The sequence below is a fragment of the Gopherus flavomarginatus genome, chromosome 21, assembly GCF_025201925.1.
Source record: "Gopherus flavomarginatus isolate rGopFla2 chromosome 21, rGopFla2.mat.asm, whole genome shotgun sequence".
Classification (NCBI taxonomy): domain Eukaryota; kingdom Metazoa; phylum Chordata; order Testudines; family Testudinidae; genus Gopherus; species Gopherus flavomarginatus.
Genome location: NC_066637.1, coordinates 3,078,845 through 3,367,202, shown reverse-complemented (window position 1 = coordinate 3,367,202; position 288,358 = coordinate 3,078,845). Strand labels below are relative to the sequence as shown.

Sequence of the window (288,358 nt, the reverse complement as noted above, 5' to 3'; positions counted from 1 at the left end):
AGTCCTGGAAGCATTATAACTCGTTGCCATTTGCCTGTTGCTTCTTCAGTTAGTGTAAGGTAAAGAAGTATTAACGTGTTCATTTAAAAGATGGCTAAACTGCGGAAGGGAAATGGGAGGGTCAACTCTCAAAGCAGTCTTCATCAAGCCTCCAGTTAGGGCTGAAAACACATGAATGAACAGGTTTTGGAGCCCTACCACCTAACAGAATTTGCATGGATGAAATGCAGTGAAACATCAGCCGGAGTCATTGAGTTTTGCCTTGTACCTGCCAACAGCCATGCACTGGGCCAATCTTGTTCATGACTTGGCCTGGGTTCTCCACAAAGTTGCATGAGCCTTCACAGGCCTTCAGTTAACCTCACCTGCATTTTAGATTTGTACCAAACCCTAAAGCTAGACTAGTTTTTTGGGGGCTTATTCTGTAACACCATTATCTTCCACACTTTACCAGGTACCCCAGACATGACATTTTTAAAAATGTGGCCATGACACTGCATAATCTCTGATGCTGATTCCATCTATCACTCATCATGAAGAAGGGGGGAAATATGACTGCTTTTTAAATGTGGAAGCAGTCACGGGAACAGTTCCTGTTGGAAGTTCAGCAGCACACACAGAATAAGGAAGCACTGAACGTAGTTGAAGGACATTCATTTTTCTGGTCAGCAGGGCAGTTGTGTTTGCTCTCCGATGGTACCATTGACAGGTGGAACAATGCAGATATATCAGTTGCCTTTTTGGAGGGGATATGTTCATAAACCAAAGCATATATAAAAGCAGCAAAGAATCCTGTGGCACCTTATAGACTAACAGACGTTTTGGAGCATGAGCTTTCGTGGGTGAATACCCACTTCCTCAGATGCATGACATGCATCTGAGGAAGTGGGTATTCACCCACGAAAGCTCATGCTCCAAAACGTCTGTTAGTCTATAAGGTGCCACAGGATTCTTTGCTGCTTTTACAGATCCAGACTAACACGGCTACCCTCTGATACAAAGCATATATGTGTTTGTTAGATCTATGGCCCTGATTGGCTACTTCTCTGAAGTTGTCACACAGGGTAAAAAAGGAAGGAGATGATTGTTGCTGAGCCTCAGTACTTTGGATGTTTGCTTTAAATAGAATTAGCCATGGAAATCAAAACATGTAAATGTAAATTAGGGTTTATTTTGCAGTTGTTCTTGGTGCAAATTTACCCTAACATTACCTACAAAGCATCTGCTGAAGTGCCATTCTTTTAAACCTTTAAACAGTAACTATTGGTCCAAAAAGGAAACAAAAAACAAAAAAAACCTAAAGATTTTGCTTATCATACGGAGGCCTGCAATTATCATTAAAAGACTATTGTGTTTTAGCAATGATTACACGAGATTTGTGAGCTTTTCCAAAGTGTGATATTCATATCTGTTAATCAAAGTCTAAGCATCTGTTGCTCATTTTCATTATCTGAGCAGTGTTCAAACTATTACAAAGTTGTAAAGTATTTGAAGGCAAACTGTGAAGGTCTCTTTAAAGAAATAAATTAACCTATTTCAAATCCCAAATCATGATTGGAATAATTGTGTTGACCTTACATGAACCACTACTTTCATCTTCTTTCACTCACACCATTGACTTCTGCAAAGCTACTCCAATTTACAATGGTGTAAGCGTGCAGAGGATCACGCCCTTGAAATTAGGACTGGGTAGAAAATAACAAGTCCATTTTGTGAAAATTTTGGTTTGGATGAAATGACATTTTTTAATGGAAAATCATTTAGTCTAAAAGTGGATGGCTAGCTTTGCTGGTAATTCAGTTCCTCATGTACTTAAACGCAATGTGCAAAACCACCTGCTTCTACTGTAAGAAATGAACAACATCACCAATACCTCTAGCACTGTATGGAATGTACTCCCTGCCTGTGCTAGCTGGCATGTGGCATCAGCTATTCATTGCAGGGGAAACATAGAACAGTGAATTCCATTCTTGGCAGGTAAAAATGCTTTTCACTTCCCCTGGCAATGGATATGTTCCCACTTATAAGGAGTCCTGAACCAGTCCAGGCATTGCATGGCACTTTGAAGGCAAACAAGATGACAGCATTTATAGAAATGGAAAGTATGGGAGTATTACCATGTGTTGGAAACTGACCCTCTCTCCTCAGTATGGGGCTTGTAATAAGAAACCAAGACTCCGAAGTGCAGCCTAGTGAGACAACATAAGCAGCAAGGAGATGACTCACCTGAGAGGGTCCATGTGGTATTAGCTGTTGTGTACAAACCAAGTCCCTGTGCATGTTTAATGTGGCACAGTTCTCATGCTGAACTAATGAGCAGGATCTTTTCTAGGGCATTATGTCCCATCTCCTGCCCTCCGTGAAACTCCAAAGCAATTCAGCAGACTCAAGCGGTTTCTTTAACAGATCTCAGTTGGGGGACAAGACACTGCCTTTAAGTGAGCTATCGATTTTGGTTGTTGGTACAGTGAACTGGAAACATGGCACCAGATGAACGTTGGGTCGTACCTAGTCAGAATTTTCACTCAGCACTATTTCATGGGAGGAGGAGTCACCATCTATTGTGAGACTGAAATGTCCATTATCTCCAGGTGACAGCTATTTTCCAGTGACTGAGAAAGAGGAGAGGGGGCACTCAGCTGGAGGAAACATAACTTCCTTTCTCCAAGCTTTCTGCAGCCTGACGTATTATTTACATGGTTATTTAAGCTTTTGTTGTCATACCCAGAGTTATTTCCCAAACAAGATGAAGGGCCTGGATTCTGGAACCACTGTGCACTATGTTCTTTATGGTAAATTTGGTTTTGCAAATCACATTGTGCATCAAATCTTGAATTTGTCCAAGGTTTGGTAGGATTAGGAGTAGAGCTGGTTGGGAATTTTCTGTCAAAACTCTTTGTGTTGAAAAATGCTGATTTGTTTAAACCCAAACTGTTCACTGGAAAGGGCCAGTTTCAATTAAACTCCTGATTTAAAAACAAACCTTGAACAATTTTTTTTAAATTGTTGTAACGTCCTGTTTTCAAAACCAAACGTTTTGTGTTTTGATTAGAAACGACTTTTCACATGAAATTTTAATTAAGTTACAGTAAAAAAAGATTTAAAAACATAAAAAGGTTGAAATCAAAATGAAACATTTCACAATTGATCCAATTCAAATATTTTTTCAGATTATTGATGCATGAACATTTTCTAGGTTTTGACTTTTTGTTGCAATTCAAGATAGAAAAATGTTTGAAATCCTGAAAATCCATGTGGGACAGGAAAACCATTTTGCACCCAGCTCTAAGAAGGAGTGTGGCAAAGGCGAATGGCTTTGATTTGTGGGTGCCTCAAGTCTCTTTAATGGCCTTTTGCAATCTGAAGGAAAATCAGAAGGAAACCAAGATGACAATTCCCAAAACATTATACCCTAGCAACCTATCTGCCCCTACATTGTTATATTGGTAGTATTCCACTAGCAACCAGCAGCTTCAACACTAAGGTGCCACTGTACTAGCTGTTGTATAGACACATACTAAGAGGCCATCTCTGCCCCAAAAAGTTTATAGTTAAATAGACTAGACAAACAAAGGGCAGGAAGAGAAACACCAACAAGGAGAGAGGAAGTGACTTGCTCAGAGTCACACAGAGGCAGTGCCAGGAAGACAACCCAGGTCGTCTCTGTCCTGTCACACCAAGACTAAGAAATGGGAGTGCCATGTGTGGGCTGTGTGTGTTACAGCCAAAGGCAATTACCACCTTGAAAAGTTTGTTCTAATTCCCATCATTTCCAGCAAATTTCAGACTCTGCCCACATTTCAATGTGAGAAAATTTGTTCCAGCCTCATTCATCTGAATAGCACTGGATAGAATTCTCTCCAAGCATTTCTTCAAATTTCAGACTATAGTGACATAGCATCACATGTGATCCTGTTAACAGATGGCTCAAAGATGGGCTTACAGTCTGAATTAGTCCTAGCTACTTACAATATAGCTGGGATCTTATGATACTAACAGAGTCATGTATTTAGTTTCTATATCAAAATAAGCTATCACAGGTTAATTTAAAAAATACTGTGGGGTGATTCACTGGTTCTCAAGAGATGAACTGGTACCCATTGGACTTAATGATTACTTCCTGCAACAGATGAAATTTTGTTGTAGATAATCCATAGAAACCGGCAGTTATCCAATGGAAATACACGGATTGTTAAACCAAGAGGCTGTTACTGGGTTTATATTGTGGATGATCAAATGTTATATGAATGTGGACAAATGGACTAGACTAGCAGCAGATAGTTAAAGCACATTTGTAGAGCACCAAGCCTGCACTAGACTAGCAGCAGATAGTTAAATCCCAGTGGGATTTAAAGATACCTCATTAATACATGTCTGGGCTGAATCACAAGGTGTGTTGGTGGAGGCCTATGCAATCAATATACAGGGTGTCTAACAGTGAATCAACCAGTTATTCAGAAATAATGTTTCAGAGAATCCTAGGTCTGCTTGGTAGTTTATATGAAATGAGCTGAGATGCTCAGAAGACAGCGGTGAACACACTATTCATGCAAGGCATAACAGTCTAATCAGCGCTCAGGTTGCCAATTAGCACTAACTACCACCCTAAGTGGCAAACCTCAGCAAACGGGCCAAATATTGGTTTGGCTCTGGAGACTGAACTGTGCTCTCTGTCTCCCAGAGAAGGCACCTCCTGGTTAGGGATGAGGCACCATGTTTGTATAGAGCAAAGTGCAGTGGATGCCGGTCCTGCTGCTGCTCACCTCATGTGATTTGCACCGGTCTAAGCATGATCAGAATCAGGCCCTAAGAACTCCTGGCCTTTCCTGAACAAGTCTCACCACCAAGGATAAATATCTGAGTGTTCTTACAGACATTACTGATGCTGTATCTTCACAACTGGATCAGAACACATGGTCAATGGTTTATAATTCCGTCTGGCACTTGGTTTGACTGTGAGGGTTTTAGGAAGGGCTTTGATAGATATCTTACCTTCTCCAGTTTGTCATGCTCTTGCTACAGGCTTTATCCATGGCTGGTTTCCAATGTTAGGCACTGAACAGGGGTTACCCTTTTGCTGCTGGCAAAATTGGGTGGCAAGTTCCCATTCCCATTATTTTGTAAAAATGTGAACGATAATGTGGGTTCTTCTCCTTTTGTCATTGCAAGATAGAAGACTGTTTCTAAAGGCAGCTAACAAACATTACAAGTGGCTTCTGCAAAGAGGGACCATGTAGAAAAGTCATGTGTGAAGAAATGGCAATCAAATGCTGGTTTTCACCATGCGCGAGCTAAACACTATGGGGCAGATCCTCAGGCGGTGCAAACTGGCATATCCCTGCTGGTTTGCACCAGCTGGGATCTGGCCACCCAAATTCATCCTTGTATAACTCTGCTGATTTCATGGGGCTATGCCAGTTAAAACCAGCTGGGGATCTTGATTAGTGTGTTTAGCCAGCCCAATGCATTGGGTTTCACCAAATGTTCCCCAGATACTCTTTTCTTTGAATAGGTTAACTATGGTTAGAGCTTCTTAGGATGACACGGTCAGTCAAATACATCCCTGCTATAATACTGAGTTACTCCCGGGTGAATTTGGCTCAGTTGGTCTTTGCCGGCTTGACCAAAGACAGGGAACTGCACCGACTTCAATGGTATTTTCTTTTTCTATCCCACAACAGTTTTCTCACACCAGCTTCTCCAATTGTCACAATCAAAAAAATGACTTTCAGGAACTTTCTTTTACAGTAATTTCTCTGGCCTACCAGACAAACGAATTTATAGTGGATAAAAAGTCATCCATACATCACTGCTTTGAAGTCTATATTCCAGGAGAGTTTAGCTGGATTAGCACAGCAGCTGCAAAGCTCAGGCAAAGCAGAGACGGCTGAAGCTCACAGAGCTTTATAATGTTGATAGGCTTTACCTTCTTGATTAAAATTATGGAGGGGGGCCCATAGAGACATATATTTTGGAAAGGTCATAACTATAAAAACATTATGAACATAATTTTAGCCTTTTTGCTATTTCTTTAAGGTTTTATGAAAAGGCAGCCTCTGCCAAATAGTAAAGCCTGCCCACCTCCAAGCTGTCCCCCATCAGAAATGGGATGTATATGTGGCCTTTCATCATTCTGTCTGAAGGGCATCAATTGTGTCTGTCCAAGTTCAATGGACTCAGCCGAGCTGGAAGAGTTGTTGGCTGGATTCATGTTGGGCCAGATTCCTACAAGGCTGAAGCTTCCTTGTCCATTCTTGGGGGAGTGAGTGCTAGGTAGATGATAATGCTACAAACACCAGCACCCTGGGTATTACCACCACTCCACTGTCTTGTCTACATTGCGGTTCCCAGCATTTTAAAAATGTATTTTTTGTTATTGGGGGTGGTATTCTCATATGGAAATTGGCTTATATTATATATAGAACTTGACATATAGCCTAGTACGGATGAAACTCTGTTTAGGGTGACCAGACAGCAAGTGTGAAAAATCGGGAGGGGCGCAGGGGGTAATAGGAGCCTATATAAGAAAAAGCCCCAAATATCAGGACTGTCTCTATAAAATCGGGATATCTGGTCACCCTACCCCTGTTGTAGGAGCAAAGTGTGCCTGAAAAATTGGGCTCTCAAATAGGAACAAGGAGGTTTGGATATAGAATCTTTTCTGCAATGTCTTTTGAGGGAAATGCAACCTAGATGGAACTATTATAAGGTGGGTGCATAACTGGTTGGAAAACCATTCCCAAAGAGTAGTTATCAGTGGTTCACAGTCATGCTGGAAGGGCATAATGAGTGGGGTCCTCGAAGGATCAGTTCTGTGACTGGTTTTGTTCAATATCTTCATCAATTTTTTAGATAATGGCATAGATAGTACACTTATAAAGTTTGCAGACAATACCAAGCAGGGAGGGGTTGCAAGTGCTTTGGATGATAGGATTAAAATTCAAAACGACCTGGACAAACTGGAGAAATGGTCTGAAGTAAATAGGATGAAATTCAATAAGGACAAAAGCAAAGTACTCCCCTTAGAAAGGAACAATTAGTTGCACACATATGAAATGGGAAATGAAGGTCTAGGAAAGAGTACTGCGGAAAGGGATCTGGTGGTCATAGTGGACCATAAGCTAAATATGAGTCAACAGTGCTACACTGTTGCAAAAAAAGCAAACATCATTCTGGGATGTATTAGCAGGAGTGTTGTAAGCAAGACACAAGAAGTAATTCTTCCACTCTGATTAGGCTTCAACTGGAGTATTGTTTTCAATTCTGGGTGCCACATTTCAGGAAGGATGTGGACAAATTGGAGAAAGTCCAGAGAAGAGCAACAAAAATGATTGAAGGTCTAGAAAACATGAGCTATGAGAGAAGATTTAAAAAAATGGGTTTGTTTAGTCTGGAAAAGAGAAGACTGAGAGGGGTCAAGGTAACAGTTTTCAGGTACCTAAAAGGTTGTTACAAGGAGGAGGGAGAAATTGTTTTCTTCTTAACTCTTGAGACAGGACAAGACTCAAGGGGTTAAATTACAGCAAGGGAGGTTTAGGTTGGACATTAGGAAAAACTTCCTAACTGTCAGGGTGGTTAAGCACTGGAATAAATTGCCCAGGGAGATTGTGGAATCTCCATCATTGGGGATTTTTAAGAGCAGGTTGGACAAACACCTGTCAGGGATGGTCCAGGGCCACCCAGAGGATTCAGGAGGCCTGGAGCAGAGCTGGGTCTTCGGCGGCAATTCAGCGGCAGTTCCCTCTTGGAGGGAAGGACCCGCCGCCAAATTGCAGCCAAAGAATGAAGTGGCGGTGGTAGAGCAGCCTAAGTGCCGCCGATCGTGGCTTCTTTTTTTCCCCCCTGCCACTTTCGACACTTGTACTCACTGGGTGGTGTTCCGCGGGTTCAGCAGCACTTCAGCGGCGGGTCCTTCACTTGCTCCGAGTCTTCGGCTGCACTGAAGAGCCTGCTGCCGAAGACCCAGAGCGAGTGAAGGGTCCATCGCCGAAGTGCTGCAGAAAACCCGGAGTGGCTCACGGGATCCCTGTGGGGCCTGGGGCAAATTGCCCCACTTGCCCCCCCTCCCTCTGGGCAGCCCTGGGATGGTCTAGATAATATTTAGTCCTTCCAAGAGTGCAGGGGACTGGATTAGATGACCTCTCGAGGTCACTTCCAGGCCTATGATTCTATGTAGAAAAATTTCCAGTAAAAAAGGTAAACATTCCAAGAAAAGTATCATTACAAAATGCTATCTAATGCAAACAGTCTCAGTACAGCCTATGGGATTTCATCAACAGCTACAATGTAGTGCTACTTATGGTCTTGATGCAGCTAGACCCTTAAATGTGTGCCTCGCTGTAACCACATGGCTGTTTGGTATAGTCATGTGCTTCCACTTAGGCATGTGCTTAAATGTCCTGTTGAACTGAGGCAAACAGGAGCTGAAGTGTAATCTCCATTGTGCTGTTTGTCTTCAGAGTTATAGTCCAAGCTTTGCCACTGATTCACCCATTAACCTGGAGCAAATCGCTTAGGAGCAGATTTTTCCACCCTTACTTGCGTTGTGTATACCTTACTGTATGTAAGAATGGCAGAATCAAGCCCATAACCTTTCATGCCTCAATTTACCAAACTGTAATATGGTAAAGTAGTACATTCCTACCTCACAGAGAGCAGGTGAGGGTCAGTGTTTGTAAGAATTCTCATTATACTTGGATGAGGTACAGAGAAATTAGCTGGTTTGCTCCACCTCCAGCAACTCTGTGGCAGCATTAGGAATAGAACCCAGGAATCCAGACTTCTAATCCTCGGCTGAGTGGAGTGTATTCCACAGTTTCACGATGTACCTAAAAAGGAATTTCTAGCCACCTGAAAACAAACATCAGTGCAGCTCCAGTCAGCTGGGAGACCTCGTGAGAGTTTTTCAGCAGTATCACAGCATGGGAGTGCAAACACACAACGCATTTCAAACGAAAAATGAAATGAACCAGTGTCTGGTGGTTCCATCAATACTAACTGCAGCCAAATATTTATAATGCTTTCTATCTAGCTTATAATCAAATGCAGAGTGTGCCACTTTCCCTCAGTCATGTGTTCAAAGGTTCTTATAAGAAGTACAAAACATTGTAGGAGACATAATTGAGCTTTTTTCTTGTAATTACAAAGAGGATTGGTCAAATGGATCAAAATAATCTCCCCAAAGTGATGAAAAACATGAAAACAAGAGGACAACAGAATCTAAACATTGAGATACTAAAAGCAAATGGGGAGTTTAAGCAAAACGGTTCCATGAACAAGTACAAGATATATTTAATAGGGCAGCACCAGGAACCGATAAAACCTGGAGCAACGTTTTCAAAAGAAAACTAAATGAGTTTGTGCACCAGGGAACACAAAAAGGAAGTAATGGGAAAATGCAGATAAAAAAACCCTACTTTTAAAAGCCATCTCTTTGCTCCAATGCTTAGATTCATTTAAATAAGTTTTTCTATGTGTAATAATTAGGGATCAAATTCTCTTCTGAGTTACATTGTTGTACAGCCACAGTTTGGATGTTCATTTTTAATTATTTTTTGTTAACGTGGTCTGAGATTACCAGGTGTTTTAGATGCATTCTGTGCTATTATAAGGTGCAGGATTTTTACCCTTCTGGAGAGGGAGGTCCGAAAGCACAGAGCGTGAGGGAGAGGTACAATAGCAGAGAAAAATTCCATAAGCTGCCCTACCAATGAACTTCCAGTCTGATCTGGAGTGGCAGCATCTAGGACTGAGAGCATGGTCTGTTTTCTATTTCCATTCAAGCCATTACCCCACAATGAACTCTTCAGACAAGTTATTAGGTGTCTATGTCACAAAAAAACCAACATCACAACTGTCTTCTAAAAACCAAGGCCACTAATTAGTTTTACAAAGACCAACAAATATCCTTCAGATGGCAACACTTTATACCAGGGTTGAATTTGCATCAGTGACCTACAGCTACAAGCAAATTGCTTCACATTCCATTAACCATCCTCTGAGCTATACAGTTCCCAACCACCCTCATCCCAACATCTCCCCAAAGCTTCTAATTTACAGTGGCTACTGGGGAGCTGCAGTAGAGCAGACTGTAATTCAATGTAATGCTGAATGCCATGACACCCAACGTCTCAAGTTTGTTGGAAGAGTAGTTCCCTTGGGCACTGCAGGTGAAATTGGATCCAGGGAAGAGGATCAATGCAAGGCCTATAAATATCACTGGAATCTCATTTATGTCTTATTTTGAGCACCAAAGATGCTTGCCATTCTGGATAGATGTTAGCAAAAATTGTAGTCACTGTCTTTACGGAAGAAGATAGTTCCCAAGATGGAAAAGGGAAGTGGGAGAAAGTTCTCTAGGAGTTATTATGGATTGTCCTTCAGTTGATGTCAGATTCATCATGGGATAAAACCTGCGCTGGGATGCCTGGGCTGGGGATGGAGAGAGCAGAGCAATGCCATACAAAAATCTTTTCCACAAAAAAACAAGCAAACTTTCCTAGTCTGTGCTGTGCATAAGGTGCAATTTCCAAACTTCAGCACGGTAGCCTAGAATTCTCCTGGCTGTATCTCTAATGGGAATATCCCAGCTGGTGAATGTCTGTAGATGCAAGACGAACACAATCTCAGGTTACAGTTTCTTGTGTGTTCGGGAGTGGATATTTGTAAGATCAGTTCCAATACAGCCATTGCCAGGGGAAAACATCTTTGCTAGACATTCTTCTGGCTTAATTACAACCCATGTCACCAGAATTCCATTGCTTTTTTAAAGCTGAATATGATGATTAAACTTCCTGGGCCAGATCCCCAGCTCGAAGTCAATGGATTCTTATACCACCAGAGGATCTAGCGCTATATTCCTATAACATTTTCCACACTTGGCAATTTGATTATGTTTATTTCATATCTCAACATTTTATAACTACAGCAACCAGTGGGAGGCAATGGAAAGACTGAGCAATAAAAATGCTGCCTATTAAGAAAGGTTATCTTAGGACACCTTATTACTCTCTTTATATATTGTAGTAGGCAGTAAAATGTTAATTTCTCATTCTCACGAGAAACATTGTACCCAAATGTAGAGAAAGTTTAACTCAGAAATAGCTCTTAGTTCTTGCAAAGTCATTTAATGGGTGCTTCTTCCCATAGACTCTTCTCCAACTGAGATGGCAAAATTGGTAACTCAGTGACTAAGAAAATGTCTGGTCTGTCTTCTGCGTTATTAGCTCATCTCCTGCTGACACTTGGCAGAGACTATTGATCTCTTCCTTCCTCAACTTCAACTAGTAATTTCCAAGGTCTGTCTTTCTTATGGCTCTAAATGCTGCCTCTGAACACAATTTAAGTTCATACTACATCTTCCATTGAAACTTGTTCAAGCCACACAAAAAGGGAAGATAAAGGGTGATGTTCTGGCATCTGTCTATGTTTCTTCAGTCAGGAGAAGAAAACTCACTCAGCTTGATTTAGACACATCCCCGTTTATTTATTTAGCTTAAATTTGTTTGAATGGAGGACTCAGGGGTCCATTTTCCTCTCAATGTGGCAGTAGAATTGCATGTGTAATTCCCATTAACCCCACTGGGAACTGCATACAGATAGGATTCCCCCACATGGTGATCACTATTAGGTTTGCAAAGCTCGGTGCATTTATGGTTTCTATAGTGATTATCCCTTTCTGTATCTACAGAACTGATATAAGGCACAGGGTAGCAATGCAAGCTTCTCAATACCCTGCTGCTATGCCCTCCTCCTGACTTGGAGGTGCTCGCAAAAGAGCTGGGGAGAGTGCATAGGGGAACAGGAGGACAATTCTGAGGCAATGTAGCCTCCACAGTGCGCACTCAATCCTAGTTTCTATGGGGAGACTGCTGATTGTAAAGAGAATGAATTTCACTTGAGAGAGAGAGTAACACATCTCATCTGTATTAGGAGAAAAAGCGACCTCTATCATCAGAATTTCAAACTTCTCTGCTGGTCACCTCAACATCGCCTCATATTCCAGGGGAACCAGCCCAGCTTCTTTTACCATTCTCCTAATTCAGATTCTTCGGAGCTGATGTCACCTCTGCTGCATTCTGCTGCTCCCTCAGTTTGTAAGCAATGTCCTCCTCGCAGGACAGCAAGGAGTACTGACGATGTCTCATGGAGAGCTCTAATCAAATCAAAGGTGAAATTCATCCCTATGCAGAGGGGCTCATGAGAGGGATAAATGTTGCTCAGATCTTGTGCTGGCCCATGGCTCGGAGGTGAATTTCCACATCTTTATTTCCACATCTTGCTTGAGAATCTTTCCCTCAGATGTGCTACTAAGTCCCCTGGTTAATGTAAAATTCAAGTCTGACTTTGTTCAGTTATAATCAGTATATATAGTACAGTATGTTTGCTGAGCTGTGACCATTATCCCTAATAAAACATGGCGATTAACAAACCAAATACCTGTGCAGCCTGGGAAAAGTCAGTATTTGGGTCAATTATAGTAGTACCAGTGGCAGATGATCCACATCTTTTAACAACATCGGGTGACCTCTGACAACCCCACATGCATGGAACCCCACCAAGCCACCACAATATTATGTCACCATAGGAAAAATCCCCTCCAGAAAGTGGTGACATCAGCCAGTTAGCAATGACTGATGCTATGACATCACTCTTGGGGACAGTGCTTGATCTGCATATTGCAATGTGGAATCCAGAGGCTGGGAAGGACAGGTTTGGTTGAAGTTTTTTTTCAAACTATCCGACTTATGAACTTCCTTCTGCTTGAAAGCATGTATACATCATGACTGGAGTTTGCTTCACTTGTAGTAGGTAGCTTTCTTTACTGTGAGTTGCATATTATGATTTTGCTTTCACCCTTAATCAAACAAACTTTAGCTTAAATGATTCCTTAACTTTACAATGTTTTACAATTATTCTGATTATTCATGGTGCCTTCTGTAATCCACTGCATAAGCATCCTGCTGCAATACCCCATCAATCCCTCCTATCATGCCAACTCCATATTTTTATTTATAAATTGCAAGCAGAATGAGCAGGGGATGGAAAATATATCGATAAAATAAAAACCTGGTTTTATTTTAAGATCAGAGTACTGATTTATGGAAGTCTCTATTGCCCTAAAATCATTCACTCTGACACTTGGGAAAAAGAAAAGAAGCTGTTTCCATGAACAAAAAAATGGCACAACAGGCTAAGTATACATAGAATCCGCTCTCATAGTCAATATAAAAATGCACTGATTTGAATTGTTAGAGTTTGGCACCAAATGAGGAAGGAGAGAAATACACCTCTTCTCCATCTGTAAGAGCTGTGTAGATAGATGATTGACTGTGGCCTGATGTCTTCATTTACATTTCTGTTACAATGCGTGTCCTGGAACCTATACAATTTCTTTACCTAGCTGTGACATTAGCATGTTCATTGTCTACAACAGGGTTAGGTGAACTAGTTTGGATAAAATAAGAAAACAACCTGAAGTTTATCCCCAGGTTTCAAACCAATCTTAGGAACTTGACCTGAGGGTTAAAAGAATTAATTGGACATTTTTCCTCCAAAAAGAGCTGTAACCATCTGCTGGCAGCTGCTGTTTCTGATTCTTGCCAGGACCAGAAGAAGATATTCTATGGGGCAGGCTATTAAAATGACCATAAACAATGGACATTGGAAATCTTGTGAGGTGGTCTGTTCAGCACACCTCTTCCATTCCAATTGCTAGGCCAAATTCCCATCTTCAGTGTCTAAAGCTTTGGAGAAATATCTGAATTTCTAGATGTTTAGCTAATGGAACTTCCAAACACATCCCTAGTTCTTCCATCCAACAAGCTGGTGGACTATTCTAAGCACTTAGAAAAGCGTTTGAAACTTGATGGAGAATGAAGGCACAACAGCTCATATCAACAATTTGTTTCCACATCCCAAAGACATGAGATTGCGTTAGTTCATTTTAAAATGATTGTGACCTCATCCTCATTTAATTGAAATAATGTTCCAAAATCTGAGGTCCTTCTTCATATGCAGGCAAAAATGTCACTGGTACAAGCTGGAGGTTTGCATAGATTAAGTGTTGAGTCAGTCCTGAATAAAGGCTTCAGGATTATGCCCAATAATAATATTTTACACATATATCATGCCTTTCACTTGATGTTCACAGTGCTCTTTACAATCATGAAACCCCGAAAGCCTTCATGTAGAAGGTAGATATAATTATTCCCTCTTCATAGATTGAGGATCTGGATCTTTATGCTCAAAGGTATTTAGGCACCTAATTCCCAATGAAATCAATGGGAATTAGGCACTTAAGTACCTTTGAGGATCTGGGTCAATGATGTCAAGTGACCTAGCAAATGTCATGTAGAAAGTCAACAGCAAAATCATTATCAGAAACCGAAATGTCCTGCCACTGAGTCCTCTGTTTTAGCCAGACATCATGGTGATGGGTGCAGTATGAGAACCCAAACAGAACAGAGTAGCCACAAGCCCATTCCTTCATTCCCAATGGGAACTTAGAGATATTTGTTTCAGGGCAGCGGAAACATTGCCACAGATCCCGATTAAACTTGACTAGTTGTCAAATAAGACTACTGATTTGCAGAGATCTAATGACATACAATTGTAAATGAAACTGCAGGTCTGTTGCTTTAACATGACAGCTAAACTGAGATCAATGATCATCTGTGTATATTTTTGGAGATGAGTACAAAATTTTTCCTCCTCACAAAAATTGAAAAAAATGAACAGAGAGCTACAGCAAACAGTGTCGCAGAGGTAACATCTCAGTCAGCCACCCCCGCTCACAAATCTTGGGCCACAAGATTAATAAGTTCCCGCTTGGTGGCAGACAACACATCAACGTTCAGCTGGAGGACCTTAAGTGCCAGACTTATGACTAGAAAATCAGCGTCTGGAACTTGTTTGACCGAGATTCGTAATCCTTGAATGCGAACTGCTAGTTGGATCGTCTGTTTCTCCAAACTGCAGAGAAACTGCAGCTGGGTGCTCATAGGGGATGCGTTGTGAATGAGACAATCCACTATGTCAATCTGGGCAGCCACAAACAATAACACACATTGTTGACAACTGCAAAATGACTCAGCTTCCTGGAGGTCGTCATGCCTTGAACATTGCTGATCAGAACGCTGTGGCTTGGCTTGACCAGATTACACATGCCAAAGAAATCTTGGGCCTCAAGCTCCTTGCTGTTCACAAAAGAGAACTGGTACATGTGATGCTCTTTCTGTCCCTAACAACTGGAACCATACCACCAAACTTCTGGCTACTTCCCCAGCACACCCCCATAAGTGACTGACATGCATCACTATATGCAAACCATTTCTGATCAAGCTAGACAGGTAGGGCAGGGGATGAATGATTATAGGACATGTCGGAAAGAAGTACGCCTTTCTCGGCCCCATGCTCACCATTGTTTGACTTTCCTTGTGATTTCATTTGGACATATTTGAACGCATCATCATTCCTTTGCTGGCTGTAATGAAAGTCCCACCCCTTCTCCTTCTTTTCTCTCTGTCAGCTCGTGAGCTTGCTCACTACAGACTTTGTTAAAAAAATATAAATCTGTGAGGGCGGCTGTTCTACATGTGACTGCAGAATGAGAATTGGACTTGGGAAGCCTTAAAAAAAACAACCATCAACCTTTTTTTATAATTTGCAAGACTAGGTTGTTATTGGCAACCATTGAGAATAGAACTAAATAGCTACATGGTGCTCAGATGCTGCTGAGGAATTTTAAACAGAAATCTTTGTCTCTCCACTTATGTAAAACAGTTGTTCCCTTCTTCGGCATTATGTCTGAATAGCACCCTCCCGCATGGATTCTTTTTTAAAAAACTACGAATGGCTATTTCCACAGTTACATTCATCTCCACTGACAGACAGAGTGACAAAAAGGTCTGCAGAATGCCCACATCCTAGGGCTATTTTGCAGCCCCATGAAAGCCAAACCCGTCTCTTACGTGCTGGTGAACAGCAATATTACCCAGTATTTGCATTTCTATTTCTCCTTAGCTTTATGCCTGTAATATGGGGATCACCTACTTTAATGAGCTTATGCAAATACTTTAATAAGAATCATAGCTACCTACTACACATAGGTGTTGTGAAGAACAGGTAATGTTAAATGAGTTAATGAGATCACAGAGTAAAATATGTACCACTGCCACACAGAAGTACAAAACTATATCCCTCTCAACCCTATGTTCTGTACGGTAGCTCCCTCCTACAATTAAGTCTGCAGTATATCATCATGAGCAGCTGCTGAGGCTATTGGATGTTATTGATTGTGCTGGGTAAGATCTTTTTTGTTCAAAGAAGTTCCAGAGACTTATTGAGGAGGGAAATGGCTGCTTGGGGAATGTTTCTCTTTCTCAGATAGATGGAAGATATTTCTGAGGCCATTTCAACTACCACTGAGCCGGCTAGTTTTAAAATCATATTCAGCTTCACATTAAATATTAAATAGAATAGCTACTAAGAATAAAGTTACTTACATGATTCTGATTAAATGTTTTCTGGTGAGCAAGGATTCATCAGATTAAATTGGGAGTTGCTTGCATTATAACTGTGAGGTTTTAAATGGAAATTGAAGAGAAATGACTGGCTGGACGTCAGTAATGGAAAGCTTATAGGCAGCTCAAAAAGGGGTGAAATATAATTCAGAAAATTAATATTTAATCTCACTGGGTTTCTTGACCACTCAAATCTTGGTGGACATAGGGAAGTAGTATGAACCACTTAAATATTTCACTGTATGGCTAAGTATGGGCAGGGATGGTGTCCCTGGCCTCTGTTTGCCAGAGGAAGGGAATGGGTGACAGGGGATGGATCACTTGATTCACTGTTCTGTTCATTACCCCTGAAGAACCTGGCATTGGCCTTTGTCAGAAGACAGGATACTGGGCTAGATGGACCATTGGTCTGACCTAGTATGGCCATTTCTTATGTTCTTCTTAAATATTATGTTCACAGCACACAAATGGACAAAGTAGATAAAAACAGAAAAGACCCTAGTGGGAAGGATGCAATGTAACCCTTCATTACTTCTTAGAATGACAAACCCTAGCACACAAAATCCAAAAAACAGCGGGGGACAAAGCAGGCTGCTCCCTAAGGCAGCAAGGCACAACTCACTGTAGGTTGGGTCTTTGCAGACTGACTGCTGCTAAGCCCACTTCCCTACAAAACCACCCGCCTGCAAGCAGGAACAGACCTCTTCTCCCCTAAAGAATTAAAGTAATAGATCACAATTTTAACACACTACACTAAAGATTCTGCCATCCTGGCCCATATCAAGTAATACTTTAATCTTTGCAACTAAGCAAGGAGTAAGATAACACTCAGTGTGAGGAAGGGGGTCAGAATCTAGCCCTGGAGAAGTAACTAGAGCATGGGTTATGAGAAGCAAGAGATCATGCAGCTGTTACAGGACAAAGAACAAATATTATCAATCTCAAACGCTGTGATAAGGTCAACAGGATGCATTTGACTCTGTATAGTAGTGATGTGTTTTGGGTACCTTACTGTCACCATGATGATAGTGAGAAATGGGAGGGAATTCAGTGAAGGGAATCTAAAAAGAAAAAGTATTTAGGGGGCTGGAAAGACTGATTTATGAAGACAGATAAGAACTGAAATGATATAGCTTGGCCACATGCAAAAAGTGTGAGGGCACTTGATAAATGTCTACCAATATTTCAGGGGATTCCACTCCAAGAGCAATTGCTGAGGGTGGGTCAAGGCCAGGTAAGTAAGAGTAATAGGATGAAATTTGGGGGGAAAATGTCATACCTGCAAAAAGCATTAGACAGTGGAATAGTCTGCCAAAGGAGACGGTGGAAGCCCCACCGATAGAGTCAATAAAACTGGACAAAACACTAGAACATCTACGAAAAGGAACAATCCTTCATCCCCCGTGCAAGGACTTTTCCATCTTTCATTTCTGTGATCTCTCTCTGCTAGACACCACCCCCCAAACCAGATATCTCCACTGTGTAACTCCTGCACTCACTGACTCACCATGGGGCTGGTTTCAGACAGCAGCACCCTGGTAGTTGGTTCCTGAATCTCACAAGGTGGAAATTATGAAGTAACTATCCATCTGCCGGGGGGTAACATACTGGAGAAGTCAGTAACTTATATCTCTAATAAACATTTATGCTACTTATATGGGTATTTTGCTAAGGCAGATGGAATGGTTGGATTCATTGAGAGTGCTGAGTGTCTTTGTTGGCATTCTAACCCCGATTGATGGGTTTTATTTTCTCATCATCTTCCTCTGTTTTTTCTCTCATTTTTAAAAGAATTACTTATTTCCAGCAAGACTTCACTCCCTTGCCACCGTCCCCTTCTAGCTATAACTAGTTACAATTATCTTGGTAGACTTCCTGTGCACATGATAAATATACCTCATTCCCTTTTTAACAATCCTGCAGCCAATAAAAGGCAATAAAATGTGAAATGACAAGCAAATTGTGTCCCCAAAGAGCGGTAAAGTGCTAAGCTACTGCTCCATGCAATAATCAGATGAGATTTTTGTCTTTAAACAAATAACTCTAGTTAACAAAGAAGAATATTCAAATTGTGTAGCCATGTATTTGAGGAGAGCAGGGAGCTTGTTTATAGCTAATGGGCTATATTCTGTGCTTAGTAACATCAGTGTCAATGAAGAGTAACTCCATCTACAGAGAGCAGGGCTTGAAAGTGTCTCCACACTAGAGCTGCGGGGAGGGAGAAAATAGCTTTAATTTCTGTTCAAACTTTGTATGAAGACAAGCAAGTTCCCTTTATTTTAGCTAATAGACACTGTAAATAACTTACAATTGGCTCATTTGCCTCACAGTGGATGCTAACAACCTGCACTTAAAGTTATATTGTTTGAGGCTTTATTATACCCTGTGAGAAAGGCGAGTGTTGGGGTTTCAGAATTGTCTGCTCAGTGGGCAGAGCACTAGCTTAGGTCACAAGGAAGATTTTAAATCCTCCCTTCTCTGAAGCATGAACATACACACAAACACCTTGGGCCAGGCCCCCAGCTGGTGCAAATCGGCGTATCGGAAGTCAAGGCTGAGAATCTGGCCCACAGAGAGTGAAACACTTGTGTCTATTGGGGCACTAACTTCAGATATTCATTTGGAGAGAAAAGTGCAGAAATGCTTTCCCTATTGTTAAGTGACACAATTCCCATTTCACCATTGGCCCAAATTTTCCTTCCTTGTTACTAGAATAGCTGTTCTCTAAGCCCTGATTTCAAATATTGGAGAGTTTACACTCCACCTCCTGCACTTGGCATCAAAACTGTGTCCCTAAATTCTTTAAAATTCAGCTGATGGGAGCAGGACTGAATTTGTGATAAATGGAAAGCACTTGAGAAATTTTTTTAAATTAAACTACAAGGTGCTGATGCTATATTATAAAGGAACTATAGAATCTGGTGCAAACTGGCACAGTTCCACCGACTTCCAGTCCAATTCAGATCAATGGAACTATGCCCATTAACACCAGACAAGGATCTAGCCATAATATAGACATAACTCACTGGAGAATATTCATTAGGGCCTGTTGAGAAAGAGCAAAAAAATCCTTCAAACATTATTTTTGGATCATTTCTAATATTTATGATCCTGGAATTGGAAAGATGTTTTCTGTGCCTGTTTTCAATATACTTTTGGGTGTTAGAGGAACCCTGCTTTGCAGCTTGCTAAGCATTCTACGATTCAAGGTAGGGGAAAGCAAAGGTGGTCACTGCTATCTGAAATTATGGCACCAAGTACACTACTTCAAGGCGAATAATTCCAGCATTGTATTATTGAGGAGGGCTCTGTAGGTTTAAGCACAGATATAAACTCACACGATCCCCTGGTTCCATGACATGACTTCAAACTCAATGGCTGCACAGCCTGTATAGAGGCTGTTATTTTCAGGAGTGATTTGGTCAGTCTCTTAAGTACAAACAGAGAGAAGAACTCAGTTACTCAGACACTGTGCATTCATGGGCTGGGCTGGATGTTAGCCATAACACCAGGCAAATGCTAAGCTGCCATCTTGAAAAATACATATCTTGCTGTATTAGGTGAGTCATCACATACTGCTGATAAGCAGGCAGCAGCCCAAAGGGACAATGCTGAGGCCCAGAGGATATAAACACACTGCACTAAAGGGAGAGCGGCTGTTCCAGATGCTAAAGCTCTTTCAAACCTTCATTCTCCAAGGGGAGTTGGAAATGGTACCTGGGCCTTTCACCATTAGGTCACTGCCTAAAGGTGCTAATCCTAGTTCCCAGCCCCGCTGCAAAACTGGTGAGGCTTTGCTGTGTATTTGCAGGGCTCTGTGCCCAGCACCAGTGACCTTTGATTGAAAAAAGTCAATCATTAAAAATATCGCTGGCCAAGGGCAGCAAAAGTCAGGTGCTCAGATGACCCCTTTGACAGGAACACATCTCTGGCCTCCAAGTTCTGCTTCAGAAGCCAACTTCCTCCATCTCAGGCTGTACCGATGAGTGGGGCCCAGAAAACCCTGCCCACCACCTCTCCAAAGGTCTGAGTGTTGCAAAGCATTTCCACCTCCGCCTTAACACTACTTATCACCAAGAACAGGCTTAATCCTGCAGTTCCTATGTAGGCCAAACTCCCATTAACTACAGCAGGAGTTCTCCTGCTTTAAGGATTGGGCCTACTAACTGTACATCAGTTTTATTTTGCTTGATTCTTCCAGCCTGGACTTGATTTCAGTGCAGCCCCATCCAAGCGCCCAGCGCTGGTCATTGAAGCAGCACTGATGATAGTCTTTAAGGAGAATTGAAAACATTTTTGTCCTCTCTGTTCCAAAGCAAAGCTGGCTCCCATGTAGCATGGTGACCTCCGCAAATCAGACACTGACAGTAATGACAAGCCTGCACCAGGCAACAAGTCATCAGGAGCTCAGGGAAGGGCTCCCTGCTGGCTTTGTGAATGCAAGGTGTGCATGGTGGGACTGCCAATAGGGGCTGGGCCTTGGGATCAGATGGGGTATTGATTGATCTGGTAGCTTTAATATAAATCAAAGGGAAGCATGGAAGCTGTCAAAGGTACTGAATGAAACTGAACATCAATAGCAGCAAAGGTTGGAGATCACAATCCCATGTGGAGGGTCGCTCCTGCCTGGATGCATGCCAGTAGCTGCCTTGCCAGTGCCTTCTGCTCTGCATTGGGGCAGCCAGCTTTCCTGGAGAGGCTGAGCAATAATTCAGACTCCATGTGGATCAGCAGTGCTGTCCCCTGTATCGAGCCGCATTGAGTCAACTGCTCCACTTGTGCTGTGAACTGCAACACTCTGTAGCAGAGCTGAGTTTGCTAGGGAGTCTCAGGGCAGATATTAACCATGGTCTGAGGCATAACAAAAAGGCCAATGTGGAGAAACCTCTTCTGTCTTTATCTGCTGGGATACACAGAATCTGCACAGGCACATGCAGACTGTGTAGCATGCATCCAACAGCTCCCCATTGTTGAATGATTTGAAGTATTTCTGCCACAATGGCCCTGGTCATTTACTAACTAAATATTGCAAAGCTCAAAGCCTCAGGAACTACTCATAAACCCCCATAATCTTCTTCCTTCTGTTCAGACATCCCCACTGAAGAAGAGTATTCTTGACACTCCAAGCAGGTGTGAGACATTATCAGTTTTACTGAGGAAGGCAAAAAAAAAATAGATGAAAAGTTATTAATAAAATTCTGTTCTCACGACTCAGGAATTGTGTTTTATTTGGGGGGGGGATAGGGGCATGGAGAGGAATCAACAATCTTGACAGTGTATTTTCCCCTCCCTCCACACTGCATGAGCATACCATACCCTCCAGAGCCCAGCACAGCAGTTCATGGTAAGGGAGAAAGGCTTCAATCTTAGCGTGACCCATCCAGCTACTCAAAGGAGAAGAGAGAGCACCCAAAGGTGCAGAGTCCTCCTAGTGCAAGGCACTGCTAATGCCAGACTGCTGGTGCAGTTAACTGGATGAGTAAGTGACTGCAATACATGATACTAAGACAAGCTGTGAGACTGTGAAGCTTTATTCAGGTTCAGCTGTGCCCTTTTGAATCAAGCATATGTAGCAGATAATGAGGCTAGTGTGATCACAAACAACCTCCAGAGCCAGCCGGGAGAACTACCCCACCCCTGTAAGCCCAGCAGGAGCACCTCCTTACTTCCCCTCTTGTCAGTCATTCGCCAGTGGAATCAAACACCCTCCTCATTCCCCTTTGGAACCCTGCTCCTTAGCTTAACCCTTTTTTGGCACCCCCTATTAGCAAATAATACAGACACTATCTCTGATGTTAAAATGGGTCAGTGCTGGCTCTGTTCTGGGTGTCAGCTTCTCCACCACTAGGAAGAAGAAAAGGGACTGTCCCGAATTCCCCTTTGCATCACAGTCTGTTCAGCATTAAGAAAAAACTGGGAGAAAAACTTCATTCTCTGAGAGCCCCGCTTTTACCTGACTCACTTATCTGCCTTGTTCAGCATTTCCCTGCGTGATTTCACTCTAAGGCATTTCAAACGGGTCCATTTCTCCATTCAGAACACCCTGCTGTTGGATGTTGAGGGGCTGCCTGTATTCCTTAGCTATTGCTGGAGGAGTTGTGTTTATGGAAAGAGAAGTTTCTGGGAGGAGTGAGGTAATATAATGAAGCCCTTCCCCAAAAATATTAGCTATGCATCAGGGAAAGTGTAAATAGGAAGGAGGTTTTGTTGCAATAACACATTGATTCCTACAGCTGTTTGGTTCAACTGCATTCTGCAAAGCACTCCCTGCTGTGCTGTCCTACCTCTCTAACATGCACTCATACACTTGCACACTTCCCAAAATATTAATCCAAGTTCTCTACATTATAGTGCAGACCAATAATAAGCACAGAAGTGTGGCATTGTAACAACAGAACAGGCTCTGAGACCATGATCAAGAGGCAGTACTCCCAGAAAGGCCTGGCAATAACAATAAACCTTTTCCTTATGTACTTAAACCAAGGATCTCAAACTGATTTATAAATATTAATCAGTAAGACACTCTTGTGAGACAGATAAATATTATCAACCCATTTTACAGGTGGGTAGAGTAGGGGCACAGAGTTTAAATGACTTGCTCATTCTGCTTCAGGAATTAGTAGCAGAGCTAGGACCAGACTGCCTTGTTTTCTCTAAGAGCCTTAACTTCCTAAAATTCTGCTATTACTAACCGAAGGACAAGATATTTCTCAACCAGGCCAATGATAGGAGCAAGAACAGATAGCATTAGTGTACTGTAGCTATAACAATATCCTTGCTAAAGGGTAGTCTACTCTGAAAAGTAACCCTGGGAAAATAGTATTATATTTATTGTCCCTCAATGATTCCTTGTCACAGATAAAGATGCTTTGGCTGCTTCCCTCACTGTAGAGTAGCCTAGGATCTGAGCCAGCCAAGGCCTTCCCTTCTGGTGCATGCTCACCTGCAATAAAGCTTTTGGAGGCTAGATTAGGCCCTCATTGACATCTGTGCAGGTCCTTGTTGTCAGTGGGTTTGCACAGGTGTAGCCAATAGGAAGGTTGTGAATAATTGTGCTGTTGATGCAAAGGAAGGGATAAAATGCAGCTGTGTCCTGCTTAGCTGTGTTCACTGCAGGGCTAACAGGAGTGACAAATAATGAACACTTATTGTCCTCACTAAATTATGCAGCTAGGGCACCAATAGGAGATTTCCTGAGTGAGAAGGTGATGGCTATATATGGGCAGAGCCAAACCACACTTTGAGCCACTGTTTATCAGTGCTGCAGTTACCACATTCCCCAGTCACCCCTCCCAAATGCTCTGTTAGGCAAGTGGGCTGCAGGTGAGATAAACTGCAAGTCTGGCTCTTTTTTTTTCTCTTCCTCCCTAAACAGCTATTTACAGCTTTTACAAATGTTGTCAGGCCCCGTTGAAGTGCATCGATGCTCCAGTCTAGCCACAGGATTTACCCCAGGGCTGCTGCCGAGAATGGAATCATCAACACCAATTACTGCTACCTGCTTCAGCCGGGACTCCTCTGACACCAGGCAGCCCTCTGGGGCAGACACCTGCCATGTCAGCAGCGATGGAGCTTAGGTTGGCAGGGCTGGCGCTGCTGCTGCTGCTGCTCAGAGCAACACAGTGGGCATTTACAGACAGACGGATTCTACAGTGCTGTCAAAACACCTCCCAGTCATCACATCTGAGCCAGTCAGAGGAAACCCCTCTGCTTCTGACAGTTGGACTGGGGGGAAATTAGAGGAGGAGAGATAAAGACACCTCTAAAATCTCAAAACAATGAAGGACAGGCAAGCAGTAAGCAAAGGAAGGTCCCACGCTGCAGAGAAGACAGCCTCTACCAGCAGAGCAGTATAATATAGTTGCTGTTGCTACTCACACAGCTGAGGGGCAGGGAAAGAGAAGAGCTGACTGGGGCTATGCAATGGAAATCTAAGGCCATAGCCCAGGATGCAAGATAAAAATATAATGTGGAGTCAGATAATTAAATTGTTTGTAATGATGAGAGTGATAACATGGCCTTTATTTGGGGTGGGGGAGATACGCCAAGGGGGATGTTGATGTACTCTGGTTACATAGAAAAAGCCAGATGACTCTCAGCTACATTTACACCAGCTAAGGGTGTGGCCCAGGACCTCTGCCTGAAGAGAGGAACAGAAATGTGAAAGGGTTCAGAGCTAGGCTGTGGCTGGTCTTTGTGAAGCTCTACGGGGCAAGGGAGAGATCATCTTAGGACAGGCTGATCCTTTGTATGGCCTACATAAGACCTGAGGAAAACTGCAGCCCCTGCCCTAGGGAAAGCATGGGGACAGCTACCAAGATGCTCTCTTGGGAATAACTCACTTGAAAGGGAGAGGGGAGTTCACCTGTGCCCCTCCTCATGTGTTAGATAGTGGAACTAGCAGGAGTATGCTGAACCTCTTAAAGGGCTGTCTCAGGCTGTACAACACCTAGGGTGACCAGTCAGCAAGTGTGAAAAATCAAGACGAGGGGGGGTAACAGGAGCCCAAAAAAACCCCAAAATCAGGACTGTCCCTATAAAATTGGGACATCTGATCACCCTATACAACACCCAGCACAACCAGGGAGCTCCCAGGCGCATGAGAATTAGATATCCTGACCTCCAATCCCCTTCTGCAATTACCTCACTGCTCATGTAGGGCCTGATCCAAAAGGATCCCCCCAGGACCATCCAAAAAAGGCCAGAAAATACGTGGAAGGCTCATAATGGGTTGCCATCGTGTCTATTGTTCATTGTGTTTATGGGATGAGAATTTGTTTTAAAAAATAACCTGCTCCAGGCATCTGCTAGATGCCGACATTGCTCCCTGGGGCCCGTGCTGCCATCTCTCCCAGAAATGAGATGTTTCAGTTTCGTCAGCTCTTCTTGTAACATAATATAAATAAAGAAAAGAAAATCAATGCACATTGATGTTGTCGTCCTAGAGTGACATACGGCACTGAGCTACCACTAACTATACACATCTTGAAGTTGCTCTACATAATACAAAACGCAGCAGGCAAGGCTGAATGTTCAGACAATATCTGTCAGCTATAATTTTGTTTTCCTACAGAATTTCATGTCTGATTTACCCAAAGCCCCTTCAAAACATCATCTGCTGATACTGAGAGTTTGCTCTAAGGACGTGATAGCGGAGCAGGTGGGATCACACTATCAGCGAGTAGGCATTGATGTTTCAGGAGACAAGCACTGTAATCTAGCCAATCATGGCTGAGCGCTGCAATGGTTTACACCTTGTGCAATCCCATTGGTTGTATGTCTTAAATTAAAAGTCTTTGAGGAAATCCAGTTAACAGGGAAGCACTCCTAGTGCACCAGAAAGGTCTGTGTGGCTTTGGCCCAGAGGTCCAGAAGTATCAAAGCCAGAGCAGGCAGGCTGGGTTGTGCCTGCCCTGTTTTTCAGTGGCCTCCGCACGGAGCTCAGAGTTCAACAGAGCAAAAGAAACAGGACCCAACCCAGAGCATACAGTTACTGTGCTTGGTTTACTTCCTACCAGCTTTGCCTATAGATGCCTGTTAATATGAAGATGATCAAACATGCTGGAGGTCTTGCACATACAGCCCATCAGCCATTCTGCATTATTCATGCATCTCACAGTCCTGCGTCTTCCTATTCATTAACAGAAACCTTGTCATTTATACCTTAAAGGGCCAGATCCTTAGCTGTTATTAATAGGGAAAGCACTACGGAAGCCAGTATAACTATGCCAATTTACACCAGCTGAGATCCAGCCATAAACCTTTTACTCTAGTTCCAGTACACTTTTGAACTTGCTTCCAATGACTTCTACAGGAGAAGGTGTGATGCTGTATGATCATTTATATCATCAATACTGCCACTGCTATATAATTGCAACCACGATTTGAGGACTTCAATAACGCAGACAAAGGTTAGGGGTTTGTTACAGGAGTGGGTAGGTGAGATTCTGTGGCCTGCATTGTGCAGGAGGTCAGACTAGATTATCATAATGGTCCCTTCTGACCTTAAGTCTATGAATCTATGAAATCTTGTACAAAGTATGTTACGTAAGGTGTAAATGGAAAAGTGACGGTTTGCTAAGGATGCTTATCCTGTTTATATGCATTGATCATTTTTGATATGAAGTTATGAATATTGGCCAGGGATTCGTATCTTAGACAGGTGATTGTGTTCCTGGGTAACACCCACCCGATAAAACTTACATTGAGGCCAGACAGCAATGTGTTGATGGCCCATCAGAGACACTTAGCTCTCACAATGGGTCATAGAAGAAACTCATTCTGCCCAGATATCACTTCCTGCAGGCACTTCAGGCTCCAAGGGCCTGTGGCTACCCCCTGTGAGTCATCAAGACATTTAAGGAAATGTGATATGCTCTTGTGACTCTGGACTCCATCTTGTGCCAGTAACTTTCCACAAACCAGGCTGTGAGCTTTGTTTGAGACTAAATTTCCAGGCATGTGGCAAAAGATATTAAAGACCCCAAGAGATCTCCATTTTGCCTCTTTCCTGCCCTGATTCTCTGTATTATCAATGTACAACAAAAAGGGGCATTTTGAACTATGGACTACAGACCTCCCAATCTGGAAGCTACCACAGAGACTTTACACGCTTATGTTTGATTAAACTGGCTTTCAGTAACAATTATCATGGAGTCCAGTGTCTGGGCAGTAAGATAAGGGCTGGAATGCATAAGGAGACTTCATCTCTGACTCCTTGTTAACCAGTGTGATGAGACACAAGTTTAATTTTGTTACTGGCCTGGTATAATCTAATGATAGAATAACCACCAGTTTGGGGCGAGTTTGCCCTATTTCTCAGAAGTTTGTCTTGAATCTGGCGTTCTCAGCTGTGACCCACTGAGGTCTGGTGACAGAAGTCATGTACCTGCACTAACTTGCACTAGTTTTACCATGCCATAACTACTTTGATTCCTGATGTACATTACTGTAAGCTCAAGGAGAATCGGACCCAACATGTACAGCCAGTTCCAGCACAATTAATTCTTGATGTTTGTAAATCTTCAAAAAAACAAATGTGAATTATTTGTTTCCTTTGGAACCATGACTGTAACATTTTCTATGTGGTTTGATATTTGCAGACAGGCTAATGTCTGTAGCCTTCTCTGGCAGTTGTTTAACATGATCCTCTTCTAAAAGAAAGTAGAACATGAATGCCAGTTTGATAACTAGAGGCAGAGCATAACTCCCATCTGCTTTGCTTGCCAGACCTACTTTTAACTCTTTTCAGACAGACAGCATTATCAAATTAATGTAACACTTGTGCCTTTGTGAGGTCTAGAAATGAATGCCTCAGCTTGTGAATTCCCTCAGATTCATTTCCTCTATTGTTCTCCCTCAAAGACTCCTTTTAACTGATGGGACTAAAACAAAGGGACTGTTAAGTAACAAAGCCAGTCTGATGTGCTTCCTATTGATTGTTTAATTGATTACCCAGCCTGTGTGAATGTGCTCAGCTTAGTGAATCAGGCAAACTTTTTGGACTTGAATATCAGAACAGTGAGATTACTTGAGTTTGTTGTTGTAGAGGAAGAACAGGTGCTTGGATCTGACTGTTCACAGGTTGTTAGCAATGTTTGGTTCATTTATGTCTTCTGTGTGGTTGGGTTCTGGAGGAAATGTGATGAGAATAGTTCCTGTTTATCCCAGACTGCATTTGCTTTTGCAAAATGTACTGACGTTATTATGCAAACAGTAACATATTTGCAGCAGATATAATAGATGCCAAATGTTTCAGCATATTGTGCAATTCTTCTACCCTGCCCACATGTACTGTGGACTGAAGAGGCTCAGCTTAGCACAATATCAGCAAACTCAACATCACCACAAACGGGATCCAACATCCTGAGCTTGATTGCTTCCCCTCGGATGACATGAAAATTGACTAGTCTCCTAGTTGAAAGACATGCATGTCAATGGATGGCAGTAGCTCTTAATGCCATCTGCAGCTGAGATCTTTGGATTGTATCCCTTGCATTCATGACCACTGAAGGGACAATATCAGCTGTCTGATGCTATGGAGATGAAGATAAAATAAGCACATGCACTTCTCAGTGGAATTTGAGTTTGTCACTAGAAATCTCAGGAAGAGCTCCTTTATACAGTGTTAGGGGGATGGAGAGAAAAAAGCAGGCAGGCATAAGTAATTTAGAACAAACATGGTTTAAATGGACTTGTCTTGCTGTGATACCCACAGTAAAACCAATGGCTGCAGTGGAGAATTTAGTTCCTTTTTCAGTGAGTCTCATACAGTAGCCTTCTTGGTAGCATGCTCTCCTGATATCATTCAAATAGGTATTTATCTTAACAGAATTTATTTGTCTCAACATTCCCAGGGAGATATACGAAATGACAAGTCCTACAATATAATGGCTACAGGATGACTAATATTGGCTCCTGCATTTTACCCTGTTAAGCTCATTTTCAGCTGAGGAAGTGTGCTTCAATTTGTGCTGTGGTTTCTTCCACAGAAGAAAGATAGAGATTCTGGTAGGAACAGAATGTTTGTGGTCTGCAGCCATCCTAATTCTGCAAACCTTCCCATTGTCTTTTTTTTTTAAACCTCAACACCTGCTTAGCAGGCTGGATTCAGGTATTTAACTGTTTATGCTAAGGATGAAATTCACTCCCATGCAGACCACTGAAGTTCCATTTATTCCCAAAGGTACATTTCATTCTCCAAGATTAGAATGGAGAATAATAAATAGAGATTACAACCGGGTAAATGATTCACAATTAGCAATTTATTCATTGAATGTCACCCATTTTTCTGTACATAAATTGTACTTAAACAGCCTAGGTTTTTTGTTGCATCATTATTCACAATTGCTGAATTAATTATTTTTGTAAACACACGAGGCTGTGAGCTGCTTGCAAGCTGTTTTCTGTGACTATTCAATATTAGTGATTTGATAATCAAGCGTGTTATTCCTCACTGAAGTCACATGATCTTGTTTCTCTTCCTTGATTGGATAATGTGGCATTTGTAAACCATCCTCTACTAACAAATACAATTGCATCACAATTTTTTTTCAATAAATCCTATCTCTGAGTTGCCAGTTTGCTTCTTGTGTTACATGCACATACACAAAAATATTTTCTCATGTTAATGTTTGCAAAAAGTGAGTAAGGCTGGGAAGGGTGAACAGCCACAAAGCTACATGTCAAAGTTATCAAGGGCTTTTCTCTTTTGACAGTTGGTAAAAATTCATAACAATATGTGCAACTTTGCCATTCATTTAAACAACTAGATGACTTCTCTGGGGTCCGTACATGATCAAGTCAAATTTGGATACAGTCTCCAAAAAGTAAATTTTCTTAATAGTTACTCAGCAATAAAGAGTCCTGATTTAACAAAGCACCTAAGTATATGCTTAAGTCCCATGGTATCCAGTAGGAATTTAAAGTTAAGTGTGTGATTGACTACTTTGCTGACCAGGGATGATTTGCTGAGACACCATAGGGAAATGGACCTATCCATGGTGCTGAAATTCAGAGTGTATTCCACGGGAGGCAAATAGAACATTGGTAACAATACCGTGCTCTGAAGTAGCAGCAAATACACTGCCTGCCGTCTGTTCACATAGTAATATTTTAATATTATTACATCTCATAAGCAATCAGAAGATTACCATTTTATATAATATAGTTCTAGCATCTCTTCTACATATCCATAGTCTTGTAAAGTTAAGAAATGTCTGCACTTTGAAGAGAAGCTGCTTCCATTTTTTGTCCTTTCCAATTCTCAGAAACATTTATATATTTGTCCCAATAAAAATGACTTCTTGTATAATAAATTACTCGAAGTTGCATTTTTTATCCACTTTTCCACATGAACAATAATGTTGAACTGAATGTCAGTCATCAGACAGACATAATTAGATTTGGAAAGTGTTATATTGTGAATTAAGTTGACTGATGGGGAAATGTCAGTTTTATTAACAATCTTCCTTCAGATGATAATTTTATACCTATAAGGATGAATTACAAAAGAGTACTTGAAAGCATCAATTCAAAATGATGGAGTCATTTTAATAAAGGCTGACTTTCTCTTTTATATTCTTGTTTTTAAATATTTTATCTCCTTGTGGGAAATTGCATCCAATTAGGAACCAACACCATTGTAAAAATGCAACATAACCAAACAGAGTTAGTTTGTATCACAAGCTTGGATGCCTAGGGCCAAACTAGAAATAGAAGAGACCAATACTGATCTCTATAGTATTTGCCCACAAACAATACATGGGTTGGAGTGAGGACAGGGTTAGAGATGCTTGTTGTAGCTTCTGTTATTAAGAAATGCAAAAATATTTTCCTCTTGCAGCACTGAAGTCAAACAAATTACAGAAACTGGATGCCTTTATTAATTTAATCTAATAGAGTATACAGTGCATGTCTTATTAAATGTCTCTATGTCCACAGATAATAAAGTGATTATTTAAAACAACCATAATGATAATAACTAATAATCAAATTATCAAATAATCAAATCAATCAGAGAACCCCTTAACCCTCAATAACTTCCCTATGCAGTCCACCCTGTGCAATAAAAGCCAAATGGGGATTGCCTCAAGCAGAACTATAGTGCCTAGGTCTTCTACTGCTTCCTTGCACAAGGGTGAATTTCACCCTGCTTGAATAGGGATGCCTGGAAGATCATTGTACCTGCTGAACTAAAGGGGAGAAGGAAATTGTAGAGTTGAGAGCCCTTCTCTGAGAGTGACCTGACTCTAATCCCCAAGAGAACAATAATCTTTATGCAGAAGCAAACTACGAGAAGCATGTTCCTCTGTGGAAGGCAGAGAGCGTATGGGAATGAACTCTTCACCTCCAGTCCAGCATGCATAATTCAAATGAAATTTTATTCCCACATCTGCATTCAGGTCCTGAATTTGCCCTGCACCTGAGCTCTGCCCTGCAGCACATGAAAATGTGTGCACGTACAATCCTCTTGCATGGTTTCTCCACAGCTTAGCTCTCCTGCACCAGTATTGTACTCTGTGTCCAAACACTGAGCCCTGCAGGATCTAGCACTTGGCAGATTTCCGTAAGTACTCATCTACTCTGAGTAACACAGTTGCTTTACAAAGGCTTCCATAAACTCAAAAGTGCACATACTACAAGCATAATTACTTTATATTCCAATAATGGTCAAACCACCAGTGCCCAACTGAGCCCCTAAAAGCAGTCCAGTGTAAGGGCAAAAGTTAATATTCAAAAGAATATTGGCAAAGGGCATGCAAACTTTTATACCTCTGACTTAGGTGTGCCAACACCCCGATCCCCACATGCATGCATAGGTCTGAAATTTTGGATAAGAAATTACTGCTGAGCATCAGGAGACATGCAATCTTTGCTAATGTCTGGTGCCTGTGACACCCTTTGTTACTTCACTACTGGGGCCTTCATATTCATCTGCCAAAACTCCTCACTATCTTAGTATCCCAGAGCTGAGCTTCCTCGAACTGCAAATAAGAGTTGCATTGAATTATACCAAACTAGTTTTGTGAGGCAGGGAATGCCCCACAGGGACTAGAATGAGAGCAACAAACTTATTTCTAGTCCAGATCTACTAAGTCAGCATCACAGCTCTTCTCCCCAGAGGGGAAATCTTGGTAGAGAACTCACACTACAACTCAGCTTTCAAAATAATATTTGAAATGTTTTTCTCCTAAAGTTTGACACCACTTTAATTACTTTGAACACACCCAGGCCCTTTAGAGCAGACACACACACCATTAAAATTCTACTTAAAATTTTACCCTTTGACAGGTTTTCTCATTGGTTTTTCATATTGTTCCACTTGTTCCTGGAACTGATGAATATATTCAAGTTCTAAGGGAAACGGTAGCTCGATAACATGTTCTTCAAAAAGAAACATTCCATTTTAAAAAACATTCACTTCTAATATAGCAGTAAAATAACTCCTAGTATTATAGTGGCATAAAAAAGGAGGTTTTCTCAATAAAGAATGGTTTTTTTTCTGAATATTGTGAATATATATAAATAGCAATACCACAGGAGATACCAGCAAACAGTGCTCCACTATACAGGATTTAGAATGCAGTTAATTTCTAAACTAACCAAAGTCACGTGAAATGCACAGACATTTCCATATATCCATCCCAAATATATTTAACTGAATCACTCTTTCATTTGTGTATTCATTTATAAATACTTTATGCTGCCTTACCCCTTTAAGCAGCCTGCTACAAGCAGAACTGAGAAGGATACAGATATTAATCACATCACCTGATTACATTTGCAGACGGGTGCCTGATTATGTTAACTTGCTTTCTTCATCATCTCATCCTTATTCACACATGCGGGTCCTGCTATTCAGCATCAGTGTATTGAAATAAATCATACCATAAACCAATTGGTTCAGGAGAAAAAGAAGTTCAAGACTAAAGAGCTAGGAATGTATAGCTTTCCCACTGCTCTAGCATCTGCGTCAACTACAAAACAAGAGTAGTTGACAGAGCGATAATTTTATACAGAACCCTGGTCTACAATACAAACTATGGTTAGTATAACTATGTTACTCGGGGTGTGGAACGCACCAATGCATTTATACCGACAGCACTTCCCATTTAGACAGAGTTATGTTGATGACAGGACTTCTCCTGTTGACATAGCTACTGCCTCTGGGGGAGGCGGAGTACCTAAATCAATGGGAGATGGTCTCCTGTCGGCAGAGGCAGCATCTTCACTAAGCACTACAGTAGTGCAGCTGCACTGCTGTAAGTGTAGACAAGCCCTTAAACTGATCACTAAGCAGTTGATCTGAGACCAGATTCTGTCTTCAGTACATATGTACATCTTCCACTCAGCACTGCATGAGTATTTCTGAAAGCAGGATTTGGTCGTTATATTAATTTTGATGCAACATCTTATACAAAATATTTAACCAATATATTCAACATTCAGTAATAAAATATTCCTCTGTTTGTTTCTTCAGGATGTGTTCACCTAAAACATTTAAAATATATTTCGAAGCAGAAAATGTACAAATATACTTTTTTCACATCTCTGTGAGGAAAGCAGATAGCACTTTGAGCCAGAGAGAGATACTCTTACTCAAGTTGAATAGTACCTTACACTACCAGTAGCCCACTAATATCACTGGGTCTCACTGGGAGTTGGGATAACATATGGTAGAGAGAAAGAGCATACACCTAACTGCTTGGACCTTGTGCTTTTAGAGTCTGCTTCGCAGTTCACTGTAATCAATGAGTATCTTTCCAATTCCTTCAGTGGGCCTTTAGATATTATGGTTCAATCATATGAGATGTTGAGCACCCTCCAGAAGCTGTTGGGCGGAAGACTCTCCAACTAGAATTGGTTGGAAATTTATCAACAAAAAATGCCATTTTTTAAAAACTGAAACCATTTGTTAAATGAGTTTGGATTTGACAAATCTCCCAACTTGAAAAGAAATTGAAATAAAAGTTTTGAAATTGTCAGAATGCTTTGACATTTTCTAAACAAAAAAAATATGTTTTTCTGTGGCAAAATTACTTTTCTTTTTGAAATATAAGCTAATTTGACAGACACTGAAATGAAACATTTCAAACATATCTAAACGGAACATTTTAGTTCACCCAAACTGAAAAAAATGTTGGGGTTTTGGTATGCAAATATTGTCAAGATTTTGACTTTTTGTGCTGATTTGGGATGGGAAAAAATTTTGAACTCTAGAAAAATATTTGAGGGATGGGAAAACCAGCTGTATCTCCAGTGCATCCTAGAATGTGCTCGGAAATGGCAAGATGGGCCCTGCAATTCATTGCCAGCGCATCTCTATTCTGAGACCGTTTGCAGATCTGCAAAGCCAGTGGAACATTTTCTCATCAAAACCTTTATTTTCAGTGAAAATGGCTTTTTGACCAACAATGAAGCATTTCACAGAAAATTTTTGTTTTTGTTGAAATGTTCTGGTTTTTCAATGAAGATCTGAACATTGAAAAAAAAATTGAGTTTTCTATCCCCTGTTCCTCTCCTCTGCATTTCTCTCCTTTTCCTTCTCACCTTTACCAGTGGAAAAAAAAGGGGAAAAAAGGGTGACAAATGTGTAGGGGTGGGTGGAGTGGAGCGTGGGGTGAGGTGGAGTGGGGGAGGTAAAATAACAAACTTTTAAGAAGTTTTGTTTCACTGAGGATTCGGAACATTTAATGAATTTTTTAACAAAATTTATTTGTTTGGGTCAAAAAAAAATCACAGGAAGTATATTAAATTTTCCTAATCCTGATCCAAGTTTAACCAATGGAGCTTCTAGCAGTAAGTTCAATAGGGGCCGGACTGAGTCTTTTTTGAAGACCTAGGTCAAAGGTCAGTCTGATTTTCTTCTCAAGTTTAGCCTAACAGATTTTTCCTTAGAAGATGGTTAGCTTACATTTCAGATGTGCAGTCTCTGTTTAACTTGACTGTAAAGGAAAGTCACGCATTTACTGAGAAAAAACTTTTCAGGAGCATGACTAAACTGAAGTGCATGGCCTCGATACACAGAATCCTGAACATTTATCAGAGATTTACACCTGTTTGCAGGCAAACACTTTCTTTTGGCTCACTCACTGAATCACTCACAACTGAGACTCTGAGTCAGAGGCAATTATCCTTGTCTTACAGACCCTGTGGTTGCTCCATTAAAATCTGAGGTTCCAGAGTCACATTAAGTTGCTCACTTATCGCTGGAGAATGTGAGGTTCATTAGATAACTACCGCCTTGTTAACAACCTTTGCTTTTATTTAAACAATCAGCAGAGGAAGGATGTGGGGGAAAGTATTGTGCGGAAAGGAACACTCACATTCAGCTTTCAATTCAGCTTTCCTGTGAGTTCAAAATGAAACCAAAAGAATAAACTAAACTTGGACCTCATGACCAATTGTGTCAAAAGGATAAAGGTAAAAAGATATAGAGATGGATTCTCTCCTGTCCTGCACCACGTGTGGTTATTTACACAATTGCACACTGGGTGTGAAAGGCTACATCAGCTCAGAATGGCAGAGTTTTACACCCAGCCACATTGGTGTAAAAATGAATGAACAAGGTGGAGGATGATGGAGAATCAGGTCTGCACTTTGCATACACCCACGGAAGAGGTGTCAAACTTTGCAGCATCACTTCAGTGGTTCAGCACGTTTTCAGTTAATCTGCTACAATTTGTAGACTGACTGAAGATCAGCACTTGACACATATTAACCATTGATAGGCCAGCCTCAAATGACCCAGAGTTTGAATCAGCTTCCAAAGGTTCTGATAGGTCCCCAGACTTGGCAGGACTATTTAAGCCTGGGACTCAAACTGGGAATCTCATGGGAACCCTCTGGCGAGAAGGATTTTAAAGCTTAAATCAAATGTCAGTTCCACTGAGACATGTGGAGCCCATGTCTGAGCCCAGAGTGACCCACCCTGCACCCATGGCATCTTAGGTACAGAAAAACAGCAGCTTGTTTCTAAAGCCATCTTCCTCCTCTACTGAAGGTTGGAAGAAGGGAATAAAATACAACCTTCTAAATGACTGTTTAAAAATGGTAATCGGAAAATAACAATGAGCAAAATCCTTCCTGACAGCAACGTTTACAGCCATTTGTTCCCATTCCCCTGTTGCTTGTGTGTTTGTCCACGGCAAGGCAGTGCGCTGGTCTCATCCAATATTTACATTACAAACAAACTGCAAAAGAAAAACAGCCTATTTCCAATACTGAATGGGGTGAGCTATTAGGCAGAGGGCGGCCCATCAACAGGGGTGGTAACTAATCCCTGGTACACACAAAACCAAGAGTATTCTACTATACCTTTAAAAAAGGGCAAAATACCAGAGCCCCCCATAGCTGAATCTCCTGAGCGATCACTGTATCACGGATGTGTCTCCAGTGAGACACATTACTTTCCCAGCGTGATGCTACAGCCCTTTGAGGCATGCAGGCCACATCTCCATCCTGCAGTGAGTTCTGCCTTCGTTTGCTCTCATGGTATTAGCTCAGTGTGGGGGCCTTCTGGCCAAGCTATTGCCTTCATGTGTCATTGTTCACAGCTGCCTTCCACAGTCACTCCTTGGGGTCTGACCTTGCTGTCCTGTAAGGAGCAGAATGAGGCCAGCATGATTATCTTACCTGCTAAAAATAGAAAATTTAAACAAAGGCTCTATTAACTCTGCACAGCTGAACTAAGAGTGGAAAAGGTGTCACTGTGAGGCCTGAATTAGAATTAGCATTCCTTTATAAAAGGGGCACCTGCTGCCCATAGTGGTAAAGTACAAAAACACTGGAGGAACATGTAGGAAAGTGGAGAAAGGCCAGGGGTAAAGCTTTACATAAGTTGTGCTGGTACCAATACAGGCACATTATGACTATTAGCACTATGGTATAGCATACAAGCCCCAACTATTTATACAGGCTGCAATACAAAGGCAGGTTCCCACCCAGAGAGATCACAGTCTAACTTCTGATCCTACAAACACTTATCCACACATTTAACTTTACACAGATGAGTAGTGTCATTGAGATCGATGGGCCTACTTACATGAGTCACATTAAGCATATGCAAAAAAATGTGCAGGATTGGGGCCCACATCAGCTGGTATTATGACCAACCCATTTGTTTGAGAGATGAATGGAAGCAGCTTGCTGTGTGAGTTTGCCAACAACTGAGATTAGCTAATGTCTGCCTAACACTTTGGAACAGAAAGAACTATATGGAAGTGCTAAGGATTACCATTATTATTAGTGCTATGACAATAAAAGCCTGTAGTTGATCAGACTTGTCCTGATCCTGCAGTCATGGAGCAAGAGAAGCCACAAGCCACATTTTAGGGCTCTGTCAAATATGCCTAATTTCTCCCCTCCCCAAAAGGGATCCCAATTTCAAAGCAAAAATTAAAATTCAAGGTTATCGTTGGTCGAGATCTGAATTTCTGTCTTCTACTGCAGAGGTTTTGTCTTGCAATGGTTTTGAAGTTGTACATTTTAGGAGCATTGAGAGAATGAGGCAGGATTTGCGAGTGAAATGAATCACACTTGATGTGATTATAAATGGCCATAGAGCTTGGATTTAAGATTTCTTTGTTACTTACTATTATAATTTTCAGTAATTTTCCACCCCCTGAGATGTGCATCATTCAGATGAGGTTGGAGAGAAAGTTTCTCAGCAATTAATTGCTTACAGTCTGATCCAAAGGGAATTCTTGATTTTTAAGTAAAAAGTAAGATTAAAAATAAAAGTTGCTTTTACCAGAGAAGGATTTTTGTAGAAGTGTAAATGCTTTGAAGCATCAGAGAAACATTTTAAAATTTAAAATGCAGAACATTAGCAAATTGATAAATTACTGAGCATTAGGCTAAAATCCAGGTCCCACTGAAGTCAATCTCTATTGACTTCAATGGAAATAGGATTTCACCCTGATCTCTGTTAAATTAGGATTCTGGAACATTTCTGCAATGGATGGTTCTCTTAACAGCTCTCTGCCACATCAGACAGGACAGCATTGACAATGATGAAACACCAGGCTCAGTTGTGGACTCAACTGTTGGTGCTTAGAACCAGTTTCCAAAACAAAGTAGGTTCTGTGCTGCCCATTTTCTGCTGTTCCCAGTGTAAGGGAGACACTGGGTATGGAGAGGGGCGCTCCAGAGGCAGGAAGAAGCAGAGGTGCCTGGTGTTCTGCTAGATCCCAGCTGGTGCAGCAACTGGCCACAAGTGGGGTAATTTGGAGATGCCTAAGGGTTGATATAAGTTACATGGGAGCCATTTGGGCCTCTGGCCAGCCCAGGATCAAGGGAATAGAAAAGTGGACAAGGAGAGCTAAGCCCCACCCTGGGCTTCAGAGCCAAGCCCAAATGTCTACACAGGTCCTTTTAGTGCCATAGTGCAAGCCCTGTGAGGCTGAGTCTGTAGGCCTGAGCTCTGACATTCGCTGCATGGGTTTTAAAATGCAGTGTAGAGGTGCCCTTAGATTCACTCACCCCCAGCCTCTTCTCAGCTGTGCCAGCTGTATATTCAGCACAGTGGGGGACTGAGCCCTGCTTGTCTGAGGCTTGGAGAGCATGCCTAGAGGCCAAGGTTCCCTGGTTCTGCTCCCCCCTGGCTCTGCCACTGACTAACTTTGTGACCTTGGGCATATCACTTAACCTTCCTGAGCAAAACTCACCCCTGCACAGCGAGCCAGCACAAAGCCTATACATCAATTAAATCTGAGGCAAACCCAACATGTAATTTGAATGACAGCCTGGTCTGAGGCTGGCCCTCTGCACCGGGATGAACGCTCCCCACAACACATTAGTATTTCCACAACATGGGACTAGTAAGTACATCATAGGGACATTGTGCAGGTTAAATCACTTTAAGATTCTTGGGGTAAAGGAACACTATAGATCTAAAGGATCATTAGCATTAATGATAATATAAAATAATTTGACCTGGAAAGCACAGCACCAAGCAACTGGGTAGGGATAATTTCTTCCTGTAGATGTATCATTCCTTGCACAGTTTTGACACTGATTGATAGGACTCTCGATCTCTTGCCAGTGTGCAGACCAGAACTGCCAACAGAAGGTTTCAAATTGTTTATTAACTGAGCTGGGCCGTCCTTAAAATCTTTAGCACTCAAATAACTAGAGCAGAGGGAAGATGTTTCCTATCAGCCTTTTCTTGATTGTTTCAATCTCAGCCCACCACCAGCAAGACTTATAGCAGGGAAACACTTTCCAGAGTGATGGATAGCTCCAGGATATATATCACTTGCATCTTTGCTCAGCCTCAGTGTACTATATAAAGCCAACTGTGGAGACATTCCTCCAAGCTAGTTTAGTTAGTTAGGCCTTGGCTACACTCACACTTTACAGCGCTGCAACTGGGGTGTGAAAAAACACCCCCCTGGGCGCTGCAAGATACAGTGCTGTAAAGCGTCAGTGTAATCAGGGCAGCAGCGCTGGGAGCGCGGCTCCCAGCGCTGCACGCTACACCCGTAAGGGATGTGGTTTACATGCAGCGCTGGGAGAGCTCTCTCCCAGCGCTGCCACTCTGACTACACTCACACTTCAAAGCGCTGCCGCGGCAGCGCTTTGAAATTCCAGATGTAGCCATACCCTTAGTTAGGAAGGAAGGAAGGAAAGCAAACAAACAAGAAGTTAGGGGACAGCCCAGCATCTCATGAGATGTCAAAGCCTACTGAGATATCAGCTGTAACTCGGGAAAATTAAAATGAGTGTGCTAGCAGCTTAATTTAATAGAAAGCTTAAAGAAAAATGAAACTGGGGAGAGGGACATTTAAATAACAATTTTAAAGATGACTGAGTAGATGGAAATATCTTCAGCTCAAACGGAATGTGACAATTCATCTGTTCAAAATCAATATTAGTGAACCAGAGCGCAGAGGAATATGTTGCAAGGGACAGGAAATCCAGGGGAAAGGTTAATAGCGAAAATCAATGCGGGTTTAACTCAGCAGAAGTTCCATTTCTATGGGTGGTGGCCAGAGAGTTTTCACGGAATTCCACAGCTCAGCACCTGCATACTGGATCTTAATCTTGATACAGGACACAAAACTCTCCTTTGGTCTCTCAGATTCAATGGAACAGGCCCCATGCTTCTGGCTTTGGCTGCATGCCTTAGATCGCCATGGAACACGCTGTCATGTATCAGAGGGGTAGCCGTGTTAGTCTGGATCTGTAAAAAGCAACAAAGAGTCCTGTGGCAACTTACAGACTAACAGACGTATTGGAGCATGAGCTTTCGTGGGTGAATACCCACTTAGTCAGACACATGTGTTGGAAATTTCCAGAGGCAGGTATAAGTATGCACGCAAGAATCAGTTTAGAGATAACAAGGTTAGTTCAACGAGGGAAGATGATGCCCTCTTCTAGCAGTTGAGGAATGAACACCAAGAGAGGAGAAACTGCTTTTGTAGTTGGCAAGCCATTCACAGTCTTTGTTTAATCCTGAGCCGATGGTGTCAAATTTGCAGATGAACTGAAGCTCAGCAGTTTCTCTTTGGAGTCCGGTCCTGAAGTTTTTTGCTGCAGGATGGCTACCTTAAAATCTGTCATTGTGTGTGCAGGGAGGTTGAAGTATTCTCCTACAGGTTTTTGTATCTTGCCATTCCTAATATGTTTGCTCCAACCCCTCAGACAGAGACCAACACCTACAAGATCTTCACCAAGCATTCTCAAAACTGTGATACTCGCATAAGGAAATAAGGAAACAAATCAACAGAGCCAGACATGTACCCAGAAGCCTCTCTGAGGGAAAGACTTGCCGCCAAAGTGTCACTGAAGAAGAAAGCTTGAGGAGGCAAAAACTCTGGAGCCGGCCCTGGTTGTGTATATCAGGTAGGAGCATCTGATTTCTCAAAGAAGATAGTTGTCTATCTGCAGATTGTCATAAAGATGGACTGGACATGGCATTCCTATCCCCTGAATATTTTTTTAGAGTTCAACAGTTTCCCCCATCTCAAATCAGGATGACATGTCAAACTCTCAGAACTATTCATGCACCAAAAACTGATTTGTTTTTATTTCAGCCAATCAAAAAGTTTCATCATTTGATTCAACTTCAATGTTTTTTCCATTTTAAACATTTTTTCAGTCTAATTAGCTTAAATTTGGAAACAAAATGTAATTTCAAACAGGAAACCTGGAATTTTTCATTTGGAAAGTGCTGCAACATTTAAAATCCTTTTCCTCGATAATGGTTTGAGTCAGGGAATTTGTCAGAAATGACCCTGTTTCGTGCCCAGTTTTGGTTTGGACAAATCAGCACTTTTCAACAACAAAGGTTAATCTGAAAATTTCTAACCAGCTCCAGTCATATTAGGAAGCCTATGGACAGACTCTGCAGGGGGGTTAACCCCCTAGTATGCTCTGCCATCTGGGAGGCCTCTCCTTTTTACCTCAACTGAGATTCAATCTGGGAACCTGGGAGTCCACTGGCAGCAAATTTTACAAGGTAAAGCAAAAGGCAACTTTCCACTGGGTGAGTCAGTAGGAATTTCATTGAGCTGATCCAGGCCTGAAGTTGTTCTTTGCATATTTCACACAGACCAAGCACTAGGCACTGACACACATTGCTGAGGTAACTGTGCTTCTTCCCGTGAATAGTTCCTGTGAACTAATGATGAGCAGCAAATGATTAGCATATAAAGCCTGCATAATTTCCCACTGCATATGTTATTCCTTCTGTGGCAAGACAGTTCTGAGACCCTGCTTCTCCAAAACTTCATCCAAAGTCTCCTTGGCAGAACTGCTTGCTTTTCCTTTTCCTCTACTGATCGGACATCTTCTTTCCTTTATCTTTCGTACCCTGTTTCAAGTGATGGGAGCTATGTGAGTAAAGAACTACAACAAGGGTGTCAAATAATAGACCAGCGGTATTCAACCTATGGTCTGTGGACCCTGGGGGTCTGTCTATGACTGAGATTTCCAAAGGGGCCTGCATCCCCATTTGAAATCTTTGAGGGGCCCGCAAAATAAAAAGGTGGAAAACCACTGCAGTAGAGTGATTCCAGGTTATTTACATATGGTCCTAGAAGTGATGTATTGACACTTGTATTTTTTTTTATCTCCTGTTCCATAGTGATACTGGCAAGATTCAACTGGTAACTGAGAAAGAAAATACATATTGGAAGCTGAAACAATACTTATATGGAAATATGTTTTTTCTAATGCATGTTAACTAATAGGTTGCTACAGAAAATACCGAGTATTCATCACAGTGAAGCTTTTTAATATAACAAGAGCTATAGAAAGTATTTTGCATGATTTTTTCCCTTATTGTCAAGGTTTTACCACAATGTACATTAAAAAATAATTGAAACAGATCATATGCAACTCTGAGCAGGCATTATTCTCCCGTGAATGGTAAGGGAATAGTAAAGTGGTAATGCATGGCTTTTGTAGTCTTGTCACTTTGATGAATTCTTTAGTAACATCAGACTTTAAAGCAAGGACACTCTTGCTTTATTCTTCATTTCTGTCAGTTAAATGCCAGATGGAACAATAACTCAGGTTGGAATCAGAAGGCCTAATTTCAGAAATGAGCATGTATGTTTTCTGCTAATCAGCAATATATTTTTTCTCTTGTAAAAAAAATATTGCAAATGGAAAATTTGTTAAAATTTAATTCATTCCTTGACAGTGAAGTGTTTCTTTCCTTGATCTGTGCTTTTTTGGTCTATTGCAAAGGAAACTAGCTGGCAAAGGTGACTCTGAGTTCGGTCTAGTCTCACTCAAGAGGGAAAGCAACACAAACTATTTTTGTTTAAAGAACCCAAAGGCTGTGAAGTGTATTGTGAGTGGGTGAGTGAATCAATACTGAACAGGATTTATTTTCTAATTAACCATGCATGTTATTCACAAAATCAATCTCTTATTACAGTCGAACATGCATCACTCCGAGAGGGCTTCTCAGTGGCTTACAAAACATCAGGAAAAAGGGATTAAAACAATATTCCCTGAATGTCAAAACCAGATTTTCTTTAGTCAATGGTTGCATTCAGAAAGGAGACTCTCTGCTCATGTGCCCTACATTCTGTTCTCTGAAGAAAAGATTATCTGAAAGCCTAGTAATATTCTTGTGATCCCTGGAATTTCTCTTATTATTGTCCCCCCAAATCATACAATTCCCGCCAGAAATGTGAGGTGCCTTTTGCACTGAAGGTTTTTAAGATATTTCAGCCTCAATTACTGCATTTTCCCTTGGAGATAGCTGATGAGAGCAATGCATATTGATTTTGTTATCACTTTCTATTCCTCTACCAGTAGCAAGGTTTTGTGGATACCTGGGTAGCTCATGGAATTGTCAAACCAGTGGGGAAACTGTGCGGTCTGCTGCTGTGATCTCATTCATGGTTTAGGAAGCAGATGGAGAAGGTGACATAAATAAGCAGCCTTTTTGTGGGTCTTTACATATTTTTGTGTGTGAAGACAGGTGAAATGTAGAGCTGAGTGAACAAATTTGCAGTGACCCATTTAAGAGCTGAAAGTAGCCCCTTATTCCTCTCCGGGAATATTCACAAACAGGTCATAATTTTGTCAGACTTCTTCTTTTAAATTATTAATTTATTTTTTGCTAAGCTTTTTTAACAGTCTTTTGTGTGTGAATAGGTCTGTGTGAGCAATCCAGGGCTGCAATGCACCAGTTAATTGTGTTTGTTCAGGATAGGCATGCAATACTCTTTCTAGCCTTTGATTTCTTATGTGCAAATATAAAATGTGGTTTCCTGGAGATCTTGTGGGTGCAACTTCAAAATTAGTTTTTTGCAAGCATTTTTTTTTTGCTAAAAGAAAAATACGATCACGTGCATGTGCAGAAAAACAAACATAAAGGGGACATGAACTCAGCACAGCAAATATTTGCAAACTTTTTTTTCTAAAGTATTTTCCAAACTCTATCAAATATTTCCCAGCCTTTTCCTAGAGTGATTGGAATACCCTCATATATTCAGCAAATTATGATAGTAAATTGCACTGTCTTGATCTTGTCAAAGTCAGTTAATCTGATTTGAGTAACTCTTCCCCTTCTCCGGTGTATACAGTGTCACTAATCCATGTGGAAGGGCTGAAATGATCAACATACAGAATATGCAAATGACAAAAATTACCCAGCAAGCCAACCACAAAGCAACATAAGTCAGAGATGCTCATAAAAGGGCTTGCATGCATACTGCACAGTACAGGGCTGTAATTTATTTTTCATTAACAATAGTACAGACTGCAAAACCTTCCATCTCCTAGGGTCGGGGTCTCACTTCTTATAAAGTCCAGATAATTTCCAGATGTAACAGAATGGGACATTTCTTGGATGTTTAGGAGACATAAAACTAAACAGTTGCGTGTGACACTGTACAGATTGGAACCAGTTTGCCTCTTCATCAAGGTACATGAATCACACACAATTTCAGCTCAAATCAAATGAAAAGCCCCGTGCAGGACAGCAGCATGACTTCTCCAATCCAGTTTTCAAGGATGGAAATATTTGCATAGCGTAATTGTAAGCACAAGCTTAGTTTAGTTGCCATAACAGCTCAGAGTGTAGGTCCCTCTAATCCTGAATCCCATCTCCAGCAGTGACCTGACCACAGGGGCATCAAAAGTTCAACCTTCCATTGTCCCTAGCGCCTTGGGGCTAGATTGTGACATTCATAACACCTGAGATAGGGGGCTGTGCAGATCTGCACCACCAAGAAGAGGGAGCGAAGGAGTGAGCAGACCCTGTGCTGCATTAAAAGCACGGTCTCCAGTACCATACGCCCCATTGCACAGGACTTGATATTTTGAGAGACCTTCACACTGGTTGTGCAAGGGGAGGGGAGATTGCCTGCATTCTCCTGCAGCCCTGCCCCATAAGAGCCATCACAATGAACCCAGCTGATCTGTGCAGCACTGATCAGTAGAGGCACAATCTCTTCTCAGTTACCTGGGGGGACAGACAGAAGTGCTGAAGCCTAAGATTTGGTTACCACTCTAGCGATGGGTCAAAATGCATCCTTGGGATAACTGCCACAAAGCCAGTGGAGATCTGGCAGGGATGATTATGGCCCCACGTTGTTTATGTCCACAGCCGTACATGAAAGTGATCTTCACAGAGTCATCGAGACCTTCCTAGCAGTCAGACACGGTGTCTGTCGTTTTGATTACTTAACCTAGGTTCCTTTTATAAAACCCTCAGCTCACCCTGCTACTTTGTATGAACACCCATCCCATCCCGCATGGGACGTGGTGCAGGGAAGAGAGGAGAGATGGTGAGTAAAATCTGAAGTTTTTAATGACCTCCTCCACTTGCACACAAACATTCGGGGGTTCATGTTCATCAAACTGCCAAGATAAAATTGGAGCCTGAGCTGAGAAGCCCCATAAAACATGGTCTCCTGCCCCTCCCATCCCACACCGTCTTCTTGGTGATTATTTTCATCTTGTTTTGCCTCCCCCTTTCCCATAAAAATAAAAACAAGCCATGATTTAGAATTATATTCGTGTGTGAACATTTTCATTTTGCATCTGCTGCTTTGAATTAGGACTTGAATATTCATTTACAAAATGTATAATTTATTGGTGTAGCAGACAATTAATAATGTAAAAGTTATTGCCCTAAATTAAGTATAATATTTAATCTGGCAGAGGATGGGAGCCCTGAAGCTCGGAATCACAGACAAAATTGGAGGAAATCCTTGTAGGTCATCACTGGAAGGAAAAGATTATAACTTACAGCACAAGGCATTTCGGTACAAGGGCCTGAGACTAAACATAATGAAGTCAAGGGAAAGACTCCCACTGACCTCTGGAACAGACTCTAAAACACACTGCAGTCAGCACAGGTCTGCACCATTCAGCTAGTTCTCCTCCTCCTCCTCTGATAGCATTTATTAGACAAAAAGAGACAGCAGAAATGAAAGTAGAAAATTAAACATGAAAATTTAATTAAACCATCCTTTGATCACTCTCGGCAGAATGGACTTTGGTTCGAAAGATTATTTGTAGGAGTGCAATAATAGCATCTAATTAGGATAGGAATCAACCTGAAATGAAAGTTAAAGTACCTGCACAAATCAACTCACCCCATAAACATTAAAGGGAGCCAAATCTTATTAAAGTTATATTTTATAGCTCAATTATTTGCTTCCTTTCTATTGTGTAGCCGCTTGCTCTTTTTGATTTAAAATAAGCACATACATGTAATCAAAGAAATATGGGGCCAACTTGGAGTTTTGCCTAAGTGAGGATTGCATGAGGGTGACAGGATTTGATCCTATAGAAATTAGGCATTGAACAGACCTTTATATACTCTAAAGTCACATGCATTTCATCTTCTCTACAGGCCAATGTGGGATTGTTGCCCTCAGTATAGTGGGGATTGCTTTTCCCCTGAGCGTTTTGGTCCAATGCTTCTGAAGTGGCTTTGGATTTGTGACATGGACTAATTACTTCCTGAAGGGCTTGCTCAGCCTTGCTCAGTCATCAGGGAAGAGTGCCAACTGGAAAGGTTGATCCAAAAAGGATCCCCATCTCAACCATTATCTACGTGGCTACAGAGATACAAGAGCAGAAAAGCTAATCACTTCAGACACTAAAGAGAAAATATGCATCCAATTATTACAGGGACTCACACTCTCCAGGAAACATTTTAATAGAGGCTGAGATGATAGAGAAGAACTTGTGCAATAATTAAAGCACCTTTTCTTGGTGCCCTTTTGTAATAGTTGGGGATATAAGGCTAGAATATGTTTCTTCTTTTGGGAATATATGCATGCAGGACATTCTTCAAATAGCATCCGCAGTGGAAGCAGATCTGTGTCTCTAGGACCTCAGGGCAGATGTACTGATAACTAATGTGACATGTTTGTCACCCTCTGGTATCACTGTCTTTTATTATTTATGTTACAGTAGCAGTCAGAGATCCCCTGAAATCAGGGTCCCATTGTAGGAGAGAGGTAGTTTCTGCCCTAAAGAGCTTACAGTCTAAATAGACAAAACAGACAAAGGAAGGGAGAAAGGAAAGATTGTTATGCCCATTTTATAGATGGGGAACTGAGGCTCAGAGATATAATGAGTCACTCAAGGTCACACAGTGTGACTATGGCAGAGCTGACAGGAGAAGAGCAGCATATTAACCTGAAGACCATCTTCCCTTTCTAGCTTTATGGACATTTCTGGAAAACATACACTATCAGTCTCTGCTGGGAATATGGTTTTTGTTCCATGCCGGTAATAGGTCTTGCACTGTATGTGAGCCTAATGGTATAATGATTCAAAGAGTGGTGGATAGCAGAAACTTTGGATGGCAGTAATCATCTTTTAGGCTTTTCCTCACACAGAGTAAATTCCACAAAAATAAATATGCATGTACCTGGCTTGGCTTTGTGAATGAGGCCCTTAAAGATTTGCATATATCATAATAAATGCGAGTCACAGCCAGTCTGTATTTAAAACGCTCACTGAAAGAAGGAACCAAATATCCCCATTAGTGCTTTTATCCTCTGCTATTTCATATCACAATAAAATGTCACACAGAAAAGAGAAGCAGAGTTCTGATATTATTACTTTGAACTTTTCTTGGCTATAGTCCCCCGAAGCATGACATTTAGTGAGAGATAAAAAAAATGGACAATCTCCTTAATCATTTTTACCTCACTGCTGTGGTGCCAGGGTGGTGAGATTCCTCTTCTTGTGTGTACTTCAGCTGTGAGTTGGCAGTGGTGCTGAAGTCCTGGGACCTGACGCTTTCCTTACTGCACTGCCAATCTTTTCAATGCACAGGCACAAAATACGTGTCATTTAAAGAACGATGCTCTAGGTGAAGCCCATGGAAGGCATTTGGCAAACTCGGTAATATAGTAACAGATAGCAGTTTTGGGGCCTGATCCACAGATATATACTAAATGTAGCCAGTTATTAAGGAATTCTTAAACTACATAACATATACAGGCCTGTTAATAAAAAGTAGAGGCAAGTGGGAATGGAGGCCTGGACAGCTCAGATGGCTGAACAGGGCACAGGTTACCAGTGTAAATTCAGTCCAGGTTAACACTATGGGAAACTGTTTCTACCTGCTGGTCTTCTGGTGTGCCATGGTGCGTGAAATGAGTTGGAGGGTCTCAGTCCAATTCCTAATGGATGAATGTTCACATTGCAAAAATCACCATGATAACTGGCATGGACTATCTGGTAGCGTGGATGAGGGTGAAGGAAAGGGATGGCCAAAATCTTGGCTCACACCCTAAAGACTGAACCAGCCACCTCCAGATCTAAATGAAAGTTGTAATAGATGCACATCGCCTGGGGATTGGGCACAGAGGGGGACACATAACACATACGGATCAATGTTTACAGGTGTGTTCACAAACACAAATGGGTAAAATGGGAATGGCATGTGAAGATTAAAGTCCAACGCTGGAAAGTTTGAATTTATGACCTATCTGGATCTTCCTCCAGCTTTTGACTGTCCAGTTAGAGGTTGATGCCCTGCTAAAGCATCTTTGTCCCTTTGAAGAGCCTTGTTTTGGTTACATTTATCAGTGAATAATTGGGAGATATCAATTATCAGCAGACTCTGTGGACTAGGGGGATTACAGCATGTTGTGCTTGCAGCTCCCCTTCATCTTCTGGCATGCAGAAAGGAATCTCTTGTTTAGCAACAGTCTCTGGAAGACATTTTATTAACCTAGTGCATCAGAGCACTCTTGCGTACATCTTTGTTGACCATCTTTCTTAATGGTGCCATCAATAGTTAGCTTTGAAAAGGGAGTTTCCTTGGAATGTGAATTTGTCTTGTGGAGGATTAAAAATGAATTAGTAAAAAAAAATTACAAGTCATTAAAGAATCATGGTGAAAGGAAAAATGTGAATAGACATAAAAAAGTTATAAGAATAAAGTGTTTTTCCATCAAAGACTTTTATTAGTTCACTTAAAAACCCTCCATTTTAACTGTATTTTAATTTTATTTATGGACTTATCATCAGGCTTAGGGAAGACCAAATTCTTTCTTTCTTTCTTTCTTTCTTTCTTAAAGAAACTTCTGTCAGAAGTTGTGTCTCTTATAGGTATGGAAAGCTGCTAACATTGTAAATGATTTTGGTTTTTGAACAAATACTTTCTTCCATGAGGCGATGGTGACTTGAATTCTGATGGGTTATACAATGGCAAAGGGACTATCAAGGGTACCTTAATAATTTAGGAGCACAGGTCCCTTTGACTTTTAAGAGGATTTATGCTGCTAAATCACTTGGAAGATTTTGAAAATCCTTCTGAGCCTATTTTTCAAGTTTGGCCCCTAGACCCTGGTCCAACTCTTCTTTGAGTCAACATTCCAATTGGCTTCAGTGAGAGCTGGATGAAGCCTAGGTAAAAATTCCCAATTTGGGTGCTCAAATCAGCATGAAAGACCTCAATCTTGTAAGATTTTCTGCATGGAATCACTTGAAAGGCTGGGGCTTAGGTGCCTAAAATGGGCATTTGGGTATCCAAATGAAGAATGGGCTACCCTAATTTAGAAACCTTGAAAATGGGGCCCCAACAGAGAGTGAGCAATTTATACACAGAATTCCACACCTTTTTCTGTTTGAGGATTGTCTGTGGACATGTCGCTAAATTCCTGAATTCATCATTATTCAAAATTATTCATGAGTTTTTTCAGAGAATAGTTCTTGGTGTCCAGATCCTTTGCAAGCAGCTCGCTGAGAATATTCAAAATCTATGTGGTGCTGCCTAGCTGCACAAGTCACATAACATTGTCTCCATTCCCCGAGTGGATGATTTATGAATACATCAACAAAAGTTTCAATTTCAAATTGTATTTTCAAGCATAAAATTTTCTCTTTGACATTCAAAATTTGCACAGTTGTTGGTTAATTCTGCAATTCCAAATTTACTTCTAGTAAATATTCAAGCTTTTGAGCTATTTACATATTTTCACCCCAGCAAAGATGGATTTCTAGGATATTTTCAGAAAGCAAACACAAAAGGAGTGTGAGCACAGCTGAAGCAAATGTATTTAATAATTTGAATGAATATGCATGGAAGCTGTTTGGCAGTATTTTCCCACTTCTGCATATTATTTGCAGGCTCTTTGGCTGCTGAAAGTGAAAAGCTGATAATTGATTGCAGCAAATCAATATAATCTGATACTATAAAAGGAGATGTTGAAAATACCTAATTCTATTCTCTTATTTCTTATGGTTTTTTGTATCATGCTTTAGGAATTCTTTCTTTCTTTCTTTCTCTCTACTCAGTTTGCCTGCCTTCTGTATTTTTAGAAATTTTTTTTCTTTTACATGAGAGTTTCTTAATCATCTGATATTCTGTATCAGTTTCCCTGCCCACGTAAATATTTCTTCCTGTCAATCCCTTTTATGTCTTTTGGATAAGTCACACACTGATGCAATACTCTTTGATTTCATTTGGGTAAATGGCACAAAGGGTGGCTCTGACCAGGACATCCTACATTTTTTGGCTATGAGAGTTGTATACTGCTCTTTATCCACATGTGTAGCTGTTACAGACTAGCATTGAGATTGTCAAAACTGATGAGGGGATCTAGACACATGAACTCTATAATGGGACCTGTGTGTCTAGATCCCTAGATAGCTTGGACAGTCTCAAACTAAACCCTTCCTTAGGTTTTGATTCTGTGCGTCTCACACCCCTTTGTCCAATTCTCCCATAATTACATATGTGCAAATCTCAATGTCTGGTAAGCTTCCCATTGGCTGGGAATGTGGATAAGGCTCCAGCATTTTTACCGCAGTGTTTTCTAACCCTGGTCCTAAAGTCTACATCCTGTCTACACTATAGCTTCTAACACAGTGACCACTAGTTAGGAATTATGGATCCCTTTCCTGGCCAGTGTAGCAAGGTCCTAGAAGTTCTGTACAGTCTGTCATGTACTGACAGGTTGATATAGCAACAAATCATTGAAAACATTCAGAGTTTGATTTAAATCCACCAAAGCTAAGGTAATTCAGAGATAGAATAACTAGGGCATTGACCTTTTTTCCGGCCTTCTGAACAAGGAAAAACATCACTCTAAATGATAAGCTATCCACAGGCTGCAGGATTTTGTGACATTTTATACCAAATACATTGTCCTATAATGCAATATAATACTATATTACAGTTTGCATGGCTGTTAATGCATGGGCCATCATTAAATACAATTAATTTAATAGAGTGGAGGTGAAAAGTGACAGCATGGGTGAAGGAAGCCTCTTCTTTCTCTTCATAGACAGTATGGTCAATAACAGCACAAGTTCACCATTCATTCATTCATTCAGTCATTCAGTCAGTCAGTCATTCACTTAGACTCTTGTAGTGCCAAGAAGCCTCACTTTCATTGGGGCTCTACCATGTTCGGTATGGTAGAGCCACATAATAAGCAATAGCCCATATGCCAAAGAGCTTGCCGTTGGAAAGATGTGGGTGTGACAGGTGGATGACCCAAGCGCACAGGCAGAAGATGATGGAGAGTGGAGAGCAGGCTAACAAGATACTTTTGCACAGACTAGCTGTACACGATCTGTGCACACACAGCCTTGTTCCTGAGCTGGACTGACTTGGCAAAGGGTGGTTTACCTTCCATGCCAACTGGTCCTCAGCCTCAGGCTATCAAGAGTCAGCTAGAACGATTTGTGATCTGCCAGGACACCAGTCCTCCAAGAGCTGCACGGAGACTACCAGCTGAAAAACTGTCAGACAGCTAACAATTGTCAGTCACTATTTTCCTAGGCTGGATTTGAACTGGGAAGATAGAGCTGAAAGGGTCCATTGGCCATTTCCAACCCTGTGACCTACCATACAGTCTCTCGTGAAATCAGCCATCTCATGAACATTCTTCAGTGACTCTTAATATTTAAAATGATATCTACACCATATTTTTTTTCAGATTCTGATTTCTAGAGACTGAACTAAATTCCGTCACTGTGCTGTTTTGGCCTTGGTCCCGTTGGCCATGTGATGATGGTTTTGATCTCTGTAAGTGAATCTAGTTTAGTTGATTCACCCTGTGCATTTAATTTTTATGTTTACATAACAAGGTTATATAACTGCACAGCAAGAGTCCAGAGGCAGGAGCTAGAATCATAACAGACAGCAGTATGAAAAATTCTTACATGAAGTGCATTAAAAACAAAGTTCTTAAGCTATATTTTATCTCAGAGGTCTGGGGAGCTTTCAACTTGATTTGAAAAAAAAATCAAAGCTACTGGCATTTAAGAACCACTGTTTCATCAGGATTAATTTATAAATAAGAAACTGGGACCTCACTAGATACATATGTTGACTACGTAATTTGAAAGGAGGAAGGAGTGGAGACAAGATGATTGCTTGACACAGATTAAAATAGAGGCGACCAAGGAAGTCAGTTTCTCAGCAGAATTATATGCTCCCAAGTAAGTTACTGAAATGACCAAACAACTGTTAAATTCCTTTATTACAACTAACCTTGGGTTTGTAAAAGCCCTGGCAGAATGCTGGCCCTATCCAAACACTACTACTACTAACGACTGAAAGAGGAGAACCATACATAATTATCTGGGGGCTACTTGAACCAGACCCATCCCTTGTTCAGGTAGTGTAAAAATATCGTGCAGACCTCCTCTCTACCTCAGACTCAATGCTGAACTCCTCTGAAGTTCGAAAAAATCTGATAAATCGCTTCTCTTTTTAGAACATCTCGTGTTCTTCTGCACTTCCTGCTTTCAGACGGGATCAGGAATGTCATAGGAAGTTGTTCTCAGGCATTTCTGACCAAACAGAATCCAGGAAATAGTCGAAATCTTCTAAAAAAATGGTTTTCCATCCTGATTCCCATCCCGAAGAGGTTCCGGAGAGCACAGATGTGAGCTTTCCAATCTGTGAGGCCCTCACAGTAATGTGGATGAGCTAAATGGAAAGTGCAGACTAATTAATACCCTTGTCACTAAAGCTGGTCAAATAGCAAAAGAAAGCGTTCAGCATGTAAACCAGACAATGGAGACTGGTGGTGATAGTGGCCAAGTAACACATTGGCAGAACACCATTCGACGGCTCTGTTCCCTGAAGCGCAAATTATTGAGGTGGCTGGGCAGCTAAGGAGAGCTAAGAGCCAGTTTGTGAAACTGAGAAAACATGGGAAATAATTGCATGTACAGATGGATCCAGCCTGAGATTTTGTCACTTTGAATTAAGACTGGCAGGCACCTGAACCAGCAGCCTTTGGAAAGGAATTATTTGCCTATCACCACAGCTACTTCTGCAAGTGAGAAGGTGGCAGTTAGTCTCCAGGGGGGAAAATACAGTCAAAGGGAAGCTGGTATTTAAACTTGGCTGAGTGGGAGAGAAAAGGTGTTGTTATGGTAACAAATTGCTTGTATTCTCCCAAGGAAGCTCTAGTTTTGTTTAATAGGGAGGAAATGCAGAGAAGGCAAAAGGATAATATTTCAAAAAAAATGTAATGAGACATGAATTGCACATTCTCATTCTGCTGGCGTGTGTAATGGTTCAGGAGGAAGGGAGCATGGCATTTCTAACCAGGTCTAAAATACAGTGCCTGCATGTTCCTCCTGACAGCTCTGCACCGCGGACTGCATGGAACCAAACTCTAGTGACTTTATTCCTTTTCATGTTGCATTTTCCAAATCAGGCTCATGTTTGTAAAGTGCACGGAACAGAAGGCACCTCAGGGGGAGCCAGTGGTAGCACCTTATTTTTTTCTGAAGAGAGAGAGGGGCTGGCTCCTGCCAAAGAGCACAGGAAAAGCCTTGGAGAATTTGACAAAACAGCATGGTGTAGATTCTCATTACTGTCTTCGTGATGCTTCCAAATATTTCCTCCCTGAAATGAGCACTTAGAGGGGAATACAAAATGACATGCTATGTGATAATGGGTGAGACACTAGAGGCCAAATGAGAGATTGCTGGAGGTGGCCATGAGGAAAGGTGATCAGATGTCCCGATTTTATAGGGACAGTCCCAGTTTTGGGGTCTCTTTCTTAGATAGGCTCCTATTACCCCCCACCCCATCCCAATTTTTCACCTTTGCAGTCTGGTCACCCTAGGCTCAGCTCAGCACTGCTGATGTAAAAATTCTTTTCTAGTTCTGTGGAGACAAAAATTCCTGTGCTAACGCTGTCATCCCCGACACATTGTGGCACAGTAATACAATGCTGTGCGTACTGCTAAACAATCACGCAGGCCTTCAAGCAGCCTAGCTGCATGTTTACTTAACAGATTTCAGTTTAACAGTTTCGCCTGTCCTCTTCTCCTCTGCACAGGCACTTACTTGTCAGAGGAAGGTGGCGGTTTGATAAGGAACATGATAATTAGGAACGTGCCAGAAATCAGATATTAATAGAAGCACTATTAGAGAGTTTATGGATAATTTAAGATGCAGCACATTCTTTTAGTGAGTGCCTTGTCTGTTTAAGAGCAGTAATTGCCTATTACTTTGCAGCTTCTGATGTGCTTGGCTGCATGACACATGAAGATACAGCATATATTTAAAGAACTAACACTAGTTCAAGGTACCTGCTTGCAATTTTAAACACAAGAATCCAATAAACTTCTAATGGCAGGAAGGAGAGTGGAAAAAAAGAAAAGAAAAAAAAAGCACATACAAAACAGCAAATCAACAAGAGCCAGGTAAGTGCCCCATAGCAAAACACTCGATGTAGCTCTTATTAATGGCTTAAACTGCAGAAGACAGTTTTGCTTATCTTTAACTGGGATAAATACTGCCTCGCGTTTACTATATGCCACTTGCTATGTGCCCCATAGCAAAGATGCTTTCTTGCGAATTGATCAAACGGAATGTGGTTAGTGGTTAAGGGGAAATAAAAGAGCTATTGCATACTGAGTAAGCCCTACAGCACATTGCTTGTTTACCTTCTGATATGTCTCTAGAAATGCTCTAATTTGATTCTTCACAATGTGATGGAACTTTGATCCTGGCTGTGTATTAACATAAAGGAAGATCTTTTATTTCTGAACCAAAAAGTGCATGTTGTCTCTTCTCCCCCTAGCCCAGGGGTTCTGAAACTGGGGGTTGGGACCCCTCAGGGAGTCGCAAGCTTATTACATGGGGGGTTGCGAGCTGTCAACCTCCACCCCAAACCCCGCTTTGCCTCCAGCATTTATAATGGTGTTAAATGTATAAAAAGTGTTTTTAATTTATAAGGGGATCACACTCAGAGACTTGCTATGTGAAAGGGGTCACCAGTACAAAAGCGCCCTAGCCACTGCGGAATGAGCAGCTCATGGCTGAGTGGTGGCACTGTGATATTACCTGTCAATCCCCGCAGCCAATCCCATGTAAATAGGCAAGCCACCCAGATGTGATATTGGAAGAGGCCTCAGTTCTTTGTGTTTCATTAATTTGTTGTGTAGTAATCCTATTGGGTCAAATGCACTGAGTCAGTGGGGCATGTGAGTGGGAACTGGACACACATTTTGAAGGTCACTAGAACCCCGATTTGCACAGGCAACCCACCAAGCCCTGTTGGCACAGGTGGAGGTCTGTAGCTTTTGGGTGACACCCTTCCTATCAAAACTGGTGGAGACACAGTAGACACTGGGAATTCACTCAGGGCGGTTTTGGAAATAATAACACAGGGTGCCTCATGCACGTAGGCTAAGATTTTCCAAAGTGTCTAGTGATTTTGCAGTGCCCAGATTGAAACACCATGAAGGAGTCTGATGAAGGGGTCTGATTTTCAGAAAGTTCTGAGCACTTGCCCTCTGGCAATCAGCTCCCTGTCCAACATCTGAAATTGGGCCTCTAAATATTGTGGCATCTGAAATCAATAGTCCCATGTGCAAATCTTCAGCTTAGTGACAACGGCTCATTTCCACGGTACCAAAGCTCAGTGTCTCTGGTGCACTGTTCCTGGCTTTTGCCAGCACAGAGAGTCCCTTGCACGTCTACAAGCACCAACAAATTTAAATAAAAATAAAAATCAGGTTTGACCATTGTTTGGCTGTGGAGTAGTGGGGAGGTATCCCTGGATCCCAGAATTGCAACCCCATGTGACAATGCCCACTGGCATGAACCCTCCTCACATGTTGCTGTTAAATGCAGTGGGGTAGAGAAAGGGTTTTGTTAGGTATCACAGAAGCTAAGGCAAAAAGAATTCACTTAATGGACGCCTGGACACCACTAATTTCCACTTTCTTCCCTTTTATTTTTTAAAAATAAAAATACTGTAAAAACATTTGAAAAAAAAAATCCAAAAAGCAAGTGAGTGCAGGTGAGTCCCTGGGGATAATGACTAGAAACCTGAATGCAGCTACCAAACGAAGTGCAAACCTGACAGACATGAAGAGCGTCAGCTCAGCCTGAGTATATGAAGTTTCTTGCCCATTCGACTTTTGTGTTCGCACTCATCATTCATCGTCTTCTGAGTCACTTTTCCTTTCATGGAATTGCAATGTTATGCCATCTCGATGGAGCAACTAATCATTTTCCACCCCTGGATATGCATATAGCTATAGTCCCCTTCACACAACAGGCTGCTTCTTCATTAGGAAAGATGAGAGGCAGCCCGAAATATTGCACTTCTCAACAAGCTTCCTGGTAAGGGGGTAGGAGTAGGCTGGAGTAGGGTTCTATTTGCCAGCTGCCAAAATGATGGGACGGCAGTCTCAGCAGAATGATTGTAGACTCATATCTTATGTGATGAAAGGAATTTTAGGCTGTGAAAAGCTTTTCTACAGGTAAAATGAAAGTTCACATTTTCTCAGAGTTCTGCAATCAATCAATCAATCAATCACTTTTTTCATCTCCAGTCACACTCCTCAGGAACCTTGTTCAATTGTTACCTCTCAAGCTTTTGATTTACTGCAAGTGCCCTTTGGTATGTTGATCTTTGTGATTACATGATGAATTGAATTTGATTTAGATGTAATTGTTCTAATTTGTGCACCCAGTTACTTATCATTTCTACATCATGGATTTTGGATCACATCCAACCATTACAATTGAAGTTTGTACAGTGAGTAAATGATACAGAAGTGCTTGAACACAGGATTAGCAAAAAATGCACCTGAGATTGCAAAACCCAAATTATTTTTGTGATCATTTTATTCTTGAGAATTTCAGTTAATTATTGTGTCTCTTTCTCTTTCTTTTAATGAGTTCATTTGTTTTCAGTGGTTTGCCTTCCCACTACTGTGAGTCCAGAAAGCTGAAATAGCAGTCAAATTCCAGTCAGAATGGAAAATCACTTTGTATTATCGAAGTCCTCAGATAAGCAACATTCTTTGCTTTCATCTTCAGTCTGAACTATTTTTCATACTGTCTCAGCGGTGATGAAAAATCCTCCTTAAATTCAGGCAGAGCAGAGGTGAGAATTCAGGCTTTAGGAATTGCAGAAAACCCCAAACATATACACCAAGCTGAATTGAATCAGTCCTTGGACAAGAGACCTTCAGGAAAGTAAAAACAATGAGGAGTCCTTGTGGCACCTCAGAGACTAACAAATGTATTTGGGCATGAGCTTTCATGGGCTAGAACCCACTTCATCAGATGCACTTCAGGAAAGTGGTACTGATAGCACTGGACCCTTGCTATTGATACTGGCCCAGTGTCTCTCTTGAGGTGCAGAGTGGTGCTGCACATGGTGCTGTCTTTCTGGATGAGATGAAGATGCCAATGCACAAAACTTGATGGTTTATAGCCATTGAATAATCTCCAGCATTTTTCATGAGCTGTGGTGCTAGCTCCATTGCCCTGGAAAAATCCCAGTGCTGGTTATTTTATTCTGCCTCTCTAAAATCACCCTGCAGTCTCAGCTGGAATTGTGAGTGCTCAGCCCTTTACACAATCAGCCTGTAAACAACTAACTTAAGTTTTGCCATCTGTAAAATGGGGATAATGATCCTGACCTCCTTTGTAAAGTGCTTGGAGAGCTGCTCTGTGTTAGATAAGAGCTAAGGCTGCTGCTGATTAATAGTGACTGCAGGTACATAGCAACTCTGAAAGTTGGACCCTTAGGGTATGTCTACACAGTTATTTTTAGACTGGTAGCACAAGCCTTGCTATCCAAGTCTGTCGATATGGCTGGGTGGTTTGCTGCTGTGGGCTGTGCAGACGTACCCTTATTGGCTACAGTTCATTTCTTCGCTCCTTGCCCTAAGCTGACGTATGAAATAGGTTTATGATGTAAACACTCAGCTGTGCCCCAGTGGGAGCTGCTTTTCAGTGCTGTGTGAATTGACCCCTCTATATCCAGGACCTTCTTCCTCGCAGGCGCACTTTCCATCCTTAGCAGACTTTCAGCAGTAGCAGCCGGGCCCAAAGGGGTGGATCATCCTGCCTTTGCATTGTCCGTCTCCCTGGGGGACCTGCCATGGTGGGGCAGCTTGGAGTTACATCCGGAGCCCTTGCTGGCAGAGACTACCCAGTGGCTGCACTTTTCTGCCCACTTTTGGGACAAGGGCAGTACCAAGTTTAAGGGTTTACAAAGTTACACTTGTATTGAGCCCAATAACTTGTGTGTGACTAAATACTATCTTCTAGACAGGTAACCAGTCTGGATCTGAACACATGATGAGGTAGAGACTCCACCACTTCCTTTGGGAATTGGTCCCAATGGTCAATCACCCTCATGGTTAACATTTTGGGTCTCATTTCTAATTTGAACATGGCTACAACTTCCAGACACTGGTTCTTGTTATGCCTTGTTCTACTAGATTAAGGAGCCCTTTTCTATGCAGTATTTTCACCCTCTAATGGTACTTGTATATCATAACATAGCCACCTCTCTTATCTTCTTTATGATAAGGTAAACAGATTGAGCTCTCTGAGTCTTTCACTGTGAGGCACTTTCTGCAGCCCTCAAATCATTTTATGGCTCTTTTCTGCACCCTTTCCAATCAGAAGCCTTTTGTCTTTATGGAGCCTCCACTTTGTTTTAGTTTCCTTTAGTTTTTATAGCAATGCCCTGCTGGTGGGCGGTGCTATAAAAAGCCATACATAATAAATAACAATACTGATAAAGTCTTTCACTGTCTCTCCACTGAGCACAGAGACGTGTACTCTGAGGGAGCACTGTATTACTCTGCTGCTTTTCCAAATTCAAGAGCTTTAAATACCTGGCTTCTTAAAAAAAATAGTCCGGTGCTGAGTATTCTTTTCTCCCAGGAAACTATGGCACACCTGGCCCTTTCTGTTGAAAACCTCCACGATGACTCCCCATTGCTTGACATTTATTTCTGATCATTCAATCTCTGTCACCCTGGTTTCCTAGTGGGCCCAGAAGTGACAGTGACAGGGCAATCACTGGCCGTGATCTCCCAAGCAGCCTAGCTGATGAACTTGCACTCAAAGCTGCTGCTGGCATGTCTGAGCGGCTGTTATCAGATAAATTGGTTTTGAAGTATACAACTAGATATATAGATATGCTTTTACATTTAGTCCTTCAATTCAAGTTAATTGCTAACCTCTGCTGTTCTGGGGCAGGTAGTGTCATTTATTCACTTCATAATTTTTGCCTTGGCATGTTTCTTGCCGCTTTCTCTAAACCGCAGTGAGCGAAACAGCTCTGAGAAGCTGCTAGTTGAAAATAGATACATCTGAAACCCTCTGGGGGACTAAGCAGTGAAAGAGCTGTTCAGCGCATGTGCAAACATTAAACAAAAAATCAGGAAGGAAGAATTTAAAGCAGTGAGAGCAGGAACCCAGCTGCTGACTGCTCATGGAGGCCTATTATTAATTAACAAATGGCTGAAACTTGCAAGATTATCTGTATCTCCGGTGCTGATGAATTTATACCCCTGCTATTTGTGATAAGGGATTAAGGCATACAAACCCCTTGATGAGATCAGGATATATCTTCTGTTTATAAGTTTCATGTATCCTCACTGCTTTCTTGATTAAGATTTCTACAAAATAACCTGGCAACAGATACACTGCCTATTTCAAGGCTAATTGAATTAGCAGTTGAAGGTCATGTGGAATGCACTTGCTTTTAGTAAAAGATCTAATAGAAAATAGACTTTTGTATTTTCCATAACATCGAAATCCAAAGCATTAGTACTGGAAATATGCAGCTTTCCTCCATTGGCAAATCTTACTTGCCAGATATCCAGATGGATAACCTCTGAATCAGTTTGATTTGAAACCCAGGTATGTTGGGGTTGTTACAGATGCCTGTCTGATGAGTCAGGTAACTTACACTGCTTTCCCCTAAAGTGATAATTAGGGCTGTGTATCATATTTACAGAGAAATCTTGTTGGCCGCACTTGGCTAGGCTTTTTTAAATGTTTTGTTTGCTAAATACTTATGAAAAATGAGTATAGCGTGCCAAATCATACTTGGCTGTGAATATGAATCCACAGCACGTAACAGCTGAATCTGAAGGAAAGGTGGATTTTGCTCAGAAAACTACATTTTAGTCAAGCCAAGGAGCCGCACAAGGCCCAGGCCTTAAAGACTCTCTAGGCCTTACAGGCCTGAGCTTGAAATAATAATAAAAAAAATGTATGTGGGGTGGGTGGGGCTTACAGCTTCTACACTGGCTCTGAAGGCACCCCCAGTTCTCTGTGGCTTAGGTCGTCCACTCAGCTGGGAATGTACAGGAAAGAACTAACTAAAATTCACATACTTCACTGGGGTGGACTTCACCCTCAGACTTCTGTCTTTAACATAGTTCCTGCAGTGAAATCAAGTGAAGTACAGGAGGCAGGCTGGTGCTGAAGCTGTGGAAGGGAATGGATAGAGGGGAGGAGAAATATAAAGATGCAGAAGTCCTATTTACGTGGGATATGTTTGTCATTCGCTGCTTGTTACATCTCTTAATTGTGTGTCTCCATCACTTGAGCCTCCCCCTCCTGATCTTGTAAGTACATAGTTTCTATTTATTCTCATAATATTACCTTTTCTGGAATCTTTGCAATCTGTTTCCTCTTTTAACTCTTCTGGGTATGCATGCACAAACAAAGCACTGCTAAGCAACAGAGCCCAACCCACGCACCTAGAGTCCTTACTGATTGGCATCAAACAAGCCCTTTAAAAGAGCTCTTGAGCCAGCATCTTTCCATATTTTTAAACTACGGGTGTTGTACGTCCTCAGCGGGGGTGGATGACATCGGAAAGTGAGGAGACAAAACTGACTCACAGAGGTGTTTGCTGAGCCAGTTCAAAGTAGCAGGTGAGGATCAAACTGTATGTGACTCAGACCCTGTCTATCCTCAGGACAGTCCACTGTTCCTCCTTTCCTCTAACATGGATAACATTTGGAGGGATGTTTCGTACTGTGAATGTTCACAGGTGGTCACCACAGAGGGTGGAAGTGTCGGTGCCCTATGGGCCTCAGAGCAGGACTAGGAATATTTACTATGAAACATTTCATCAGAAGGAAAGGACCAGGAGGTTAGAAAGTGTCACATTTGGGGGAAAGGGACCACAGGACAGCCTAGGGCATCTACATGTCCCCACTACCACAGCATCTGAGCATCTCACCATCTTAACCCTCACAACACCCTGGGAGGCAGGGAAGCACTAGCCCCATTGTACAGATGGGGAACTGAGGCCCAGAGAAAATAAGAGACTTGCCCAAGGAAAGCTTGTAGCAAAGCAGGGACTTGAACCTGGGGCCAGCCTTCTATTTAGGGATAACAAGCTCCAAGTAGAGTGGGGGTATGTAATAAGCATGCAAGGGGTCATTGTGTGTATTAGGTTCCAGTACCCAAGGGATGAGCAGAGTCTGAGCCTGGATGAAGTCTGGCATGTGCTGTGTGCGGGAAATGGGATGCCTGCCAAACGAAGCGTTCCTGCTGGAAAGTGTAGTGTCAGCTTGTGATACTGCCTGGGGAACAATGCTGGGAGTCTGTACTGGAGCCTGAGAGTGCACCTGACTAGGAAGTGTGAAAATAGGTCAGGGGGAAAAGCACCCCAAAGGGCACATGGAGAGAGCCCCAAAGAGTACAGCACAAAAGCTAGTAACAAATGAGCCATCTCTAAACCTCCAATTGCCAGAAGCTGAGGCTGGACGATAGGGGATGGATCACGGGAGATGCCCTATTCTGTTCATTCCCCCTGAAGCATCTGGCAGCAGCCTCTGTCAGAAACAGGACACTGGGCTAGATGGAGCATCTGACTCCTTCTGGCCATTCATATGTTCTTACGTTCAGCTTGGTTACATCCCCACGCTGTCCACACAGAGGCTGGGACCTTCTCTGTGCAAAAACGGAGTTAGGCATTTCCACACCCCTGAGGTTCCCCAGGGAAGGGGGTAAAGCAGGCCCACCGCACCCCTTGCTAGAGGTGCCATATCTGCCCTGCAGTTTGCAGCCAGAATGTCTCATTAAGCTAGAGCCCCTGGCCATGGGTAGGAGGTTGTTATATTACATTGATGGGGCTTTAAGACAATGAAGAAGGAGATGTTTCTCTAGGGCACTGTCATTGGGCCAAGTTTCTGCCACCGCTCCAAAGCACGTGCTGCCTCACTAGCTCAATCCTTAGCCTCCGGTGTCAGGGCCACCCCTCCCTGGGTCCTTTGCACGTCTGCTCCCGGCAGCTTCCTAGTTTCAGTCAGCTCTGCTCCCCCTGGGGCTGAGTCGCTCCTTGCTCTGGGACCCAGCACAGGAGCTAGCTCTGCTCTGGGGTGGCTTTCCCTCCCTAGTGCACAGGCTGTCTCCCTCCTCCACCTGCCCACAAGCAGTCCTTATAGGCCAAGTGTAGCCCAAACCTCTTTAATCAGCTGGGTGGTGCTCCCCCTCTCCGGTCCAGGGGTGCTGGGCTTCGTCTGTCCACAGGGACCGGCTGCCCTCGGACAGGCACATACAACAGCATGTGGCTGTTGTGCCCTGTCATTCGCATTCCTAGGGGATTTCCTCTCCCTTTGGTACACTCCTTCTGGCAGGAAGAGCAGAAGGGGCCGGTTGCCCTTGGCAGCAGCTGATAGGAAAGGCACTTGGAAATGAGCTATGCTGCTCTTGTTCCCAGACCCTTCATCCTTCTCTCTTTGCCCTCCCTGTCCTTTCCTCCTTTATTGCTCTAGCAGCAGCAAACAAAGTTACAAGGAAAGTGTGGTTTGCCCAGCACACACACACAACACACTCACCCTACATAACACATGGCACATCCAGAGGCCACATCACACAATCCACTGCACCCACACTATGTGGTACATGGCTTCCCCCGCATCCCATCCCATCCACCACACTGCAACCACCCTGCATAATACACACATATGTTCTGCACCCACTATGTACCCCCCACAACTCCCTGCTCCACACACACAACACCCCCCAAGACACAGATCCACTAACACAAAGCAAAGCACTTAGAGCTAAATTTTCATTCACTTCTGCCTACCCAAACAGACACTGGCACAGCACATGTGCCTTTGCTCCAAACAACCAACACAAACTACTTCATAACACATACCTCTTCCTCTTACTAGTACCCCAAATAATCCTCCCACATACACACACCGGACCCCTACTCCCCTCCACGTACACCAGATGCTTGGATAATATTAAAAGACTTACAGAGAATGACCAATAAAATAAATGGGTGCAGATGCTCCCAGGAGCTGAGGGGTCACTTAAAACATTAGCTTCACCTTCCCTCTCTCTCCCTCCCAAAAATCTGTATTCTGTTTTGTTTGGTTGTGTTCTTTGAATTTTCTATTCGTAGCTGATTACTGGAACCAGGTTGAGCTTATTTACATCCAATTTACATAAAGAGTTATGAAGTGAAACTGTCAGGGTTTCTATTATCCAGCTCATAAACTTTCTTCTTTACTTGAGAAAGTAACACACAGATCTAGAATGAGCACTAAAACGTCACCTGGGCCTTTAATTTCAGTCCATCACAGGGTCCAGATTCACTCTCAGGAGCTCTCAGCCCCCGATTATAGGATCATTATTATGCTAGTATCATAATACCCATAATAATTCATTAATAATCTCTGGTGGTAATAATAATAGCCTTATAAACTACCTTCCATTTAAGATTCTCAAGGTGCTTTAGAAACGTAGATAAGGACTTATCTACACTAGCATGTAGAACTGCCTTAACTAATCTAGAGTAGTTCTAGTATCTTAGTATGGATATAATTATAATGGCATAAAGTTACTTTACACAGCTACAGCTATTCCCATCTGGGAAGGGGAATAATTACATCACAGTAGGGCAGCTTTACACTGGTAATAACTGCATTTACACTGGGGCTTTTACAGGTATAACTACAAAGTAAAAAATGACACCCCCTAAGTGAAATGTGATATTTGCACAACTGATAAGTGCAGAGCAACCTAAGTATCACAGTCCCCATTTAATAAATGGAGACACAGAAATATTAAGTGGCTTGTCCAAGGGGGGGAAAAAAGTCAGTGACAGAGGTAAATAAAAAACAGATTTCCTGACTTCCAGCTTCCCACTCTTAACCACAAGAGCCCACGCTATTGCCTTAAGTAGTGACATTATAGCCACATGTGAAAAGGTAGGTGATTGTATATAATTGTATAGTGTAGAGAAAGAAATAAAAATGTCATTTGAGATCTGAAACGGTTAATAGAAAAGGAAGGGCACAGGCACCCAGGCAAGGTAAGTGTAAATATTTAAATGCTTTAATCAATAACGTATTAGTCATTCAGTCTGAGAAAAACACAGTAATTCACTAGATAGAGAAAACAAGTGTGCCAAAAATGAATTAATGAATCGACATTGCTGCCTGCAGCTTATCCCCTCTGCCAAGGGCAAGCGGAGTTCTCTGAAGCAGCCCTATTGCATATACAAGTCAATATATTTACATTAATCCCCAAGTGCAAAACAAAAGTGCCATCATAAATTCAGCCAAGTGCATAGCACTCATTTAGGAAGAGCATAGAGCACACTTCCTATTTCCCTCAATTAAAAAGTCACAGACTCTCCATACTTAGGGAGCACAGGGGCTGTGTAAGCTGAGGTGCACAAACTTCTCCCAGCTTAAGGATGCAAAAATGATTTCCCAAGAGCCCAAAAGGCCATTCTTCATTTGTATTATGTGGAGCATATTGCTGCTACTTTCAGCTTTAATCCAGAGGTTTCAGTTACTAGAACTCAAAGAAGTTAACTAAAAAACAGGGGAATAGGTTTTTTGCAGTTTGATTTCTTTGTCCATTTGACACCAATTCATATAGAGTTGGTTTCACTATTTCCCCTACATAATTAGGCTCCATCTATACAACAATTTACTGTGCTACTAACTAGTCAGCTCAAAACACTTGGGGCCTGATTTTTATTTACACTTAGTCTCTGGCAATACAAAAGAGCTGTCCAGTTACATCCACTTTAAGGTCCCTTTAAACTGCCAGAGTGGTGTAAAAGGTCCTTTAGCACAAATGAGAATCAGGCCTTTTGCCCTGACATGGCACCTGGGAATGCCCTTGCTATTATTAATATATTTGTATTGTGGAGTGCCTAGGGTTCTCACTCATAGACCAGGAGCCTGTTGTGCTAGGCACGGCACAATCACAGAACAAAACTGTTGTCAGATGCTACCAGTGTGGTGCTCTGCTCTCTCCAATGTTGGTGTCACTCGGCTGTGTGCGTGTGTTCCCTCTGTGTGCTGTCCCAGCTTTGCGCAAATAGCTGACACAGCAGACCCGAAGAAGACCCCCAATGACCACAGAGTCTAGTAAGGTGCAAAGTCACGTCGGCCAGGTTTATTGCCGTATGGACACAATGGCAGTTCCCAGTAGATTACTTAGTCTACCGGGCATACTACGAGAAAGTGCCTCTTGGCAATGGACTCAGCACAGTCAGTGGCGGGACTTTCCACTGCTCCCTCGGCTGGACAAAGACACCGCCCCAAGGATGCATTCTTATACACAGGTACAAACAAGTTACACATCACTCCTGACTTATTGAGGTGCAACCCCCCTACATAGCAAGGTACAATCTCTCTATGTAGTAAGGTGCCGCCTCTCACCTTGTAAATGTTGGTTTGAACAAAACAACTCTATCCATCATATTACCCTTTTGCCCCTGTCATTGGGATGGGTCAGTCTGTTCCTTGTTATCTGTGTGGAATGTGCCAGTATGTGAATGTTCTGATCTCTAGTGTTCAGTACCTTTTAGGTACGTATCTTCTTGCAGCATCAGCCCTTTCCTTGCCAGCTTCTGTGAGCAGGGCCTGCCTCTGGCTCAGAGCTTAACTCTGCTTTATGTTAGCAAAGCCTTGACCATTACTTTAGTTCAGGTCTTAGGCCTCATATCAGGCCTCTGATACCAAGGTTTATATCTCAGGGCCTCCTCTTACTACAAAAACCACAGAGGTGTTTACCTTGTGAGTAGAAGATGTAAGAAAACCAATGTGTACAGCAAACAGCCATGTGTAGCACTAAGAAAAATAGAAATAACAACGGTCATCTTGAAAAGCAGTGGGCACAGCATTTCATCCTGCTTTGCACTACCAAAGCAACGTGGAGCTATTGTTACACACTACGGAATCTGATCCAGCGCATTTACAATCAGTCCAATTTGACTCGTGTTAAAATATTGGCCTTCCAAGAGCAGGAACAGCTCTTGAGAATGTATTCAACAGGTCCTTAGTTAGCTCCCGTCTCACATGTACACAGACCAGCATGTCTGGGAAAGGACAAGCTCAAGCAAGACATCAAGATCCCTTATTCAAGTGACTTCTACCCTCGTATGGAGGGATTATTGCTTTCCTTCCATAGGGTCAACTCTTTAAATCTGAGGTTTAACTTGAGTTTACAAAGCATCAAAAGCCAAGTTAGGAAAAATTGAATTCCCCATGGTATTTTGTTTTGCTGAAAACATCTATTAGTTTTTTGATCTCCGAAATGGGCTATTGAGAAAGAAGGTGGTCCTTTGTTTTCAGGATTTTAGCACAGAGGTGTGTAATAATGTTCTTGGTACGAATAGCTGTGTTTCTGTAGCTAGCAGTCCTTTCTGTGTCTTCTTGCACTTCTTCAGCTGCCATTTAGAGCAATTATTTCCTATTGTGAGCTATCAACATAGATTCAAATGCTTTGACCCGTTGGGCCAACATTACTCTCAGAAGCAGATTTCTCTCACATTAGAATTTTGGCCCTGAAGCTTCTCAGACCATGACAAGTGGAACCAGTGTAAATCAAGAGGAATTCTACTAAAATCAATGGAGTCACAGGGCATAAAAGAAATGAGAACCAGGCCCGTAGGTGGATAACACTATCACTGCTTATGAGAGATCCCGCGTGTGTGTGTCCAGTAGCTACTCCTTCATTTTGAAGCTATGCTTTTCTCCTGAGTATGTAAATACACAGCAGGGTAACACTGTTAGTGGTTAATGTCTTTGAGGACCATTTTTACTGTTGCTTGAATTGCTGACCATGCTCTAATGTTCCTCTTCCCTTCACTGAAACACTTTAGATTCTGTTTCTCTGGGAGTCTGAGTAAGAGCACAAGGACACATAGATACATTAGGTACATTCCACAGAGATGGCAGCTCAGCTTTCACCAGGTATGAAATAGACAGAGTACAATCATTCACCACAATACCACATCTTGTCCAATTAAAATGTTGCACTCTTCTTTAAAACACAGCGACTCACTTGCATAAATAATGAATGCCATGGTCTCCTATGACTTCTTCCTCTTAGACATGCTGCCAGATCTGAGTATTCTGCTGCAAACCCGTTTCCTACTTATTGCCTCTGATGTACACCAGTTTTTGGCCTTAGGTATCATTTATTGGTGTTCTTATTAATGTTCAGATGTTCCATTCAGGGTGACCTTGTTCCTAAACCTCAACCTAGTTCTATAGCCTATTAAATCACCACATTGTAACACAGTTGGAGTAGAAACAATTTACTGCTTAAATAATTTATCTAGATTCAGTACAGAAAGTCTTTTGAAGAGATTCATCAGCTAATAAAGAAAATTGATTCTGGAAGCCAAAGTCAATAAGAGGTTAGAGAAACACCACAGCATTTACATAGAGAACCTCCTGACGCAAAGCCTGTCATCATGTTTGCTCTGATACTATGATACCATTCCATGCCTCCCAAGCAGAGCAGACTCCCCTATAATTATTAGCTCCCTGCTGCATAAGGTTCAAGGTGTTCCCCCTAGTTAGTTAGACCCCCCCCCCCACTGTGTTCAAACTTATTTCAATTTCCTGGGAAAGCAGAGGAAAATTAGAGAGTTTAGAGGGCCAATGTTTGCCACTTCAGACCTGGCATAGTACAAAATAGAGCATGTGGCCACTATTTGGGTAATGGAATTCAGAAAGAGCCTTTTTCTCTGGTGGGATCAGTAGCCAGACAAGGTATGATTCCTTGGAAGGTGCCACCAACTTGTGGCACTATTATTTCAGACTGTACAAACCTAACCAAAGCCATGGTGTAATCAGGGCTATGGGGAACTCACTCCTGAGTACTCAGCACACAATGAGCTTGGTTCATTCGACCCCAGGCACTCATGATGTTCTTGGGTTCAGTTCCTAGCAAAATGAAGGCTACGGTGAGGACCAAGAGAAATGAGCTGGTGGAGGACATACAGTTACTACTGATAAGAAACAAAGCACAGGTGAAAGGTTTAAAGTAACTTTGGTAGAGAAGTTTTTATCTAGGCCTATGTGTGTAGGTTATATTATGCATGTGTGTTGATATGTCATGCACATATACATTGGTCTCTACACAGCTTGTATATAGAACATGTTGGACAGGAATTGTCTCAGAGGTTGAGATTTTTTAAACAATCTAGGGGATTTAGAGACAGGTCTTCCATTAATTCCAGTAATTCTAATGGGTCATGTGTCCGAATCACAAAGACTGCTTTGAAAACCTCAACCAAAGTCTTCACTCTTTCCTTTCAGACATGGCTTTTACATGTTCTGAAGTTCCTAAGTAGTTCTGAAGCATTATGGCTTGTCAGGGTGCATTAAAAATTCATCTCCTTATTGTTTGCATTACAGAGGGACAGCAGGAGATAAAATAAGGAGCCAGCTTAGACACAGCAGTGGCATATTTGCATAGGAGGGAAGCATTGTCCCCACTTCCCCTGATCCTGCTAGTGTCCGATGTCTATCCATAGAGAAGTCTTTTTTAAAGCTACCACCAAAAAGATCATTATCTATCTTATAAAATATGGCAAGTAAAATACTCCATATTTTGACCTATCCATGTAGTAGTCCAAATGGAAAAAAATATGACTCTAGACTGTATCTAATGCAACGTAAGGTGTCTTCATGGCATACCTTTCTTCTAACAAACAAACATTTCTGTTCTTCAGGCTAAGAGTGCTTAGAAAGCCCATTGTAAATTGTGAGGTGATGGTGAAACCAGTACAAGTGTCTGCGTCTCTGCTTAGAATCAGTGGGCTATCACGCTCTCCATCGGTCATCCTCAGCATGGATCACTCCAAGTAAACACAGGAGCACAGCAAGTGCAATAAAAGATAGGTGGAAAGGTCATAGATTTACATCCCAGGAAGGAGACTGAACCCAGTTGTTTTGATATTATAAACTTCACTTTAAAACTGGGCAGCTAACATATATCTAGGAGAACGGGTCTGGGATAACCGCAGGCCATGAGTCAGTACCCCACATGGAGTTCCCCTGTTATACATGGTACATCTTTGCCGTTGCTTTTAGTAACCTGCTATTTCTCAGCTTGACTGGCTAACTTGAGGCCTCTCTCAAGCTAAATGCTGTAGACTCAAACATGTCTTAAGGAAGTTTCTCCAAAGGGCTGACAAAAATTGGTTGCCTAGAAGTGTATCTCTAACTAAAGGTCGAAGAAAATTGTACGGAAAACCTTGGGGATGCTGTAAAGCGATTGCTTATGACAGGTGATTTCTTTCGAGACTGTGTCTCTGCCTCTCTGACCTGCCAGGCCAAGTGCATTTGTCTGCAGTGCTCAAGATAACTATTCCCCAAAATGAAGCTTGAGAGAGCAGAGCACTCTGGGCAGGAGGTCTCCACCTCCAGAATTCACTTCAGCAAGAAATGCATTTGAGCATGAGCCTGGGCAGGTTCAGGAAACGTTGTCAGAGCACTTTGTCCAGGCTTCTTGGTAATGGCCAGGTCTAGAATGCTCAGCACTCTGCCGACAGGCCTGGTCTCTCTAGCTAGGCAATTCTATGGGTCCCTCACCTCAGTAGCTGAACACCTCACACACATACGTGAACATTATGAGTCAGATAGGGTAGGGCTTTTACCTGCAGTTTAGAGACTGGGAAACAGAGTCCCAGAGAGATTAAAGGCTTTGCCCAGGGTCAGATGGGGAGTCTGTGGCAGAGCTGGGAATTGAAGCCTGATCTCTCAAGTGCCAGCCCCATGCATTGACCATAAGTATGTCAGTCTTTTAGCGTTGCAGTGCTGTAATGGAACATGATATATTTACTCCTCATACTTAATAATGGATACAAGTCCAGTAGAGTGACCTCAGATGCTACGGTAATGGGCACTTTCTCCACATTTGTAACAATACTGGGCTTCCGTGCACTTTTCACTGTAATGAAATGCACACCGAAGTGTGTGCGTTGGGTAGGAGAAGTTACTGTTTCGTTTGTGATTGGCCTAATTGCTCAGTTAATTCAACACTTACTAGGAGGGCAATCAGGGCTGTCCTTAGGATTTTGGCTGCAAAATCAGTAATGTCATCGTATGACAAAGACAAAGTGATATCTTGTTCTATTGCAAGAGTAGCAAGACCAGTCAAGTGTTCCTGACTCATTGTAGAGCGGAGATAATTTTTAATGAGCTTTAGTTTTGAGAAAAGCTCCGTTCTCCTGATGCTCCTGTTACAGGAATTGTCAGTAGAATATGAGTGGCAATGTACACATTAGGATATATGTCAACAAGTTTGCTGCTATGAGTAAACTGTACAACGACCATCATTGATTTTGCATGTGGCAACATTGATGACAGTGTACTCAATTCTTCGTACAGTTCAAGTCCATTTAAATCAAAATGATCGCTGTGCTTCAGGAGGCTCTCTAGGTCAGGGGTCCCCAATGTGGTGCTCGTGGGTGCCATGGCGCCCGCAGGGGCCTCTCAGTGCACCCACATACTGGCTGGCGGACGAGCATCTGCCAAAATGCCACTGAAATTCGGCAGCTACGCCTTTGGATGACGCCACTTGCCGCCGATTAGCAGCGTCATCCAGAGGCGTCACCGCTGAAATGCCGCCAAATTTCAGCGGCATTTCGGCGGATGCTCATCCACCGCCATGGTGGGGACCACTGCTCTAGGTTCTTGCACTTTGTCATTAGTTGCTCTTGTTTTCCTATTTCATTGAATTTAGTCCTGTTCAGCCCACTACCAACTGAGTGAATGGAACCCCAGGCCAACACGGGTTGAGTGGCTCAGCCGGGGTCTCAGCCACCGGCCTGCTCAGCCCGCTGTCAACCTGGGGTTCCTTGGAGGTCCCCAGGCCAGCAGTGGGTGCTGAGTGGGGCCGGTGGCCAGGACCCCGGGGCAATGGGGCAGCAGCCAGAACCCGAGAGCAGTGGCGGACTGAGCTGCTCAGCCCACCGCCGCATGCCATCAAAAATCAGCTCACGTGCCACCTTTGGCATGTATGCCATAGGTTGCTGACCCCTGCTCTATACATTAGTAAGGAGATGAGCATGTTACAGTTGTTGGAGGGCTCTATTTAGCAGTAACAGGGCTATAAGAAAGTCAGTCAACGTTTTTTGTTTCTCTGATGAAAACTGGCCCACTCCCTTCCCCATACCAAACTTGTACAAATTGTCAACAACTTAATTTTATGTTTTTGGCTAATATATTGATTTTAAAAAAATAATATTGAAATTGAATTCAGGATTGTTAGCAAGCATTTTTGGAAAACAAATTTGTTAAATGACAATCTAAATGGCAACACAGTACTGCTTTCATGTTTGGCTCACCCACCAGCCTGCTGGTCCAACAGCTGCAATAGAGGAGATAGGTGGAAAACTGCAGGACCCCAAAATCCACCTCTTGGGGTGCAGAGTGACAACAGCAGCAGCAAACCCTCAGGTCCAATCACACGCCAATGGGCACTGCTGCCAGCCCAATGGACCACGGTGAAGTTAGCACAGCATCTGATCTCAGGGACGGGGCACCCATGAAGCCACAGAAGCTCATCCTGCCTTGTGCAGCTCCCCCTGGATGAGATGGATCGCTGCCAGCCCAGGGGAAAGACGTGCTCCCCAGGTAGGGAGACCAGATCCAGATGTCCTGATTTTATAGGGCCAGTCCCGATATTTGGGGCTTTGTCTTATATAGGTACCAATTACCCCCACCTAGGGTGACCAGACAGCAAATGTGAACAATCGGGATGGGGGTGGGGGTGGGGGTGAATAGAAGCCTATATAAGAAAAAGACCCCAAAATCAGGACTGTCCCTATAAAATCAGGACATCTCGTGACCCTACAGGTGAGTTCCTTCCCGGAGACCCCAGCAGCCAATCCTCTCCCTCAGACTGTGCAGCATTCGGTCTCTCTAGGACTCAGCAGCCCTGCTCTTACATGCTTCACTGTTTCTCATCTGTCCGGGCTCCCAGCAGAGCGGTGCCTCCAGACCTAGTGGTGCCCTAGGCGACTGCCTGGTCTGCCTATGGCTAAGGACGGCCCTGAGGGCGATGCTTGGCACTTCAACTGAAATAGAGAGAGATTCTGTGCAGTGATCAGACCCATCGATTTGTCTTGATTTCATGGGGGAATTGTATGGGCTTTGTACAACATCGCACCCTTTCTCCTTCCCCTGCCCCCAAATCTGAAACTGTTTGTCCTTTGGAATCTTTAACAGCTGCCTAAGAATGGAATATAATTCAGTAAACATTGGCTCAGACCCACGAAGGCCTGCAGCAAAGCTCGCTTACGCATCTCAGTTCACTGAGACAAGTACTGGAGAATTTCAGACCTTTCCTTTCTGAACTCAACATTTGGAGGCCATGAACATTTGAATAGACAAAAATAAATATTAAAGATGCATTGCATCGTTCTCCCACTGCTCTGCCTTCTGTGTAGGTTCTATACCGTATGTCTATATAAAACCTACATTGCAAGCAGGTACCCTTAGAGTGAAAAAAAATCTATTTTAGGGACATAGTCTTCTCTCAGATCTACAAATGAAATCAGATATGAGTGGAATTTGTCCCTGAGAGGTTAGTGCACAAGAGAAAATCAGAAAATAATGTAACTAATTCATAATCATTAGGCACTATGACTTAAATGGACTTAAATGGAATTTGTCTAAGCATAATTTAATTTAGGCTTTAATGCATCCACTCTGCTTCTGAACTCCTGTATCCAGAACAGAAAAACAAAAGCCAGTTATTGTGCTGGATGTACTGAATCCTGGAATTCTGAAGCAAAGAGAAATGGCTTGATGTGCTAATCTACATATCAGTCTTCACAATGATAGCAGAGCTAGTGTCAGAGCTGAGCTCAACAGCTTTGGATGTGCCAGGATGTGCTTTTGCAAGATATGAAATAAGAAAATCTCCAATCAATATTCACCCTTTTCCTGGCTTCCTCTACTCTGAAAGGGGAAACCAACCATTGAAAATGCAAGTGGCTGGGCAAAGTTAATTTCAAATGCCACCTCCTCCTGTTTTTTGCTATGAATCTTATTGGGAAGCTAAAGAGAGCCAAGAGAACAAACTTGGAAGTGAAAATTAATGTAGAAATGAGAACTTGGAGAAAAATGTGAAGTAGCTATAACCTTGAAAACTGCAATAATATTTCCATGTGCTGAGTCTACTGTATGAGTTTTGATTTCAGAGCCGTCTCCTGGTGCAAATCATATGTAGGGGATGAAACAATCAATGGAAGGTATAAACTGTGATTCTTTTTCCCAGCCAGAACATCTCATCTGTGAGCACAAACTCATTAGTGGAGTCACTAAAAGGGTTTGAGAGGTGGAAGTCAGATGGTGTTAAAACTAGCTTTAAATTCTTGTCTCCACTGAACACATACAATATGTATGGTACAAACCTTAGCCTTGTTTCAGCTTCAGATGCCGCCACAGCCCGGACATTCAAGAGTGCTATCAAACGTGCATGGTGAAGGTGCTTTTCAGTCCTAACGTGATGCCCATTTGAAGTGGGAATATTAGAAGCTTTTTTGAAATTTGCTGTTTTGCATAAAGAGAAACTAAAGGAGTAAAGAATAAATTTCACTTTTGTCTAATTTCTATTTCTCTCATTTCTACAAAACAGATATTCTTACCCACTCCAGCACTCCCTAAAAGGAGCTCCTTGGGTGTTGCAGAATCCTTTGCCCTACTACTTAACTCTCCTGCCCACTGAGTTGCATCTGAATCAAGTAACCTGGAGGTGAAAGACTGTATCTCTCCCTGGAGAAATTTAGTGCCCCAATTTCCCCCAGTCTTTTGGGGATCTGATTCTGCACCCATTTAAGTCAATAGGTGTTAATAGGTCCTTTTACTGGAGGGAGAAGTTTACAATTTTTTTAGTGACACTAATAGTAACTAAAAATAATTGCTCTAAACTAGAGTGCAAAGAGTAGTTCAGAATTCACAGGATCATGTGAATTAGGTCACCGACTGCATGCCATGAATTACATATGGTGAATAGCCTTATAGAATGGATAACAAACCACACACAGCCTGAAAACTGTGTGGGCTAATTTTACATCAAATGCTTTCAAAGATGAATATACAGAAATCTGGATCGATTCAAGACAAGATACAAAAAAGGGTATTTGAAGTCAATAATTAAATAATGAGAATATCACTGGTTATGAAAGAAAGAAAGAAAGAAAGAAAGAAAGAAAGAAAAAGAAGACGACTATCTGAAGGCATAGGATCACTTATCACTTCTTTTATGAGACGGTTATTCTATAAATGTTCATTCTGGCGTTTCTTGTACCTACCTCAGGAATAAGTGTCACTGGCCTGTCAGAGATAGGATATAGGACTACACGCATCTCTAGTCTCACCAGTTGTGGTAGTTTCTATGTTTCTATAGAATAATTGACCAGTTCTACTTCATATGACCAGTTCTAGTTCAAATCTGGCCCCAAGTTCCACAGCAGCATGAGGTGAGGAAACAGGGTAGGGTTTGGAGACCCACACAAGGGGTAACTGACTTAGATCCTCAACTGTATCGAGGGAGGAGAATTCTTTCCCTTCCACAGCCCTTGCAACGATCCGTGATGCAGAGGGGATGAACTGGGACCTAGAATTCTGTCTGTGACATGAGGGCTGCATGGTGTGAGGCTGGGCTCCTGCACTGGAATAAATTTGACCATCAGAGAGCAACACCTACCCGATGAAATCGTGACAATTATTATTATATTTTAAACAAGGAATGCCAACCAGAAATAAGTTGATAGCATATTTGTATTCATGAAGGATCTCATGCATTTTCTCCTCTAAATTGCATCCTTGATTAGCTAGATCAAAAGTGTACCTTCAAAAACCAAGTTCCTTTTATTGATACGACCTATCATTAGTGTAAAAATGCCTGACAGGACCTTTCAATTTCCTTGTTAAACACTGATAATTGTATAGCCACCTGCCTGTGAATCTATCCAGTTCATTTGTAAGAAACCTCATTTGCCATTGGAGGCTGGGCTGCATCCATCACTCACCGCCTGTGTGTCATTTGCAAACAATGGAAGAATGATGTGCCCATGATGAGAATGCATGTCGCGCTACTTAGCCACATTACCATATATTTTCACTGCTGTTATCTAATAGAGGCTTCCACAGCTGGCAATATCTGGACACCTTTTTCCATTCCTGTCAGCAAGCTGCTTCTTTTCCATTTTCATCTGTCACCTGAAATTAAAGGGTGAAAATCCTTCTGCGAAAATGGGAAGTGCTATCACTCTATTAAAGCACGGGGAGCTATTGCTAATTCATCATGTACCCTTTTCTTTCTAGTTAGGAGTCAAGGGAATGGGATTCAAAAGTAAGGGAAGCGCTTAATAACCTGAGACAGACATTTGGATGCCTCTAAACTCAGGTGCAGCTGTCAAGCCACAGGCAGGGCTTAAGACTTCACTTCCTAGTTTCTCTGCCATTCAGGTAGAACTGCCTTTCTCTGAACTGACAAGAAAATAATGACTAGGCTGGAGCTCTGAATAATGTCACAATGCCCCAAAATAAGGTGGAGGAGTTTAAAGTTTCAAACAAATACCCTACCTGGCTCCTCCTTTCTGTGCATACTTAACATTAACTTCTTGCCTCATGGCTACATACAACCACATACTTAACTAAGCCCCTGTGCTTCTAAGCATGTAGTACTGACCAGATGCATTTCAATGCTGAGTGCTCGGTAGTATGGGCAGGTGGTCAGCTGCCAGTTTTTCTGGTCCAAGAGAGGCCTGCTGGCAAGAGCCGCACTTTGCGTGTCTAACTTCAGCAGAGACTTGGGAGCATGGTCCAGGGCTGTGGTGGTTAGTTCCTATAGAATGTTTTTGAGCTCCACATTCCATAAGGAAATGAACACTTCCGGCCTGGCACCGCACCCAGGGGGATTTCAAGTGGGCTGAATGCCATTGCCTGGGCTGGAATCTTGCCAGGACGTTTGTGAAAAGAGCAATAAGTTCGGACCAGAACTTTATGTCTCATCCCAGAAAGGCCCCGCCAGCAGCCCAGAGCTACTAGCATAGTGCAGGAACTTTGGGTTAGGACTGACTCTGTGGAAATGACCGATACCATTACCCGGATCATCCATCTTATCGCAGGTCAGCTCCAAACCTGCTTAGCTTCCGAGAATATCACAGCATTTGATTGCAGGGCTCCTGGTTGCCACTGGCAATCAGAACAAACATGCCAAGGACTGAATGAGCTAGTGGAGTGGACTTCTCCATAATTGGCCCCTCCCAGGCAGGTTTGAGGCATCCTGCCACAGCAGTGTGTGTGCTGTCCATGACTTCTGTGTTATGTCAGTTAACAGAGAGAGTAAAATAAATCTACACACAGCTAATGAGCAGTCCTCACATCTGCAGCCAGCTCTGCTTTTATTCTACATCTGACCCTGGAAAGGGCACAGATTGCTATGAAAATGATGAATTGCCAAGGTTTTTTCATCAGGGGAATGGTCATTTCAAGATCCTATTTACTTCCTTCAGGCACATGAGGATGAGAAAGGACAGAGGGGAAAGTTTGCAGAAATGTACCTTAAGGCTGAACTTCACCACACAGAAGAAATGAATTCTGTAGATGCAGTGGAAATGGTAGCCTATAAAGTTAATGAGATAGTACTGAAGGAAGGATAAACAATTGGGAGTATTAGCTGCAAAGATAAACCGAGACTTGTTGCCATCAAAAATACTGAAACTAATTAAATTGGAAAATACAGTGTGAGAGTGCAAAACCAAAAGCAAATAAAGTGAGAGTGAGAATTAACTGGCTTAATATTGCAATGACATTATTATTATTAACAATGGGAGGTGGGGATGGTTTTGATTAAACCCGTTTGTTCTCCCATACCTTTGCTAAAAAATAGAAATAATGGGTGCTTGGGAACACGCAGGGGACATGGAGTTCTGTACTAGAGGATTAATGAGGCTCTTGCTTTGGATTCAGGGCGTGGGAGGGAGGGGGAAGCAGAATTTCCTTCTTTTTTGGATATTTGGCATCTGCATCAAACTCCTTTTTACATTTGATATCTGGAACACTAAACTGGGGGGTTAATGACACAGATGATTATCTCATCAACTCGGGTCAGATCTTGCTAGTCCAGGGGTGCAGAGAGCCTTACACACAGCGCAGCTGCAGTGCAGAGGAGGGGGTTAGAGGCTGTGAGAATTCCTCTGCCCCACTGCTTGCTGCAGAACAGGGCCACCAGCAGCTCTCTCCCTGGCAGTGCAGAGGAGCGTTATGGGGACAGGTGAAGGACAGGTTCATGTTCATTACAGCTGCAACTATGCAGCTCCACAGGCCAGACCTTGCATCAGGGGGATGAGAGAGGCCTCTGTCACAGTGAAGTGTGAAGGTTATAGAAGTAGCTGTGCTAGTGCTCATCTCTTTGGGGAGGGTGGGTTGAAAATATCCCCTTCTCCTGGCCAGGTTTCCCCCCTCACTTTGGCAGGGATAGCCTGCACATGGTGCTTTTACCCAGACTTTGTCAGGGCTCCAGAATTTGGTCCTCAGAGCCCAAGGCAGATGTTATCCCATTATTATTACTGAGCATGTGTGCATCTCTGAGAGTACGTCTACCCTATGGGATTATTCCGATTTTACATAAAACAGTTTTGTAAAACAGATTGTATAAAGTCAAGTGCATGCGGCCACACTAACAACATTAATTCGATGGTGTGCATCCATGGTCCGAGGTTAGCATCAATTTCTGGAGCTTTGCACTGTGGGTAGCTATCCCATAGCTATCCCATAGCTCCCGCAGTCTCCCCCACCGCTTGGAATTCTGGATTGAGAGCCCAGTGCCTGATGGGGCAAAAATCATTGTCGCAGGTGGTTCTGGGTACAGCCTCACCCCTCCCTTCGTGAAAGCAGCAGACAACCATTTCACGCTTTTTTTCCTGGGTGAACTGTGCAAATGCCATAGCACAGCAAGCACAGACCCTGCTCAGATCAATACCGCAATCGTGGACGTTGTAAACACTTTGCGCATTCTCGTGCAGTCTGCGCTGAACTGGGACCTGCAAAGCCAGGCGAGGATGAGGCGGCTACGGCAGCACGGCGACGAGAGTGATGAGGACATGGACACAGAATTCTCTCAAACCACGGGCCCCTGCTCTTTGGAGATCCTGCTGGTAATGGGGCAGGTTCTATCCATTGAACACCGATTTTGGGCCTGGGAAACAAGCACAGACTGGTGGGACCGCATAGTTTTGCAGGTGGGGGAAGATTCGCAGTGGCTGCAAAACTTTCGCATGCGTAAGGGCACTTTCATGAAACTTTGTGACTTGCTTTCCCCTGCCCTGAAATGCCATAATACCAAGATGAGAGCAGCCCTCACAGTGGAGAAGCGAGTGGCAATAGCCCTCTGGAAGCTTGCAATGCCAGACAGCTACCCGTCAGTCAGGAATCAATTTGGAGTGGGAAAATCTACTACGGGGGCTGCTGTGATGCAAGTAGCCAAAGCAATCATTAAGCTGCTGCTACGAAAGGTTGTGACTCTGGGAAACGTGCAGGTCATAGTGGATGGCTTTGCTGCAATGGGATTCCCTAACTGTGGGGGGGCGATAGATGGAACCCATATCCCTATCTTGGCACCGGAGCACCAGGGCACCCCGTACGTAAACCGCAAGGGGTACTTTTCAATGGTGCTGGAAGCACTGGTGGATCACAAGGGACATTTCACCAACATACACGTGGGATGGGCAGGAAGGGTTCATGATGCTTGCATCTTCAGAAGCACTGCTCTGTTTAAACTGCTGCAGCAAGGGAATTATTTCCCAGACCAGAAAATAACAGTTGGGGATGTTGAAATGCCTGTAGTTATCCTGGGTGACCCAGCCTACCCCTTGATGCGATGGCTAATGAAGCCATACACAGGCAGCCTGGACAGTGGTCAGGAGCTGTTCAACTACAGGCTGAGCAAGTGCAGGATGGTGGTAGAATGTGCATTTGGCCATTTAAAGGTGCGCTGGCGCACATTACTCACTTGCTCAGACCTCAGCCAAACCAATGTCCCCTTTGTTATTGCTGCTTGCTGTGTGTTCCACAATCTGTGTGAGAGTAAGGGGGAGACCTTTATGGTGGGGTGGGAGGCTGAGGCAAATCACCCAGCCGCTGATTACGCGCAGCCAGACACTAGGGTGATTAGAAGAGCACATCACGAAGCGGTGCGCATCAGAGAAGATTTGAAAATGAGTTTCATCACAGGCCAGGGTACGGTGTGACTGCTGTGTTTGTTTCCCCTTCATGAACCCCCCCTCCTTTATTGACTTCTTCCCAGTAAGCAACCCACCCTCCCCATTCGATTACAGCTTGCTTAAGGAAATAAAGTCACTATTGTTTAAAAATCATGTATTCTTTATTAAAAGTCATTCCCTGTAAGCAACCCACCCTCCCCATTCGATTATAGCTTGCTTAAGGAAATAAAGTCACTATCGTTTAAAAATCATGTATTCATTATTAAAAAGTCATTATAAAAAGAGGGAGAGAACTGACAAGGTATCCCGGGTGTGGTTTGGGAGGAGGATAGGAGGGAAGGAAAAGGCCATTAAAAACTTTTCAATGTAATGACAGCCTTTTGGTTGGACTGTCCACGGGGGTGGAGTGGGCGGGTGCACGAAGCCTTCCCCCACTCGTTCTTACACGTCTGGGTGAGGAAGATATGGAACATGGTAAGGGGTGAAGGTGGTTACACAGGGGCTGCAGCGGCACTCTGTGACCCCGCTGCTCTTCCTGAAGCTCTGCCAGACGTCGGAGGATGTCAGTTTGATCACGCAGCAGCTCCAGCACTGCATCTCGCCACTGCTGATCTTCCTGCCTACACCTCTGATCTTCCTGCCACCACCTCTCATCTCGAGTGTCTCTCCTATCCTCACGTTGGTCCCTCTTGTCCTCATGTTCACTGGCATCTTTCCTGTACTTTGCTACCACGTCCTTCCACTCATTCAGATGAGCTCTTTCATTGCAGGTTACTTCCATGATTTCCAAGAACATTTTGTCTCACGTCTTCTTTTTCCTCCGCCTTATCTGAGCTAGCCTTCGGGATGGAGTAGGCAGGCTTGAAAAATTTGCAGCTGCTTGAGGGAGAGAAAAAAGGGAGAGAAGGATTTAAAAAGATACATTTTACAGAACAATGGTTATACTCTTTCACAGTGAACAACACTATTCACCTTACATAGCACATGTGATTTCACTACAAGGTCACATTTTGCATCTTAATATTGAGTGCCTGCAGCTCTGGTGTTACAGATCTCACAGACACAGGTCCGGGCATCAGAATTCAGCTTGCATGCAGCCATGGTAAGCCATTGTCTTTTGGCTTCTCCAGCCTTCATATACGCAGTGCCCTCTGATGCTTCTTTCCTGTTAACATGCACCAGCAGAAGCCAACCCTCCCCCATCCAATTCTCTAGGACGATTGCTTTACCCCTCCCCCCACCGCATGGCTGGTATCTTGGAAGATCACTGCTAATCACCCCCCTTTCCCCCCGTCACCACGTGGCTGGTAGCTGGGAAGATTCCTGCTAACCAAATGCAAAAAACTCAGCGCTATCCTTCCTCCCCTCCCCCCGCTTGGCTACGTGCAAGGAAGGATTTCTTTTAAGCAACAGCCCAGTAGGAAAATGGCCATCTCTGTCCCCTTAATTAAATTCCTGAATTTCAACCAGGTTACCATGAACGATATCACTCTGCTGAGGATAACAGAGCAAGATAAAGAACGGATGTTTCTTGAATGCCAACAATCACTGGGACCATATGCAGCTAGGCTTTGTCATGCAATGATACCCGATTACTTGCTACATGCATGGCGTGGTAAAGTGTCCTACCATGGTGGGTGGAACAAGGCTGCCTTGCCCAGAAACCTTCTGCAAAGGCTTTTGGAGTACCTCCAGGAGCGCTTCATGGAGCTGTCCCTGGAGGATTTCCGCTCCATCCCCAGACTTGTTAACAAACTTTTCCAGTAACTTTACTGGCCACGAATGCATCCCAAGCCCTCATGGCAAATCAATTATTAAAAATGCTTCCTTTTAAACCATGTTTTATATTTACAAATGTACACTCACCAGAGGTCGCTTCCATGGCTTCACTGTCTGGGCTAGTGGCTTGGGAGGGCTGGGAGGGTAATTCCATCTGGGTGAGAAAAAGCTCCTTGCTGTTGGGGCTAATGGAGTGCTGAGTGCTCTCTGCAAGGTTGTCCTCCTCTTCCTCCTCCTCCTCCTCATCTTCCCCCTCCCCAGAATCCTCAGCGATGGTTGAGATTACAACCCCCACCTCGGAATCCACGGACAGGGGCGGGGTAGAGGTGGCGCAGCCCCCTAAAATTGCATGCAGCTCAGCGTAGAAGCGGCATATTTTCGGCCCTGACCTGGACCTTCCGTTTGCTTCTCTGGTTTTCTGGTAGGCTTGTCTGAGCTCCTTCACTTTCACTCTGCACTGCACTGAGTCCCTGCTGTGGCCTTTTTCCATCATAGCCTTGGAAATGTTTTCAAATATTTTTTCATTTCGTCTTTTGGAACGCAGTTCTGTTAGCACTGAATCCTCTCCCCATATAGCGATCAGATCCAGTACCTCCCTTGCGGTCCATGCTGGAGCTCTTTTTCGATTCTCAGGAGACTGCATTGTTACCTGTGCTGATGAGCTCTGTGTGGTCACCTGTGCTGATCACAGCTCCATGCTGGCCAAACAGAAAATGAAATTCAAAAGTTCGAGGGGCTTTTCCTGTCTACCTGGCCAGTGCATCCGAGCTCAGACTGCTGTCCAGAGCGGTCACAGTGGTGCACTGTGGGATACCGCCCGGAGGCCAATACCGTTGATTTGCGGCCACACTAACCCTAATCCGATATGGTAATACTGATTTTAGTGCTACTCCTCTCATCGGGGAGGAGTACAGAAACCGATTTAAAGAGCCCTTTATATTGATATAAAGGGCCTCGTAGTGTGGACGGGTGTGGTGTTAAATTGGTTTAACCCTGCTAAAATCAGTTTAAACGCATAGTGTAGACCAGGCCTGAGTTTCTGGCCAGAAACTGAACCACAGACAAAGCCAGATTCAACCTGGCTGGCACAGAGCCGTGCAGACTCTACCCAGGAGGCCAGCCTGTGGTTGGGGATGTTTTCACCTGAGGGAGAGCAGGTTTAATCCCAAACAGGCTCCATAGGAGACTTGCTGCCAGAGTCTGCTAAGATCACTAAATCAAATACATCCACTGGCTGTGCTGGTTCCTCCCCTCCTTTGCCAGCACCTCTCACTTCTCGGGGCTGTGCTAGCCCCAGGGCTCACTGGTATAATGGAAGTTGGGGGCACACTCTGCCACTGGCACAACCCTGGGGCACACTTGCTTTTGTTAAGGGCCCTATGCCTGGGTTTATACCTCGAGCGGCTGATGCGGAGCCAGGCTGAGTTTGCTCCATGCTCTCAGGAAGCACGTTTTCATGCACTTTGCAGCCTGAACTTGCAGGAATCAAGACAGCTGGCTGGTGGTTTTGGATAAAGAACTAGATTCCTGGGCACTTTTCTGACCCGAACCTCTGACCCATGTGCCAGTCATTCATCGTCAGCAAGGAAAGTAGCTTGTTCCATAATGGCAGGATCAGGCAGTCTATCACAAAACAGCAATGGCACAAGGACATGTGTTAAGGAAGCCGATGGGTTCCTGTCAAAGAAAAGAACTTATTGATTTGAAACAACACAATTGACCCATGATTAGAAAGCTAGGGCTAGCAATGGCCATCCCTGCCTGATCAGGAACCACCCATGGCAGCACAACCACATGCACTTGGGTCGTATACGGAGAGCCCTCCCTGTCTGTGCTAGTGCTGAGCACGGTGCTATCGCCACATAATAGCCAGAGCCTTAATCTCTGTGGCACTGGCTGACAGTAGAATTGGTTTAGTTCTCCTATGTCATGTCACATGACTAGTCTCTGAGGCTAGACAGGTCCTTGTGCTGGGTAAATGCACAGAGGGTAAGTGCAGAGAGACATCCTTGTGGATATTGGCAGACAGGTTTTTTTTGGTGTGCTGTTGATTAATTGAAAATACCTGAGTGCCTTGCAAAGCAGCTAAAAATTGGCATCACCACCAGGCTGCCTGTAGCTGTATCAGAGGGTTCAAAGTAGTCTGGCTACTGTTTTTGATGCAATGAATGCCTTTGATTAATTATGGCATGAAGGACTCTGCTATGAGCTTTCAGGAAACAAGAAACCAATGAAAGTTACAATGTTCCTGCCAGCTTAGTTCAGGAAAATTTGGAGTAGGTTCCTCCTCTCAAAAGCACTGCATCTGCAGGCCAGAGCATCCAAAGGCGACTGCTTTGCTTCACCCTCTCCTCTTTCTGGGATTCATTGTCTGGTTCCTGCTGCTGATTCCATTCCATTGTCTGACTGGTCACGTTTCTGGGTCACTCGGAACTCCCCTGGGCCAGGGGAGTCACACAGAATTTGTAAAAACTACTCAGTGAAACAGGGACAGCATTTGCAGAAATGACCCTCAGTTACAGGTCTGGGAGTCTGCAAAGTTCTTTTTCCTGCTTATTAGCAAAATCAGTGCCAAGCCTCAGCAAAATGAAGGAACAACACTGTCAGAGCAAGCAAAGGGAGGACAAATCTTCTGTGACACATAGGAACTTTCTCAATGGCTTCTCTGTGAACTTATGAAACCTACTGAGACTTCGTAAGAATTTTGCTACTAGTCTTGGTATTGGGGAGAGATGGGCAAAATAAACAACAATAATAAAATCGTTTTCACTCTTGCACAGAACCTTTCATCCATGGATCTCAAATCACTTTACAAAGGAGACCAGGTATCCTTATTCCTGTTCTATGGATGGGGAAACCTGGCCAGGAGAAGGGGATATTTTCAAAGGCGCAAAGGGGAATTAGACACCCAGCTCCCATTGGCTTTGAGGAGTGAGGTTTAAGAACAGACTTCCCACAGGAGTGGTTGGAGGCAACAAACCTGAATGGTTTTAGTATAGAGCTTGATAAGTTTCAGAACAGGATTACATGACAGCATTGCCTGCAATAGCAGGGCCCTGCACTCGATGACCCAGGAGGCCCCTTCCGGCCCTATGTTTGTAAGCAGGCATTGCAATGCCCTATGTATTTTCAAAAGTCTCCCCTGAAGTAACTTGCTCAAGGTCACGCAGTAAGTCAGTGACAGACCTGTGAAAAGAACCCAGGTCTCCTGACTCCCAGCCAGTGCGCTTCCCACATGCTTTCAATGAAGTCAATAAGCCCACTATCTCTGGACTTCGTTGATTTATTTCAGTTTAAAGAGTGTTTACTGTTTTGTAAAAGAGAGAGAAAAAGAGAAAGAAAAAACATAAATGTTTTAACATGGCTAGGAACATGAAACAGAACTAGCCTTAGCAAAACGAAACAGAACAAACACCTGAGCAAGGACACGTGAAGCTCTTTTAAAATGTAATTTATGGGAACATCATAATTTTTCCATTAATTAAATAATATATGACCCTGCTAGCAAAAAACGTTAACCTGAAGGAAAATCTTTAGCTGCAAACATTCCATAGCGTCATTTGTAAAGCTTAACCACGAGTGTACTTTATTAATTTAGCATTTACAGTAGCTTTAGAGGTTTTGCAGCATTCCAATGACTTTACCAGAAGACACTACTTTTATTTACTTTTCAAAACTTAGATTTGTAACTTTTGTGGCCCTGGCCAGTCCTAAAGGCCAAGATTTTCCAAAGTGACTAGTGATTCTGGGTGCCCTAAGGTAAGCACAGCGGGCCTGGTTTTAAAAGGCAGGTGCTCAGCACTGTCTGAAAATCAGGACACCCCAAAAGTGGAGACCTTCAAAACTACTAGTTGCTTTTGAAAATCTTGAGCTGTTTTAAGCGGTCAAGTCTCCATTTCCTGGCATTGAGGGACTGATATTTTTGCTCTACGATATTTCTGAGAAGGCAAAGGTAGCTCTTTGTTCTACTTCTTCCAGAGGTGCTGGAACTAGGGGCACTGCGCACTCCCCTTCTCGAAGTGGTTTCCATTATTTACAGAGTTTGCGGTTCAGTTAAATGACTGTCAGCACCCCCACTATACAAATTGTTTCAGCACCCCAGGCTTCCTCACCTGTGCATTGAAACCTAACATTGTATAATAACAATTTAAAAAATAAACAAAATGCATTTGGGAGTGTGACTGAATTGTGAGGACCGGGTGCTTGCACAAACATTTGATTCCTTTACTGCTTTATTGTGTTATGAATTTTGTTTTCAGAAATTAACGAGGAGAGTTGTGGTGACAATAATTGACTGCAAATAGAAATGCCCCTTGACTAATGGGAAGTCTAAGGAATATCATGAGAAAGAGCAAAAGCAAAAGGCAACTGAACATGGGCAGTGCATCTACTTAAACATCCCGATGGTTCTGTCTGAGTTCGTGCTATTCGGTGGGCTATTACTGCTGATTTAAAGCCTGCTTGCAGCTCCGAATGTACGGTTCTGCTGGCTCCTCAAGTGCAAGAGCATTGTGCATTTGGTTGTGCTCTGCTTTGAAAATATCAGTTTCCATTTCAGAGCATTTATGTGAGCATTGCCGGCCAACGAGTGCCTATCCGAATGTGAGAAACCCAGGGGACGAGTTCCTAATAGGCAATGTTTTCTAACTCCTGGAATACTAGAGGCCTAATAGAGCCCCTGCTCAACAATAGCACTTCAGTCTTCTACCATGGCCACTGCACAACAGGCTTTTTCTGGCTTCAGACCCTTAACTGCTCTGTCTGGCAGAGACCTCCAGAAGAGACATTAGCACTTAAATAGTTGGTTCCGTTTAAAGGGTTTAGCACCAAATTAACTTTATGATTTGCCACCCAGAAATAATTCCACTTTAACTGATTAGACTCGTCTGTGGCACCCAGGGAGACAATGAGTGGGCTATGTGCTGCTCACGTGAGTCACCAACAGTATACAAGGCTGGTAGTCTTTCCTCTGGGGAGCTCCCAACATGGCTAATCAGGTCTGATGAGGTGAGCTAAACGGAGGGCCGATACCTTAGCCACGTTGCAGTGGGTGTGATGCGCCCTGGAACAAACCTGAGACTGACAACATTCAGAATGAAAAATCAGATGCCAGGATAAGGAGGCTTCAGGCAAGAATCTATTTTATTCCAAAGGGGAAGGAGGCAAACTTCCTGGCTATATGCGGAGACCTCATTCCCAAAGCCATCTGGCTCCTGTCCTTCTCGTCGAGAATATAAAGGCATTAGTGATTTCTCTGAGCAGGGATACAGATGTGCCCTGTCTTGCTCCCTAATTATTGTGGTGGGATTAACTCACTCAAATGAAGATCGCATAATAGATTTACATTTGTCTGAGATGCTCTTTGAGAACAAAAGAAAATTTATATAAAACTACTGAATGGCATAGTTTGTTTTTCCATTACGTCCTGATTGGGCAGGAGATTGCATCACCTTGGTGAGGGGGTGAAATCTCAGGCACAGCAAAGGCAATGCAAAACTCCCACAGATTTCAATGGGGCAGGGATTCTATCCCTTCTAGAAAAGCCTATGTTGCAGCCTCATCTCAATCTCTGGCTTCAGAGACACAGAACTTTGGTAAAAAATAACATTCCTTTTGCTTCCATGTCCAGGAGAGTTAATCATTGCTACGTTTCCAGTCAACTGCATAGGATTTAGAATCAGCAGAGGCTAGGGGGCTAGACTCCAAGGGTGGAAGGCCATCCAGTGCTGTACACACTACAGTCATTCTTCAAGATCCCTTTTAGTGAAGAATAATTTACATATTTTGCAAAATGTGTGAGTTTTTAGGTTTCATGCTGATTTGGGATCCATGGGGTCTATTCTCTTTCTGACATATGCGCACAGCTCCTGATTATATTTCCATTTCTAGGACTGTCCATCAAGAGGTTTGCTGTGCAGGCACTGTGCAGTATTGAGGGAAGTGGCATGCATTCATTGCTATTGCCATGTCGGCTCCTGTCTCTGTGCCACAGATGATGCTAGTCTTGATTGCTCTTTTGTAAAATTTCCTAACAAGCTCATTTGTTCTTTTTCCCTTGCTGCTCTTAAGGCAAAGGAGGAGCTCCACAGAAACATCTACAAGGCCACCTCATTGTCTCCCTTCAAATCCCTCCTTAAAACTAACCTTGCCTTGGTCCCTATACAACACTTGACAACAGTGCCCTGACTGCTGCTTATCATGCTTTGTCATTGTCCTCGTGTGTTGTGCTCTTCCTGCCTGTTTGCCGTGTACACTTGTTGTGTCTCATTTGATATTTAGATTGTAAGCTCTTCCGTGCAGGGACTGCCACTGAGTTATGTGTGTGTACCTTTCCTTAGCACTGTGGTGCTGAAGTCTGCAGATGCTTCTCTAATTCTAATAACAACAATAATAAGAACAATAATTTGCTAACTAAAGGTAATGTTAAAAGTCTATTTCAAATCAGTTATATGGTGCTTCCTACTGGCTCCCCTAAGAAAAACATAAAAAAGGGTTTAGCCTCACTCTTGCCCAGTGAGGTGAACAAATTCAGGTAATCCGTGAGAGCAAAACTGTAACATTATCACAGTAGATCAGCTGTAAGGGAAGGCAGCATGGCCTAGTGGATTGGCCAGTGAACTGGGAGTCAGAAGACCTAGGTGTCACTCCTGGCTCTGCCATTGACCTGCTGTGTGATCTTGAGAAAGTCACTTCACCACCCCATGCCTCAGTTTCCCCATCTGTAAGTGGGGATAATGACATTGATCACCTTGGCAAAGTGCTTTGATCTACAGATGAAGAACCAGGTAAGTAGGTGTTATTATTCACTATGATATTATCTTAGCAAGGATGTTTGAATTCTAGAGATGGAAGAGCTAATTATTAATGATTATATTTATTATTAGTCTGAAAACACTTTGGGATAGAGAGCTGTCTTTGACAGACACTTATACTGCTATAAGAATATAAATAATAATATTAAATCTATGGACAGATGCTTTACCTATCTGTAGTGTGATAGATAAGAGACTGATGATAATCCCATATACCTGCCAAATATTCACCCAAAAGACAAGGTACATAAAATGTCTCAAAGGAAGCGTTACAACTTCTGATCAGAAATCTAGTGGCATCTGGGAAACTAGCAAGAGCCAGAAGAAAATTTATAAGAAGGTATGAATTAAAGAGACAAAATTAATATGATGAACAGATTCAAAGGATTTACTTTATCCATTCTGTTAGTGAATCTCTGATTATTAATGAGATAATCTGACAAATGTAATCTACTGAATTATGCCTTACTTCTTACCTTTCACTCATCTGAGATGAGGAAACCAAATTGGTCTGTTTCATTTCTTGGTTCTTGTGGGCTACCCAATACCTATTGCCTTCTTCATTCAAACTGGAACTATACTAAACAAAAATGTGTTGTGACAGAAGCCCAGATTCCCAAAGGAATTTTGATGTCTAAGAGATGCAGATAGGCACCTGGTGAGATTGACAAAAACACCTAAACAAATTAGGCCCTTGCCACTCCTTAAAAGGCACTGCACAGCAATGGTTAAATTACTGGTACATCAAGCCATTTTCACAGACGTTAAAAGCAGTTGTGAAAATATTATGTTTCAAAGTAACTTTCATTAAACACTTGGCTTTATTTTTTACAAAACCTCAATCTAAGAACATAAGAATGGCCAGACTGGGTCAAACCAAAGGTCCATCCAGCCCAGTGTCCTGTCTACCAGCAGTGGCCAATACTAGGTGTCCCAGAGGGGGTGAAGCTAACAGGCAATGATCAAGTGATCTCTCTCCTGCCATCCATCTCCACCCTCTGACAAACAGAGGCTAGGGACACCATCCCTTACCCATCCTGGCTAATAGCCATTAGTGGACTTAACAGCCATGAATTTATCTCGTTCTCTTTTAAACCCTGTTATAGTCCTAGCCTTCACAACCGCCCCAAGCAAGGAGTTCCACAGGTTGTCTGAGCGCCGTGTGAAGAACTTCCTTTTATTTGTTTTAAATCTGCTGGCAATTAATTTCATTTGGTGGCCCCTAGTTCTTATATTATGGGAAAAAGTAAATAACTTTTCCTTATTCACTTTCTCCACACCACTCATGATTTTATAGACCTCTGTCATATCCTCCCTTAGTCCCCTCTTTTCCAAACTAAAAAGTCCTAGCCTCTTTAATCTCTTCTCATATGGGACCAGTTCCAAACCCCTAATCATTTTAATTGCCCTTCTCTGAACCTTTTCTAATGCCAGTATATCTTTTTAGAGATGAGGAGACCACATCTGTACACAGTATTCAATCTATGGCCTTCGCAGTGTCGCTTTAACCTCATATTCCAGGGCAAGTCTTGTACTGCACTCAGACACAGAGCAACAACGCATCCTGCTCAGGAACATCCATGCATGTGCTAAATTGCTACAATAGTTGTATGGGCCCCAATCCAGGAAAGCACTTAAGTATGTGCTTAAATTCATTCCTATTCAGGACAGCACTTAATTACTGTCCTAAAAAGGGATGCTTTGTCAAGTGGTGGCCATGGTGTGTGACATCTTAGCATAGTGGGAGGGAAATCCAGAGAACGCTGTACACTCCAAGGGATAAATCCATCAGGGTTCAGCTTGGTTTTGATTTTCAAATCTTGAAGAGTGCTGCAAAGAAATTAACTGAAGAGATTTAAGGAGATGACTCAATGATCAGCTTGTCAGCTCGAGATATTATATTGTTAAAGTGACCTTCCCCATTTAATCAGTCAGCAGCAGAATACCAGGCTGCATCATCTGCAGGCCAGACTTTCAGTACAATTCAGGAATTTCGGCATGTTTATGTTTTTCCAGCAAAGTAATAAAGCTCTTAGAAGCAGCTGGGCAGGTTGAAGGGCTGGTGCTTCAAAGCCGCTTGTTAGAGTGTAATGACATTTCTGAGACTAAATGCCCATATGAGCAGCTGGCAAAATCCTTGAGTATATCTGGCACCCATCAAGGAGAAGCTAGGGCTAAGGTGCATGCCAAGACTCAACTTTACATCCAACTATCTGCTCTTAATGGATATAAATTGTTGCCTTTAGCACTGAAAAAGCTGAATAGATACAAATATTACCAATATCTTAAAGGTGTATTGAGCCTTGTTATCCTTGGGTAATTGAGGTTATGTGCAATTGTTCTCTCTTATCTGTCAGTGTCTCTCTTGGCCACATGCTGAAGCAGAAAACTCAAGGATGAATTGCTATAAACTTGGTAAATGTACAGAACCCAGAAATACCGATATGCCGACTGAGGCACTTTAACTGAAAGGTCTGGCCCTCCAAAGCAAATGATCAGCTATGCAGAGTAAGAAGTCTGTGCACTGCCTTCCGGCTACCTGCATACTTCCTACTGATATCAGTGGGAGATTTGTACTGCGTGTACGAGAGAACAGATTCTGGCTCTCCTGCTGTTCACACCAAACTACCTTTGGGTCTTGTACTTCCTACACCCCGGAACTGGAAAGTTCAGCAAGGAAAAACATATTCCTCAAGCTATGAGATGCTGGTATAGAGCTTAGGATGTTATAGTGCCTAGTACACAGTACTTGGGTGGTTTTGGTTAGACCTGAGCAAATAATTATAGGGAAACATTTATACAGTTCATTTTGTCTTTGTTTGTGAAAGGCCTGTGAACAGACAGTGAAATTCTCAAATGGATTCATAACTGTCTCCTAATTTCTTCAGGGAACATTACAAGTTGTACTCTTTGGTAATTCTGTTCCCTTACTGGATGATCTTCTACTTACCTACCAATATCATTGTCTATAAAGGCTGTGGCTGGTTAGTTACATGTGTCATCCAACCAATTAACAGAAACAGTCCATGTGACTAATCAACAGCAAGTGAATTTCAAAGATGTAATGCTTTGTAATATTCATACATCGCACTGTGTTGGTTGGTTCCATAAGTCACACACTGTCCTTTCTGTTTCCTGATAGGATGGCTTATGTAACAGCACAAATCATGTATTTTACAGCTGAATGTACAAAGCAACATTCACTGTCAAGAAATATTCAGGCATTCAAGCTTAAAATTTGTTTTTTGCAAGCATTCTGGCTAATAAAGCTCCGGCACTTAAATATTCTTGGAAAGTGCTCACAAAAGGGTTGCAAATATGTCCAATCTCTAATTCACTTTTTCAGTTTTAAAGAACAGTCCGACTTTTTTCCATTATTTGCTCAGCTCTAGTTGCAATGTCAATTCTTACCACAATGGGGGACACAGAAGCATTCCATACCAGTCATAATGAGTCAGTGTGTTCACATACAGTGCTACTAAAAACTCTCAGCAGATATTAGTCAAAATTGCCATGCTGAAATATTAAACATCATTTAAAAAAGATTCAGAAAATTCCAACTCTGTTAAATGCATTTGAAAATGACACAGGAGTTCACAGTAGGGTGACCAGACAGCAAGTGCAAAAAATCGGGACAGCGGGTGGGGGGGTCATAGGAGCCTATATAAGAAAAATCCCCCAAAATCGGGACTATCCCTATAAAATCGGGACATCTGGTCACCCTAGTTCACAGACTTCCCTCCCTCCCCCTTTGGCTATCTGAGCAAAGATGCTGAAGACTAGATGGGTCACAGAGACTGAGCTGCAATATTCATTCCTACAGGTGGCTTCTCCCAGCCAAGATGGGAACAGACTGGTGGAGGGAATCCTGCACCATTTCTGCTCCTGCTAGGTGCATGACTAGAGGACTTTTGTTGCCGGGGATGAAGATGCTTCTTAACCAATTGTTTTAAGTTTGCTGTGAGGGTTAATCAAAACCTTTTACTTTCCAGAAGATTAATGTAACTTCAAAGGTCAGTCAGAGCCATGCTCCTCTCCTCACTCTTTTCCTACATACACAAAAAGTTATGTTGATGCTATGAAAATGACCTTTAGATTTCCACCAGAAGATTTTTTTAATATGGCACCATTCCTTTCAACCTGCAGCTACTATAAAGAAGACAGATCACCTTTCTTGTGTTTAAAGGCTTTTAAATAGAGAGTAGAATTGATTTTGTCATCTGAAGTAACATTCATTTAGCTTGTCAGCAAGAGGTTGCTTTTGATGACAAAGCATCTCACCATGTTGATTCTCTTCAGTAATACTATACATCTATTTGTTTGGATACAGATGTGAGGGCATAATAGATACATTGTTTTGCTATCATTCCAAAACTTTTAAGTTGAAATTTTCTTTTCCTACTCATTTCATAAAGATCTGCTTTCTCTCATAGTGAAAAATAATTTTGAAGTCACTTCAGTTAGATTCATCAGCAGTTTAAAAACTCATTTGCTTCAGATAGTTTTCTTTTATAATGTTTATTTTTCCTTCTTACAAATTCTACAGAGATACTTGATGGGACTGAATGTAATTAGTGTTTTAGTTCAATGCAACATATCTCATAGATGTATGCTAACACTAAGACATAACACATAATCCTTCTCTTCTACTGCATGCTTTGCAATCCTAGGAACGTTGACACATAAGACTTGCTATATTGAATCAGACCAGGGATCCGCCTACTGTAGTATCCTGTCTCCAACTACACTCAGAACCATAGCTGTTGTGGCTCTGATACAGGGCTCTCTGAAGGGATGGGTGATGGGGGGAGAGGTGATCCAAGGATCCAAGGAGTTCTCTCTAAAAGAAAGAGTATCATTTTGCAATGTCATTAGCATTGCTCGCCCTCAGCCCCAGTGAGACCCACATGGGATGGGATGGCAGCGAGCTGGTTGGTTTTCATGCAGGTGATTCCACCAACAATGTGATTGATGTGACAAAATAATCCATCAGCAAAGGCAGTCCCTGGCAGCCCTGATCCTTTCCGTCTGTGCAGGGAGGTCTGCAAATTGCATCCACATGGCCCTGGTGACAGCAAATGTGCTGGGTGACGTGTGTGCTATATCACTTTCCCCACAGCTTCCTGCGTGCTCATTTCACAGGTGTAGCAGGAAGGTTAATGGCTTTCATCGGCTGAGGAGCCAACGCAGACGAATACAAACGGAGGGCAGTTACCTCCCAGCTCAAGTTTACACTCCAGATAAAACAAATTCCTCATTCTAATTCCATTTCCCAAATTCCCAAGAAGAGATTGTAAAGCATAATCCATGAAGGGAAAAGTAATTACCTTTCTGTGGCACATTTGCACATCATTTTTATTACTATTCATTCTTTGCATGCATGTCTCCCCTTTCTGATTTATTCTTATGCTTTTCAGGTGGAACAATGTTAATGTTTGCAGATCCTGTTTCTCAAGAGGAAGTTTTAACTCTTTCTGCACACAGCCACATTTCAGCCACCTTGGTAAATGAGAGAGCAAGGGGAAAATCTAATACATAGGGGGCTGCAGGGGCTGCCACTGGCTCAGTGGCTTGACCGTAGATCTCCCCACTATGCCTAGAGGCAAAGAGCACTGGGCTTTCTTCTCAGGAATCACTCTGCCAACCTCCACTGGGAGGGCAAAGGGGCTGTTCTGGCTTGTGTTTACGCCATGGGGTGGGAAGAAACAGAGAGAAAATTTTATATTCCTTTATTTATGCTGAGGGGATAGGGAAGGGGGGTTGATGGAACATATGAGTCAGGGAGGGGCAGGAAGGGAGTTTGGGGGAAGAACCTAAAAATGCAAGGACATTTTAGTACTCCACAGAGAGTGCTTGCTGCAATCTTAACATCTGGCCACCGGGCTCATGGTACAAAGTTAGATTCCCCTACCCTTTTCCTGACAGCCAAGTCCAATGTGGACCTGAATCTTATCCATCCAATACAAGTCTAATTAGCATTTTCTTTGTCCTTTGTCATTTTCCACAGCTGTCCCTATACCTTCTTGTCATGGCTGGAACTGGAAGCAGGCAGTACTGTGACATACTCAGGATAATTTCCTCCCACCTGATGGGAAGCTGGGTGTTCCAGATGTCTCACAAGAAAGCACATGGACATCAGGCTTCCAATCTGAATTTGCAAGCCCAGGAAGTTGGGAAAAGGCTTGGAGAAACATCCAAACTCTCACAATCTTGTGCAGACTAAATATCTAACCATCTGAGATCTCCCCTGTGGCGTATTTAATCGTGCAACTGTGATGCCTTTTGTTTCTGCATTCTGCACCTTTAAACCTGCAAGGACTCAGCCATCTGCAGAGACGGGCAGCCATTTTGTGTTCAAATGACTGTAAATGGTCAGAGGAGCCATAAACACTGTCTGCTGTCTCATGCAGTCTTTGCTTTTATTCTTTCTGGTTCTTGGGACCTGCTTTTCAAAGATATTTAGGCACTCAGAAATGAGGGTAGGCACTTTGTGAGGTTTTCAAAAGTACCTAAGCAAGTTAAGCATCTGCCATTGAAACCAAGGTAACATCAAGCAGGACAGGGGCCTATCCACATCTTTAGGCACCTAGGTACCTTGAAAATCCTGGCCCCTAATTTGAAATCAGGCAGGGAGTGTGTCTTTGCTCTAAGTGTCTGGAGAGGCACAACACTCCACAGTATGAACAGTCATTCTGTTTGCTTGGAGGAGGATCTTTAGGTGAGAAATACCCACTGGAGCAATTCTGTTCAGAAGGCGAGGTCCTGAAACCTCCAATGGTCGTGATTTTCCTCTCATGCCGGCTGGACGCGGGTGTGAAATGAAGCACAGTCAGGCTCAATACATGTAGGACTATAACAGGCCATCACTCTGGCTAACTCCAGAGCTCTCAGTGTGACATTCTCTTGCCTTGCCATATGGTTATCAAAGAATTTTCCTGCCCTCCCACAAATAGCGCCCGCTGCGCCTCCGCCCCCACCCGTTGGACCAAAGCAGGGCTCTACGTTTGCACTTCCTATCACTGCATTATCAGGCTTTGCAGGCCTGTCAGCAGTGGGGGTCAGGTTTAAGCAACAGTGGCTTACACTAGGAAACATCCTGAGTTAATTTTGAATTCCTGCCATCCAGAGCTTTGAGGAAGTAAAGCTTTTAATGGAAAGAGGAGGTGTAAAATGAAAAGATGGGAGGATTAGAGATACAGTAGGCCAACCACTGTAAGATAAAAGTGAGCAGAACAGAGGAGGCTGGAGCCAGTTCATTACGGCTGGGTCCACTGCATCTAATTTAGATCAGATAATGGTTATCAGAATGGAAAGCACATATCTTAATCTGCTGAGTATTTTCTATTTTCTTATCAGCGCTACGCAACGGGCATTGGGAACCATGAGAGAAGAGCTGCCTTGATGCTCTTTTACACTTAGAAACAATGAGCTTCTTTGTATCATATCCAGAGACCCTGCCACATGCAGGCACACTTTACAGAGGACGTCTGGTGAAAACTAGGGATTGGTGAACTGGTTCATATAACAAGAGAACTGACCTGAACCTTCACTCAAACTCAGATCAGATCCCGAATGAAATCTTTTGGGGATTTCAAAAAAAGTTTCAATGACTTTCCCTCCTATTATTTATCATGATTGTTCATTTCTTAACTTCTGGCTTCCAACTGTTATTGGATGCCAAAATGCTGTTGTATTTCTTGAAATGAAATTCATGAGGGGCCACTGGTTTCCGTGAGCTTTCCAGACTAATTTTGCAGACTCAATGTTTGGATAAATATCTGGGCCTAGATTTTCAGAAATGCAGTTTCAGACCTGAATGAACTAATTTGCATGTATAGTTATCACGGGTACTTGTGCAGAGGGTTGGTTAAATCTTTTATTAGTCAGTTATGTGCACACTTATCATGACTGTGCACATTGTCTCAGTAACGTACATACAAACAAAATCAGATGTATAGATGTGCACCTATAACTATATGCTACCTTATGTGTACATTCTGACTAGTCTGAGACCTGAACTTTTATCTCAACTCAAACCTTTGGAGGTTTGCCCTGCACTAACTAAACCACCCATCTTTCCCCAATGTATCCGTTACCACCATTGGCTATTACCAAGACATTTTTCTTCAAGGAAAAATTCTCGTGTCGTCAGCCAATTCCTGTTGTCTGACTCATTAATCACAATCCACAGTAGTGAATAGTGGGGGTCTGTAGCGATGTGGCAACTCACCAGCATGGCACCTTCTGCTGGTTGTCCTGGGAATTAGTTCTGTCCACTCAGGAGCACCCTCAGGAGATGCTGTCTCGCTTGCCAATGGCCTCGGTGTCCCTCCCAGACCCTGGTGCCCCTTCTCTCAGGGTTCTGTCCCCTGCAGTACCTCACAGTATCTGGGTCTCCCCTCCCTGGGGAAGCCCCAAACCCCTATCCCCACCTTGCCTCAGTCTTTGGCTACTGCTAGATTCCCCTCCACATCACACCTCACTCAGACTCCTTGACCTTGCTGTCACAGCCCACCACCCTTGCCCCATGCCATTTTGCTCTGCCACAACCCCCTAGCAATCCCCGTGCCGCCCTCTGCTTGGGGCACCTTCCACACACCTGTTCACCAGGCCACCTGCCCTGTCTCATGCGCAGCCCTACTGGAACCCACTCTCATCGGAAATCTCCAAGAAGTGGGGAAGGGAAACTCTACCCTGTCCTCCAAACCCAGGGATAAGGCTGGAAATGCTGTTCCATTGGGCATGCTAGCCAGCAGGCTTAATCTGCAGCTTAAATAGCATGCTGCCAGCCTAGGACCCTTCCCTGTGGTGCAGGGGATACCTGCACCCAGCTCCCAGAATTCAGTGTGGCATGAGACAGAGCAGTGACTGTGATTCTTTCTTAAAGCCTCTGGAATTTGGGAGCACCCTGAGTTCTGAAAGCCTTGCGGGCCCCCCCCCAATGCCTACATTTCCCCCTCGGTGATGTTCTACATGGCCCTGGGGCTCAGAGGAAAGAACCAGGTGCAGATCGGTGAGGACAGCACTGCGCTTGGATTGGCAGACACTTGGGCTTTGCGTAAGGGAAGGGGAGGGAGACAGACCGCTCTTGTTTCTCTGCGGCGCTCTGGTTTGCCGGTGACCCACAGGGGCTGGACAAGGCTCAGCGATTGTTTTATGAGATGTGTAAAGGCCTCGTAGCAGTGTTTAAGATTGCTCCTGCTGGGATAGAAAGGAGAGCGATGACGATTCGCCCACTTCCCCAGAAATCTTAGGGTAGCTCTGGCTTATTCTTTTTAATTGAATAGGCGGCAGCTGCGAAGCACTAGACTGACAGCCCTGGATCCAGCCTCTCGCTCCAGCTCCACCCTAAGTGGGGCACAGGCCAGGGCAGCCTCTCCTTTGGGCTGTGCAGTCCGCTACAGGGCTCACTTCTAGAGATGCCGTTGCAACGCAGCCCCCGACACAGCCCCTGAGGGTGCCAATCAGCCCCGTGCTGGGGGTGTCTGCAGTGATGGGCCTGCACCGGGACATTCCACACTCAGGCCTCTGATCCATCCTCAGCCATGACCCTTGGTTACTGTTAGGGTGACCAGATGTCCTGATTTTATAGGGACAGTCCCGATATTTGGGGATTTTTTAAATATGGGCTCCTATTACCCCCCATCCCCGTCCCGATTTTTCACACTTGCTATCTGGTCATCCTTGGTTATTGCTTGCTTGAGCCGAGTTCACATGGACAAAAGGCTGCAGATCTCATTACCAGTCCCAGCAGCATCCCAGGCCGTAAGATCAGCAGCGATGGCAGGACTTGGGTCAGATCCTCAGCTGGTATAAATCAGCAGAGCTCTACCGAAATCAATGGAGCCACAAGGAACTGGCCCCTGCACTGTAACTGGTGAGTAGATAAAGCATCGTACAGCAAAGCCACCAGCAGGGGCTGAGAGACAGAGCTGCAGCCTAGAACCCAGCCAAGGAAGGTTTTCCCAACCCGGCTCCTCCTGAATCTGAGATTGTTAAAGCAGCACTTTGAAAAAAAGAGGCTGAAATGTACTGGAAATAATTCCAGCGTTAAATGTATTCATCTCTGTTTGTTTGTTTGTTTGTTTTTAAATTAACATCGGCTGTAGAATTATTCACTGAACGACAAAGAGATCCCTCTGCTTGACAAGAATTACAGGTGGAATTCCCTCCGCTTTCGGTTATCACAGGAAACGGCATTTCAACATCTTGTCCGCTCAGCGCAGGGGAAAGAGTTTTGTACTGTGTGCTTAGACAACAAGAGCCTGATCAAAATATCTCGGGCATCAGCAGGGATTGCAGGGCAGGGGGAATGGGGAGAGGCATTCGCATTCAATTCCTGCCTTGCTGTGAGCTAAACTGCATGCTGTCCCCAAGAGAATGCTGTGGGTCAGACACAGGAGAGGGGGGCAGAGACCTGGTCTCTGTTCCCAGCTTTACCACAGCCCATGACAGTCACTTCCTCTCTCTGCACTTCTGTTTCTCATCCCACCCTGTGTCATGTCCACTGGGGCAGGGGCAGTCTGTTACTATGCATGTGGGCAGGCCCAACCCATTGGAGCCACTCCCATACCACAGATAGTGACAATGGGACTGGAAAGTGCATTGAATCAGGGAAATGTCAGGCTGGAGGGGATCTCGAGAGGTCACCAAGCCCTGCTCCCATGATGGAAAGGGCTGAGGGTCCCAGTGTGCGGCCCCGGGCGGTGGTGGTGCATAAAGAAATCCCCAGGTGGTGTGGAGCTGTCGTCATGTCTCCCAGCCTCAGGCACAGAGAGGGGATGTGGCTGGGTGTCCTGAGTCGCCAGCCATCCCTGGCTGCTGGAACAGACCTGTGGGCTCGCAGGAGCATACCAGCAGCTGGATGCCACACCTGCACCCTGTCCCCTGAGCTGGCTCGTCATGCACCCCCCGTGGTGGTGGCAGAGAGACAGTGTGTGGGCACAGGCGGATTCCCTGGGTCATGTAGCCAGTCACAGGCACTTGCCAGTTAAAAGCTGGAGTGTGGCTGGAGCAGCAGGAGTTACTTCAGAGTTAATTTCCTTCCAGCTGTCTGTGTCTCAGTGACAACTAGTCCACACTTCAGATAATGACCCTCGGGCGGGGTGCAAGTGACCCAGATGGAGGGCACTGAAAGGCCCCAGGGCAGAGGAGAGTTCAGGAGACTCCTGCCCTCTGTACCTTCTCCCTGGACACTTGCCAGTTCACCTAAGTCCCGTCGGTGCTCCTTTCCTTTCACACTCTGGTGACTCGCACCTTTCATTCCATGCCCGCTGTTGTCCTTCAGCTAAGTGATCCAACGATGTGGTTAGAGTTCACACGTCCCAGGATAACTGATGCTGGCTGGCTATATGCTCAGGAAAGATAAACATGCACAGAAATGTGCAATGAGCAAAGGGAAATCCAGCTGAAATGCAGCAAGGTGCACTTGAGAGCTGGAAAAGTCAGATACCTGATGGCTTTGACTAAAGGGAAACAAGCCAACATTAGCCCTCACGTTGCTCTCATTCACACCCAATGACCCATCACACATGACACAACATCTCTGTCCAAAGGGCCAGGCTCACTCTTGCCTGCCCATAGTATGGGCAAAGTGAGTGTGAAACAGCCAGATCAGAGCAGTGAGGTTTTACAGCCACTTTGCAAGCCCATTGCTCTGGTGTGAGTGAGTGATGCAGGGCCATGGTGAAGCGGGTCTGTAATCTGACGTCTGCCTATGCTTCCTTTTCAGCCACTCCCTTTGCCTCCTATGCCCCCATCCTAGACTTTCTGCTTTCTGTCCTGTTGCCCTGTATGCCTGCCACAGCCTGTTGTCTGCTGCAACCCACCCCTTCCCGCCTCTTTGACCCCACCAGCTTCGTGAGAGTTTCAGGCTGTAATGTTGTGTGCTTGTTTTGTACAGCTCTGTATTCTAACTTGCAGGTCTGTGGTTTAAGGGGCTTACCATGTAAGGTAATGAGTACCTACAGCTCAAAGGGACGTCAATGGCAGTTACATTTCTCAGTGCCTCTTTGAATCAGACTCTTGCCTGTAAGATTCACAGGACGAGGACTTGCCTATCCTGGCAAGATATTTAACACTGGAACAACAAGGAAACTTTACCCATTTGTGCTTCCCTCTTAGGATCACAAAACAGCTTTCATGAATTATTTCCATCTCAGCTGTGTCTTAATTTGGTGAAGCTTTGTGACATGACAGTCCCTCCCAGGGCATGAAATCATGATGTCACTGCACCATTGCTGAAAGAATCGGGAAGGGAGAGCGGGGGTTGGTTCTGAAGAGGAATGTTACCCACAAAGACCTTGAGAATCTGCAACCTGAGATGGGAATGGAGAGAATTGCCTGAGAGTAAATGGAGCTTTTATTAAACAGGCATCTGGGGGCAGCAGGACTCCTTAAGCAAACGCCATGACCTTGATGGTTAAACCCATTCTCAGCACCTAATAATCTGCAATATTCTGACCTGTCCATTTCCCTGGTAGCACAGAACTTTGTGTGCATGAACTTGGGCCCTCTAGTGGAGCATTTAATAACTGAGACCTTCACAGAACCAGGAGAAGAAATGAAGCACAGTTTTCTGTCTCCTATACGGTAAGCTGCAATTGCTGTTCCTTGCATCACTCAGCTTTTGGACAATCAGAGGCTCGGGAGCCAAAAGGAACCATACAATCATTCAGAGGAACTGGAGTTTGAGACCCTGGTTTTCCTGACAAGACAAACTAATGACATGAGAGCAGTTTTCCCAGAGGAAGTAGACTGGTAGTAATTTAAATAGACCCTTGCCTCAGGTTGGAATGGGCATGGATGGAATCTTACTTTCCCAAGAGTTTGTAAATTCTCAACTCTTTCTGACTTGCCCAATTCTGATGTTTTCTCTGAGATTCCTCCAGACAACACAGTTCCTGGTTCTGAACATCACTGAACCTGAGTCCCTGAAAGGCATGACTGGGAGAGAGAAAGAGATCCTTGCATAAAACATACAGATCCCCTGTAGGAATCCTGGTAGTCATCTCCAAAAGCCGTTGTTTTCCAGGAAACACTGGATTTGTATCTACACATCACAAAGACCTCTGTACCCAACCTCACTGGACATGTCTAGGAGAGAGGAAAGCCAGTGAGAGGGCAGGAGGTCTCCCATACTCTCAGGAAACATGTATTGTGTTCCACTTTAGGACAGGGCTTTTATGTGCTAGCAATATTGACTAAAGAGGCCAAGAGGAAGCACAGAGAAGAACAAGTGTGTGCTCAAAAGGAGAAGGAACAGAACTCCGGCAATTTGCACCCAGTGTCAGAAAATAAAAGTTGCTCACTGATTCTCTTGAAGGAGAAGCAAGATTTAAAGTGTGAACTCAAAAGACACGGGGGGAGAGAGGGAAGGAGAGAGGAAAATTCACATTGCAAGCTCCATCTCAGGGCTGGCTGCTCCTTGCATCCCTTGTGCTGCAGAGTATGGCTCTCTAGGATAACCAGGCTGCTCCAGCTTTACCTCTGCCCCGTGCCCTGCTCAGACCCATCCTGCAGCTGTACAAGAGCTGCCCTATTTTCCCATCTTTCCCTGCAGGACTATCCTAGCCCCGCCCACACTGCAGCCAGCGGATCATGTCCTTGGGTATCAGCAATGGGTGCACAAGCAAAACCAGTGGTCAGCATCACATCAGAAATGTGCTCTTCTCACACTGGGGTCTCCACACCCTGAACTTTCTGTCTCACGCAGGCTTACGCTCCCCACCACACAAACACACAGACACAGAGTCCAGCCTCCTATTACGAACCACCCCTCCCCTTTCCCCTTGGTTAAATTCCTGCCAGCGACCCACAGCCCTGGCTATTGCAAGGGACTCTAATTGTCCATTAGCCATAGATATTTTGTGCACATCGAGGTGATGACAGTAACGATGATAGAGATTAGAAGCTGAGGCAAGGAAAGCAGGGACAGATAAGCTGGGCTATCCAAATAATACGGAAAGCCCAGGGCAATAATTAGACATTTGGGAGCGAATGACCTTGTGAAGTATTAAGGAACAGGACTTATAATTAGGAGGCAAGGGGGTCAGATCCCGTAGAAGACATCTAGAAGACACAAAATTGGTCTGGATGACTTTATTGCCAAGAAGATTAGGGAGAGAAGCTGACAAGTGCTAGCAGAAGCGACCAAGCAAGAAATGACTTCACATTCTTTTAATGGACAGTATAGGACTCAAGGGCAAGATGGTAACATGGAAATGCCAGTGCTGATGGGGTGGGGCAGGTGGGGGAGGGCACTTGCTAAGCAATGGAGCTGAGAGTTTTAACACAGATCAACAAAGGGAGGTGAAGGCCTGTTGGTAACACGGGTAGGAATGTGGCAGGCCCAGTCAGTTCTTCCTGCTGGTATCTGCAGAGCAGGTTAAGATTTCTGAGCAGTACGGGTTTTAGGTGGATTAGGGCTGGGGGAAAACATTAGCCTCATTGATGAAACTGATGAGGTTTTGGTTTGTGGCAAAACCGATGAAGGGGTGTATTGGGGGGAAGGGGAGAGAACATGAGGTTACAATTTCTCATATTTCCCATGATCTTAGTGGGGGGACTCTCTTTCTCTCACTGTAATGCCTCAGGATGTAAGCACAGAACAAATGTATATGGAATCAAAAGAATCCAGAATAATTGGCATTTTCTTACCTTTCCCCTGCCATTTGGAGAAGCAGAATACAAATGCCCACTTTTAAACTCTGAGGAACATCCAGTTCTTGTGAAATGTGCCCTGAGATCTTCAGTGACCACAGGTTGCTTTGAAAAGTACTTCTTGTAGAACATTGACATTTCTACGGTTAGCTCTCTGTGGAACCCAGAAGTTCAGAGGCTCATGAATATGGAAAAAAAAGTGAAGGGACCTTAAGCAAAGTTTGTGGGTTGGCTGGTTTCTATTTTTATTTGAACGAGGTTGCCAATTCATGCTTTAAAGCTTCCGACATTTCCAGATTCAACACTGTGCTAATAAGCTTGATGATCAAGCTCTCTTTTTCTCTATTAGGTCTCTTTCCCGCTAGTTAATGAAAACAAATAGCATCTGAAGATCAGGATCATCCTTCTTATTTGTCTTCTCCGGTCCTTTGGAATTAGCTCACTTTAGACTTCTTTTTTTATATCATTTTAACAAATAGACCAAATTACATCCTAGCTGCTCCCTGATATACCTAATTCTCCCAATTTAATGGAGCTGTTTCTATTCTCTGGCCATTAATCCTATTAGTGTCAGATTTTGTGTTTGGTCTTAGGCATGTGAGATATAATAAGTTGCATTAATATGGCACAAAATAAAATAACAGCTCTTTGGAGCACATCCTTGCATTAGGCCCACAGAGAACAAGAGCAGTGTTTATTAGCAGATTAACAACAGGCTAATTTCCTTTCACCTGCCCTCTCCCTCTTTCCAAATACGTCTCTGAATTAAATCTCTGAATCTATAGAGAAGGCTGCTGAAGAGTCCAAGAAAAGCTGCGGGATTTGCATTCCTGTGTCACTTCCCTACAGGCGATTATCTTAATCCTCTGTGTGTACAGTCTGGCAACACGCAGTAATCTCCCAGCTGATTGATCTAAAGCAATGCGGATTGAGATGGCTGCTCTGCCATGTTTGTTCATTACATCTCCAGCCTTGCTGACCCCCTCTTCACCTTCTGCCCCAGGTTTCAGTAAATGGGACAACTTTGAGGAGGGTGAATGCTGAGCTGTTTTAACCCTACTTGAAAAAGACATTGAGATCTCACTGGGTGGTCAATTTGTTCCAAACATGACTCTAGTTTAGACTGGATGTTTGTCACAAGAATTCAGGAATAGATAGTGGGTCTATCTATGCTGCACCAAGTACCTTTGTCCTTATCTGTCCGTAACATACCACATCGAAAAAGTGAATACTTGCTTGCCTATTTAACGTGTATGTTTACTGGCGTACTTACCTGTAAATGGAAAACACTTCTTAATTGAACAAAGTTTAACCCAAAAAGACATTTGTAAATAAGAATGTTGACCAGAGCTCTAATTATTTCATACGCCACATGTCCTATGGCCTGAATTCTCAGGTCTGGAGGAGTTTCTGTGCCAGCTGAGGAACAGCTGTAGTGCTCTGGCACATCCTATCCCGCCAGCTAACCCCTGACATGCCCCCTATGCTGGAGGTACTGAAAGGCAGTGTTGTAGAAAGACAAATGTCAGAAGGTGTAAGGCCTTGTCCCATCACACAAACACAGAAATGGGCTAGATTCTGTCTAGCTGGGAGGGTGATCCCAGTGTGGAAAAGGGGATCTTGGTGGGGAAAAGACTGAGAACCACTCGTGTGGGGGACACCCGCATCTGGCAGGTTATGCTGGATTTCCGACCCCTTCATGCCAGCAGAGTAGTGCCAGAGGGAGGAGGAGTGGGCTCTCTAATCTCACATTGCACCATATCATGGCACCAGTTTTCCTTTTTCTTTGCCTCCCACTCCTTCTTTATTTATTCCTTCCAGAAGAGCTGTGTGAAAGGGAGCAAGTCCTTTCACGAGGCCTCACCCTCTTTCCAAGTTAGCTTCTGGGGGTGTACAGCCCTGGGGTTTCAGTACACTGGGACTGTGGAAACCACAAGGTTTGGAAACTGGCCCACAGTTTGCAGGAAAATATATGTTCATTTCTCAGAGAACCTGCACTGAGATGTGATACACTAATGAAGTCCCGCATCAGGGGAGCGGTGTGTGCTTTCCGTCTTCAGACAGTTCTACTGTGAGTCAGCTTAGCTCTGGTAAAAGGTCCTTTATGTATCCACAGAACAGGAGCATCAGGGCAAGTTTCCTCCATCTCCTGCCCCTGGCTAGTCCAGAAAGAAGTGGAAATGTTATTGCAAAGCCAATTTGTGTGCAATTTTCCTTCTGATATCCAGCCCAAAGCAGCACGTATGTATCTAGGACACAGCCAGCTTGCAATTGCCTACTTGCCCATCTCCACAGCTAAAACATGCACAGAATCCATCATGGGACGCTCCTCATTTGTTCAGTCCCCATCTGGGTCTCATCTCATTGTCTCCTGGCTTTATTTTGTTTTTGCACTTGTCGGCTTGGTAGCATTCCAAGTTGTTGTTGTTTTTTAAAGAAATCCTTTTGAGAGAAAAGGGACTGGACCGAGGAGTATAATAAAATCTGGTATTTCAGCTGGTAAAAATCCAATCCCCTTTTTAAAGCCAGAGAATTAAATCTTTCTAGGATGGCTTATGACAGAACCTTAACAGACAAAAATATATAGAAATTAGACAGCAGGAGGGGATACTTGTGCAATAAACTAGTCTTAAGAACATGCAGGCAGGAGAATAAGAATTGATGAGAATGAACTTGCCTGCAGCAGATTCTGAATTGTTGCAGCTCATATTCTAACAGCAACCAAACCTCATTCTCTCTTAAAGGCCCCACAGCTTTAAGATCACTTTCCCTTCAATAGTCCTACAATATGAAAATAATGTGTTGATCCCGTAGCAGTATTTTTCAGATTATTTTTGTTCTGAAAAAGAGACAGAGTTTAACAGGCTAGAGAGGAGAAGAGCCTTCAATCAAAATTCCCAGCTCCAATTGAAACTGATGGATAGAGACTTTTACAGGACACATTTGCAGAGTAATGTCTTAGTTGCATTCAAGAAATGTGTGTGTTCACCTGTTGCACACACAAACCACACAATTGTGTATTTCCACTCTTGTAGCGTGCATGGTTTTCATGCACATTGTGAGGACAATTTATATACCTGGATGAGAAAACTTGACTTCCATGGTGAAAAGTGACACTAGAGTTCAACTAATAAGGCACAGCAAGAGTGCTGTTGTAATGAATTTCTTAAAGCTACTCACTGTGTCTGTGTAATGAAATATGTCTGCTACCAATTATCTATTAGATTTTCCTTCCTCCTATTGAGTTGTTTTTGTCACACAGTCCACATGTTGTCTTTGTGCAGTTTCAGTTGTAAATGTAGTCTGGTGATGTTTTAAAGGCCTGTATATGCATTCTGATTTGTATTACTGCGCTGCCTAGGAGTCCTAGTCATGGGCCAGGACCTTGCTGTGCCAGGCGCTGTACAAACAAAACAGAAAAGACAGTCCCTGCCCAAAGAGCTGACAGTCCATATATGAACTATACAATATATGTATTTGGATGCCAGATCTCAGTGTACTGCACTGTTCTCACGCAAGCCCCAATACCTGGACCAGCCTCCCCAACCAGCATCTAATACTTACTCATTTCCATCTCCTACCCGTCTCCATAAAACACACTCCCTCTTTCACCCAGCACCCATTATGGATTGACTAGGACTGTCTACTGCCCCCCGCATGCCTCATCCTTTTAACTGTCTTTATCGTAGTCATTTAAATTAAATTCTCAGTTCCTTCAGAGTGGCCCCAGTGCAAGCAGGTGGTGGAGTCTGTAAAGGAGTGTATACAGCGAGGGTGCTATCTGAGGGGTAAGTCTAGTAAACACTAGCACCATGAAAACCAGATGGGATACTTTTTATTGACTATTACGTGAAGTCTATATTCTGTGCTCTGCTGCTGCCCTTGCTTTCCCCAATCTCACAACTAATCAGCTGACTCTACACGTGGCTGTTTGTAGAAGCTACATTGAGTCTTTGAGTATCACATTGAACATTCCATCTCAGTAACATCTGAGCTCAGGCTAGGAAAGGAACATGACACTGGTCCAGAGACAGCATATTTCAAAGCCTTGGAATGGCTTTGGGCCAGTAATCTCTGGCAAATATTTACAATGCAAGCACCCTATCTGCTGGAAGAACGAATACCTTCATGGAACAAAAAGGAAAAGATTGGTGCCCTGCCTTGGGTAGATCCAACCAATCAATCCAATATACCCAGCCAGTGACAGATAATGAATTTAACTGTACTTCACTGGCAGAAAAAACCCTGATGAAGTGGATTATGGACAAGCCTTCCCTCCAGGGGACCATGCAGGCACAGGTCAAGCTCAGTGAATAGGAAATGCCAAATGGAAGTCATTCTGCTTCTGAGGGGTTTGAAGTCTGCAGAGTCTATGCAAAGATCTGAAAGTCTGATTGTTTTCATGTTCACGCTGTGCCAAAAACTATGTCCCACCCAGTAGTGTGAAAAGAAGAGTATAACTAGAAATAGGAGATGACAACAGAAATATTTTCTTCCCATCACTCTCTCTCTCCTCTAGCCCATTGTATTCTTATTTGGCTGTTGTATTTTTATTTTTTGAGAATAAAGCTTTACTGTTATTAGCCTTGAGTGAAACTGAAAATGTTCAGTGCTTCAGTTAGGACAAGCATCCAAATGTTTACATATTACTCTGCACCGCTCTGCTCAGGAATTGCCATGAAGGACTCCAGGAGATTTTAAATATTTCCACTTCCTATCCTGGCTGAAATCAAGACATCACAAGCAGTACAGAATAAATAACCAATCAAAATATTAGAAGACCCCAAACAGAAAAGTTCTACGTACTTTTTCCCACCTCAGAAATATTTGGGGTTCATTTTGGACATTGGTGCCAAGATCTGGTTCTGTTCTTATCCTGTCAGAAAGAATTCCACCCAGCTCATTCAAAATAGGACCAGAGCAAAGGGGTTGGTGCCGATATTTGCATATAGTGAGTGTCTATTAAAATACAGAAGTGTATCATGTCACACTGTTTCATACACATAGAATGAGATAGTCCTCATATGGCATGGGAACTTTCACTTCAGAGGGTGGTTAAAGTGAAGTATTTAAAGGTCCCTGCTGTTGAGGTTTCTTTTTCCTGGACAGAGTTTCACAAAACCAGTTGAAAACTGTTTTAAGTTTCAGGCACAGAAATCTCATATGCACATGCATCTCTGGCTGGGTATTCAGTAGAGTCCTGCCACTTACAGAAGCCCTTTAAAGTTCCTGCAGCAGTAGAGTGCCCTCTTTAGAGGAACTTAGTGTTATTAATGGAATTTATCCAAAAGGACAGGTATTTGTTTATTTGTATTGTGGTAGCACATAGGAGCCCCAGTCCTGGACCAGGAGCCCAGTATGTTAGGAGCTACTCCAACACAGAACAAAAGGATGGTCCCTGCCTCAAGGAGCTGACAAGCTACAGAATTACTAGTCTTGTCTCTGACCCCTATCACAATAGTACCTTTGAGCATGCACATTAATGAATTGATCCTCATAAGAGCCCCAGGGGAGGGGAAATACCGTTACCCCTGTTTTACAGGCACAGAATCAGAGCACAAGGAGCTTAAGTGTCTTGCCCAAGGTCAAACAAGAAGCAGCAGAGGCTGGAATCAAACTCCGATTGCCAGTTCAGTGCCTGGGTTGTCAAAAGACCAGAACAGTATTTGTGTAGCCAGTCTGTACCTGTGTGCCTGTGTACATGCAGCTCTGTGTGATCCAGGCAGTTGGAAGAATAATACCTATTATCACTAAGACATCCTCAGTCTGATGTATCACAGTTCTTGAAATAAAACAGCCAATCTCTGGTGTTCGATGAGAAAATAATGACTGCGTCCTTCACTGAAGGACAGCGGCTGAGAGCTTTGTGACTGATGGATGCAGTCTAGCACCATTTGTACAGGAGATTTGAGCTGTACGGTAAACCCACTCCAGGTATGTGCTGTTTCAAGATTGTGAGATGAGAACTTGCAGAAACCAAGAAGCAGCTGACAGAGTTCCCCTTTGCAGGCACATACCATGGGCTTTTCTGAGACACAGTGCTATGGCCCCTGCCCGCCAACCTTAAAGAAACAGGGAGTTCTCTTCCTGCCTGTGTGGGAAGACGAGTCAGACGCACAGAAGCCATGATGCTCGGTGTTTATTGGTTGGGTAAGATGGGAGCGAAAAGGAGAAGAACATGGAGATGGGACAGGCAGGAAAGGAAATGCTGGCTATTTAATCAAGCTGACCTGACTGTTACTGAGGCCCAGCACTCATTGCTCTTCCAGGCTTTGGTCTCCCTAGGTCTGCTGCAGTCTGGACCTACAGCGCCCCGGCTGGCCCTGGCTCAGGGTCTTTCTTAGGCTGCCTGCAGACATGCAGCACCCCCAGCTCTTCCAATCTCTTCCCCCTGGACACAGTGGTGGGGTGGGTTTCAAATACGGACAAACAGAGGTCAGGCTGAGACCTCCTCAAACTCATTCCACTTGAGCTCTGAGCCTCGGTCTCCAGGGATGAAAGACTCCTGTGCAAACACAGAATCTGCATGACCCTATGGATCATGCCAGTGTCCTGTCTGTAGCTAGCAGGGACAGCCCACCCTGACTCTAGCCACTGCTGCCAACTAACTCTCATGATTTTAGCAGGAGTCGTATGATATTGGATGATATTCTTGAAGCCCTGGCTCCTAGAGCCCTGGGATTGCTTGGGAATGGCAGCTTTCAGTCTGAAAACCAGGTCTGTTTCCAGCACTCATGGTTGCAGAGTAAAGCCAGAACAGGCTCAGGAAGCAAATAAAAAGAACTCACAGTTTATTAATTTTAAAATCTCCTGATTTGGGGGACCTGACTCATAATGTTTGAATGCCTGGGTGGGCAGCATGGCACCACAGCAGCTGTGCTAAGGGCTAAGCCCATTTCCCCTAATTTATTTTATAAGCTTTGCAATGATTCCAACTGGAGGCTCTTTCATGTCTGACCTTGGGCTTAAATCGTGCTCCTGTCTTCCATGGATACAGCAGGCTCCTGGCCCAACAGGACTGCTGTGGTCCGTCTGTACAGAGGGTAAGCAAGTCAGCAGGAGCTTGTGTAGGGGATGTGCACCCTTTGTGTGCTACTAAATGCACCTCTGTGGGCAGGGCAGGATCTCTCCAGTTTTCCTTTTGCGATGGCAGGTGCAAGGGCCACAAAGCATGCTCCTGCCCTGGCTGGCATGGAGTCCGTGGAGTGATTCTGCTCCACAGTTCTGGGGAAGAACTTCTCCTATATTCCACAAAGGGTACTGGTGGAATTGCCCAGCTGGGAATATAATCCGTGCCTTGGGGACTCATCTCTTCTTAGCAGGCTGGTTTAGTGGGTGCTGATGAAAGGAGGATTTATCTTTGAGCATTTGTTCTGCCTTTGTTCCCTTGAACAAGACATCTGCCTTTCAAACAAACAAAGCAATGAATTGTCATGCCAGTGGGTTTCAAGGAAAAGAAAAAGTGGAGCTCTGATGACAGCACAAAAGAAGTTTTGTAAGGACATGAATTACTTGAAATATGGCTAGGAACTTCCATTCCATAAATATATTTCTGATCACTGCTAATAAATCATCATAATTATCCTATAAATAAAAGAAAGGAGCATTGGTTGATGATCAAATTTCTCTGTGGGTCCCTAGAGCAAATTTGTTAGTGTTAAAAATAAACTATTTGCTCTAGATAGTTTGTTTGCATTCTGCAGCTTGTATTTGTCATTGTCTTCGGTTTGGTCTTTGGAAATCCATGCTGGGCCTTTTCTCCTGCTTGATTCTTACCGAGAGATTCTTTTCTCACAAGATTTCCTTCTTTTCTTTCTGTTTTTTGCAATAAGAGGACTTGAGGGCAAAGATCAAAGTTCCCTTCCACATCCCCCAGGTTGGCTGATGTCATGCTGCTCTGTTTTAGGAGGCAGCACATCTTCCTCCTGCTGAATGTATTTCTGCTTAATGTCCTCAGGGAGGAGAAAAGAGCAGAGCAGAGCAGTGCCATCCATCCAGGTATGGTCCAGCCTCACTTACAGCTCAGCTCACGTCATCTGGAGTTCACAGAGGTGCCAAGTCATTACTGAACTGACCCATTACACTATATTTGACTCCCTGGGGTAAGCAGCAGGAGAGTGGATCCCTGGAGATGTAGTGGCAGTAGGATGTGAGCAATCTGAAGCTGGATTTCCATCGGGCCATCGGGATAGGGAGGCACCATACTTGGTCAATGGCAGGGAGCGAGGGACTCATCTTTAGGAGCTTCATTAGTTCAAACGCTTGAGGTGTGTGTTCGTGGAGCTGACGGGCTGCCAGGACTCCCAGCCCAGATGTGTGCGGGATTTACCTTGTAACTGTGCCTGTGGTCCGCAGAACAGTGGTTCGTTACAGTACACTGAAGGGTCATGATGCCACAGATCAATTGCCTTACACCTCCTGAGCTGCACAGCGTTCTGGTGTGTTAAATACGTTCACATGCAGAGTATTATTGATTTACTATAATAATGTTGCAAATTAATTATCTATAAAATAAACCCTTCAATGCTTTTAACACACTTTGTCCCCTTGGATGGGCAGGATGGTTTGATTGGTTAACAAGCATTGATGCTGCGGTGTTATGCTGAGCTGGAACTTGGCCAGCCAGTCAGACTGTCCCTTTCCTGATGCCCGTTGCACAGAGTTGTTCTAGCACATTATGTAGTGCTCAGTTCAGCGAGGGGAATTTCAGGCACTGCTGCTTTATACCAAAGTTGTTTGTGTCCAGACTCAGGTAGGGAGAGGAAGTGAGGTTTCTGGAGAGTGGGAGGTTCTTGAATAACACTAAAAGGGGCAGGCATTCTTCCTGCTTCATGGTGGGAGATTGCTAACAGGCTGAGGCCTTCATATCAGAAGAGGTGATCGCTAAGTAGGCTGGAGAAGGAAAAGCTTTCACAAGCAGTTTAACCTATTGTGACATGCTTTATAGATCTGTACTCTTATCTGATACAGCTCTTCAGCTGGACTCCATCAAGGCAGGAGTGGATTTGAAACCCAGGCTTGCTGTTCTTATTTCAATAGCAAAGATTTAAAGTGCAAATATGGCAGAGAAGATGAAAAATAAAGTCTGGTTTTGATTATGCTTCAGCACTCACAGGAAATTGTCTCACACTCTCAGGGAAAAGGGAAATTACATGAAAATTAAACCATCCAGCTAGACCTGCACCAAGCCTTTCTCCTGTGACGTGTAAATTGTAGCTTTTGTGTCCAGTTTGCTACAATATCTTTTGTTTATCAACCAATTGGTTTTGCCATACGGCATTTCATAATGAACTACAGTGTAAAAACACTCCATAAAACCAATGTCAAGTAATGACACATTGTGCACCATATGTCAAATGACTGCGCAAATGAAGATACACGGCACCGTGCAGCGGAGACAACATTTTCATTCCTGATTTGCCAAATGTACTTCTGAGAATGCAGAATCTGTTGCCGGCAACACTTGCATCAAACGGTGCTGGAGCATCATGGAAAACAGCAAGAAAAGAATTGTTTTCAAAATGTCAAATGTTGTTTGTTTTATTTCCTTTTACATCAGTAGGAGCATCACAGTCCTACACAGTTTTATACGTAAAGCTACATTTTCAATACGCAGGGCAGGAGGGAACCCAGCGTCAGGAGTGAAGCTTAAGCACATTCACAAAATCTGTGCATTCAAAGCCTTCTGTTATGGTGCAAAATGGTCATTGTAGGCATAAGCATCTGTTTGTTTATTTAATTCATTTACTTAGATTCATTTTTTTAACCCCCTCCCGAAACCTACCCCCAGCCTGACACTGATTTAAAATAACAGTCCATACTAGCATAACCTGCATCAACGTAACAGACTCACCCCATCTCAACAAATCCAGCCAGTAATTCAAAGGCAATAAAATATACCTTATTCAAAACCCCATTGCACCCATGCCTTCAAGGCCCCATGCCCAAGCCCTAACATATAGCAGGTCACAAAGTCCAGGATGCCAGCAAGCATTGCACACATGGAATTGTGCCTGTTGTTTTGTGCAAAGCATGGGACAATGTGGGACCCCGACGTTTGAAAATTTGTCCCCAAATTTTCATCCTTGGCTGCCCACAGAGAGACTCTTGGCCTGATTACCACGGTGCTAAGCCCTCTCAGCTCGCGTTGATTTGATTAGCTCTTCGCCCTCCCAGAGGCCAAGCAATACAAGTCCTGGCTCTTTACGGATGCAGTGCTGGTCGACCTGCCTATGCTACGAATGACCCCAAAACAATCCGTGTTACCAATATGATAAATTAGCCCTACTTTATGGTTTTGCTGGGAGATAAATGCACCAAAAGCATCCCTATTATTCTTTTATGATTGTAGGTAACTGCTGAAATTGGGTAAGTCAGTGCATTTGGCCATCTACCCCAGCTACTACTACTGTGACTATAGAACAGAATAGGTCCAAGCCTATATAAGCAGCTTTCATACTGAACAAGTCCCTCCTCAAGTGCTTCTCAAAGGTACAAGGCAGATACCAGTGATAGAAGGGCAGATCCTTGAAGGGCAGAGCATCCTCGACGCCTACTAAAGCCCCCCTGATATTGGAGCACTGGGCAAGCCAAGCTGCTTGCAGGTGGAAATGGACACAGCTCTACGGACCTCAGTGTAGTTTCGCTCATTGAGCCAGCAGAGGAGCTGACCCAGCATCACACAGAATCAGACCCATGGTGACTCAGTAGGTAAAAGTAGCAGTCACTCAGCCATAGCTCACACCTGCCTTGGTTTCCCTGTGAGACACGAGGGGTATTGCAGCCAGGACCCTGGAGTGGGTACCGTGGCATCTTGGTGTCTGTGGCATGTCATCGCTGCAGTCAGAGGCATGGTTGCAGCTCAGCTCAGACATACCAGTGCTAACTTGAATCTTGCTAGCACAGCTTGGCAATAATGATGTGGTGACAGAGGCATCAGCACAGGCTGTATAAGCCTACCTGGAATTCTGGATTCTTATCTGCATCGTTAGCTCACCCTGGGGTTCTCCCCCCAGAGCTCTCTGTGCTAAAGGGGCCTAGGGTTAACGTCTCAGCCACAGTACTAGAAACTTGCACCATTCTCTTTTTCTTTCTGAAGCACTGTTACTGTTTATTGGAAGTTTACCATTTGGAAACCGTCCTATGTAAATTAAGAGGAAAGTAACATGAGACTCAGTTTTGGGGAAGGAGAAAGCTAACCACAAGCACACTGAGGCAAAGGGAAGGAATTCAACCACTGCTCCTCTACTTTGCTGTGGCTCTTTTCAGACATCTCAGAGCACTTCACCGAGCACTTAATTACAAGCTGGTGGAAGAAATACTATGTTAAGACAACTTCAATGGCTGTTATGAGCAAGTAACATCCTGCAGCCCGTAGCGTATGGGCACAAATATATGCATTAATGTCAATTAAACTGCACACTAAATCACCATATTCTGTCTGGAAAATGAGCAATGTATTGAGAAGATGGGATAAGGAGCTTCTGCACTCATATAACACATAAATAGAAAGTGGATTTTTTTTTTGAGACATGGGCCATTATTAGAGAACATTCATTCATTGCATGCACTGCAGTGACAAAAATGAAGTTATCCGAGTGAACAGTAAAATCGCTCAGCGCTCTGTGTGCTGGAGATGGCTTTACTGGTAGAATCATGCTTTGAGATTTGGCCCAGCCTCCTCTCTCACAAATTCAGCATGCAGCCTATTCATTATCAGGTACCACTGGCTGGAAGTTAAAACCAGACAAATTCAAAGGAGAAATAAGGCACATGTTTTTAACAGCGAGGGCGATTAGCCATTGGACCAGATTACCAGAAGTGGTGGATGCTCCTCCTCTGGATGGACTGGATGCTTTTCTGGAATATGTGCTTGACCCAGACACAAGTTCCAGGGCTCAATTCTGGGGTAACTGAGTGAAATTTTATGGCCTGTGTTACACAGGAGTGCAGACTGGATCATCTAATGGTCCCGTCTGCCCTTAAAACCTATGAATCTATTAATTATACTTCCCCCTTCCACTTGCCCTTTTTGGGGCTGGTGGTGGAAGAGTTTAGGCACGCCTTCCCTGGCTCGCTTACTGAACAGTGTTGTATTCTCGTCGCACTCTTTTCTAATGCCCATTGATCTAAATTCTCACATCTGCACAGAGAAAAGAGATCTCTGAATTTTCAGTTGATAGGCTCAGGTATTAGGATTCCTAGGACTTTAGCTTCCTTTAGAGGTATGTTTAATAATGATTAGTATTTTAATTACATGCATTTCTATAGCACTTATCCCTTTAATATCATTCTAAAGTATCATTTATGTCGCTTATGACTGAGCCTCTGTGTAGCTCAGAGCCAGGGGATGAGGGTGTGGCCATAGCACTGTGAGGATGTCAGCACATAAAATTCAGACCATTGATCTGAAGTCATTGGGACCGAGATAAAAAAATGGTTTGTGGGCTCTTTATAATCTCAAATCTGCAGAAGGGATAATTATCAGGGCTTCATTCACATTTAGCAGTTACTGTTTTAAAGTGATGGGGGTTGAATGTAAATTCTTGTTAGTTTCCATTCACTTCCTTTCATTTTACAAAGCTGTTCTCATGTCTGGGGAAAGCCTGTGTTGAGTTAAATCACTTATCCTGCAGTGATATAAAAAGACTCCAGCTCAAGAATATTGACATGCATGAAAGTCAAACTCACGTCTCTTCCTGAACACATGAATTCTGACAATGATTAGTTATCAATGCAATACACCTGCTATGCATTGATAAATACTACTGCCAGATAATAAGGACTCTAGGCAAAGAGAAAATAAAAGGCTTTTCAAGAAGTGATCAAAAATGGTTTAAAATATGGCGCAAATGCCTCATGTATTACTCTGATTTGCAAGATTAAACCGATGCACAAGTGACAAGAGCACTGAGAATAATGAGACACAAATATGGCTAAAGGAAAATGAATCTACAAAAGGTTTTGTAAAGATTCCCCAGGGATTTATGGAGGCCCTGTCCTTTATGAAAGCAAATGTGCTAATTCTATTATTCCGGAGAATCAGAGATAATATAGCAGGCTATTTCACAGCAAGAGAGCATCTAAAAAGCCCATCAACTAGGTAAGAAAAGAGCAGAAGAAAAATCCATTAACATACCAGACAGGAAAGGTGCTACTGCTAAAAATACATCATTTCCATGAATGCTACCATATACATGGAATTGTAGAGCAGAGCCTGTGTATAAGATATCAGAGGGGTAGCCATGTTAGTCTGGATCTGTAAAAGCAACAAAGAATCCTGTGGCACCTTATAGACTAACAGACGTTTTGGAGCAGGAGCTTTCGTGGGTGAATACCCACTTCGTCAGATGCATTCTGGTATTCACCCACGAAAGCTCATGCTCCAAAACGTCTGTTAGTCTATAAGGTGCCACAGGATTCTTTGCTGCTTTTGTGTATAAGATATGCCATCATCACAGAAAACCATCTCAGTTTGTTCCGGATAAAATATTTCTAATGGAGTATGTGAGAAATAAGCCTGCTGCTACAGATATGCAAGAAAGGGATTAAAAAAAAACCCACAAAGGAAAATCACAGATGTCCATACATCAATGCATTCAAGCTCTGCTGAACTTAACATTGTCTTCTTTAATGATCTCATTCTCTATTAGGGACAATGGGTTTATACCAGGGGCCTATGGTACCTGTGTAAATCTCACTGAAATTAGTGGGAACTGCCCATGAGTGAATGAAAGTAGAATTTGGCCTCTTGTATGAACTTCCTCTGGGCCTAAGTCTGTGATTGCTTCAAACCCCACTCCAACTTCAAAGCACCATGAATTAAAAGAAGTCTAGAGAGAAGCTAACAAGACAAAGTCTAGGAGGGTGGTGAAGCACTGGAATGGGTTACCTAGGGAGGTGGTGAAATCTCCTTCCTTAGATGTTTTTAAGGCCCTGCTTGACAAAGCCCTGGCTGGGATGATTTAGTTGGGGACTGGTCCTGCTTTGAGCAGGGGGTTGGACTAGATACCTTCTGAGGTCTCTTCCAACCCTAATATTCTATGATTCTATGATTTTAGAAGTTCCCTTTTTGGTTGACCTTTAATTAAATCAGAAAGAACAGAGGCTTCCTATATTCAGGAAAACAAGAGGCTCATTAACCCTCCCCTTCATTTGGGTTCTATTGCAAAGCATTACACATTGCACTTGGGTACCCAATACCTTTAACTACCCCAGGACCCTTGCCAAGCAAAGGGGAATCTTTCACATGCCATCAGATGTTCAACCTTTCCCAGTCAATAATTCAACACCATGACTGAAATCTTGGCCCTGCTATGGCTAATGGGAATTTTATTATTGACTTCAAGGGGGCAAGCATTTCACCCTGTGTGTATGTAGTCCATGCAGACTGAGAGAGGACAGGGAGCTATCAGTGCACTATGCAAGAGAAGAGGAGCTGCAGAGAAGCCTCATTTTCCCAAGCCAGTGAGCTTCCTCTTTTATATGCAGTACAGGAAGGGGAGCTATGCACCCCCTACTCACTCTAATTTTAAGCTCTGCGGTGCAATCTTGGCTCCAGTGAAGTCACTGTGAATTTTGGTATTGATCGCAAGGAGGACAAGATTTTCCCTCTGGGTTAGTGTAGGTGGGTTAAGTCCTTGAGATACAACTGAGCTCTTTCAAAGGTTTTTCTATTTTTTAGTTATAGAGAAGTTTTGTTCTGTGACCTTTATCCAACCGTAATTGTAACATCCAGTTCATCAGGTGGTAATTAGCATCCAGACTGCTTGCACTAGAAAAGCTTAGACACTTGGGGTTATTTTCAAATTCATATTTTAAAACCAAGCCCCTGCCCCAGTGCCAGGGGACAAGCTGCCAACTCGGGGAGGGCCAGTGGCTTGAGGACAGGATGGGATTCTGAGCCAGTTCATATCAGCCGTGTTGGAGTTTGCAGAACCTACAAAGAACATTGTGAGCATGACTCAGCAGGTCTGGTGTCGCCCCACCGTTGAGAAGTTTGCATCTGTGGGAGCCTGCCTACACAGCATGGTGAGCTGACCCCTTCCCTCCCCACTTGGGGCACTCTGCACACCAGGAGAAACTTGTGATATGCAGAGCCTGTCCCCCAATCTGTGCCCAGTGAGCTTGCTGGTCTAGGATCTAAGCTGAACTTCCCAGGGTTCAGTCAAGCCAATTACCCAGTGCTGAGGGAAGAGCTCCCTAACTGTATAGAATAGTCAACACTGAACATCCAGCTCAGTTCAAGCAACAAACTGTCCCAGTGGTTCATTTCATCCACTGTCTGTTCTTCAACCCATTAACTGGTGACTATAGCTTCTAGATGGCTGTTAGAATTGTAGACAACAACAATGAACACCCTAGTCTGTGCAAAATTCAGCAGCTGTCAGGGGTGTGACACCATTGGAGATCTGTGATGTTCCACAGCTTAGTTAGTTGCACAAGGGACAAATCTGTTCTTTGCAAATCTGCCTTCAACTCAGCAAAATAACTAGGGTCTAAAGCAAAGATTTAGTACTTCCCATCCTTTTTCTGGTGTATGTTCAGTACAGGAGGGTGTTTGCTTCAGAGAGAGATGTTTGAAGGAATTGATTAGCAACGTTTGGATTTAAAAAGCAAAGAGAATAATGTACAAGTGGCCTAGCTAAGCTAACGCAATGCAGGGTGCTGGCTCGCCTGTACAGTAACAAATTACTCTCTTTATGTGCTGAGACAGTCCCAATAAAGGGCGAATGCAGCTGTGGGGAACTCTGGGGTGCCCAGACAGGTTTGAGACAGGATGTTTACAGAGTAATACTAATCAGGGGAGGCAGGAAGCTGAAGTTTCTCTCCATGGGAAAGAAGCATTGGGGCATATGTGCCTGGCTAAGCATGAATTTCCTTGTGAAAACAGGCAGAAGAAAAAGACAGGCTGAGCGCACTTGGGAGGCAGCTGTGCCCAAGGTGAGTGGCCATGTAGGTGCCCTCTGCAGGGGATGTGGCCCTGGCTACAGGAAGTGAGGCTCAGCAAGCAGCAAGGCAGGAAGAGTGTCATGCTCCTTTTCTTTTAGACTTTGAGAATGTGCAGAAGATAGAGGATGCTCCAAATGCTACTTTGTTCTTGGCTCTGCCAAAGCTTCTCAGTCCTGAGGTCTAGTGTCCCTGCTCCTCCATCCCTGCTACTGTCCCTATGTATTTCTTTTACAGTGCTCAAGAGTGTGTGTGCATTCTGAGTGTTTGGCCTCTCTCTCTCACACACACACACACACACACACACATGCTCGCACACACGTTAGTGATCCGGGGTCTAATTTTCAAAAGCACACAGATGATTTAGGAATACATGTCTCCTTGATTTTCACCAGGACTTGTACTCCTATGTCACTTAGGCAGTTTGGTAAATCACACCCACTGTCAACAGAATTCTGTGAGACGGCCAGAAAAATCAAATTTCAGAATAACAAAAAGGTAAAAATCACATCACACTCCTGCATCCCTCCCAGACTTTAAGTCAAATTTAATTACATCCATAGGACAAGGAAAGGGTTAAACTTTACCTATTTTTATTGCAAAGACCATGCTGTAATCCTCCTTGGTAACTGTATCCAAGACAGCATCTTTCCTTCCACCTACAGGCAAGTTAACAGATGCCTTCTTAAGATCATGATCCAACAAATCACAAAGCATGTGGAGGTTTTCCTAGTGACTTATTAGTAAGTTTCTTAGGATCCCCACACTTACATGCAGAAAGAAAGGTTACAATGGGGAGAAGATGCTAGTGAAATTATCAGTAATAAAGTCAATGCAGATCAGAGACACTTGAAGGAAAGCAGGCATTTTATCCATAAACACTGCTGTCCCTGCAGGTCTATATAAAGAAGCAGTTGGTCATTTATAATCACATTTTTATACTCCTTTGCCAGCCATTAGGGGTTTTAAATGAGTTGGTGAGATGAGGAACAAGTTGCACAAACCAATTCACTAAAGGCTTCCTCCTCTCCTACTTAAACTGTCGACTAATTCACATTTCCTGCCACCAAAGTGGGCTGTTCTCTCTCTCATTCTCTTTAGCTCATTACTCCAGCAGTAAATGAGCTAGACACTGCTAGGGCCAAGACTTTCAATAGGTATCAACATGCCCTGCCCTTCAGAACCACACCCAACATTTTGTGCCCACAATTCTGAGAGGGCAAACAATAGAATTCTGACATGTCCCCATCACCCGGCAGTCCTATTGTCTGGAAGAAGAGAAGAATGTGGAAGAGACGTCGAAAGTGGCTCAGAGAAGAGGATTTTGTCCTCTTAAGATTTATTTTTCAGACACAATAGGAATGACCCCAGAGTTTGTCCCCAATTCAGAATTTAACCTGGAATCATTCCCAAAGTATAAAAACTTTCTCTGTGTGTTTGCTTTCGCACTGTCACAATCTTCTTCTCTCTTTTGATATTTCTGGGTCAACAATCCTTGGAGAATTGCCTTCCTGGTGGCATTTTCAACCAAAGGCATTAAGGTCTGTAGGCCTGCTTCCTAGATGCTGAAGAGCAGGAAAGGAGTTTTTTAGGGGAGTGGCTGGCTGAACTCTGGTTGAATTAATCATTTTAAGGCTGCTGGGATGTCAATTGTATTGTTAATGAGCCCAGGGGCACACAGCGCCTTATAGAGGAGTCTTTTCAGTGATTTTAAAATCAGAATGAATAAACAAATAGAAGGATGATTTCCAGCCCAATTTCTAGGCAAAAGAATTCTCAATAAGTATCAAATCCCATGAAGGCTCCCAGGTCTGACGTTACTCCCTTTGCCTGCCGGAATACCAGCTCTCCATCTGGCATGGCAGGACTCATGCACATGAAACCAACCTGAAGGCTGATTACATTTCGGCACAAACTCATAAAACATTTTTGAAAGGTGGGGAAGAGGAAAGATGATTTCCAATCAGAAATGGCTGCAGTTAACAGGCTTCTTGTGTTTAAGCCGTAAGTCATTTTCTTCTGCTTAGCAACCAATGTGTTCAGTATGTCACCAGCCCCTCGCACTGGCTTTTGTAATACTGGAAATTGCACTGTCTCTCTCCTGAGTGGCCTGTGTTCTCCACAGACCGTTTATGTGTGGAGTTATTATTTTCAATACTGTGCACAAGGTGCTTGGTGCCGTCAAAACATATAGGGAGACAGTGGCTAGATTTGCAATACACATTTGCAATACTGAGGTTGGACTCTTATGTCAATGTACCCCAGGTATCCAGAAAGGAAACGTTCAGGAAAAGAAGTGCATGATTTACCTGTGTCATTTTGCTAAAATTGTGTTAATTTACAAAGATTAGCTCCATCATTGCTAAAATTTAACTTTTTTACAATGAATATGATTATTCATTATTAATTATTTGCATTACCGATAGGCCTGTGTGTTGGCAATATCAATATTTAGCACAACTCACTGTGTCCATACGGAGAAGGGATTAGTATTTTAAATGAATAGCGCTGTGATCATATCCATAAAGGAAGTTTTCTTTACAATTTAGATGAACATAGGTGATTTATATTGCACCTTCTAAAATTAATTGACTATAGAATATTACAGAAAGAACAAATTGTCTAGCCTATGAGTTAATATTTCATCAGATGTTTTACATTAATGGTGCCCAAACTGTCCTAATCTGCCAGAAACAAATAATAATAATAAAAAATCAGTCTAGCCAGTTTTTAAGTTATATATTAAAAAATTCCAGTTACAAATTGTAGGTATTGTTCTGCTGCCAAAACTCCCATGGATTTCATCGGAAGGAAGCTCAGGTCCTGGAAAAGAGGTTTCCAGAGGTTCTATCAGAAAAACAGTTGTGTTCAGGTGGAATAAAGATGGTAGAATCTTCAATACAATTTAATTTTACAATGAGTCATTCATACAGCTATCTTCCCAAAAGATGGCACAATGGAAACACTACAAGAAGATGCGAACGTAAATAGGGATCATAGACAAAGTGAGGCAAGAAGGTTGGGAATTGTAAAAACTGGTAAGAAGGAATGATCCCAGATTTGGGAGGTGTAACACTGAGGGTGAGTGTGGCTATGTAGTTAGAACAGTAACCCATCCACAGAGGCGGCTAGAGTTGAGATGAGGCAAGGACATAACGTGATTTTAATTTGACTTAGGTTTAAGTGGGGGCTGGAAGTTAAAAACTATGGCAGGGCTGGTGGTTAGCTTTTGATTAGAGGGTGCCGAGATCTCACTAGCTGTCCCTCACAAGGTTTCTGCTCCAAATGTGTGAAATCTCATGAAAACAACTATTCTTGAGCAGTCTCCTAATCACCTGAATACAGGCTCCTTCCAGTTCCAGACCCAACCCAGAAAATAACTTTCAGGGCAGCTTCGGAAGCTGGAATTCAGATTTCAAACCATGTGACAGTCAAAGGGGTTCAGCTCGGAATGCCTGGTTTGGACACATCTCGTATGATAAGCCAGGGCATGCACAGTCACGGCTGACTGTTCTATGCCTAAGTCCTCTGCAGGGCTGAAATTCCTACTGGGCAGCTGGTGACGTCACACAGTGAGCTAAGACTCCTGAGACGTCGGTGAGGACAATGCCATCCCCAATTCTGGATTCCCTTGCTTTAGTGACAACAACAGCAGTTGCTTAAATAAAGCTTTTATGTTTGTGAGATTAATTTAGACAGAAGCTGGAGGAGACGCGTGGTAGCAATGACCTCTTAGAGCAGGGGCGGGCAAACTTTTTGGCCTGAAGGCTGCATTGGGTTTTGAAAATTGTATGGAGGGCCGGTTAGGGGAGCGGGTCATGGCCCGACTTCCATCCCTTATCTGCCCCAGCCCGGGACTCCTTCCCCATCCAACCCCCCTGTTCCCTGACGGCTCCCCCTGGGATCCCTGCCCCATCCACCCCCCCACACTCTCTGTCCCCTGACTGCCCCTGGAACCCCCGTCCTTGACTTCTCCCTGCTGCCCTATCCAACCCCTCCTCTCATTCCTGACAGGCCCCCCGGGACCCGGGACCCATCCAACCAGCCCTACTCCCTGTCCCCTGACTGCCCCCTGCCACCCCATTCAACCCCCTCTCCTTCCTGACTGCCCCCCTGGGACTCCTGCCCCCATTCAACCCCCCTGTTCCCCGCCCTCTGACCGCCCCAATCCCTATCCACACCCCTGCCCCCTGACCACCACCCCAAACTCCTCTGCCCTCTATCCACCCCCTGCTCCCTGCCCCCTTACTGTGCTGCCTGGAGCACTGGTGGCTGGCGGCGCGGTACCAGGACAGGCAGCTGCGCCGCCTGGCTGGAGCCAGACATGCTGTCGCCACTGTGCAGCACAGAGACCGTGTCAGGCCAGGCTCTGCAGCTGCTCTGCCCCAGGAGCTCGCAGCCTCACCGCCCAGAGCATTGCGCCAGGGTAGAGCGAGCGAGGAGGAGAGGGAACAGCAGGGTAGGGGCCAGGAGCTAACCTCCCAGGCCAGGAGCTCAGGGGCTGGGCAGGAGGGTCCCGCGGGCCCGTGGTTTGCCCATCTCTGTCTTAGAGAGAAAGCTGTGTTGATTAATGAATTAATAGCTGGTGCTGCAGAGTCCCTTTAAGAAAAACTAGTTTTGTTCTTGTAATTAGTCTTTTGCTTGCTGGTCCTTTCATATAGATTTTGCCATTTGGCTCTGCATATTTTATTGGAGGTAAACTGTGAGTTATTTAGAGAAATGGTCTGTTTGCTCTTTTAAGGAAAGAGCCCAAAAAGAGTTCAGAGTCTGCAAATTTCAAAACAATTTCTCATCTATAACCAGGGGGAACTTAGAAAAATCTGCCCTCAAATTCAAACAAAAGGTTCCCTTTTATTATAGCAATTGAACAGAACCCACAAAGGGGAAGTTCTCATTTTTAAAGAAGGCTGTCTTCCTTTAAAATGCGAGTTACAGCAATAATTCTGCATCCTACCTGCAGTACCGCTGGAAATAAAGGGGCCATTTCAAGCTAGGATCAAACATGTCTTAAAATGATTGAAGCATTTGCCAATAACTTTGTTTTTGGTTTAAACAATCCACTGGTTTTTAAATAAACATGAAGAAAAAATACACAGGTAGCTGAGATTTTCTGAAGGAAACTTGGCTGATTCTTCCTGTCCCTTGGAGCTGGGACTCTTGGGAGAAATCGGCTTATTTGGGAGACTTCCACCACTACCTGAAAACTGTTTCAGTGACTGGTGGGAACAGTGGCTTTTGGCCTTTCCTCTCCCAGTCTCTGGCAGAACCAGGAAGTGCAAATGCAGGTGTGATCCCTGTGAGAGCGGCTGGCAAGGCTCTGAAATCTTGACTCTTTTTCTTTCTCCCAGGCTGAGCAGAGTTTAAACATAGCAGTGCTGCACTTTGCAGCGAGCAGCTGCTCAGTAAACGCTGGGCCACCCACACCCATGTTCTCCATTGCTCCACAATCGGTTTTTCCACTCAGCTGCAGTCTCTATTGACAGTAGTGAGCTTTTGATGTTGTCTGAGACTTTTCCAGAAGACAATAAATGACAGTTAATAGCAGAGAAAATGATGCCACAAGAACAATTTTTATTAGTTGGGCAAGACTTTGGGGGAAGGGTAGGCAGAGTAGGGGCAGGGGTTGGAACCAGGTTTTAAATACACAGCCTGAAACTGTGGCCTGGGCTGGGAGTCCAGTCCAAAAAGTTTGGCACTACTTAATCCTATCTTGGAGCTGCAGGGCAGGACAGTCGGGGAGCAGCTGTACATGCAGGCTATAGAAAGGTTCTCCTGTGTAGGGAGTGGGCAGACCAGGGAGAGCCCTCAAGCTCTATATTTATACCTCAAATTTATTTGGAGTAAGTGGTCTCCAAGCACAAGTGGTGTGGAGGGGTTGTGATCTCTCTACCAGGCCATGGATCGGCTTAGAGGCCCAGGAGTGTCTCTGGAGGGTGAGGAGGACAGTGCTGCAGATCTCAGCCTTACCTGCGGTGGTCACTGATGGATTTCACCTTCCCAGCCCATTTGTACTCCACTTACATTCATCCTAATGGTTCCAACATTTCCCTTCAGCATTACATGACAGAGTTGCCAGCTCTCGCAATTTTACAGCAAGTCTCGTCATATTTCGTGTTTTTCTGCCTGACCAAGGGGGCAGGGCAAGGGAGCGATTTCCAGAGCCGTGAGCCCTCCCCTGAGAGTGTATGTGCAGATTCTGGTCACGGATGGAACTAGCAAATGCAGAGACACATGGGTTTTGGCAGGAATGTGGTCAGACCCAGATGTCAGGAGCCAGGACTCTTAGTTTCCAGCGCTGCCACTGATTCACTTTATAACTGTAAGCAGGTCATAGCCCCTCTCTGTGCCTAAGTTTACCCCACTGAAAAATGGAGATGTTTATAAAGCATTTTGAGATCTTTGGGGGGTATTGTAACAGGAGAGCATATGGGTTAGCCCATCTCAGTGCAAGACATTTATTAATTGTAGTAAAGATAATAAAACTTCACTGGACTTTTTCAAATACAAGATAATACTTAAATTCAGTTCATTTTGGGTTCTGGATGAAGATTAATGTTACTCCTTTTATCTGAACTGGTTTTCTCCCTCCTGAAGTAACCTCTTGTCCGTCTGAAAAAATGTTTGCTACATATGATGCTTCTTTGTATGACACCTTCTCAGTTACATTGCAGATTTCATCTTGTCCTTTGGTCCTTTTCTATTTCTTTTTGTTCTGTGTTTGTGTAGCACCTAACACAATGGGGTCAAGGTCCAGGACTGGGGTTCCTAGGCACTACGATCATACAAATAAATAAATACACCTCTATCTCGATATAACGCTGTCCTCAGGAGCCAAACAATCTTACTGCGTTATAGATGAAACCGCATTATATCGAACTTGATGTGATCCGCCAGAGCATGCAGCCTGGCCCCTCTGGAGCACTGCTTTATTGCATTATATCCGAATTCATGTTATATCGGGTGGCGTTATAACGGGGTAGAGGTGTAATATTAGATCCCAGAATAGACACTCTCATTCAGAATTAAAGTGGTCAAACTGAATTGAGGCCACTTAATGAGCGACCCCACACATGGTTGTAATGTGGTTTAATGCATTTTTACATTCACAGTTTTGGTGAATTTAGATTAATTTTCCTGAGTGTCCCCATGTAGATAAGGCCAAAGCCTGTTTCACTGGAAATATCCTTCTGCTCATACCAACGCCACCTCTTGGACCAGAACTGCTTCCCAGAGCAGCAGCAGAGTTGCCAGGCTCTGTTCTGTCAGACTGAAAGAACAGAAGGACTCTTTGGAGCTGCTCTGAGAGGCAAATAGGTGGCATTTGCTTGGCACCTCTACCACATCATCAATCATACAGGTTCAGATTTTGAAAATCAAGATTTGGCAAAAAAGGATGTTCATTGTATCTCTTTCACCTGAGTCTGTGTTTGCTTGTGCAGCCAGCTGTGGTATATATTGTAGCCTACATACTCCACTGGTATTTGCATGTACGACAGACTCAAGCTGTGAAGCGTTGTGTAGAACATCTCCCCTCCCACAACGCAACCATGCTCTAAGTGTATTGAATTAAATGAGGAAGTGCCATAAGTAAAGCAGTCTGCTGCTCCTCCCCTACAAGCTGCTGGCATATCTTGGTCTTCAGTACTTTCAAAGCACAGATAAAAAATGTATCCACTTCCCGTGCCCTAGAACAGAAAGTTACTTCAACAGCACTACATTTCATTGTGGGGAGACACCCTCTGACTAGGGGATTAAAAGAAATCAACATTATGACAGCTTATATACAACTAAATAAATACATAAACTCGATTGCAGGGCATGGATGCACCTTCTTTCATTGAAGTACTAAATAAAGTATCGTTTCACAAGTTTTTCAGCCACAATGGCAGTACTCAGAAAGCATGGTCTTTATGTTACACTGATGGACTCAGTGACAGACAAACAGAAGTGATGGGGAAACCATCTCACCTGGCACAATGAACCCACGTTTCCCAAGTCCATGGGCAGGGGAGTTGTTTAGTAAAATACACAGAATTCTAATCTAGCCTTTCTTCTGAAACATTCCCCAGGTCTGCTGAAAGCAGTAAATTCTGTCCCCCCCACCCCCTCCCTGAACTCTACCATAGACAAGAATACAGCATTTTAACCACCATTGTCTCAACCTGCTTTGAACAGTTATGCAAAACATGGTTGTTAAAACACTTGCTGTTGGTCAGTGGTAGTGCTCTGACTATTGTTCCATCACCCTCACCAGAAGCAGGGCATATTTCAGTGCCCTAGAGACACTAGGTACTGAATATAATATATCCCTTCTCCAGTGAAGTCATAGATCAGAAGTGCCATTGCTTATTGATCTCTCTGGATTATTGGAGAAGCAATTTTCAGAATTGGAACATACCACATTAGACTATTGTGGTCAGTCCAGTAATCCTGTCCTGCCTTTTATCATGCTTCCAATGGGGGCAAATGAAACCATAACAGTGCCTACCCACCTATGGAATTCACTGCCACAAAAGGAGATTGCGGAAATTATTGTGGTTCCAGATTACAAAAGGATGAGGGATTTTATGACCCGAAATGTCATTCCCTGGTATGCAGCTAGGACCAGGGCCATCACATGTCCTGTGATTGCCAAAGTGGCCAAGACACAAGTCCGGCACTATGTACAATAACGCACAACGGGCTCAGCGCACGGCTCATCCTCCTCTGAAGCATCAGGCACTGGCAGCTGCTGGACAAAGAAGTTCATGTGCAAATTAAGTATCATCCATCCCTCTGCCCTTTCCCAGTCGGGCAGCCCCAACACAGTGCCCAGGCAGTCCTTCTGCCCCCCTTCAGTTCCCTCCACCTCGCTCCTAACCAGCCCCTTCGTCCACTGGGGACCAGGTGGGAAACTTCCACTCCTCCACAAGCCTCCCAGTTGCCATGGAAACACTATCACGCGCTCCAATCCCAGCCCTCCCTAGCTCCTGAACAGCTAAAGGGAGGCTGATTGAAAGGAGCCGGTGTCGGCACAGACCTCGGGATAAACTGTCAGGCAGTGCAATCGCCCTCCCCGTGTCCTGCCTTGTAATCCCGCACAGCATAACCCCCTAGGCCCTGCAACCCGCCCCGTCACATATACACTGCAATCCCCCATGCATCCCTATGTAGTGCAACCCCGCCGCATTCCCCTATGCACCCCTAGTACTGCAACCCCCCCAGATGCGCTGCAATCCCCCATGCACCCCAGTAGTGCAACCCCCATATGCCCTGCAATCTCCTATGCACCCCCAGTACTGCAACCCCCCAGATGCACTCCAATCCCCTAAGTACCCTTAGTACTGCAACCCCCAGACACCCTGCAATCCCCTAAGTACCTTTAGTACTGCAACCCCCAGACACCCTGCAATCCCCTAAGTACCCCTAGTACTGCAACCCCCAGACACCCTGCAATCCCCTAAGTACCCCTAGTACTGCAACCCCCAGACACCCTGCAATCCCCTAAGTACCCCTAGTACTGCAACCTCCAGACACCCTGCAATCCCCTAAGTACCCTTAGTACTGCAACCCCCAGACACCCTGCAATCCCCTAAGTACCCTTAGTACTGCAACCCAGAGACACCCTGCAATCCCCTAAGTACCCCTAGTACTGCAACCCCCAGACACCCTGCAATCCCCTAAGTACCCTTAGTACTGCAACCCCCAGACATCCTGCAATCCCCTAAGTACCCCTAGTACTGCAACCCCCAGACACCCTGCAATCCCCTAAGTACCCCTAGTACTGCAACCCCCAGACACCCTGCAATCCCCTAAGTACCCCTAGTACTGCAACCCCCAGACACCCTGCAATCCCCTAAGTACCCTTAGTACTGCAACCCCCAGACATCCTGCAATCCCCTAAGTACCCCTAGTACTGCAACCCCCAGACACCCTGCAATCCCCTAAGTACCCCTAGTACTGCAACCCCCAGACACCCTGCAATCCCCTAAGTACCCCTAGTACTGCAACCCCCAGACATCCTGAAATCCCCTAAGTACCCCTAGTACTGCAACCCACAGACACCCTGCAATCCCCTAAGTACCCTTAGTACTGCAACCCCCAGACACCCTGCAATCCCCTAAGTACCCTTAGTACTGCAACCCCCAGACACTCTGCAATCCCCTAAGTACCCCTAGTACTGCAACCCCCAGACACCCTGCAATCCCCTAAGTACCCCTAGTACTGCAACCCCCAGACACCCTGCAATCCCCTAAGTACCCCTAGTACTGCAACCCCCAGACACCCTGCAATCCCCTAAGTACCCCTAGTACTGCAACCCCCTAAGTACCCCTAGTACTGCAACCCCCAGACATCCTGAAATCCCCTAAGTACCCCTAGTACTGCAACCCACAGACACCCTGCAATCCCCTAAGTACCCTTAGTACTGCAACCCCCAGACACCCTGCAATCCCCTAAGTACCCCTAGTACTGCAACCCCCTAAGTACCCCTAGTACTGCAACCCCCAGACATCCTGAAATCCCCTAAGTACCCCTAGTACTGCAACCCACAGACACCCTGCAATCCCCTAAGTACCCTTAGTACTGCAACCCCCAGACACCCTGCAATCCCCTAAGTACCCTTAGTACTGCAACCCCCAGACACCCTGCAATCCCCTACGCAACCCCCTCTCCCACACCCCCCACACCACTGCACACCCACGCCCTACACTGCACTGCATATCCGTGCCAGTCCTCGCCCCCCGCGCACTCGGTGTCCCCCCAGTGCAAGGCCCCGGGCACACCCCGAGGCGGAGCGGCGCAGACCCTAACGCAGCTCGCCCCCGAGGCCGGGTGGGTGTCGCTGGGGGCGGCGGGGTCCTGCTGCTAACGGGGTTCAGCATCCTCCGGCGGGGGGAGGGGGCGAGTGACGTCAGCCGGGGCTGGCCCAGGCGGACTTGGGACCCGCTGCCCGGGAGGCGGGCGGTGCAGAGCGGCCGGGGGAGCGCGCGGGCTGCACCGAGACCCTCCCGCCTGCCCCGGCAGCTCCGCGGCCCTGCGAGCCCCGCCCCCCATGGGCTAGGCGCCTGGCGAGCCCGTCCGCCGGCCGGCAGCGCCGGGCGCCCGCGAGCCCAGAGGCGGCTCGCTGCACATGGGGCTGGCTGGTGCCAGCGCTTCGGAGAGCGAGCTGACAGCCCGGGCAGGAGAGCTCTGCCCCGGTCTCTCCGGCTAGACGCCTCCCCGCTCTCCGCTGCTCGCCGGCAGGAGCCGGGGGCGCATCACCCGAGCGGGGCTCGCCCGCCGTCCCGCCTGCCCCGGGGGTGAGGCTCCGCAGGGATGTCTTGGTGCCCAGCCGCCGCCACGCGTCCAGCCCGCTGAGCGGGCTGCGAGCTGCCATGGAGCACTCCCCCCTGTAGCCTGCCTTGCCAGCCGCCGCCGACAGCCCTGGCTGGGAACCTGTTGTGGAACCTCGGGGCGGCACAAATGGCTGGGGAGATGAAGATCTGATCCTAAAATATTTGAAACGTGACAATGTGGATAAAACAGCTTTTAGCAATCAGGTAAGCGGCTCGAGGGCACCTTCCCCCCCCGCCCCCCGGTTGATTTTTGATTCTCCTGAGTTTGTGTAGCTGGGTGCCTGGGATCGCATTTTTAGACATTTGTTCCGGTAGCTGGCGTGGATTGTACAAGATGAAATGACCTTTTGCTTCCTCCGTTTAGTTTCGCCAGGCTAAGGTCTGTAGGGCACTTTCTCTTGCGGAGTGCTGGTGAATCGATACATGGTAGAGAAATCGGTTTAGCTAAGGATTAGACCTGACACTGCCAACCATGGTCAGTAGTTACTTTTCAGCCGAAGTGTTGATCTGGTTTGCCCTATCATTGGAACTTTAGTAGGACCAGATTCCTGTACTGGGGGATTGAGTATGAACATGCAATGGTATGTGGAACCAGTGTATTTCAATCTATGCATCCCTGTCATTATATAGTTCTACATAGGCGCGCTCCACGCACCAAGAAAATACCTTCTCCAAGCACGTTGAGGATGTCCTTACAAAAGTATGCGTATACACAGAGATATAAAAACATAGAGGTTTTATCAACATGCTGATGGCTGCAGCGATACTGGCTGAAAAACTGCACTCGGTTAATGCGTGTGTCTGTATAACTATCTGTTTGTAAATAACCATGTCTGTATATACACATGAATATACTGCATAGGTTGTACAGATGTGTAGGCAACAGTCTGTAAGTACACATGGAAGCATATATACAGACATCTTTGTTTGATATATTTTTGTATTTGTATGTTTAATTAGAAGGAAACAGTGGATGAATAGAGCTGTATAATAAAATAACTCTAGCATGTAAGTATCTCCCTGTGCATCATCTTTTAAGAAGGGAAGAAGAAAACAATTCTCTCTCTTGCCTCTAAAGTGATCCGGTGAAATAAATCATTGGGATTCAGATATTAAGCTGATAAAAGGATTTCTGCATATAGGTATGCAGTATTTACACACATCTATAAATCACAAGTGCTGATGAACATCAGACATGCTAAGGATAAGTGGTACCAGCTGTATTGAAGGCTTAACTTCTGTGTGCAAGTATTTGTGTTCCTTGGAGAGTGAACGTTTTGATACTCTCTGTAGAGTGGTGGGGGGAAACTGTGAAAGCAAAAGTGTTTTTCTTATGTCTCTCCACTGGGATGCACTCTAGACTCTTGCTTTGGACAGAGAAAGAAAGGAAAAGGAACCAGATTTTATGAGCAAGCTCCCACCTCCGCTAAAATCTTTCCAAATCCAGTGAATGATGATGGAGATTCATTGCAAAGCTATGTGACTCAAGTGTCTGTTTTGGTGTGTGTGTGTGTGTGTGTGTGTGCATTAACCGTTATTCTCAGACTGATATATGTATAAGTCTGAGAGCAGTGGTTAATAGCACACTCTTTATAATGCAGAAGTAAAATCCTAATCTTGTAAAATACTCCAGGAAGTTTCTATGGAAGAGTAGACGTCAGTTGGTTTATTGTATCAAGATAGTATTAACCTGATGTAGAATTATGTGGGAGTTTTCCTGTCACTTTGGAAGGACGTAAGGTGCAGTGTTGCAGTGAACATTCCAATGAGCATATCTGGCAACATTTAGCAAATCTGTTTCACTGAACTGTACTAAATAAAGGCCTTTTCACACAGATTGTACTTTCACAAAGGAGAAAAAAAAGCAGCTGTGATGGGCCTTTTAAAGAGTTAAATAATGAACTTGCTGAGGTTGGATTTGAGTTGAGTGTGAATCCAGACGAGGGTGAATCTAGACGGCTTGTCTACTTTCAGAGAAGTACTCATACAGACCCTGCCTAGTCTTTGTTCCAGACAAAATGGAAATGCTCATTCAATCTCACTGATCCTCTGTCAAATTTAGTGTCTAATTTGCTCAGTGCTTGCCTTCTGCCCCTTGTTTTCTATGAACTCTTGAAGCAGTAATCAGAAAACTTGCAATGCTTCCAGGTGAAAGGTATGATATGATTACTGCTGGTAGGAAAGGAGGTAAGTCGACAGACAAACAGATGGGCGCAAGTTTTAGATTAATCAAGAACTACAATTCAAGGGGAACAGAATCTAAGTGTTACGTAACACATTTCTATTACTGCTGCAAAGTCATCTGGCTGAAGTTTTGTTCTTACTATGATGCTGCATAGAGGAAGCAAAAGCATAATTCTTTCTGCTGCTGTTTGAATAATTAAAAGAATCATTATTTTTCTTTACATTCATTGTGCTTTAGTGGGGTTAAATTTAAAGTGGCAATATAGAAAAAATGACCAGTGAAGAATATTACGTTGCTCTATGATTCCCAGCAAGACAGCGTAAGTGAAATTAAAGAGGGTTGTACTATGATTTTGGTCAAATAGGTAAGGTAGAGTTTAAGTCACAGAAATAAGCTGCTTGGAAGAATGTTGTTAAGGTGTATGTTTTTATTTTCCTGGTGAGACAGTCACATAGCCTCTTCTAGTCTCTTGCTGTAGGGAGCTGTGGGTCCAGGTGTCTGCTGGACAGAGTTCTCTGCTCATTCCAGCTTGCTGCCCTTTGCATGATGGTTTGCTTTGCTGTATAGCACCAGTACAAAATACTTATAAAATTGTGCTACGCAGCTGTCACCCTGCAATTGAAAACTGGGGGAGCGGGGCTGTGAGGCTGCTGAAATGGACAGGTTGAGATGAAGGTAATGAACAATCCTAACCTAGCAGGGGTATTGATAAAATGAGACAAGAGGTCTTTTCCATCACTTAGTCACTGTGTGTCTGTAGCACAGTCCTGGTCTCATTAGGAACGGGTTTTTTTTTTGTTGATGATGAGCTTTGAGCCTGGAGAGGCCAACAAAGTAGGCAATGTGGACTGAATTTTGAGGGAGCTGTGTTTAGGATATCAGAGACCTTAAACATCTGATCCAAAGCCCTTTGATGCTAATGGGGGCTTTCCCACTGACTTGACTGGGTTTGGAACCAGGCCCTAAGAGAGAGAACTGCCCACTGACTTTTAATCAAGCTCTCACTTAAGCTCTGGAGTATGGAGAGGTTTTATTGTTTGTTTATTTTTATATATTTTATATTATTTTCCCCGAGCTCTGTTTCTTACCATGAGGTTACTATATACACAGCCACCCACTATATCTGGGGTGGTGACAGCCACGTGATTAATTCAAGAGCCAGGTGCCCAATAAATGTGTCATGCACCTTTGACTGCATCCCCTGCCCTCTGCCCACAAGTCTGTCTTCCTGCACCTATTGTAATATCCCAGCCCTTCAAGCATCTTCAGGCTGTCACAATCAATCAGTGAGGGAGATGCAGTTTAGTAGCAAGGATGAGGTCTTTAATTTGTCTGTGATATTCAAATTGTGTCCACAATGACCCTATGGAATTACTGCTCGGTCAAGTGTGAAAGATATTTTTCATCGCTTCTCCCAACTTGAATTGACTAGAAGGTGAAGGAAAAAGTGAAGTAGGCAGGGTTGTGGTGTCATGCTGGAATTTGCAGAAGACAATACTCATGGAAACATCGCAGACCTCTGTTCTTCAGTGCTTAAGCCTTAAACTGTAAACAGGAAAGCCCTGGCTATTACTTCCCTCTCCTGATCACTTTAGAGATTCCTTTGTTATTCCTCTGGAGTCCCACACACATTTCCATCTCCTCGGAACTGTAGTCCCCGCTTGGCCTTATCAGCTCTCTCTCTCTCTCCCTCTGTTTTATTTTTAATAAGAGATAACAAGTAACTTTACTCCTAACCTTTTCTGCTGCTGTAGCCTTTCTCCCCAGCTTCCACTTCAACTCTAATTATGTTCAGGCTTTATTTCTGACCTTTCCTCTGTAATTTTTCTCATTTTCCTTGAAGAGCCACTAGGGAAGCAACATCAAAAAAAGGGAAAGATTCTTCCAGCTCCCAGCTCGCCCCAGTACTTTCTCCCCCTCTAGGCCCTGATGACTCAGAGGGATGTTTCTCTGGTCCCCCAGTAAACTGGTATCTCCTGCTCCAAGGGCAAAGCTGCAGTGTCTGTAGCTGCAGTTGTCAGCCTGGAGACCAGTTGTGCTCCTAAAGCAAGTAGGAGCAAAACTGACTCCTAGACTTTTAACTCTAGTTTATCTTCAGTTCTAGCTTCTCCATTTTTTAAAATGGGAACTTTCCACTTCCAAAATTCTTCTGGGCAGAGAGAGTGAGTGATCCTCAAGAAACTCAACCTCTTTTAACAATTTTCTCATTTCCTCCCAGCCACTGAGAGCTTCCATTAATAGTTGTTATCCTGACCAGCTCTGCAACTACCCTGATCCATCCCATCCCACTCAGAGACATGATCTATAGTGCCATGTCCAGAAATGTGATTGTACTATGGTAAATTGGACTGCAGTTATGTATATATAAATCCAACAAAATTGGAATTTCACATATTAGCTCTTTTTTCTTTTAGCTGTAGCTGTGAACGTTCCTTCTTTGGGTGGAAATGGGATATTTTAAATAATATTGCATAGTCTTTACAGCATTTTCAGATCAAAACCTGTTGGTTGTATAAATAAACATGTTGCTTGCAGTTTCCCTTTGGTTATGTAAAACAAGTCACTAAAAGCATATAACCTGGCATATTTGTGTTGCGATAACTTTATGGGCACTATAGTTGGTGCTGAAACAAAAAGTTAATGTGCATTTCTCACATCAAGTTCACATAGATTCAGCCAGCCATCAAAGATGGGAACCTTGCATTCTCAGTGCTCGTGTGAATACCGAATAGTGGGAGTTAATGGTTTCCACTAAAGAGGTTTTCACTTCTAGTAAATCCATGCCGTGTCTGAGTCCCAGTAAGCTGTTGCTGGATGGATTGATTGCCACAGAAATTCATCTAGTGTAAGTAAGTATGATAGTTATCAGCTACAATAATACTTGAATAAACTGCACTTTTATGCAGCAGTTCATACCTTGTAACAGGCAGCAATTTCACAGATGAGAAAAAGGGAGATGTGCTGATATTAACACCCCTCTTCCCGATGGTATGAATAATTGTTGTAATAATATTGGGATCATCACAGTATTGCCTTTTATTATGTGTATTCAACAGAGCGATAGCTGGGAAGCTGGCTGAGTCATTGAACAGGAACCTCATCCTGCAGAGGCTTTGAAGGCTTTTATTCTGGAGCGCCTGCTCCCTGGGCTGAGAGCGCCTAGGAGCTTCGTAGAGATTGTACCTTATGTTCTCCAGGGAGGGGTCCAGCTTGCATTTCTCTCCTATGCCCGAACCATGGAGCAGCAATGATTTCTGCATTAGACATGCTGAGTGCTATCCTAAAATGCTGGCCCTAGAAAGGCTACTTGCCAGTCCAACGTTCGCTTACACAATAACCCACTGATTCCTAGATTTCCCCAAGCCGTCTTTTGGAAGAGTGCACTGTAGCTCATCTGTATCCATAAAAATGATATCTTGGATTGTTGTATGGATAAATGTGATGTTAGAATGATCAACTGGCTGCCCATCAGCTCTGGGCTTTTGCACAGTACTGTTTCAGTTTGCCTTATATAACAGTCATATGTTTAAACTAAGTCATTGCTAAATTTTCTTCAAAGGGTAACGTGCAAGCAGAGTCTAAACGGCTGTAAAGATTAGCTCGGAAAGCTGATGGTATGCCTGATCTCAATTTTTCTGTTTGAAGTCTGGCCCAAGAGGCCTCACTGTGACCCAGTGCGTTTATGTATGTATACAAGCAGTGGAGAGACACGAGCCGAGCTGCCTCACTCAGCAGCTTTATAGGGTATATGTGGCCTCTCTGGGCATGTCTGAGATGCATTATGAAAATATGCTTACACCTTTAAATAGAGCTGATAGGAGACTGACTAGGAGGAAATATTAAGGGAATTAAATATGCACAGCCTGGAAGAATGGAAGACACGGTTCTAGTGTGCAGGTATCATACAGAGCGGAGGAAAGCATTACTGTAATTAGTTAGGAGTGATGATAAACAGTTTATAGTAAAGCAAAGGGAAGGGATAGCTCAGTGGTTTGAGCAATGGCCTATTAAACCCAGGGTTGTGAGTTCAATCCTTGTGGGGGCCATTTAGGAAATGAGGGTAAAAATCTGTCTGGGGATTGGTCCTGCTTTGAGCAGGGGGTTGGACTAGATACCTCCTGATGTCCCTACCAACCCTAATATTAAAAAGAAAAAAAAAAGCCCAGTCCAGTTTGGATACTATAGAAAGAACTCCTTCTGCCCTGCCCCCTCCACAAAACAAACTGTCTTGCCCAGAACCAACCCAGGGAATGGATCCACAATCTAAGATAGGTGGTGGAATTCAGACACCTCAATATCTCCAAGTCCCAGCTTGGCAAGCACCTCTTGGGTCCTTAAACTGGGTGCTGACACTCAAAGAAACCTGGTGGGAATGGAGGAGGAAGGCTTTTTCTTGTTTTTCCTTTGGACTTGCCAAAGATGGGACCTGGCCCTAAACATCCAGTACTGCACACTAAATAGTCCCAGAGATGAACATCTCCCATTTTATGCATGGTGACACAGAGAGATCATGGCTAAGATTTTCAAAAGTGACCAGTGGTTTTGGGTGCCCAGTGAAGCCTGATTTGTCTGAAAGTGCTGAGTTCCTGGTTACTGCACTAAAGACGTTACCAGTTATAAATAGCTATAAGACAAACATCTGAACCCAACTGTCCCTTTAAAGAAAAAGAACAGCAATGCATATTTCTTTTGACTTTCATTTTATTTTGACCTCTGCTATAGAGCTTGATGGTTACAACTGACATTTCTTTTGATAGGAATACACTTAATTTAATTTTGCTCTGAAAGATGTTGATGGAATTTGGACTACTGAGAGGTTTAAACTCAATCTCTGTTGCCTGAACTTAACTGTGGGAGATTTACCCACCTTTATCCTTCAAGATTAATTTTAGTTTTAGGGGGATTCTTTCTGAATTGATATTTTGCCTGGCATTGAATCTCTACTACTTTCCAGCTTTTATCAATTTCTTCTCGCGTCTCAGCATCTGCACTAGTCAATTCTGCATTAAAACCTGCCTCCGAGCATTTTCTTGGAATGGCTTTAAGCTGGTTAGTACATCTCTATTAAGAGATATGTGCTCAGACACTATGGCGATGGGTGGCACTGTAAAATCCTAAGATAGATAGATAGATAGATAGATCATGAACTAGAAAATAATAGACATTCTTCTTCCTGCAGAATGTATTCAATAATTCTGGGAAATATTTTAATTAAACAATACAGAGAAAGGGCTGTGTGGTTTTAGTATTACAGGCCCTCTAGGAATGAACTGTTTTCAAGCAGACTCTGCAGTTCATCTCTGACCCAACAACATAAACATCTCAGTTTCTCTAAGGTGCACAAGAGTATTAGAAAGCAGATCCTTTGTGATGAGGTTTACTAAGTAAAAGAGTGAAAATGAGTGATATGGAAGAAAACACAATTTATATTAGCAGCATTGGTTGCCATTACTGTCAAGTATAATTCCCAATTCTGGACCTTAGCGTCCAAAATATGGGTACTAGCATGAATTCCCCTAAGCTTAATTACCAGCTTAGATCTGATAGGCTGCCACCAATCAGGAATTTTTAGGGCCTGATACCCTCTGGTTCCCCCAAAACCTTCCCAGGGGACCCCAGGACCCAGATTCCTTGAGTCTCACAACAAAGGGAAATAAACCATTCCCTTCCCCCTCCCCTTCTTCCTCCCAGCTCCTTCCTGCCTTGGGAACACTAGGAGATCGCCTGATTCAACTTCTTGAATCACCACACCGAAAGGAGTGTTACCTTCACCCTCACCCAGAGGCAATGCAAGCTGCGTGAATATAACACAAAAAGAAAATTTATCCTTCCCTTCTCCCCACCAATTCCCTTGAACCTTAACTAGGAGACAAAAAATTAAACAGGTCTTAAAAGCAAAACTTTAATAAGAAAGAAAGAAAAAGTAAAAGGTTTATCTCTGCACTTTAGATGGTAAAAAGTTACAGGGTCTTTCAACTATAAACAATAGAAAGAAACTTTCTCCAGCAGAAACACAATTTAAGCTACTTCCAGCAAATACACATATGCAAATGAAACAAAACAAATTAAAAGACTATGACCACCTTTTCTTACTTACAATTCTGAATAGATAAGAGACTGTAGTAGGGAGATTAGCAGAAACCTGGTTGCACCTCTAGTCCCGTCCATGACCCAGAGAGAACAAAACCAAACCCCAAACCCACAAACAAAGGCTTCCCTCCATGAGATTTGAAAGTATTTTGTCTCCTGATTGGTCCTCTGGTCAGGTGTTTGCAGGTCACTGTTTTTTAACCCTTTATAGGTGAAAGAGACATTAACCCTTAGATATCTGTTTATGACAATTACACAAGGGAGCATACAAACATTTCTGAAATAAACACAATGTACAACCAAGGTGCATGGTACCCTTTAAAGAAAAGGTCTCTTTTGGCTTTCTTTCTCCTGAAGGTGATTACCCTTTGGAATTCCTGGCTCAGAGCTTCTCTGGCCTAACAGATTCCACATTACTGGAAATGAAGAAAACCCGGAAGACAGGTATCAGTGGGTGTATCGGTATAAAATGGGATTGAATATTGAGCAGTGAAGAATGATGCTATTTAATTTAATCTCATCTGTCTCTCAAGGTGTATCTAACGTACCCAGTCACCATAGTATTTGGCCACAGGGTTGAACGTGATAACTACAAAGTAGGAAAGAAATTTGCCCTCATCTCATATTAGTGAGGTGCTTGAGGTCTTTGTCTCAGCTTCCCCTGGAACACTGAGCAAAGAGTAAATATGGAGGGGGTTTAGGAGCATAAAGTCTCGGGCCCTGCCAGCAAAACTTTGGGACCTTCCTTACAGACTTCTTCTTTCATTACTCCTTCCATGGACTCGTCACCTCATACTTCAGGGTTTACCCCAGCCTCTGGCTATTAGGCGTTAGTATGAGACCTCCAAGGGGGAGATTATCCCACATCTGCCTACTGCGGTATTTCTTGCCCCTTATTCTGAAGCATACAGTACTGGCCACTGTCAGAGACAGGACTCAATGGACCTATATCTTCCCCTCAACTCCTTAGTTTTATTCCTAAATTAAACCTCCCAGTTCCCTGCCCCCAGCAGCAACCAACTGGGTCCAGCACTGACATCTGCAATTCTGCCTCAATGTTCTGGCTGTTCCCCCTTCTAACTCCAGGGAACCAGGTCTCCAGAAAACACTCTGGGAGCATCCCTTTATACTCCAAATAATAGACATCCTGCAATTTCAGGAGAGCCTCAGTCCTTCTATTCTTCTCTTTCAAAAATTATTTAAAGAGAAACCTTGGTACATAAGGAGAACATGATCTGTTGTTGCAGTGTGTGATACTGGAGGTCTGGAGAGTCACCTGAACCAAGCAGTAAGAAAAATCTTTTCTTCAAGGGTTTGAAGACTAAAATTTCATTTGGAAGGCCCCTTTCCAAGGAAAACATTTCAGAGCTAACAGGAAGGATTAGTAGATAGTGGTTGGTTTGCCTGTGATTTCCCTGTGGATTTTAATGATCTCAGGTGCTGGCTCAGGCTAGTTACTTGGTGAATTTGTAATGCTAGTTACAAGTTTCAGGATGTGTGAGTAACTATAAGGAGTAGAGAACATATGGCAAAAGAGAGTTTAAGTTCCTTCCCCAGCCAGCCCTTTCAGCCTCCTGATGTCCAAAGGTGGGATGAAGACATCAGAGGAGAACCTCAAATGCAGGGGAATTTGGAGGAGTTGGAGATTAATTTCCTTAACATTTCCTTCTATCCGTGCTCAATGATGCAGCATTTCTGAGGCCAAGCAACAACAATAAGAGGGAGAGAAACCAGGCTTGCTAGAGATGGATGCACAATTGTGCCTGAAATAATCATGATCCCAGGCAGTGGGAACATCTAAAAGAAATAGAGCCAGCTAGTATAGAGATAATGGCCTCTGCCAGAGTGATACCTCAAATCTTATCATTGCCTGCAACAGCTCAAGTGGTGAGAGGGGGAAGAGATAGTCTGTGAGATCAGGGTTCAGCTGCCTTAAGACAACACTGTTTCTCAGCACAGGGTTACCCTCCCAGCCCAGCATATAGCCTGAGAGAAATGCTTCTGAGCTTGCTTCTCTTATAACCTCTGCAGAAAGCCTATTCCAGTCCAGCTGAGCCCAGCCCCGCCCTCCCCACCTAGGCTAGGCTCTCTGACAATCAGTGAATAGAGGGCAAATACCTGAGTTAGATCTGCTGTTCAGGCCAGCAGCTGGAGGGGTCTATACACCAGGTACTAAATTCTACAGGGGTTTAAATTGGAGCTACTCCATTGATTTTTCTGGATTTACTCTGGTGTATCAGAGCAGAATCTGGCCCCTGTTACTCCCTCTCCTTCCATTGCCCATGGCAGTTATATTATTTTTTTATTTTAAGTTGTTTTGTGAATTCTAGGGCTGGTGGAAGGTGTGGAGTCACCAGGGCACAGGCAAGACTACACACTCTGCCCTGCTGTGCCTCTGACTGTGTCTGGAGAGAACCCCCCTGTAGGAGTCAGAATGGAGCTCAGTTTGCACGGCCCTTTCTGTGCTTGGCTCTCGACTCAGACTGCCAACTGGGTTCCCAGCTTTGATTCTGTTTTTGGTGCTGTTGGGATCTGTGAGGAGGCAATATCTTTTATTGGACCAACTTCTGCTGGGGAGAGAGACAAGCTTTTGAGCTGCACAGAAAGCTTGTCCATCTCACCCCACAGAAGTTAGTTCAATAAAAGATACTGCCTGTCCCACCATGTCTCTCTAATAGCCTGGGACCGACGTGGTTGCAACTACACTGCATGGGACCCAGCAGACATTTTGTGTGGACACCTGAACATCTATTGATCTCATGTATTTAGCTGGCTCCCATCACTGCAGTGTCTGAGTGCCTTGCAGTCTAATGTGTTTATTCTCACAACACGACTGTGAAGCAGAGCAGTGCTATTGTCCCCATTTTACAGATGGAGACCCTAGGCACGGAGAGACCAAGGCTCTAATCCTCAAAGGTATTTAGGCTCCTAACTTCCATTCAAATCAGTGGAGGTTAGACACCTAAATATCTTTGGGATCGGAGTCTAAATGACTTGCTCAGTGGCCCATAGGAAATTAGAACAGCAGGAAATTGTACCCAGGTGTCTGAAGTCCCAGATTAAGCCCCTAATGACTGGACTATCTTTCCTCTCTGATAATGGACAATAGATGCTGGCTTGTACTGAACTGAAGTTAGAGGATAAAAGCTACCATGTGGCTTTGCTGATCTCCCTGAGCAATGCAGCACCTACCCCCTCTTTGCTACTTATCATGAAGACATTAAACTTAGGTTAAAAAAAAAACCATCCCAACTCTGGGCATAAAGCATTTGACACTGTTCCTAGAAATGTTCATTTTCAACTTTAATCTGAAAAGTGCCCTCTCTGAAGAATTGTGGCTTATAAATAACAAAGGGAGGAATTATTTTTCAAGTCAACTAACGTGAATTTTTTTTAAAAAAAACCATGCTCTGAAGCTCTTTCTTACAAGCTGTAATTTTATGGAAATGTTATTACATCGGCAATTACATTGTATTCTTTCTTATAATAGCAGCTGGTACCTAATACATTCTGATGAGTAATACCACCAACAATTATAAATACAGTTCTCTTTTCACATAATACAGCATGTGAATTTGTGCTTGCTGCTGTAGGATTTAAATGCCATTTCTTAGTGTTTCCTCCTGTTTGGAGCCCTTGCCTACAAGATGTTTCTATAATGAAGAAGGAGGTTCTGTACACATCCAACAAGAGAAGTGTGGTGCTCAGGCAGAAAAGGGGTATGGATTGAATTTACCTCTGAGCATGTTTTTAACTGCCCACAGTACAAAATGCTGTCAGTGCAATGTATGTGTCGAAGCTGGGCAGCAAAGCCAAACACTGAAATGTTTCTCAGCCTTTAAGCTAGTGAAATCCCTATCAAACTCCAAGAGAGTTTTGCCTGAGTAATGGCTCTGTAAAAACTGATTTTAAAAGCTCAGAATCTGGCCCTGTCTGTCAGTAGTAAAGAGCCTCTTGCAAAAGGAATAAGGTTTGTGGTGGCATGGTGTGTGTGTGAGCCTGTGTTTGTGAGCTGAAGGAGCGAGTGAATGTATGTGAGCGTGCCCCAGTCAGGCAGAAATGAGCACACAAGGGAGCTTGTGCAGATGTAGCTGTGTGTGTGACAGAAGGTGTGCGTGGAGTGCGCAAGAAAGGAAGGAAGAGGGATTGTGTGTGTGTGTGAGAGAGAGAGTGGAGGGCTGAGTATGTTTGAGACACTGTAAGTAAGAGGGGAACTGAGGGTTTGATCCTACACATTGAAGTCAGTGGTGCAGCTCCCAGGCTGGGCAGTTTTAGGCCCTGAGTGAGGACTGGAATGTATAAAGCTTTAATGGTATAAAATCCAAGATGCGTGTCCCAGAACTTAATGCAGCCACTTTCTAGTCTTTTTATTGTACTCAAGTAAAAACACGGTTTTATGGAATTTAACCACAATCTCTCGGCAATCATTCACTCCCATCTATAGGGCGCTTTAGCAAAACATACATTTCTACAGCAGCAGCAGCGGCTTTATGAAGCTCATTGCTATGATAAACTCTCAAGCATTGGTTTATAGCTCTATAAATAAGAGATGTGAATGGCAGGTTAGCTGAGTAACTATATTAGAAACTGTGACACTCAGGAGTTACAAGGACTGGTTGATCACCCTTCAGGAAGCAAGACGTGACTGGGTATCTTAAGAGCAAATAGTCAGACCTGTATGTTTTGCCATTTTAATATCTATTATTTAGGATAAGTGACAGAGCTTGGACTAGAACTCATGACTCCCAGCTTTGTACTTAGGCCCCTAGAAAGGATCATGCATGCTGTGGAAGGCTTAGTGCACCAGTATTGGCAAAGTCACCTATTCCAGGTGTAATGTTTGCCTCCCTATAATTAGTTCCCTAAAATGACACAAGACCTTGTGTTATGATGTCACCTCCTCCTTTCCCTCAAACAAGGCTTTAAATAATGGAGTGTTAATTAATGCTAAATTGACATGGATTAGAACATCCACTTCAGTACCCAATGAAACTGCAGTGATTAATGCCATGAAGCAAACAGGAAATGAATGCATAATCATTTCCTGCTTCTTCAGCAGTGTGATCTGACATTTACATCTGCCCCTGCCCCTTTGGAATCACTTTCACTTGACCAGTTGAGGTGCCACATTGTGAATCTCTGAAGAGCACGTGTGTGTCACTTACCCTCTGCTAAACCTCCTGTGTTTTTAATAAACGTTTTCTCTGCTTGGAACTTCACATGTTGGCATTTTTGATTTTCAAAAAGCTGCATCTCCAAAAGGAATAAGCTCATTTTGCTACAAGCAGTTGACATTTAATAGGTTTTCTCATGAATGAATAGGGGAGTGCTTTACATGCCTTATTCCTTGACTTTATAAGAGGCTCTGTACTTCTCTTTAGCACTGAAGTTCTACGAAGTGAAAAATTCATAACTTATTCTGGGTTCCAGTCAAAGTGATGCATTCTCTGCCAAAATTAATTTTGATAGTTTTGATGCAATGGAATGGCAACATTTGTTATGGGCTTTACCTTGAGGCTAGACAGCACAAATAGCTTTTAAGAGGAAAGGATTAAATTCATTATATTTTCCTTTCATCCTTCTCTGAACTGAAAAGGTCCAGGCCCTTAAGCATTGCAAACCAGCTGGACTTTCATTGTGATGGTGAAGTACAGAAGACTGGACCAAGGATTCTTCAGCAGGACTTGTATTTTAGAGGGAGCTGGAATTGACGCAATACTAGTTTCACATTGGCCTGCGAGGCTTCAGTGAGTCCCTTATTCCCTTTTTCCCCAGGGAATGTAGGAGGTGACGGCCATAATGCAAGATGAGGCTATAGTTTTTCAGGTAGCAGAAACTGCAGTACGATACAGATTAGCGCTTTAGAGATGGAAGGGACCTGTTAGATTATTTAGTCCATTCTCCCATAATGGTAGCGTAGGATGTGTCCATGTAAGCAAAATCGGGTTGAGAAGATTCAACTACCCATTTTCACTGAAACTATTTGTTCAGGAGGAGTCCCTATTGGTTACTCAACTCATGGGGATAGCCCCTTCTGGCCAAGTATTGCCAAGGGCACGTTGTCCTGTAAAACTTGCTCCAAACATATATAGTCAAAATAAAAGTGCATGTATGGGGAGGATACTTTAGGCTCCTGCTCATAGTTCACAGTGAAGTCTGTCACCAGAGCCCAGTCAAGGGGCCTAATTCTCCTCTCACATCAGTGTAAATTAGAAGTAACTGTTGAAGTCAATGGAGTTAAAGTGGTGTAAGATTGGTGCATTTGGAGTATTCTTGAGGGAAGAACTCTATGACAGGACACAGCTTGTGTTGCACACAAGCCAATGGTGCGAGGGATGAGCCCTTAAGAACAGCACCTTTACTGCTGCCTTCACTTTTTGAAATCAAGAGCCAGATGGCTATTAAAGTTACTGTGACACCATCGTGAATGCCTGGAACTAATGTGTGCAAGTGTGCAATGTGTCCCTGTGGTGCAATGTGTGCAATCTGTCCCCCTGGTGCAATGTGTTCCCATGGTGCAGTGTGTCCCTGTGGTACAGTGTGTGTGATGTGTCTCCATGGTGCAATGTGTCCCCATGATGCAGTGTGTCCCTGGGGTATAATGTGTGCAATGTGTCCCTGTGGTGCGATGTGTCCCCATGGCGCGATGTGTCGCTGTGGTACAATGTGTGCGATGTGTCCCCGGGGTGCAGTGTGTGTGATGTGTCCCCGGGGTGCAGTGTGTCCCTTTAGTGTGATGTGTGCATTGTGTCCCCGTGGTGCAATGTGTGTGATGTGTCCCTGTGGTGTAATGTGTCCCTGTCGTGCAATGTGTGCCCGTGGTGCAGTGTGTCCCTTTGGTGCGATGTGTGCAGTGTGTCCCCATGGTGCGATGTGTCCCCATGGTGCAGTGTGTCCCTGTGGTACAATGTGTGCAATGTGTCCCCATGGTGCGATGTGTCCCCGGGGTGCAGTGTGTGTGATGTGTCCCCGGGGTGCAGTGTGTCCCTTTAGTGTGATGTGTGCAGTGTGTCCCCATGGTGCAATGTGTGTGATGTGTCCCTGTGGTGTAATGTGTCCCTGTCATGCAATGTGTGCCCGTGGTGCAGTGTGTCCTCATGGTGCGATGTGTCCCCATGGTGCAGTGTGTCCCTGTGGTACAATGTGTGCAATGTGTCCCCGTGGTGCAGTGTGTGTGATGTTCCCCTATGGTGCAGTGTGTCCCTTTGGTGTGATGTGTGCAGTGTGTCTCCGTGGTGCAGTGTGTGCAATGTATCCCCACGGGTGGGGGGAGAAGATGTAAAGTGGTGTCAGGCACAGCAATGTGAAACAATGGAAGGCAAGGAATGGTGGCCTGCAAGCCTACCCTTTCCTACAGAAATGCCTACAAGAAGCGGAGGTCAGGCTGCATCTGTGACTTGAGGAGATTAAGCAATAACAAGATTGAATAAACTGTAAAGCTTGAAATAAAGCAATGAGGAAGGAGAAACCCCTCGTCATCATCACCAGTGTGCTGGATTGAGACCCTGGACTTTTCCTTTGCAGAGAATTATTTGAAATGTTTTATATTTCTTGCAAAAGTCTTTTTTTTTAACAAATTGCAGCTCAATCTAATATCTGACTAGCATTTAGACTTTACAGCATCTGTGCCCACAAACATGCTCCTTACAAAAAATAATGCCTCTGATGATTCACGTTCACCTTTATCTTGCAGAAGTTCACCCCTGCTGTTACTGTAACCATTATAGCCTTAGTCAAAAGTCTGCATGCTGTCAAGATGTAGCTGTGATCTTCTTCTCTGTGGGTAATAAGATGGCTGTGGCAAAGAGTATTTCTATTCTCCACAAAAAGGGAAAAAAGAAGAAGAAAAAGAACTTGCTTTACACTAAAGGAATGTTGTGGACCTCTGTGTGAAGAGGTCAGAGCCAATCCCCTGGGGATTGCTCTTGATATCTTAGGCATTTTGTTTTTCTCCATCTTTTTAGCTTGTTTTCATTTTCTATTACATAGAACCGAGCTATAAAACTTCTCCAGAAACGAGCCACAATCAGCAGTCAGCAGTTTCAGCTGTCTTGAAAGATTTTTTTTTTCATTGAAACTTGTGCTTTTAGGGATGAGAGTAACAGTAGAGCAGAAATTGGGACAGACAAGGACCTCCCTGGCACAGCAGAATGGGCTGACATGGGAGTTTCTAGGGTTCTCAACATCGGTCATTATAGCTGTGTAATTTTATTTTGAAAGCCCCATGCTTACCCAGAGCACTGCATAAATAATAAACAATTAGCAAACAGTTCAGCCATTGCATTGTGTAGGGTGTCCCTGTTCCTGCTGCCTTTCGTTCTATGTGGAGTAAATGAACCACGTTTCTTCTGCTAGATACAAACTCAGTACAGAAGAGACTGTCTTTGCCACATGTTTGTATAGCACCCAGCACAATGCGGCCTTGATCTATGCTTAGGTACTACCGTGATACGGATAATAATAGTAATTATTATATTCTATCCTTGGTTTTGTAGCCATATCTTTGTATCCATAGCCTTGTTGCACCAGGGCAGACATGCTTGAAGCCAGTGGAGTGGCTATGTCTGAATCTCTCTCACTCTTCTTCAGCACCTAAACTGAACCTTGCTTGTTCCAGCTCAGAAAGCCTGCCTAATTTCTCTAGTGCATAATTGATTTGTCCTTTTAATGAGAGAAGTGCCCAGGAAATGAGGCAGGACTCTTTAATAAGAAAAAAAATGACTTGGATAAAGATGCAGCAACTGGAGTTGAGAGGCCATGGATTTTTGAAGGCAAGAGACATCATTTTCATGCATAGTTTCTGTTTGGTTTCATCTTAAAGGGAAACTTCTTTGACTTCCTGTAGACAAAATTTCAGGGGCCGAGTCCTCTCTCACTTGAACTGGTTTTAAACCCATGTAATTCCATTGAATTCAGTGGAATTATTCCTGATTTACACTGGTGAAGGTAAGAGGAAAACCGAGGCCCTATATATTTGAAGGTCCAACCCTGCAAACACAACTGAGTGTAGTGCTTACTTCTGAGAGTAACTGACCACACTGGGAGTAAGCACCATGGTAGGCACTACTCTCAGTGCTAAGTATTTGCTGGATTGAATAGGGTCTCACTCAGACCTGGACATCACCAGCTGTGGCAGCTACAATGACATACAATGTAGTAACAATTCAACTCGACTCTTTCCTTGCTGATGTAGGTTTTCACGAGTGGCTAAATTACCAGGTATCACAGCAGATGTGCAGTGAGGTGGAAGATTCATTAAGAAGAACAAGGCAAATTTCCCCCCACCCCTTCACCTTCTCCTTGACTTTTGCCTTCTGAGTAGAGAGGATACCAGGGCAGTACGGAGACTTGTGTTCTCACTGATCACATCAGCATTGAACAGAATCATCTGACATGTAATGAGCAGCTGCAAGGAAGCAATGATCAAAGAAGCTGCCGTTTGCAACAGAGCTTGTGGAACTGACATTACCAAATAACAACAGCACTGCAGGTTGCTGGGCTGGCTGGCTAGCTCTCTGTGGCGCCTCTCCTTTCTTTCTGCACCAGATATCATGCCTTCCTTTCTTCTAGTCTCTTACGCTGATATTTTAAATGTTCTTGCTTTTCTTGTTCCTTTTGTGTTCTATAAATGTTTGTAGAGGTTCCATTCTCTTTTGCTTCTTCAACTGTCGTTGGGTCTTTTTTTGCACCACCCTTTTGTCCATCATTCATTTCCTTGTGGTGACATTCAGAATTCTTGATGCACTGTGCACTAGCTTGCAAAAGTACCTGCTACTTTAAAATCAGAGGGTCAGAGTCTGAGCTCAGTTACAGCTGTGTAAATCTGGAGTAACTCCATTGATTTCAATGGACTTGCACTCTGTACCAGATCAGAATCAGGACCCGTTATTGTCAGTGTCCATCTAAGCCTCAGTAACGCATGTGTGTACTTGATTGTGTAAGGCTATTGTGAAAAAGTGACTACACAATGGACTTAGGGTATGTCTACACAGCAAGAACTGCGTATGTGTTAGCCTGCTGGAGCTAGCTTGAATCCAGATAGTGCGGGTAATGATAGCAGCAAAGACATATGTGCCCAGTGTCTGTGCCAGGCTTGTACCACCTGTGCTGTGGTGTCTTCACCAGTATTGTTACCTGCATTAGCTGGATTCAAGCTAGCTCAGGCAGGCTAGCCTGTCCAGAGCATTTACTGTGTAGAAATACCTTTTGGCTTCAATTCAGCAACTAACTTAAGCACATGCCTAATTTAAAGCATGTGAGAAGTCCCATTGGAGTCAGTGGTTCTGATCACATGCCTAAAATTAGGAACATGATCAAGAAAGTTACTGAATCAGAGCCATGGGCCATTGTCCATCACTAGGGCTAGATGAATGAAAGAGTCACTGGACTCATGGCGGTCTGGGAGTCCCTGAAACAATTGTATTTAATACAGTAATGTGCATATTTGAGTGGTTTGAGTTCATGGCTTGGAATGAGGAATTCTTGAGTTCTAATCCAGGCTCTGACATTGATTCCTTAGGGGCTTGGGACAGAGCTTCTGTACCCCATTTTCCCCATCTGTAAAAGAGGAATAATACTTCTGTCACCTCTTTGCATGGGGTTGTGAGGATTAATTATTTAATGCTTGTAAAGTTCCTCGCAGGTTGAAAGTGCTACACAATTGTTGCTAGTACAATAATCATATTTTTATTTATTAAGGTTCCATACAATAATGCTTCTTACTTTGAAATGGTCAGTAGCTCTGAAGATTCCAGTGGTCCCAGGGATCCAGTGTTCAAGATAGAACAGCCCTTTGAGAACATTCAGTCCCATACAGGAGCCAGTGCAGGATTGTGTCCTAGAGCATAGATAAGTGTTTTGTCCACAGAAGTTACAAAAGTCTTCCTTTCACTAGCCTGTTCTTTTATGAAAAGCAACCCTCTGTCACCTTTCCAAGGGCTAACTGGATTTCTATCCAGCTTTTAAAATGTTGTTTTGTTTATTTTGTCACATAAAAAAAGCTTGATCATTCTGCAGAAAATCTAGTGGGTTCGTAAATTGATTAGACAGGCGATAAACATGTGAAAAAGTCTGAAAATTCAAGAGCAAGGCAGAGAATCCTGTCAGAAAAAAAGTCATATTTCATTTGTGGCTACAGGGAAAACACAGGTTCCTCCTACAGCCACATCGATCAGTGTCTGCATCAAGGATGCCAATAAACTAAATCTGGCAACTTTACTTTTCAACTTCTTGATGAAAACATGAATATTGCATTGCTCAGCTTTGGAGCAATGACAGCAAATTTGATACCCTTTGTAACAAATGGTATGTAATAAAATAACCCCCTGAAACAATAGTATGACTTGTATCACACTGTTACTATTATTAATATTGTTTATACTGCCCACAGTGGGCTTGGGGCTGAACAAACACAGAGGAAGACAAGGTCTCTGCTCCAAAGAGCTGATAATCTGAGGGTGCATCTACACCGGAGCTGGGGATGTAATGTGGAGTAGACGCATGTGTTCTAGCTTTGATGGGGCTAGCATGCTAAAAATTGCAGTGTGGCCACAGCGGGCGAGACAGGCTAGCTGCCAGAGTATGCACTTCGAGGTCTTTGATGGGACTGTACTTGGCAGCAGGCAGCCTATCCTGCTGCCTGTGCTACCATGGCTTCACTGATATTTTTAGCGCACTAGCTCACTGAAAGGTAGCACGCATGTGTCTATTTGAGCTGGAAATGTTGGGAATCATTAAGATAATGAGACAGAAAATATTATATCACCTCTGTATAAATCCATGATACGCCCACATCTTGAATACTGCTTGCAGATGTGGTCTCTCCTTCTCAAAAAAGATATAGTGGAATTGGAAAAGGTTCAGAAAAGGGCAACAAAAATGATTAGGGGTATGGGACAGCTTCCATATGAGGAGAGATTAATGAAATTGGGACATTTCAGCTTGGAAAAGAGATGGTGGACCATGCTCCTTCCTAGCTCAGCCCTGCTTTTCTGTCATTCATCATCCGGTGCCCTAGATCCCCCGAGAAAGAGCAACATCATCATATTTTGTGAGCCATGATGAACAGTGGGACTCTGAGGTAAAAGCTCCTCAAGATGCTGTTTGATCATCTGGGGAATTAACAGACCTGTAATTTTGAAGGGAATATGTATTTAGTCTGGTCAGTCAAATCAGTATCATTCTGAACTTGCCTGGTCCTGAAGCTAAAGTAACCTGTTTTTATTTATTCCTCATAGCGGTAGAGATAATCTCTAAACACTTTGGTGTATTGGTTTAATACATAGGTCACGGTTGTTTTCCTTCAAAAACACAACTTTTGTGTGTTTTAATGCTTAGGTGAGGTTCTCTAAGCCCTCTGGGTATGAACAGGAGGTAAGCACAGAGTGTGGAAGCTTCCCCTAAATGCACTGCCAGCAGCTCTGGGTTGGACAGTCCCACTCTTCGGATAAGAGAAGTTTTCCAGGCTAATGCAGCAGTGGTTGTGGCTTGTGTGGTGTGGGCCTACCCATTGAGAAATGAGCGGAGGTCACTAAACACACTTCAAACAGTCCATTAAACCCACACAGACAATGGTTCTGAGTCACCAGGATGTTAGTTGGGCTTTGTGCCAGTGTAACTTCCCTGGTTTCAATAGGGTTACACTGCTATTGAACTGGGGTAACACTGAAGTGAATCATGTCCTGCGTGTCATTTCTAATCCCACAGACATGACGCTTTCAGCTCTTTACAAATCTATTTCCTGGGCTTGCTTACTTAAAAAAAAAAAAAGAAAAGAAAAGCTCAACAACCCCCAGTCCTTCCTATTTATTTTAATTTCGCTGCCTTTTCTTAGTTGCACAATTTATTGGGATAGTTCTTAAGTAACTTTTATTTTCCTTGTACTCTTTAAAAGCCAACAATTGTATAAAATGGTGAAAACCCCCAGTGCCTGGCTATCAAAGTTGCTCTTGTGGTTTTGTTCTCTGGGTGCAGGCTAGGCCTTCTGACAAAGGCATTTGCCATTCAGTGCTGCAGCAAGGAGTAAAATCTAGACCCCATACTATTGGAGCTTCTGTAAGGACATCCGTATATGCTGCATGTCTTGGGATTCCAAACAGATTCAATTAGATGCTTGCTAATTAGAGAGTATAAAGTGAATAGACAGTATATCCTTAGCCTACCCAATAACATAATGTGAGAGCTCGTTATAAACATGCCGGTCATGTTCATTTGTGAAGTTTAGTTATTGTTTTTGCAGTTACTCTGCTGTATACTAAATTGTATCTGTTTTCTCAGTGTTGTGGATCCCTACTTTGTCTTTCCAACATATTGATATTTTGAATACATGCGTGTCTGTCATGCAAAGAGCCAGATATACTGCTACTAATTATATATTTATATTTGCACCCAGTTAAGGCCTGGTGCTTGCTCATAAATACAGTGGCTTCCAGTGGAGGGAGAACCAGAAAACTGCGTTTCCCTTTGGTTTGTTTTTGGAGCTTTGTAACCTGAAAATCTGAGTTAAGGACTACAACTTTTCTGAAGCTTTCTAGTGGATTTGGAACGATTACTAAGACAGATTTCCAAGAATGTTCTGTTTGAATTGCAGCTCCCTCCTTGATTCTCCCTAGTAGCCGTTACTGGTTCAGAATCATAGGGGGAAGAGTTAAATCAAAGAGACAGGTGCAGTTTTTAGTTTAAACAGCCAACTCATACAAAACCCCTTTGTCAAGACTGGACAAACACCGAGTGTTATTTCAGACAGTTGGATGAAATGCCCTACTGTCCCTCCCGAGCACATTAAATACATGCAGTGTTTGGAAAACTCCTTTGGAAGCCTGCATTTTCAGAAACACTGACAGCGTGCAAAATTGTTGCAGACTGCAACAGAGAACAGAGTCAGAGGAGAGGAGCTATCAATGATTTCTTTAAATGGCCCCTGTCTTTAAGAGAATGGACGTTCACCAGGGAAGGCGAGATATGCTAGGCACAATCTGCACGAGAGGATGCTGCTCTGATGAGCTGAAAAGAAGAGCTGTAGCCCTGAAAACTCACAATTTGTTTCTCTCTCGAATCTCTTCAGTCTCTTTCTATGGCCTGTGGCTGTGAAATTCTGGCCCTCCCATTTTCCCCTTTTATGCATTTTATTTCCTTTTGTATTTGCCAGCTAATCATTCAAAAACGAGGTATTTTCCTGATCACTTTACATGGGGGGCCTGATTCTCCACCACCCTGCTCCAGGAACAGTTGTTTGCACCAGTGCAATGTGGGTACCTAATGCTGCCAGACCAGAATGGGCAGCATTTTACATCCATTCATCCCTCATTTTGGACTAGAGTAAATGGTGATACTGACTGCTGGGCCATGGACAGTCTGGTGTGTGCCACTGTATTCCCTGCGGCCTTGTTGGAGGATTGAAGGGATTGAGCTCCTACCACAAGATCCTAGGGACTTTAAGAACAGAAAGAGGTGTTCCACGTGAACTTACTGGCACCTTTTAAAATCTATTTTATCCCCACCTTGCTATTTCACCAGCCACTGCTCTTGTCCTCCAATCCGTTTCCCTTCTCCAGACACCAGCCTTTTCCTTCATATATACTCTTCGTATTCTCTTTGCCTCTATCATCATCCTAGTGACACCATCCTTTACCCTCCACATGGAGCACTTTTGCACAACTTCCCTTCAAATTTCCTTAATTTTTGGTGGCGTACTTTAACTCTGGACAGTCTCACCTGTGTGACAAAGCATCTTTAATCCGACACAGGTCCTTGCTGTGCTGATCAGCTCTGGATCCGGGTTTGCAAGTGGATCCACACTTCCCCCAATATTGGGTGCCTTTGAATGGTTTGGGTCCATTATAGAGACAGGACCTGAGGCACAAGGCCTCGACACTGCACTGCATACACTTCCCCCCGTGGAGAACAAGGACACATGACAGATGTTAGTCATACTGCGTAACACACTGCTGGAAGGCGCTCAGATACTGCAGGGCTGGGCATAGTGAAAGAACCTTTGCAGAACAGAATCTGAACTTTCTGGGTGTCAGATCCGGGGTTCCACTCGAGGCCCCTTTTTTCTTTTTAATTTCTGACAGCATTTCCAAGAAGAAAACCTAGCTTCTGTAGCCTTTCCTCAGAACATCTATTTTTTAGGCCCAGCTGGTAGCATCTTTAATTGCCTTTTCTGCCCCTTTCAATAGAAGTGAAGCCTGTCAATCAGAAAAGAGAGAAGCTGATGCTATAAGTCCTACAGCTTTCCCAACACTGCCTTGTGATTTACGAAGGATGAAATTATAACCCAAAGAATCTTCCTGGGGAGACCTGGAGTATATATGGTGGGGCATAGAATGCTTAGAGCAGCAGCAGGCCAGAGCAACCTGTGAATAACCGAGCTTGGATTTTATAAGGAGGTTCTGTGGTGAGATGTCGTCCCTTAGAATTCAGATGTAGATTTCTTGTGGTTCTTCCTTTGTTTCACCACCCTTCCCTTTCACCCCACAGCCTGAAATAATCCCATGAGAGCTGTGAAAGCGCCTAGAGATCTGTGTCTGACATTTTCTTCACATTAGTTACAGAAAATCTCAGGTAATATTTTCCTAAATGATCTTAATTTTAATTATCTGGTGCTACATGAGCCCAGCTCCCATGCACAGCTATTACTTGGTGCCCTATGAATCATTCTCCACTCACTCCCCGGCATGTCAATGCAGGTCAGTAGCCATGAAGACTGCACAATGTGCTGCAATGACGTTGGTACAGACCTCAGCAGAGAATTGAGACCTGTGTGTGCCAGTCTGTACTTATTTCCCCATGTCCTGTAGATGAATTTGTGAATAACAAAGCCATGGCCAACATTTTCAAATCTGGGTGCCAGAGGTTAGCACCTAAAGATCAATTTAAGTACCCGGATGTAGGTCTGATATGTGTCTGATTTTCCAGAAGTGCTGAGCACCCACAAATCCCATTGACATCAATGCAAGTGCCTCAGTAACTCTGAAAATATGAATTTAGGAACCTAATTTTAAGCCTCCAGCTTTGATAAATTTGGCCCATGGCATTAATAGAGTTTAAATAGCTGGCCCTTGTGAGCTAAACTCATAATTCTCTAGTGTTCCCCACACACTGTCTGCTTAGACTTGTAGCACACTAAAGGGCAAAGCAGGAAAAAATGTTTCTCATACCACTGAGAGGTCAAAAATATTCCTCTGGTAAAGAGATTAACTTCACTTTCCCCATGGCTTTGTCTGGGCTCCAAGGACTGGCAATGCAGTGCTTCGGATGTCTGCTAAACAAGGTCCATACCCTTAGCCAACCTTAGCTGGACCATTGCTTGGTTTTGGAAATCTCTTTTCTGTTCAGTATAAGGCACAAACACAGGATATAAATCTCGTCCCATGGTGATTTTGCATTGGGGTGACTCATCTGACTTCAGTGGTGTTACCTCTGATTTCCATCAGTGTGTGCCAGAGGCCTTAGGGCTTGTTGGATTGCTGTCACCGATAGAGACCTCACTCCCGTTCCTATCATCTCATTAGTTGTTCCCCACAATTATTTGGTATCACGGACCTGTGGATCTTCCCCTTTGGCTAGGGGGAGGTCTTTTAGCAGTGCGCGGGCTCTGCTCTGCCCGCCCACTTCCTGGATACCAACAGGACTAATAGAGTTAATAATGGTTTAGATGTAAGTGCTGAATTGGAAAATAACTTGACTGGCCAAATTCATCCCTGGTGCAACTCCACGGATGTTAAAGGAGTTACACCAAGGGATAGGCTTGGTGTACTGTGTTGTGAGTTATCATCACATCTTATATGATTGGGTCTGTGCTCAGTACATTAGCAGATGCAAGAGACCAGTGGGTATTAATTATGACTAGGCTTGGAAAGATTAGATTTTTACCAGTAAATGTTGATTTCACTGTACACACACAAACCAATGAAAATATATTGCCACCAATAACAATCAAAATGTATAGATAAGAAAAATGCTACTTGAGAACTTATTGGAGTTTGATCTGAACATATTTATTATGTATATTTTGACATGGGATGTTGGATCATTTGTGTTTTAATTGTTATAAAGCTTTAACTTTCACTCCCAACATCTACTGTCAATAAATAATTATTGTCTTCCCCTGCCATAATTACCTGCAACTGTGAAAATTTAATTAGATAAAAATTGAGAAAAAAATGCTTAAAAGTAAACATCAAGGAATTACCCATGTAAATGATAAAAGAATAAAATCGACCAACCCTAATTATGACCTTTCACTCTGAGTTCTATTCACATTTGAAGATTATTTATCTGTAGTCAGGGGAGCTCCAGATTGTTGCAGAAATGCTGTGTCACTGCTTTCCACTTCTCACATCTGCTCCATCCTCTCTCCGTATGCATATCCTCAAGATGTTTGAGACAGCATAATATGCCTGAAGCAGAGGAATTACATGTAGCTTTTTAGGCTGGGGTTTTCAGCAACGCCTGTGGGAATTGAATGGCTACATCCCACTGACATTCAGTGGCAGGTGGGTGCCTACCTCTCTTTGGTTTCTTTGAAAAGGCCAAGCCTGAAAGAACTTAAAAGGGGGAAACTGGCAACATACAAGATTAAGCATGGGACTGGTTGTTGGATGTACAGGAGACCCAGACCCTGATTTGCTGCACAGGTTCTGACCTGACCTTGCAAACACTCCTACGCTCTCACAGAAGCATATTGGGACATATTGTAGCTCCCCTCGCTTGGTGATAGGACTGGGGGAACACGCTGCGAAGAGCCTCTTCCCTCCCATCCAGAGTGAGTCCATGTAAGGAGACAGTGAATGCTGTTCTCTGAGCTCAAAGGAGGGCTGGTGGTGGAACACCACACCCCAGAGGGAACCTGTGTGGGTGGGGATGTTGCTGGGCTCCAGCTGTGACAGTGTAAGGTGGTTCACTGAGCTAGTGCATCCATTTACATTAAAATATTTGACTAAATGAACCTAATGGGAATGGTTATTTTTGCTGTTTACCCTGTTTGATAGAGCTAGGATTGTTCTTGTTTATTCAGTGAACTCTGGGCTGAATACCCAAGTGCCTCTGGGAACATAAGGGTTTTCTTTATGCCTGGTTTATGCTGCTGATATTCTGCTAGCTTCTGCATTAGGCACCTAGAAGAGTGGACTAGTTTAGGACATGGGACTGTGTTCCCTGCTCTCATCCCAACCCCTTCCACCCCCATATGCTCCAAGACTCATCGTCTTCAACACCCAAAACCTTTTTTAGAAACAAAACTCTGGCCAAACCTTTGGTTACGTTGTTCAGTGTGTGGCTGTGGCTCTCTCACATCTTGTTTCTGCCAAAACTGGGACTCAGACTACTCTGAGAAAAAACTGTTCTCCTGGTGGTTCCATCTACAACCAGCCCTCCTTGTCATCTTGCCTCTTACCCTGAGATTTTCAGCCTGCTTTGCAGGCCACAGGGTCCTGTCTGTGATAGGAAATCAGCACCCGTTTTTCAGCAGCAGTTCAGTCTTACCAAGAGCTGTCTAAAGTGTAACCCTGTATAAATTGATGGTAAAAATCCCTTAGCCCTCTCTAGACTTGTTCTTACACTGTTGGTAGCAATGAGGTGCTGCAATGTACATGGCAAACATTTACTAGCTTTCCTAGTCTAGATGCACCAAGGCAGTTTGGCTAGTTTGAACCTGGCCTGAACTTTCTGGGGTTCACCCAAAACCAGGTATTGGACATGAGCGCCATGTGAAGAGCACACCACAAACCCCAAAGCCTTGTGAAATTCACTTGGTTTCTATTTAAAAACAAAAAATAAAACAAAACAAAAAAACCCTGAAGCCCTTTTAGAGGTTTGCTCTGGCATATGAGACTGCCAAGCAGACCTACCTGGAGCTGAGTGCAGGTGATTGATGAATATCACGGGGCAGTTTGGATGGTTTTAGATGCCAAACCAGGTTCAACTGGATAGTTTTGGCTCTTCTGAATGTTGAGACTTTGCACCCCTGCTTGAGACTCCTGAGGTGTGAAAATTCTCCTGGTCCCGAACCACAGGACTTGTTTGTACACACTTTGCAGTCTCAGACCAATGTGCTTTGCTCAGCAATCCTCGATCTTGAAAGGTGCTGGACCATCTTGTGTGGTGTTGAGGGCTCGCAGCTTCCCACCTCCTTCAGTGAGAGGAGAGGGTGCTCAGCACCTTGCTGGTTTGAGCTCCACATGAGCTGTCTGATACACAATATTCCCACACCCTCCGTTTTACCAGTTCTCTTCTTGAGAGAGCTTGGTGTTAAATGACTCCTCCTCTTCCTACCATAGGGTGACCTGGTTCTGCATCATCTGTAAAGACTTCACGAGATGGATACAATGGTTTTGGTCTTTGAATATTCAAGCAAAGCGTCCAGAGTGCAGCTGTTTCACTATCCGCTAATTTCCCCCCATATTAAATCCCAGCCTATCCAAATGTTGCCAGTTTAATAGCTCCTGAGGAGAGAGGGAGGAATTAAGCAGCTTTACACATCTTTAAAGTTATTTTGTTAACTAATGCTTTTATCAGGAGATAATCCTGAAACTGAGTTCTGTAATGTAAACGTATTGATGTGGCCCATTTAATTTACCTGGATACTTCAATATGTCAGCTGTGGGGACTTCATAGCCGATCTCAGCTTTAAATGTTTATAGAGTCACGTTTTCTAATACCTATAAACATATTATGAAACAATATCTGACTCCAGATAACATAAGGGACTATAAACTCTACCAAGCCCTTTTCTGCCTGGCTTTGTCATATTGATTTGAGTGGTACTCTTTTGGGAGTACGGCATTACTCACATGAGTAAGGGTTGTGGAATTAGCGTCTCAGAGGAGGATGATTGACAGAGATTAGGGTGACCGGGTGTCCAGTTTTCGACCGGAACACCCAGTGGAAAAGGGACCCTGGTGGCTCTGGTCAGCACCACTGACTGGGCCATTCAAAGTCCAGTCGGCAGTGCTGCGGGGCTAAGGCAGGCTAGTCCCTACCTGTCCTGGCTCTGTGCTGGGCCCAGAAGTGGCCAGCAGCAGCTTCTGGGTGGGCACAGGGCTCCACGTGTTGCTCCCACCCCAAGCACCCGCTCCACACTCCCATTAGCCAGGAATCTGCAGGCGAGAGTAGCGCGCACAGCCACCTGCCGTTCCTCTGCCTAGGAGCCGGACCAGCTGGTTGCTTTTGGGTGCAGCATAGAGACAGGGCAAACAGGAAGCCTGCCTTAGCCCCTGCACTGCTCCGCTGACTGGGAGCTGCCAGAGGTAAGCCTACACCCCAACCCGCTGTCCCAGCTCTGAGCCCCCCCCCCCCCAACCCGGAGCCCCCTCAATGTGGACTGAAGCTTCTATTAACCCTGAGAGGAATCAAATGAATCTATAATGTGACAAGAGCAGAGAAGAATAAAATATTCAGATTCCTCCCTCTTATTAGCCCCCACACGAATGTGTCTGAGGTCTGTGTGGTCCGGCCACATGAATGCATGTGTTTCTCTTAAGCTACTCTTGGATAGCATTAACTATTGAAGGGTGACCTTCCTTTGAGGAACAATTTTCCTAAACTGTATATCAAAGTAAATTCATTCTTCATCACTGGAAATATGGAAAACTAGACTGGGCCCATCATTGGGAAATATACTACAGGGAGACACCCTTTACTGGCTGAGGGATGTGACCTGTCACCTCTGTTCTGTTGCTAATTTCTGGGACTTCTTAGTGTACCTTTATTGTGTTTTCCACAGTCTTATTTCCTGGGTTTGCACTTTGTATTTGAACAGGATCTTCCTGTCTTCTTCCCTCCCAGCCCAGCTACCTATGCCATTCACTCTTTCAGTGAAATCACAGTGCTGAATTGCCCCATATTGTAGGTTCATAAACACAGGACAGCGAATACACTTCAGGGTTTGGCACAAAGAGAAGTTGAGCTGAGGAAAGAGAAAAGCTGCAGCACAAACATAGATAATTGCCGTACCAACAAAGGGAGCACAGACAAATACAGCCCATGTAAACTGTTGTCTGCAGCGACATTCGCCTCTCCATTCTTCCAGTGTGAAAGTCATCCTTTGAGACATGGCTGGGTTGTTTTTTTTCACACTAAGATAGTGAATTCTTGTAAATTTCTCTCATAAGAAGTCATTTCCTGCACTTCATTTCAAGAAATAAAACTGGCCTGGCAAAGATGCTTCTTCTTTCTCTTTAGTATACAGACCGTATCTGCCTTAGTAAAGTCAGGCTACTGTGAGGAAGCCATATTTTGCTGGAACAGAAGCTAACATTGTTTTACAGCTCTCGTTACAGCAAGTGGTTGTACTTCTGGCTTTTGTGGGAATATTTTTTATCTCAGTTTTGCTTGGTCTTCGGAGCTGTAAGCTGCTCTGAGTTAATAAATCATCAAAAACAAGGACATAACCTTGATTCTATGTGCAATATCAATACATTACTTAACGCAATCGTGAAATGGAAGAACAGTTCCAATTGTATAATTCTGCATTAAAAATCAGCAGATCTCTGCATTTCAAATGCTGCCTGCAAAGTGTCTCCACCGCCATGGGAAGGAGGGGCCCCCTTTTATCATGGGAAATAAGTAGCCTACGAAAAGGATGCAAATGAGCATTTCTGTGCCATTGCCTACCCTACAGAGCTATACTCCGGTGACACTTTTGAGGCTTCAAAATGGATTTGCAAATGGCCTGCAAGCTGGTGACAATTTGTGTGTTGCAATTTGTCTAAGCCATTCTGTGGCCATGATCCTAGTTAATTGCTTTGACAGATTACCAAAATCAGAGATTTTGAGTCTGGTGGGCATACAGTGAGTATCTTATTTTGTCAGCTGCTGGGATTAACCCCTTCCCTACCACATAGGATGTTAGTAGCTCTCCTGGGGTTCCACCTTCATCTTGCTGGGAGCCCATAGCCCTTTATGAAGGAAGGATATTAGTGTAAGAGGCATCTCCCTCAAGGAAAAGAGCCTTCTTCTCTAGTCTTAGGCCTGCTGTTGGTCACATGATTAATATAAACGTGGTAGGAAGTGTTTCCTTCATTAATTTCTGTTTGTTGAGTCCCTCTAGGTATAGTCAGGGACTTCAGGAGGCACATGGAGGGTGTGTATGTGTTTGACCTTCTAGGTCCTAAGAACATTTCACCCCAAACCCAATATGAAATACTCTCTCCCCACCCCATTTCCCTCTTGCTGTTCATCATAAATGTTACACGTATATTTGGTTTATTCCCTCTTCTGAGCGCAACTCTCTTGTGAGTTTCTTTGCTGTTGGTGAATCTCAGAGCACTCTCTCACGCTCACTCCTGTGTCATTTGCTCTCATTAATCCTATGCTGTAAAAAATCAAAACCAAAACCAACCACACTCCATGAGAGATGTGTGTAGGAGCAGGAAGTTAAGCCCGCGTTCTGTGGGTGGAGATATAAATGACACATTGTGGTCTGACCACATCTCTATTTATTTACTCTTCTGTGGTTCTCAACACCATGGTATTTGAGCATTTCCGCTCACTTTGAGAAGTTGTGCTCTCTTGCACCAGGGCAGCGTTTGGTCTGTAGAATGCTAAACAACGCAGCTGGTTGAGATCTGACGTCGATTTTGCCCGATGGTCCTGCTCACGGGCTTTCAGTAGTTTCCAGCAGCAGGTTATTCAAAGATGTCTCAATGAACTGGCTCGTGTTTGATAACTCTCTGGCAGGGCCATTTGCAGCCGCTCTGTTGCACAGCCCCTGCTAAGCCTTCGATTCCGTGTGAGAAATAGCTGAGACAGACCAACAGAGACTAGCCGTTCTCTGGGCATGCAGCAGTTGGAAGCTGCCCCGAGTGACGCAGAAATGGATTATTTCCAAAACAATATCACTTCCCAAAACAGAGCTGGATTTTATAGACCTGAAAACATGGAACCCAGTGAATTAGAAAACAGGCATTTTCCCAAAATATCAGCTTTTCTGAAAGGATCTCTTTCTTGCCCAGTAAGGGCATCTTCAGAGAGTTTTGACCTCCTGCTCCCTGAGTCACAGAAGCACAAACAGCTGGGATAAAGAAATTAGCTAGTGCAAAGTCAGGGACTCAATAGGTGCTGTCCCCATTTCCTCAAGGCCTCACGTCTCAGCATTTTCCCTTCAGCCAAGGAGAGTTATCTGTGATGTGCTACATTTGCCATCCACACCACATTGCTGGGCCACTGAAGAGCCATGCTGGGCACCTGCTCCGCTGGAGGCTGAGCACCTTGTCCTCTTAGAGGGAAGATTTGATTGTTTATTACTATGAATTACTTGGTTGGCATTATTGTAATACGAGACCAGGGACCCACTGACCCACTGTGATACGAACACACAGCAAGAGACACTCCTGCCCTGAAGACCACACAGTGGTAATGGAGAAGACAGGCAAAGGAAACCACTGTTATCCCCTTTTACTGAGGGGAAACTGAGGCCCAGAGAGGCTGAATGGCTGGCCCAAGATCACATGGGGAATATGTTGTAGAGCAGAGAACTGAATCCAGATCTCCGAGTCCCAGTCCAGGGCCTCAATCACGAGATCATCCTTCTTCTGGGCACTGGAATAAAACGCTTGTGGTTGGCAGTTCACACTAGAGATAGAAGATGACTTCTGGATAAGAAATGGACAGAGCTGTCAGCTGTAGAACTCATCTCATTCTTCACTTTGCAAAGGTTGGGTTCTTGTGCTATGCTGTAGCTCATTATACTCTCTATATGTCCGACAAATCTGATACCACCTTGGGGACCAATACCACATGCGGGATTGAACTCACAGAGGGTTTGGCCAGCTCTGCTGGGTCCTGTCTACAACTGCTGCTTTCAGGTCAATGTTATTTACAGTTTGGAGAATCCTTGTCTATTTAACCAGTTAATCTCCATTTATTTCTAGTTGTCATCCAATGGCAGTTGTGCCAAGGGACTTTCATAGCACTTCTGAAGCAGCAACAAGTAGCCGGTCGATTGGAAGGAGAGAGCAGCAGAGATTGACTTCTGCTGTGGCAGATGGTTGGCCAGAGTTGAGCAGCTCCAGAGGACATGTCAGAGTAGAATGTAGTGACAACACAGAACACAGGCAGCCAAGGCGGCAGAGTCTCAGAGTATCCCCGCCTCCTCCCCGCTAGCTCCACAGCTGGCCTCCTCAAAGGGTGGACTATCCTCAGAGATCTGTTACAGTCGCAAGAGGCCTGTAAGTGTCCACTAGAATATTGCAGGGATCATATCAAAAGGAGAGAAAGAACATTTGTAATGGGATCCGCCTTTGAAGAAGAAGAAGAAATCCTCTCTCCACTGAGGCAGGAACAATGCTCCTTTTCAAAGGGAAAATTCAAAGGCAGCCCGGGCTAACTAACCAACTAACTAAATACACCAAGCCCCATATGAATCCCGCTGATTAAGTAGTTAGATTGTTGTTCTTTTGCCGAAGAGTTGCCTGATTGCATGTTCACTTGCTAATTCATTACATGGAAAGCACCTATTTTCTAAATTAGCAGCCAAAGGTGCAATTGTTATGAGCATGTGAATGCAAATGCAAAATAGGAAGCTAATGTTACGAGTCAGGACAGGAGGTAATTTACTCCAACTGTCTTCATGGTTTTGAATGAAATTTTTTTTTAAGGTTTCTGTTTGCAGGATATCACTCAATGCCAAGTTCAGAAACCCTGGTGATATTATTATACTAGGAAATACAAATTGCATCATTATCTTCTTTGGAAAAACAAACACAAACTTTCCTTTACTTCTCATTATCTTTTCTGACCCATAAGATAACCACTCCCGTATCTGAAGGATGTGTGTGTGGGGGGGTCAGATTGTAAAACTCGTACAAAAACTCTGGACACCGATCTGTCATGAGGGGGTAGATTTCAGAATGACAGGACACAAGCCACCTCACTCGGGATTCTGTCAGACAGGCTGAGAGAGGCCTGGGGCTGTATTTGGTGTCCACTATGCCACCCATTTACCCATGGCACACATTCAAGGGCATAGGTGGGCATTTAGAATATAGAGAATAACAACAACAGCAATAATAGCCTTGCACTTACACAGCATCTCTCATCCAAAGATCTCAAAGTGTTCAGGGATCTGAAGGACATTAGGTGAGCATCACAGCATCCCTCTGAGGCAAGGACTCATTACAATCTCTGTTTGTACTGATGGGGAAAATGTGACACAAGGAGGTGACATGACTAGGGATGCACAGAGCGAAGACTAGAATCCAGAACTTCTAATTCCCTGGCCTCCTGGTTGTCGATCGCTAAATGATGCTCCCACTACAGATACAGCAAGCTCAGGGGAAAGAGCTTCTCTGGGTATCTAGGCTTCCTCAACCTGGCCCAGGAGAGCTACTGCATAGACTTTTAAAGGGTCATTTGTTTTCTGAAGCAGCATTATAAATGGTTGGCTCCTGACCCAAACCTTCTAAACCTCCAGAGCCTGGAATGGATGGGGAATAAAAAACTTTGCCAGCAGAGAAGGCATGGAGCTGCTGTAGCAAACGCACAGTTTTCTAAATTATATTGCCCTGGCATGAGCATGGAGTGAAGCGATTTGAAATTATTTGTTTCGAACTCCCCCAAATTTCCGAGTTTGGCTGCATCAGCAGCAGCAGACTTGAGCCTTGGACATGAAAGCACAGCATTGTACTTTTCAAGATAAGCAAAGAGTGCAGCTTGCTGAGAGCCTGAAATTATTGTTTCCTAAGTGCCAACTTTCTACTTCATCAAAGCAAATTGCTCTGTTTGGAAGAATTTAAAGAGGGACTTTCATACTGGGGAAAACTTTCAAACATATCACTTAAATCAGAAAGCCAGGCACTTGGTTCTTCAGAAATGCCTTGCTATGTGTTCAGAATATGGAACACAATCATGTTTAAACAGAGGGACCCTCCCTGTCAGCCTGCCTTGGATCCTGCAGCAAAGTTATAAATTTGAAGTTGGGATGACAAAAATAGCAATGCACAAATGCCACAAATGCAAGATTAAGGCTCTACTGCTCGATCTGGCAGAAAAAGGAGCCATCTATGAAGGAGTAAACTTTCCTCCTTGCACGGGTAATGGATACCAGCAAAGCTGATACAGGGAGAAACCAGCCAGGCAAATAGGCTGTAACTCTCAAGCTTGTCAGCCTAAAATGTAAGCACTGAAACTCATATCCAGCCATCTAAGCAGATGGTTTGATTTTCACTAGTGCTGAGTACCCACAGCTCCTGTTGAAGGCAGTAAAAGCTGTAGTTGCCCAGCTGGAAAACAGGCCACTCTTATTCAGTTGCCTAAATACAGATTTAAGTGATGAGCTTTAAGCACCTACATTTGGGGGTGTGCTGACCTTGGCTGGGAGGACAGTCCCACTCTAGGTCCTTGGAACAGACAGCATTGGCAGCCCCTGAAATCTGCCAATGTAACCCCTTTTTTCCCCCATAGAGACCTGAGTGCAGGAATCTCTGCTCAGCACTTGCAGGAACCAGGAACTGAGCTGCAGGAATTTTCTTCTCTGATGAATTTATTCATGATCCTTAATTCCAGAAGTAAGTCCTGTGGCTGTGCCATGGATTTACGTGCAGCACAGCGGGAACCCTGGACCCTATGAGGGAACTGTGGCCCAGCTCCGAAACAGTTACCTGCCACACTCCTGGAAATGGTGTGTCCAGTCCACACTGGGAACAAACACTGTATGGGAAAGAGGACCCCGCTACCAACAGCTGTGCCCTGCCGTTGTTGGGCTTGTGGTGCCAGTGAGCCCGTTGCTTGATCATCCCTATCTGTCGGCTGCTGGAGGCCATTCCAGGGCACGCTGAAGACGCTGTTGGTGCACGTAGAAGAAGTGCTTGGAGTTAGTTCTATTGAGGGACCATAGAGGCTCATTTCACAGCGGTCAGACCCCCAATTCAAAGGCACCGTGCCCACCTCTCTGTCTCTCTCGGTGAAGCTGACTCAGAACACTACAGGCAGATTCTCACCGACACGGTTGCCAAATGTATGTCAGAAATGATTAGTGTGAAGGAGAGGAGAACCTCCTTGGCTGACATTAGGGGGCAGGTAAAGGAGAATGCATCAAAAGCTGGACCGTCAGCTTTCATGCCCTGGAGGAGGGGCTAGAGGTGGAGAGGCCTTCCCAGCAAAGCTTCCCCCACTATTGCTTTTTCACCACTTCTCACACATGCCACATTTTCCCATCGGCTCAGTCCCGTGGGCCCTGGCTCTGTGTTGCTCTGGTGAAGTGGTTGGAATGGATGTCTGTCAGAAGGCAGGGGCTTTCCTGCAGTGGGAATGCTGCTTCTAATAAATAATGCACCTCTGGTCAGCCCGGGGCTCAAACCAGTGTAGCAAGGTAGGCACTTTCCTGGGGGCATCTCGCTCTCAGGCAAGAATATCCCTGTCAAATGTACTAACCCAGAGCCAAATCCATCCTGGGGGAGCTCCACTTACTTTGGCAGGACCAGGACGAGTTTGGCCTCCAGTAGCTTTATCCTGGAGACAAAGAGAACATCCCCTGGAATCAGTATGCTGGGGTAAAGTAACTCCCCCTAGGGAGGATATCCCAGGCTACCCCTATTCCCCCAGTGTCTCTATCCTGAGCTAAAGCATTCCCTCACTGCTGAGAATTAATGACTTCTCAGTGAGAACAGTCAACGGCCAAACGCCATCCCTTAGTATCTTCAGTTAATGTAGTCTAGACACAAACCCTGCCCTTTATAGTCATAGTCATGGGGTGGCTGCAGTCACTTGAATGCTACCAGCCTTTCTCCCTCTCAGATCCACAGGTTGCTGCCTTGTGCCCCCATTGTGGGCCCTGCTCGGAGGTGCAAGGGGAACACAGCCCTCTGCAGTGAATTGCAGGTGCTAGCCTCCCCAGAAAGGGGTCAGACAAGAATGGGGTCTTGCTCCCCCCCATTCCTGGGGCAGTGACAGTGGCTGGTTATAGGGTAGGGAGAACATGCTTCACCCTTTCCCAGATAGTGGAATGGCTGCTGCCTGGTGTGCCCTTGGAGTAACCCGGAAGGAACTCTGGCCGTGATTTCCTCTGCAGCAGCCATGTGTGACGCAGTGACGGTGGCCAGAGGATGGGCCCTGTGCACCTTGCCTTGCCCTGGAAAAGTCACTTTTACTGCAGGTGCTGCTGTTGCTGGCCCTTGTCTTCCTCTTGGATGGGCATTGCATTGCTGTTCTCTGCAGTGGTTCAGTGAGGACGGCAATTTGCTTCATTGTCCTCATCCTTTAGTTCCTTTTCTGCATCATGTGCTGAACAACAATGCCTGAGCCCTCTCCCTTGGTCTCCCACCTCCACCCTTCTATCTCCCACCTATCCCCAGATTCTGCCCTAGCCATGCAGCCAACCTGTCAGAGCCGCCACCATCCCCTGGCCTTGGGCATGAACCTCACATTCTCCACACATCCACTTTCTCCCAGAGTCCTTCACTCCCCCGCCAACCATCAGTCTACCTTCTTTCTTACAATCAAGTTAAAAGAAAAAGAACCTAATTAAAATCTAAATAACAAACTTGTAATTATCATAGTGTTTAATCCTAGACGTGCCTTTCATGCACTATAATTTAATTTTGCGACTAATTATAAACTAGCAAGAAAGCCAATCTATTTTTTGATAAGAAAGATATATTGCAATAGATAATGTACTCTGGAAGCCTGTCAGCCAGCCTGACATACTCTTTTCCTGGAATTAAACTTTTCCAGCAACAGTTTTAATCGATGTCAGAGCCATTGGGACATTTCCTGTTAACGTTTCATGTTAGCCCCTGATCTGGAAAATACTTACCACTCTTGTGCTTAAAGCTAAGCCCGTAGGTGAATGTTTGAAGGAGTCGGGGTTCCTGTGGAAAGCTAAGGCATTCTTTGCCTTGCATTAGATAGCATGAGTGAATATAGGGCTCATAATGCAAGGGACTGATTGCGAGAAAGATGGTGGTGGCGGGGGTGGGCGGATGATACAAAATGTCATTGACATTGTTTCCCATTTTTTAAAAATTGAAATTCAAAATTTTGATAATTTTTCTTAGAAACTCCAAAAATTCAGGCTAGCTGTATAGCTGGTCGAGGAATGGGGAATAAATATTGCACAAATGTTGAATATTTTCCTTATTTTCATTGAAATTCAGAATTCTCTGAAAAAGTCATTGCAATATTGAACTTCTGCAAACTCTAAGCAGTGCACTGATAACACAGCTGCAAGCCCTGCCATTGCATTTCATGCCTGGGCTGCAGCAGCCCCTGCTATTTCATTTCCCTGGATGCACGCACACATGCAGCTCTGCCACTGTGCCTTGTTCTTGGCATGTAGCACATCCCCTTATATTACAGTCTACATGTCTCAGCACATCAGACTGTTTAACCTAACTTAGACCTTGAACCCCATCTTCAAGTGCACCAGCCTCTCAGCGATGCATATCTTCAGCCTATTGACCCTTTTCTAATGGGATAAAATGCCTCCCTTTGGGGTATTTGGCAATAAATTATTCCAGCTGCTGAGAATGTTTTCCTTAAAACTGCTCTTGCTTCGATCTGCTGTCAGTGAAGAAGGTGTAGGCAACATAACTGAAGCGGGCGGGGGGTGTGTGTAGCCATTTTTGTGTGATTGACAATGATGCATGTCCCAGCAGTCCCGCATCTCAGAATGGATGGGCTAGTCTGGGACTAATCCAAAGAATATTGTTTATCTGACGGATGCCACCTAGAGAATGCTCAAAACCTTATCAAGATCTGCCACTGTGGACTAGTATCCCTAGTAGCTAACGAATTGCTAAGCAATGGCCTAACTCTAAAGGCTGGAGCTGGTCCAGTGGTTCTATTCTTCACCATCCTGAGCACCATCACCTGACAAAGGGGTTTCCAGGCCAATCTGTGAACTCACAACATGGATCTCGACCTGTGATTTTGAGGATGAGGAGCAAGAGGGAGGCAGTTATTGGTGGATGTATTAAACCTATCTTTGGCTTCCTTTATGAGGGAGGGATGCCTACAAATGGGATGCAAAGTTACCCAGATCCAGGTTCCCCCTTTTCCTATGGTTCCCCCTGAAAGTTTAATGCAAATTTGAGTTAGAAATACCTGAAGTAGACAGAGAAATGCTGTCCAATCCCAGAGCCCTTCCCACAGAACAGAACCAATTCGTGTTAATTGATGGTAATTAATAATGAATAATAACCTTATAGCCAAGAATGACTCTATCTAAGCCACCTACTACTGTGCTAGCCAACCAGTGAGGACCTCAAAGCAATTTACAACCATCAGTTAACCTGTAAACCTCATGAGCAGCCAGTGAATGTGATCCTCTCCATTGTAGAGATGGGAAAGCAGAGGCACAGAATGGGAATATGACTTCCCCACTGCTATATAGTGGGTCAGGGGCAGAACCTGGCATAGAACCCATGAGTTCTGACTCCTGCTCTCCCACTCTAATCTCTTAACACATGGTGCACCAAGGGCTGACGGGAGGGAGCACTCTTCTTGCAGAGCACCAAGGGGCACAGACACTGAAGTGCGCCTCGCTTGTTCTTTTGGAGTGACTGCCGCAGACTTTTCTGTTGGGCAGCAGAGCCCACATTGTTAGTTCTGAACAGTGGAGTGGCGTGTTGCCTAGACAACCAGAACTCCTACACATTGCTATTTATTCTTAAAGACATTTTACCTTCTACGCTGTTGTGAAACCCTAGGAAGAGTGGGGGTCACATAAGATTCCCTCCTGCAAGGTGATGGGGCTTTAGACTCCTGTCCCAAATGCCCACTCTTGAGTGAAGCCATTAGGCAATTGGACAGTTTGCTTGGCTGGCAAAATGTCATTTAGAGTAAAGTTCCCTGACCTGAGCCCACACAAATGTACTGAAAAAAGTGAGGCTAATTGGGATGTCCCCATAAAACTGGGACAGGGTCAGATGCCAGCCAGCCAGCCATTATTAGCATTCCTGGTCTTTGCATTCCAGCAATGCATGGAGTGTGCTAGGCACTGATCACCCCAGGAAGACCTGTCTCTGCCCTGGTGAGCTTATGCTCTAAGGGCAGGGCTGAGTCTGGGAATGATGCAAGGAGCCTGTGCACGTGGTCTGAGTGTTTATTTTTGCTGTGTTGGGGTTGGTTTCCGCTGCGCTCTTACGTTAATATCTGCTAAACTTCCTTGAAACAGCAAACGCACATTTGCAATCCTTCTCCAGGCTGCCTGCGTGTTCCAGTGTCCATACTGGCACTGCTTTTTACTGGTTTACTGATAGCACCAACGTGCTGTGCTGGTTGTGCTGGTGACTGGCGTGCTGCATACTTGTATTGGGATTTTGGCTGTGCTTGGGGCTTGCTCATTGCACTCTGTTACATATATTTTGGCAATGCAGCAGGGTCAGCTAACAGTATGTAGACTAGTAACTATGAGCCTGGAGTTCGCATTTTTGTTTTAATGTGCTGGTGTTCCTAGAAACAGAGCAACAAGGAGCTATTAGGCCAGATTCTCAGCTAATGTAGATCAACATGGCTCTGTTGATGTCCATGGAGCGGTGCTGATTTACAAGAGCTGAGGACCTGGCCCTATTATTTCAGCCTGGTCGTGTGACAAATGAACAAGGGAAATATGAGGAGCGTAGAATATACCATATTCTTGTAGGCTGTGAACCCAAAGCCAGGGAGAGTTTGGATGGGTCATTGGGAAGATCAAACACAGCAGCTGAAGTGTGGCCACAATGAGATTATGGCTGGATCAGGCTTGGCTGTCAGCATGTAGAGGCTACCAACAAAAGCACATTGTTCCCATCCTGTTTTCTTCTTGAGACACAGACAAACAGCGAGTGACTGTGTATGTGTGTTTGTCTGCACATGCCATAAGAATGTACTTCTTAAGAGGGATATGTTGTCAAGGAAGGCAGACTGCATCTCCCATTCCTTGCAAGGAGAAATTCCAAATCATATTAAAAAGTTAGACAAAGACCGAAATGGAGTCTGACATGCCATTAGAATGACAGCAGGGCTGCGAATATTATTAAGGTGAATCTGTGTTTAATGTTCTCACTGGAAAACTGAACTCCTGGCTTCTAACCAGCACAGAGTGGGTGTTACCTACTGAGCCACTGACATGCAGCATATGGGAAATGGCCCTTATGCTGGAATATAATTACTTTCACATAGCAGGTATGGTAAACCTAGGCTTTGAACCTCCAGCAGGGGACCATGCTGCATGTTTGACTCCAGAGTACAAACCCTGGCAAAAATCCTATAAAAATGTATGCTGAATAAAATAACAGATTTGAACTTTTCTAATAACAAAACAACAACTCTGGCCAGTAGCTCCATTATGTGTCGTGAGATATACTCCTATCAGAACGTGAGTTCAGCCATCTCAAAGAGTTTGCAGCTTAGTGCAGAGAACGTGAGGAGAGCAGGTGAGTGTGCAGTCATGTCCTGAAATCTCTCAGAGCATCAGGAATCAGATTACTGTATGGAAAAGAAACAGAACAACAATAAAACTGACCTGAGTTTTGGGAAAAAGATGCCACCCCTAGAGACCTATAGAACAGGCTTCCCCTCAGAAGCAGGGGCCATGTATAGGTGTGAGACAGGAAGGCTGTCTCCCCTGCCCATTCCGTCCTTGGCTTCTCTCCAGCAAGGGGGCATCTGGTGCCAGTTATACTGTGGTTTTTAATCTGATTTGGGCACATGTCTCCAAGGAGCTGGACAGAGCTGACTAGCTCCTTTGGCACACTCTGCCAAACAATCCGCAGATAATAACCGCTTGGATTGCTGCTGGCTAGAGCTGGGCTGACACCAGTGACTTGGCAGGGAAAGGCTGCGTCTACCATTCCGAGTCTGCAGAATGGTCCAGCCACCAAGAGGCGAGCTGGAATAATGCAGCAGCCACTGTGAAGGCCCCTGGATGGTTTGGCGGCTCCCTTTGTCTTTCCTCCTGTTGCATTGAGTGATATTTCAGAGTGCTGCTATAACCACACCGCTCCGCCTGCTTTGAATCTCTAGTCTGACTTCCCATTCTCCACTACATCAGAGCCAAGCTTCTTGTCCCTCTTTAAGGCATTTTCATTATTCTGCCCATCCCTGCTGGTCAGCTGTTGTAATGCCCTCCCCTCTGCTTCCCAGTGGTCTTAGAATCATAGAAATGTAAGGCTGAAGGGACTTTGAGAGGCCATCTAGTCCTGCCCCCTGCACTGAGGCAAGACCAAGTAAACCTGGACCATCCCTGACAAGTGTTTGTTCAACCTGTTCTTAAAAATCTCCAGTGACCCTCAGAAATTCCACAGCCTCCCTTCCATGCCTGTTCCAGAGCTTAACTGTCCTTTTAGTTAGGATGGTGCCAGCTTTGAATGCTTATGGACAGCTCCATGCTTTCTTCCATGCTGCCTTTATGTGTGGAATGCCCTCCTTATGCCAATCTGCAAAGCCACTACCCTCTCCTCTTTCACATCTCTCCTCAAGACCCATTTCTGCTATGACTCCTACAAGAAATCCGCTGGCCAGTGCTGGCCAGATGGGGGGAGAGGATTTATTTATTTAAAAACAAATCAATATTAAGAGATTTTGCAATGGTTAATGGTAATTTCATGATCTCATTTTTGTTACCTATGACAGGTCCCCTCTTTATGTTTGCTACACTCATTGTACCTCATCTTAAATTCAGTTGTAAGATCGCTGGTGTAGGGACAGTGTCTTTCTACATGATAACTCCATTGCCAAGGGAATCTCACATCTTCATACATAGTGGCACGAGTGAGGTTCTTATCGGGTTCTCACAAAAACATTCCCATTAGTTGAGGTCCTAATGATTTGGCCCATCAGATGATGCTGTGCTGTGTCGGACATAGTTTTGTTTTCTAATTCAAGGGGAGAGTCTTTCTCAATTTTGCAGTTGCTTGAAAGGATGACAGTGTCTAGCCTCCCGTTTGGGGGACCTAAAAGAGTATAGGGAGCATGATCAGGTACTCGGAGATGCAAGTACTCAGATTTGTGCTTCTGTTTCAGTTGTGGGGGCAAAGCATGAGGGCAGCGCAAAATTCACGACAATTTTTAGATGTGATTTTTCAAGGAAAAAACCTCAAGCCAAACATTTTACAAAACCAAACCTCATTTTCTTTGGCTGAAATAAGGAGAAAATGGAACAAAGCTGTGAAAGGAACAAGGAAGTGAAATGAGGGAATACCAAAGAGAGTTCATTTGGGGGCATTCAGTTTTTCTGCTGAATAGCTGGAAAGTTTCAAGAAGACAGAAGTTTTGGCCAGCTCTGTTTGCAAGTACAATGACTTCTAAGAAAGAAGAGGAGGATGTGATTTGGAAATTATGGCCCTACATAGAGAGGTAGCTTTTTAAAGTGGCGGTGGACTGTGTTTCTGAGTGTCTGAGTCTTATTCTTATCTACCTTCATTTACTCAGGCACCACATGGATGTAAAAGTGTTAGCAGAAAAGAATGGTAGGGATTCGCCTCTGCTTTTCACTGGCATGAATAACTGCACAGGGTGTTGGGCAGGAAAGGGTTAGTCCCACTGACTGCAGTCCCAGCTTTCCTTGGGTAAATGCTGTATAAAGCCAACTAAAGATTTCAAGAGTTTTAATGTAAGAGTAATTAAGCACTGGAAGTGCTTACCATGTGTGATGCTGAATTTTGCATCACTGGTCATTTTAAAATCAAGATGGGATGTTTCTCTTACAGATCTGCTCTAGGAATTATCCTGGAGAAGTTCTCTGGCACATGTTCTACGGGAGGTTAGAGTAGAAGATCACAATGGTTCTTTCTGGCCTTGGAATCTATGAATCTATGATTTGGCCCAACGATTCTTAAGAGAAAAGGATATGGGCATGTATCTCAGATATTGTGTTGATTATAATTTTAGCAAACTGTACTTCAGATTAGTTAAGTAAAACTTTAGGGGGGCAGGGGAGGTTAAAACTGAAAACTTTGTAGCCTGGAATAAAAGTGGAGAAGAAGCAGTGCTTCAATATGAAAGAAAGTCTGAATATTTTAAATCAGAGCAAAATAAAAAAGTGACTTATGGTGACAATTCAATGCAAGGTACAGCTATTCATTTTATGTGCAAAGACTAATTAAAATTAAAGTGCACCCCACTGCACTTTCTTTATTGCCTGTTACATACCAGACCCCTTAATAAAACCAGAGCACAGGGTGTGCTGCAGGGATGTAAACTGGTAGTTAATGATGTATATACAATGTTTTGCATTGCTTAGCCAAGCAGGTCAGCCTGGTAAATGAACTCCGGAGATAGCTGCTCTGTTTGAAGCACCTATTAATAACAATTGGGTTACACATGCAGAGCAAGAGTACAGCCACTCTTAGCCTGTAGCTGATTAACAAATTTGCATTCCATGCACTTTAAGAAGAATAGAAAATCACTTAGAATATTGTCAGTTCCCCAGCCCGTTTTGTGTTAACTCTGTCTACCTCTCTGATCATGCCAGATCTGATAATTCGTTATGTACATTCAGCAGGCTGTAGTTCATCTATTTTTCTGTTCTATCTGGTTCTGTTTCATTTCATAAAATGTTTTACAGCCCCGTGGAGGTGCAGTGTAAAAAGGAAACACAGACTCTTATTCCAAGATCACAGAAAGGAGAGAAGTGATCCATTAGGTCAGTTTCCTAGATGCTGTTGACAACAGAGGTAGAAGGATATAAACAGTGATCCCATAAGGAAACTACATTCATCATTGATATAATGTTATGTTGTTTTAAAGCTGTGTATTGGAACTGTACTTGTGTAAGTGGCATGCCGTAGCCTCAGCATTTAGATTGGTACTCTTGCTAGACTGTCCGTGGCATAGCTATTGGTATCTGTATTTTGAATGAAGTGATGTACGTACCCAGATCTAGAATGTTGCCCTGCCAATTTCACCATTGCTGACAGCACAGTTCCTGAAGATCAGCACCACTGATGTTCTGTGGAAGAATGAGGTTTCATTTGCTGTGGGCTACTTTCTTTATGGCTTTCGTGGCCTGGATTTGGGATTGGATTTAATTAGCGTGAAATGTCAGGTCTACTTTGGGAGCTTGTGAGAACGCTGTAGGTAGGGAAAATGGATCAGTCAATTTGCGTGCGTTTGTTTGTGTGTGTGTGTGAGAGAGAGAGAATTTCATCTTACTGGATTCAACCCTGAAGTTTCAGAAAAAGTTAATTTATTGTACGTTGATTTATTTTCTGTCTTTGAGTTCAGAAAACTCTTGCTGCTGATCTTCTAATTTAAAGATCTCATTTCCTTACATCTAATGGGCATGGACTCCAGGTAGATAAATAGGAAGGAGATGTAGGGAAAGGTTTTTTTATTTTAATTAGAAAAAATAATAATTTGATATGGAAAACCTGCATTTGAGATACAAAAATTAAAATATGTGAATTTGTAGGTAAAAAACATATTTAAAGGCAAAGAAGAGAATGAAAATGACTCCTGTGAAGGCACTGTTATTTACGGCTTCTGGTGTGAATCTGTACATTGATAATTAATTAATTACACATAAAGCTGGGGGAGACATCTTACCAGCAAGTGAAATGTTTATTCTTCATAACTACAAAGGTAGCCCCAAATTTGCAGGGTGTTTCATGCAAGCAGTGTGGAGTATCCTTGAAGTCAGTGAAGCCCAGCGGTTTGTGCACACCATCGGTTGCAGGATTTGGACCTTAGAGGTAGATTTGGGTTAATGAAGTCAAGCCTTTTATGCCAGGATTAGTAACATGAGTCTCCTTCTCAACCTGGCCATGACTGGAAATACGTCTACTCCACTCGAGTTAGATTTAAGTTTGTGAATAAAGAGACTGAAAGTTGGGAGCATGAATATCTGTTACATACTATATCTAGCTAATATACAGGTCAGCTAAGAATGCTGAGTTCGGAAATGCAGACCCTAGACATATTGCTAAGGGCTTTTCATAGTAGAATCCATTCTGGAGTCATTCAAAGCATAGTAGTGTATGGGTCCTGTTTCATAGCCCTACTTAAAAAAATATTTAGGTCACAATTTCAAAACTGGACATTGATTTAGGATACCACAAGTTTGGGGCGTTCAACTTAAGACACCTTGAGGTCACTTCTGAAAATGTTGCCCTTAATATGTAGAAAAGCAGATGGCTTATTCTTTTGAAGCTATGGAAGTCATTTTCATTATATTTCTTCTGGTCTGGTTATCAGATTTTTCTTCTCAACATGGGTAAACCTGGCATGCTACTCTAATAGATACACAAACATTGCATTCTGATCTGTTACATAAATCATTTTCTTTCTCTTTTTCTAATACAGTTCGATGTCTGTCCGCAGGTCAGGTTGCCCGGTAGGAAGCCATGCTTGGATATTAATAGCCATGTTTCAACTAGCCATGGATTTCACCATCTGTGAATCTGTAGCCCAAGGCCAAGGGTTTAGGCTCCTGCAAAGGCCTTCTCACTGGCATAGATTGTCCAATAGTCCTTTGTGGAGTTTTAAAAATGGACAGCAACTGAGGATTCCTGGCCCTTTTTGGAACCATGTTTCTTCTCATCCTGAACGATCTCATGGGCAAATACAAACATATCATTCAAAAAGGCCACACAAAGCCACAGACCAGTTAGCAGGCCTTCTTTATAAAAGCGTGCAATCCAAGCATTCCGCTACTGCAAAATCAGACCCTTTGGTTGTAGATGGGAGCAGCAGGAGTACAGACCAGCAGACTCATTTGAAAAGGGGGAAAAGGCACCTCCGAGGAAGCAGTTTTGATCACAGAGACAGCAGGCCTACCACGGTGCCTGAAGTAATTGTATGGGGCCCAACAGGGGAAGAGGACTCCATAGAAACCAGTACATTCCCTGGGAATTATGGCACCACAACAACTTCTGCTTTACAAACCAGAACGACTACTGTGGCAACCACCACCACCACCACCACCACTTCCACCACTGTACAGTCTAAGGGGTTCACAACATCACCTGTGCCAGGGCTTAACACACACAAGAACAACCCTGGCAGGATTAGCACAACGGAACCCTACACCAGCCACAAGAGCAATGGAAAAGAAGCCCGTCCACCTAAGATAATGGGAGACACTACAGGTATTTTCTGTCTGTTTATAGGGTTTTGTTTTAACTGTTGATTGGGCCGAGTAAGAGCAAAGAACCTATTGCCGAGGGCAGAGTTGTATCCTATATGATGGGCACCAATGAGGAGACTGTAATGTGGGCCAATGCCACAATATAAACAAGGTGCAGTGTGTGACGAAGGCTTCATATTGTGTTTGCTTTGCCAGGCTGCAATCATCATTAAGGAGTCATTAAAGAGAACATTATAGTATAACATCCAGGTTTCAAAACAGTTAAGCAATTTTCAGTTAGGGAAAGGTGCGTGAACAGCTTTGGATAAAATAAAAACTGATCTGAATTTTTACCTGAAATTCAGATCAAACTTTTTTTGTGATTTGCATAACATTTGTTTGATCTTTCTATTGTATTTCAATCTTCCTCTGCCTTCTTGGGTTCCCCAGGAATAAGCAATATTTTTGGCCTAATCAGCAACAGGAAATCTCACAGGAAAGACTATCCCAACAAGATTTGCAGCCTGGTTTTGCGAACTCAAGAAGCGTCCAGATTTTGGGTATTTGTCAAACAAAATATTTTGCTGTTCCCATATTTCTTTCTAGTCCCTTTCATACAATATGTCACTAATCATCTACACACTATGGTTGCAAGCTCTGAACTGCAGACAGATTCTATATGCAACATGCAAGTCTTAACAATCCCTGAAAAGTGTAATAATAGTCAATGTATTAATGTGGCACTCTGGTACAGTACAATATGCAAACAACATAGATTGTTAGCATTTCAGCTTTGGTGACTGCAGGGAAAACAATGAGTGTGGTTTTCACTATTCTTTCCGTAATTTAGATGCAGTTTTTCATTACACAGAAGCATTCAGCAATGCCTGCTGAAGTCATTCCCATCATTGTTTTCTGCCTTACAATAGTACTTATTTCTCATGCAGACTGGACACAAAGGTTACTTCAGTGCAATTTGAGCTGGGAGAATGCTGCTAAAGAAATCACAAACCTTTGTTGCAATGAGAGGCACCGATTCCTTTAATTTCTATTCAGGACTCTTCTCATTTGTTCTTCACGAACATTTATTGAGTGAGTTTGTGTTTGCAAGAATGTTCTCAGTTAGAGAACGTGCTGTAAGTATCCATGTTGTGATACATAGGTATGGGTGTTGATGATAAATGTGTGCAAGTCGTCTCAGAAGCTCTTTTTGGCCTCAGGAGTAGAAACAACTTCACTTGACTTAGGTGATCAGACACACCAAGTTCTGAATACACAAATGAAACAGTCGCACTGAGCAATCCATGTGCTGAAACGTGTTCACCTACAACATTCCCCAAGTTATTGTGATTAATTAACCTATTGGTAAAAAATCTGCAAAACAAAACAAAAAATCTGCAGAAAACCCATGTTCTTATGTTCTAATTTCTTACTAGAGTCAGGGGATAAATCCTTCATTCAACTGTTCCCTGTGACTAGTTTGTTCAGTGTAATTCCGGCTCACCATCAGAGTCTCCCATCTAGCCTCTTCCGGGGGCTGTGGGCTTGCAACATCTCACGGAGAGAGTTGGGTTCTGATCAGACTGCACTGTAAGTATTGACCTGGGATCTCAAACGCTCCCGATTCTCCTCAGCATCATGTTCAGTGTATGGTATTAAAAATAAAAACAACCATCAGCCCAGCACTTTGGATTACCTAGTGTCCCTGAGGAAGCTAGTAATGGGGTCAGGCTACAGACATGGAACATTGATTAGTGCTTAGTACTGGGACACAGCACCTAGCAATAGGGACCCCTGGTCCATGACTCTTGGTGCTACCTCAGTACAAGTAAATCATTTTAATAACAACAACCCTGGGGTTGTGTTAGAGGCAAGGTCTTCTGTCGGGTAAGAATGTTGCCGAAAACGTAGAGGAATTGGGCATTAAAAAATGAACACTAGATAAGCAAATGAGAACTCTGATCCATCATCTTTATGTAAGAAATTTGCTAGGAGTGTACAGACAGTTTGCATATTGCCTCTATAAATCCACAAGCTTAATCAAATTCAGTGCAGCACTCATTTACTGTAGTATTTAGTAATATTTAGGAAAATATACTATTTTCCACTGACACCATTTGCTGTGTGAGTATGAGTGGGAAAGCAGTTTTCCATTTATTCCAAATTATATTTATTTATTACTAAAGTAGTACTGTGGGACAATATTATGTAGCTTAGCAAATTAATTCACATTACATTGATGGTGAGTAGTCCAACAAGTCAGATGCTTATCTGAGAAAGAATTATGGGGTTTCATAATGCAATCTCCATCCTGATAATTTCTCTAATAAACCCTCTTCAGAAAAAAATGTCACTCCTAACTTCAAAAAGTTATTCATATCTGTGAAAAGGAGCCCAACCTATACAGCAGTGGAAATGTCAGCCTCAGGTGGCTCACTTAGAGACAGAATATCAATCACACTCTCCAGCACAAGAAATCTAATCAGTTCATATTAAGACATTTGATGGAATGTTAAGATTTACTTCCAAACCGTGTGTTGTTTTCAAAGCAGATAGTATCAAGTCCTATTGTTATTAGCAATACTTACATCTGTAGCTAACTGCATTTGTACATACGCATCTGAAATCAAATCGGTGCCTTCCACACATATTTGCACTGAGCAAATTCCTGTTTATTGCTGTGACTTAATCACAAATGGTATAACGCTCTCAAAGTATTACAGGGTATTGTTCAGCTGCTGGGATATCAGAGGAATGCGTCAGAGGAGAGTGTTCCTCGCTCTGGACAAATGACATAGACTTTTTGTCTAAAATGTGACTCATCATTCATTATCCCTGTAATGTCAAGGTTCATTAACTGTGTTGCCAGTCAGTGGTCCTGTATCTGGGACACCGCTCTGTGATCTAGGCACATTACCTAGGTCAGTAGCTTGCGTCTGAGTCATTGCCTTCTCCTCTGGTCTTTATATCAGGTAGCCAATGTTGCAATATTTCCGAAGTGCCCAAGGTTTACTGGGTAGTTTGAAGATAATACTGGCAGTTTGGTAAGGGCGTCTGACAGATATATATCACTATTCAGGGGAACATTGCAATGTGTTTCTACTTGAGCTATCAAATGACCACTGATAATTGTCACTGAACAAACTGGCCTTCAGCAGATTTCTCTCCTGCCCACTAGGATGACAGAGAAGTGATCTCAATAGATCCAGTAGAATTTAGGATTGGGACATTGAGGTGGTGTTTTTATTTGCTTTTCTCACCATTGTACTTTTGGTTGAGTTGCTCTGTTCAGTACACTGACTCCACAATGAATTTGCTCTCCTGGTTTGGCTCAGAAGTGCCCACAGTGATCGACCTCCGGAGGTTCAGTCTGGAAGTGTTGTCCAGACAGTAGCTGGAGCAGGCCTCTAGAAGGATTCCTGAATTCAGTTCCTGGCTCGGACGCTGACTGGGTCTGTTAAGTTGATGAACTGACATAACCACTCACTACTGCAATTTACCCATCCGTAAAGGGTGGTGTCATGGGGTGCTCTATTCACCAACGGGGGGCCTCCTTCTGGCAGTTCTGGGGATTATCTCCATCTAGTTCAGCATCCCTGTTCTTATCTTCCATCATTGCCATTCTCCTCCTGCCAGTGGAGATGTCGTACAGCCATTTAATGACTCAGCCCTTCAGCCACGTCACTCTGTGTTTTTTCGTTCTAGGAGTCTTTCCAAGACCCTCTGCACCAGGGCTCCTGCCCCCTTTCTTTCTCCTTTACCTCAGGGAGAGAGACTGCAGGCTTCTTCCCTCCTGCCTCCTACACTATCACCAGCCTCCTGGCTTGATAGGAGCCCTGCCTGTTCCCTCACAGATAAACTTCCTACTAATTAGCACCCTCTACATAGCCTAAATCTTCCCCATTTGCAGCTTAATTGGTTGATTGGGCCCACCTGGCCTAATTCAGCTCTCTCAGGGCAGGTGTGGGGAGCACACTCTGTCACAGGTGCACACTGAGACTTTCTGAATATCAGACCCCTTTCAGATATCTCAAGTCGGGCTCCCAAAACTTGAGGCACCTAAAATCAATAGTCACATCTATAAACGTAGACCTAGAATTCTAATGGCTCTGTAGCTGTGCGTGATGCAGGTTTAACTGCTGTACAGTGAGGCCCTACAATATGCAACACACAAGGAGACAAACGTAAGCATATTCTAATGAAAGAAAACCCTTTGATCTTCATAGCTATTCATGGTTTGTTCTCCAGCTCAGATCAATCAAAACTCAAGGATGAGCTAGCACAGACCGAGATGGAACAATGCTTTGCCATTTTTATTTTTGTACTGAAATTCGCTTACACCTTTTCAAGGATGTTTCTCCAACTGCTTTGTCCTTGTCAGCGTGATGCCTCTAACATCCTTTACAGTGTTGACGTGCTGACAGTCACAAAGTTTTGCTGCCGTCTGACTGATGTGGCTCTTGTTGGGATTTTACCATTTGTGGGTGTTTGAACACCTTCCTAACCTCAGCTTTGCAGTCCAGCTCAGCTGTGAAAGCTGGACGCTGTTCTAATGAGAATCACAAATGAAAGGGCAAGGTGCATCTCCTGAACCCTACATTTGGGGTTTAAATCCATGGTTTGTTAGTCACCCAGGACTGAGTCCTGTGCCCCTCGCCAAACTGAGTATCCCTTCTTCAGGCCGCAAAGCTGCTTGAGGCTACAGTCGCCTGGTTGTTCCTGCAGGCTCTGCAGGGGACAATGATTCACAGAATGCTAGTGGATCTGCACAGATCAACAGGCCTTCGTCCTGCCCGGCCTCCACGAAGCCTGTGCTGAGAGATTCAAGATCCAAGCCAGCCTCTCCCAATTCTCCCATCCTGTCCCAATCCCCTGAAGGCTCATGCTCAGCCTGTGCTTCTAAGACATCTGGGAACTGAAACTCGCCAGTTGACTTTTATCTTTTAGCTTCTAACTCTCATTAGGGAGTTTTCAGAATGATTTGAGTTTTCATTAATTGGCCTCGTTTACTGAATAAGTGAATACAGTAAAATGCTGTTGCTGGCTAAAGGACCTTTCTGACCTTAGCCCGTCCACCCTAACTTGAATAAAACCTAAACTCTGAATATCCCTTTGTTTTCTTTATCCACATTAAATATGCCAGCTGCCTCAGAGACTTTTTTTGGGGGGAGGGGGGAGGGAGAGGGGCTCTCTCTCACTTCCTAGGTTAAATCCTAATAAGGACTTGCAGTTTTTTAGCGGTTTTTTAGAGTTTGTTTGTTTGTTTGTGTTTTTACCAACACAAGCAAAATAAAAACCTCCCCCAAGATGGTTCATGATTCATACACTGGAGCACAAAAGGTTAAAAGTCTATTGAGGGTGAAAGGGGTGTAGAGAGTAAATGTTTGATGGAAACTAGTACAGTGTGGGAAACTAATGAAATAAATAAGATGATATAGGTATATACACACAGTCTGGACCAGATCTTCCTCCAAACTCCAGTGATGGTTAAGGGGTGTGAGCTGGAATGGAGCATCCTCAGGGAAGGAAACCTAGGTAAAATGAAAATTGCTCTAACAGCTAATATAACCTCCCCTTTTAAAACAAATACCCTATATAGGTACTTACTGATTTCACCTGCTCATCTTCCCATTGGGACCCCAAATTATGTCCCGGGCCCTGGTGGTTTGTTCCTACAGTGTGTGAGAAATACCAAATATTGTTGTGGTGCAGCTGCGTTAAGTCAGAAGAAACGTTACAGTAGGAGTGGGGTCTCCCTGCATCCCCCGTCACTTCTGCATGGAAAGGCAGCAACCAAGTGTCTTTAAGCACTGAGTAAAGTACCCTGTCTTTATAATGACGTACATATGTAAGGTCAAGCATTTTTCAAATTCTGGTGCTCTCTGTTATACGAGGTTGAGGCAATGGAAGTAGTTATACTTTGCTTGGAAGTGCCATATGGTTAGAAATTAAGACTATGTGATCTGTCTATACTTTTTTGTCTAGTTTAGTGAACATTACAAATCATTGTCTGGCAGTCTTGTTACATTAGTGCTACAATAAGCAGAATGGATAAGTAAAGAGACTTTTGCTCTCAAGGCTGGAACACTTTTTTGTTTTCCACAACAGATCCAAAAAGTAAAAATTTCTATAGTGTTTACTCCCTAAAAGATTCAACTGAAGAGAAATAAACTTTGGTAATAGAGGAGGTGGATGTGAAAGGCTGTGGATTGTACCACAGAGCTGCAAGCAAATAATCAAACTCAGCTGGACTACAACAAAACCTCTGTTCTAATCCCACACCATTTCACATGGATTGAATGCTGTTTACCTCATGAAAATGGCTCTCTCCCTCCATTTCTGTCATGCGCACATGCATACACATGAACACACAGGCATGAACATGCACACGTAAACACATAGATGCTCATACTCAGACATTGGAGTCAGTCCAGATTTAACCACAGTAAGAGAGAAATGTGGTTCCTGTACTTTAAGGTTGATTATGGGATGAATGGTACAGAAAGATATAACTAAACAAAGTTATTGAATATTAATATTCTCTAGAATTGCTCTGAATGTAGCAGTTGACACTACATCATCCACAGAAGCACCTGTACACCTATGCTATGTCATAGAATCATAGAAGATTAGGGTTGGAAGAGACCTCAGGAGATCATCTAGTCCAACCCCCTGCTCAAAGCAGACCAACACCAACTATCTTTGGTCTTTCCTGCCCAGTGTATATTAACAACAAAGGCCTTGGGAACAATCTTGGTATTTCCTCAGAGATTAAGAGTTGCTACATCCCAGGACATCAGATCCATCCATCTGGTCATTAATCCCCAGAGGTGCTTTGCCCCTCAGTTATATCTTTGTTCATGGGTCTGTGTCCACTGTGATCGGCCATCATGCATTTTACTATTTTTATTATTTTAAAGCGATGCAGGTGTTTGTTGAACATTAGCAATAGCCCTGCCAGTGAACAAGATCTGCATATAGAAGACCCTGGGGGCCAGATTTTGGCTCCTATTTCAGCCCCTCTGGAACATTTGGTGTCAAAAGGGCCATCAATTGCCTTAACAAAGTGACCAAGCTTGTCCTGGCAGGGGGGGAATTCTGCGTGCCTTAGCATTGACAAAAACAGTGCTGTCGCCTCTCCTTCCCTCCAGGTGTGTCTGGGGCCAAAGCGCTTCTGCATCCCAAGAACACTTGGATGGCAAAAAGGCCCCACTGGGACTGTTACCAACCAACGTAGGGTAGAATAGCCCAGATGCAGTTCTAAATGACTGTCAGGGACAAATTGGCCCCCAATAGTTCTGGGAATCAAGGAAACAAAAAGGTGATGTATAGTTATGTTAGTCCACCCGACCGCCACAGCCAGATTCAAATATTGGGGACAATATATTGAATACATCCAGTAATCCAAAGGTAACTGGTTTCCACTTTGTTCATAAAAGGTCTTTCTAGTCAATGACTGTAGTGCAGTAACAGAAAATGCCTGGAGCCCTGAAATGTACTAATGCACCCTGATATTAAATTAGTTTTGAAATTGTTAATTCTGATTAAATACCTCACATATTAATACCTCTCTCTATGAGGACTGGGTGGGAATTTACTTGCTTGGGAATATAGCAAGTGAAGAAAGAATGAAATGGCCTGGGTGAAGTGGCTGTACCCAGACCTGTTCATTTGCAGCCATTCATACTTTCAAGGAAGAATTATTCTCTGGAAATTATACTTCATTTTCTTTGCATTAGGTAGACTCCACTGATACATGTGTAGACACTAGTTGTGCAAACATTGACTCGTGCATTCAGATATGCCTGTTGAAGCCGTCCAGTGTTGTTATAGTATTAATGTTTATTTGTTATATCATTAATGTTTGTTTATATGTAAAAGGGGCTCTGTCTCAGAGAGTTGTGAGATTGCTCATATACCCAGGTGTTTGCAGGGTCCTGGCCAGAGATTTTAATTTACTAATTTTTATTCTGGTCCGAATCTGTGAGGGTCTCTCTGTGAATATAGAATCTGCACTGGTTGCTGAGTGCTGTGCTCATTCCCGTCATACAGCGCCTCTCAGCATTTTCCAAACCAGGCCCCCACTCCCATCCTCTGCTTCAGTACCTTCATCCTTTATCACTAGTAATGAGGTGCGCCTCTGTCCTCTGACTGTCATTGGTGCCATATACCTTTACCTTAGAGACCCTGCAGATTTGTGTTGGAAGGCTAGACTCACGGAGACACAACAGGTAAAATGCTGCATTCAATATATGGTTTGTTTTTCTTTTGAAACCAACCCTCTTAGGCAAAAATTCTCTCTCTCCCCCGCCTTACTGAATAAAGGGAAACCAGAAAACAAGATTTATCTGTGAGCCACTAGCTGCAAAGCAAGCTCTTAAGGTAAACTCATGTGGAATAGAAAATATTCTGCTGGTAAGTAGGAAAAAGATAGAAAAGTGAGCATATTTAATATGCTTAAAATATATACATGAATAGAAAGGCTAGTCGGGGATGGTGGATTTAATTGTGCAAGGCTTTTTGTTTTCCCATTGAGGCAAATAAAATCAGGTATGTTTATCTGTGTGCAACCCCAATTTGTTCTGTGTATGGCACTCCAGGCATGTGTTCACCCAGGCATGGTTTACGATTGTGCTTTTCAGAAGGTACACCTCCCTTTTGGGGGTTGGGGGGACTGTCATAATCATTTTACAATACAGCGTGTAAAGAAAGAAATAATTAAAATTCCGTAGCGCTGCCAGACACAAAGGTTGTAATGGGGCTTTTAACACAGGGCAGAAATGATGGTCTATGCAAAACCTCGTGTCTTTTGCAAAATGCTGAATATCCTCTTTTCCTACTGGCTAGGCTAAAAGAAAAGGAGCCCTTCTTTTTTTTTTTTTTTTTTTTTTTTTTATTTTTATTTTTTTTTGAGTCTGGGCATGTCTGGCACTCACTGAGTTCTCTGAAGCTTTCTTTTTATTGTGATTAGAATAAAGTGATTAAACCTGTAAGTGCTTTCTAAGGCATAAGGCAGCATAGCTCTCTATGCAGTCTGCTGCTCTGAATAGCTGTTTGAAAAGTGGTCAGTGTCTTAGTCCCATTCTGAATGGACAGGTGTCCACATCACAAATGAACACTGCAGCTGGTACTAATTAGCACCCTTGTTGAGAGTGGGGAAAGAGGTCAAGGATTGACTGGGTCCGAGCATCATCCTCCACTTCGGTCCAGTCTGCCTGTGCTCATCACTGAGGTAAATGGGACATCACCCCTCATAGGAGCTTTCTCCATCAGTGGAGGCACATAGGGTGGTGGGGGCGAATGTTGTTTGGTACTGCCCGGAGGGCTTCAGTCTCCAGGGCTGTCAGCTAGAATCCACAACGCCCTCCTCCATCCCGAAACCCAACTCAGTTCACTAAGAATTTAAAACGACTACATAAGAACAAAAATATTCTGCTGCCCCACTGAGAAATGACCCCCGTCTTCAAAAAGCGGGTGTAGGATAGGGGGTGCTGGATGAGCAATCAGATGGCGCATGCCAAAGGCTTCAAAGGAATTCATTAAAGCTAAAATATGTTTAAAAGAAAATACAGAGCAGTTGGAAGAGAACTGCCTCTTTGATCTGCTTTGCCAAGACATCATGATCTGCTGCAGGCCTGGGAGCTCCAGTAGCCGCAGAGAGGAGTGAGAGAAATGAGGTTAGGACAAATTTACTGGGAGACAGTAAATTTACCTCAAGAGATGGCTTGTTTAAATTGTATTAACTGTGCAGGTGGATTTGACAATGATAGTGAGTTACTGGTGCTTGCAAGTCTCTGCTCCTTGGATGCTGTGTGAGGCACCCTGCCTAATCACAGCTACGCTAATGCAGAGCAAAGGGGCACCACTCCATTGTGCAAGAGGAAAGCAAGACTCGTAGCCCCACATCTGTCGAAATGCCCTGCCTGTCTCTGCAGTGTGTTTCCCTGAGGACAATCTCCAATGGTAATAACAACGAGGAATCCTCGTGGTCTCTAAGGTGCCACAATCTTCGTTGTTTTTGCTCATACAGAGTAACACGGCTACCACTCTGAAATCTGTATCCTCTGGTAATGGTGCTATCTCCTCTACTACATTCACTTAGAGTGTCGCTACACTATAGGCTATGCACAGTATGTTTGAAACCCAGCCCTTCTGGGTTGCAGTGACTCACACACATAGGCCAGAGTTGGGTCACCACCTCGGAGATGTCAGTGAGGTCTGAGGCGAGCTGCACTGGGCTGTGAATGTGAACAGGCCCCATCAGACAAAGGCTTTGGGCATTTTAGATGTAGAACCCATATCCCACCACTCTCCCATAAACAGTGTGGAGTGACTGGTTATTCATCATTGTGAGCTTCACCTTCCAAGGGGTGAGTTGTCATTTCTAAGCCCTTTCACGTCTTGCACTGGATAATGTCAGGCATCCTCTTTCAGACTCAGTGGGAGGAGATGTTACCAGTGGTGAGGAGGGAGGGGAACAAAGCGTATTAAGGGAAGCCAAGAGTCCTGCTGTAGAATTACAAGAACCCCTGAGCTTTAGCCAGTCCTTTTGGAAGTGAATTCAGCACAGCTGAAGAGGCACAGGCCGGAGCTGTGGAACATAGCTGCAGAGCCGGCGGAGCTGGGAAGCTGCAGTGCCGGTTTGCTACGATGGCCTTGCCAAAGCAGTTCAGCCCTGACCTGGAGAGGACACTGGCCGTTGTGTTGAGGATGCCTGATAGGGGGAGAAAACAGGGGTGGTCCTCCAAATGTGGAACATACTCAAACCTGCCCTGGCCAGGGGGAAAATCCATCGGGCCTTATGGATCTTTTTCAGCCCTATTTTCTGGATCTTGCATCTTCCCTTAGCTGGAGCAGGTTTACTGGGACCATCTAATGGAACTAGGAGATGTGGCCAGCCCAAACTCTCGCCTGTATCAGCCGGGATCCAAGGAAAGAAGATAGGGAGGCTTGAGCGAGGGGCTGAACACACAGGACTGCCAGGCAGGGGCCAGGTCTTTTGGTCTGGGCTGCCCTGGAAGAAGGCTGATCCACCCACCGCTCTGCAGGGGTAGAGAGTACAGAGGGCACAATGCAGATATTTATACTTGGGCCGTTAACTTGCTGCCAGAAGAGCTGATTGGTGTCCATGTTTCTGCTGAGTTGCGTAGCGACACGTTTTATTCACTGTGTTTGTGATCACAACTTGACAGGTTGGGGTGGAGGCAGTGGGCTGGTAACTTGCCAGCAAGATGATGTTGTGGGGGGAGGGGCTGACAGATAGGGGGAGAGGTCATAGGATGTCACCTAGGAGGAGAAGAGTGAAGAGGTAACATTTCTTGGGGTGTGGAGTTTGAACCCTGAAGGCAGGTTGGTGGGGGGGCTGTGCTCAGGGGTGTGGAGCTGAGCTTTCAGCAGAGTGGGACCAATGCAGTGATACACAGTAAAGGGGTAGCGGTCACGGCACAGGTGGGGTAGATCTGCGTGGCTGTCGTTTATAAGGTTGCAGCCATTGAACCTTGAACACAAGTGTTTTATCTCCATGTGGGGTTTTGTGACCTACCTGCAGGAACAAACAGGTCCTGCATCTCACACATCACTCACAGGATTAGGTGTTTTCCTTCTGAAAGAGACAAACTGATCTCTGTGGCCTCCCCCCTGCAAACAATACCTACTATTGCAACTGAATGAGCAGCTTCACTAATGCCTTGGGTCTGAATAGCCTGGAAAATCTCTGCCACTTCTGTCCCACACTGCGTCTCCAGGTGATACCAGTGGAAAGATACAGATGCTTGTCTGATGTCAATCAGCACAGCTTCATTCACTGCAGTGGGGATATGCCAATTGGCCACCGCTGAAATCTGGCCCTTCAAGTCCACAATGCAGGGCCACCCAGAGGATTCAGGGGGCCTGGGGCATCTTAGGCAGCACTGAAGGGCCCCCCGCTGCCAAAATGCCACCAAAGACCTGGATCGCCGCTGGGCCAGGGGTCGTGGTGCCCTTGTGGGACCCAGGGCCTGGGGCAAATTGCCCCTATCACTGGGCGGCCCTGCCACAATGTAGCTCAATGAGTAGCAGTCGCTGTCACTTTTAATCTTCTTACAAGTGTGTTACCTCAGCTTCTTGCATTTTCCTGTGAACAGCCCATTAATACTGCAGTGGTGAGTCCAGCAGACAGAAGAAAAGGAAAGAAAGACAAACTCTCTTAAGTGCTCACCGGGAAGTTTATTGATTTTCAGGTTTATAATGGCTGTATTCTCTGCTGATTGAAACCTCTGTCCAAGGCCTAAAATAGCTCCTCACATGCTCAAGTTAACCAGAAATGAGCTGTGCTTTTATTAACTGGTCAGCCAGCTCATTTTCCTCCGTTCACCTCCAGGCAGGGAAGGGCACTTCTGTTCTAGTGCTAAGTGTTTGCTTGCTCCCCGGTTTGGCAGGTGGGACCTGACCCTCCAAACCTGTACTCACAGGACTATGGCTAGGTTGGCTTGGCCGGGTCCTAATCTAGACCTTGAACAGGCCAGAGCAGAAGTGCTGCCCCTTCCTTTTGGCTACAGACCTTCATCCATTCTCCTCCTCACTGCAGATTCCGGCCAGCCACACTCCTCCCCACGGGGGCCCTCCTTCCTTTTCATCTCACTGCTAAACATTGTCAGCACACCAGGCATCCTCAGCTGTTCCCCCTCCCAGCACCCCACTGCACTTTTGAACTATGACTATGCAAATAGCCATGGATTCCATGGAATTTAACTAGATGAAAGTCAATAAAGACAAGGGAAAAAGCACGACACTTTAGAAAGGAAAAATCAACTTTATAACTGGCTAGGCAGTGGTACTGCTGAAAAGGATCTGGGGGTTATGGTGTATCACAAACAAAATGTGAATCCACAATGTAATGCAGGCACAAAAAGGGCTAATTTTCTGGGCTATATTAACAAGAGTGTCATATAGAAGACCTGGGAGGTAGTTGTCCCATTTCACTGAGGACAGTTGAGGCCTCAGCTGGAATAATGTGTCCAGTTCGGAGCACCACATTTTATGAAAGATGAGGAAAATTGGAGAGAGTCCAGAGCAGTGCTACCAGAATGATAAAAGGTTTAGAAAACCTGACCTGAGAAGAAAGGTTACCAAAACTGGGAATGTTTAGTCTTGAGAAAAGAAGACTGATGGGGAACTTGAGAACACTCTTCAGTGGACATGGAGAACAATTGATCACCATACCCCATAACATATTTGAAGACAGGACAAGAAGTGATCACTTTAATTTGCAGCAAGGGAGATTTAGGTTAGATATTAGGAAAAACTTGCTAACTCTAAGGGTGGTTAAGCTCTGAAATAGGCTTCCAACTGTGGTTGTGGAATCTCATCATTGGAGGTTTTTAAGAACAGGTTAGACAAACACCTGCCAGGCATGGTCCAGGTTTACTTGGTCCTGACTCAGCACAGGGGACTAGACTAGATGCCCTCTTGAGGTCTGCTGTTCTCTGATTCTTTGGTGTGAAGTACCACAGACCACATCAGCAAGGGGACACAGTTACACTTGCCAAGAGAACCAGAGCTTGACATTTTTGTGCATGTATGATCTCTTAGCTGCAGCTTTGCATTCATGTAGCCGGTGAGCAGAGGGGAGGTATTGCTTGGTTGGTGTTTTTTGTACTGCGCTACCTACAAGGAAAAAGGAGAGATGTGGTGTGTACAGGAGAGCAGTATGGGCCTGGTCAAAAGTCAGTTGCAATTCATTCACTTGAATGTGCCCTAGATAAGAGTTACTCCTGAGGGCATTCTGCTCCAAGAAAATAAAAATTCTGCACACAATATTTTAAAACTGAAAAATTCTGCAAATTTTTTTGTCAAATAAATGTGGAGGCTCCAGAATGGCAGTGGGAGCACAGGCCACTGGCTGCGCAGAGGTAAGAGATCTCCCCCTGGAACATGGACTCAGCAGTGAGGCTGCACCAACCCTGACACAGTGCAAGGACCTGCCCTGTCCCAGAAACATCCCAGGGCTCTGCCCCTCCATGCCAGGTGCACCAGGTGTGGGCAGGCAGGCTCATCAAGGCAGGATCCAAGTGTGCAAGGACTTAGTGAGGGAAGGGGAGAGGATGCAGGTGTGGATTGAGAGGGTTTTATGTGGGGCAGTCTGGGTGCAGGCTGCTCAGTGGAAGGCCTGGGTGCTGGGGGAATCTGGATGCACAGGGACTTGTTGAGGGGTTCTGGGTGCAACAGTAATGGGACTCTGCAATGGGGTCCAGGTGAAAGTGGTGGGGGCTCAGCAGGAGAGGTGACTGGGTGTGAGGGGGATAAAGCTTGGTGGGGGGTCTGGGGGTGGGGGGCTCAGTAGGTGGGTGCAGATGCTGGGGGAGTGGGCCTCAGTGGGGTGGAGATCCAGGTGCAGCTGGTTGGGGGTCAGTGGGGTGGGGATCTGGATGTGGGTTGCTCGCAGGGGTGGTCCAAGTGCAGAGGGAGTGGGGCTCATCAGGGGGGTTCTGGGTGTGAGGGCCCTGATGCTCGGTGGGAGGGTTGAAGTATGAGGGGGCTCTGGATGAACAGGGGTTGGGCAGATGGGAGAGCAGCTCCCTGTACAGAGATCCCTCCCCCTGCAGCTGAGGAGCGATGGGTGCAGGAAGCATGAGGAGGAAGGAGTTTTCAGAGCTTCCTACAGCCAGGGGAGAAATCTGAGGGTGGGTCTGACCTGGTGTCATAAACAGATTGTTAAGGGTTAATGTCTCTTATACCTGTAAAGGGTTACAAGCAGGAAACTGGACACCTGACCAGAAGACCAATCAGAAGACAAGATACTTTTAAATTCGGGTGGAGGGAAGTTTGGATGTGAGTTCTTTGTTCTTCTCTGGGAGGGTCTGAGAGAGACCAGACATTACTACAGGCTCTCTAAGGCCATGGCTACACTAGAGAGTTGCAGCGCTGGTGAGGGGGTTACAGCGCTGCAACTTAGGATGTGGCCACACTTGCAAAGCACGGCCAGCGCTGCAAATCCCTGGTTGCAGCGCTGGCTGTACACCCGGTCGAGCCTCGGGTGTAGCGATTCCAGCGCTGGTGATCCAGCGCTGGTCAGCAAGTGTGGACCCCACCAGTGCTTTTATTGACCTCCGGGGTATAAGGAGGTATCCCAGAATTCCTGTCCACAACAAACCGGAAGAAAGGGGGAGCTCGGAGTTCAGCCAAACTGCTTATTTAAAAAACAAACACAGCTCCTGTTTGCTGAGCGAGCGGAGGCAGGCAGGGGAATTACTTTGGAATGTTCACAGCTGTTTGCTTGAAGAGAGAAACAGCACGCTCACACGGCAGAGGGGGAGGGGGAAGTCCATGTTGAGCAGATGCTTATCTGGTCTGACGGCTATTTAAGAGTGCATAATTTGCATTTAGTGAATGAGAGGGGTGGGGGAAGGGGTCAGAACTTTTAAAATGATTGAAGGTAGGCACTGTGTGTCTTCCAGTCCTTAGAACTTGCAAGGCAGGGAGCTGAGAACAGTGTCAGCTCCAAAACTCCACTCTCTCTGTCTCTCCCACGCTCCCTGTCACATTCCATCCCACCCCCCTCTTTTGAAAAGCACGTTGCAGCCACTTGAATGCTGGGATAGCTGCTCACAATGCACCACTCCCAACAGCGCTGCAAATGCTGCAAATGTGGCCACACTGCAGCGCTGGTAGCTGTCAGTGTGGCCACACTGCAGCGCTGGCCCTACACAGCTGTACGAACACAGCTGTAACAACCAGCGCTGCAGAACTGTAAGTGTAGCCATGGCCTCAGTCTCTTTTCAAGTAGTGAGTAAAAAACAGGCGGTTTAGGTTTTTTTTTAAATTGTTTTACTCTATTTGCAATTGTGGATCTGGCTGGTTAACTTTTATATGTGTAGTTGCTGGGAATATTTCGATTTGTATTGGTACTGGGGGGAAAGTCTCTTTCTGGTATCTGTAAGCTATAGGACCCTGTATATTGACATCTTGAAGTTACAGAGATAATTCTTTTTCCTTTCTTTTATTAAAAGATTTCTTTTTAGAGAACCTGATTGATTGTTTTTTCTCTGTTTCCCTTGTTTTATCCCAGGGGATTGGGATAACTCACCAGGACGGGTGGGGAGACGGGAGGGGGAGAGATAAAATCTCTCTCTGTTTTCCTTGAATCTGTTTGCCTCTTTGTGGAAGGGAAGGGAGATGCTTCTCTGTATGGTGATTTAAGAGGTTAGATCAGTATCTCAGGATAGCCCAGAGAGGGAAGTTCTGAGAGGGGAAAGGTGGGGGAATGGTTTATTTCTCCTTGTTTTAAGAACCCAAGGGGTCTGGGTTCTTGGGGTCCCCAGGGAAGGTTGGGGAGGTCAGAGTGCCCCAAAACACTATACTTTTGGGTGGTGGCAGCCTATCAGATCTAAGCTGGTAATTAAGCTTAGGGAAATTCATGCTAGTATCTCATTTTCTGAACTCTAAGGTTCAGATCTGAGAAAGAATGCTATGAGACCTGGTCCTGGATGCCATGCAGGGGAAGAGGAAGTCCCATCCTCCGCAGCCCAGACCAGACTAGCAGCTGAGTCCGGTGCAGGGTAGGAGCCACCAGCCGGGTCTTCCCCAGTCCTGCCTCCTGCCCCACAATGATTTACGTCTCTGCTGGCTGCACCCAAAATATACTGCTGGGGACGGTCACATTGCATGACTGCTCTTGTGGCTTCTTTTTCTTCCCCATCAGAAAGTCATTTTTCTGTGGTGAAACAAAGAAATCTGTGGGGGACATAATTTCTGTTCATGTGCAGTGGTGCAGAATTCCCCCAGGAGTAAAGAGTAAGAGTGTGTGTGTGTGTTAGAGAGAAGACTGATATTAATTAATACACTCAGGTTTTTTGCCTGTTTGAGCTGGCAGCTGTACATGCACTTTATGCCCATTGCCCAGTTGGAGGGGAGCTGGAGATGCTGTTGACAGACTATCACTAATTTTTCTGAAGAAATAAAAAAAAATAATCTATTTCTTTAGTTGCTGCTACTTCGCAGCTGAGTGAAACAAATCCCATCCTGGTCTTATTTACCACGTGATCTGAAAGCTGCAAGGTCCCATATATACGAGAGCTACCCAGTTTATTACATTCTCAGGCTCTTCCTAAATGAGGTGCATTTTATGGAACTGAACTGAACTGTTAGGACGACCTCTGTGATCTTTTCGCACAAGTGTCTGCCAGATTTGGGTTTACATGCTGATTAATTATCACAGCAAGACAGCTAGCGGACCCTCCTTATAACGCCAGGGAGAAAAGAGCTTTTGTGTGTGTGTGAGGCACCAGAAATGCAACTGGCTTTTTTCCTCCCACTTGGAGGTTTCTCAAAACTTCTTTTTAAGACAGTCTCTCATCTCCTCAGTTGATCCAGCTTTTCCTGGAGATCAAGGAACTTGGAAAGAGATGGATCTGGAGTCAAGACAGTGTGAAATGAATGCGATTGTAGGCTGAGCAGTTTTTGGCATGTGAAAAGCGGTCGTGTGTGTTGTGTCCCCATGTGTATGGGCCCACCCACCTGTGTGCATGTGATAAGGAAAATGGTAGCTTGTCCATTTCATTTGAAGATGCACCTGGTGATACTTGCTGTCGCACAGGAATGTATCTGCGACAATAAGCCCCAGCATTGTTGCTTTAAGGATCCAGGATCCCCTTTCTTGGCAAAAGTCTCTAAACAACCAGAGGAACCTTTCTCCTTTCACCTTCCAATCAAGGAAACAACCAAAGGAAGCTTCAAGGAGCTTTGTTTTTCATTTGCTGAATTCTCTTTCCTCTCCTTTTCCGTCAGTCCAGGCAAATCAAGCTCCAGCGTAGTGCTAGCCCATGCTCTCAGGGCCTGGCTGGGACACGCTGATTTACTGGGAAGGTTGCTTGTCTGGCTTGCACTGGGTCACCCTAGGCTTTAACGCCACCACCCAGCTAGCGCATGCAGACATCACACCTTTAATCTCTAGTCTAGTCAAGGCTTACTGCGTATCATACATTCCCAACCCTCCCACTGCAGCACCTTTGCAGCTGTCCCTGCCAGCCTGGACTGGGCAGTTCTGGCACAGAAACCTGTTATTCCCCTCATCCTATTCTAGGGTTCCCCAGGCACTACTTCCTCCCCCAGCCGCAGAGGGCTTGCCTTCACTGCAACAGTTTGCTCTTGCTTGCCCTATGCAAGCGAGAGCAAACAACACTCCAGCTACACGGGGTGATTTGAGTAGCAGCAGAAGAGTTGTTGAAAATCAGCTGCTGCATCCACACTGCACTCACTAGCGCCAGTGGCAGTGGTGCTCGAACTTCAACCCCTACCCTGACAGCTAGCTCCAATTTAAGCCATCATTTGACTTAAGCTAGAGATTTGGGCCGGGGCAACGAGCTAACAATATTGTGAAGATGTGGAACAAAAACTGCCAGCTAACTGGAGTCCCTTCTGCTCCTGACTCTGGCCTGTTCTGTTGTTCTTGAGCTCTTTATTAATTCAGCACTGATTGAGTCTGGATGCCAATTGCTGGGAACAAACTGCAAGGGACACACAGTTCTGGGAAATCAGCACAAGAAGCGATATGATAACGTGAGCCATACTTCTCACTTCCAGCAAGCCTGTGACAAGGGGGTTGGGTAGGCCCAGTATGCCCTTACCTCCCCAAATCTGCATTATGGTGGGAGACAGAGATGAGTATTGACATGATGTGAGGGGAGAGGAGGTGGGGCATGGGAAGTCTTTGAGTGTGTAAATCCACAGAGGGAAAAATGTGGAGACCCCTGTGCTGTCACTTTTTTTCAGCTGCCACAACACTGATGATTTTGGCATTTTCTAGCAGAATCCTGTCCTGTCAGCAAGTGCTCAGAGCACTTTATGTAATAATTCATCTGCAAACAGAATTATGAATTATGAATTTCAGGAAAGTAAACCAGGCAACTGCCTCTTGAGTAGTGAATTTTCTCTTGCACAGTAAAAATGAGATTTACAAAATGTGCTCTCTGCAAAGATACTGCATGTGAATACTGTGTGTGTGTATACACACACAGTGGAGTAATAGATAATGTGTAATGCATAGGAAGTGTGTAGAACGCAAAGAATTTGAATTGGGGATGCCGTGGGAGGATGTATATTCTAGCTCATTTACTATCCTGGAAAACAAGTACATATTGTTAGTAAGTAATTGACAAAGAAATAAAATGATGTTTACAGCAGAAATGCCTTTGACAATTTTTCAGGCATGGAGTAATTCTTTGATGTCAGTGGAGTTACTTCTGATTTGCGTCAGCATAACTTAGAGAAAATCAGGCCTAGAAGTGTTTTTAAAAATGAATGAAGCTGATAGTGCTGGTGTCGTGGCCAAACCCCAGCCTGGGTAATTAAATTCTGCCAACATAACTTTATGCCTGTGGTTTCATTTGGCTGTGGGATTCTTCTTTAGTTTCCACCCTAAATTACTGGTATGGACTGTTAAACACTGCTGCACTTCACCCTAGAAGTGGCTGCATTTCAGTGTTGGGGGAAGTGATTCTTGTATGTAAAGTCTGTAAACTCTTAGGGATCCTTCAGGAAGAAAGGCACTATGTACATGTTCACACATTACTTGTTATCTCAGCCGGAGATACTGCTATTCACTTGAATCTGACGTGGCAGCAATAATGGGAACCGCATGAGTTTTGGCTGTTATCTGCCTTCTGCTTAGTTTTCCTCACAGTATTTATCTGAAAGACAGAGCCTGTTTACAGAGTGAAAACTTGCATCCTGTTACTGCTAGTGCAAAGTGAAAGGTGCATATTTATCTCCCACGAATGCCGTGGAGACATGCAGCCATGCAGAGAAAGGAAAGACTATATGCCATGGTACAGTATGTTGTGTTGAATGCTGCCTACTCCAAGAAAGCTCATGGAACACAATCTCATTTAAGCAGTTTCCAATTTCTGGGCTGCCTCATTATCTAGGTAGCAAAACTAACTTGATATTTGTACATTTCTAATCTCCTGTTTTTCCTCCTCAATCAAAGCCTTAGTGAGAGCCTATTGCTTGCAAGTACTAATTAGAAATGTAAGCATGTGTTATTGATTGAGCATGGAAACAGACCATTTTTGTCCATGATAGCTACAAAGGGGTCATAACACATTCATTGATGGAACGTGTCTATGATAACAACACATGAATATGGTTTTATTTATAAGGTAAGGCCACTGAAGATCAGGAAGGGAGTCACATTTATCTTCAGAAAACTAATGTCATTGCTGTGTCTTTTGTATCGGAGACTACAGAGACATAAAACACTGAGCATATAATTGTAATGCCTTTTTCTTATAAGCACTTTTAATCAGTAGATCTCAAAGCACTTCACAGCCTTTCACACATTTATCCTCACAACATCCTGTGAGGTCGGGTAGTGCTGTTATCCCCATTGTACAGATGGGGAACTGAGGCACAAAGAAGCTAAATGACTTGTCTAAGGTCACACAGGAAGCCCCTGGCAGAGCAGGGAATTGAACCTAAGTCTCCCACATCCAAGGCGCTAACTATTGGACCATCCTTCCTCTCTCAAGGAAGTGGAGAGGATGCGGAAGCCAAAGAGTGACAGAGAGCTGAGACAAGCTTAGTACAGCTCCTACAGCCTCAACCAGGGAGAGATTCCTTTGGTCCCATTTGGTACTAGAGCTAGTCAGAATATTTTCTCTCTCCACAGTTGAAAGTTGGTGGGAAATGGAATTGTCGTCTGCTGACCACCAGGAGGGACATGATTCAAATTCCATCATGTAATGTGCAGGACCCGTAAAATGGGAAGTCTGGTCACTCCATCCTAGTTGAGCTAGATCTGCACCAAGGTCTGGCCATTATTTTACACCCATGTATTACCAAGCAGGCTAAAAAATGCAAACTACATCCTCTGAATTAACATATATTCTGGTAACTCTCTTGCATTGTCCATTTCCTTCCCAGCTGGAGACCTGGAGTCAGATCTTCAGCCAGGGTAAGTTAGCATAGCTCCTTTGACTCCTTCATTGACACCGGCTGAGCATCTGGTCTCTGGTTTGCAACTGTGTTTTTTGCAAGGCTGGTGCCTCTGGCTGCATATTCGTTTGCTAGGTCCTCAGCGCAGACACAAACTGGTTAAATGCCAATGGCAGTACCTAGGCCAGCAGAGATGACTCGTGCAGTTATTTAACGACCAGGTATCGCACTCTCTCTCAGGCTTGACAATGCAGCATGAATAGGGCCCTACCAAATTCCTGGTCCATTTTGGTCAATTTCATAGTCATAGAATTTTAAAAATCAAGAGAGGAAAGAGGTGATTAAGAGAGGTAAAATTGCAAACACAAAGGGCCTGATTCTCCCTACCTTGCTCTGTGTCCCTTGTGCAAAGTGGATAGAAAATGCTACCAGGTCAGAATTCTGCATTCCCTCGCAGAGGTGGTAGCTTTTCACAGTCTCTTGGCACTCGTTTTGCACAGACATAAATGACAACACAAGGTGGGAGACACTGGAGTTGCAGGCCTGTGTGTTGCTTTTTTCCTGCTCAGGATTCAGTAGCCTGTGCACCAGCTGATATTCCAGTGTTGATCCATCTGCGATACTGAGGTTTCATGATTCACCAGCCCACTTACAAATCCTGTGCCAGCTGTGCTCCAGGACTGCCTGCCCGCCTGGTTGTCCGTGTTGTTACGAAAGTGACAGCATCTTTGTCAAGGGGAAGAACGCCATACTCTCGTAGTTTTCCACAGACAAAGCAAATGCATCTGTACTGGGTGCATCTCCCTCACCTTATGCTTTTAGCTTCCATGTCTGCTTCATCAGCAGACAAACACATGGATTCTTTCCCCAATTTTTATTTTCCACAATACATTGAATGAAGCGGATATGAGAGACACGTGACACATGATGGATTTCCTATCTGCAGCTCAGGCGGGGTCAGCCACCAGGCAGAGTCCACTCAGGAGGACCCCCTGACATACCTATTAAAATTGATCTAGAAATAATTGGCCTCCCAGCTTCAATAAAACTGCCTGCTGATTCTGATTTGATGACGTAATTATAATAAGATTAGGCAAGACAGCCATTTTCGCACGGGGTATTACAAAGAGAACTCTATAGAGACATCCATTTTAATGTGGTGCGATAAGTGCAGTGCATTACGTTTTTTTACAAATTGCTCCAGGAGGAGAGAGAAACAGGAGAAAATAGAAGGGGGTGTATGTGTGTTTGTGAGTGGGACGGAGCTAGGAGATGAGGAAGTATCTCTAAAGGTATGCAGGGGGTGTATGGAGGGAGGGTTTGAGGGATGGATAGTAGGGGTAGAAATGGAGAGATGTGTGTGATGGGTTTGTCTTGTAGCTTTGGAAGAAGAACATTGTATGATGGTCAGAAGGGTTGCAATGTAGGTGGAAGGAGGTACTGGTGTGTGAGAGTATTTGGGGGTGTGCGGGAGGTGGGAAGAAGGGGGGCTCTGGTATGTACAGAAGGATGGATGAAGTGCACAGGCTTGACAGTGTGTGGTAGGACAGGGTAGGTGATGTGTTTTGGAAGTTGTCAGGCATGGTACATGGGTGGTGTAGCGCTCTTGGGGTGTGCAAAGGGCAGATTGGGGTTGGGACAATATAGGGAAAGCAACGTGTGTAGGGTGTGGGTTGTGCGTGGGAGGATAACCTGAGGGATTGGGACGTGAAGCTCAAGGTGGGTTTATTAAGTAGTTATGATCTCATGATGTAACCCTAGATATGTTACTTAGACCCTGTAACAAACCAGCAACGGTCAAGTCTGACAGCACCTGCCCCTAGTAAATCAGCAGCCCCACTCCCTGGTGCATATGGGGTGCTAACAAACTTCACTTATGCAATCTAAACTTTTTTCAATATTTTTTTAACCATCAAAATGTCTTCAGCTACTCAGGGTGTTCTTGAGAAGAACATTCTCAAACCAGTTTTGGGGAAAAACAACAACTCCAGGTACCGCTCATTCTGAGAAGCAGGGGTCATTGAAACATATGTGCTGAAAATACTTAAGTCCTAACTGTGAAGAAAGCTCTCATTGCTGACAAAGAGCAGGTATTCAAAGCATCTGTCACATTTCCACCGTTAACAATAAATCAAGATCTGTATCCTCCAGAATAAAGCCAGGCACTTCTGTTCAGAAGTTTGTGCAACTTGCAGGCATTGGTGAGAGTCTGCAAACACTTGCAGATTATAGCTGTTTTGATTGGGAAAATGCAAAATATGGTTTTCCTAACCAATGATTTTGAAAGAAGGCCTGGGGGGGGCCTTTGTTTTTAATTAAGGACTTCTGCTTCCTGCTCACTGCCACTGCACATACTTCCTTTTATGGTCAGAGCACTGCAGAACGTTAGTCCCAAATAAGTTTTCTCATAAAATTAATTGTATTGGTACTGAGCTGTCTAGCGGCCAGTCCCAAGGACTGCAGACTGCACTGAAGTGAAAGGTGTGAACTGGCCTAGTGGGTGGGGAGGAATCAGTAGATGTGATGTATCTTGGTTTTAGAAGGCTTTGGGCATGACTCTGCATGACATTCTCGTAAGTAAACTAGGGAGATGTGGTCTAGATGAAATTACTATAAGGAGGGTGCGCAATTGGTTGAAAGGCCATACTCAAAGAGTAGCTATCAATGGTTCGCTGTCAAACTGAGAGGGTGTATATAGTGGGGCCCCACCGGGGCCAGTCCTGGGTCTGATACTATCCAATATGTTCATTAATGGAGGTGAGATAATGGAGTTGAGACTATAAAATTTGCAGATGACACCAAGCTAGAAGGGGTTGCAGTCACTTTGGAGGACGGGATTAGAATTCAGAATGACCTTGGCAAATTAGAGAATTGGTCTGAAATCAATAAGATGAAATTTAGTAAAGACAAATATAAAGTACTTCACATAGGAAGGAAAACTCAAATGCACAAATACAAAATGGGGAATACCTGGCGAGGTGCTTAGTGCTGCTGAAAAGGGTCTGGAGGTTACAGTTGATCACAAATTGAATATCAGTCAGTAATGTGATGCAGTTGGGAAAAAGGCTAATGAAATTTACAGAAGGTAATTGTCCCACTCTACTCAGCACTGTGGAGGCTTCAGCTGGGCACCACGCATTCGGAAAGATGTGGACAAATTGGAGGGAATCCAGAGGAGAGCAACAAAAAAGATAAAAGGTTTACAAAACCTGCCACATAAGGAAAGGCTAAAAATGCTGGGCAGATTTAGTCTTGAGAAAAGAAGACTGAGGGGGACCTGATAACAGTAATGGCAAGGGCTCTTATAAAAAAGACGGTGATCAGTTGTTCTCCATGTGAACTTATGGCAGGACAGGAAGTAATGGGCTTACTCTGCAGCAAGAGAGATTTATGTTATTAAGAAAGACTTTCTAACTCTCAGGGGAGTTAAGCTCTGGAACAGGCTTCCAAGGAAGGTTGTGCAATCTCTGGCCTCACTGAAGGTTTTTAAGACCAGGTTGGACAAACACCCATCAGGGATGGTAAGGGTTCACTCGATCCTGGCTCAGCATAGTGGATTGACTTGGTGGTTCCTTCCATCATTTTGCTGGAGTCTGTGATATTAACTCTGTGTAGTCATTTTTAAAAAACTATTATTTTCTGCTTCTAGTGCATAAACTGCATTTTGTTTTGTGTGTGGGAGATAGTATAGGGAATTTGAGAGTGAATTCTACAGCCTGTTGTGTGTATGTTTACATCTCCATGTGTGTGAGTGCGTGTCTGAATGGAAGTATGTGCAATGGTATTCATGTGAATGGATACTGGGCCTTCTTTCTACCAGTCAGTGTGGGTAATATTCTTCTAAAGTCCAGCAAAATAAAATTAAAATCCCTGCCAAAATCAGTGTCTAATGAAGCTGTAATTAATTCCAAGCCCAAATGAGCAGATCACAGTCTGAGCTGCTCCTAACTGGATAGGAAGCTTGCCAAGAATGGTGTTTGCTGGATACCTCGGAAGAGTAATGACTGCCATTTCCAATTCCTTGCCCCATGGTCTGTGGTGATTGTTTTGACCCTGACAGTATGAAACAAGTGACTGAGGTTTGTAAATTTCCCAACTTCTTAGGCCTTGTCTATACTGGCAGAGATGACACCTGTGAATCATGGTGGCAGCTCCACTGGTGATTACTACTCTGGTGAATTACACATCTTATTTTGTCCCTGCAGCTTGAGGGGAAGACCTCCCAGTGCCCAAAGGGGGAGTCTGCCATAAAGACAACTGTCTTATCTAAGGTTCTGAAACATGCTTCATCTCAGGGTATGTCTACATCTACAATTTTGCAGCGCTGGTTGTTACAGCTGTATTAGTACAGCTGTATAGGGCCAGTGCTGCAGAGTGGCCACACTTACAGCAACCAGCGCTGCAAGTGGTGTTAGATGTGGCCACACTGCAGCGCTGTTGGGCGGCTTCGAGGGGGGTTCGGGGAACGCGAGAGCAAACCGGGGAAGGAGACCTGCTTCCCCGCCGTTTGCTCTCGCGTTCCCCGAACCCCCGAGCAAGCAGGTCTCCTTCCCTGCGGTTTGCTCTCGCGTTCCCTGAACCCCCCTGCAAACCGCGGGGAAGGAGACCTGCTTGCTCGGGGGTTTGGGGAACGCGAGAGCAAACCGGGGAAGGAGACCTGCTTGCACGGGAGTTCGGGGAACGCGAGAGCAAACCGGGGAAGGAGACCTGCTTGCACGGGGGTTCGGGGAACGCGAGAGCAAACCGGGGAAGGAGACCTGCTTCCCCGTGGTTTGCTCTCGCGTTCCCCGAACCCCCCTGCAAACCGCGGGGAAGGAGACCCGCTTGGGGGGGGCGTTCGGAGAACACCGGAGCAAACCGCGGGGAAGGAGACCTGCTTGATTACCAGAGAGGCTTCCTCAGGTATGCTGGGATACCTGCTTATTCCACGGAGGTCAAGAAAAGCGCTGGTAAGTGTCTACACTTGATTACCAGCGCTGGATCACCAGCGCTGGATCCTCTACACCCGAGACAAAACGGGAGTACGGCCAGCGCTGCAAACAGGGAGTTGCAGCGCTGGTGATGCCCTGCAGATGTGTACACCTCCTAAGTTGCAGCGCTGTAACCCCCTCACCAGCGCTGCAACTTGGTGATGTAGACAAGCCCTCACTCTCTCAAAGGTTCCCAGTGCAAAATGCTACAGGAGAGAAGCTGGAGGAAAAGAGGATCCTCATCCTTTCATTTGGAGATAGAAGGGCGCAGGTTGTGGTCCAACTCATTATCACTCTCATTACGTACCAGAGCAATGTTTAAGGCTCTCTAGAAAGCAATTTTTTTCTGCCTATTTATAATGAATGTGTCTAATAAAACAGAGATGTAAGAAGATATCTCTTTGCCATGAAGGCACCGTGCACTGGCCAGGGTGATCAGAAAGCATTTTACCCTGCTCTTGGATGAGTTACAAATCAGTATCATTGGGATAACACTGCCGGTCCCAGGTGAGACCTGTACCAGGGCCACGCAAGAGCGGAAACCTGCACACCCTCAGGAGCCTCGGAGAGATGGGGCTCAAAGAAGAGCTCGCATCCCCTCCAGTCTTCTGAGACTTTTAAACCTCCTTCCCCTAACATGAGTACCAATTCTGTGGCCACACTTTAAATTCCATTACACACCTCTCCTGTAATTACTGTCGAATTACATGGTCATTGAGTCAGTTTTACTAGTAAATACCCTGAAGTGGTAAAGGATTTACAGTCCCACTGTGATTATTACGTAATTACACTTTGTACAGCTCAAGGTATTTCCTGTGAGACCTATGTTGCCATATCAGAGAAAGAAATATCCCTGTATTTATCTAGTAATAATATGGTTCATGCTATGTAATTATCAGCCCATGTACTACATAGTAATTAACATGTAATTAAATGGTCACCTGTTTCCAGAGCTGTTAAAAAAGGATACTGAAGCTTTGCAGTTTAAAGTGTTACCAGCTTTCTTTCTTTACATTGTAGAGTCTTTCAAAGAGTTGCACAGGTCTGAACCCAGCACTCCTGAACCACCTCATAATAATAAGCTGCTGGGCAAACCTTCAGTACCACGCTCTAGTGAGTTTAGGGCCCTTCTGAGCAAACACTACAGTAACAGAGAAGCTTGTGCACAACCTATATTCTCAAGCAAACCCTATAATAACTAATCATCCTCAGGGGTAACACTACAAGAAGAACCTAATCTCATTTACAAGCATTCAAACCATAATGACCCAGTGTGATCCTATATATCAACAAGTATCAGGATCCTACAATAATACGGAGTTTATTTGAGTGTCAAGCTTAGACAGGATTATTAGAAACAGTGATTTAAAAATTAATTTAAGATAAGTTGAACACAAAACTTGCTATATTGTCCTTCCAGCGTCCAATAAAGGATTAATTTATTTAAAAAAAAATTACTTCAATATCTCTTACCCTGTACAGCACCCAACCCAATTCACCATCCTTAGCCTCTTCAGATCTCATTTTGTTATTTTTTTTTCATGCGTAGAGAGGAAAATACAGAAGGAAAACTTATTTACGCTCTCTGCCACATCTCCACAGTGGGAGTTAGCATTTCCTCATACAGTAACTGCCGTAGTCTTGGTGGTGACACTTTCCAACCATATTTATTTCCCTGCCGATGCTTATCTGATGTTTTCTTTCATGTATAACAGGGAAAGGAACACAAATGCCTGAGCAGCTATTAAGTAATAGAGACTTCAGCACAATATGTTCAAATGCTATAGACACATCATACGAAATGCTTGCTACAAATTGTCTCGAAAGGAGGCGTGTGGCTTTCTCTCTTCTGAGCTTGCCACCTGCACACTTCCAATTACTAATGCAAACAAAGTTCCTTCCAGTGCCGTGTGCATGTCAGTCTTTTAAAGACAATGATAATGGTATTCATTAAACATGGAGATAGTTATCCTGCTTCCCAGAGACCGAGCGGTGAAAGCAACTAAAGAAATTGCAGGCCTCCAGCTCAGGCACAGCAATCAGCTGCAATCGAAGAAAGTTGATCTTGTGAAGTTGGAGTCAAGTTAAACTTGGGATTTGTGTTTTGAACTGGTTTGTTTCCCAGTAAAACCTTCACAAAGAAATAAATAACTCCTGGTTAATAGAGCTGGCTCAGAAACTTTGAGGGTTTTTGTGGGAAGAGGGAGTTTGTGAACATTTGATTGAAATGGAAAATTGTTCATTTTCCTTGTAATTTTTGGGCTGTTTCATCGAAAAACCCAAACACCTGGGGGAAAAAAGGTTTAAATTAAAACTCAGTAAATGCCAAAGAAAATGAACATTTTCAACACAAAAGTTGTTTCTATGAAATGCCCTTTTTCATCAGAAAAAACACTCTATGAATGAAAAGTTTCAGCCAGCTCTCCTGATTAATGACAATAACCCCATTCTCTACAGTGAGAATCCTTTCCACTAAAGCTTGATTTTCCAAGGTGCTGTGTCCCTTCACTGTGACAGGAGTGGTGGGTTCCAAGAGGAGTTCTGCATTTTACTGTAGGGGTCATGATTTCCCAAGGATACTGAGCATCCTCAGATGAGGACATTTAGCACTTCACAGGACTGAACTGGATCCATAATAGTGGGCCGACCATCATAGATTCAGGGTGAAATCTTTGACTCAGTGGGAGCTTTGCTGTATCCGAACTGTCCAAACCCCTTGAATCTGCAGAAGTGGGCTGAGAAGCTCTCAAGAATAGGCTCTTTCATGCTATTTGAGCACTTCTGTTTTGGTCTCAGCAATAACCTAGATATGCAAAAGCCCTTGCTTGAATATGAGATTCATTTTGAGTTTGGATTCTTCAGTGGATGAAGGATTGCAAGTGGGCGGGGTTGGAGGTGCTGTGGAGGATGATAATGACTTAATTTTTATAGCACCCAAAATTGTGCTAGTGCTTCATGACAAAAATTAAAGAAAAACAACCCAGGTCCGCACCCAAGCTGTTGATCAGTTTATAAAGTGAAGCATAAGGATAAATAATCCCTGTATTATTTTCATAGTTAGGTTCACTGCAGACATTCTTTTTCATATACAGTTCCAGTGTGTTGTTTTTAATTTTGCTGAGCTATTTGCCTCAGTACTATCATGCGGCAGAGAGTTCCATAAGTCACATGCTTTGAGAGACCGTACGGCCTAATGGCTCAAGTACTGGACTGGGACTCAGGAAATTTGAGTTATATTCCCAGTTCTGCCACTGACCTGCTGAGTGACCTTGTGAAAGTCGCTTCTTGGCTCTGTGCCTCCATTTTCCCATCTGTAAAATGGAACATTTTAAGCGCTTTGAGATGTACCAATGAAAAGTGCTGTATCGGAGCTAAGTATTATATATTATTATGTGCAGAAAGATAATGCCTTTCATATTGTTCCTGTTTACACAGGAGTCCTTGATTGGCCACATGATTAATTATTTTATACCCCTCCCATCTCTCATCTGACTTCTTTTCCTTACCAAACTAATGGCTTGATCCAAACCCTATCAAAACCAATGGGAAATCTCCTACTGACTTCACTGGGCTTTGGGTCATACCCTAAGTGTTCTGAACACGTTTGTCTAATCAAAGTCGATCACAGTTTATCATTTAAAATTTAGGAAGGTGTCACCTTCAAGAGGTGTTGAAGTAGCAAGTTCTGTTTTGATGAGGCTCATGTACAGAGCAATGTATGGGACTTACAAATGGGAACTAGAGGAAATGTGTGCAGCCGCAGTGGGGGAAAAATCCTAATTTTACTATGTTTTCAGAACAGAAAAAATTAGACAGTTTCACGTTTTTTGTCATTTTCAACAAAAAATGAAAATAGCCTTTGACAGAGACTAAAATCTATTATTCAGTGTGAAAACAAACCCTGTTTATTTGCTTAGTAAATGGCAAATCTGCATTTCAGGCAAACCTGTGCAAGGGTACATTTTGCTGTAGGGGGGTGGAATTCATTCATTCTCTCCTGTGCACAACTTTGCTGGCTGAGGAAAAATTTCCAAAGATTGACCTTGACCAAGCTGAGCAAAGCTCACCAAAAAATCTTCAGTTTCCACATGCAAAAATTTGCAAAGTCAATATTGATCGTGTCACATGGCTCTTCTTAATGCTTGAAGCCAACATAAAACTGTTTCACAGAGTGAAACAGTTTAATCCAGTCTGAAGTACCTTGCTGCGAATATCTGAGCTGCTTATGTAATAATACTCTCTGATGGCTCAAGGTTTAGTGTACAGCTGGCTGGAGGCTACTGGATGATGTACAGAGTAATATCTTGCCATTTCCAACTCAGCTGTTGAGGCTTTGCCTGCTGAGATTCAAACTGACAGTCTTTGCTGAAAGAATAAGTAAATGAAGGGGCTTGTTTAAAGATAATATCCCTGTACAGGAGGACCACAGAGAAGGGAATTCATGGCTCCTTACGATGCAAGACTAGAATGACACATTGGATGATGTTCCATTATTATTTCTGATAAGATTAAAAATATACTGATAACAACAGGGGTTGTTATTATTAACCAGCTCTAGAGGGGAAGGATTGTCTCATGGTTAAGGCCTTGGATTGGAAGTCAAGAGAGCTGGGTTCAATTTCTAAGTGCCACAGTTTCCCTTGGGCAAGTTATTGGGTAATCCCACTCCTTGTCTGTCTTGTCTGTTTAGCCACTGAGCAGTTCAGAGCAGGGAGGTCTCTTACTATGTATGTGTTCAGCACATAGCGCACTGGGAACTCTGATTTACTGAGATGTCTGTTAGGGATCCACTTCTTTGTGTCTGATTTTTCCATTCGTCATTTAAATGAAAAGTGGATTTCATGCAGGACCGGCGCCAGTGTTTTTGGCACCCTAGGTGCACAGCCATTTCGCTGCCCCGCGCGCTGCTCCCATGGCTCTGGTGGACCTGCCGGAGGCGTTCCTGCGGAGGGTCCGCTGGTCCCACAGCTCTGGTGGTGCTGCCACAGGCATGCCTGCGGGAGGTCCACCGGAGCCACGGGACCAGCGGACCGTCCGCAGGATCGCCTCCGGCAGGTCCACCACCAGAGCCGCGGGACCAGCGGACCCTCCGCAGGCACGCCTGCAGCAGGTCAACCGGAGCCGCCTGCCACCCCCGGCAAAATGCCGCCCCCCAATAATCCTGGTGCCCTAGGCGATTGCCTAGGTCGCCTAAATGGAAGCACCGGCCCTGATTTCATGGTGTCCTTAGTTACTGTCCAGCCAGATGCTAGCTAGCTCAGCCTCAGCTTAGCTCACAGCAGTTTAGGTAAGGTTTGGAAAATGTGATCTTTATGTAGAAGAAAACATTCTGGGTGAAATCTGGCAAAACTCCCATTGACCTGAATGGGGCCAGGATTTCTCCCCTGTCATTTTATCAGTTTGTTCATGGCCTCCTTTCGGGATTGTGTTCCTTACTAATGAAAATATTTGTAAGGCAGCTATAATAAATTTAGGAATTTCTGGACTTTATAATAGTTACAGGAGAGTTTCCATTATTTTCTGATTCCTTGTGACTCTTACAGAAGAGTCTGATTGAAATATGGAGCATCAGTCAGAATGATTAAATAGACTTCAGCTTCTGCCCCTACAACACACAGCACAGATCACCTTGTGACATAGCTAAGGATGCATCACATGTATGTATTAAGCCTATCAACTTTATCCACGGCACAGACCTTTGGAAGTTGTTTGAGTCTTTGTGCTGATGAATTTTCAACAAAATTATTCAGCACTAGAAAAAAATAATGCTTCTTACTACTTCTTACTGAATAACAGAGCACTAATGTACTGTAATGCCAGAAAAGGAAACATTCCCCTGTCAATCTCCATCACGGAGATTTTGTGAATTTATAGATTGTTATATTCCCCCTTGATTGCCTCAGGGCATTCTGTCTTGAAAAGGTAGCATGAAGAATTGGGTTGCTAATTGCAATAATTGTAGATGATTCCCTTCAGCAGTGCATTACATTTAAATCCCAACAACACTTAGTATGCACATAGTACTTTTTATTCAAGTGTATAAAAGTGCTTTAGAAACTTTATCTAATTAAGTTTCACAGCAGTTTTGTCAGACAGATGTAATTATACCCATTTCAGAGGTGGGTAAAACAAGGCACAGAGCTTAAATCACTTGGGGAGTCAGCAACAGAGCTGGGCACAGAATCCAGGAATTTTGGCCCTTCATCCTTGTTGTAATTGCTGGACCATGCTCCCTCCAAGAACCAAGAATAGAACCCATGAGTCCTGACTCCCAGGCCTCTGCTCCAACCAAAAGAACAAACTCTCTCCCAGAGCTGGGAAAGTAATCCAGGAATCCTGATTCCCAGACATTGTCCCTCTAACCCCGCTGCTCTAACTAGTAGGTCCCATTTTCCTTACCTGCTTTGCCTCACTCATTAGCATTCAGGTTGTCATGAGGCAGTTAAATCATTTGCTTTGACTGAAGACTCATTTCTTCACGGAGGTTCCTTTCTAGTGAACACATCTGATGCTGTGTAAAATAAGATTGACCCCTTGGCACAAGAACTAATTGATCAGCCAGAGCTGCTTTTGGTGCAGGGCACAGCAAATTAACCAGGGTCTCTCTTTGGACTGAGTGTGAGATGTCACTCTTTGGACTGGCATGTCTGGTAGTGTTGGAAAAGCCAAATGAGAGGCAAGCTAAGAAGATTAACTAATACACATGACTCACAGTAATTCCCCTTTTCAATTATTTTCCTTCTTTTGCTCCAGAAGTTTAATTTCTCGGGCACTCCAGTTTCTTATTTATTTATTTAAAGCTACAAACTCGCAGCTACTAACATTCAGAGTGAAACATTTTACTTCTTTCACTAACAAAAGAAGGGTTGTTTTATTTGATCAGCTATTGATTTTATATTCCATATTCCTTTCCCCCACACAGATCCTATAGCTAGATTTGCTCTTCTTGGACTTCTCTCTCACACACACCATGTCCACTGTGGCTGTGAGGAAATGCTCCAAACTCTTATATCAGGCTTTGTATATTGCATTTTGTTTCCTTTACATGGTACCATGTACTGCTTTGAGGGCATGCGGAAAAGGATGCTGCATTCAGCATATGGTGACCAGATAGCAGCTGTGAAAAAACGGGACCGGGGGTGGGAAATAGGTGCCTATATAAGAAAAAGTCCCAAAAAACAGGACTGTCCCTTTAAAAATGGGACATCTGGTCACCCTAATTCAGCAAATAAGAGAAAGCACACCTTCCCTATTAGCCTCTCCTCCTTCCACAAGGACAAGCAGATGCCAGTCAGTGCTGTCACGTTTATTTCTTTGCAGTGTTTTTGAAACCTGGTTTGCATTAGTTTTGTATTTATAAATTGGTAGTTACATGACTTTAGTCCACGTCATCACTGAGCTGTGGTAGCCTACAGCAATTCCATACCTACAGCAACACAACAACCTTGTGTTGTCAGGACATGGGGCAGGAAGAGGATAGCTCAGAATGCAAATGGGGAAGGGGAAGATACTCTTGGAGATTTAAGTTTGTCAGATTCAAAACTCTAAGTGATGGTTGCTTCCATTCCCTGAGTATCAAACTACAGCATTTCCACTGCCCTATAGTATTGACTTTGCTGTCCTGGCCAGGATTCTGGCTTTCGTAATTACACTGCCTCTTGAAATTCACCTATGCAGAGTTGTACATGAGGGGGGAAGGATCCTTCCTGAGCCCTATAGTGAACATCTTGTATCCTGAAACATAAGACTTGATTTCCATTTGTCCTAGCTAGAGCAGAGTGAATAGCAGAGTTTTCTGTTGACTGGCAGTTCTGAAAAATCAGGAAAAAAAATTATTTCAGACTGAACCAAAAATATTTCCCCCCCCCCAAATTTATAGCAAATCTAAAAAGTAAAAACAACCTTTAGTTTTGTGTTAGACATAATGTTTCATTTTGATTTTGACCATTTTGAAATGATTTGCTTGTGTCTTTAATAAAAATTAAAATGTTTAGATTTTTTCCCCAGATTTTTTCCCCCCAACCAAAATAGTTTGGTGAAACAGACATTAATTTATAAAATGTTTTGGTGTCACCAAATATGCATTTTTCACTGCAAAAAGTTTTGGCTGAAAAATTTCACCCAGCTCTAATCCTAGCACATATGGCAACTCCTCTTATTCTACGGATCTAAAATTACCCAGCCCTTCTTCAAACCTGCTCTCTGTGCCTTCTGCTTGGGTAGTCACAGCTCCTCAGTGGTGCAGAGCCACCTGCATTTCCACCATCTCTTGCCTACTCCCAAACCTTGCAGCAGGTCCTGTTGTCGAAGCTCCTGGCCTTTCAGAGAGTCCAGCACTAACGTATTCTAGTATATTTTTAGAATTCATTCCTTTTTTTATCTTTTTGCAGGAGTGTCCCACTGGGAGCAGGTCCAGGTACTTTGTGTGATACAGTTAGATTGATTGCGCTTTACCGCTGCTAGGATTTGTATTGCATCTGACCTTGGGACGTGTGTGGCATCTGTGTTTCGATGTGAACATTTATTGAGGCATATTAGACAGTGCCTCTTTGGTGTGGGGAGCCAATCCGTTTGGTCATCCGATCTGCAATGCCATCTGCTCTATTGAGAGCATACTCTGGGCAGGATTAGTATAGAACAGTAGTTCTCAAACTAGGGCAGCTGCTTGTTCAGGGAAAGCCCCTGGCAGGCCGGGCCAGTTTGTTTACCGGCCGCACCCACAGGTTTGGGCAATCGCGGCTCCCACTGGCTGTGGTTCGCCGCTCCCAATGGGGCTGTGGAAAGCGGCACAGATCAAAGGATGTGCTGGCCACCCTTCCCGCAGCCTCCATTGGCCTGCAATGGCAAACCGCGGCCAGTGGGAGCCGTGATCAGCTGAACCTGTGGACGCAGCAGGTAAACAAACTGGCCCGGCCCAGCAGGGGCTTTCCCTGAACAAGCGGCGGCCCTAGTTTGAGAACCACTGGTATAGATGATCCCTTTGCACCTGCCAGTCTCTCTCATGGGGTAGCTGGTGGGGCCCCATTCTGTACTCTGCCTTCATTCCATTGTCACAAAACTGTTAAGTGTCACTTATGAGTCAAGGTTGCTATAGAAGCCCACCCCCACCCACATAGAGTGGAAAGGATCTCAATAACTTCAGAGGATTTTGGTTAAGACTGGAGTGTACTGCGCTCCTGATGTCACAAGGACATTCAATTACTGCTGGACTTTCTGGAACTCCCTTGTCCCATTGGAAGAGGTCAAAGCCCCATCACCTCTTCTCCATCACTAAAGGAAGGTTGGAGACAGAGCAATACACGAGCAGTTGTCGGGGCCTGACTCGAAAGCTTCTCTCATGATACAGATAATCTCTCTGATTAGGGTATGTGGGGGAGGCAAGGACAGTCTCCACCAGCCATGGACCAAATGTCTTCCCAATAGGTTCCACTGGCCAAGAAAGACATGGCTCCAGAAGGTAGGTTCTAGCGTAGAACTTTCCCAAGCACCTCCAGTACTTCTCTGAGCAAAAATGGCCCTAACTCAGTGTGGGAAGATACGTATTTCATTCCTGCAGACACAAAACCAGAGACCCAATGCATGTGTATGGGTCAAAACCCTTGTGGGTCATTCCCATAGTCGTCATGGCAGCTTTGAGATCTCCAGACACCTCTGTTGATATTTAGGGTTAGGTCCCCTCCCTTCACCTCCTCTGCCCTTGCTTTCCAGGAGCTCTGCTGAGCTGATACCTCTGGCATTCCTCTGACGGCAGGAGGAATGACCAAGTTCCATGCCACCAGACAGAATCCATGCCCTGATATGACTGCCCATCTTGGCATCCTGCCTAAAGAGCATCCTGCCCTTCTCTGTCCCTCTGCAGCTTTTTGCTGCTAGTAAATGGCCTGTTAGATGATGAGGGTTCCCTGTAGGAATTGCACCTGAAGATGCTGACCGAGTGTGCAGCCAAGACATCGAATGTCATGTTGCTTGGGCTTTATTTTATGTGTCCCTTTATCTTTGACAGTTTTTAATCAAATGGAAGCTGGCAGTGTAAACACAGTGGCTGCTATTTCACTTAATAGCATTGCCCACCAGGAAACCTTTCAGAAATCCCTACAGAACCCCATGGGAAGGCGATTGATATTTAGCTTCTGCACTTGTTCCCTCCCTCCCCCTTTAAAGTAACAAAGCAATTTCACCAAACTTTCCCTGCTCCATAGAGATTTGAATGAAACACTGAGATAACTATCTTCCTCCTGCTGCCTGGCTGCATTAAAGCCACAGTGGACTCAGGGGGCACTGGAGATAGTCAGCTGGACGCAGCCATGCTCTTGTTTGAAAGCATTTAACCAGACACAGATGAAGTTTCGCTGTTTCCTCTTCATTCCCCACCCCTAGTCTCACTTTATGAGTAAATTAGACCTGATGATTTGACATAGCTGCTGCCTGTCATTCACCAGGGCTAACTGATTGGTAAAAAGCAAGGCCTGCGCAGAAGAGTTATTCACCTTATAACAAAGCATAAGGAGCCAGCTACTTCGGTGATAAAGAAGCAGTGAGGGCGACTTGTCTGCTGGCTGGGACTGGGATCTAGCAGTCAGGACTCCTGGCTCCCATTCACAGCTCTGCTGTTGCCTGGTTGTGTTATCTTGGGTACATCAGATATGGCTTTATTCCATAACAGCTGAGCACTTGCAGATCCCATTGAATTCAGTGTGAGTTGGCGGTGGGAACAGAGAATGGAGGAGCACTCCATGAAGGAAAGCAATGTCAATAGGAGTCAACCAAGTACATGAAGAATAATATAATATTAATTATAATATTAATAATAATAATAATGCTTGAGTGCTCTTTGCCTGTTGGTAATGCAGAGAAGCTCCTTGGACTGGGAGAGTCGTCTTTCCATCATTACAAACCAGGATCATTTGATGGAGATGGCAAGTGTATTACCCTTTGGAGCCATTGACCCTCTTGCTGGCACCGATGGGCAGCCGTTCTCCACGAGCAGAGCCGCGGTATAGTTTGCTTGAAAAACTGAAATGTAACTGAGAGTAAATGAAAGAAATGGGTCATCTGCAGAATTGATGCGTGAGCTTGGGGACAAAAAATACACTTGTCTCACCTCCGTCTCTTCCATTTCTCACCACAAAGACTTTGCTGGTGCACTGGCCAACTGCCACCTCTGCCGTTAGGAGTGGGGGGAGATGAGGCAATTCACCCATGATTGAGAAGGGGGGGAAACCTTGAAAATCAGAAATATGTACCTTCTTGAGCATTTCACTGCCCATAATTTGAAGTGAGTCAGAGCTGGAGAGAGGTGCTGCTCACAGAAAGCCAGACTCTCCCGTTTGTCCAAAGGAGATGTAAAGAGCACTGCGAGCTGTCCGGACCCACACTCTTCTGCCTCTCTGCCAACGTGGCTTCCACGGGCCCTGCATAGGGCTTCTTCTAGAGCGCAGAGGGGAATGTGTCCTCCATGGCCCATGCTGTCCTCCACCTCAGAGCTGAGACTTCCCGAAAGAACAGCCGTCGCTGCCTGGGGATGCCATGCTGAGGACATCAGTTCATTAGGAATTAGAGTGAGACAGTGATACCAAACCATTTCATATAGGTCACTGAGCACCTTCGTCAGACAATAATGATTTTTAACTGCTCCTGACTAATAACAAGCCTTGGATCTGATCGCCAGGTCCCTGAGCTGCTGGACCCTACAGCCTGTGCTTCATTTTCCTGTCGAGGTGGAAGGGGAAGGGGTCTGCTTTCCGAATTTGCTGCTTAGCGTGAGGAGGCGTTGTTAACCAAATGGATCGTTCTTAGTCATTGTGGCTAGCACTTAACTTTGTTTAGGACTGTGACAGTCTTTGTTGCTGAAACCTCCCTGCCTCCTGCCAAAAATATCTAGCCAATCTAGACATGCATTGGAAGGAGCCATGAGCTAAGCTAGACCTAAAATATCCCCTGTGGGGTTTGATCATCCAATGACAAAGAAGTGGGGATGCTAAGGAGAGGAAGCCTTGCCTAGTGGTTAGAGCATAGGACTGGGAATCAAGGGACGTTGGCTCTCGTCCTGACTCTGAGACTGGTTCTTTGTGACCATGAGGAAGTCATTTCACTTTACTGTGCCTCTATAAAATGTACTGTCCCCCTCACCAGCTATGACTTTATCACCAGTGACATCTGCCCAGTCCCTCCCCCTCCCCCTCCCCAATGGTCTCCTGTCCCTTTTTAAGGCATTCTGAAATTCCACTCCCGCTTCAAGTTCTCCTCATCAGTCTTTCACTCCCATGCCCCTAAGATGCTGGCAAATGCTGAGTGTGTGTTTCTTTCTGTGTGCCAGCTCCCTCTTTGCTTTTATTGTTTTTAATGCTGCAAGTCTCAGCTGGTGACTGAAATCCTGACATCTGATATTTCTGCGAATGACACGACTGGGGCAATGTGGAAAGCAAGCTGCTAATCCCTGAGTGCTTTCAAAATGTCAGCACTGCTGTCGGTTTCCGCCTCCTCCAGTTCTCAGTCCGTGCTGACTGTCTCACAGCATTAGCACTCTGAGTAGATTGAGCCTTCTCCGGCTGTGTGCTGGCAGAGGAGACATTTTACCTACATACACCCTGATGTCAGTAAGAGAAGGAAAACCAAAGCCCAAACTCCACCAGTTTTGCTCATTAGGTGGCCTGTCAGCTGAGAACCGATGGTACACAATGGGAACTGCAGTGGGTCTTTGGTGCAGAGTGACTGCTTTGGATTATGGGGCCATGAGGCAGGCCCCACAGCTGGCTGCTCTGGAGAATGCTCCTGAAGAGGGGGTCACTGGCACCAGAAGAGAGCCAGAAACACAAAACAGCATAAGAATGAAGATGACCAAATTCTTCAGGAGATTCTGACACACTGAAGGGAGAGGAGAAAGGTTTCCTCTTGCAGAGACACTGTCCTGATCAGCAGGGAGGAAGAAAGAGAGTTGGTCATAACACAAGCAGGTGCTGGTGGCTGGGGGAAGAGGACAGTGAGGTATAGGGAGGTGATTTCTATAGGAACATCTCACACTTCCTCAGGGCCCAAGGTCCTTGACAGCAGGCCTGAGGAAAGGCAGGCTTGGAAAGGTTCTCTACCCTGAATGGCTAAGAGGCACCCGGGTCATCTCAGGCTCTTGGAGGGCTCCTGCAGCATGAGATAGGAGATGTATGAATGTGTGTTTGGAATGGCGCCTCTCACACAAGCAGAGAGAACTTGTTGCTGGTGCCTGCAGTCCAGGCAGCCCTAGACTGACTCAATCCTTGTGGACAGAGAGCACGGTGTGGTTAGCACAGACCGAACTGGGAGCAGCTGCAGGGCAAGCTGTGCATGATTTCAAACAGGAAGGAATGGGCCTGGTTTGAGCATGATTTGAGGGGATAGTGCATAGGGATTGGGAGACACACGTTCTCAGCACCTGTAGTGATTCGTTTTGTTCACCTTTATTACCAGAACTAGGCAAGCTCCATGGATTTGGCGGGTCTGTGAGCCCCATAAAATATTTTTTGTGTTCACAAAACGAGTCTCTTTTAATGCACCTTTTCTCAATCATTTAAACACATCCCCTACCTCCCCGCCCTCCTGAGGAGAAGTTAATAAAAATTACTCATTCCAGGGCTGAGTTTAACCCTTCTCTTCTTGCTTCAGGGAGATCTAGATATGGATATAGATAGATACATCTCCCTGAAGCAAGATATAGATATATAGATGCTAATGTAATTTTAATTTTAATTTAAAATGTGTTTTCTGTCTATGGCACTAGTACATTGTATTGTGCACTATTAAAGAAACAATGGCTCGAGGCAGAGGGATTATCAAGTTACACATCAGTCTGCAGGGTTTGATTTTATTACTAACCACAACAATACAGCATCGGGGGGTGGGGAGGATCCTATTGATTGATTTATAACTTGCTGATCCATCTGTCCCCAGCCATTATTCCATGTATAATTTTTCATTATGTGCATGAAAGCTGATTCTCAGCCACATTAAGACACAATGTGCAATCACGGAGGAATACAAAGAACTACTAAGTATGTTGGAATAATAATGCCTGGCAGTAAAAGTTTGAAGGAAACCAGAAGTGGCTGTGTGGGCACTGGGACAGTCCTGGCATCTTAAAATCTGGAAATGGAATTTAATTGTTTACTTGTTATAAGGAATATTAAACAGCAACAACTGAGAGGCAGCGGGGACAACTGGGGTCTGCAGCTAGCTACATTAACTGCCCTTGGACAAATCGCTTCACTTCTGTGTGTCTGTTCCCCCTCTCCTCTTTTGTCTTTTAGACTGTCAGGCCTTCGGGGCCGGGACTGACTTGTGCTGTGTGTCTGTGCAGCAGCTACCACAATATGGCCCCCATTTCAGTTGGGGCCCAGGCATTAATATAGTAATAATGGAACAGTAGGACCAGTCGGACATCCTAGTCACCTTCACCGACACCTAGTAAGAATGGCCTAGAGATAGACCATGGCTGCAGTGTCCACAGGGGGATGAGTTCATCTGATGTATCCTAGGAACTTTCTAGCTTTCCGGAGTTTCTCTTATAAGCATCTCCGCCTGTGAATGGACATTTTCCCCAACACAGCTGATAGCCATCGCGTCAGCTCTGCATATCAGAGTAGGTTGAGATTACGGCCGTGTGTGTGTGTGTGTGTGTGTATAGTACTTGGTTGCACTGAGCCTGGCTAGCCCTTGTTCTCAGTCAGCCTCCCATGGTTAAGTTAGTGAATCTGGATGTGATGTCTTGTTTAGATCTTCATGTCTGTGTCTTCCACCTCTTCCCCTTCCCCTCACGCCTCCCCGGCCATGGCTCTGTGGGAGTACGGGTAGTTACTTCTGGCAGGGACTGGCAAGCACTGTGCCTGAATAAACCTCCTCCCAACGTTGTCTAAACCTGAATCTGCAGCATAGGTTCCTCTGCTGACATGGCCACCAGAAGCACTAATGGACACCAAGTTCCTCCTTCCAGCTCAAGGCTTTTTGTGCACCATCGTTTTGCTTTCACCCATAAGAACGGCCGTACCGGGTCAGACCAAAGGTCCATCTAGCCCAGTATCTGTCTACCGACAGTGGCCAATGCCAGGTGCCCCAGAGGGAGTGAAGCTAACAGGCAATGATCAAGTGATCTCTCTCCTGCCATCCATCTCCATCCTCTGATGAACAGAGGCTAGGGACACCATTCTTTACCCTTCCTGGCTAATAGCCATTTATGGACTTAGCCACCATGAATTTATGCAGTTCCCTTTTAAACCCTGTTATAGTCCCAGCCTTCACAACCTCCTCAGCTAAGGAGTTCCACAAGTTGACTGTGCACTGTGTGAAGAAGAACTTCCTTTTATTTGTTTTAAACCTGCTACCTATTAATTTCATTTGGTGACCCCTAGTTCTTGTATTATGGGAATAAGTAAATAACTTTTCCTTATCCACTTTCTCTACATCACTCATGATTCTATATACCTCTGTCATATCCCTCCTTAGTCTCCACTTTTCCAAGCTGAAGAGGCCTAGCCTCTTTAATCTTTCCTCGTATGGGACCCTCTCCAAACCCCTAATCATTTTAGTTGCCCTTTTCTGAACCTTTTCTAGTGCTAGAATATCTTTTTTGAGGTGAGGAGACCACATCTGTACACAGTATTCGAGATGTGGGCGTACCATGGATTTATATAAGGGCAATAAGATATTCTCAGTCTTATTCTCTATCCCCTTTTTAATGATTCCTAACATCCTGTTCGCTTTTTTGACCGCCTCTGCGCACTGCGTGGACACCCATATCTTCCTAAGCGTTGATGCTGCAATGACCATCAGCGCATTAACAGCAAACTCTACAGGATGTTTCTCCTGAAAAACTCCCCGTATTTCATTCACGTCCATGTGACTGGATTTTTGGTAGATATTCTTCTAAATGCAAGGGTTACATTCAAAGGAGGGGAATCACTAGCCTACTATCTCTCATGCTGGGTTACCGAGGGGGCCAGGTATCTTCAAAACAAAGAGGTCTGACAAGAGTTGCTGACAGAATAGGTTTCAAAGGGGTAGCCGGGTTAGTCTGTAAAGTGCCACAAGGATTCTTCATTGTTTTTGCTGATACAGACTAACAAATTTATTTGGGCATAAGCTTTCATGGGCTAAAACCCACTTCATCCATGCATCTGATGAACTGGGTTATAGCCCACAAAAGCTTATGCTCAAACAAATTTATTAGTTTCTAAGGTGCCACAAAGAGTCCTCGTTGTTTTTACTGACAGAATAGTTAACCATCAATGGGCCTCTGTGTCATAGCTCCCTTCCAGATACCTGGTCCTAGCAGGGTACTCACCAGAGCTGGCTGCATCCTATAGTTCTTCATATCTAACAAACCAACTTTTGGGGCAGGAGGAAGTATCCAGTCAATTGCAAGCTATCGTTACCCAAGCACTTGGCAGTGAAAGTGTTGGTAAATCCGGCTTGTTAAAGGTGACCTTGGTGTTATTGTATTAAACTGTCAGAGTTCACATTTCTGAGTGTTTGATTTATACTTGGTATGCATCTTGGCACAGAAGTCTGCACCACTTCTTAAAAAGATGTCACTTCTCACTGATGTTTTCAACATGCTATCAACAGCTTCAATATTTTATCCCTTTACTGTAATGTTGAGTAAAAATCCACCTCCTCCAGGAGGCTGCCAGATGGAAAGTGAGGCTACTGCAGTTTAAACTTTGAGTAATGAAAAATAAATAATAGTGAGTAGTGTACCTGGAGCACTGGTGCTCAGATCAGCAAAGCATAAATATGGAGGCAGACAGATATGTGGATAGACAGAATCTGGAGAGCCAGATCCTCAGCAGATGTATATCAGCATCCTTCCATTCACTACTATGGAGCCATACCTATTTACATCAGCAGAAGATCTGATCCTGGGTCTTTAGTGCACATGGGTAATCTTGAGTCTCCAGGCTAAAAGAGTGGAAGAGAGAAGGATGTATCTGTCAGAGGGGCCTTTGGAAATGTGGCTGTCTACAGTTGTGAGGTAAGTGAGTAATCCCATTGACCTCCTAGGTAAGAACTAATCAGTGTGCATAAGGGTTGCAGAATCTGGAAGGAAACAAGCTGCATAATGTCTGTTCTCTGTCGTGACATCTCTCTTCCTGAGTGATGTGTGAAGGGCGTTTTCCCTCTGCTCGGAAGCTAACAGATGTCACAGTAGACTTCAGTTGTCAGGTATTGGTCCACGTCTTTCACTCTTCTTCAGGTCAGAAACAAATTTCAGTGACATTTCTGGAAGATTAGCAGTACTTTGAATAAGTGCAGGCAACAACTCTGAGTTAAGGTGAAAGCCAGTAGCACATACAAACATCTCCGGATACTCATCTCTGTGTCTGACTTCTCTTGGTGGTATATCAGTGCCATCATCCAAGGGGTCTCAGCTGTCAATTAGCTTCTAGAGCACATCTCCTGGCTGGTGTGTGTAGGGGCTGTCCCTTTCAGGCGGAGCTGTCAGCCCCTGACAGGGGAAGATACTAGCCACGTCACATTAGTAGTAATGAGAGTCATAAATCTTGTTGAGACACATTGATAAACAGGGAAGGGGGGGTGAATTTAAAGGGGAACTGAAGGCTTTGTATTTGATTAAAGGGTAAAGTAATAAATACAGGGCTAGTTTGTGACGCGGACTATACAGAACAGAAGGGAATGAGAGCCCCTGTATATTCCCTTCCTAGAGCAGGGGAGTAGAGAATGGTTGGAGAGGGGCAAGGAACAGGCAGAACCATGGCTGCGTATGACACATGGCCAGCATGGGGGAGAAGGTAAAGGTCCTCTTATGGACAGTCTGTTCTGGAATAATTAGTGCGCTTCACACAAGGGACTAGTCCGGCACACCTATTCCGCAATAACCATGCCGATCAATTCCCACGTATAGACAAGCCCTTCCTAACTAGTTAGCCCCCCTGCCTCTTTCACTACAGACTGTGAAACTCAGACTATGGGAAATTTTGCTTTGGAGCATTTCATTAATCCAACAGAGGATGCTTTGGGCTAGATCTGAAGCTGGGGTAAATTGTCATAGTAGTACGGTGACTTCAGCTGAAGCGGTGACAATGAGATGTGCCCATTGTACTAGATCTTCTTTCTGAATGTGGGATGTACCCCCAGGGAGCAGGTTGGGAATCCCTTGACATGGAGCTTCAAGACATGGAAACAATCAAACCAGTGGATTATACACATACTTACGTTTGCTGCTTTCAGTGCCATGCTTGCATTTATTTATTTATTACAAGTCTCTTACACCAGGATAATATTCACTGGAGCCCTAACATCTGTTTGCAAAAGACAGTGTCTTTGGGTGGCAGCCAGCAAAATCATTTCATTGCAAAATTGCAACTGTAACACATGCACAAAGCCACAAACCTACTGTACACTGAGATGCTTTTGTTTTCAAACTACTCATTAGGAATGATGCACGAGCCAAAATTATACCCGGTGTAAGGTGAATTAGGAGAAAATGAGCCCATCTGACCTTCTAAGTGATAACACTTAGTACTGTAATTACTATGTATCGTTAATCCCACTCTTGCTACAAAGCTATACCAAAGTTTCCTTCTTTCCTCCAGAGGGTATATGTCTTTATGTTTCTTCAGTTTTTCATGCCTAATTCAGGCTGACAAGGAACATAGTTGAGGGGATAGAAAATAAGAAGCCTGGTTTAAAGATTATTTTATATAATGCAAGACAGAAAATTAAGTTGCTGCTGTCTGATGGCGGCTTGCTGGCCCCGAGTGAAATGATTTGGGAGAGTGAATGAGTCTTGCTCTCATTTTTAGAGAATAGGTGTCAGGAGCTAACACTGCAGTGGGCACTCAGGAGATAGAATGGGGCTGCGTTTTTGCTCGGTCTGGCATGGCAAGGCTGAGGTATATTGTGTGGCCACTGTCCTTACGCTAGCAGTCTTTTCGGAGAGCTTTGATGCCCAAGGGGTCAGTTCAGCACTTTTCAGCTAAACCAACCTCATCAAAAAAAGGTTATTAAAATCATTATTTATGCAAAATACTCAGGGCCAGACTGTGATCCTCTGCTGTGGAGTAGCAGTTCATGCTGTGACTTCAGTAGGGCTGTTTCCCATTCCACAGCAATAAAGGTATCCCCATCTGCCCCTAAAGGACTGTGAGGAATGGGAAGAGGAGCTGGCAGGAGCAGGGAGTGAATTAATATCTCATGTTATCCCGCAAGGATTGATACACGCAGCAAATTCTGAGACAGGTTGACCTCAGTGGATGAAGCAGGATTTACAGGGAGAGGGTTATCTCCCAGTGCCACCCAATGGTTATTAGGGGTCTTTTGGGGGGAAGGCAGCAGCGATTGGTGTTGCATGTAAATTTCATTCATATTCCCCGTCTAACTGAATTACATACTGTCATACTCCCATGCTGGTGTCAGGAAGCACCCCTACAGCCTCCCTGTGATGTAGCTCATACCAGAGCCGGACTCAGGATCTCTAGAGGGTTTGAATCCCAGCCAGTCAGTTTCAATCAAATAAACTCTTTCATTCCCCATAAATTACAGAACCCCGCTCTGCACGTTTATGAATGCGGTGCCAAGCCAAGGGCTTAGGCCACTCTGTCGTGCTGGAGCAGGCAGTGGCACTCAGTTAGGGACACGGGGGACAGTAGTGCGGGGGCCCTGAGCTGCTTGGGACGCAAAGAGGGTACACCACTGAGTGAGTCACAATCTCTTGAGCTGCTGGGAGCAGAGCGAGAGAGGCAGGGTCCTGGAGAAGCAACAGTAAGAATCCTGTAAGGTTGATTGGAAGAAAGGGAAGCAGAGGTCGTGGGAGCCTTGTAGCCCTGGGAGTCTGTTAGGAAAGACGGGGAGGTGGCAGTTCCAGGAGCCCCTGGAGTCTAAATCAGAGATAGGGAAGAGGCAGCATCTGGATGGTTGCAGGGACCTTCCCTAGCAAGGTGATTGGTGGAAGGAGCAATGGGAACCTGCTGTGCTTGCTAAGGGAGAGGTGGCCACTGCAGACTCAGGTCCAAGCACACAGGGACACAGTGAGTTACAGAGCCACCATTTTGGAGTCCCCAGCCTGTGCACCCTTCTCAGGCTTCGCACTCTTGCGTCATCCCCACAGAACCTGGGTGGAATTGTAGCCTTGTTGCTGGCTCTGCATCTGCTTCACTGAGCTTGGAAGCCATGACTTGAGCAGAGCTTGAAGTTTTACCAAGTAATTCAACTGCAGTTCGGGTTTTTGCTCGTTATTATCCTGGATTCCTTTTGTTTCCTATCTCCACTCTCTGTTGATTTTTCTTCGCAGGTCTGGCAGTCCATCAGATCATCACAATCACAGTGTCCCTCATCATGGTCATAGCTGCTCTGATAACAACTCTTGTCTTAAAAAATTGGTAAGGACCACTGTAAACCTGCTTGGCCTGAGTGTTGGTGCTGGTGCTGGAGTGTGCGGAGGGGTAGACTGGGGATGAGGAGGGAGGGAGGGATTCCTTTGAATTGCAAAGAATTAAAAAAAATTAATAAATGCTCAGATGTCATGGGAATGAGCCCCAGAGAGTTGCAGAGAAATTAAAAATATTTTGTTTAGGATGAGATTTTTCAAAGAAGGGCCCTCAACTCTCTTTGAAATCTGTCTTTTTATTTAGAATTTGGTATTATGCCCAACCTTGCACTATCAAGCCGTGTTTGCAAGAATGGAAAACTAATCAGCTTGTGCCCACCACATGGGCATCTGAAAAAACACCCCCACCACTAATGTGTGACCTAAGCACTGTGGTGAGAGAAAGAGAGGTGGCACTCTATGACTACTGCTAGTCAATGCACTCACCCCCCCCCCTCCCCGACCAGAGTCTTATATCAAAATGCAGGTTACACAACTACATCTCATTTTAAGGCCCCTAAATCCGGGAAGTTTGCGTATTGCCACAGCTAAGTGATTCAGCTTCACTTCATAATACCCCTTGGACTTCACACTGGCAAAGTATGGTATTTCACGCTCTTAGTTTAGGTGCTCAACAGTGGCATCTTCTGGCAAGGTCAGAGTAATTTATTCTACTGCTCTGGGTTTCCCCACAAGGGTAATGCACCCTGCCCTGAATAGAACGACTTTATTGCTGAGTTACTGTCTGAGCCTAAGCTATTCCTTTATACACAAGACTGGCTCAGCATATATTAATTATATTTTCTGACCTTTTCTACAGCTCTAGGGACTGAATGCATCTTCTGAGCCTCTTGAATGCATCCAGTTTTACATTCACCATATCCCCTAGAGTGCCTATACGCTCCTCTAGCCTAATTTGCTCTCATTTATTCCTCAACATCAGCTATGCATATAGTAAAATAGGTTAGTTCTTAGCTTCAGGCATTCCTGCCTTTACCTATTTTCCAAGAGAAATTGTCCTACTTTGAGGTCAGTTTTGCTGGATGTAATAATGCTATTGCACCCATAGGTAATCTGAAAAAATGCAGCGTAACTCTGCTTCTTTTCTACACAGTTCTCGTTTACTGTAGTTTTTTCCCCCTCAGCAACTATATTCTCTAATAGCTTCAAAGCTTATCTGTCATATTGTGTAATTTCCCGCAGGTGATCCCAATATTCTCCTCACGTGATTGGATAAAATAAGATATTGACACTAGAAATATATTTAAAAGTCTGATAATCAGGAATCCCCTCATTAAACAGGATTGAGAAGGCTCATCTTATATCCTGTGTTGTTAGAATATACACACCTTCTCCACTGAGATGTTTTTGAACACAAATCACAATTGGGTATTGTTAGAGTCTTACAAAAATGAAACGGTTGAAAATGTTTGTAACGTTCTTAGAGGAAGTGTTTTTGTCAGCCCTGTAGCAGACATATATACTTCCACATGCCATAAAAATATGTATTACAAGGCAAGAATTTCTCAAATCACTAGTGATTTTGGATGCCTGTGTTTCTAGGTGCCCAACGACTTCTTGAAGGGGATTGGTATTTCTTAGAGCTGGACGAATACTGCAAAACATTCTGGGAGAATATTTACTCAAATTTATAAATGAGTTTGCTTTGGACATGCGGGTGGCTCTCATCTGTCCACTTTCTGCAATTCAGTTTTCCTGGCATGGATGCTCGTAGAAAGAGGATGTCAGAGTTTCATGTACCAGCATTTGCAGAAAGCTAGTTTTAAATTCACAACAGAAGTGCATATTAGACATGGCCAATATTATTCAAAAACTCATCAATATTTCAATGAAAAAAACCAGGAAAACATTCAACAAACATTTTTGCCATTTCCCTCCTCTCTTTCCTGACAAACTAGAGTGTTCTACACTCCTCAAAACAGAAAACTGAAACAATACTACATGATTTATGTGATCAATCTCAACTAATTAGCACAGGTCAAATAGCAGGACTTGGAGAGAACTGCTTGTGTTCAGTCCCATGTGGGGAAAAAATCTGCCAAAACAAAACATTTTTGGATAATTTCAAACAACAGATAAAATATCAGGAAATGTCACTCAGAGATATTACACAAGAGCAAAACAGAGCCCAAATCCTTGTGGCATTGTGATCTATTAAAGAGCTTTAATCTTTGTCAAATTGTATTTTGAGTCCTTGTATATACCAAGGAACCAAGGGAGGCAATGGGGTGGAGTAACAAGAGTGGTAGGCAGGGAGATAAGATGTGTACACTGTGAACCCCTTCGCGCCAGAGACTGACTATGTGACCTTGGGCAAGTCATGTAACCACTCTGTGACACAGTTGTCAGTTGTATGAAATGGGGTTAGTAGTTTACCCACTTTATAAACACGTCAAGATGAATGATTGCGCTATGCAGTGCAAAGTTTATATTATCTGTGTAAATTCACAGTATGGTGAACTGCTTATCTTTAGCAGGTATCTATTTCAGTTTGAGAAATCAGTGGAAACTGTATAGATCACCATTATGGGCATTATGGATGAACATCTGGATGTACACAAGGGGCCAAACCAATCACTGGTGTAAGTGGTCGTAACTTTACTAACATCAGTGGAATTGCTCCTGCTTATGCAAGCCGTGAATCTAGGTTATAGAGTTAGTGGATGGGATTTTCAAAAGCCTCTAACATACACAGGTGTCTAATTCCCCTTGACTTTCAGTGGGGTTTGATTGCTTAATTTCCTCAGGCACTTTTGAAATTCCCACTTGATACTTATAGCTAGCATTTTCAAGCCTACATGGAAAAAGTCAGGATCTTAATAAATCCATATTTTACTAAATAAAGTTGCCTGGTTTACCGCAGTGCCGAGTCATCTGATGTGCTGTTGAAGTCAATGCTCAGTAGTTTTGCACATTGAGTCATTTCTGTTCAGGATTGAGGCAACTAGCTTTAGCACCAAAGTTTGAAACTTTAGGCTTATTTAGAACAACATAAGAACAGCCAGACAGCATCAGACCATGGGTCCATGTAGTCCAGGATTTTGTCTCCAACAGTGGCCAGTAGCAGATGGTTTGGATGAATGCCCGTAATAGACAATTATGGAATAATGTGCTCTCGAGGGAAAGTTTATTATTCATCTGCATCAGCTAGCTTGTTTTCTTATAGTCTGAAAGAAAAACAATATTCTATCAAGCATAATATTCCCGTTATCCATACAAATACTTACACTCAAATTCTCTGTTAGTGTAAATCCACTGAAATGGAATTATGCCAGCCAAGAATTTAGCCCCTAATCTTTTTCTGAATTCTATTACGTTCTTTGCCTCAATTATATCTTTTGCAATGATGATATTTAACCCTTGGAAAGCCACGGTGGTTGCTATCATAGGTATGGCATCACAAGTCTGAAAATGACCCTATGTCTTCTTTAAACTTCAAAACTATTTCTAACAATCCTGGGCTCTTTTGGAATGGAAATACTAAGAATGCAACTATTCTTGGCTGGACTAAGGTGTGGGAGAGATCAGGGATGAAATCCTGATCCCAGTCAGGTCAATCTGAGCTTTACCATTGACTTCAGTGGGGTCAGGATTTCACTCCAGGGGTGAAAAATACATGAGTGTTTCAACCACATCAGGTAGGATAGTTAAAAGGCTGGCCAATGATTGTGTCAATGAAAAATACTGACACTAACATGTGGGAGGCTAATTTTTCAGTATTTCTAACTCAGCCAAAACCAAAGGGGCTGTAAGTCTCACAAGAAGCTTTTCCTTAGGGGATAGGGAAAACAGAGGATTTGAGCAAAGCACTCCAATGTTTATCCTGAAACTTTGACTTTAGAGGTTAGCCTACCTCTAGATGTAAATATTCCTGATCGGTCTTAAGGATCCCCTCCCCCTTTTTTCTCTCTAGCCCTTCCTCCCATAATTGTTGTTTGTAATAACAAATGGCTGTACACCTTTCTTTTCTTTATTCTCATGCAACTTAGGGTGCCTGGGGTGTCCACCAGTTTCCACCATTTATTTTGATCTTAGACTCATAGACTCTAGGACTGGAAGGGACCTCGAGAGGTCATCGAGTCCAGTCCCCTGCCGTCATGGCAGGACCAAATACTGTCTAGACCATCCCTAATAGACATTTATCTAACCTACTCTTAAATATCTCCAGAGATGGAGATTCCACAACTTCCATAGGCAATCTATTCCAGTGTTTAACTACCCTGACAGTTAGGAACTTTTTCCTAATGTCCAACCTAAATTTCCCTTGCTGCAGTTTAAGCCCATTGCTTCTTGTTCTATCATTGGAGGCTAAAGTGAACAAGTTTTCTCCCTCCTCCTGATGACACCCTTTTAGATACCTGAAAACTGCTATCATGTCCCCTTCTCAGTCTTCTCTTTTCCATACTAAACAAACCCAATTTCTTCAGCCTTCCTTCATAGGTCATGTTCTCAAGACCATTAATCATTCTTGTTGCTCTTCTCTGGACCCTCTCCAATTTCTCCACATCTTTCTTGAAATGCGGTGCCCAGAACTGGACACAATACTCCAGTTGAGGCCTAACCAGCGCAGAGTAAAGCGGAAGAATGACTTCTCGTGTCTTGTTTACAACACACCAGTCAATGCATCCCAGAATCACATTTGCTTTTTTTGCAACAGTATCACACTGTTGACTCATATTAAGTTTGTTGTCCACTATGACCCCTAGATCTCTTTCTGCCATACTCCTTCCTAGACAGTCTCTTCCCATTCTGTATGTGTGAAACTGATTGTTCCTTCCTAAGTGGAGCACTTTGCATTTATCTTTATTGAACTTCATCCTGTTTACCTCAGACCATTTCTCCAATTTGTCCAGATCATTTTGAATTTTGACCCTGTCCTCCAAAGCAGTTGCAATCCCTCCCAGTTTGGTATCGTCCGCAAACTTAATAAGCGTACTTTCTATGCCAACATCTAAATCGTTGATGAAGATATTGAACAGAGCCGGTCCCAAAACAGACCCCTGCGGAACCCCACTTGTTATACCTTTCCAGCAGGATTGGGAGGCATTAATAACTACTCTCTGAGTACGGTTATCCAGCCAGTTATGCACCCACCTTATAGTAGCCCCATCTAAATTGTACTTTCCTAGTTTATCTATAAGAATATCATGCGAGACTGTATCAAATGCCTTACTAAAGTCTAGGTATATCACATCCACCGCTTCTCCCTTATCCACAAGGCTCGTTATCCTATCAAAGAATGTTATCAGATTAGTTTGACACGATTTGTTCTTTACAAATCCATGCTGGCTATTCCCTATCACCTTACCACCTTCCAAGTGTTTGCAGATGATTTCTTTAATTACCTGTTCCATTATCTTCCCTGGCACAGAAGTTAAACTAACTGGTCTGTAGTTTACTGGGTTGTTTTTATTTCCCTTTTTATAGATGGGCACTATGTTTGCCCCCTTCCAGTCTTCTGGAATCTCCCCCGTCTCCCATGATTTCCCAAAGATAATAGCTAGAGGCTCAGATACCTCCTCTATTAACTCCTTGAGTATTCTAGGATGCATTTCATCAGGCCCTGGTGACTTGCAGGTATCTAACTTTTCTAAGTGATTTTTTACTTGCTCTTTTTTTATTTTATCTTCTAAACCTACCCTCTTCCCGTAAGCATTCACTATACTAGACATTCCTTCAGACTTCTCAGTGAAGACCGAAACAAAGAAGTCATTAAGCATCTCTGCCATTTCCAAGTCTCCCGTTACTGTTTCCCCCTCCTCACTGAGCAGTGGGCCTACCCTGTCCTTTGTCTTCCTCTTGCTTCTAATGTATTGATAAAAAGTCTTCTTGTTTCCCTTTATTCCCATAGCTAGTTTGAGCTCATTTTGTGCCTTTGCCTTTCTAATCTTGCCTCTGCATTCCTGTGTTATTTGCCTGTATTCGTCCTTTGTATTCTGACCTAGTTTCCATTTTTTATATGACGCCTTTTTATTTTGTAGGTCACGCAAGATCTCGTGGTTAAGCCAAGGTGGTCTTTTGCCACATTTTCTATCTTTCCTAACCATTGGAATAGCTTGCTTTTGGGCCCTTAATAGCGTCCCTTTGAAAAACTGCCAACTCTCCTCAGTTGTTTTTCCCCTCAGTCTTGATTCCCATGGGACCTTACCTATCAGCTCTCTGAGCTTACCAAAATCCGCCTTCCTGAAATCTTGTGCTGGTCTGTTTAGGCTTCTGAGTATTGTGCTGATGGATTTAGATTCTTTCACTATCGTTCTGCATAAAGTTTCTCTAGGTCGCCATCTTTGAATTGTATGAGGAACATATGGTTCTCCAAATTGTCCAGGATATGTAATGTCTGTGTAGCAGGTGCCCTATTTTGTGCCAATATAGATCCTGAAATACAGTACGTTTCTAGAAGCCAGAATAACATCCCATGTCAAACTCATGAGCTGCAGTAGGTGGAAGGGACTGAAGTATAGAATCTTCCATGTAGACTAACACACCAGTGAGTTGTCAGGTGTGATTACATGAGGCTTCAGAATCAATGACTGAACCATATCCAATGTATCCGTACATGTTCTCTGAGTCCCAGTGCTTCTCTCACAGACCAAGTTCCTGCCATTATTTGCTGCAACAGCTTCAAGGACACAAAAGGGTTAAGTTGATTGTTCTTGTTTAAAATCTTTGTGCAAAGAAAGCTCTCACTTCCTGCAAATATGGCTGCACCACTTATCTCAGTAATTCTTCTGAGAATCAAAGGCTCACATTTAAAATTTAAATTAAACATAAAAAATAAAATAAAAAAAGGGAATTGATTGCTTGATTATGGCTGATCTTTCCAAAATGCTTATGAATTATAATCTAATATTTAATAATGTATAATTAATGGTAGGTAATGTAAGTTCCTCTCAAGGGTCACAGTTGCATTTTGGGTTGTGTTTTTTTTCTTTTCTTTCTTTCTTTTTCTTTCTTTCTTTAAAAAAATTTAACACCCAGTTGTGTGCAAAGTGGAAACACACGGAGGAACAGCCACCAACGCAAAATCAATCAGCAGGAAGAGAGTTGCCAGAACTTGACGGACTTCACCCCAGCCCGTGTGCCCAGTAACCTGGACATATTCACAGCCTACAATGAAACACTACAGTGCTCTCATGAGTGCATCAGGACACCAATGCCAGTATATACAGAAGAGATGTTACACTCGCCCAGTGATTATAAAACAACGTTCAATGGAAATAGGTAAGACAGGCATTGAGCAATCTCTTACTCTACAATCTCTCATGCACATTTACATTTAGAGGATTCAAATTTATTCAGGGTTAAAAAAATCTCCTTAAGCTATTACACTCTAGTTATTATTTTGATATGTAACAGAAATTCCAATTAATAATCAATATCAACAAAATCCAGGTAGTGAAGGAAATTGACACCATTGGATTCCAATGGTTCTTTAAGCCATGATTTGCATTTTCCTTCCCAGATTTAACAAGTCAGTTAGAAACATTTGCCAGCTATGAGTCTGGTTTGGTTAGTACCATCTACTGTGTAGAACCAGGAATACCAAACTTCTCCGTCTTCAAAATGAGGACAAATGATTACTCATGGCCTATGTGACCCATAGCCATAGGCCATCGATTATTTTTAATGCCCGTAAAATGGCAATTTTAAGTACTGCTTTTGTCCTTGCAATGCCAGCTAGGCTCACCTGGAACATGTCTTGTTAAGCTGTGCTGTTGTGTAGTACCACACATTTTTCAACTCCCCTCTCCCACTTCCAGAAAGGAAATTTACCTCAAATCTATCTTCCAGAATTTCTATGCTGCTTTTTTAAGTGGCATCTGGCAAATTATTCAGATTTAAGTGACAATGTGATTAACACAAGAATAGGCTGCATGAATCCATTTTGTCTGGTGTGAAATAATGATACATTAATAAGGGGGAATTGACAGAATATGGAATTAAAGATTTGAGCCATCCTTCTATATGTCTATTGTCTGTGTGGAACGTGAGGCTGATTGGAGAACTTGGTAAGTTACCTTTACCCACAAAGAAACACTAAAAATGTTAGCCTTCTAGTAAAGGGTTAATTGCATGGGGTGCTGGGTATGTTGTTAGTTTTGTTTATGTTTTTTAGGAGGAGGATTTTCACTATTGATTGGTGCAGAGATTTTCCAGAATTGCCCCGCACAGTAAATGTATGTTTGCTGTCAAAGCTAGAAAACAATTTATTGGAAGTGAAAAAATAATAATCCCCCACCCAAAACCTTCTTCAAATGTATAACCATGTTGAACTCTAAGGGATATTTATTATAAAGTCCTTTATTCTAAGTGCATGAAGAGCAGAAATCTAAAAGTAAACAATTATAATAAACATATTTTTAAATATCTTTGTGTGTGTGTGCGTGGAATTTTGCTAGCTGTCATATTCTGGGATTTCCTCCGATCTTGGGAGGCAAAGAATTGGCAAGGATTTTCAAACCATTTCATTGAGTGTATGTGTATGTTAATTCTCACATGAACTCCAGCCACCAATGCTGGCGCACAAAGGGGGGAGATTTTTGTTCTGTTTTCCTGTCCTGTCTCTGCATGGTGCTGATCACTGTCAGTGTCTATTGTTTGCGCTGCTATTAATGCCGTCCATTGGTATATGAGCATTGGTTGGAAAGGGTTCATTGCTTTTTTGTCTTAAGGTAATGCTTTGTTGGAATATATTGGTCTCCACACTTTTCTCTGAAGACTGGTTCAGTCTGAGCAGTCACATTATAAGTCGCTAGCTATGGTAAAGTCATATGTTCTCCCAGCAATAAACCAGCTGTCCCCCTTATGTACTGCATTTTTCCAGGTGACCAATCTCAATTTGTCACTGCAGTATTGGGACGACAATCATGCACTGCAATTGGGAAAAACAGGAAAGTAGTTCAGGAGAAAAGGAGAGAGAAAAAATACTTAAAAAACATGGAGATACTGTGACTCATCTTTGGACTGTCTAAAACCTTCCAGATTTGGATCCTTAATTGGCTTAAGAGTTACCTTATTTCAATATTTTCCATTTCCACTGAAAACACATGGCATTAAATTTCATCTTCTTTGTACAGCCCTCAATGGCAAAGGCCAATAAGCCCATTCAAAGCATTATTTTAGAGAATTTTTTTCCTCTTTAAAAAAAAACAAAACGCTAATTTTGGCAGCAGGCCTGACAAGGCTTGCTTGTTGTGTGTTACGTACCAGCACGCGCAAGCCCATTTTTCTGCTCGCTGCAGACCCTCTTCTTCTGATCGGCATCTAATTCCTGTGGCCTTTGTGTCTGAGAAATGGTTTGAAATCTCCTGCTGACTGGCCGAAGTCTGTTTTACTTCCTGGGGGCAGGGCAGACGCCATGTGTCTATTTCCTGGTACGTACCACTCTTACACATTTTTTTCCAACCACTCCACCTCACATAACTATGAACATTTCTGTGCATAGCGAGGTCTCCTTCACCATTGTATTCCCTGTGTGATGCTTACTAGCTAGCTGATTCTTTTTTTAAACATTTTACTTGACCTAGGTGTCCCCTGCAGGGGATGGCAAATGTCTTCTAAGATAAAAGGGGGACTTGGTACTAAAATGGCTTTTCCATTTGGTGAATTAGAGGTGGGCGTGAACTGGAACTCAAGACCCATTCACCCCTGGATTTCCTGGAGTGATGGCCTCTCACTCTTAGAGGGCCAAGCTAGCTCACCCAGATCAGAGCACACTAAACCTTTTAGAAGTTCACCTCTGGATCCAGACTTTGAGTCACAGGCGGGAACATCTCTAGAACTGGTTTGCTTTCAGCAAATGTTGTGAACATCAGTGCTATTAAATGGCCTCCTTTTGTGATTAACCTTTTTGTTGCATGATGGAATTCCAGAGACTGCACATGTTCTATGCATAGTCCGTCGATAACCTAGAGCTGAAATGGCTGGGATTCTGAAATAAGCAACCTTTTTGTGCTTCCACTGCAACAGTAGTGACAAACCCCTTCTTTACCTTGCAGGAAACCATATCCGCCATCACTTAGTTTGTCTGGGGAGTCTTCAGAGCTTGGGGGCTGATACTCCCAAACTAGTATAAAAAACGTTGTTTTGCAGATCTCTCCCTCTCTTGTTTTTTGTTGTTGTTTTTTTTAGCTTGTGCCATTTCCTCCTCCTTTTCTTTCTTTGGAAGGTGGCATTGCAGATAGCAGTGGGAGGAAAAGCAATTAGGATTAGCTATGTGGCATTTTACTGTAGGGCAGCACTGCCCGTTTGAGCCATGTGCTCAGGCAAATTAATTGGTCAGTTCCAAATCCCTTCTCTAATGAATCACATATTCACTCTAAATGAAATTTCCAACCTTCTCTAACTGTGACTTACTCGAAATAACCTTTTTAACATGATGCTCAGTTTTTGAACACAGATATATAATTAGATTAGAATGGAAAGAGAATAAAAAGTTAATAGTCTCTGCTGTGACTTGGTATGGCTTTGTCTGGGCAGGCAAGGTGAAATGTGCACCTAACTAAGTGCACTGATTAGGATGGGATATACCAGATGGCAAATATTTTATCAGGATTCGCATCGGAGTTTTTCTTCTTTGTCTGCAATGCTATAATTATCAAGCTAATTAACGCTGCAAATGACACTCCTTTTGTAGTTGAAAATGAACATGGCAACAAAGAACCAGGTTTATGGCTGGAGGAGTTTCATTTTTGTTGTGGTAAAATCTCTGTACCAATCAGAGCCAGATGGATGCAGGGCTTTTCCATTACATTAGAAAGGTAATCTGATAAACACACTACACCTTGTAAGCTATTACACACACCCTGACATGACTGGGGCTCAGGTCAGTAATGGATAAAAGTTCTTTCCCCACATGTACAGAAATTCCTTTCCCGGAGGTGTAGGAGGTAAATGTCAACAGGCCAAGCCCCTGCTTCATTAATGAGGGGGATGTGAGTTGAATTATAAAGCTCCAAATCCCAGGATGCATCGATGCCCCAACACCTTATTTTCTAAAGCAGATGTTAGCTGATGCTGCAGAATATTTCTGGAGGTGCACAGAGCACTGGGGACTGCAAATGGATTAACCAGGATAAGTTTGACCTCTAGGTCAATTTTGCTGTGTTTAATAGTCAAAGCAAGGATGGTTTAGTTCCATGTCCCTTTTTATCCAACTCTCCAGATTCAGTGGGGATAGCAAGAGTCTGCAGTTCTGGACTCTGTCTTTTATTTAAAAAAACATTTCAATAGTGTCGTGACGATTTAATGCCACACAACATGTAGGCTAGAGACCCTTCCCCATGTGTGCCCCCACTGGGCTCTGTGGGGTTACTCACAAAGATAAGATTCTGCAGGATTGGGACCTTAGCTGGACCAAACTGAATAGTTTAAGGTTCACATGTCACTACCTAGGACAAAGTGTCCTTAGAACAAGGATTGGCCACATTGGCTATATTTGATTGGCTATCTTGAGACGTTTAACTTGGGAATTATTATTTGTCTTTGTACTGTGCTGGCACTGGACTGACCCTTCAAAATGCAATGAGAAATGGTGAGCATGAGACTGGTTCCCAGCTCCTATTTCTAGGACTGTGTGTGGTGTAAAATGTATTTAGAAGTTCTTGCTGACTTCAATCTGCAGCCATCTGCTGCAGATGTGAATATCTTCTTGGCTGGATTTGATAATACCAGCAAAGCAGCCTGTAGCTGAATAAGTTGACTTTAACCAGATGCATCTCAGGAGAGTTGGAAAGACTTGCTAGAGAGAGCAAAACCATTTATATACAGAGGTTGGATCCTGCATTCCTTTTCCCAGAGCATTTAAACCTCTTTCACTGAGAGTTTGGGGTGTGTAAGAAATGCAGGATTGGACTGGCTGTAGCATGACCCAGGCCACTCACAGGGCATTGTTCACCATCCAGTCGTGAAAGTCACCCTAAATTATAGTTTAATTTATGGAATCATATAAAGTATATCAGACTGAACATTTCTAGTACCTTTCCTCAGAGGAACTCAAAGTATTTTACAAGTGTTAATTAATTACACCTCACAGCACTCTTGATTAGTAGTTATTATCCCAATTCACAGATTTGGAAACTGAGGCACAGAGAGGGTAATGTGACTAGAGAGGGAAATGGTGAAGAGCCAAGAAGAGAACATGTGGGTGGGTCTGCACAGAGCTTTTGTAAATTAACTGAAATCAGGTGAAACAACCAGTTCCGACTGAAAGTTGGAAGCAGATATTGAATACTAAAAAGACCACCAGCAGTGAAAAATTTGTGAGCAACTCAGAGGCTAAAATATGTTCTCCTTAAGCATTAGCTGAATGTGAATAAGTTAGGACAATGAATAATAATTGTGATCTGCTCACAGGGGATTTGCAAACCAAAAAGTTTGAAATTTGATGAATATTTCATCCAGTTCCAATTACAAACCTGCAATGCAGGCCAATTTTGTAACCCTCTGAGGTTTGCTACTTTAGGAGAAATTTCTGGGGACCCTGAAACAGACTACAATTTCCAGTGGACATCTTGAAAATGACAGATTTTACATGGGTTTGACCTGGAACCAGACAAAACTTGGCTGATCTGGCTGAATTTCATTTTGATTCTTGGCCTTTCTTCAAAACTGAAATTCAGAGTATCTCAGAGATAGAAACTGAATGGTATTGCATAGACTCCTGTGAATCAAAATTTGGTGTTTCACCTGGTTTCTGTCCTGAATTCTGGCTTCCTGCTGTGTTTGACTAACCAACATGGAATGAGATCATATAAAATTCTATAAGGCACATCAATTGCTGGCCTAGTCTGCACACAGGAGCCCTTCAGAATGCAATATAAATATTACATACAGATTACAGTGCATAAATTAAATAACATTTATACAGAGTTATGTAAGTGTTAAGCATTATTATTATATAAATGACTATTGGGGATTCTAAAATTCTACCAGTATCGTAGGGCTGAAACTCTCCCAGCTTTCACACAGAGTAGGTAGAAGTCACAGCACTTTACGGTAATTCTCTGCTTTGAAAACTGCAGCCTGCTGCTGTGATGCCCTCATTCTGCCTAACAACAGTACATTTCTGTATTAATATTAACAGATAATGAGTCATCATAAAATATCCAGGCTTGTCTTATGAAGAATAATAGCATTGCGTATACAGACCTGTTACAAGAGATTAAGTATTCTAAAGAATCCAGTTAATTAAGACTTCAGTGCTTTCCATGGGTGAAAGCTGATATTTCTGTAGTCCACTTCCAGCAAGAGAACTAAACAGATTGCTTTAAAAAACATCAAACAAATTACAGACTACCTGTTTTTTCTGATTACAGAGAAAAAAATGAGGAAGGTGCAAAGGATAATTTGGGCTCCCAACTCCCTAAGAAAAAGTTCTTCATAGTCTTTGACTTTCTCTTGGAGGAGATATTTTGCACTTGGGCAACCAGGGCACAGAGAGAACATAGAGCAGAACAAATGTACTGTGCCAGCAACATGCTGTTTGGCTCCAGTCCTGCAAGGAGCAGAGCACTCAGGCTGTGCTGAACAGAACAGCATGGCTCAGGTGCTTAAAGTTAAACCTATGCTTAAATGCTTTGCTGGATCATGGCAAGCTGTTCAGCACCTTGCATGCTGAAACCCTTATTGACCAAGGGCATCTACCAGTAGCTTGTGGTCTTAAACAAAAGAAAAAGCGAGCTTAAATTAGAAGCATTTAAAAAAACAACCAGACAGTCATCTTCTTCTAAGAGTAATAGCACTTTCAGAGTGCCAAGGAAAGGCCATTGAGAAACCATCGGGAAGTCATCCCCACTGCATGACAAATCAGTTTCTAACTCTCAGGTAGAGATCTAAGTCAGTTCTACACCAGAAGCTTTTGTCAGTGCAGCACTATCAGTGATTTGTGGTGACATTTTGATACCAGCAATAGCCCTAGTATAAACACAGTTATACCAGCAAAAAATCGCTTTTGCTGGTATAGATTATTTTGCTCAGGGTACCAGTGTAAATTATGCCAGCAAAAGCAGTAGGTTAGACACAGTTATACCAGTGTAAAAACATAAGGACAGCCATACTGGGTCAGACCAATGGTCCATATGGCCCATTATCCAGTCTTCTGACAGTGGCTGTTCCCAGATACTTCAGAGGGAGTAAGCAGAACAGGGCAATTTATTGAGTGACCCTGTCATCCAGTCCCAGCTTCTGGTACTCAGAGGTTTAGGGACAACCAGAGCATGGAGTTGTGTCCTTGACTGTCTTGGCTAATTGCCATTGATGGGCCTATCCTCCATGAATTTATCTAATTCTTATTGAACCAGTTATACTTTTGGCCTTCACAACATCCCCTGGCATCAAGTTCCACAGGTTGTCTGTGCATTGTGTGAAGAAGTATTTCTCTATGTTTGTTTTAAAGGTACTGCCTATTAATTTCATTGGGTGACACCTGGTTCTTATGTTATGTGAAGGGGTAAACAACACTTCTCTATTCACTTTCTCCACATCAGTCATGATTTTATAGACCTCTTATCATATCCCCCTTTAGTTGTTTCTTTTCTAAACTGAGCAGTCCCAATCTTTATAATCTCTCCTCCTATGGAAGCTGTTCCATCCACCTAATCATTTTTGTTGCCCTTCTCTGTACTTTTTCCAATTCTAATATATCTTTTTTGATAGGGGGTGACCAGAAGTGCATGTGGTATTCAAGGTGTGGGTGTACCAGGGATTCATATTACGGCACTACGATATTTACTGTCTTATCGATTCCTTTCCTAACGAGTCCTAAAATGGTGTTAGTTTTTTTTTAACTGCTGCTGGACATTGAACAGATGTTTTCAGAGAGCTATCAACGATGACTCCAAGATCTTTCTGGAGTGGTAACGGCTAATTTAGACCCCATCGTTTTATATGTATGATCGGGATGATGTTTTCCAATGTGCATCACTTTGCATTTATCAACATTGAATTCATCTGCCATTTTGTTGCCCAGTCACCCAGTTTTATGAGATCCCTTTGTAACTTTTGGCAGTCAGCTTTGGACTTCACTATCTTGAGTAATTTTGTATCATCTCTAATCTTTGTCACTGCTGCTTTTTCCAGATCATTTATAAATATGTTGAACAGCACTGGTCCCAGGACAGATCCTTGGGGGACCTCGCTGTTTACCTTTTCCCACTGTGCTGTAAAAGTGCTTTTTCAGGTATAGCTTATTTTACTCAGGGAACTGGTGTAAGCCACACTGGCAAAAGCCTTGTTTTGCTGGTCTAAGTTGCATCTGCACTAGGAGAGCTTGCTGGGATAGCTTATAATAATATAGCTATACATTAAACCTTTCCTAGTATGGACAAGTCCTTCTCCTGCAGAACTGAGATGTGGCAACCTGATCCAAAGCTTATTGAAATCAACAGGAGTATTTCCATAGAGTTCAGTCATCCCCAGGGCTTGATGGGCATATATGGGAAGCAAACAAGTCTGAGCTATTGAAGTCCTCAATTTGTAGTTTAAAGACTTCAAGGTGCAGAGAATCCTCCAGCAAGTGACCCATTCCTCATGCTGCAGAGGAAGGTGAAACTCCCCCCAGGGCCTCTGCCAATCTGCCCTGGAGGAAAATTCCCTCCCGACCCCAAATGGGTGTCTGGCTGGTGAGCATGTTGGTTTGTTACAGGAGTGAGTGGGTGAGATTCTGTGGCCTGCGTTGTGCAGAAGGTCAGACTAGAAGATCATAATGGTCCCTTCTGACCTTAAAGTCTATGAGTCAAAGAAAGACAAGCCTTGCAGTGAAGGTACTAGACTGGCCTCCCAGAAACCGGGGTTCAAGTCCCAGCCCTATCACAGTTGCCTAGTGTGATCTTACAGAAGTCTCTGTTTACCTCAGTTCTCCCTTATTAAATGGGCGTGATGATGATACATCCTTTGTCTAGCTTGTCTATTTAGGATGTAAGCTCTATGAGGATAGGGATTGTCTCTTACAATGATTTTGTTTAGCATCCAGCACAATGCTCAGACCTCTACAAGCTACAATAATTAATAAGAAGGAAGGTGTTTGAGGACTTGTTCCTCTCCATTCACCTTAGTCAGAGTAATCATTACGGAGGAAAGACCCTTTTGATTTAATAAGATACTTATCTAAAAGACAATAACTATCAATTAATTGTGAAGATTTAATTAATGTTTAATAACTAAATGAGATATGTATCTCTTACATGGCAGTTAAGCCTCTATAAATATATTTTAATTATGATGCAGTATTTATTTAACATACAATCTTGTCTTCTTAAATCTAAATTAAATGCATATTTGAAGCATTTAAAGTGTTATGAAAATTTCACTCATGCACACACACATGCACTCATTACATGTCATGTTTGCACACATATGCACTCTCAATTACATGCAAAAATTACATATGCACATGCCCCACAGACCATACGAAGAGGTATGCATACATCATGTCTACACATACACATACATAGGTAGTCACCTCATGCATGGAGAAGCACAAATCATATATTCACGCAGACATAAATAACAGCCCACACGTATATGTGCATATATGCAAAACCACACATGCATACCATGTATATTCAGCACATACATGCACATCCAAACTCTAACATGCTCATTATTAGAAGCAACAATTTCCATATGGAAGATTTAAAGAATATTATGTTGTGAGCGAGCTGTAAGAAAAGGACAAATAAACAGCTAAAGAGAAATTTCAATGGGATCTCTATTGTTTGTGCTTAACCAATTTTCTATGGATTCCTTTAGGGCATTTAAACTTTAGAAAATCGTGTTAGTGCTCATCTTCTTCGCATCTGCCAAGCCACTCAGTATGCTGCTTAGTCTGAATGTGAAAAGGTCTAGAATTCAAGGATGATCAGAGAAATAAATTATATTTTGGAAAACATATTTACGAGATAAAACTGTAAAATAAGAGCAGCTAAGCTGCTGAATCATTCCCACTGTTCTTGAGAAGCATCTCTACCAGCACAATTGTTGGAAAGCTGCAGCCTGATGCAAAAGGCTTTCCCCCAAAACACACTCAAGTTTTAGGTGAGCTGTACAAATCTGAAGCTTTTCAAGAGATGTTTAAGTAGATAAGCCAATCTGAAATGCTTATTTAAAAACAATGATTGTGCTATATCAATCTCATAACAGAAATATGCAATACTGCTGCTAGGGATGTGTGACCATTAACAAGGTTTGAAGATCCAGGAATTCTCTGGGTAGAACAGTCTGGGTACATCCCAAGCCACAGAGGACCTAGTTATGTGTCCCTGGTTCTAGCTTCAGTTTTGCCCCTGTACAAGGTACCCTCAATAGTAAATGACTATGGCCCCCTAAGTCGTTGTTCATCAATTGAGTACAGTTGGTGCGGTAGCATTTTGCCCACATTCCCTCTAACCAGGCCCCTCATGGCAGGGAGTGCAGAATTAAGTGAGAGTTAAGAGCTGGCTGCCCGGGAGATTCAGCTGCTTTGCAGATCCTTTGGACCAGAAGAAAAGTGCAAAAGGGCCGGTTTGCCGTTGAAAGGCTGGCCCCAAAGTCTGGGGGTATTTTAAGAACATTATCCAAAATATCCCAACTTCTTGGTTTTGTAAAGTTAGGTTGGAAAACACATAGCAATATGCATCCCTACTGAGACCTTCAAGTGTTTACTGCTTCTGGCATGACTAGCAAAACTATCAGAAAAGATTTTTCTTAAGGTATTTTAATAGTCGGGTAATTGCTGCTGCATGGTGCATCAGGGCTTCGGGTCCCTCATTTTGGTAAAGGTCCCCAGGCTCCAGGAAAGCAGCAGAATTTGCTAGCTACTGGCCAGCAGGCTTAGCCTATCCATTTACATCAAGCTGACTGTGTGGTTGTGTATTTACAACATGGATTTTTCTGCTCAGCAAGCTCGACTAAATGAGGAGCACCTGGTGCTCTTTCTCATGTTACCCTGCAACCCTTCCTCATAACTGTTGGCTCTTGTAGCTTTCCAGCCAACCGGTAAGTTATTAATGGACTCAGTTTACTCATACAGTAATGAGTCTAGCAGCCAAGTTACTTTGTCCTTCACAGGAGGAGTCTAGTATGAATGAAACTGGAAAGTGAATTAATACTCTGCAGTGTATGCAGAGAAAAGCTACCGCAGGCCAACAAATGAAGTGGTATACATTTTGGATGCAACAGTTTTAACAGACACAGGAGCTCAGCATGTCATTTCTGTGTGATGTTTAGTGATTCATTGTGTAGTAAGGCTAAATGTCCCAGTCTGGGTGATAGAATCTATCCCTAACATCATTCTTTGACTATGAACTATTACCATTGGGACACTTACCAATTACCATTTTCATTTAAATCCATTAATCTTATTGTGGTACTAAGTTTCATGAAAGATGGAAGCATCCAGTGTCTTAAGAGGATAAATATTAATAATGATGGTTTTAATGTAGGGAAGAGAACTAGTCAAGTATTCATGAAAACATGCGTGACTGAGACGTTACCAAAAAAAAAACCTCAACCCAAATATATTCTGGCTAAATTTACCCGTTATAATTTAATCTTTATTTTCTTTTCATCCTTAACAGGATTCCATTGGTGAACCTGTAAAAAAAAAAAAATGGGTTACCTATACCTACTATTTCTGTTTACCAGTAGGAGACTCAAACAGCGGCACTCTATGTGCCAAATATATTTTTATAAAAATGAACACACCTGTAGGAAACTGCATTTTCAAAGCGCGCATTTATGGGAGAAGAGAAAAAAATGTGCAAGCAAAGAAGCCGATGAAGAAAGAGGAAGTTAAGACAAAATAAAGGAAAAGGACTGAACATCTGGAGTTTGGGATATGGACTCTGATTCTGAACCTGTGCCAACAATACCATTATGTGCCATGTACTGATCTGAAAGACTTCACAAGAAGCTGGAGCTACGTGAATTACACATAGAAATATTAGAGAAAACCGGGGTGGGGACTTCTGATAGAGTCAGTATTTCTGGTTAATATACATATATACATATAGATATAAATATAGATATATATACAAACACACACACACACAAACACAAACACTTTTTGTACTGTAGCAATTTTTGAAAATCTTAAATATTCATTTTTAAAAAAATTGTGTCATGGGTTACAAATCTGATTTCTTTAACATTCTTAGTGTGAACTAAATAAACTGATGTTTTCTACTTTGGCAGCTTGCCTTTAAAACATATATATATACACACACACACATTATTTTATATATATATATATATATATATATATATATATTTGAAATAAATTTCCAATAGGGAACAAATTATTTGCCACGCCCAATAAATCATTGATTATAGAGGATTCCCTGAGAAGGTACTGAAACTCCATTAAAGTGACCGTTCTCTTATCCATTGTAGAGTTGCCAGAGTGCTAGCAAGACCCATAAGGGATTTTGTTAGACCTAAAGAAGAAACGTATGGCAATGTTCATTTATATAATCAGTTGGATCTGACAGTTCTCAAAAGAAAGAGAATGGTTAATAGTATTTGGGGCTGTTTTGAAACAAAAGCAGAATTACGATGTGTTTTGAATACAGTTAAATTATAGATGCTGCTGGGCCAAATTCACAAAGTGCATTCTAGTTATTGTGAAATTTAAAAAAAAATCCCCAAATTTAAGCCATACAGGCAAGTAATCAGTAGAAGCGCCCATGAGCATGGCCCTTCAGATACTTTCAGCTCTTAGCCCAGAATTCAAGTAACAGCACTGCTATGAAATAGCGAGCAGCTACAAGAGCATTCTGTGTTTGGAGGGTAAATTTAAAACCAGACTTCATTTCAAATGGCCCCGGCTGATACTATTTAAGTGGCATGGCTTCTGGTCCATATAAACCATTGTGCCCTGGCCAAGATTGTCAAAAATTACCTCATACTATTTTCTTTGTGCTAAAATCAGCAGAGACAGATTCCCCCCTTCCATTCCTCAAACCCAGTCACTAGACATTGCAGCTGTAAAGACACCAAAGTGATCAGCTCTCCATAGTACTTTCTAGTTTATGTTGAGACATATGAGGCTGAGAAGATGCACTGGACTGGACTTCTGAAAATCTGAAAGCAGAGTCTGAATGCAGCATCAGCACCTGTATCCATTCATTAAACAGTAAATACTGAAGAAGCTTCACAGAAATGAACAGTTGAAACCAGCAGCAAGGGTTACTCTCACTTTAAACCAGGTCTAGGTGTTATAGTGGTTGCCCAGGGAAATTGAGCGGAGAACTTCTTTTACCTTTTGAATTAATGTATCAAGAAGGAGCATAGAAGGAAACCCTGAAAACAACTCAGTTTCCTCCATTTTATAGTGCTCTGACCCCTATTTGTATATTTATGGTGTTATATCTAGGGGCTGGCCAGGGACAAGTTTTAAACATTCCTCAGTTTGTGGGGAAATGTTGGAGAAGCTTCCACTGTTGACAGTGTTGTATTTCGCTCATATCAGTCTCATCTTATCATGGCAAATTATGAATCACCATATTACACAAAGCCACTGCTTTGATGACGGGTGAGGTAGCGTTTTACAGTCCTTGTTCCCTGGTGGAGCTGCAGAGTACTTCCCAAAACAGGCATGCAAATATTCAGTCTGATTTTTAAATGCATTCACGGTGGCTGTGGCTCTGGGTATGCCTCTTCGGTGTTTACTTCCTGTGAACTTGTGACTGTTGGTGTTTTCTTGCCATAAAGTGAATTTCTAAGTCAGACGTGAGTGCTCTTGGAGACTGAATTTCAGGTTTCTGTGTGTGATTATTCATGCCAGAAAAGCCTCCACTCTCATCTTATCAGAGAAGAAAAACTATTCTGTGTGACTCCTTTGGTCAGTAACAACTAACCAACATTGGACCTGATCCAAAGCCCACTGAAGTCAGTGGTGTCCTTCTATTGACTTCCTTGGTCTTAGATTACGTTTGTAGCAAATGCTGATAAAGAACTACACAGCCAGTAAAAAAGACCTCAAATTATTTTGTATAATGAATAAAACTGAATGAATGTATCAATCTGCTCAAAGGGATTCCGCAAGCAGAAAAGGTGAAGGCAAATTTCTTGCGATAAATTATGCTTTTGTTTAATCAGCTCCAATCTCTTACTAATAACATATCACATGATCCTTTTAGTTTCCATTCTCGGGATATTCTTTTTTGCTAAGGGTAATAAACTATTTTGAACATGACCTATGCACTAACATTTGCTGTTTTAACCTTTGCAGTAGGATTGGGGTTCTGATAATTGGCAGTAGTGTAGCAGGCGGGGACATGCTGGATAGCTAGATCAAACCCAAAGTTAAATTTGGCTGTCATCTTTAAATGCGAGGTGTGGGAACAGCTTCACCCCAGTCGCAGCTGCTGATATCTATCCAGGGATTGCTTCTACAGATTGGCTGGTGTCCCGTTGTGTGCACACCTTGACAAATAACTTGTGACTCTTCAAGATAGACTTTAGAAAACAGTTTTCAGAGGCTCCTCCTATCTTTAAAATCTGCCCTCCTCCCATGCCTGAAAGAGGGCATCCCCCATTTCACAAATGACTTATCAAACTCCCAAGGCTTGTAGCTAAATTTTGTAGATAGTGGCATCTGAATCATTTTAGCTGAAGCATCCACCACAAATAGTTAATATGACCTGACATATCTAAAATACCAAATTCTACTCTAGTGATTCTGATGTAAACCTGGAGTAACCAATGAAATAAATGTCAGTGGAGTTACTGTAAATCAAGGTAACTGAAAGCAGCTTTTTTAACCCAAAGCCCCTAAGTCCCCTTTCTAAATTGCCTTCTCAACATTAGGATTATCCAGAGCTACATCTATATTTAGACGTTAGGTACTAGACTCAATTTCTGTATTACATTCAACATTTAATTATTTTAGAAGACAGTGAAAACACTCCTCATATCTAGGCAATGGTGCACATTGCACCCGTGAAACATTGTAACTCATGCAATCACTTGTCTTTCTATTTTACTTTGTCTCCATTTTTAAATGCACCTGTGTTTTTCTAATCTGCTGCTGAGCTCTGGGAGGAAATCTTCCTTGCCCTGCTCCACCGGAACATTTATGGGCTTGACTCAAAGCCCTTAGAAGACATTGGAAAGACTCCCAGTGACTCTGATGGACTTTGATTCGTGCCCTAAATTCTTTTTCTCAGAAGACCCAGCCACTCCGGAGCCACTCTGGTAACATATAGGAGAAGTATAATAGAATTTTGTCAATGTGCATGATGTTATATTTTATCTGCCATTGTGCTGCTCAACATTTAATTGTCTACATCCAGCTTAAGTGTCTCACTGTCCTTCACAGGTTTTATAAAACAATTAATCAGCAAACTTCATCAACTCAGCATTCATTTTCCCTATGAATATTAACCCCCAAAGTAACCTATTACTAACCTCTCTCCACTATGTGCTGCAGCTGTACACTAGCATCATGTTTCATAGAGCACCTAATCAGTTTTTATTCCATGACAAACCTTTTCTCCTGATACTATGGTCATTTACTGCATGAAGGCCAGATTCTGATCCTCTTAAGTTGAGTAAACACCACTTGACTTCAATAAGACTACTCACAGTCAGGCTAGGGGATCAGACATTTTCCCCTTAATAATATTTTATGGGTGACTTCAGCAAAATCCTTCAGAAAATACAAGTAAATTGTGCTCCTGTGTGACATTATCTGCTAACTATTTCAAACAACTCCAAGGCTAGACAGACATGTTAGATTACATATACTTCCCCAAGTACTCCCTCTTTTGTGATTAGTTAGATTCTTCTGCTGTAGCAGGGAGAAGTTTGCTGGTCTGTAATTCCAGGATCTCCCAGAGCTACTTTTTAAAGAACTTCACTCCTAAGCACCACTGAAGTCCCATGTATAGCCTATTAAGCAGGATTTCAGTGGTACATAGTCCTTGTTTCCTGTTCTCTATACAGGGGAGAATTTCACATCAAAGGACTGAAGCACCTTCAACAAACTTCCCTTGGAAATATAACGTATATGTATTCAGTGCTTTGCTTCCACCTCTCCAAAACATTACTGCCATCGGGGCAGATACTGTCAGGCCTTTCTCCAGTCACCAGTGGAGTGTTAACCTATGGCCACGTAACAGCGTGACTTCTACCTCGTACATCAAATTCACTGAGGTGCTATGCTCATCCAGTGTGACATCCCAGACATAATGATGCAAGCACTACATTCACGGAGGAGAGGCTGCAAACATACACTAGATTGCTTTAGTAGTGCAGAGAGATTAATTAATAAGCGTAACTGACTACCCTGTTTTTGATTAATAATTCTACTAATCAGCATTATTATTTCTATATATATACGCCTTATTCTCCTCTAGCTCACATTGGTGTAAATCAGGAGTGACTCCATTGGTGTCAGTGGAGTTACACCAGTAAAGCACCTTAAAATGAGATGAGACTGAGACCCCCCAGCATGGACGCCTCAGAGTCCTACCCCAGTCTGTCAGCATATCACAACTTCCATACAATGAGGGTTAAGCAGTCCTTAGCACCACCTAGTGCACTCAACAGACTGTAGAGGCACTGGTCACAATTAGCGATATACCTAATAAGCAACACCTTTTTTAAGCAAGCAGTTAAACCAAAACTTGCACGATTAATGTGATTTTGGGGTGATTACTTTGGTGCAATCTGTTGATTCAGTATATGGGGGCTTTTGTATTTTACCAGTGTAAACTGTGCAGCCCTCAAAACTTGCCAGCACAGAGAATATGAATTTTCCTTTGTTTTGCTTATGTAGCGTTGACCCTCTTCCAACTATGAAGACTGTGTTTTGTACCTTTACCCGTTGATCTTCTATTTATTTGTATCTGTGGCTGCACTGAGTAGTACTTGTGGGTATTCCAATGTAATCCTAATGGCAGTTTGACATCATAAAATATATTTCAAAGCCCTTATTCCAAAATGTTTGAAGCATTGTTATGTATTTTTGCATCTATGGCATTAGTCTGAACTAGAGTGCAGGAATATACTATAGTAGGGAACGGAGTGAATTTTGTATCCTATATGAGGTAAGCAGGAGGTGCCCAAACTCCCATGGGATAAGCATCTAGCTAAGCATCCACAAGAGAGAATACATTGGACCTCAGGAGACTGAAGTATGATTTCAGAAGCCTTCCATACAGTCTACAAAGGGACAGATTTGGTCACTGTGAGACCAGACAGTGGCAAAACAGAAAACAAAACGACATGCACAAATTTCCCTTATTTGTAAGGACCAACAGCACTTGCACTTTATCAAAAGAATATTCACATCCCTATGCATGCTAAACAAACCAATAAAGGGACCAGCCAGCAGACCCACTGGCAGGAGACATAGAATTCAAAACTGCAAATACGATGGTTCACCTGCAGAATTCTAATGTCCTGGCCTTTTATATGTTCAACTAAAAAACAACAACTTAGGTTGAATTCATTCCTTGTATCTAATGGAAGCCAAAAAAAAAAAGTAGAATTATGTGGTTGTGTGGAATAGATGCTTACCAATTCTTTTTCCCTTAAAGACAACAGGTTCCCCCACACTCTATATCTGATGATAGGAGTCAGTGGGTACATTCTTCTGTTTAGATTTAAGTTATGCCTTCAGCCAGATCTCTCCATGGGAATCCTACAACAGCAGCATGCCATCATCTTTCAATGCATCCCCTTTCTGGTGAACACATAGGCCACATCCAGGGCTGGTGGTAAATGGCATAGTTCTATCGACTTCAGCTGTCGCGAGCAGAACATCTGGCCCCAAATCCTTTAGCAATGAAGAGCCAAATGCTTATGCTGTAGAATTACTTTCCTCATGCGTGTAGCTCCACTGAGTTTAATGGGACTCCTGTGAGAAAATTTACTCAGGTGGCTGTTTGTAGGATCAGGCCTAAGTAAGTATTTTGTATTGCAATCAGAACCAAATCCCCTATCCTGTACATCAAAAGAGAGCACGAAGATCCTGGACATTTTAGTTTTATTTACATTTACTTGGGGTAATAGCTTTTTCCACTCACAGGCAACCAATGTCAGAGCAAGTCTCCTGTAAATATGCCTTATATTTCAAGGGAGATAACGCTTTGCAACAATGTCACGCTATGGAATGTGGGGTATATATTTATTGTGAATAGACTAATAGACACTAAACGTCAACAAGCAACCATGTGTAATACTAAGACTAGCATTCCATCAGAGGATTCTGCTGACACTCAAAACAGAAAGGATGGGCTGCTTTTCAGCAGAACTCCATGACAGAGTTCTGTTGCTGCATACGTGGGATATATAATATAATATGCAAACCTTAGAATGTTTCTTTCTGGAATTGTTTTCGGTTTACGTTCCATGGGCCTGATTCTGCTAGGTTCTAAGCACTTACTGGACCCAGTGAATAGGGCTGATTTCAGTGGGATTGGAGAGAGCTCAGCACCTAGTGGGAGCAGGGCCCATGTTCCCAGAAAGTCATAACAAAGTACTACCAATGTGATGTCACAACAGAATTTATAGATGGACAAGAGGTTTTGAGAGGCAGCACGGCCTAGCTGAATAAGCACAGGGTTGGGAGTCGAAAACTCCTGTCCTAGTCTCAGCTCTGCCAGAGACTTACTGAGTGATTTGGGACAATCCACTTAAACTCTCTGTCTGCCTCTTTTCCTTCTCCTGTAATATGGGGGATAACAACGCTTCCCAAATCTACCTGGCAGGGGTGTTGTGAGCATTAATTATCTTCTGTCTGTATTCTGTTTTGAACATGTTTAGCACAATGTAAGTACTAAGTATTATTATGTCCAATCAGTAGCACTGCACTAGGGAATGCCATGTTGTCTGCTGGTCTGCAGGAATTCTCAAAGACCGTGGCAACATTACAGATAAGACACCTATGGGTTGCAGTGGTATCCAGATATGTACACAACAGGTTGTAAGCCAGAAGTATGTGTATTTCATTACATCATATACCCTGAGTGTGTTATATCCCTAAAAATATACATTTGATTTTTCATCTCAGTGCATTGCAGATAATGCAGTTCAAACAAAGAACTGTGGTGTTTGTCATGCCAGACAATTTCAGTTCACCCCTTTCAGTTTCCATTCAGTTCATTTTATTTGACAAAGAATAAACAAATACACTACAACAATTAAGTTGCTATAGGATTCCAAAATGTGCAGCAATCTACTTTCTCCCTAATGCATGTGACGCTCTCTCAGTAAAGGTAAGAGGTCGGAGTCAGAGGGTTACATACACCAGGAAGCTGCCAGTCCTTTTGCCCTGAAGCTAAACTAGCAACATGAACTTACTCTAATGTTCAGAACAGTTTGGTTCACTTTTTGTACCAAATCCATATCCAGGCCTTTTCCTGCCAATTGTAATAGATGTGAGCTGGGACTGGTTGCATCAGGCAATGTTTGAAGGACCAGAGCCCTCCTTTTTACTTGCTCAGAAAAAGCTCCCATGGACTTCAGTGGGGATTTTCCCCCAGTAAGGGCTGAAGAAAAATTTAGGAAGAACTTCAGGACTTGGGGCCTGTTCTAAAGTTCTCTGAAGTCAATGAGAGTCTTTAGATCAGGATTTTTGATCAAGCCCAAGGCCCTCTTATCTGCTGGTGTTATCTGGAAATAGAAGGCAACTCATGCTTGTATTTCCAGCCTTATTTCCATGCCAGACAGATTCAGACAAGCATCCAGTCTTTTGGCTGCTTACCCAGAACATTGCCAATCACTAGTGGGAGAACACTTAATTCCTTAATTTATTGCAAACTGAATATTTTCAAAAGGTAGCAACTGGTGTTAGCACCACTTGGAAAGATCTTTCAGCAATGGCGAGATTTTGGGTAAATGCTGATGTGGTTTTATTGTCCTCCAGCCAAAGTGAAAAATAATTGTCTTCATTGAGCAGCTTTCTTTACAAATATCCAGATATCTCCTTGTACCTAAAAATGTGGCCACTTCTCCCACCACATCTGTCCAGTTGGCAAAATGGCTCAAACAGTCTGAAATATTATTTTAAAGATTTGTTTCAGTTTACTTCTTTTCCACTGGCAGTTTGTTCTGAAGGAATGCAATGGAGCTAAAAGATTAGTCAAACAGTAAATATTCTACACATTATATATATAATTCACCCATGCCCTTCATATATAATGCAGTTGGAAAAGTCATTCAACCAGGTATGAAATATGCAAGAGATTTGCAAACCAGTAAGAAATCCCTCCCCATTTTAAAAGCCCAACCGGGGTCCAGTTTATATTGCAGAAGTCACATGATGCTTCCTGCACACACTTTTTCTTATTTGCAACATTTGTAGACACATACTTAATATGTGTGGAAAAAATATATCTTGCACAAAACATACGCTAAGGGCACAGTTTTCTGATCAAGATGATTTTAGGTACCCAGGGGATTATCTTTTGTTTGTATCTATTTATTTATTATTAATTATTATTATTATTATTATTGCTTTGTTAGCACATGTGCAACAAAGTTTACAGTTTATCTTCATTTTTACCAAAAAAAAATGTCTAATGTAAGGAATCTTTTACTTGGTAACCACAATTTTACATATGGAATACCTCGTGTTATTTTTCTGCAAAAATTATATACCATTTGTGGATATACACCCACCCAACTACACACACTTACACACACACATTATTTACATGCACACACACACACAAACTTACATACATGTACGTAGTGTATCAGTCTTAACGGGTTTAAACCGTTGTGTCAGTTTAATGTTGTACTATCCTTTTCTAGGCATATCATGGCCATATTACTAATAATAAATGACAATGGGTTTTCAGAGGGAGTTGAATGGCTGTGATTCCATACAGGTGAACTATTTTATCCAAGAGTGTTTTTTAATTTGTTTCTGTATTTCAAAGCTATGTACTTGGAAAGCACTGTATATGCGACCCTATAACAATTTCCCTGTGTATATTTAGTACTCTGATGTTGCTATTAAAAAAACAAGATGAGAAAAACAGTTTTGACTTTAGGTTCCTATGATCACAATTCTTTAAATATTCACAAAAAAACTCTCTTCAGAGATGTTGCAAATAATTTGAGAGCCTACAGAAATGAGTGATGAAGGAGCTGCTGTTGTTTGCCTTATTGTACTCGTGGTGGTAATTTTATTCCCACAATCAAAAGTTAATATATGAGAAAAGTAGCAAACCATTTTTCCCCATTATTCTCAATGTGCTTTGCATCCCTTAATGCTCTTCTGTATGTTTCAAAATATTATCAGTCATTTTGCCAGGGGGTGGGGGGATTAACAAAAGATCCAGGGGAAAAGCCTAGCGAGCACTCAGTGCACCTGCTGAAATCACAGAGTTTAGACAGGCCCAGAGCCCACTGTTAAATCCTTGTATTCTGGATTGCCCAGAAAAGCGCCCCTGAATCTGTGGTGTTTTGCTCCCAGATGCAATATTTGTAATTTGAATGGAAGAAAACACCTGTCCCAGTCTCTGCAGTTTCGCCAATGGCTGTGAGCAGCTTGAAGTTCTCTCTGGCTAAATATCAAGGGGCTGGAGCATCTTCCTAGCAGCAGGCGTTCTGAGTTCTCTGTATGTGCCCGGATCTCAGCTACAGTATGTTTCTGGGAGCTTATGCTGCACAATTTTATTTTTTCAGCAACAGGACCCAGCCTAGAGTGCTGCCAAGAAGCTGAGGCACAAAATTCCTATTCACTTGGTTTTTTAACTCTAAACTAGAGATTGTCTGGACATCACCCTGCATCCTCAGACCGCCAAGCTTTGAGAAATGTGCTCCAGGGTACAGTTCTCCAGTGGGTTGCTGTTTGCCATCTGCAGCCAGCTCCTGTGATATCTTGTCTAGTATTATTTAATAATAGGCTAAGGTTGTTAACTATGTGCATCCAGCTCAGTCCCATTCCTGCTAGGCAAGTTATCACATCACCACTGGGTGGTAATAGCCCCAGGGCTCAAAAGGACACTGAACTTCTCTCTGGCCACCACGAGTGGACATGAGGCATATGGGCGGGGTGCTGTGACTGGAATTTGACCAGCCTTTCCCCGGGATGCCTCCTTCATGTGGATCAGGACATGCCTTGAGCCTGCCAACCTGTGCATCTGGCACTTCTCTGATAAAACTCGCCCTTGCACCCAGGACAGCTAAGATCCATGTCTGTAAGAGGCATGGCTGGCTGACTTTGAGAGGCTGATGGATGGCACAATCTGCCTCTCTGGAACACACTGTCACGCAGACCTACACAAGTGTCTGTGTGGGTGGCAATGCACACTTGGCTCACCGTTGATTCGCGGCTCTCTCCACAGTCTGAGGCTTCAGCAACTTCCCACACAAAATGCTCCCAGCCTGGCTGGTATGCACTAGTACCTTCCTCTACATGGATTCCAGGGCCACTGGTCAGGACAGGACCGTACCCTCTGCATCAGTCGTCTTCTTAGTGTATGCGCAATGTGCCTAAAGTGTCACATGACTAGGATTCATCACCGAATTTGGTCCACTGGTTGGATCATTAGCTTCCCTGGCCCAGGATACTGACGAGGAGTGTGATGTGAACACTGATCCATGCCCCCCCTTGGCATCAGTAAGGGAGACAGAATCTGGCCCTTCAAATGGGGAGTGCAAAGGGGCAGGTCACGATCAGGGCCTGTTCCTGATGGCTCTCGGCAGTGACACAGAGAGGCATGGCCACTGCTTTGAAGAGCTCGCAGGCTAAGGAGGAGCTCGGGGATGTGCCACTAGCCCCGTGTAGCGGTGCCACCTGAGGCATAGCCTAGGGAAGGAGTTGTCCCTTTGAGAACACAGGCCTCTCCTGGTTCCTAGCGGATACTATTTTGCTGCTGGCCTACATCAAGTTACCACACTCCCTGCGCTGTGAAAATGCCAACTGATCCCTTCTGCCCCTCAAGCCAGCTTCATTTGGGCACCTGGGCTGAGAGGAGTCTTACGGAAGGATGTGGAGGAGGCCTTATTAAGAGTGGGCCTCCCTTCTGTAAGGGACAGCCTGGGCGAAGGCTCTACGTGTTTATGAGATGCAGATGGGTGGAGGAAGCTGGCACCACTGGCAGAGCAGAGGGGTTGGGGCAATGTAGTCAGAGACAAGAGCAGAGAGCAAGCGAGGGGAAGAAGCTCAGACTTGAAGCTCCACATTCATTTTATAAGAACACAAGAACGGCCATATTGGGTCAGACCAAGGGTCCATCTAGCCCAGGATCCTGTCTGCCGACAGTGGCCAATGCCAAGTGCCCCAGAGGCAATGAACAGAACAGGGAATAATCAAGTGATCCATCCCCTGTCGCCCATTTCATTCTGTATTTACAGTGTAGATCTCATTCTCACCAGAAGCAAAAAAGAAAGAAAAGAAGAAAAAGGCAGTTCATCCTGTCACGGGTCATCCCTTCTCCACTACAGGGTAGTGCTGTGGGCCCGGATTGCCACAAGAGACTGACTGACAGACTGGCTGAGAATTCACAGTCAAAAAGTTTTTCTGCCAAAAAAATTAGGTTTCATTAAAGAAAAATTCCATAGGAAGTTGTCATTTTTGAATATTTTTCCTAGATTTCAGTGGGAAATGAAGTAAAAGAATTAGTTTTCATTCTGTTTCATGTCCAATTGAATTTTTTGTTTCATTTTGGTTTTCACAAACTGAAAAATGTTGGCAATTTCAAAAAGAGTTGAAGAAAATTAGAGGAAAATGGAAGGGAGAAAAAAACAAACCCTAGAAACAAGTTTTTCTATTGCCGCCAATGGTGAAAAAGAGGAGGAAACAAAAAAATGAAATTTAAAATATTTGTTATTTTAAGAAAACAAAAAAAAGAGAGCGAGAGAATTTCAATTTGAAACAAAATGAAACAAACATTCCATTTAGTTTCATTTAAAAATTTTCCTGCAAAAAAATTAAAATTTAGAATAAAATCATTTATTTCAAAATTTTACATGGAGGAAAAAAAGTAAGTGTTTTCACCAGCTTTATTGACTTGCATGTATAGTAAGTGCACACCCCATATTTGCATGCATACTGGGGCTCTTCTGTATGCTGATTGGATAGCTGCTCACCAACATCACAGGCACAAATATTTGTGTGTCAAAACCTGCTTGCACACATGACTACCATCAGCAAGCAAAAACATGAGACTAGTGAACACAGCAAGCTGCATACACACATTTTGTGCCTGCATTTGAAAAGCTAAAGGCATAAGCCCATGTGACGCATCCTTTTTCTTTGTGACTGTCTTTCTCTCGGAAGCAACCCAAAGTGTGGAATGGGCAGTGCCAGACTTGGCAAAGGTAAGGCTGCAATTTCATTCTGTAGCAGGATTATTAATAGTCTCATCAATTACAGCCGTGTGCTGCATCCTGCAGCAGCCTGAGAACTGCAGTAATTTATGCAGCTCCCCTCATGAATGGTTTCTTTCTGCTCACGCTGAATATCTGTAGTTTACACAATACCGTACAAATTGTCTTTTCCTGTTTTCCTAGCAGTTTTTACTTTCTTTCAGAGTTGTGCATTCCTCAGATGAATGACCGAGAAATAACCTCCTATTCAAAAGGGGGGAAAAGAGCCTTATTAATCCCCTAAAGGCATAATAACTTCAGCCAGATTGATGAATGAGGCTCATCACTGTCGTCAACAAGCAGAAACAATAGGACCATTTTGGTCATTCTAACGAATTAAAACAAAAGGCAACAAAAAAGCCTGGACACAATTAAAATAAACTCATTTACTAACAATAAGAGCTGAAGATGGTCTTTTTGCAGTGGACCTTAGGGAAACAGTCCAATTCTTATAGTCATGTGAGACCTCACAAAGGCTGGAAGGTGCTGATCTTTCCTGAAAGGGAGAGTTCTCAAATTGCTACAGTTAGAGGCAGACAAGATCTATCAAGGCGTTTAGCCTTTCTCCGCCTGGATAATCCTGGACTGTCCCCACAAAATACTCTCTTGTATCCTGCCTTCCCTGACGCCCAGTGGGGCCAGTTATGGCTCTATGTAAGACCCATGGAAATAATTCAACAGGACAAGCCCAGCTGTGGGAACTTAACCATCCGAGCACCTGGGCAGCAGCATAGGGAAGTGCCCACAGCACCCTGAGTGCAGAGGGGCATGGACAGGCTAAAGGAGACATTAAGGAGGACGATGTAAGGAGCAGTCCCATTAAATGCATGGGGGCGGGAGGGCAGGCTGACCCTTCTGCTAAGAACTTTGGGTTCAAATAACTTTGGGGTCAATAATGTTTCCAGAAAAACACACACACACTGTTCAACACAGATAGTTCAGTAAATAGATGTTTTGACCATGCACAGCCTTTCCCAGCAAATTCCAAGTCCTGGTCCCTATTATCTCCATGAAGCTGCAAGAGGACAGCATAACTAGGGAGTCGAAAGCTGTTCTACTCCTTATAAGTCCCTTTGCAATTACCATGGAGAAACTGCGTGTGCTCCCTTGGCCGCACATTAACGAAGCATGTTGCAGAATTAAACTAGCTCATTTAGTGGCAGAGATAGACCAGTTACAAAGTAAAAGCTAAGTGATAACATTTGAACTCAGGGATCTTGCGTACAAAAGTTGAGTGCTGCTGCTTGAGTCAAGGACACGTCTCTGCTCTCAGCCTGTAGTGTTGCTACCCTCTGAATCTGAAATTAAAGCACCTCATAATGTGCTACTTCATTACATGTGGTGTCACGAGATCTTCATGCTTGAGCAAGGCACTTGTAGTGTCTCAGATGTCCCCTGTCAGCATGACACTGAATTAAGTAAATCACAGCAAACAGCATAGCTGCCCTGCCACTGGTGGGCCAGGACTAAAAGCAGCATTGCAATCCAAGCACATTGACAGTATTTTCATGCGTTTCACCGGGTTGTTTTTCAGCACATGTGCTGTGCAGACAAATCTCCCACTGTTATGGATGAGCCCATGCAATCCATCAGGTCTTCTTCCCCTTGTATAACATGGGACTCCGTCGCTCCCTGGAGTCCTTTTGGGAGGGGTTAAAGGACCTGAAACAGGGAAGTCACTTAAAATTTCATAGGACGGTTATCAAGTTAATTGAACATCATTAAAGATGTTTTAAATAAACAACTATGCAATAAGATAAGTATCTATTCTATAACCGCTTAACCTAGATACACATTATACATAGAAAGTGGATATTTATTGCAAGTTGATGTATATTTTACTGTTAAAGAGATATTTATTATACGCAAATTGAGGATGAAATGGATAATAATAACTGAGATTTGTGTTTTTCGTTTCTTGCCTTTAGACTGAACCTATTTTGACTGTTTTGCAGCTGCACTCTGACTGGCTCATGCAATCTTTGTTTGCCCAGATCATTAAAACCACAGCCCACCAAGGGTCACAGCAAGACACCCCTGCTCCATCATGTTCCTGCCTCCTATGATATCACTGCAGACCTCATTTGGGTGACACCTGAGGAGACACTGATCATTTGAGCATCCAGATGTCAAATCAGAGTATGAGCATCCGAGGTGGTGCTAGGGACGGTTCAGTAACCCACTCCGGGTTTCTCCTGATCCTGTCCCATTGCCAAGATGCTGAGAGAATCCTCTGAGCTCCATGTGTTCTTGGTTCTTCATTATGTCTAGATGAGGAACAAAATTCCCTTTTTAGCTGGGATGTCTGCAAACACGGCTACCTCTGTGGGATTAGAAAAGAGCTGCACAAAGCCAGTGAGCTTTGAGAGGACAAACTGTCATACATGGAAACCCAGCATGTCTGGAGAGTGGAGCCCAGCCAGAAAGCAGAACTGCGTATGTGCAGAGAGCATATTTCCTAAACACATCCATGTGTAGAAGGTATGTTGCATCCTGATAGTGCTCTCTCCTGTTCATCATCCTGGAAGGCAATTCTAAAGACAGTCCAACAGCATCCCTAATCTATTTTGAAAACAAATGGATGCACCGTGTGAGTCCTGGCTTTATTGTTCTCAGGATGCACAGTAGCAAGTCAATTTCTTTGGTTCAAATCAAATGTTTGGATCAGTTGTTCTGAAGATTGTTACTGAACATCATCCTAGACCCTCCTTTTCGTCAGCTGTTTAATTTTTTTCCCCAGGAAGGCATTGCTTATTGCTCACATGAAAGATAAATGAGAACCGCTGCATCCAGTTTTGGTGTCTGAAGAATTAAATAATTAGAGCCTCTAAGAGCTTTTATGTCAGCCAAATATCTTACATATCTATGGCTGTCTCAGGCCAGCACACACACACAGTGGAACCAAAGAAACACTAAGGTCCCCCAAAAATTCAATTTTAAAATCAAAGGAACATAAGAACATGCTTTAGTGCTGTGGTGGAAGAGGGTTAAAGCCAGTACATAGCAGGTATTTGAGCCTGGGCCACTTCTGGTACTAATCCACTAATCAACCCAGGAATATGTGCGTTCATGCATTTCTACTCATCCTTGCACCAACAAAATATCCTCCCGGACACTGAAGCTTGTTTGCACAAGAAAAGCAGCACCGCATTGGAGCATGGCAGATCACACTGCAATTTGGATTTCACAAGCATGTTCCCAATGAAAATGTTCCTCATTATCTGCCCAGGTTCACTCTTTACCCAAGCTGTGCCATGATACTGGCCACTTTCAAAGCACAGCATGGCTTTGCCTGTCCTGATAAGGATGGCTCCTTGCAGCACCAGTAGTGGCTGTTTGGAGCTTAGCGTCAGTTTGCCCAAGGGATGTGAATCAAATGGCCTAGTAACTTCTGGATAAAAGCTTCTTCTTCTTTTTTTTTAATTTTAAAGGCCACCTGCAAGTGCTATTCTGACTGATTAGCTTTTTTGCCTCTCAACTTTCCTTGCTTGCTATCTGCCTTCTGCACACTGCAGCCTGTGGCAACATAGGCTGAGTAACCAAACTAGAAAGCTCCTGTATGCTTCACTGCAAGAAGAGCTGTGCTAATGTCAGCCAATGATACAGATGCATTTGTTGACTTAACACTGTGATCCCACTAATTCCTTCCATCTGTTTTTTTTCCTGCTCTGAGGGGCTATCCCTCTGAGAAGTGACCCATTTGCCTGCTGTGTTGCAATCTATAAACTCGCTCACCATAAAGCACGGTGATAAATGCTGTAGTAGACCAGCAGCATGATTTAGCAGCATGGATGCAGTGAAGAGATGATATTTCAATAATTGCTGCACTCCGTTGGCCTGTGGCTGCTGCCAAGCTGCCCTCACAGAGCAAAGCAGGAATCCATGCTGGGACTCTGAGAAGCTCCAGTCGTGTTAATTCGGTTGCATTCCTGCTTCATTAATGATGCAAAGATATGTTGGAGACAGACTACCTTGTTTTACTGCAGCTCTGCACTATGATTGTTCCCATTATGTTCACAGCACCACAAACTCTTGGCAAAGCGAACTGTCCTGTGCACCATGCCATGTCATCAGACACCCTGCATGCTGAAAGCCTTTTTTCCTTTAATTTTACATGTCTAATAAATTATGTGCCAGATCTCAGCTGGTGGAAATCAGTCAGCAGAGCTAGGCTGATTTCACTGGAGCTGGAATGATTTACACCAGCTGAGGATCTGGCTCTGTTTGTTTTGAGAACCCTTTACTGGCTCACTGCCAGTCCCTGCTGATACTTTCAGCCAGTGATCAGCAGGGCTGTGGAGGTGGGAACACCTTCTACTCTGCAGACTGATATAAAAGAGATGCTTTTTAATTTTCATAGACATTAAAGCTGAGTCTTTCCTTACCATCAAGGAAATGTTGGAGTGATTTGGATATGCAGAGGTAGCAAAGGAAAGAAAGGAAAAAAGAAAAAAAAGTTGGAACAACATGAATGTTTATCCTCTCCTGTGCCAAACATGACACCCAATGGCACGTGGAAAGTGGAGCTGGATATTGTGGATATTACACGTCCTGATTTGTCAACACCCTGTTAGATAGGGAAGAAGTGAGGGGCAAAACGAGATGCTCATTTTTGGACCACTTTCATCACCATGATGATGTGTACAGGCTAACAGAATGAGCCTAAACATGACTCTGTGTATCTCAATCAGGGCAGCACTGTACAGTGATATGCAAGTGAAATTTCAGAGTATGAAATACTGTGCTGGAATTTATTCCATTCCTGGCTATTTATCATACCAGGAAACGTATTTAGCAGCTTGAGTTGTTGTGAGTGTCATTTCTGTAAGAGCAAATGAAAAATATTATTCTGAGCTCTGCGATACAGGAGATAAGATATTATGGAATTTGATGCTGGAGATGAATGGCTGGAGCAATATTGTGTTCTGTGCTCTTCTATATTTGAATGTGTTTCATACAGAATACAGCTTCTCTAATGGACTTAGGCAATCAATAACTCTGCAAGAGAAAAGCAGCAGATGTGTCACCATTTTATTATCAGCAGCTTTATATTTATGTCCCAGTAAAGATCACAGTCCTGAAGCCACCACAGTTCCTACAAAACTAGACAGGCCTTAGTTACTGGTCCAAGAATCCCTTGGACGACCGGTGCCTTTCTGCTACATTCCTGAATAATGTACATGATCTATCTAAGGTTCTTCTATGACGCCCATTACTGCAGGACCTGCGCACTTCTCAGTCTTTAAGGTCTATATCTTCACAGCCTGCCTATGAGGCAGAGTGGTGCTGTTATCCCCACTGTATAGACGGGGAGACACAAGGCTTGGCTATACGAGCAATTAGACTGCAGCAAGCTGTTGACCCACACTAGCCTGCCATGGTCTGTGGATGCCCATTGACCTTTCAATGAGGTGCTTTGAGCTAGCGTTGCCAGTGTGCCCGCCGGCATGAGACTGCAGTCGACTAGCGGGCAGAGACCGTCATATCCCAGCTTCCCACAGTCTCACTGTTTGTGCCAACAAGGCCTAAGTGACTCCCCCAAGGTCACACAGGAAGTCTGTGGAGGAGCAGCAACTTGAACCCAGGTTTCCCATGCGCTAGGCTAGTGCCCAAACCGCTGGGACTATCCTTCCTCAGGAGAGCCCTGTCTCTGCGGGACAGACAGTCACACGGCCCTCATTACTCCGACTTTGGCTTCCAGGCACAGACCACCAGCACAAGAGATAAGCGTTGCCTGGCTTGTGCTGATCCATCTCTCCCCACAGCAGCTGTCCCCCAGGGACCCTGGACACATCGCACACAGCACCCCAGGGCAGCCACATTCCAGTGTTCTCTACCTGGGCCAGGCTGGAAACAGAACCAGAGAGGGAAAAGGCTTTTTCTCCCATTCCCAATCCCCCTGAGCCAGTCTGTCCTCCTCTTGCAGTTTTTAATATCTATGGGCCATATGCTCTGCCTCCTCGCTTGGCAGAGCGCTTGGCGTACGTAGCTGTGCGGGTGGGCAGCACATCGAAGCAACATCTTCTGTCTTGACAAGTTGGTGCCTTGTGGTTCAGAAGGAAGGGGGATGGGGGGAGCCAGGAGAGACAGACACAGATTAATGCAGCAGCCACCCTTCGTTTACAGAGGGAGTGGGGCACGCTGTGCAGTGCTCGGGGAGAGCTGCGCTTGCCACACAGGACAGGGCTGCACTGCAAGACCCTCGTGGAGTCTGAGATACTTGGCCTCAGCAATAAGCTGAAGGGAGAAGGGAGCCCAGGAAGTATGACTACAGCACAAATGGCCCAGCTTCAGCATCTCCATGTGACTGGTCTGGAGGGGATCTTCCCAGCTGTTTGTACAACATCTGTGCTGCTAGCCCAGGAGAGAGAGTTTGGTGAAACAGCCCGTAGACGTGCCCCACCAGGCCAGGGTGGAGGCAAGCGCAGGGGGTGGGAAAGATCTGGCCCCTGCTGCAATCAAACCATAAAGCACAAGCGTTAGTCTCCTGGCACTGCAGGCAGGAAGGCAGTGCTCATCGACCCCTGCAAACTGCAAAGCCAGGCCACAGCCACGTCCCTGGGGGTGGCAGGGAATGGCAGGGCATGGACCCAGCGTTCAGGCCCTGCCATTGTCCAGTGCAGGGCAGGGGATTTTTGGGACTCTTACAATGGATGCTGGAATAGAATCAGGAAATAAAGTGTTTGCCTTGGAGAAAGCTCAGCAGGCCGTGTCTGCCCTAAGAAAGGGAGGTGAGGCCCAAGGGCACAATGAGCAGTTATTCCTCCCAGGCCAGGGCATCCTTCACCCAGGTGACCCATTTCCACGTGCCGTCTGCAGGGCTGGGGAGGAGTACGCACATGTACAGTCACCCATCTGCCGAGTGGTAGCGGATGTCAGGCCCTGAAGTTGGTTACCTGTTGTCAGAGAAATCAGGGATGCAGGGGCTGGGTATATTCCTAGTGCGCACAAGGCCTGGAACAGAGGTGATCAGCTGTCACACAGAAGCATTCCCTTTAGCCAAGTGCTATTGCCCGGCTCCCAGGGACTAACTCTGTACCAAGAATTGACTCTACTCAGAGGGATTACGGCAGAGAGCAGACTCTTTATGCGAATGCCAGCCTCCCTTCCAGGTGTGCCTGCCTAATGCTCCATTGCTTACCCAGAAGTGGCCCAGCCCAGAAACCAAAGGCAGTTCCCTTGATGGAAACGCCCTCTTCCCCCACCAGGCCTTGGGTTTAACCACAGCGCAGTTCCCTAACACCTTCTCCTCTTATGGTGACAGCAGGAATGAGTTTCACTGGCTTCAGCCCCTGGGTATCTGCACTTTTTGTGATGCATCCTCCTTCTACACCCCATTGTCTACACCCAGATCCACATAGCTCGCTGCTCACAGCACAACCTATAAACATTTCCAGTCAAAGTATACACTTACCACAATTCTGCGCACTGGCCTAGTGAGATTGCTTTTCACTGTCAATGTTAATAGGCCATTGTAAGATTCTCTCTTTGAACCAGCTTCTCTGGCTGTGCTTTTCAAACCCATCATAGATCAGCTATGAGGACAAGAAATTTGCCGCCTATTAATAAGAGCTGGCATTTCTTGGATGCATGGTCAGTAAGTGACAGGAATACTCATGCAGCTACCCCTTTCATCCAAAGATCTCCAAGTGCTTAACAAGCATTAATTAATTACAACCCAAAACAATCTCATGGGGCCAGAATTATCTCCATTGTTCAGGTGAGAACCAAGGCACAGAGTCATTAAGTGACTCACTCAAGGTCTTGCAGGGAGTTAGTGGCCAAGCCAAGCATGGACCCCCCCAGGACTCCTGACCATGTATCCCTAGTACTAGACTACACTAGCTCCCATAAAAGGCATTACAGCAAGTCCTAGCTCACACAACTGGAGGAATAGAGTGGAAAATAAAGCTTTACTATATTGATGCATTATTCTTCTAAACATCAGCGCTAACCATTATCCACGCTTAATGATTGTAATTATACTAGAGAGAAGTAATTGCCAGAGGTATTTTAAGCATCAGTCAACATACTATTTTGAAAAAGGAGTTTCTGATTTTTCCAGGAGCAGGTATTAACCGCCCACATGTAACTACATATGCTTCAAATATACCTAATTTGGCCTCTTTGCCTTTAGCAAACATAAAAAGCATTTTATCTGGAGTGGTGATGGAGTTGCTCATATCATGCAATATGTGCTCAGATTGTGCAATTATGTGTCCCATTATCCTCTCATGTCAAGCAAGAAGGATGTCAGCAGAGGAATTTTTGCAGCTGCAAATGCCACACAACCGTCTCAGTGCCATATGTAAGCTGTCATCCTGCGCTCGTCTGCACTGAATTCTGACCCAGCCACGATGGAGTCTGGCAGCAGCACAAGCTGTTAACTAGCACAGAGCTTAGGCATTAGTAGACGGTACCCATTACCCACTCGGTGCCAAGGTCATTCGGCTAGCTGATTTAGGTGGCAGTCTTCCTCACTCCTGGGCGTCAGGCTTTGTTTGGAGCAACAAAAGACAGTGAAACACTCAGTTCTGGGCAAAACACCACTCAAAGAAATGTGGACGATCAATATGAAGTAATGTAAAATTGATTCAAATTTGGCTTATTTGTTTGTTTTTTTTCCTGAAAACTTAATTTATTTTCTCCTGCACTTAGTGAGATAATGGCCTGTATGTCTCTCCATCAAGTCTCTCCACTTGTGCTTAGCTGTATTTAAACTAAAATACTGTGTTTCCTTGATACAGAATGCAGAGATTATACAAGATGATCACCTGTTCTGTTCATTCCCTCTGGGGCACCTGGCATTGGCCACTGTCAGAGCACAGGACACTGGGCTAGATGGACCTTTGGTCTGATCCATTATGGCCGTTCTTATGTTCATATGTTTTTAAGATACAATTAATATATGATTGCCACCTAGTGGTGAATAAATGACACTACACTTTTAAATTAAGGTGTTAACTGCTCTTAATAAAGTTGTTTGTTCCAAAAACTAGTCATGGAAATAATCAGATGATCTAGTAATGTAGTGATTAGGGCACTACTAGCCAGGGCTGGAATCAGGCCAGCAAACCAGGACCTAGAATTGAAAAATTCTTTTCGATTTAACAATGCGCTGAGCCATCCAACTCTCCAGTATTGCGTCCATCAAGGGTTCAAAAATAACAAGTCAAGCTCCCCATATAATGTGATTGGCTTTAAAATCATGAGTTAAAAAAATAATACAAATTGAGGGTGTCTCTGATGGGCCTACTAGTTACTGAGATGTCAGGATATAGATTATTAGGGTTGGAAGGGACCTCAGGAGATCATCTAGTCCAACCCCCTGCTCATGTTTGTGTCTTGGTTTCAAGCTTTTCTCTGCAATCATGAGGCTTTAAGAAAAAAAACATCTAACAGCAGAAGACGGGATAAAATTGTGAGAGAGAGCAACATGGAGTGCACCTGGCTGTCCATTTTCTCTGTACCCTTAGTAATATATTTGAGGAAGCTTGGCAGGGTACAGAGTGATTTAATGATGTTAAAATAATTTAAGCTTGTTACTGAGATTTCTGTGGCTCTCTGGCTGGATGTTACAAATTGTCTATATAGTTTTGGATCATTCTTAACTCATCCAGGAAAGGCATCAGGACTCAGAACTGAAGCAACAGAAGGTGCTTCTGTTCACTAGATACTGCACATGTGCTAAATTGAGCAGTATTTCTTACTAAAAGTTTTAGTACATCATCTGAGCTGATGGGTCTTAGATCCAAGATCTCCATGTGTCCTATTCTTTTCAAATGTCATTAGTTGTATAGTAAAACATACAGTCCCATGAAGACATCAGCGGATCTGATATGTAATAGACTCTCTGTCAGCCTTGCTTCCACTTAAATAACATCTTTGGAGAAGATATATGTAGTGCTGTGTTAGCTAGCTGGTGGCCAGATGTTGGAGTCAACGCAATCAAGAAGGGATGCCCCATCCCTTGACCACACCTTCTCTGTATGTCCAGCATGTTATTGCAGATGAGACTTGACTTGCAACGCCAGAGACCCCAGGCAGAAGTTGCACTGGAGGTGAGTTCCTCCGAGCTGATCTCTTTGGGTCTATGCTGCAGTTGCCTCTGCTGGAAGTTGTTCTATGCATGGGTTAAATGTGGTGACATTTGATTGCTAACTCTGTGAGCTCTAGGACTTCCAAAAAAGGTGATACACACAAAAGGTCATTTCTTTTCCTATCTCTGGAAGGCAAAAGGCAGTTTTATCATTGCTTAAGGACACCAGACTTAGCAGCCAGTTCAAGGGGACTCTTCTAAGTGCTGAGCCTCCTGGTAAAAGCTCTGATCTGGAAAAGGAAAGTCTGATCTAGGAATGGAGTGCTTCTCCATTCTCATTGTACTGTGTTACTGAATGCACCCTTGAATCAGGGGATATGACACAACCCCCGTTAAGAAGAGTAAAACCAGACACTTTAACATTAATAGGCTTAGCACAATTATCTGGAATAAACCTCAAAAGCACCAGCAAGGGAGTTGTGTGTGCAATTTAATTTCCTCCACTAATGTCAATGTGATTTTGTGCTGCATCCCTTGCCTCCACTTTGAAAATTGACTTTACACTGATGGAGACTGGGGGATGGATCCTCAGCTGGTGTACATGGGCCAAAGTCCAATGGATTTAATGGAACAATGCACAGTTATACCTGCTGTGAGAGAATACATACGCAGGTTTAGAATGTTTATCTGACGTAAATGCCTATAATAATTCCCATCTGAGGCACTCAAAGTGTCTCGTGAGCACTTGGCTTAAGAAGCAAGGCTCCTTTTTCTATGTATGTTGTTCATATTAAGGAACGTGCACTCCTGGTGAATAGCTAACATTGCAAAAGCTCTTTACTACTTCAAGGCAATTGCTGGTAATAAGCAGTTTCAAGCTGCAAAATCTCTCAGTAAAGTGTTGAATTATGGAAGAAATTCATTTAGGAGAAGGAATTCTGAAAGAGCAACAGCTAAAGACAATTTTGGGAGGGAAATAATAATTATAATAATCATAAAAAACCACCTGCAGCCTCTGCAGTTGAGTTCTTTATCATACTCAGTGGCTACATGCAAAATCCATCTGGCCTGCTCTGTCTGTCTATCTGGGGTATTTCGGAACATAGGACTGGAAGCCACTTCCTGGATCATCGACTCCAGTTCCATGCTATCACAGGAACCCCATCAGATAATCCACTTCAAAATTTTATCAAGCTCCTGTGCACAATTACAGTAGTTAGGTTGTTTGCTCTCATTACTTATACTGGGAGGCTGTTCTGGAACCTCACTCGTCAGATGCTTAGAAACTTCTTCTCGTTTTCAGCCTGCATTTATTCATGGCCCAGATAGTCCATTTGTTCTTGTGGCAGCATTGTCCTTTAACTTAAATAGCTCTTGATAGCGAACAATTTACAGAGAGTATTTGCAGTGCCAGTCACCATATCACTGTATCTTGGCAATGACATAGTAATTCCCCTCTCTGATTTGCAGGTCTGTGTTGCAGTGTCCTCTCCTAATTCCACATGAGAAGCATCAAGGCAATGCAAATCTAGAGATTTTCAGATGCAGAATATGACAACTACATTGCAGCAAACAGAGCTGCCGTGCATAGCAAGGAGAATAAACTGGCCCTAAATTAGCAGTGTTATCCACAACCAAACTTTTGTCAAAAGACATTAGAACTTACCTTGCATTGCTAGGTGTTTGGAGCTGATGATTTATTTGTGGAATTCCTAGAGGATGGGAAGGCATGCACAGGCCAGTGAGCTGCAGACCAAGGCAACAGTATGTCACAAGGTATTTACTCAATGATAATACATACCAGAGCAAAAATCATAAAGGGAGTAGGGGCCAAATACCATCCCTATATGGCAACTTAGTGAGCTTTTAGAACAGAACACCTGTCACTTAGAGGAGAGGATTTTTCTCTAGCTTTCTTCTCCCCAAACAAATCCCCGTCCAAAGCTTCTGATGCTCGTTTTGTGAGGTTGCACTTGTGAGCAAAGGTTCTACCAACAAATATGAGGATTATAGATGTAGGAGCCAAATTTAGGACTCACCTCACTCACAGAAACAGGTGCATTGACTTCACCAGTCCTACTCATGTCAACTAGGTGGTCTTGACCTGACTATGGGCTAACAGAGCAATGGATCCAGTCCACCAAACAGATAAGCTTTTTGTGCCTATGTTTATAGATTTTAAGTCAGACAGGACCATAAAATCACCTAGTCTGACTTCTTGTGTAACACCGGCCAGAGAATTTCACCCAGTTACTCCCTATCTCGAGCCTAATAACTTGTGTTTGACTAAATCAGGTCTTCCAGAAAGGCAGCCTGTCTTCAAGTTTTCATTACAGGTAGACAGAATGATTGACAGTGTAAATTATTTTCTTATACCAGCGGTGGAAAAGAGGGTGTCAGGTGGAAGAGAAGAGAATTCAGCAGAGCTGAGAAACTTGGCTATATTCAGAGGTACTTTCCCATCCCTTGTTTGGTACAGCTAGTTCAAAAGCTAGACTGGTTGACTTAGAGGTCCAGGATTGGGTCCATAAGCACTACATATCTCCTTTGCAGGGACAAAAAGACAAAAGCTAAAAGTCCAAGCAAAATCATTCTCCTCCCTAAAATGGTCTCTCTGGACCAGTGGCTTCCAAATTTGGGTTTGCTTAATACAGCCACTCCCAGGGAGAGTATGAGGAGGGAAAATGGAAAAGGAGGTGGAAGAGCATATAAATGATTTGAGATGTTTCCTTGAAACATGAGCATTGCTATTCAGCTGTGATTTATTAAAATGAAGGCTCAGGAAGTGCGTATGAATGGGATTAGCAAGGTTGCAAGTGCCATGTTGATTTAAGATCCAGTGGTGGTTCTACTGAGGGTGACGTGATCTGATCTCACAGGCTCCGACCAGCTCAGAGTTCTACCATAATGAAATTCTCTCTGTATTTTTAGATCTGTTTATACTGTAGAGATACTATTAACTGAAAGGCGCAATCACAGAACTCGCATTTATCTTAGTCTCATGTCAGGCTTTCACTAGGCCACATTTTGGGGGCTTGCTGGCTTTGTCCCATACAGAGATTGAAGCGCGAGTGATGAGTGTCTGAGGATGTGAAATACATGCAGCAATGTGAATGGCACACTGAGCAATCTGCTCGCCACCCCCAACCGGCTGCTCATCCAAGCAAATCTCACTTGGCAATGAACTGCTCTGCCTTGGGCAGTGGGAGTCAGCTGCGCACCAGATATGCTGTGAGGAACATGGAGGGAAGACAAGAAAGGTGGCACCTGTGAGGCCTGTCCAGGAACTGACTGTGCATGAAATCCCTGTATTGATTTGTTCTGGCACTGCATCTTTCTCCTCCATGGCAGGGAACCTGATGGATCTCTCAGAGGGGCTCATCAGAACCACTCATTGCTTTTCTTTAAAGCTTGGCTGAGCCAGGCTCTCTTTCAAACCTGCTCCCTAGAAGGGGAAATGGAAATGGTATTTACAGGCATCTCAGGAGACGGCCTCCTAAAAACCAGGACTAAGAAGATGAATGTGGAGTGGAAATTGAATGTGACTGACCAGTAGGTACCCAACTGATTTCTAAGTCAAATTGTGATCCCTGGAGAAAATTTATTTCTCCACCAAAATGACTGTTCCCAGCTATGAGGAATCACATCTGCCTCACCATGACTTGTAAAGTTAATGTGATAGAGTGAAGATCAGTCCTTTCCTTTCCCTTTTGTTTTGTTTTCAGTGTATGGACACAATGTAGAGAAGGGGCAGCAGATCTGTCTTTGGGATGCATGGTGCAGCAGGTGGTTCCCAGGAGCTACTGATCCCAGCCTGTTTTCATGGAGGAACAGTGCATTTGTCAGCACTCACTCCAGAGACCTGAACTCCTGCTTCGACTGCACTTGCCAGGAAGAGCTGAGTGAAGGCTTTGCCACATCTCCAAGTTGAAAAGGTTTCTTACCTCCAAGAAGAAAAGAAAGCCAGGTTTGCACAAGGGAGCTCTCCCTTACATGTGCAGTGCAGGAGTCCGGTGCTTTATCAAAACTGGAGAACAAGGGCCTCAGTACTGGAATATGGAGATGCAGTGAGTGGTGCCTTGGCAGAGTTATGCAAAGAGCCTAGAACTAGAAAAGAAAGGTGCTGTAGGCCAGCACTGAAGGGCATGAAGAGATGTGTGTGTGGAGCCTATGACTTGATTAGCAGTTTGCTGAAGGTCAGAGCTCTGTGATGTACAGTCTGCGGGGTGGATGGAGTACATAGTACTGGTACACTCCATCCAAGTATCTCTCACACTATTCACTTGAAAAACAAATACATTGTTGGAAACATTTCCTGCTGTGTGGATTAAAGTCTCTTGACAGGTGCAGTATTTATTGACCTGTCAAAGGGCTTTAACATGGTTGACCACTCTCTCCTCCTACAACAATTGATTTCAGTCAGTTTAAATCAGAGAGCAGCTGATTGCTCTGTCTAGTACTTATTCTCCAAATGGTAAGTATTGGTGAGTCTATCGCTCAGTGAGTCCAGCTGGTTGGCATTGCTTAGTGATTCTAACTGGGGAGTTTTGGGGAGTATATTGTTTAATGATTTGAGCTGCAGAGTATAGGTCAGTATATCACATAGTGATTCCACCTGGGAGTATTGCTCTTTACTTTTAACTTAGGACTTTGGTTTCTAAAGGGAGCAATACTGAAACATTGCTCACCCAGCTCTATCTAGCACCCACTCTCCAATGTTAATCTAGTTTATTCTATCTTTTGGCAAAGCTGCCTCCATGTGCCATGATTCCCCACAGGCCTTGAAATCTAAGCAGCATTAGTCTTGGGCAGTCCTCCGTGTAGGAGGCCTCCAGTGAACACCATCAGGACATTTGTGGAAAGCACTTCTGCACAGATCCAGTACCTCCCCAGTGCTCCCAGACCCACCCCAAAGGCCTGGTTCCCATGAGTTCCTTTCTGGTTGCTGCCCCAAAAGCCCATCAAGGTGGTGTGGGAAAAACATATGCCAGGCGGCGCTGACAAAGTCAGCATTTTCTTTTTGCTGGAAGATCACCATAGGTTTCAAGGGGGCAGCAATGTTAATACCTAATTCCGATAGTGAGTTCTAATCTGCTCATTGCTGAGAGCAATTTACCCAGCAAAAGCCTCCTGGGGCCAGATTTTCCATTGATGTAAATCAAATTGCCTAGGGAGGTTGTGGAATTCAGTGTAGTGATGCTGATCTACTCCCGGTGAAGATCTGTCACACACAGCAATGTTCTAAACAGCCTAGTGCTGGCACACCTTTGCCAGATCTCAGCGGCAGACAAGATTGTGTGCTGCGTGTGTGTGTCTCCAACAGTGAGGCTGCCAGTGAGAGTCAATGACGAAGCCAGAAGCTGCATTTTCTGTCTCTGTTCTTTTGTTTTCCTCTTTTGTGTGTGTTCGCCTTGCTTTGTCTCCTGGGAAATGGATCAATCTTTAACAACAACAGATCCAGCCCATTTCAATTAACTTTTTCTCTTTCCCCCAAAAAGAATGGTTAGTGCCATCTCTAATATCATTTAAATCACTGTCAGAGTCTTTCTAAAAACTGACTAAAACTAAAAGAAAAAAGGGAGCAACAAATATTAACATAAAAGCCTTACTTAAACTTTACACGTCAAATAGTTTGTTTCCTTCTTTTCTTGGTCTTTAATAAACTTTAAAATATTACTAATGTATTTGCCATGGTACTAAGCAGGCTAAGGTCTCTGTGTTCCAAACCCCAAGCCTTTTAAAACTGTTTAATGTTGGACAGTAGCAGGGTCATGCTAACACCTTTAACTCTTTGGGATCATGTATTCCTTCAACATCAATACACCAGCCAAACACCGTGTTGGGAATGTAAATAGCCAGGTGCTAGATCTGCCTGCTGCTAAAAAGAGCTGAATTCTGTTCTAACCCTCTGGGCTCTGGCCTCATGTTTTCAGTTACCACCACATCCTTCTCCACCTTACAGAGTATAAAAGGCCTCAGCATTTTGTCCTCAGTCTATAAAAATTCCAGCCTGACATTTTTTTTTTCCTATTTCATTCGTATTTCCCCTCTTCTTCCCTCAGAGGCTGTGCAGACATCCAGACCAGCAGCTGTAAACATACCAGAGTGGAATGTGGCCAAATCCATTTATACACTAAGAAGAGCAATATTCCTGTAACAGGCCATAAACCAGCACACTGCAACAGTTAGCCATGATCTCAGACAAACGTTCACTTCCAGTGAAACCGGAAAGCTACCCAGAAGGGACTCACTTTACTTTCAGCCAAATACATCTAGGTTTAGAAATGTTTTATTTGTTAGTTTTGCACTGGTATTTTCTCAGTTGTTTGGAAGGCTGATAGATGAGCTGCACCGGCGGAGATGGGGATGATGTAACCTTGGTAACACTCTCCGAATTCCTACCACTGTAATACATCGGCTCTGATATTAAATATTAGCTGCAAAGGGAGCCAGGCTACGACACATCACCATACCAAGAAGGAGCACATAGCACTCCGTTGAGAGTACGTGGTGATTTCCATACACCTCCACTCAGGATCGTCAGTCATCATATGTCATTTTTCAAAGATTTCCAGGCTAGGGCCCATAACTGCTGACCACTTTGAAAATGTTGCCCCAAAAGCAAGATCCAGTAAGGTGCTCAGCTCTCTGTAGTAATAGCTATAGTCCTGAAGGACTCTGCTTCTAATAACACCAGACTCATGCAGCCTGGGAAAATCATAGAATTGGAAGGGACCTCAAGAGGTCATCTAGTCCAGTCCCCTGCACTCCAGGCAGAACTAAGTGACCATCCCTCACATGTGTTTGTCCAACCTGCTCTTAAAAATCCCCAATGATGGAGATTCCACAACCTCCCTAGGCAATTTATTCCAGTGCTTCACCACCCTGACAGTTAGGAAGTGTTTCCTAATGTCCAACCTAAACCTCCTTGGCTACAATTTAAGCCCATTGCTTCTTGTCCTGTCCTCAGATGTTAAGAAAAACAATTTTTCTCCCTCCTCTTTGTAATAACCTTTTATGGACTTGAAAACTGTTATCATATCTCCCCTCAGTCTTCTCTTTTCCAGATTAAATAAACAGAATTTTTTCAGTCTTCCCCCAGCAGTCATGTTTTCTAGACCTTTACTCATTTTTGTTAGTCTTCTTTGGACTTTCCCCAATTTGTCTACATCCTTCCTGGAATGTGGCGCCTGGAACTGGACACAATATTCCAGCTGAGGCCTTATCAGTTCTTGACAAATCCATGCTGACTGTTACTTATCACCTTATCTTCTAGATGTTTGCAAACTGATTGCTTAATTATTTGCTCCATTACCTTTCCAGGTGCTGAAGTTAAGCTGACTGGTCTGTAGTGCCCCGGGGTTGTCCTTATTTCCCTTTTCATAGATGGGCACTAGATTTGTCCTTTTCCAGTCTTCTGGAATCTCTCCCATCTTCCATGACTTTTCAGAGATAATTGCTAATTGCTCAGATATCTCCTCAGTCAGCTCTTTGAGTATTCTAGGATGCATTTCATCAGGCCTTGGTGACCTGAAGACATCTAATTTGTCTAAGTAATTTCTAACTTGTTATTTCCCCATTTTAGTATCTTCTGATCCTACCTCATTTTCACTGGTATTCACTATGTTAGACGTCCAATCACCACCAACCTTTTTGGTGAAAACCGAAGCAAAGAAGTCATTAAGCACCTCTGCCATTTTCACATTTTCTGTTATTGTTTCCTCCTCTCATTGAGTAACAGGGCTACCCTGTCCTTGGTCTTCCTCTTGCTTCTAATATATTTGTAGAATGGTTTCTTGTTCCCCTTTATGTCTCTAGCTAGTTTGATCTCGTTTTGTGCCTTGGCCTTTCTAATTTTGTCTCTACATACTTGTGTTATTTGTTTATATTCATCATTTGCTTTACATGACCTAGTTTCCACTTTTTGTAGGACTCTTTTTTTAATTTTAGATCATTGAGAATCTCCTGGTTACTCCAGGGTGGTCTTTTGCCATACTTCCTATCTTTCCTATGTGGGATAGTTTGCTCTTGTGCCCTTAATAATGTCGGTCTCTTTGAAAAACTGCCAACGGTCTTCAATTGTTTTTCCCCTTAGATTTGTTTCCTATGGGATCTTACCTACCAACTCCCCAAGTTTGCTAAAATCTGCCTTCTTGAAATCCATTGTCTTTATTTTGCTGTTCTTCCTCCTTCCATTCCTTAGAATCATGAACTCATCCTTTCATGATCACTTTCACCCAACCTGCTTTCCACTTTCAAATTCTCAACCAGTTCTTCCCTATTTGTCAAAATCAAATCTAGAACAGCCTCCCCCTAGCAGCTTTCTCCACCTTCTGAAATAAAAAAATGTTTCCAATACATTCCAAGAACTTATTGGATAATCTGTGCCCTGCTGTGTTATTTTCCTGAGAGATGTCTGAGTAGTTGAAGTCCCTCAACACCACCAAGTTCTGTGCTTTGGATGATTTTGTTAGTTGTTTAAAAAAAGCCTCATCCCCCTCTTCTTTCGGGTTAGCTGGTCTGTAGTAAACCCCTACCATGACATCACCCTTGTTTTTCACCCCTTTTACCCTTACCCAGAAACTTTCAGCAAGTCTGTCTCCTGTTTTCATCTCAAAATGGTATGGATACAATTCTGGCCCAAAACTACCTGACGGGATGCTGTGGGATGGAAATTGTTCTTATTCAATAGCAAGGATAAGATGAAAATAAATATTAACCCCCCCCCCCAAAAAAAAATCTGTGCGGATGGCAGAGGAAAATGTCTGGGCCAAATTCTAAGCTACTGTAAATGGCTGAAACACCACTGATGTTAATGGAGTGGTGCCCATTTAACAATCTGGCTAGCTATCAGTCCACAAGGGCTGGTGGATAGCATGTCACTGTAGATCTTCCAGTCTGAGCTGGATGAGAGTTTACTACAGATTATATTAATTTCTCTATTAGAATGGCTAAATGGATTATCCTGAAATCTGGGACCTATTCTGTTGTTAAAAATACAAACAACATTAATAGAGAATGACGCCCATGTAAAGCTCTTTCAAAACCACCAAGAACAACACTTTTCCTTTTTCTCTTCCACACCAACCCGATCCACCCCCAGGAAGCTTGAGGACAGGGGGTAGATTGGATAACAACACACTCTGGCTCCCTCCTAACTATCATGATTCTGTGATTCACAGGGATAAAATGTAGCATATTTCAAAGACTGCACAAGGAATGGGAAAACGGGGAGCAAATCAATGGCAATTTAGACTTTCTGATATTGCTCCAGGGCACACAGTTGTCAGGAAACATGTGGCGGCAGCAAAGACGGACAAGGATATCCATGGAAGATTCACTACCTCCAAACATGGGGTTAAGTAAATCACTGTCTGCTTGCTTCATTGCATTGCTTTGTTCCTGCAAAATAAACCAGAAGAGGCTGGAATAGAAAAATGATCACAGCAGTTGCTCTAGTTGGCTGAGCAGAGAGAAGAACAGCAATGTTAGAGGCTCAGCAGAATAAACTGAACTATACTTAGCTGGGATCTATTTGCAGTTATTAAGAAAAAGCTGTGGCTTCGATACATTGGTAAAGCAAATGATATGATAATTACATGATCATATAGGCACACAGTAGGGTCACATCAACATGCCATTTATAATAAACTATTTCTCAGCAGTGTCTTGCTTTGACTCTCTCATTTCGTTTGAGATGAAAGGCCATTTCTGGCTGTGACAACAATGAAATTCCAGATGGGGTAAATTCATGATGGTTCACGGTTTTGTCCTGAGGAGTGCAGGAGGGAGAGAGAGGGATTTGTCTCTTTGCTTTGGACCACAAAAAGCTGTGTTTATTGGAGGAAAGGTTGATACTTTTGACTTTCTCTAGAATGAGCCTACAAACTCACTCTCCTGGAAATGATAGCTTGTGCATTTGATAGCTGCGAACAGAGAACTGTACTCGATCTTAGCACAAGGGCAGAACTTCCCCTTCCACTGGTTTCACTCAGGACTGGCCCCCCTGCAGAAGGACTGTCCTTTTCATGGCAGGAGCTGAATGCACTTGGCTGCATATTTGGAAGTGGGACCCCTTATTGGCAGCTCCTCATTCTGAGACGCAGTACTGCAAGGGTGACAACAAAATCCAGAGGCAGTCAGCAGCCAGGCAGGTGTGCACCCCAGGTCTGATTCATTATGTCACAGGACTGCAGCCCCAGACACCCATCCCCTTTATTTATACCCCTCCCCCCCCACAAGTAGTTTTGAGCCTGGAGATTTGTCCGATCAAGTCCTGTTTCAAACAGCTCTGGTTCTGCCAGATCGGCGTTTCTCAACAAAAACAAAATCTGGCTCTAACGGTCACACTCGGTGAAGCTTGTGCTTCTCCACATTCCGTTTCACAACTGAATCGAGATGGGCTTCTGTGGAACAACTGGACCCAGCTCCGAGGCTCAACATGCAGGTGGGGAGTGGGGAGTGCAGAATCCCACTGATGAAAATGAAAGTACTAATGATGGTCTTACTCATTACTGCTTCTGGTTTGTCTGAGCTGTCCTTCACATAGAACATCTGTTCAAAGACAAAACGTGTGTTCCTGAAAGAGGATTACAGGCCTTTCATTACAGTATTACACTCTGAGTTAATTATTTATGGTGCCAATTCTGTCCTTTTTCACGTTCAGTTCTGGAAACAATGAGAAGGACATAGAAGACTTTGTGCACGTAAAAGCCATGAAGTCATGGCCCAGACCTTTGGAACAAAGCAAAGCTGGGTGCACCAAGCAATGCTGGTTTCCCGTTGAAAGAAATTGAAAACCACTTGAGAGCTCTTTGTCCGTCTGCGGAGTGACAAAATGTCAAATCTCAGCAACCTCCCCTCTCCTTGGATCTTGGGAAGAAACAAGGAAACAGCACAAACTTTCAGATGGTAGCAAATCAAAGGCATGTTTAATGAGAGAATGGAGTGACTGAACAAAGGACAACAAAATGTACTTGTTGCTTTAAATCATTTGACTAATTTTACTTCTCTAGATTGATTTGGAGGACTTCTCTCTGTATTCAAGCTCTGTTGGTTGGCTGTGATGGGTCAGGTAGTTCTCATGGTATTCTTTCTGTTCTCTGATTGGATGAGTTTTCTAGTGAAAAGCCTTGTGTGAAGGAAAGATGAGCACAAGTGAACACTAGTGGTTACAAATGTAAAATCCTGGGGTTGTTTTGCAAATATTTATACACAAGAGGATGAAATTCCCTTGCTGCAAAAATTCATGCCAATGCAAGGCCTTTGAAGTCAATGTAGCACACCAGTCACATGTCATTGCACATAAATAATGTAACTACTTTTGCCATGTAGAATTAAATGGATAAGTATCTATTCTAATGTAAAGTGGTATCATTAGGACAGAATTTGCCCATATGAATAATAGATAAAAAAGAATGCATGGAGTAGGTGCTGCTTATATCATTGTCCTTGCTGCATCTCTATGATACTCTCTAGGTACTCAGTAACCATCTATACTCTGCTTCTCATAATGTGCCAAACAAGGGCCATATAGTGGCTGCTCATGCCAACCAGGTGAAACCCCTGCCCTGTACGATACAGCAGGTCAGACTGGATGACCATAATGGATTCCAGTTATGGCCTCCAAATGTATAAAGCTATTACACCCACTGATTCAGTGTGTGTGTGTTACACACCCCTCTAGTGACAGGGCCCCAGAAGGGGATAAAGGTCAAGTGCTACTAGCAGGAAATAAGTTACTCCTTTAGTGGTAGAGGCCCATTCTTTTTGTGCTGGAGTCCCAAGTTCAGTCCCTGATGACCACCCATTGGCACCATGTAAAACTGAGAGGCCCTTTCTATGTATGGGAGTATGGCCAGAGCCCTGCCTCCCTGTGCACCATGGAGGGCAGAACTGGGGAGAAAAATGCTTCTCCAGCAGTCTGAGAGTAGAATGTATAGCTCTGCCCTGAGACTCCTCTCAGCTCCTAGAGCTGCCCCCGCCTCCATCTACCCACGATCCCAGAGCCACGAATCAGACCTCAATGCATAGACAAACTTGCCTTAATCAGATGCATAAGTGCATGAAATATAAATGTAGCATTAATAATGAATGTGAGCGGTGTTCAGTACAATGCAGGCAGCATCTCTTGGGGAAACATGGTGCTGTTCCAGCCAGGCGGGCTTCCTTCCTCTCCGCCTTTCGAGTGAAGCCTGAAAGGGGAGGAAGAGTCTGGAGCTGGGGAGCATGTTTCCAAATGTTACCGTTGCTATAGAAACTCTCCCTGGGCACAGTATGCCAACGTCTGACATGTTGGTCTCACTTGGAATTTGGCTGGCAGTCACTGAGGAGAAAATATGGAGCACAGTCAAATGGGGCTTTATCTTTGAAGCAGGGTTCAGATGAAAACTGAACTTGCTAATTAATTACCTGTGACCTGGCAGAAAAAAAAACAAAAAAAAACTGCTGGGTATTGTCACAGGGAACAAGCCTTTAGCAAAATGTTCAATGGGGATTTTGAGATTTTACATTTACGGTGCGGTTTCGTTTTATTTTTCTGAAACAGAACAAAATTAGGACATCAGTAAAGTGGACGATCCACAGCCCAGTGGGAGCCTTTCAGGTGGATCAAGCCAAAAAACGAGTGTTCACGCACCAGGTAACTGCTAGAGGCTCACAAGGCCACTCCAAGCTGCTCCCACTCTCGGTCATCGGCACCATTGTCCTTGAGGCAAATCCCCAAATGGGGGGGTCAGACCTAATTGGGCTAATTTCAAAGTCACTCACACATCCTGGGTTGAAAAATTGCTTTTTCACATTGTTTGGGACAGGCTGTGGGAAAGGAGTGGAGACAGGGGGAAAAAGAGAGATTCAAATGGAAAGAATCGATACGCTGAGCCTGCTTTTTATTTCAGTTTCACCAATGTTAGCTGGGAACAATGCCTCCCAATATAATCAGATTCCTGGGGCTGGTGAGATCAGAATCTCTTGTCTGCATAGGCTTTAGTTGGGGAGAGTGGGCAGGTCATAGAGTTTCCTCCTTCTCTAATACACAAAACAGACTTCCCTTTAGGTAAAAGGACAGTTTCAAAACAATGAAGTCCTGCTCTAAATAAAGATTATGGGCCAGATCCTCAGCTGGCATAAATTAGTGTAGCTCCACGGACTTCAGTATGCTGATTTACACCAGCTGAGTGTCGTGTGAGTGGAACTGGAGAAGGAGGGACAAAGTTCTGTGGCACCTTATCGACTAATGCTCCAATACGTCTGTTAGTCGATAAGATGCCACAGGGCTCTTTGTCACTTTTTACAGATCCAGACTAACATGGCTACCCCTCTGATACTGGAGAAAGGGTCACAGTTAAGGAGGACCTCATTCAGTGTAGAACCAGGTGGCTCAGGAATGCCCAGCATGTAACACTAGCTACTCAGCATACTTGGTAAAGAACAAGACCTTGTTCATACAACTCTGCCTATTTTCTGCATTACTTTTTTGCTAAAGAAACTGAGGATCTGGTCCTATGGAAATAAAGGTTGCAAATTTGAGCTACTTTTGCAAACTCAAAAATAGTTTATAAGGTTCACCAAATCCTAAACTCTATGGAATTCACTCACCTCTAGTTACAGTTAACAGAGATACTTCATTACTAAGGAGATTGATCATGGCAGAAAAACTGCATAGTGGACGGGGGCATGAAAAAGACAGTACAGAGCTCACCAAATAAGGATAGGGACCAAGAGAAGAAACAAATGGAGAATAAAGAGAAGGCAAGAGATAGGGAGAAAAGAAGGAGGTGAAACAAGAGAAAAGGAGGAGGAGGAGAGGGATCTGGAGGATAAAGAAGAAATGGAAAAATCTGAGCCCAAATTGGATACTTCTCCACAACTCTAACAAAGTTCTTCAGCACTATTAAAGCCAGAGATCAGTGAAGGGGGGAATTGAAATGTTAGGGCATGGAATGAAAAATTAGGCACCGAGAATGGCATAATAGCACAAGTGTTTATAGCACACTCAAAGTATTTGCTGCAAAGAGCAGTAAAACTCTTCCATGTGAGATCACCCCATACAAGCAGTCACTCAGCTGCCTCAGTAGATATTGAGATCAGTGACACAGCAGTGTCACTCCACATGGCTTGTCCCTGAAGTGAGTGGGACAGCTAGGGACTCCCCATGTCCAGCAATTAGGGTCTGCCGTTTATGACTGGGAGCAGGCCACAGATGCTGGTACATCAGGAATCAGAGAAGTGACAGCACACAGTGAGAGACAGAGGGACAGAGAAGTAGCAGAAACCTAGAGCGAGTCGAGACAGATGGAGCAATGGGGATGCTCAGAAAGTGCAGAGCAGTAGGAGAAATAATAGGGCATGGAAAGCAGAGGGGCAGATAGAGGGAACACCCAGCAGGAAACAGGATCAGGATTAAAGACACCCTGTGAACTGGGCTCTGGGGTGTCCCACCTTCAGCTTAATTCAGTACACATCGCCAGGCCAGCTTTTGTTCTGCTCCACGCACAAAATAATGCTTCCAGTGCCTCCCCTTTCTCTTCTGGCTCGTGAGCCCCACAGAGAAGAACCTGAGATTCAAGTACCCATTGCCTTAGCAAGCCTCCTGAAGAAGTGTCTCTATTCTGCTCTGGGTATTGCTGAAGAGAGTGGGTGAAACCCTGAGCAAAAGCCAGCATAACTGGCAAATGATGTATATGCAATGGATGAGGCAACAAACTAGTTCCTAGTTGCAATTACACCTGAATAAAATTTCTTGTATAAAATAAAATTAAAATTTCTGAATAAAATTAACTTGTGTGTGTGTGTGTTGGCAGAATTCTATAAGGCAGCCCGACTGGGATACAAAATGCTCCTGATATGAACATTCAAAGTTTGTCTCACCACAAAAAAAAATCTTTCCTTGCATTGGAGGCTGTGGTTGAGGCACAGAACTATATTCAGAAGCTTCATTCATACATTTCATAAATAACCCAGCCAAACGCTCTCACACACTTCAGAGGTGAAAGAATGGCCTAGGAGCTAAAGCCTCCTTGGAAGGTAATTTAATTTAACTGCCAATGAATTAAACACCTATTCGGGGGTGGCGAAGATGACGTGTCTGGGTTGGAGAAGGAGGTGCCCACTGCAAGGCAGAGATGGGCCTGAGCTGTAAAACTAGACTCCAGATCTGAATCTTTCTGGCTGCGTAGGGTTTTTCATGTCACTGATTGCACCGGAGCATCAGTCTAACCTTTAAGACAACCCGGAATTAGGTTTGTTCAGAGATAGGAAAAAAAATTCTGTCTGTGGCAGAGATGAGATTAAATCCAGAGCTAAATTTCAGGTTCCTAGAGGTGAGTTGGTGTCTTTTTCTATGCAGCACACACTCCGCTATGGATGTCATTTTAGCCTACTGAATTTTTCCTACTTTCACTTCAATAAAACCCTTAATAATGTCGCCTGGTGCTTCCAAGTGGGAGGGATAAAATCTCATTAATTTCGCTTTAAAGAATAAACCGAACCAAAAAAAGAGGATCTGGAACAAAGTGTGCGTGCCATGTCACGGCTCAGCATAGCACCTGCAGGGTGGCAGGAGATCAGGCAGTTTTGATCTGACATGTCGGCAGAACCTTAGGTAGAATTAATCGTTATGTTATGGCCAGGACAGAGCAAGGTTCACCACCTCTCCACGAACTTGCACATTGAAAAAGAAATATTGCCCTTGTGTAATCCAGAGCCTGTTCTGCATGCTCACTACACAGTATAACATCCCCAGGAGAAAGAGGGAAGAGTAGCTCTGACTCGGGAACAGTAAATAAAACTACAGGAATTTCAATTACCATGTGCTTTCCAGAGAGGTAATTTATTCTAGTTTCTCCCACTTCCACCCCCAGACTTCCTGGCCCCAGATCCACAATTCTGAGTTTCTTTGCAGTCAGATGAATGGAGAGAAGAGACACATCTAGACATCTGAGAGTAAAGCAAAACATTAGGAAGTTCAGGTATTCTTCACAAGGACCTGAAGCGGAGCAGGGCTGTTAGCTGCATTCTCAGATTCATCTTTATCCTGCAGTGGCTTGGACTCCAACAGGCTAACTCACTGGAGACAGGTGGTGAGCTAGACTGAAGGGGATAGAAGGACGGAGAAGGCAGGGAGATATGGCGTTAAACACCATTCACTTCTGGGATAATGGGAACCCTCCAGCCACATGTATAAGTTTTTGAGCCACCATCAAAGAATGTCTGTCTTTACAGCTCACAGGACCACAACACTGTTCCCTTATCAAAGGGAGAGCGGTCCAGGTGCAGGACGCATGGTGAAGATGCTGTCCCCATTCTCAATCTGGGCCACGACTGAGGAAAGAGTCAGTGCTGTCTCCAAAGCCCCTGGAAATTGTCAAAAAGGCTGAACTCTTGCTCTCAAGTGCAGTTCAAAGGGCATGTCAATGCCAAGCTGTTCCAGAGGCAGAGAGAACAGCCTGTACCAGCTGCATTTTGTGGATGTGTGTGAGAGCAAGCTCCATATGAGTACAGAGAGGGAACATTAGTGCCAGGAGACCTCTACCTTAGCTAGCCCCTATCTGAGCTCACGATCTTTAATGTATTTATCTTCACAACCCCACAGTGAGGCAAGGCAGTGCTGTTATCCCTATTGTACAGATGGGAAACTGAGGCAAAGAGCCACTAAGTGACTTGCCCAGTGTCACACTGCATGTCTGTGCTGCAGCAGGACTGGAACCCATGGCCTAGTTTGAGACCTGCACAACGGGATCAGCCTTCTCCTCTGCTATGCAGATGCAGTGTATGTAACTCTCAGTGAGAGCTGCACTACCCCTCTAGGGCCTAATCCTGCAGCACTAAGGTCCATGGGCCATTGGCTTCAGTGGAAGCAGGATCTGGACCTTAGAGCATCATTTCTCGACCCGTGCTTCACTCAGTCTCTCCAAATGAGCTGCAGAATATTCTGAGATACAAGTTGTAGGAGACGAGAGCTTTGCCACTGTGGGTCTGCCGCAGGCTCTCTCTTGTGAAGTACTCCCACCAGCCCCGTGGGGGACTTTTCAGCGCATCTCAGGACATTTCTCCCCCGATCCCATGAGACGTTCCAGGTTCTACCCTTTGAGAGATGAGAAGTTACAGTATTAGGAGATATCATGCTAGGCCTTAGCCTATCAGTGCCTCCAAAGGGCACCCAGTTTGTTACCACACCCACCTCAAATCCTTTGATTAAAGCATCTGCTTTAACGGTGATGATATCATTCAAGCCAAACAGGGAACATGAAGACATAGTGTTTGGTTTCTTGTGATGGGGCAATTACATATTGAAAGCCCATGTGGAACATCTTTCTTCAGCCAGCTTGTAACTCAGACCCCATCTTTCCCTCTCCTTGACAATATTTCATGTACACTGTATACATACACTTCAGCATCTCATGGCAACAGCAGCAGCAATAACAACAGAATTATTTCTCTGTCTGGGATGCCAAGTGATTGGATTGAGGTACTTTTAAATTAGTCAGAGTCAAAGAAAACTCTGACTAATTTAAAAGTCATGAGAAGAGACTGTCTAGGAAGGAGTATGGCAGAAAGAGATCTAGGGGTCATAGTGGACCACAAGCTTAATATGAGTCAACAGCGTGATACTGTTGCAAAAAAAGCAAACGTGATTCTGGGATGCATTAACAGGTGTGTTGTAAACAAGACACGAGAAGTCATTCTTCCGCTTTACTCTGTGCTGGTTAGGCCTCAACTGGAGTATTGTGTCCAGTTCTGGGCACCGCATTTCAAGAAAGATGTGGAGAAATTGGAGAGGGTCCAGAGAAGAGCAACAAGAATGATTAAAGGTCTTGAGAACATGACCTATGAAGGAAGGCTGAAGGGATTGGGTTTGTTTAGTTTAGAAAAAAGAAGACTGAGAAGGGACATGATAGCAGTTTTCAGGTATCTAAAAGGGTGTCATCAGGAGGAGGGAGAAAACTTGTTCACCTTAGCCTCCAATGATAGAACAAGAAGCAATGGGCTTAAACTGCAGCAAGGGAGATTTAGGTTGGACATTAGGAAAAAGTTCCTAACTGTCAGGGTAGTTAAACACTGGAATAGATTGCCTAGGGAAGTTGTGGAATCTCCATCTCTGGAGATATTTAAGAGTAGGTTAGATAAATGTCTATTAGGGATGGTCTAGACGGTATTTGGTCCTGCCATGAGGGCAGGGGACTGGACTCGATGACCTCTCGAGGTCCCTTCTAGTCCTAGAGTCTATGAGTCAAATGCCTTTTTGATCTCAAGAGGATTTTGACTGAAGTCAGAACCTTTATTCTTCTCTGTTATCACGGCCAGTGATTGCTGACACTGAGACATCTTCCACTGAGAGTCTAATCCTGGAGATATAACAACCCAGGGCCAGGGGTGCTCACGTTAGAGCAGATCCTACATGCAGCCACGATTTAACAAATACTCTACAATAAATGTTTAAGGTTCTAGTGAATACGTTTAAGCAGTTTGGTATTTTAAAGCCTCATTTGCCCTAAAGGTAGCCGGAGGTTGCAAGATATCCATTTCTGCACTCAGTTACCTGGCTATAAAATACTGATGTAGCAAATGCTTCCTAGTTTGTTCTGTAGATGCAGCATGATAGAGATTTATACTGCTGTCTATATAAAGCACTGCTAACACCACAAACATGGTCACCCAGAGCGTGAAAATTAACATATGGCTTTCACACCCACCCATCCAGCCCCAGGGGTTTTGCAGCATGCAGAAAGCAAAGCAAAACCCTGAACATAATGCACATGTAAAATGTAAGCAGAAGCCATATGTAGTGGTCTGGAAGTGATGGTATGGCTGGGGCAGAGAACATGAGCTGCTCCTGGAGCAGTACTGGACCTGGCCTGGCTAAATAGACTTTAAACACCTTTGAGTTTTTGTCAAACAGGAAAGTCGCTGCTCCTCTAAAGGCTGGACAAATACATCTGGATTTCCCTCAGCTAAAGCAAAGATGTAGTTCACTACCGCCACGCTCTAGAGGCTATGGAGGAACAGCATAATTATAGTTAATAGGTATTCTTAATCCTGCCTTAATACAGGGAGATTATTGACTTCTTGAGGTCCCTCTCAGCTCTATATTTCTATGCATCTATTGTTCTTTTTAGTTCCAATCCTGTTCCAAGAGCTGCAGCTGCATTTTCCCTGGCTACCCTGTTAAACACCAGGCCTCCTGAATAGCTCTTTTGAAGTCTGCTCTTGGAAGACTAACTCATTCCCCACAGCTGGCCCTGCTTTGTAATGGCAGCAATCAGTGCAGCCAGCTGTGCTATATTCTTCACCTGGGTGCAGAGAGGTTCTCTCTTCCCTGCCAAGCTCCAGTCAGAGTCTTCACCTAGAACACTTCTGCAGTATACCCTGGGTGTGCCAGTCTGCAAATGCAGCTCTTCATTTCTAAACTGCACAGTGCCAGGATGGAGTAGCTGATCCATGATGTTGTCCTGACTGTGGTTGGGGAGGGAGGAATAGCTGGTTCTCCCAATTGCTCCATACGCTGCACAAGAAGAAAGAGAATTAGGGCTCAGGAGGGGAAAGGCTTGCTAAGAGGGATTGCTAAACCCCACACAGTTTTCAAGTGTTGACTCTTGGGAGACCGTGAGACTATTCCCCAGCTGAGGCTTCTGCATAGGATGCATTGCTCCAGCAAATCTGTTGGGGAAAGCCAGCAGTACAGGGGGAAAACAGAACCATGAAAAGTCTCTTTGAGATTGATAAAGAAAAGGAATGACTGTTTATCTCTGTAATGAGGGGGGGATTCATTAAACAACAAACCAGCAAATGAGAAAGGAGTAAAATAAACTAGAGAGCTTCTGTGGTGAACTATAGTGTGCAAAACCACTGTGTTCTCAACCCCAGCTTCCCACACGTGTCTAAATTCCCCTCTTCATAATACTGTCCCTTAGGAGGGAGCGTCTCTAAATTATAATCTTCCACAAACATGTCTCTATGATCTCCATTATCCACCTTATAAAGAGTGGAAAGGAATGTTAGTGTCAGGCAGAATCATGGCTTGTTTTTATTTTCAAAGCTATGTGCACATCTGGCGCTCAGGGAAATGACTAGCTCGCAGCAAAGGCTGGAGGAAGACAAAGAGAGGGATTTTTTCCAAAGAACAAAGGGTAGTTAGGCATCTAAGTCACCATGTGCAGCACCACAGCAATCAACAAAACTCCTGCTTGGCTGCTGCCTAACTCTATAGGAGCCTAAACTCACTCGGCATCTAACTTTCCACTGTAAAAGTTCCTGAGGCACCTAATTTTTAGACCCTGATACATGTACCTCCCTCTTAGTGTCCTGGTGTCATCTTCCACCTAAGCCCCAGAGCCATTCATGAACTGGGGGAAGACAAACATTTGGCCATCTAAGTCAGGTGTGGGGCCTGATGCAGGAGAAAGTCTCTGAGCACATTGTTTGGACCAGGTTCCATTCCAAATGCAGCTGGAGGAGAAGGAAGTGTCCCTATTAGAACTTGTAGCCCAGTAGTTAGAGCATTTGGCTGGGATGTGAGAGATCCAGATTCAATTCTCTCCTCTGCCAGAGTGGGAGAAAAGATTTGTTCTCACTCTCGCTGGCCTGGGTTCCCTAGGGAGGTGGTGGAATCTCCATCCTTAGAGGTGTTCAAGGCCTGGCTTGACAAAGCCCTGGCTGGGATGCTTTCGTTGGGGTTGGTCCTGCTTTGAGCAGGGGGTTGGACTAGATACCTCCTGAGGTCTCTTCTAACCCTCATCTTCTATGATTCTATAATCATGACTATTTAAGTATTTATCACAGTCACTGGGCCAGAGAAGGAGAATGATACATTGTAGTCCAGTGGTTAGGGCACCCATCTGGGAGATGGGTGACGCCAGGTCCAGCGTCCCGGCTCCAATCACCCTTTCACTGTTATCCCCAGTGGAACAGTTTCAGTGGGAGAGACAGAGGGAACATAACACCAGAATATTCCATACCCCAGTGGTCAGAGCCCTCTGCTGAGGTGGGAGAGCCCTTAGTCAAATCCATTCTCCCGCTGCGGTGGAGAGGGAGCATGGGCGGCCAGTATAACAGGCAAGGGGAGGCATTGCCTGGGGTGAATATTCTGCCTAGTGAAGCTGCTGCCGCAGGTGAATCTTCCTCCCTTCCTCTTCCCCACCCCATCCCCTTCCCCCCTTGAAGGTGCCCGCAGCTGCCAGACGTGTCTCTCCTCACCCCTCCCCGTGGGGCGTGGGGTGTATGTGTGTGTGTGTGAGAATGCGAGTGGGGAGTCAGTGGCAGACGGGGGGAAGGGGAGTGAGGAGGCGAGCGGAGGGGATCCCTGAGTAAAAGCCTTCCAGAGACCATGGGCACGTCTTCACTAGCCACTAACGTGGCTGTGTAGTCTCAGCACCAGGGCTGGGAGAGCTCTAAAAAACCCACTCCCACAAGGGGAGGAGCCGCGCTTCCAGAGCTGGTGCATTGTCTGTGCTGCTACTTTACAGCGCTGAAACTTGCAGCACTCAGGAGGGTGTTTTTTCACACCCCTGAGCGAGAAAGTTGCAGAGTTCTAAAGTGGCAGTGTAGGCAAGGCCCCAGTAGCAGATCACTGAAACTGTTAAAGAGCCATTAAAGTGGTAACGAAGCCATTTAACAGGCATTTGCCAATGCCCCAGGAAGCCTTTGGCTTTTATATGGTAGGAAAATGTTTTACTGGGGTTAAAAACAGTTTCCAAATGAGGACCCTTCAGTTCTTCTCTGTACCCAGAAGAAGTAACTGCTGAGCTGGCTCAAGGAGGAGCTGACATAGCCAGTGAATTTATTTCTTGATCAAGTCATTTTATTCACGCCCAGTTCAGATCGCTCTGAATCAGTGACCTCTCCTCTTCATTATTTACCACTGCCCTAATTTTTGTATCATCTGAAACCTTTATCAGTGATGATTCTATGGTTTCTTCTAGGCCATTAATAAAAACATGAAATAGCGTAGGTTCAAGAACCAATTCCTGGGTGGGCCACCCATAAAAACAATCCTGCTTGATGACGATTCCTTATTTACAGTTACATTTTGAGACCCACCCATTAGCCAATTGGTAATCCATTTACTGTGCACCATGTTACATTTATATCGTTCTAGTTTTATAATCAAAATATTGTGTGGTAGCTAGACAAACGCCTTACAGAAGTCTAAGTAGATTATGTAAACAGAGGTACGTATTGCACAAGTTTAAGTGACCACATGAGGTGCAATGCACCCACAGATGCTGTTCTGCTGTCCCCAAAGCTCTGCTAGTGCAATGCACTGGCATAGTTTCAATGCAACAGCTATCTTTAATGATAAACAAATAAATAAGATGGGGAGCTGGCTAGTTTTTTCTAAATGTCTAAAGCTGAGCAACATTTTTGTCCAATTATAAATTAATCCAATACTTGAAAACTTTGAATGTTAAGTTGCTTTGCATTTTATAACAAACACTCCATTAGAGTGGAGTTAGCCAGTCAGTGCCAGTTTCCAGTCTGGCATCTGGATTTGCTCTGTATGTGTCATATATTTTACCACAAATGAAACTCAAAAAAAGATCCTGATATTCTAGCTGAACCAAGTGAGCCAAGTGGGACTGTTCCTATGCCAATAGCCCAACTGGAGCTCTGATGAGTTGATCTCTTCCATAGAAGTCACAACCACTTTTCCAGAGAAAATATGAGTGTTTCTCCTACATTAAATGCAAATACTGCTTTTCTTCTTAGCTGATTTTCCTTTGCTAATGTCATAAACTCTGAAAACGAAACGTTTAATCAACAGCCCATCTCAGTTTGTTTCAGTATTTCCAGAATGTGCAAGTGGGTGTGAACATTTGGACTTTCATCTCACAATAATAAGTTTAGGAAGATGTCTTAATTTGGTGGTTGCTATGAGACTCATTTCATGTTTCTGATGCTGCAGAGAGGCAAGTGAATCATTAAGAGGAACAGGATATTGTTGACACTGTCAAAAGAACTGTAAAAGTTTACCGGCAGTGCGTCTCAAATGGAACACAAACTTAAAAAGTCCAAATTAATTTTTTGACAGACGAAGATGAGGGGGCGGGGGAACTTAGTAGATAGATCCTCTTTCTAATATCCATCAGAACTTCCATTTTCTTTGTTTCTTTCCAGACTGCAAATCCTTGGCAGATGCTAGCTGCTTCCTGGAGCATATTTTGAGGAAGGAGAGGATTTACCATATCCCTCATTAATTGAAGCAATGCTCTCTGCCACAGAAACCATACACCTAGGCTATGACCTAGTAGGCTTGGCCTGTACTGCTAGGTAGTATGGACTATGGGATTGTGAATTGCAGAGCATGCCAAAGAGCTGCATTCTAACTGCCCTATATGGACGCTGCTGGTGTGAACTAAAAGGTACCTAGTTCATGTTAATGCTTTTTAAAATCAGTTCAGCTGGAGACTTGCCCTGACGAGCTTGCAGTGAGAGGACTGCTGAACTCTCAGAACTAAGGGTTTGCATGATCAAGTCTTGAATGAAGCAAGAACAGCTGACAGAGATGACAAGCATAAAGAGAGACTGTAGGGGGGTTCATTCAAAGGGGATGGAAATAGGACCATGTGGTCGGTCAGGTGTAGTGCACACATCTTGAGGGCTACTTTATTTTGTTTTTAGAGGACAGAGATGTGACAGAGTGGTCAGGAAGGTGGATCCAGGCATAGCAGATTTGGGGGCTGTCAGCTAACGGGACTGCAGGCTTGTATAGAATTCAGGCCTGCTGTTCTCTCAACACAGTTTGTTCAAGAGATTTCAGCTTTTTTTTTTCTTGTTCCCAAACTTCTGCAAAAAAGGCCCCTGAAATTCATTATCCTTTAACTGAATGACTTCAGGGAATAGTTATTAAACTGCAGGCCTGTCACAGGGTGACTGGCCCCTCTAAGGGAAAATGGGGCCATTCCTCTCCCCTCTCCCCCCATAATTAACTGCATTCCAGTGAATTAAGAGACTAATGGGGTCAGATGTTACCAAGGGGAACACCTGGGCCTTATAAAAAGGCTTGGGAGGGAACAATGAGGAGAGGCTGCAGACATAAGCAGTTTCTGTAAGAGGGCCTGAGGTAGGGTCTGAAAGAAGCAGGCTGGTCCCTGAGAGGGGAGGTGGTGGGAAACCTGCTGGGAAGGAAAGAGCTTCTAGGGGGAAAACCCTGGGAGGCAGAGCTCAGCTTAAGACACACACTGCATTGCTTGGAAGTGGGGTAAAGAGCAGGGAACTCTGACCCAGCTCAAGGGGACATGAAGCACTGG

The 288,358-nt window shown here is 43.7% G+C and overlaps 1 protein-coding gene and 1 long non-coding RNA gene across 5 annotated transcripts; both read left to right on the top strand.

The window, feature by feature from the left end:
• Nucleotides 1-54,391: 54,391 nt before the first annotated feature.
• On the top strand, nucleotides 54,392-94,667 carry LOC127038805 (uncharacterized). Its single transcript, XR_007770806.1, has 3 exons — nucleotides 54,392-54,647; nucleotides 93,750-93,835; nucleotides 94,340-94,667. It is a non-coding gene; the product is annotated as an uncharacterized LOC127038805 (long non-coding RNA).
• A 35,666-nt stretch (nucleotides 94,668-130,333) lies between these two features.
• Nucleotides 130,334-256,146, top strand: AJAP1 (adherens junctions associated protein 1). Of its 4 annotated transcripts, none has more exons than XM_050931777.1 (6): nucleotides 130,334-130,460; nucleotides 175,753-176,537; nucleotides 222,671-222,758; nucleotides 229,745-229,987; nucleotides 232,009-232,140; nucleotides 256,069-256,146. In XM_050931777.1, exons 1-5 carry the CDS (start codon nucleotides 130,432-130,434, stop codon nucleotides 232,079-232,081), a joined length of 1,218 nt encoding a protein of 405 aa, XP_050787734.1. In that variant the 5' UTR covers nucleotides 130,334-130,431; the 3' UTR covers nucleotides 232,082-232,140; nucleotides 256,069-256,146. The 4 variants fall into 4 exon arrangements, with proteins under 4 accessions (XP_050787734.1, XP_050787735.1, XP_050787733.1 ...); XM_050931778.1 differs by lacking the exon at nucleotides 256,069-256,146 and adding an exon at nucleotides 241,321-241,965 and having other exon boundaries at nucleotides 175,771-176,537; XM_050931776.1 differs by lacking the exon at nucleotides 256,069-256,146 and adding an exon at nucleotides 241,321-241,965.
• The last annotated feature ends 32,212 nt before the right edge of the window (nucleotides 256,147-288,358 follow it).

Bases quoted from the DNA above. Each gene is read 5' to 3' on its own strand.
- AJAP1 (XM_050931777.1), top strand. From the start codon at position 130,432: ATGTGGATAAAACAGCTTTTAGCAATCAG. The intron at 176,538-222,670 runs GTATTTTCTGTC...TTTTCTTCGCAG, and splicing joins GATAATGGGAGACACTACAG to GTCTGGCAGTCCATCAGATC. The intron at 229,988-232,008 runs GTAAGACAGGCA...TGCTCGCTGCAG, and splicing joins ACAACGTTCAATGGAAATAG to ACCCTCTTCTTCTGATCGGC.